This window comes from Chanos chanos, chromosome 3 (assembly GCF_902362185.1).
Source record: "Chanos chanos chromosome 3, fChaCha1.1, whole genome shotgun sequence".
Lineage (NCBI taxonomy): Eukaryota > Metazoa > Chordata > Actinopteri > Gonorynchiformes > Chanidae > Chanos > Chanos chanos.
The window spans coordinates 39010346-39255582 of record NC_044497.1 but is presented as its reverse complement, the minus strand read 5'-3'; the positions used below and the strand labels follow the sequence as shown (position 1 = coordinate 39255582).

The window sequence follows — 245237 nt, the reverse complement described above, 5'->3', positions numbered from 1 at the left end:
CCTCATTAATACGACCTGTCAGCTGGGAACCAAAAGTAAAGAATGGAAGCCTGTAGCATGTCTTTAAACATCCACGGTTCCTAAGATGCTGGTTAAGAAGAACACAGATAGTAGATGAGTCTAGATCTCTCATAATAGCCAGCTTGCTAAACAGTTAGCTCTTGGACTAGCTTAACGCTAGTAGGCGGCTCGCGCGACAAAACGAATTCGAGGGAACTAATGAGCAGACAACAGCTCATTTTGATCATGCAAGCGTCAACTTCGACGATAAGCACTTGGTTTCTATACCACATTTAACTTGTTTTACAAGTAGTTTCAATATCACCACCAAAAGTGCCCGTAAGCCATTTTCTATCAGGTTTTGTGATCTCTTCCCCCTCGCTTCGCACATGGTAGCCCCAGGATCAGCTCACCTTCCCGGCCACACGGCCAAGTCGAACAATCCCGAGCTTGAAATCCGACATTAGAGGAGCTGTCAGGTATGGGGCGAAAGGTAAAATCAGGTAAGACAGCACTATTGCTCAAAACAAATTCGGGCAGCCCCAAACCCCGAGTTTGCTCCAAGTTTTGGTTTATTAGGGTCAATCGCAGCGCGACTCTTCCCCGCCCGCTTCCAGACCTCTGATGTACCGCTGAAAGACGATGGAAAACCTACCAGTTTTTGGGGTGGGACCAAACATTTCTACGTGTAATCCAATCACAAATTAGAATTGACAGTGCTTTGCCCAATGGGAGCTTGGAAATGTAACGCGTCACGTTTTTAATTCCAGGATATTGACGTACACACATTTCACGTTGATGTTGCTAAAGTAACTGTCCTATCAGAGTTGGCGATATCCTCGAAGCAAACGCCTATTCCGCTCAACTGGTCCGTCAGTCTCGTTAACCGGTAGTTGATTTCTGTGCGTGGAAGTAGTCTCATTTTAGCGCGAAAACTGTGAGTTACTATGTGTTATGTAATATGCTACGATTTATATATCATCTAAGGCAGTAAGGATATTTAGGACAGTGCTCGACTTAGTTAACATCTATGATTTCAACTTTTTAATAAAGCAAATGTTTGTTCAGTTCCAAAGTTTTCTTAAGACTGGATAGTGACAGATGATGTTTTAATTAGTGGTAAGTGAAAGTGATATTTTCAGCTACAACCGCTACACTAAGTGGTAGTATCAAATTCTTGTGAAACAATGTGTATTGATGGCTGTCAGACCTATGGAAGCTAGCCACAAGAATCCAGGTGATAAACAGTATCACATGGACATACATCGCAATCCAAAGGGCCTGATATTTTTTTCTCTTTTATAGTGCACACAATTACATTAGTGTAATTTTAAATCTGAAAAGGACTAAAGGAAAAGGACTACTCTACATTGATTTAGGTGTCAGTCGGCAAAAGAATTGGGAGCCAGTAAGATGTCACTCAGTTGCAGCCCACCTTCCTCATTGTGATGGCTTCGCTAAGAGATCTGGATATTTTTGTCTCAAATTATGTGAAATACCTGCAGTGGACATTATGAGAAAACTTATCCATAGCAAGCATATTCCTGGCACCTATTTGACAAAGCCCTGGACACTGTCACATAATGGCAGAGTCAGGATTTGGAGTAAGCGCAGCATGCGTTCATGAACCTATGCAGAATGTTTTCTTGGCACACATCCTTAATATGAAATGAGCAACATTTGGACATACAGCATATATGAACACTATTCACCAGGCACATTCTGGTGTGATGGTTGGTGCTATTGCCTTGCAAGTAAGATGTTGTGGGTTCTAAGTCCTGGACACGTCTTTTCCCTGCATTTGTGTCAGGGAATTCCAGTTTTCTCCCGTTGCAAAAAAGACATACATGTTATGTACCAGATGCTCCTACCATTGCAACTGACTGAGGCTCTGGCCCAGATCTGGAGTTGGTCCCCAGGTACTGTATGGCAGTTGCCCACTGCCCATAAGTACTTAGGAGGAGTTAACAGTGGAGAAGAATTTTCCTGTAGGAATCAATAAAGAGTAACTTAACCTTTGTGGTCCCAGTTTACCCTTCATTACATGGATACTTCCAGCAGAAAAATGCACCATCTCACAAAGCACAAACAGAGTAGGAGTGGTTCAAGGAATATTGTATTGTAGTGTCTACTGTATATATATTGTAGGTCCTGTATTGTGTATTGTATTGTATACCGGACGTCTTGTATCCACTGTTGTATTGCACACTGTATTGTTTTTATTGTGAATTTATTGTGTATTTTTGTATTTATTGTGTACTTTGTGAACCGCATGGAGGACACCAAGTAAAATTCTTAGTACATGCATGTGCCATGGCGAGTAAAGCTGATTCTGATTCTGATTCCGATGACAAGAAGCTCAATTTCTCAGAGTGGCCCATGTACCCACGGTGGCTCAGTGGTTAACACTGTTATCTCACAGCAAGAAGGCCCTGTTCAAATCCCGGTTGTCCCAGGTCATTTCAAGACTTCAAGAGATTTATTTGTCCCATGCTTGATTGTACAAGTACAACAGCAGTGAAATGAATTGCAACAATCTTGACAACTGCACACGTGAAGCTAAGTATCAGCATAAAATTAACTAAAGAAGAGAAAAAAGAAAAATAAAGCTACATACAGGTAAAGTAACAGAGAAGCAATATAAAAATAATAAATAATAAGATAAGCTGTATAGATGGAGGTAAACAGTGAAAGCTAAAAGCTAAATATCAGTTAAAAATTAAATTGGAAGAGATGAAAATATAAAGCTATACAGGTAACAGAGAATCAATATAAAAATATAAATGATAATATAGGCTATATATATATATTTTATATTGATTCTCTGTTACCTGTATGTAGCTTTATATTTTTATCTCTTCCCATTTAATTTTCCCATTTTCTGTGTGGAGTTTGCACATTCTCCCCGTGTTTGCACGGGTTTCTTCCAGGTGCTCCAGTTTCCTCCCACCACAAAAACATGTATGCTAGGATTAGTACTCCTGTCAGTGACCTTGACCAAGTCACCGGCAAAAAGATGTGGAGTTGGTCCCTGGGTGCCGGCGCTGGCAGCTGCCCACTGCTCCTAGCTCATAGTGTGTGTATATCACTGCTCCAGTGTGTGTGTGCTCACTGGTGTTAGGATGGGTTAAATGCGGAAGCTGCATTTCACTGCTCACTGCTCAGTGTGTGTGTGACAAATAAAGTACTTCTTCTTCTACCCCTCGGACCTCAACCCAGCATCTTTGGGATGAAATGGAATAGACTTTTTGCAGTTTGCTGTACTGCCTCCCAGGCTGCGGTGATGCAGATTGTGTGATGTCAGTATGTCAGCATGGACAAATTGTAGAATCCACTCCCTGAAGAATCCAGGCTGTTCTGGAGGCAAAGGGGGTCTGAACAAATAGTATATAGGTATACTTAATAAAATGGCCATAAAGTGTTTCACCCAAATGTTTTGGAATCATAAAAATGAAGGTGTATTTTGAACTTATCTGCTAACTTGTTCTCAACAGTATTTTATTTCTTACTTAAGCAGAAGAGTATATGAAAAACTATCATATGTAATTAAACACCACACTCCATTGTCTTCACAGAAAAGTGTCATGTTTAATTACATTGGAAAGCAATATATAAATGGGACAAAAAAAACACAACTGCATGTAAAGGTACTATAAAAGATATTAGAAATGCCAAGGGACAAATATAAAAGCTTTAGGTGAAGCAATGCACTTATCAAGATCAATTTCCATCCTCTTTGTCATGGATCCTCTCTTTCGCAGGTTGAATACACTAATGCATATTTATAGATTATCACAAAACTAATGCTGAATTATTTTAAATTCATGAGCCAAATGCTTGACAGAACGAGGGCTGGTGGTTACAGCAATTCAGACTCTTAACCGTGGCCAAGAATTAAAGTTTAAACTGAGTTAAATTTTACAGATCAGTAGCCACTGAATAGCCTATACAGAGGCTTTGAGATATGTGGACCACGTTATAGACACTAAAGGTGAAACATCACGGATTTAATAATGTAGGCCATATTTTGCATATTACCACCATTGAATTTGTGTCTCATAAGAAATGTTCCTTTATTATATGCCCCGGTGTTTGTTTACTTACTGCCACTAGATATCACTGAGCTATGCATTCCTTTAAAAACCGAGTTGACCATTAACGTGATCGTGATATTTGACCACTAGCCAAACACCAAAAGATCTCACAATCACACAGACAAACACTCTCAGGTATAGGACACTGCGATTTCCATGAATACGCTATAAGTAAATGAATCATGGGAAAGAAACTGGAAACAATGGGGGGCATGGTTTAATTTGAACTATCTCCGGGCGATCCCGGAGTATCCATCCGTTTCAAGTAAGACTGGCTTTTCAGCTCTGGTTTCTTCTGACGTATTACTTCCTTATTATACACCTGCGACAGGTAGTATACAGAACTGGATGCACCTGCATGGCAATATTGGGTATTTCGTGACACAAGCGTTTTTAAAACAACAACTAAGATTTATTCGGTAAGCACAGTAAACCATATTACCTAACCAGTGGTCATGAGTGCAGAGAATGGATTTAGTAATTCAGTTACGGTGTCCTTACAAGACAACGACGACCTCCGAACTGAGGACCAGAAGAATTCGGACTATAATTCAAGTAATACCGCTGCAAAATTAGGAGGCGATAATCAAGACTTTAATGTAGATGTTCGACCTTCCCAGAATATGAATGGCGTGTTAAGCGTAGACTCGTCAGCAAAATTGTTGAGCAATTCTGCGGCGGCCTGTCCAGTGGCCACTAGTCTCGATTCTTTGGACTTATCATCAGATGAATCGAAACTCTGCGTCGAGCATTCCATCCAGTTGGACTGGTTCTGTAATACAGACGGCAAGATCATCTGTTCACTTTGTGCTACCGTCGGAGCGTGCAATGGCCATATCGTGACACAGCTTACCAACCAAGCCACAATTATAAGGGTGAGTGAGTAATGGGCAGCGGTGACCTTTAAATTTCTCTTAGACTGTGTAGAAAAAAATTCTCAGCCTATAATTTGATTTAAAAGTCAAATACTGGGCCATTGTTCATTGTTTGATCTAAATTAGATGGGACTGTATATAGGCTACTTATTAAGTTCGACGTCGTACGGAACGCACTTAGTTTTCAATAGTTCACAGCTGATACAATACTCACTTGTTTTCTGTGGCTCAGCATGTTTGCTGTGTACTAGCGAAAGAAGGCGTGTTTGCGTGCGTCACAACACGCCACGCCATGCGTATTTAGGTACTGCCAATCCAGTTCAAGAGGATTCGGCGATGATGATACTCAAGCCGCACTTTTAAAAAATATTTATTGTTTAATACTAAAAACCTATACTGTGCGTTACAGCGTAGTGCACGTTAATGACTGTGATTTAGTCAGACCAACAAATGTAATATAATTTGTGGTTTCCCTCAGACGCTACTACAGAACGTAACTCAACTAGTTTATGAATGAATGACGCATGTATACTGTGTGAAATGACTTTTTAACAGTATTTTAACCGTTTATACCGTGGAATTGTAATAGAATGATTGATTGAACTAATGGGGTGGAAGCCAGAGAACACTCTTTTCAATGTATTTATCTCCCATTCTTTGATTATTGGTGATAGGTTACTTAACACTAATATACAATAATACATAATAAATTGTGATTTCACATAGTGCGCACAACTTCTTTGTGAATGTGAGTATATTGTTGTAATTTTTCTGTGCAGAACCACCTGGTGGATGTGTGTGAGAGAATGCAACTGCAGGCCCAGCGGATAGAACGGTTCATAAACCAGACTCTGACTGCAAAAGAGAAGGCACTGCAGGTCAGTGATGGACACACACGCAGTCTTCACATGTAATCAATCTCAGTTTTCAAGAGCATGGGCTATTTTTGCCATTTAAAAGACATTGAATGAACAGTTCATTATTGCATTAAAATATTCCTCACCAACCTTACATACATTTAATTGAATCAGTAACCTTAAATACATACATTTTATTGAATATCAGCACTACCCCTTATCAGGCTTTAAAAGACATTGGAAGTGACTTACTGAGAGGATCACATTTACACCAAAGACTCATTAGTCCCTAAAATACAAATCAAACTCTTATATGGAGAGTCACTGTTATACCTGTACCTCATGCACTGAGGTTATGAATGACAGTAAGTCTCTGCTTCAGAAATGTGCAGTGGTGTGTTCTTCTAACAGCTTCAGGTTGATTGACAGGTGGAGGCGAGCAGTGCACGAGAGCGGGTGTTGGCACAGATCAATGCTGTGCGTGAGGCCCTAGAGGGAGAAGAACAGTGTCTGCTGGAGTCCATACAGAGGGAGGAGGAGCGTGTGGAGCAGTGTCTCCTCACACAGAGAGCTCACTGGAACCAGGCCCTTGAGACACTTACAAATGCACGCACCAGCCTGGTGCACACACTCACACACTCACAGGATGCACAGATTGTGGTGAGAGGCTAGGAGGGCTATGGGAGGGACCTTGCATGACAACATGACTTCATGAAACAGGCATTACATATTGATGTACTGGACAAGTGTTACTATACAATGCTTTGCGTGTTTGTTTCATAATTGTCGTGAGACATTGCACAGGTACTGTCCTTACCCTAACCCTTACCTTAAGCATTTGTACCTTTTTGCCTATGTCTTTTAGCATATTTTGAAGGAAATGGCTGCCAAGATATCTTCCTGAAAGTGAAACAGACAGATCAAGAAATGAGATATGAATTAGAAATGTGTTGGTTTTTGAAGCTTGTCTGTATGCATCAGTATTCCGTACCTGTTTCATGAGATCAGGTAGGGTGTGTGGAGTGAAGAACATGGAATTAACAGAGAAAGGAAAGCTACAGGGGGAGTATTTGAACTGTATTGTTAATTGGTCTTTCGCTGACTGAATTGTCGCTGAATTTTTGGGAGGTTGAGTGCATCTTTCTACACAAAGGTTTGGAATACGGTTAGCCGCATCTTTTGGATAGGTGTCAGTGACACAGTAATGATGATGTCACCTCATGAGGATGATGATCACATGACACTAATCTTGGCATCTTTTCACTTTTCTTGCAGAATTCCAATCAGGAAATATCTGATAGGTAAGTCATTCTACTGAGCTGTTTCTCTTTACTAGGAATCTTTGCAACTACAGTATTTCTGTCCATCTCTTTATTGTCTATCACTATATGTGCTGGTCCAGACAGAGCTTTCACTGTTGGCAAAATATGTTTTCTATCCATGCTTTGGCTGCCATCATATTTCTTTAAGAAAATATCTGGATGTTTCTGTACACCTCAGAGCGAACACTTAAGTATGAATATATGTTTGTATGTTGGTGTAAGCTCTTACTCATTGACACACTAAATGTGTTCAGTAATATGCCTTTGTGTGTGTGTGTGTTGTGTGACAGGACTGAGGAGGCTGAGGGTGTTGGCGACCCTAAGGATACAGAGCAGTTGAGTCTGAACAGAGAGTGCAGCAACAGTAAGCTCATACTGGGTCTGTGGGCCAGCGCCATCCTGCTTGGGCCTTCTGGTCAGTACACACAATGTGTGTCTTCCTAGTTCTGTTCTCAGTAAATTCTTTACAACACAGAGGAAGTATAATGCCAGTGTAATATAATATCATTCTGATACCAAGTTATTAGTTAGTGACACTGTAATAATAGTATAAGGTACGTAAACATACATAGTATGCTTCGAAGTAATAGAAAAGTAGGATGCGGTAAAAGAATGTAGGATTCCATGGATAACATTTTGTTAACGTACGATGGATTGTAAAATGCACTTAAAGAATCTAATGTATAAATTCTAAATTAGTTAGTGATGTTGATAGTTAATAGTTTAGTTAATTGTAGTTATCTACTTCATTCCTCTTTCTCAGATTATCTCCTCATTAATTTTATTCTCAAAATTCTTTTCCTACTCTCATCACTCTTGATTTTGCCTTCTTTTTATCTCTTTAACCTTCTCCAACTCTTTGTATCATGTATCTTTTTCTGTTTCTTTTCTGTTGTTCACTTTATCTTCACTCATCAACCATAATTCATTCTTTATATTTTATTGCTTTTTTTCCAGCTCACAGATCACCTAATCTGCACTTTGACAAGCGCACTGTCAGTCCGCTCCTCTCCCTGTCGACAGATGAGCGAACTCTCACCTTCCTACCTAAACGTCTCCGCCAGGCTCTGCCAGACGACCCGGCACGCTTTGACAGCTGGCCAAATGCCCTTGGCTCCATCTCCATTTCCTCGGGGACTCACAGATGGGTGCTCGACGTGGGGCAGAGTGCTGCCTACAAAGTGGGTGTGTGCTACACCACTTTGGAACGTAAAGGCTCAGGAAACAGTGCCAGGCTGGGCTACAACGAGAAGTCTTGGGTGCTCTCACACTACGAGGGAAACTTCTCTTTTTGCCACGCAGGCAAGAACGTGAGTATTCGGGTGGTGAAGAGCCCAACCCGTCTGGGAATTCTCCTGGACTGGCCGTCTCAGACACTGCTGTTCTATGACCCAGAGTCCTGCTGTGTGCTTCATACTGTAAGACACACATTCACTCAGCCACTGCTGCCTGCCTGTGCTGTGGCAGACCAGAGTGTCACTCTACTGAACTGAACGTTCCACATCAAGAAGCACACTGATGCATCTGACATATGTTTTTGTAAGCATTTTTTTTTAGTATTTTTTGTAAGGGTAATTTATGGGTGTAGACAATCATTACAGCAGACAATGTGTGAGAGATTTTAAATAAGTTTGATCAGTAACGTTCAGTGATGATCAGTGAAGTTTTTAGACTGTGGCTGTCTGCTATAGTTTTGGCAAAGATTGCACTACAAAGTACCTGTAAAGAGATGTTTGGTAATAATCTGTTCTGTAGACTAAATTATTAAGAGTATTTACAAATATCTGTTAAATCTTATGATTTAATAATGTGATGTACAGCATTTTGAAAGATTATTTAATAGACAGCTGTAGCTTGTGTAGTTCTATGTATTAAATTCTAGTTATTAATGAAATATTTTGTCATTTTAATTTGAGGTTTTTACCGTTGCCGATAACTTTTCCATGTACAGGACCCTTTCTTATTCTGTCATCCAAAAGTCTTTTGCTATTTTAAATATGCTGAAAATCGCTTAGTTGTACATGACTGAAACCTCCATGAGAAAGGATCATATAATGCTGTCAAAGAATAAAATATTTATAACATTTATAACAAAATGTCAATGCTTATATCTCAGCAACTTCAAATAAGTCTCTGGGAGAAACTGCCAATTGACAATTTGGTATTTGGCAGATGCTTTTAGCCAAAGCGACTTACAATAAGTGTATCAGTCAGATTCCTAATACCTCATAAGCAGAGATCACAATAAGACTGAGCGTTAATTTACCCCTTCGTATTGCCCCCCTGGAATACATTTATTTATAATTCATAATCATTTGTGTAAATGAAGTTTACTAAACTGACATCTACACCAGTGTGTCTCTGAAAAGTATCCTGTATTCAAACTTGCTTCAGCATTTAACTTATTTTGATTAAAAAAATACAAGCAGTTTTGTATACATGTAATTTTAGATTATACAAACCCACCTACCAGAGTAAACACTATAATGAAATGGCTTTCACAGCCCTGTCACAAAGAACAGTGCAGGTGTCAATGAATGTAAGATAAGTTTGAAATATAAAATTCCAAGAGAATGTACCCTTAGAAATCAACACAAGAGTGCAAGTTTCTCTCTCTCGAGAACAAGAAGACAGCAACTAATACTTTGCATTAACTTTTTTCATTAACATTCTTTCATGAACTTTTCTGAGCCTTGACAAGGCTAGCTCTAATCAATCTGATAAATAAGCTTGTTAAACCAGCACCAAATGACCAGCCACTTGTCAATTCACAATACTGCTCTGATTGAAAGCTGTACCAGTCTAAGCTGGTTTTATGCTGGTTTAGAACTAGTTGAACTTGCTCATCCATTGAATACATGTTAGTCTTGCAAGTCTGAGCTGGTAGATCTCAGTGCAAGATAACAATATTGAAAACATAATTTAAGCTTCTCATCAGTTTGGCTGGCACAAGCTTGATTATTCCGCAGTGAGGCTGTGTTATTGAGGTGAGACACACTCTAAGCATCAAAATTGTTTCCATTTCTTGTGTCCTCTGCTCACTGTAAGACACTTGAGGATTTCACATCAAACATGTTCAGTAAAAATTCTTTTAAAATTTAGTGTCTTACAAAGTACCCCTTAAAATAACAGCCATATGATTGTAGTTTAAACATTGCCATCCTGATAGTCCAGTAGGAGGCAGTGTTTCTCCAACATAACAAAACATAACATAACATAACATAATGTAATAGAATCAGAGTACCATGAGACTGCCACAGCGGGGCAGCATAGGGTGTAAACTCTTCCTTTGAAATGTCCTCACTTCACTTGCTGCAATTATGGGTGGTATGAACAGGCAGAACTTGTTTCTCTAGAGCAGTGGCATCTGCTGCCTCTCACATGAACTGTGCTCAGAAACACCTGACTTATCAAATCAAGAACCTAACATGTCTTTGAGTCTTCTCAGGTATGTGCTGCATGGGGACTGGAATAAAAGCATTGGAACTCTGTTGTCTCTCACTGAGATAACTGCCTATTCCTCAGTTATCATAGCATAGGATCTACTGTGGAGCAGAGCTCAGCCAAGAAGATGAGGAGTGTTATCATAGGGACAGCTCCTGTATGCACAGGTACTTTCAAAGTGGTTCATGAAAGTGAAGGCATGCAGTCACATACGCTGGTATATAAAAGTCCTCAGTGACGGGGAATTTAGGGACTTCTGTATGTTACGGATTTATTACAATTTTATTTACACCAGGACCATAATCAGGTATTGGGAGCTTCTGGTCTTTCCAAAATTAACTGAAAGATAAACCATGCAACGAAATACAGAAAACGGAAGAGTTAAGGTATGTTGTTGAAAGTTGTTGACTTGCGTTATGTTTCTGTTTGTGATCAAACTTGCTACATATTTTGTTGATTCTGTTTTAAAGTTGTACAGCTTTTGATAAATGAAATGCTTCTTTCAATGCATTTGTGCTTTTGCATTTCTTTGTATATTTGGTCATTCATATATTCATCTTAGAATCTAGCGATCTAACAAGACCACCAAACTACTTGATGCAGTGGGTTGTGATGTTCTTAGAGTTAGGGTTAGTTAATAGCATTATTAATACCAAGAAACTACAAATCCATGTAGAATGAGAATGTGCTCATCAGATTTGCGGCCTAACATTTCGTTAAGTAATACTATTATTCATTATTATTCTCACCCAGCTCATCCACCTGTGTCTGTGTACATTCAGATACTTAACACACGGAAACTTGCAAGTTCTCATTCAATTTTATAAAACTGTTTGGTCTCAACCAGGGTAAAACTGGCAGGCCAGATGAGTTCTAGTTGTTTTCTTGCTATGAAGGAAGTATACTCAGAGAGCAAGTCTGAGGTACACTGTTACCTGAACCAGTGGTGACTGATAAATTCATTTCCACTCACTGAAATACCATTTGACAATAACACTTCTGCAGCACGTGCTGAGCGTTTTTTTTTTCCGTTTCTTTAAAATACTTTCTAAAAATAATCCCTGTACACTGTTTCCTCCTCTAAGTTTCCCAGTGCAACTCACTATAGATCTGACAAGACCCCTGTTAATCCTTCATTACATAGACTCCACACATGCAAGGATACTTTTTTTCTTTCACAATTCCACATGTAATCTAAGGCTTATCCAAATTTTCTGTTTTTAATTTACAAATCATTGAGTCATGAACCAATTTTGCATGCTAAATGAGGAAAAAAGGCAAATTAAGTCCCTCCTCCAGTGGTTCTCTACTCAAATGTGTCTCTTTGCAGGAAAAGAATGATACATTGTATCAGTGGCCTGAAGCCTTTAGGCATTAGACATCTAGGTGTAGCTTGCCTCAGCCAGGTTACCTGCACACACACAATGCTACTGCAGATACCTATTGCGTTTCTATAAACAGGATATGACCTGAGAGTTGACAGGACGCAAGACGCATTTTTTTTATCAATATACAAGTGACTACCTCCAATAAGATGATTGTACACTGCACTATAAAAGCCCAACACATAAACTTTTTCACAGGTTTCACATACTTCTGCGAAATAGTTATAAATGATTGTTTTAAGGGTTTATTATTAAAAAATTGACAAAATTTCTCCAGATACTCCCATGAACAAACTGTATCTTAACTTCCTCATGAAGCACCAGCAGGGTAATATTCTATCTGGTCCAGCCTGATTAGTCTACCGATATGTGAGGGCATATTGGTTCTCTCTATAACAAAGATCATTTATCAGATAAGTTCTGATTTCAGACTATACCTCTAAGCACACAGTCAATTCACCAAGTATTTCTGAGAAATTCCTTTTACATGAAAATTAAACATAAACATCAACATCCTGGATATCACTATTTGTCGATCAAACAAGGCAGGGAGTTTGTTAAAAGCACATTTGAGCGAGGTACTTTTATTGGTTACGTGATTCATTCCTTAAAAAAAGCACTTAATCATCTGCTTCACACATGAAATGCATCAACCGTAAACAAACCCAGAGCATGACACACAGTGCTTGTTTACAGCCTAAACTGACATGACCGACCTCTGTTCTACATATTAGTGGTGTGACCAGTCATGCACAGTTTTAAGACAAGGCGACACAACAAGAAGAAGTGCAATAATACAAAGTGCAAGGTCAAACAGATACTTTGGGTTAAATCGCCCTACTGAACTTAGACAAGGGAAATTCCATCCCCTCTGAAGCCGGTTTCAACTTCCATCTGTGACAATGCAAAATGTTCAGACTTGTCCCAAGTTCCTTTGGTGGCTACAGCCAATTACAGGACTTAATTACTGCTGCCACGTCCTTAACAAGACCATTTCCTCCAACAATACTATTCTGTTATACACTACCATTAGCTCTTACAATGGCATGTTTGTTCCGTGCGTTCATCTGGACAGATAGCACGACACACAGGGTTTGTCTCTTCGTTGTAAGAGAAGTTGGGAGTGTGTTGACGTCTGATGAAGCCCTCTCTTAACGGTAGGTCAGACTGCTTATCTCTTCAAATGCCCCTCAAATGCTCTTTTTGTTCTCACTGGTGCAAATCTGCAGTGGGCGCTTTTTTGGATGCTGTGAGAATGAGAGGTGGTGGCTCGATGTTCAGCTCCTCCCGTAGCTCCTCCAGATTCTGCTCCCAGCGACGTTCATAAAAGACACTCAGAACACATCGGGCTTGACTCCCACTCCTTAGAGCCCAGGGCCCCAGAGACGTCATTAGGGACTGGAGACGACTAAGGCAAAATGGACAACACATAATAAATTCAGACTGTCATGGCTTGAGAAAGGAGAGAAAGGGGCAAACTGGTTCCAATTCAACCAGGCTAACATTGTTAATATGGATTTCATCAATGGCGATAGTGTTTATTATGTGTAAGGTCTCCACTGTGTTTGGGATCTCAACAGGCTAGTCTGTGTTGTGCCATTGCAAATAATATAGATATCAAAGTCTGACAATAGCGATTTTTTTGTTTAAGTGACTAATGCAGTTTGTGTTTATGGCTGTTGGAATTTGCCTTGCAACAGGAAGGAATGATAAAGTTTATAAATGGAAAGCAAGGTAAATATGGTTCCTCTTCTGGAACATCAACTGTTAACAGTTCAAGGGCAGATTCAAACAGACACAATGACCAGGAAAAATTCCAGGTGTTGTATGTGAAATGAGACATCCTGCCATTGTGAAACTTCATATATTCAACAAAGGACTGCTACACAATGCAGACAATTATAAGCAAAAGTAAACTATCAATATGGTACATTATGTAGTTGTTTATATGTTTTGCCATGAAGAGGAAGGAAGAAGGAATGGGGAAGTCCATCTTGAAAATATGGTAATGCCTTGGCTTCCACATTACGGAATTCACATGGTTATTATGTAACTGACACCAAAATTCAAACCAATTTCACTGGCTGTCCATCCTACACATAGTCTTCAAAATACAATACAGACACTGGTGAGGACTTTATCTGGAGGTTCTGTCAATATTCCAGACATCCCCATATCTACTGTCTCCTTTGTATTTACCCACTTTAACGAATCTTTGTAAAGAACTCTACCTGGCAGACAAGCGAAGAGGTCCAAGAGCTGCTCCCAAAATACACATTGGCAAACCTGTCTGGGCAGCTTCAAACCACTTCACAGCAACTTCCCCTGAAGAATAAAGGATCAGGTTTTTAAATGATGAAGAATGAAAAGTATTCTGACACGTCAAACATACCTTAAAGTATGACATGTACAGTATGTGCTAAGATAACACTACAGATGAAGATGTGCATATGTGATGTGTCTGGCTTTTAGTCTGTTCTTTTGATGAGAACTTAGCACAGTGCAGGAAAATGGCTTTGTATTCTGCTAAGACTTTAGAATGTAACCTCATTTCATAAGATTAATTATTGCATTAAAGAGACACACTTACCCAACATGTTAGTGGGCATGCCAAGTAAGGTGTGCATCAGATCGTGTACTTCACGATATCGCTGCATGACATAAGCTAACTCCTCATTATCCACAAACTTCACATCTGCCCGTGAATCAGGGGTCACTCTCTGAAAAAAAAAAGAGAGAGAGAGAGAGAGAGAGAGAGACATCAGATACTCTGTCTGATCACAGATTCTAGGGGAAATTAGGAGGTTTGCTCAGTCTTACATTTTTCTCCAGGAAATTCAGATACTCCCGGCCCAAAGAACCTTCTGGAAGCGAGGACATCCGGGACAGATTCAGAGTGCAAAGGCGGATCCTTGGACGCTCTCTGAAGTCCAACAAAGAAAACACTCAGACACGCAAGCATAAACTCACACCTCGGTCTGAAAACACTTTTGGAGCATGACATACATGAGAATGCTATAGCCTTCTGGGTTGTTTCTCATTCTGTCTCTCAACCTGATTAGGGCCAGGTGTCCAGTGGTCTCTCCAAGCACAGCCACCATGTCTGTAAATGTTACAAAATTCATATTAAAGTTCTCTTTTGAGTATGGGCAAGAGTTCAGAGCAGGACCAAGACAAAACAAAACAAAATGGCTGACCAAAAATGTTGTTCAGAAAAAGTTATTCAACTTTGAAGAATTTTTTTGATTTTGAAGAAACTAATATCTTTCAGCAACAGCTATCTCCTGATTAATAGGCAGTAGACCTATGGACTCAATGAGCATCATGGTAGTCTCTGATGTTAATGAATTTAGTCTGCTTGATTGTTTTGGAGCTCATCATTGATTAAAAACCAGCAGTATGTTTGCCTAGCTACTCAAGCTGCAGATGTGCTAGTTCTCAAGAACCCTCAGAGTTGGAAGTATGTTTTTATTTGATTGAACAACAGTGTGTTACAGTCTCATTATTATACAGCACACCAAATGGAAACCCATGGGACAATACCTCATATCAAAATTTCATCACATTCACATCCATTTATGTCACAGTTATCAAAGCACGTTCTGAAATGGATTCTTTTTCTTAGACACTGTGGTGCTCCCATCTCAGTCAAAAAGAAAATGAATATATAGGTACATATACATATATACACACACAAACCTAAAAGTACATATACAGTATACATGTGTGTGTCAAATGAATTTTAATATTCCCAATGATGTGGGGTGCTCACCATGTCTGTAGGGGTCTTGCAGTGCCACCACTCCTGAGCCTACTGCTAGTAAGGCCTTCTGAACTGGGTTGGTTGGAATATGGCCTGGGTAAAGCCCATTGTACTGATCTTCCACTGAGTTCCAGACACTGTACTGCCTCCAACCTAGCACTGCATTTACGCAAGAGTTACATTAGCCTATTTGGTTGACAAGCTCTAAGTACTGTAAATTTGCCAACGCTAAATGAACCAAATGTGTTAATTTTTATATAGTGCATATAGTCTTACACAGAATCATTTTAGTGTTTATATGATCACACCCACCAAAGTAAATCAAATTTTAAGAGCACTTCTAATAAAAAAGTGATGTGCAATTATCTGAGCAATTTTATCAGTGTACGAATAAATGGAACATAAACTATAAGAAGAACTCAAAATGCGGCTGTAAGATTCTGGAAAATCACACAATATGCATCACAGTTATTCATGAAGTTTGATTTCATATCACCAGAGTCTGGGTTATTCTCTTCTCTTTTTTCTTAGTTTAACAGTTTTGCTTGTGGATGTTTTCTTATTCCCAGAGGCTGATTCAATGTGCACATTATCTTTTACACCTGTTGTATGCACTGGTCTGCAAAGTTGTCAGCAGTTCAGTGACGAGTGACTTATTTGTGATATGTAATTAGTTGCAGGAGCTGAATTTGTCCATCAAACAAATTTAAAATAAAATGTCTGAAAGGATTACAACTCTAACAAAGTTTAATGCTATTTCAAAATGGCTTCCACTTTTGTATAAATAAAATAAAAATAAACAATCCGTAAACCCCATATTATTCACAAATCGGAAGATACAGATTTCAAATTTAAGATAACAGTGTGTCATTACTTTAGATAAGAAAAAAATCTATGTACAACTTCTTTGAGCGTGTCATTTAATTTAAACTATACCGCATATTCTAACCATAACCCAGAACAAAAAACTGCATTCATAGTAACACAGTCTTATGCTGACACTAAGACAATTCGTTAATCTGCAGTCAAATGCAACGTACATTCGGCATGAATCAGCTAGATCAAATCCTGTTCTAGCAATCTGGGATAAAATGTTTGCGTTTCTGTTATACATTCAGCCTCACTAGTTTCCATAGAAGAAACTTTCGGCTGAAAAAAAAAGTAGGATAGGTGAGGCCAGTTCAGCAATGACTGAAGGCTACGTTATAGTAGCAAACCATGCTAGTTCATACACGTTAACAGTCATCCGATTGGCTTGTTGGCAAAACATCGATAAGCAGTTTAGACTTAAGCGGCAATTAATTGATAAAGCTGTATTTTATAAACTGCTAGATGTACCTCCGTAGCGTCCAAAACACCTGTTATTGAGAAGAAGTGACTTCCATTGCAAAGCATGTACAGAGGAAACCCCCATCGTGTCCTACAGCTGCCCTGATACTGCTCAATCACCTGATTGGACGACGGCTTTTCGGTTTACGCCTACGTCCTCAAAGGAAAGTAAAGCTACTTTCTCGTTTATATCAGTGGATTCTGTACAAGGTAAGTGGAGTTCCGTCATTGCTTTGCGTTTCAGGCCTATTTCCCCCTGTTATTAAACATATTCGCTACCAAAATTATGATCGCAAGGTATAATGGTTGCGCCGAATATTGTTGCGTAACTTCTGTCTTTGGTATGACTCTCAATGGTAAAGTCATCGTAAGGACTCTGTTTAACGTGTCCTGTATGAAGTACCATAAAGAAAGGGATTTATGCTCGAAAGTGACGGAAGCAAGGATATGTATGGGTAAATTCATATTTATATATAAGTATATTGCTACATGAGAAGCAGGCTAAGTAGGTTTAGTGTGGTTCAGCAGCGAAATCTGGCGTAAATGAAATACTGTGGCGGTTACAAACGGCCTAGCGAAGGGCTGCCATACGTTGTTCTCTTTCCTATTGGTGCATTGCCAGCGTGATCACGGAAAGGTGAATACCTGGTCAGTATTTTGAAGCCATAAACAACCGACTTTCATTTACCGAACTCTGTTTGTGATCGTTGACATAACAAAGGTCAGTTTTGAACACACGGTGGTCTGGGAATTGATCTGATCTGAGAATTTACCATTAAATTGTTACGTATTGCCTGTTGTACATTACAGATAAAGGACAACATCCAGAATTGATTGAAACTCGGCTTGTACTTGAGAAACTCTGTAAAGTTGTACGTTTTGGTAGGGGTAAAGTTTACACAGAACGCAACTGTTGCCATGAGTGTATGAGTATTTGTTCTGCCTTCAGAACTGTGCTGTAGTGTTGACAATTGTCATTATTTTAACCCAGTAAAAGCCAAATGACTTGCTGAACAGAGAAACAGCATCATAAATTTCACTACCTGAATTTAAGTTAATAATATGTAATATTGTTGATTTATTAAAAATTTGGATACTTGAGTGAAATTGTTCAGTTGTCTGTAATCTGTTAGCCAATGTGTATTCTCTTACAGACTGAGGTAGAATCTACAACAGTCAGGTGACAACAATCCCAAATCTGGGACAGCGTTCGATTATATCACATTCGAAACGCGAAACGCATACAATCCAGTCCCTCGATTACATTTGTTCCGTTGAAACTCACGCAGTTGTAGTGATGGGAAGTTCGGATCTTTTTATTGACTCAGATCTTTGAATCTCGTTCAGTAAAATGAACGAATCTTTTTTCAACTCATTCGTTCGTTGCACTTAGTATGGCACTGTAGCTTTCATTTGAGTTATGACAGAAAGAGTACTGTTCTCAAACACCAAGAGCAACATGGTTTGCTTCCCTTCGTAAAGTATAATACACATTCACTTTTGTTCAGCTCTAAAGCAACCTTTTGGACCATAGCCTATTGAGTTATTCAGTTGAAATGACTGATTACTTCAGTTGCCCGTATATGTATGTATATGTGTGTGTGTGTGTATATATATATATACACACACACACACACACACACACACACACACACACACATATATATATATATATACACATAGACATATACATAAATATATGTGTGTGTGTGTGTGTGTGTGTATGTGTATATATATGTGTGTGTGTGTGTGTGTGTGTGTGTATATATATATATATTCATTCTATGATAGCTGTTCACTTTAGCCTACCTTGTCACTGAAAACCTGTAGTGTATGAACTCGTTCTAATGGACATCCATTCAATAGCTACATCACACACAGCTAGCTAGCTACAGAAATGTTCTGGTTGACCAGGTCACGTTAGCTAGTTCTCCTCAACAGGAATAATTACACTGTTGTTACTGCTCTGACCACGTGAATAATGAATGAAAGACTCAGTGACCTGTAGCTAGTTATGATTCATGAATGAATCAGTATGTTCTTACACTGAGAATATGCAGCGGTCATGTGACAAGTGAACGAGTCGCAAACCCGTAGTTATGATTCATGAACGAATCAGTAGTTCATACACTGAGAATTTGCAGCGGTCATGTGACAAGTGAATTAGCCTCAAATCCAAAGACCCAAGATAAACCCTTAACCAGAGCCCATCTACATAGAGCCTGTCCACTTCCTATTAATGCCGTTGTACCGAAATTGGCTGCAATTCACCTAGAGGGCGCTCCCGAGAGAGTACTCAATGAATGGGAGTGAATGGAGCTAAACGGCTAAAATAATTATTTACACCTGCTTCCAGACAAAAAAGCTAGTTTTTGCAAATATAGTAGGCCTATCCATTATATATCAGAACTGAAATGAAAAAATACTAATGTCCTTTCGTTTTTCTTTCGGGGAAGGCGTTTTTGCCCGTAAACGCTAGCATTCAGCTAATGTATGCTGATTGGTCAGTTAAGGATTTACGACTGATTGCAAATGTAATAGGCTGTGTCAGAAATGGCATACTAGCGTACTGCATACTAGCCTAGTATACACTGCGTACTGCACACTACTCCACACGCTAGTATACAGTATGGTATGCAATTATGAGAACTTTCGTGTAGTGTAGCCTACTACATGTTTGCTATCGGTTGGGCTATCTGTTCGTTAAAATCGAACAGCACACGACTACAACAAATATCTATCAATAGTAGCTCTATAAGAAAGCGTATGAAGACTTATTACACCAAAATATGCAACTGATACATTTATATTAGAAACTGCAGCTACAGTTGAAGTTGAAGCCGCTTCTGTCACTGTGCGCCATGTTTTTAAAATTTTTTTGACAGTTGGAAATCACTGCGTTGCTTCATGGGATGCAGTACCCAACGAAGTGAGCTCCGGTTGTATACTGCAAATTTTCGCCAGAGTAGTACATCATCCGGGTAACTGTCGTGCAGTGCAAAATTTTTATTTTTCATGTACTGCATACTACTTACTACTTTTACGTCAAGATCAGTATGCGAGTAGTATGTAGTAAGCCATTTCAGACACAGCCATAGTGTTCTAACTAGTTATATGGCCTTAAATGCCGTAAAGCCATAATGCCGTAAAGTGGCTTGTGGTGCGTGACGTCAGAAATGCTTACAGAAAGGTATTTTACTACAACTGAAAACCATAAAAAATCTAAAAATGGGACTATATCTATTGTCTTGACCCCTATCGAAAACATGAAAATTGTCAAAACAATTTTTTACCCCATGAAAGTTACAGTTTTGGGGTAGAGTTCCATAGGCCCCCATTCATTCTCAGCTCTGTCGCAAGCGCCCCCTATGAAACAGGAAGTTCTGAGAGTGGAAGTTTAAATATACTTTCAATATAGATTTGACATATTTGCCCTAGCTAGATGGCTTTGTGGCAAACTAGCTAGCTTTCTAGCTACCCCAAACGTGTCAACCAGACATTTTATCAATAGCTTCAAAGAAATTGAAAAAATAACAAGGCTGCTACATGACGTTTTAACAATGCAGTCAGTCAGTAAGATTCAGATTCCGCCCTTAAAACGCATTATTTAAGGGGAATTCGATTTTGTGCCTGTTCACAGTGGAACCTTTGGTCAGTCACCACGAAAGAGAACTAAATTTGATGATGATATTTTGCTTGCTCTTCAAATGGACCAACTTTGTATACGTTCATGTTTAATTTCTACCAGAGAGTCCACGTGTCTGTTTTTCAACACTTGACTTAACGGCCTAACTTGGTGTTAACTATATGGGAAATTTGTTGAACGAGAGAAGGGAACGGAGAAACCGTATTCATTGCACCATTACGATACTTTTGCTTTTGTTTTGTAGGGGATGTGTCATAGGAAAGCCACTGAAGCAGATTTCACTGCATGCATTGTTAAGTACAATCCCAGTAGTATTTGCCTGTTGAAAATAAGACTCAGTACCACCCACAAAGCTGCAGAGTCCAATGTTATATATCATATGCTTTACATATATGTTCCAGCTAAGCAATGAATCGATATATGTAGCACTTCAAATAATAATGATAAAAATTTATGTTTAACAGTAACCAAAATTGTTATTTTGGAGAGCAGCTTAGCCCATTAACACAAAAATCCCAAAAGAATTATATACACAACATAATTGTATGGTACATACAGTCCTTAGAAAATTTCAGAATTTGTTTTAAAGAAAGTTCTCCTTCCCACTTCAGAGAAAGAATAAGTCAACAACACCCAGTTTACACTGGAAATAAATGGAAGTTTAAATGACCTGTAATCCCTTAAAGTCTCGCTGGTGTGGCAAAGTTTTGGAATGCTGGCAAGTTAGAGTTGTTATTGCTCTAGTAAGAGAATACCTCAAAACTAGTTTTCCTGGCAGTACATACTGCACCCAGAAAACAAACATGTGACCAAATACATCAAAACGTGCATAACATTTTAGCTAATGATTGATCACAGAACCTGTGTGACCCTAAAAACGTACTGGCCTTTTCCCCTGAAAGACACCTCACCCATAGAGCACAGAGGACGAAACAGGAATGCAAACTGAGGTGGTAAACTTGCTCAGAATCATCACTTGTCCAGTCAGGCCAATTTTTGGCAAGTCTTTGACGTGAGTAGGAGTTTTTATATGATATTCTTGAAAGTAATATACCTCTCAAGAAATAGTGGTCATGCTACAAAACTCCGTAGAGAACACTTGCATTAGCCATTAGCTTTCTAGTGTGTTTCCTTTCCTCTGTAAGATCAGGTTACCTATAGCATCATCTGTGGTTCTGGTCTATTCTTCTATGGTTCCAACTGCTGTGGTGACATCTCAGACCAACAGATCTTTTATGCATATGTTCTTTAGCCAGCACCATTGTATTATTCTAGTTTCACATTCATTTCCAGCAAAAGTTATTACCCAGTTTAAGCATTTGGGAATGCACCACCAACAACTACTGTCTTATCCTGTAATGGATTTTGCCAACGTAGCCTGGGTCTGGACATTCATTTGTAATCTTAATGAAGGCCTAACTGCCATGATGGTCTGACTACTGGCTCACAACTTTGTCCATCAATAGCATCTGAGCTGTTTTGCTGAGGGTGGTTTTTGCTGTTTCCATCAGTCAGTTTGATTATATAGTTGTAATGTAGCTTTTGCCTACATAGCATTAGGCACCTGCACGATTTAACCAGTGTCTGTTGCCAGTGTCTGGGGTTGGCTGCTCTCCATTTTAGCTGGCCACACCGTCTTCTCATTCAGATATTTAGCTATATTATCTTTTTATCTGAAAAAGACAGGTGTTCTGTCTGAAGAGTACTCTTGAGAATGCACTTTGGAGTACTCACTGGATGGTTGGGATCAAGCAGGACAGGGCTTGGATGTCGTGGGTAAAGCCTTGGACGCCACGTGGGGCAGCTGGAGATGCCTTGGGGACCACTGGAGCAGCCAGAGACTTGCCTTGGAGACTTTGGACAGATTTGGGAGGAGCTTAGGGTGTTTTGAGAGGAACCCTGTTAGACTCGGGAAGAACTGGTGGCTCAGGAGGAGCTTGAGGAGACTTGGGAGGAACTGCAGTTTCGAGAGGAGTTCTGGCAGGCTGAAGAGGAACAAGAGATTTGTGAGGCACTGTTCACAACTTGGGAGAACCAGGAAACTCTCCAAGTGAACCCGGAAACCACTTAGGACAAAATAGAAATGCAGGAGGAACTCAAGTCAACTTGGAAGGTCTAGGAGACTGCTGCAGCTCGAAAACAAGGGAACATTGTGTTAGAGATCCCTGACAGTCCCTTGAAGTGCTGGCAGGTGTGGCATAGAGAGTGCCACACACATCACAGAACCAGGAAAGATTAGTGTACCAGGTGGTTGGGCAAGGCATGGTCAGGCTCTGCCAGATGTTCAGAGTCTTGCCAAGCTGTTTTCTGCTTAAAGCTGTTTCCCGAATGGCCAAAGCCAAGTGGAAATGGTGAAGCTCAGTTGGGCTCTGTGATCCTGGGTCCATGATTTGGCCTAGTCTTGTTTTTGGGGGGAGGGACAGGGAGTGAGTCCCACTTGAAAGGTGGGGAGTTGGTTCAGGTAGGGTGGCAGAGGTAGGGTGGACCCTATTGCAGATATGACACAAAACCCAAGACTGAAATAATCTAAAGAAAAGCTTTACTAAAAATGTTGGCAAAGATAGAGAGGTAAAAACACACTCAAGCAAACATGAAAACAAAAAAGACCAATATCTTACTAGGGATTTACAGTACACTAAAGCTGACTCCAAAACCAGGCAAATAACAGAACTCAGGGCAGAACATATAAAGAGGAACATATATAAAAGAAAACACAGATGTAAATAAACCATTACTAATTAACACATATGAAGAGTGTAAATGAAGACAAAGGACTAAATACTAAGCAAAAAATCTTTGTCGCCCTCTGGCGACCAACTAGGTGGCCAAAGTAGTCCCAACCAGAACCCTTACAAATGGAGTGTCTCATAAGTTATCTTTTAAATCTCCCTCTTGCATGGAAGCCCTCAACTGTGTAGTGACCTGAATGACAGTGACTGCTGCATGTATATCAATTCATTGAGGATATGAACTTGCACTGAATCTTGCCTCATATCAAAATTGTCATAAACCTATTTTTTTTTTTTTTTTCCGTTTTTGAGCAAATAAAAGAAAAATATTTACATTTCAATTAGTAAAATTAGTAAAATCAGTATATCAACTGCTAAAACATTTTGTGAACCAACACACATACCCAAAGAAATGTGGTCCTTTCAGTTCTTTCAAATTCCCAGCCACAGCTGGAAAAAAATGGCATGGTGATGAGTGAAACCATGAATCTTAAATACAAGATACAACTTTTGTCTGAAGAGAGAGACCATCTCAGTGAAAAATTATGATTAATTATGCTTCCCAGCATGCAATGCGGGAAGCATCTTGTTTTCATTCTGTTTTTTTTTCCTTCCTTTTTTTTCCCCTCCTTTTTTCTCCCACCAAATTTGCCAGGCATGTCAGGAATGACATGAACTTGTGCATGGAAACTTTTGGGGGAGTCCGAAGGCCCCCTCACCGAGAAATTTACAAAAAACCCTCATTTTTGAAGGTACTTTTCAAAGCGATAAGCATATAAATCGTAATTTCATGTAGTGCCCAAGGCTATAACTCCAAAACTGTAACCTTTATCTGCACCGAATTTGTTAGGTTTGCCTTATGTGTAAGCGATTATGTCATAAAGTTTACAGGTGTGGGGAGCAAAGCCCCTGTCCATAAGAAAAATTTCAAAAAACCATAGTACTGGAAATCTGCCATGATCTGAGGGATACCATACTCCCATGTGGAGCAGACAAACATCAAGAAGTGGACAGCGAAACATGGTGGAATACCCAAGCACCTTGAGAAATTAAAGTTTCTTTGGCTACGATTCTTGGCATCTGTCTACAACTGAGAGTCTTATTTAATTAATGTGCATGGACTTTATAAATGAATACATTCTCCTTCTGAATGTACGTCGCGTAGCGAGTTATATAGTATCGCGCCGTGTGCTTGCCGATTAAGATGCCTTGACAATGAAAGTGATAGTGGAATTATGGTACCTTCTTATCTTACGCATCTTTTAAAAACAAAGCGTTTTTTCAACTAATTGTGACATGACTATCAGCGTCAAAATAAAACATTGCATACACATGTGTGTCATTGAAAACTACTGTTTAAAATGACTGAGAAAATGCAATATAACACAGATGTATAATGTCTCCAGCAATCCTTGAGTACTTAGAACAAGATATCCCTCAACACTTAAAACATAACAAAATGCAATTGCATGACACAATGACAATGCAATTTCTTTTCCTATTTCCAACAACCTCATTATCCATATGTCCCAACAACCATCTTCCTCCCAACAACAATCATAACACTATAACACTTTAACGTTACATTCAACTTACAATTTGTAACTTTCTTTCTTAAACTTAAAGTTGTAAAACTATCTTTGCAGTGCTTTTTCCTTGTGTTTTCAATCTTTTGTGTATTGCAAACAAGCATTTGAGATGACTTGGGACATTGAGTTTAAACCAAGCTCTGTCTGAACTAATCATGATGTAGCTATGTCAATAGGTTACATGTATAGCTAACGCATTAACACGAACATGTGTCATTGAAAATCACTGATTAAAATGCCTTAACAATGAAAGCGATAATGGAGTTAGGGTATCTTGTTGTCTTACGTATCATTTAAAAACTAAGCTTCAACTAATTGTGACGTGACTATCAGTGTCAAAATAACGCATTAAATATGCACATCTGACATTGAAAACTGCTGTCTAAAATGACTGAACAACGAAAACATGATGTAGAGACACGCACTTAATGTATGATTCATGATAGTCATGTTAGTCATCTTCTTTAATATGTTTGATTAACTTTGCTGCTGGGAAGCATTGAGGTAGCTCACGACCTCTAGTTGACCTTTGGAACTTAACTGACATAACCCCAACCACTTGCAGAAGCACACTGAAGTACTCAGAAGTTCTCAGTCTATATGATTTTTGTAACTTGTTGTTCTGTGTTTTTCACAGATCAGTGACACAGCTTAATGGAAGGTCATGGCACGACCATCGCTGCCCTCCTCCTTGGACTCCAATTTACCTGGGATACCCAGAAAGGTTCTGGCAGTGTCCATGGAATGTAAATACCAGTGCCAGCAATGCAAGGAGATTTTGAGGAAGCCCTTCCAGGCGCAATGTGGACATCGTTTCTGTGTGTACTGCTTCAAACAGATCACCAGGTACCAAGGGAACCCCAACCTTATGCCCTGCCAAACCGTCTTCCTTCCCTCTCACTTTGGATGATCCAAAGCTAGATGGAAAATCCCTTTTCCCTTTGCTTGGATTGCTTTCCTACCTTTGCAACCCAGTGATGCCTCTTTGTGGCTAGGTATTCCATCACAGCTCCTACCCACAGGCTTTGTCTGAGGATTTGCCTGTCCACGCTGAGCTCTGGACACATGCTTAAGGTCCTGGATTGTTTTGCTGCTTAATTTTCCGCTGCAGCAAGCTCTTCCGATTGGACAATCATCGGTAATTAAGCTGACAGATGGGTTTTTTTTTCAGCAAATACTATACAATTCACCCTTTTATTGGGATGAGATGTATATATGTTAATTGTAGTATTTGTGTATAATAGGGCTAAGAAATTACCTTGCATTTCTAATTTAGATACATTCAGATATTAAATGTATGATTATTTCCTTTGCGTTTGAAGTCAGTGTCATATGCACTGCATCCAAAAGAGGGCGCTCATTTAAGTCTCATCTGAATCGCTAGATTTTTTTTTCTGTAATCAGTATAAACATTACCAACGAACACCTGAAGAAATGTCTTATGGACAGGCGTGTCAACCCAACGAAACTACAGTAACTATTGAAAGTAAGTCCCGCACATTGTCCTAAAGATTACTGTCGAGTACAGCATGTAGAAGAATAGGCTAGGCTTGGTCGATGGAACATGTGACAAGAGAAACTGACGAAAAAAGTGGCATACTGAGAATGGGTAGGCTTCACAAAATTTAAGACTGCATAGGTCACAGGGTTATGTCATGCAGTAAATATAACTTAGAATTCCAATTCGTCAGCTGTTTTTTTCTGGAAGTCAGCAAGAAGTGAAAGTAATCGTCAACTCAGAAAAAGGAGCAGACCTAGCCCATATATTGAGGGTGGTGTGATACAGCAAGAAGACGAGTTAATTATTAATTATTACACAGAATTTAGAGGAATTCAGAAATGTTGTAAATGCTAAAAGTAATATGGTCACTGCAGCCAAGGCGTAGATGTAGGGAGCGGCATGATGAAGTGTATAAATGCGTACATTCCTACGAGGATATTATTGAGCACTTAAAAATTCAAGTTACTATGTAATAACAGGATTATAAGAACATATTTACAATAGTACTCTCCTACTCTCACAATCTAAATCATACTTCATTAAGCAACAATTCATTATGAAGAAGTAAATTTAATGAATAACCAGGCATCCATCTTTATTACTCTTGCAGGCCTAATCATCTCTTAGCACTGGATAAAGATCAAATATAAAGATGTTCTGATGTATGCAAGAGATAAAAAGTGATTTAGCTTTTGTCTCTCTCTCTTTCTCTCTCTCTCTATCTATCTCTCTGAATGGTGTAAACTTAAAAAAAGAGAGTAGAAACAAAGTAGCACAGTCTTTGAAACAGAGAGGAAAGAGATGAAAGGAGGTGCCATACCCCTGATCATACCCCTGTATGGAGCTGGCCGTAATAGTGCGGATCCTGGAGAAATCCCTTATGCATAGAGTTGTTTAACATTATGTTCAGGGGCGGAATTACTGAGCTAGCTGAGAACTCAACTGGCTTAGAGATCTGTCATGATTTTTGTTTGTTTGTTTTTGTTTGTTTTTTAATTTAACATAGGGAGGGCTCAGAGAGCCAAATTAATAAATGAGTGAAATATAGAAATTAATGGGTGCCTTAACAAATGAATATTTAATAGATGAAAAATTCTAACTTTAATTTCCAAATTTAGCATTGCGCCACAACTATGTGCTTTTTAATTAATATTTATTTATGTATTTGCTTGCTTGCTTATTTACATTTCTCCTCATCTGTAATGTGCATAGATAAAGCCATTCAGGTGAGTCATTTAAGCTCTCTAAAAGTCCCTCAGGAGATCTGTCAGTCAGATAGTGACTGTCAATGGAAGTTTAAGTTAAATCAGATACACCTGTTTGGTGTCCAGCAGAGCTACTTTCAAGAAGTGTGTCAAATTTTACAGCATGACATCATAATGGAAGTTTGAGCACTACATTGCCCCCTGATGTAATATCATAGGTTGTTCTCTAATACTGTTTTAAACTTTAGTATATGCTAAAGTACCATGGGTAGACCCCTGCGTGCAATGCCAAGAAATGTCTTATCATAAGGAGAAAGAAACTGACAAGAATGTACAAATAACTTGTTGGTGAGTCTGTTTCCTCGTACATTCCCTTATTCTCATTTTCTCCTGAAGCTGTCTCTCAGTTCCAGGAAAGGGTTTTTTTTTTTGGTCACATAGGCTATATTCATTTCCTCCGAAGTCTGCACTTCAGCAGACTTCTGTTTTTTCTTCTTTTTTTTTTCTGCACGTGAGTCGTGCCTGTTTATGGTCGCCTTCTTTTCTGAAGTGTCTAACTGATATCTTTTTTTGAACAGCTTTGCATCACTGGTTTGTTGCACTTGCATAAGTAAGCTAGTTAGAACTAGTGCTGTGTTGTTATATGGCCAGAGCTACGGACATTGTGTCTTAAGTAAGCTGTTGCAAGAGAGCACCTTTACCCAGGCATAGCTTTTATATGTGACATGACCCTGCTGATCATCTGATCAATAATCAGAGGCATAAAGTGGCAGCTTCTTGTTGTACAGTAAAATAACCTTTGTCTCTGTCAGCAGCTCAGGACCTAAACCCTGTGAAGCATGTCAGGAGGAGGGCATATATGACGAAGCCACGTCCATGCTCAGCATTAATGAAGTAAGCTAATTCTCATTTATTCCCCTCAATGGGCTGACTCGCCTTTCTTAGAAATTGTATATTACCTCCATTAGAGGTTTATGACTCATCGATAAGTCCTTCCAGTTCCACTTTGACTATAAAATCAAATTGTACTTACAAAAATATTCACACTCTTTTCTGATAGGTAAACTTCCCCTCTCTTGGTATCGCATTGCTCACCTGGAACAGTGGGGGTTACAGTTCCATTTCCAGGATCTTTGTGGTAGTAAATTAACACTGTTTTTTTCCTCTTCAGGCTTTTCCTGACAATGCAGCACGCAGGGAGATTGATAGCCTACCTGCAAGATGTCCAAATGAAAGCTGTTCATGGGCAGGGACTTTGAAAGAATATGAGGTGTGGCTTTCTTACTCTTTTCAGCTTAATAAATTACTGTTGTATGATCTGTGGATCCATTGACCTGTTCCAGCTGTATGAGGTGTGTTTTGAAAATATTTCATTTACTCACACCACTGTCTCGCCACAGGTTAAATTTAGCTTTTTTTGAAGGCTTGAAAAGGGCTTTGTAGTGGCTTTGAAATATCTTCAGACTATTACTCCTCTGTTGCCAAAGTAGTTCATATTTCAAAACATAACAACATGACAAAAATCTCATTGGCACAACCTTTACACAGCTGTAATTCCATAGGCTATTTTGAACTCAAAGCTTTTATTATCTGGTTGTGGTAGGAAGTGATGTGGGAGGAGCATGAGAATGTGAAATGCAGTGGAAAGTCCCTTGGCCTCTGTTTTGTTTAACTGTGCCTTAGGAAAGTACCCAACACAACGCGTAACCAGAGTAGTATTACAGGCAAAACCCCCATACTGATTGATAAAGCTGAACAGTGTGTGTGTGTGTGTGTGTCTGTGCGCGCACACGTGTTTAGTGTTCATTTCAGTGACAATTTGTTTAAATTGTTACTAGCTGAAGAGGAACTTTGAGTTTTGTGGTTCAGTAGAACATGTTCAGACACGAACGTGAACATGCAAGTCAAAATGCCTTTGCCATATAGGGTTTGCAGTTTAAAAGATAAGTGAACAGTTCTGTGGTAAGTTAACTGTGGTTATTCACTACCTGAAACACCAGAAACAATGAATTGCAATAAGAAAGGCTTTGGTACAAGCAATACTGAGCATTAGATTTTTAATAGGTTATACCAAGATGAAAACTGACTCATCTTTGAGGTTGAAAATGTCATGATGACTGGAAACTGCTGGAGAGTGGAGGTCTTTGTTTGCTGACCACAACACTTGACCATAAACATGGGAAATTTTATTGTCTTGAGTATGAGTTATTTCTTATTTTCATCCTGTGGTGTGAAAAATAGTTTTGAACACATCACCTGAACCACATCTGAAGTGTAACATCATCTGAATTACATCTGAGTCATCCTCTCCTGTCTGATCTAGTTAATGCCTAAACTGATTAAAGACACTAAAAACTCCTGCTGTTCTAATGCCCCCTCAAGATGTTTAACCTTTGTTATGTTTCACAGCCATTGACTGATTTTGTGTTGTTATGGAGTCAGAATTGCTCACAGGGCAGCAGCACTCCCCATTTGGCCCAGTCATTTCACATCTCTTCACAGACACCATCTATCTCATCCTCTTATTAGAAAATGAACAGCTGTTCTTTGTAAAGGTTACATTTGAGAAAACAGGACGGAAGAACTGTAAAATAGAGCATGGTACATGTACAGATCTCAGATCTGGGTCTGTATGGTGGTTTTGCAGTTTGTCTTGAGTATAACTATAATAGAATTTTACCATGTTCACATTTTTACTGTACTAACAAATGTTGACCTCTCTTAGGTTTGAAATACAAGGTGACTGCAGTATATCATAGGTTTCTAAAACAGGTTCTGCATATTGTCTGTTAGCTTTGCTTTGAATATCAGGTCTTGAATGTATGTTGAAGCATGACTGCAAATGTTGTAACAGCATAAATGATTTTGGATTCAACAGCACAAAGCACACTATCAAATAAGTATGTTTCAAAACTGAAATACTTAAGAGATTTTGACTTTTTAACACCTCGATTATATGTTGCATACGTATAATGCAAAAAGTATATCAAGTCCAAACAACAATGCCTGCACCGTAATGTGCTGTGTCATATAACAGACAGTTAAAATGTGTACTCAGTTTTGTTGTAGATGTCCACTACCAATTGTACCATTCTTAAAGGGGACTTGGATATTTTTTCGTAGAATGTTCTTAAAAAGTAATCCTATGGATTAAATTGAGCCTGTGGATGTGGATTAAAAATAAAACTGTAATTTTTTCTTAGTTTGAATTAAAATGGCTTCTGCAGAATAGGAAATCAGACACACCAAATTGGGAGAAAAAAGGGGACCCCCACCCCTTTAAAAAAAACAAAAAAAACTCTAAATGAGGTTAAATTAGCAATAACTTAATGTAGTCTTTTTCCTAAAATGTTCTAGTGAAATAAATCTTATCTTTGCCACCCCTTAGAATGGCTTATTTAAACATAGTAATGTTCCATTTTCAGGGTCAACATGAAGGTCAGTGTGAGTTTGAACGCGTGAAATGCGAAGCTTGTCAGCTCCTAATCCTGCAGCGTGACAAAGACCGTCATAATGAGAGAGAGTGTGAGGCCAGAACCCTCAACTGCAAATACTGCAAGGCTACCTTTCACTTCAAAGACATTAAGGCAAGTTTATTCCGAGAATCATGTTTTACAGTATTTTGTTGTAGTGTTGTCCGTGAGGTGAAGTGCAATCGCATATGTCATCTTTAAAAGATATTTATAATTGGGCTACTGACTAAAATGATCAGGAGAGTATAATTTCCAATAAATTTCAACAATTCATAAAAACTGTAAGTGCTGAGAAACATGGATGAGTCAACATGTACATCCTCTGTGGGGGTGTGGGCAGGGGTGGAGGTACAGGGGGGTGCCTTTTAAAGGAATGACTGATCTTCACAAAAATTATGCTCACTGAGTTTTTCAGAATTTCACATTGATTCATCATGCTGGATCTTTTCAGTAACTCTCCTACTCTCCCACTGCTTACAGGCTCATGATGAAATCTGCCAGAAATATCCCATGCAGTGCAAGGATTGTGGGAAGAAGAAGATAGCACGAGAAAAGGTTAGCTATTCTTGACCTTTATCCCCACAGATAGTTTCTGTATTACTCTTCTGTGAAACTTTGTACAAACTGTTAAACTTTCATTTTGTGTGTAGCTCAACAATGGTTGCACTTTCAGTTTGAGTCTTGTCATAAATGGGACCCATCAGTATATCCTGAGAGCTATTTTTCTTGTTTACATTCCTAGACATTTATTCACAGAGTACACTGTGCCTACTGACTTTCATGTCTCTTGTTTCTCTGCAGTTTAATGAGCACATCAAGTCCTGTGCTAAGTCCAAATCTGCATGTCAGTTCAGTGAGATTGGCTGCAGGGCAGTGGTACGTATTCATACATAAAATCAATGTGGACTTACTCACTACGGTGAATCATTCAGGAAATGCTGGTGATGTGGCATGCATCCTGTCACACCAATCAGATTACAGATGTTAATCAGCAGCCTAGCCTTACAAGAATTAGTCCAGACCAATGTCTCGGTGTCATCCCTCTATACTCCCAATGGTACAGATGTAGATCGCTCCTAGAACTGCAGATAGATTATGGTGGTATTGACTAAATACATTTCATAGTACACTAACCAGTCTTCTAAGATGTATGTAGGCAGTCATCAAGACCAAATGGCCCAACATAGTGTTGAGTTTTAGCCAAAACTTTGTGATCTGTGACCTTGTAGGGCAGCCATAGGAATGAGGAGTAATTAAGGTGATCTCTTTTTCACTCATAGGTCATTTTAACACTGCTTCCCAAATTCTTTTCGACAAAGCAGCATTGTTAACATTTCTTGTGACTCTGGACCTTAGGGCCCTGTGAATGTACTCTCTGTATTGACTGAAGCTTTTCTTTTGGCTGTTTTTAATTCTATACACTGTTTCAAGTCAGTGTTTCCACGTGGTCTCAGCCCTCCCACATGACTGTGAAATTGAGTCAAGTTAATGTAATTGCTCTCGGTTACACAACCAGAAAAGTCCCCACCAAACATTTCCGTACACAAAAAAGTCACACTTACTCACATGTTTAAAATACATAATTGACTCACAAAGTGCAGAATTTCCTGCTTTTGTGTTTTTAACTTTGATCTAAGTGTAACTTAAACTCTTTGTATAGTTTATAGATGTAAAATGTGAGCAGATGTAAGCTCACAATTACTTACTGGCAAAGTGTAGCCCCTAACTGTCTCACTTTTAGCAAGACCGAATACCTCTCTACCTTCAGCATTGGATGAAGATGGCTCTGTCTTTGCTAGAGCCATCTGGTGGTAGAAATGTATGCTTACTTAAATTAGGAGTTCCAGTAGTTCCACATTGTTTGTTTGACTCTCTGCTGTTTCATCTTCTTGCAATGTTTAACTCCAGTCTTGAATAAGAAAATCAAAATCTTGAGGAGAACTCATTTCTGATCTAGATGAAAAATCAGCCATTTTAACTTTAGCTTCAAACTGTTTTGTTTTCCGCAGAGAGTAGAGAGCTCACGTAAATAGGTTAAGAAATGTGAAACATTGGCTTTTGAACCCATGCAGAAAAGTGCTCTGTATGACATACAGTCTTTTCATTCCTATGACTGTGTCAGTCATTCGTGGCTTTACAGAAGTTTTTTACACTCTCCTCTTAAAAATCAGCCGAATCGGTTTATTTTCAGTGGGACAGCATTTGAAAATTCACAGATATCTGCCCTGATCAAGACCAATGTTAATAAGTTTTTAAGTTTTCAGACCTTCTGATGGCTAAAGCTCCTTGCATTATTTGAAAGTCTACTGTCGTTTTCATCCCATTATAGATAGACAATGGCAAGCAGGTAGAGCATGAGCAGAGCAATGTGACGGAGCACCTGCGTCTCATGTTAGCCTCCATGCTCTCTTTGCTGCGAATGCGCGTGGATGGGCCCGGCGAATGGCAGGAGGATTCCGTCCTAGGTCTGTATCGTGGGCCTGAGGATGCAGCTACATCAGTGACCCACACTGGAGCCCGAGCTCAGGGGCCTGGGCTGCAAGAGAAAATCACAGCTCTGGAGAACATTGTGTGTGTGCTTAACAGGGAGGTGGAGCGTAGCGCTCTCACGCTGGAAGCTCTTAACCGACAGCATCGCCTGGACCAAGAGAAGATTGAGAACCTTTCGAATAAGGTAACTGGTCATCCTTATGGTCGTTCCAAAGCTTTACAATACCACACCACACCTACACCTATTCACAGTCCTTGCTCACATGTGTAGGGTATGTAGTGCTGATGCTGCTTACTGTTTTCATTTGCGGGAGCTAGCAGGTCTAAACAAAATTATTTTCAGTTGTTAAAAAAAGATTTTCAGTAGTGCTGTGCGTTATATAGACTTAACAAGTCACAAGTCCTTTAATGATAAGTAGGTTTATTGTCACTGTCTAGAACATTTCAGCAAAAACTAATGGTTTACCGCTCGGACTCAGGTAATGTAATACAAGTCATGTCAGTGCTTGGCTTGTCACAGGCACAGAAGTCAAATGCTCAGTTTCCTCTAAGTGTTGTCTCATGTTTGCCAAGAATAGTTAACTTTATTGATAAGCATACACCAGACACTGTAGACTTACAGGGTTCCTCTGTACGTGTGCTGGTTTCTGCAGGTTCGTCAGCTAGAACGGACTCTTACCATGCGGGACCTTCAGTTAAGTGAATCTGAACAAGCCCTGAGGGAATTACAGTTCTGCACGTATGATGGGGTATTCATCTGGAAAATAACCGATTTCTCTCGGCGCAGACAGGATGCATTAGCCGGTCGGGCGCCAGCCATGTTTTCACCAGGTCGGCAGTGGAATTAACATTAATCTTTTTTCAGATTTTGACAGTTGTGTATTTGCATAAGGTTGAGATTACTGCACAATGTTGCTACAAAGTCCATGTTCAGGGTGCCTCTTGAGTATCATACAGTGAGACTTAACCGACTACTTGAGATCAAAGCAACAATGTTTGATGACGGAAGAATGTCTTTTGAGGTTTTGGTTTTGGTTTCGGTTTCGGTTTCAGTTTAAGTTTCAGTTTTGTTTAGTTTCATTTTGTTGTTTTGGAATCCCTCCACCTCATACATGAAAATCCCCTTTTAACCCAGTCACCACAGACTGTTCCCATTTTTCAGGGACTGTCCCTGTTCTTAGAACTATTAGTCAGTATAGGACCATGCTCATGTTGGTCAGTTAAACCTTCCTGATTGTATTTATGTGTTTCTGCAGCATTCTACTCCAGTAAATATGGCTATAAGATGTGCCTGAGGCTATATATGAATGGAGACGGAACAGGTCGAGGCACGCATCTCTCTCTCTTCTTTGTGGTGATGAGAGGCAGGTTTGATGCACTGCTCAAGTGGCCTTTCAGCCAGAAGGTAAACATGTAGTAAATGAAAATGCCTGTAGATCTATTTTCCGAATTCTCCTCTCACTCTCTGGTGGTCCTCTCTTCTTTCAGGTTACCCTTATGCTATTGGATCAGAATAACAGGGAGCACATTATTGACGCCTTTAGGCCTGACGTCACATCCACATCGTTCCAGAGACCAGTTAGTGAGATGAATATTGCCAGTGGCTGCCCTCTCTTCTGTCCACTCAGCAAACTCGCAGGCAAGAGCTCCTACCTGAGAGATGACACTATCTTCATTAAGGCCATAGTGGATCTTACAGGCCTCTAAGACTCCTTCATAGTACCACATAGACCTTTAAAACCATCCATGATACAGATGTCCTATGTTATTTATATGATTATATGAATATAAATGAATATACATGATTGTCTGTGCAAGACAGTCATCAAAACTGGTTAATTATAATTATTATTATACACAGGTTTATATAAAATGTATTTATTACATGATTTATAATACAGATTTATAATAGGCCACAGAGATACAGTGTAGTGGATATATTAACAAACTGAAATGTAACTGCCCTCATAATTGATATTATATTATATACATATATACATTATATACACACATAAATATATGTACTGTTAATACTTATTTTCAGTTTTGTAATTATACAGTGACAAAATCTAAACTGTTATAGAATGTTTTTATTGATGCTAGTGTGGCAGGTGATTGCAAAAGTTGTCACATTAATGTAGAGGAGAAGGGGAGAAGATGTGTTAGAGTAAGAGCTTTAAAAAATGTACAAATGTCTAGCTATCTAGTTAGCTCTCCACATATGTATGCTCCTATATGTTATGTACTCACTGAAGATTGCGACTAATCATGAGAAACTGTCATGTAACATTGTATAATGAACTGCAAACCTCCTCCTCCTCCGCACTAAAAAGTTAAATGTATTCAGTCACATGGTATTTATTGACTGCTCCCAGTAATGTTCCAAAACTCTGCACAGTAGAAAGTCATTAGAGTGTGGGATGAGACAGTGATAGCCATAATCTAAAACAATGTCATAACCTATAAGCTTCAACACCCTGTGTGTTGTGCCGTTGTCATTATGTTACATTACTTTAACTGCATAACCGGTGTGATGATGATCTCGAAAGGCAATGTTTCTGATATGTCTGTGACATCTTGCGTTTTGTATGGGTTTGGAGATCACATGGAAGCAATGTAGCATGATTGTTGCTGATATGTAATACACCAAGCCCACATAAAACGCCCCTAAACTTAGAAACCTGAATTAGTTGCCACAAATTCAAAGATTATTTTGACAACTGCATCATGGATTTTGAAAATGCCCCGATCAGCCAAATGGTAGTGTTGTGGAGCGAAACATCCAAATTTTGGATTTTTTAGTCCATAACACACTTTTGCACTTTTTGCAGGTTTACATTAACATTTCCCAATTTGGCAGTCTCTCCCCCCAAAGCAATTTAAATAATGAATACATACAGCAAATTAACAGCAAAGCTGACTTGAGAGAAAATACAATCCTCATAACTAAATGCTATAGTTGTGTCATTTTGCAGCTCTGAGTACCATACAACAAAGGTAAAGAACGTATTATTGTACGTGTTATTTAATAAATCAGAAAATTAAATTTTTGTGGATCTATTTTAGAATTATAATGAATTGCCTGCAGGAGAGCAGAGTGCAGAAAAAGAAAGAAAAACAGGTGTAAAAAAAAAATTGGAAAGAGCACATTTGGGGAATAAGGACAAGGTATTACTATGTTAAACAGATAGACGATAGTGAGATACCATCACTTCACCTTTTCAGCTCCGCTTACTAAGGTGTCTAGTATGGAACTCAGAGTTACTGTTGTAGAATAATCAACTAATTATGAACAAGTTCATACACACAAGTTCATACATACACTCATGGAGCTGAGTTGTCAAGCTGATGAAATAGATATATTATTTTCTTATATGTGTCCGCTCGGCTTACAAATTTACAAATGTTAGATGTTAACTGATGCTGATATTAGTAGCATTGAGGAATCTTGCTATTGTAGGAAATGCACGATGCAGAGTTGAGTTTTCATGTGTCTCCATGTTTCCAACCATGTTTGGACTAATGCCAGAGAGCTTGTGGCAGTATGCACAGGTACTCTCGTTCTCTCAATTGCTCGGGTCTCTTTTCTTACTCGCATCTGACTTTCAGAGAATAAATGCACAAAATGGTGATTAGATTAATTGTATGCACGTTAGAACTGAAAAAGTAAGCAAAGTAGGACGATGAAAGTTAATGAATGAATAATCAGTAACAAGGTGAACAAAATGAAGTTTTAAGTTGTAAATGACTTTATCGACCGGTTGGTCACAAAGACATACAAAGCCTCTTTATTGATGTTTTTTTTTTTTTAACGATGAACTAAAATAATTTTCCTCACTCATTTTTTTTATTGTATTAGCGTTCATATTTTTGATGCAAAATTTATGTGAGGTGTTGCTCTTTGTAGCGATTATGTTAATAACCCCTTTTTCATGCGTGAAACTTGAGATGACCATATAATCTTAAGAATGACCATAAGATGCATATTTAAAGAAAACTAGGGTTCTGTGCTTAGACAAAAATTGCTGTGAAATCTAAAGTTGTTTTTCGGTTTTTCATTAACCTGATTAGTTTCATTTATTTCACTGAAAAAATCAAGCCTGTCCATGTTTTCACATGCTAAAAGTTTTGTGTTGCTTTGTATCAGCACCAGACCATTGGATATTTGGACAGCAATGCTATATACTCCTTAAACATTATATCTGTAATACAGTCTTGTGAGTGAAATCTGTCTGAGATATTGTTTGGTTATTTCTTTTTACTGTGATTGCGGGATACTCTTGATAAGAATTCTGTTGTATTATGTTAGTCATAAAAAATATTTTTATATACTCTGATATTTCACACTGGTCTCCAAAAACATTATTTTCTCAAATCTGAATTCTATGCCTTGTAAATGGGATTTGCAATATTAAAATGAGTTTAAAAGTAGGCTCTAGCTAAAACCAGATCATTTAAGTTTTTGTGTCTGAGTGTGTGTGTTTGTTTAAGGACTTTAAATGACCTTTCCAGTTTCTCTTTTTTTTTGGAAAATCTGCACATCTCTGGGAATGCATTTATGTTCCTTTTATGAGTCTTATTCTTAATACGTTTACTGTTCATATAAAGTCTACTCTAGATTTAATTCTAATGCAAACAATTTTTAACCAAATGGTCATTGGTTATGTAGACATTCTTGCTTATTACCCCACGGATTGTTCTTCATGTACCAAAAAGTCATAAGATAGCCATCAGTTAAATGGGATCTGCTTTTGTTTCAATCAGTTACTCTGTGAAATTAAGCTACTACATTATATAAATCATAGAATCGAAAAGGTATCCAGGTGTCCCCTAGAAATACAGTTGTGTAATTTTAATTCAGAGTTCTGCTCTGTTAGTTTTAAACTTGTTTCTCTGAGACATGGTCGACACATGCTTATGTACCAGTTACTGCACTTATCAGCTACTTATGTGATACATCACAATAATCTCTATGTACCTCTATGTAGTTATTAAAAATATCATGGTTAAAGTGTGTTTGCTACCGTATACATGGATATTGGGTAAGAACGATCTTTTTTTGTTCTGAATGAAGATACTGAATTAAAAGGAGGACTACATGTACATTGCTATTAGATCTTATTTGTTACATTTGTTGTGGCGTGTGAAGGTGTTAAAGTACGTCCTTGATTCCAGAAATAGAAACAAGAAATGGCAGCAGAAATTCCACTGTTTGATCAACCTTTAACTGATATAAAACAATCAGTACACTTTAATGAAAAATAAGATAACTGACTTTAAATAACAGTGTGAATGCAATGTAGCACTCAGCTGAAAAGCTCAAAAGACTTTGATTATGTTCCATTTCATTGAAAATAAAACAGTTGACTTGTATATCCTACTCATACAGGCTTTTCTGTGTGCTTGAAGACCAAGATGCCTTTGGTGGGGTTTTGGTACTTAGTCAACAAGGAGTAAATGTTAAAAGCAAAATAACTTTAATGAGTCAAACATTTTGAAATCACAGAAATGTCCATAGTACACTCAGTGATGGCATGAGAATGATCTTCAAAATGCTAGAGAGCGCTAAACCTAAGAGGACAAGCACCAAATAGTGGCAGCTTGGACTGTGTTGGATGTTTTGATGACGTAGTCCTAATATAAATGAAGCCACCACTGATATACCAAACACTTTAACGGATAAATTTCAGTATTGTTCCAAACAGACACTGACATCTTTCAGATAAAGGGACAACAACAAAAAATACATCAATAAATAAAATAAAAACATAATTGCCCTGGTTGGCTGTCATGTTTTAGTTTTTAAATACTTTTTAAATGCTTCCTTAGTCTCTGTTTTGTAGCTGATTTGCACGACAGTTGCACAGTTTGTAAATGGTATGTTTCTGACATTGTGCAGCCTGACACCAGGTAGACAGGACAGGATGAGCATCACCTGTTTCAGAACTTACAGTGACTCTCTCTTCAGGAACAAATCAAATGAAAAACAAAAACCAACAATGTATACTGACAGCACTGAATGGATGAAGCTGCTGTTACTCAGTATGAGAATAAGCTCCTTAATTGTAAAGGGAAGGAGAACCTGTCAATGTGGATCAGGAAAAAAATGAAGGGGCAAAAAGCACTCTGTCTGGAATGAGACTTCAAAGCACATGTGTTACTCTATAGGGAGCTTAAGATAGGACATTAACAACATTTTTTACTGAAAAGCTTTGGGAGGGAAAAGACAGTTACACACTGTGACATACAGATCACTGATGCAACAAAACCATATGTAGGATGGAATTCTGATTGGGTCTAGTACTTGGGTACTGCATATCTGAAATTACCAGCTTTTAGAGGCCATATCAGGACTGATGTATGCAATTGCATGCTATTGTCTGAAAGTGAACACTATTGGCAAGTCACTTCATCTAGTGTAGTAAAACCATCTCACACATACTACCATGATAAACACTGGACATAAATAATTCAGTATTAATTGGCACACAGACCAATTTTACAACTGCCATCTCCATCTTTAAAAACAAAAGCTAAACAGAGGAGGACTACTGTGTCATTCAGAACATTTAGGTTTTTTGTCTTCAAGGACAGAACTTTCCATCATTACATTTTTCCTCCTAATTCTATCAACTTTTTTCCCCCATTTCACTAGAATGTTTCTCATACACGTCTGCATTTACATATGTGTGGAAAAAAAAAAAACACTCGTGCATACATGCACACAAGGGTGAACTCAACACAGTTGGGTTATGTGAACTTTAAAACTGCAGACATCACAAACCATTAATAAATTTTTTGACTTCCCAACATCCATATCTCCTCTTCATTTGATTCCATATCTTGTCAAATCTCTCAAACAACTCTTTGACCCATTTTGTATTCTTCAAACAGATACATGGTCCTTTAAAAAAAAAAAAAAAAAGAGGAAAGAAAAAAAAAAGAAAAGAAACAGCATACATTAAACAAACATATAACAGTCTAAGTGCTCCCCATTTCTCCTGCATACTCACCACATATCAAGAATTTTGTTTTTCCTGTTTTTTTCTCCAGGAGTGCTTTTTTCTCCTTAAACAAGCCTCCAACCAAAGGCTCACATATCTCTACCGTCACCACCAAAAACAGGCAGCTCCCACTCTAGGGCACCATTTTACCTCAGTTCTGCTCACTTGTCCTTATGGGCTGACAAGTCCTCTCTCAAACAGTTTCAGTGGTGAGGACTTCATGACAATGGCCACTGGAGACCAGTAGAGAACTTCTCCTGAGCTTAAGAAGTGGTGCACTTAACTGTCCTTCACCTCACTCTACTCCTATGTCCTTGGGTAGAGGCATCATGGTTTACCGTTCATATTAGCATTAGTGGCGGCGTTCCCGCGGCCAAGAAGGGAGGAGAGCAGGTTACGGGGTCGTGGTGGACGTGGGGGGCTCTGAGCTAGGCGCACCATGCGCGGCGAGCGCCACACTTTGATGGTGGAATCGTCGCTGGCGGACAGCAGCAGCTCTTGGTCGGCAGGGCTGAAGGCCACTGAGTTGACTACGTCATCATGTCGCAGTCGTGCTAGACAGATATTGTAGTGACGGTCCCAGATGTAGCCGTGTTTATCCTCAGCACCGCTGAGTGGACAGGAAGGAGAAGTGACTTAAAATATCCCGACACAATGTTCCTTTTTACTCACTTACTTAAAGCTTCAGTCAACGAAATCGTTCTCCAGACCACAGACTTGTGCTAAATACCCATAATTAATCAGATAACCTGTGAAACCAACCCTAACCCAATATAACAACCTACCACAAACAGTGCTTGTTCTAGAACCTCCCTGATGGCCTAACAGTCTCAGTCAACAACACAGACCCGTGAGTGAACTCTGCATTACCTGGCCACAAAGTCACGGCTGACATCGAGGAAGATGAAGAAGCATTCGTCATTGGGCGTGAACGCTCTGTGGGCTCTCAGGCTGCGTCTCTCCTCCCGCAGGCTCTTCAGGTCAATCACATGCAGGTCAATCTCCTCCGCAATGGGCGGCGGTGACATGGGGTCCGAGATCACACAGCCTGCTGGCCAAGCCCGACTGTTCACGTACAAGTACCTGTTTTAAAGATAGAAAACAAGCTGTTTTTGAACACTCTTTATATGTGAACTGTTTTTCCTTCCAATCTCTTGTACCGAAGACCTGACAAGTGGATTGTGTTGTACACGGATTAGTTGTTCAGAACTAGAAACTTAAATAGATATTTAAGCAATGAAAATAAAGATATGTATGTTTCCTAAATAAGGCTGGAATAAAGTCAAAAATGAATGACATGTATTCACTGTAACCTTGTGCTATTCCTCTATACCCACCTGTGATCAGGAGACAGGCCCATGCCAATGATGTGGCCATGAATGTCAATGACGTGATCCAGAGAGTCAAAGAACTCCTCAGTACTGCGCTCTTCCCCCAGCACGGGCCCACATGTAGTCATCTGATCAGGCATGATGCGTTTGATTCCTGGCACACGCACATGAACAGAGTAAGTTCAAATTATGATGGAGGTTGAACTAACTAGCACTAGTGATAGTGATCATCAGTTATTATGAGGTCCAGACACAATATCTCAGAAATGGGCTTCCAATGCAGTACAGTGTCTGGGCTTTACAAAGAACTGTACAACAGACAATAAACAGCCATCCTGTGGCATTGCTGTGAATGAAAAGAGCTCACTAACGTCAAAGGAGAATGACCAGACTCATACCAGCTAACTGGTGGGCTACTGGGTCATTCCAGGCCAACTCACCCAGAATTCAGAACTTTTCCCAGTTCATGTCATGGACTTTCTCGAAAAATTCATGTAAAAACTTCAGTTAAATTCATGGGACCTTGCAAAATCCTATAGCTCTACCCAAATACTTAAACAGTATAGTTATGAATTTTTTACTGGATTAGGTTGAAATTTGTACTGAACATCCAGGAAACCCTAAGGATTATTTGCAACATGTATTCATGTACATAGCTGTTGCTGAATGTTTCACAGTAATCAAATTAATAAAAGTAAATAATTTCTACCCAAATGAAGAATCCTTAATTTTCAAAAAGTAATATCTCCACTAGTTTTCACTTTCTTGCAACCAAATTTTGATTCTGTGTAGTATAGTTAATACACTTCTATCACATCTAGAAGTTATTTGGTCCTGCATAAAAAACTGAGTGCTACAGATCTTGCTAAATATAGCTTTTAGAAACAAGCATTAGAGCATTGTCACAGCATTAGAAAACAATAAAGCAAGCCTGAGCTAATTCCACCTGAAACAGGTTTGGGTGGATTATTGCAAAATGGATTGCAACATACCCAGACGTATACAAGCCTATTCTAGGCTTTTTCTAATAGAGCAAGGTAGGACCAAATAACTTCTAGATGTGATAGAACTATATTAACACTACACAGAATCAAAATTTGGTTGCAAGAAAGTGAAAACCAGTGGAGATATTCATTCTTGAAAATTAAAGATTTTTTGTTTGGGTAAAAATTATTTATTTTTATTAATTTGATTACTATAAAACATTCAGCAACAATCATTTACTTGAATACATGTTGCAAATGATCCTGTTCAGTACAAATATCAACCCAATCCAGTGAAAAATAAGCTATAGGTGAAGCTTATAAAGCACATACGAAGAAATTTACATGAGTTAAAGTCTTCGGGTAGAGTTGTCTACTGTGCTGAACCATCAAACTCGGGTTTTTGAATTTGCGCTGTCCGAGTACGCACTCGTGCTTCCGAATTTGAGCTGTCCGAGTTCAAGCTCTTGCTTTTGAACTCGAGCTGTATGAGTTCAAACTCGTGCTTTCTAACTCAGGTTTTCGAACTCCAGCTGTCCGAGTTCGAACTCGGGTTTTCGAGTTGAGACACTACAGTGATTTAACTAAATTCAGATCCTTCTGTTTGTAATACAAAGATTAAAAATAATTACTTCACTAGGGTAAATGTTAACATTTGTCAATTTAGTAAGATAATTTGTCTATTTTCTTAAGAGGCAGACGTTACTGCGTCCTATTTTTTGGGCATATTAGTCCACACTTTCTTGCTCTTTGTTGACTGTTATTAGCCCATTGCTGTGTGCACTGCGTGGTGATACCAAAGGTTTCCGACCGATTGCATGCAGTTGACTGGGAGCAGCCAGAGCCCATCTACATAAAGCTTGTCCACTTCCTATTAATGCCATTGTACTGAAATTGGCTGCAATTCACCAAGAGGGAGTTTGCAAGAGAGGCCTCAATGAATGGGAGTTAATGGAGCTAAGTGGCTAATATAAATATTTACACCTGCTTCTAGACAAAAAGGCCCAAATTTTATTTTAGTTTTTGCAAATACAATATCGATTATATATCAGAATTGAAATGATAAAATACTAATGTCCTTTCATTTTTCTTGTAGGGAGGGTGATTTTGCCCATAAAACGCTAGCATTCAGCTAATCTATGCTGATTGGTTGGTTTAGGATTTACGACTGATTGCTAATTTAATAGTATGCTAACTATTCAGGGTGGCATTAGTGACTGCTCCATGCAGTCATTAAAATGGTTTGAATGCCGTGTTCTTTTGTGCCGTGTTCTTTGCATATCTGGATGATACATGAATTGGGAGATGAAATTAAAATAAAGCCGAGTTTAAGATATATTTTGTTGTTTTTATTCTGCATTCCACATATGACCCTAAATGCCATAAAGCCATAATGCCGGAAAGTGACTTGTGGTGCATGATGTCACAGATACTTACAGAAAGGTATTTTACTACAATTGAAAAACTGCAAAAAATCTAGAAATGAATCTACTGTCTTGGCCCCTTATATTGAAAACATAATGAAAATTGCAAGAAAAAAAATGTTTAACCCCATGAGTTACATTTTTGGGGGTACAGTTCCATAGGCCCAAATTCTGGACTTACTTGCGAGCGCCTCCTACGAAACAGGAAGTTCTGTGAGTGGAAGTTCTCTCCTATTTAGAAATTCTCTGGAGCAGTTAAATTAGAAAAAAAGGAACGACTAAAAAAAAAGAACAACTCAGTTGTGCTGGTGAACTGGTACGAATGACTCACTACAAAGAGTCCTTCAAAAAGCATGACTCGTTTGTGAACTGCACACCACTAGTATCCGGGCGTGTCACAGATTATCATGGAGGAGGAAGAGCTGCACATTCCACCGAATTGCTACAAATCAAATGTTTGGCGACACTTTGGATTTTTTAAGAGAGACGGACAATTTGGCAAGAGGCATGCAATCTGCAAAATATGCCGTGCCGCCATGAAGCACACAGGCAGCACGACTAACTCAACTATCTGTCCCATACTGAACTGCATAGCATCATATTCTTTTGCATCGCATTGTGTTGAATTTAATCATGTCAAATCGCACTACATCGCAATAGGGGTGAATCATATCATATTGCATTAGCAGTTGTTTCATATGTATCTTTAATGTATCAGATCGTTGGCAATGCATGGAGTTGTGTATTGCATTGGCCTCAGTGATAGAGATGCACAGCCGTAGTGTATGCTTGTGTGTGCATATGCATTTTTGTACATAAACACACGGGAAGTTTCATACAGAAAAGGTAAATAAGCTTTAATCTATCCCATAATGCATGTCTCATTCCATACACACACACACTACTCACACACACAGCCCTACCTATCTGATGTGGGGAGTAGGTGAGGCTGCCGGTGGTGAAGAGGAGGTAAGTTTTGTCCTCTTCCTCTCCTGGAGCAGGGGGAGACAGTAATTTTGGGTCGGAAGCCTTGGTGCATCTTGAACCCATCAGCTTGGCAACTTTTGTCTCTAGCTCCCTATCCTGAGCTTCCACCTTCTGACAGTGGAAGAGAAGGAGAGAAAGAGAGAAAGTGTATGCGAGAGAGAGAATTTGCATGTGCTTGAGTATTTGTTTGACAGGGAAAGAAAACGTGTCCACTTTATCACTATAACTATAGTTTAAAAGAGAACTCAGCATATCATTTCAGACAACTTTATCAGTCTAGTCAGTGACATTTTGCATCCTTAATGTACCAAATCCACTCACATTTCTGACGTTATCCAGTCCAGATGGACTTGCCACTGACGAGAACTTCGGCAACCTCATCTCCCTTCTCTCTTCACTATTATCATCGCTATCTTCCTCATCTTCATCTTCCTCGTTGTCTGTGGCACCCAGGTCAAACAGAAGTGGCTGATGCTGAGAGCGGCCACCCTGTTGAAGCTGTTCTTGTTGACACTGGGCCTGAGCCTCGTAGTCCAACAGCAGGTCTGGAGTGTCGTGCCGCCGGCAGTGAGCCACCATCACCGTGCGGATGGTGCTGGCATTAATGTTCTGGATTTTAAAGAGCCGCTTCACCACGTTCACATTCTCTGACTCAATGTCCTGAGAGAGTCCCAGAGTGACACAGACAGAGAGAGAGAAAGGTGGACAGTTATGGAAAAGTGGTTGTCAGTGACTATGGGACTGAGAACTGGGGTGGCACTAAGTGTCTTGTACTGCATTAGAGAAAAGTTGCCTTGGAAATGAATTTGAGGCAGAATGACAGCAGTGAGCAAAATATTTAACCACTGAAAACAGTAACAGTTCTTCATTACTGAACTTTCAAAAAAAAAAAAAAAGCTTTTATATAAAGTCTATAAAATAAGTATAACAAATCAAATAAGAAGTCCTTGTAAAAACATGCAGCTGTCCTATTGACTACATATGAGATTTCTGAAAGGCTGCAGAACAGGTTCACACTTTCTGGGCTCAATCTGAAGTTGCGATCATAATTTTTCATTTCCACACTTTTATTAGATAATATAAATATAACTAATAAATATCAGTATAGAGTCGAAAGTGGGACAAGGAGCTAAATTGTAGATATTCCTTGCGTCCAAGATGTTCTAACCTCTTTCTGTTACAAATGTAATACTATACAATGGCTCTGTTCAATAATAACATCAGATATTCGGGATATTTTCTCGTATTTTCTCTTCATTTTAAGACTATGTAGGAACAGTGATGTGATGGAATAGAGCAGCGTGTGTGAGAGGAGCAGAGTCAGACCTGAAAGGCTTTGTTGAGCCAGAGCACAGAGCAGGAGGTCATGTTTCCAATCCAGTGCAGGTTGCCGGAGATGAGGTGAGTCTCATTCAGCCAGCAGCCAAACACATCATATGGCTTATTCCTCACTCGGGACAGCAGTGTGTAGTTCTCTGAGGGAGACACACAGCAGTTAGTACAGATATACTTATGATATTAATATTTCTTACAATGCATGTCAAGAATCCATAATCTCTATCATATGCTGTAAATTCCAACATTTATTTATTTATTGTCATATGGAATCTGAAAGTTTTAAATGCCCATAAACTCTCAGGGGCCTCCTGAATCATGATCTCATGGAGTAGAAGAAGAAAGAGAAAAAGAGAGAGAGAGAGAGAGAGAGAGAGAGCGAGAGACAGAGAAGGAGGAGGAAAGGAAGAAAGGAGGGAAAGAATGAAGGAAGGAAGAAAGATAAGGCAAAAAGTCAGAGCAAGACTGTGTAAGAGAAAGCACAACAGAGCTGGCAGAACAGAAGGGACACAACAGGAAGGGGAAAACTGATGTTAAAAAAGTATCAACGAAAGTAATACAATTATGCTTCTTACCTAAGCTGATAACAGCAATCTCCCCTGATGAGGAGTGGTGGGGCCCCAGATACACCCCTGACACAAGAAGCAGAGTATCATCAGCGTTGAACTGGGAGAACTGGGTATAGCCCCAGTTAAACTGCCTCATGCTAGAACTGTGCACCAGTGAGATAGAGCCATCTGGACGCTCTGTGTCCCAAAGCTGTAATTATCATGGACAGAACACACAAAAATCATTCAGATATTGTTATGTATAATATTGTAACAATTCATTAACAATACAGGGTAAACGGTCTTATAGTATTGCATATGTATAGCACACTGACATTCAATGAAAATGTATCCATTCAACAAAACATGGCAATTGAATCTATAAAAGCAGTTATAATTGCTATAATAACTGTAATTACTCATACTTATGTGATTATATGAATTAAGGCTAAATAGAAATCTTCCTCCAGTTTTAAAAATAATTTTCAGGGATATGTGCTAAGTGAGCCACATAAGTACAACTGAAACCCACAGAACTAATCTTTTCCATAAACCACAGCAAAGTGTGAAAAGACGTGAAGAACATACACCAAGTCATATGTGCACTAAATCTTTCAGCAGAGGCAGCAACACAACAAAGCAGATTCTTTCAAGTCCACCTGACTAAACAATGTTTAAACTCCATTCATGCTAGCTCAGCATTAAAGGATGTATAGATGGAATAACAATTCTCTAGACAGAAAAAAGACACGAAAACAAAACTGAGCGAGTCAGTGACAACATAAAAGCAGGTTACTACAGGTTCTCAAAGATCCAAATAGAAAAGACTGTAAACAGGATAACTGTATAAGAATCAAGGCTTGATTGCATTCAGTCACACAGGAGACAGAGATAGCGATCTGACCTTGACAGTACAGTCTTTGGAACAAGAGGAGAAGCGGTGACCCCTGTGGGAGAAGGCTAGGTGTAGCACCTGGTCATGATGTTCCCTTAGTGTCTGCACCTCCACGCATGGAATGCAGTCATACAGACGCTTAAACTCCCTGTACCAAGACACAGCCGCTAGGCACGGGGACAGATACAAATACCGTTAGAAGAGATGACCGAACTGTGTACACTGCAGAGGGCTATGTGACATCAATACTTGGGAATGCCTTTGAGGAGATAAATTAATAGTTAGTGAAGGCTACACACAGCTGCTAACTCTCTCAGAAAAAAAACAGTCATTGTGTGAAATATATTACAAATATAAACAAGCATCTAAATAATGATAAGAAAAAAAACATTACTCCAAACACTCAACAGTGAGATCGATGCTACCTCCAAAGTATTGCCAGCTAAAATACCTTGACCAGAAAGACTTGTGATGATATGTGCATCTTTCACCAATGTCTTTAGTACCATCCTAAACATGTATGCAGGCATAATAAGAGTCCACAGTTAAGGCTGCTCCAGTACCTGGGTGGCGGGGCACAGAGCGTGGGATACGGTAATAGGAATAGAAGAGCTCCCTCCAAAGGAACTCGTCACGTGACACGGCAAACCACTGGCGGCATGTCAAGCCGGCATTCAGCACCACGTTGTGTGGCAGATACAGGAAAATCTCTAACACCAGGCTGTCTGGAAGTCCAGGGCCACTCTCCATCCTGACATTCTGGCATAGGAAGGAAACGTCTTATGTCACACCTCTGCATGTTAGCCTTACAAAACTGATTTATAACTAATTATTACTCAGTGGACTGCAGCAAATAACAGAGGTTTTCACTGCAATCAAGCACACATACAAGATATTCAGGTTTGATCAGGGCCTTGATGTGATTTTAAATTATATAAAGTTGAATCAGATATGGTGGCCCTGAGCTGTAACATGGGTGCTGGCACTGGGCATAACTGTGTTGGACTCTATGGAGTTCAGTTTTGCTACTCATTACAAAATATCTCTGGCAACATGCGGCAGAAACATTACATGCAACGTATGACACAGCAGTCCGTGGGCATGCATTCAGACATTATGGGTTAAAAGGCACCAAAAGGACTGACAACCCATAGGATATGGAGTCTCTGTGTTGGGAAAATCCATTCTATGTTTCCATGTTTCTCTTTCATGCTGGATACGAGTTATTAGGTATACAACCGTCAGGTTTTAAGACACTATGTAACGTTCATCATAAATGTCTAGGCATCAGGGCATGTCATTATTAATCTGAAAGACGGAAAACGGATAATCGTGGTTTCTTTGAAATCATCGTTTCGTCTGACCCCGGTCGAACAACACATTCCAAAACTAACTATACATGTAAGGCGTTGCAGGGGTATAGTGTGAGCCCCCTCTCCTCCCACTTTCTCTCCTAAATAAGGCTGTGACAGGTGGAGCAGTTCAGTTTCAAAACACTGCTTTAATTAAAGCTCCTGAAAATAGCCGTTAAATACAGAGAATTTGCTCAAAAATGCACGTGGTTCAAATAACAACAAAAGCGCTGTGCTTGTATGACCAGCTCGACATAAAAACTATGTTCATAATCATTGCTAACAAAGCCTTATTCCTGATGTTAATGCTCCACCATATTAGACAAGAAGTCTGGAATGTTCAACTAGCTGGCTAACTAAGACTTACACTTGCTTTATGTTAACTAATACAATACATGTTGATTTGTAACTCCTATGTCTCTCTGCGCTATATATAAAACGCCAACGTGCTCATTTTGATGCTTGCAATAATCATTTGCTTGCTAAAACTTTCCGCAAGCCGTTGTCGTTGATTAGCTACTCAGCGGAGTTTGTTTGCTAACGATTTGGCTAAAACATAGCTAGATTTGGATGCGGAACACCGGGATAAATATTTTTAAAAGAACACTGTACATTACATTTGGTCTATATCCACTCTAGACACTTCTAGTGTCCGTTTCTTTCATATTACCTTGCAAATGTCAGCATTTATGGGAGCGACACAAAAGCTAGCCACGGCTAGCCTGGAAATAACAACAATTTGTTACACCGGTGGAATGTCTGCCTCAGACTAGGATAATCTATTTCCGGAACAATCGATCTACACTTTTTAGAATTAAACTAATCGAGTTCAGACCAATCAACCTAATGGACGTTAAAGTAAAGGATTATTGTCAGCACCACTTACGTGCGTTTTTGTAAACATTTGATAAGTGTCTTTAACAACTGAAATCATAATCACTTACGATGTTTCATACGTAAGATACAAACTTTTATTCCCGAGGGATGGATAAATACAGGGTTGGAGTGAACAGTGGATAACATTAAAATTAATAGTTTTGCCTTTTGAGAAACAATTCGCTCTTTTTTTTCTGTAACCCTAACCCTTCTCTCCTTCCTCAGTGAATGGTCGCTGGGGAACATGAGACATCCACTCCCCATGAACCAACATCTTATTGGTTCACCTTCAAAGGGTAAAGTAGCTGCTCAGTAACTGCCATAGCGCTGTTGACATCATCGTTATTTGTAGGGCGCTGCTTATCAAAGACCAGCGAGATAAATCATCAGATACATTGAACTATAATGCTGAGCTGCTGTGACCAACAACTGCAGTTCAACCATGTTGCTATGACTAATATTTAGAGGTAAGATTCAATTTTATTTTAACACCACTGCAGGAAATTATCTGAAATTATTAGTAGTTTTTATTGTAGGTGTCTGGGTGACGAACAATTATGTAACAAATTTGAACTTAAAACAAAAACAACACAAATTCATACCCAAAGTGTTTCTGGCTAAGACTTTTTACATAACTCGTCTCTCTACAGTGACTCTGAAATCCTATACCAGACCTATCACTTAACAGAGACAAGGTCTCATCTCTCTCTCTGATGAGAGCTGAAGTGTTTTCATTTAAGGAGTTAAAATGAAACATTTAGTTTATGAAAAATGCTTCATCTTGAACTATAACTTAAGTAACCCAGAGAACTCATTTGTGTAACTGGTTGGTATGTGAGTTATATGATTTTTCAAGTCCTAATACTACATTATGTGCTGATGCATAACTTACTGATTGACTGTCATTGTGTTTCTCAGTCATTCTTTGGTTGTATCTCAAACTCTAAATGGTTTTGGACAGTCTGGCATAATGAAAATGTTCAACATTCTTAATTATATGACCTGAACATCCTTTGTACCACAGGGCTATCCTATGTTGCTGAGAAGTTAGCTGCTTGTCTGAACCCTTCACCAAAGACAGCTATAACCACAGGATGACAAACATCCAGTAAGTGTACCTGTGACCATTAAAAGATAAAGCACAACTATTTTGCCATTAACAATGAATGCTACATGCCACTGGTGCAAATTTTACCATAATTTAAAATCTAATTGGATAGTTCATAGTATCCAATCAATGACTCTGTCAGTAATGTGAGATTGTATTATTTTTTATCAACTTCCAGGGCAGCAGGTATGGTCAGTCCACAGATGTCCATCCAGTCAAACTGCCTCAGTCAATATGGTGCCCTCATAAACCTTTTCAAATTACTTCAGGGGTGTAATTATCTATAATTTTCCACAGATTCTCTGTCTGTTGTGATGATAAAGCATTCAATTAGATATGGAGTGCTCCTTCTCTGAGCTGATGACAATGATGATGACTTGGCTATAAACTCGACAGACCGAAGCTGGACAAGTCTGAAAATTCACTCAGTTCAGAAAATAGAGCAAACCACAAAATAATGAATTTACAATGCATATATGTACACACACAGACACATTAAACAAACCTTTGCAGTCATCTTTTTGTCAAGTCAATTAAAACAATAAAAAGTACAAACATTATAAAGGTTTTATTTTTATTTTTCTGAGCTTCAACTACTGTTTTACAGAACACATTCTTTATCCACAACAAATGCCACAAACCTTACTACATGCATTGGTATAGACACAATGTCATCTCAACGCTTGCCCTTGTATACATTAACACTGAGAGACTTTTAAGTGCTTTGATCTAAAACTTTACATCCCACCATATGCTACAAAAAACACTTTTTTGAACTAATTTAAAATATATAAAAAAAATCAGATGATTGGCTGAGCAGACAAGATTTCCATTCACCGTTGTGTATTTTCTCCTCTCAAGTTTAGCTTATTGGCTTCTGACATATTCCAAGTGACTGATTGGCACCTCAATATCATTACATCCATCATCTCTCAATTTTTAATTGCTAACCGCCAAACTGAAAAAACTCTCTCTGTGGTGGATACATTTGAATCAAATTAAGCAGTTTACAGAACTGGAAATTTGGTGAAGCTGAAATTGTCTAGTCAAAAGAAATGGTCATTTTTCTACCACTTTTGTCTGTGTAGTTCAAAGACATGGCTGTATCTGATCCCTGTTAATCTGCTGGTCCATCATGTTGGGCTACTCTCTGAGCCAAGTGAGCAGCTGTGGAGCGTAGTAGGTGATAATGATATCTGCACCTGGATAAAAAAAAAGTGTAGAAATTTCAGAGAGGTCTTATTGTATACATGATCAGTATTCTCGATTACTTTAAAATGACAGCATTATCTCTGACGATTAGAATAACCTCTGACCTTGAATGCCTGTTTCAGGGAAAAGCATTTAGCTGAAACTCTAGGCTTCTGGTTCCATTTACATATCAACTACTAGACATACTTCAAGATTACAGGTGGTTACACAGTGATACAGATAAGAAGGTTATTTAATTGGACAGAACACCAACAAGGAGTTATGACAATTTACCAAATGGGTTAGGTGCTACATATATACATATATATACATATACACTGAAGACTTCGCGACTGTGAGGGAATCATGTGAGACACAGAGCTGTGCTCTCTCACTTGCTCGCTCGCTCTCACCTGCTCTGCGAAAGGCAGTCATGGCCTCCATAACAGCAGCGCGCAGGTCAAAGGCTCCAGCCTGAGCCCCGTGCCACAGCATAGCAAACTCCCCTGACACATTATACACAGCCAGGGGGTGGGTAGGGTGCTAGGGAGAGGATATCACACATCATAGAGCAGTCAGCCTTCATCTCAGATTCATTTCAACGGATTGCTTAGTTCACCCCGACAAAGCTTGTCAATATGGATCAAGAGCTCATCATCTATGCCAATACTGACCTTGTTTTTAACCTCTCTGAGCATATCAAGGTAAGGAAGTCCAGGCTTCACCATCAGCATGTCAGCTCCCTCTTTTACATCACGATCCTAACAAATAAAAAAAAGAAAAAGACCAATTTTGCATGACCATATAGAACATACATGGCTAGGAAATATGTGCAGCTATATGTATCAAAGTAGCAGTCTCTGGATCTCTCCTTATCACAAGGAAGTCATCAAGGTACCACTTCCCCCTACATTCCATTTCTGTTTCGGCCCTGCACTAACACGTGATTAAAATCATCAACAACTTAATAATTAGCTGCTCAGACAAATCAGGTGTATAGAGGCACGGACAGTCTTGAGGACTGTACTAAGAAATGTTCCTTATAGTCTTACCACAGCTCGCAGTGCAAGTCCTCTGGCACCAGGGGGCAGCTGATAGCACCGCCTGTCTCCAAAAGCTGGTTTAGACTGTGCTGCATCCCTGTGCACACATACACAATAACAAAGTCACAACAAAGCTATATGTTTACAGCAAATAATTCACACACCATAAACGCAGCACAGGTCTTGAGTGGGCCTTGGGTATCACTCCTCTTGTTTTAGATTAAAACTGTTTAAACTAGAATCAGGTCCTAAAAGATGTGCTGCTAAAATACATGCAAGACAGGAAAAAAAATATTGTAATAATTAAGCTTATTTAATTAATTGTACATCAGCTCAAAATAATTCTACTGCAATGTGTACAAAATTACCTGAAAGGTCCATAGTAGCAGGAGGCAAATTTAGCACTGTAGCTCAGCACTGAGACCTGAGGAAAGAAACATCACCATTATTTCATTTTTCTGACTCCTTCAATCCACAAATGGGTCTGCAAATACTTTTCTCTCTCCTCTCTTCTCAATCAGTCTGATTAATCATAAAGATTCACTCATGACAGCAGTTAAGATTCCCAGAGTTTGGGAAACTGAACATCTCCAACAGTGGGAGTAATGTATTCCCTGTAGAAAGGCATGGAAAGGTGACTGTTGGTTACCTTGTTGCCAAGGTTATTAGATATTAATGCTTGTTTGATAGCTCCCACCCGTCCATCCATCATGTCAGAGGGGGCGATAATTTGGCAACCTGTGAAATGACAGGAGGAATACGTGCTGAAGGGAGGCAGAAAAAAACAAGACGTGACCAAACAGCGAAAGACAAATTCAGATGTAGCCAACTGTAAATACTCTACTTTCCTTGGCCATTTGGTCTGTTGCCTGCTTGGAACTGAACTTGCTTAACTGTATACACACTGTGCATGTCATGTCTGTCCTAAGTGTTCACTGCTTCACCTCACATTTACGTCACTGAGTTTACTAGTTCACTACTGTTAACGTAAGTACTACTAACGTTAGCAAATATCAAAGTACAAATACTGTTGGACTTTTTCTTTTTTGACAAAACACTGGAGCAATATATCTACAGCGTTTGTTTAACTCACTATATTTTCCATGGCTTAGCTAACTGGTACAAAATCCCTGAGAAAACTAATGAGGAAATAAAACCTGTTCGATGCAGTTCAGTATAATATATTTTTTTATGAATTACTTTGTTTTAACCGTGAACTGAACTAAATGTGAGGACTCACCTGCCTGGGCATAGGCCAGTGCCACCTCTGCCAGTCTCACACAGCTAGCAGCATTATCGAGGGTGCCATCTTCCCGTAGGATCCCTGTAAGAGTACAGCCAGTGGAGAACTATCATATACTACCGGCATTTTAACCATTTAACAGTGTGAAGACATAAAAAGGTTAAACTGAACCACACTTCCAACTGAATGCAAGAATTAAACAAGGATTTCCAGATCCATTCCCAATTAATTTGTCATTTTGCAACATGGTACAACGAGCAGTAATACATGGCTACCAAGGTATTGATGCCTAGTAAGGATGGACATACTGGAAGTATAACTGTCTGGGAGGTTTATTTCTTAAGCCTGCAGGGAGCATGAAGGGGGTCAATCCTTTGAATAAATCTTTAGTATGATGTATCATTTGGCCTGATGGTGTCAGTGAATTCAATGGCTAATTGGAACCATGCCTTCTCAGTGGCTACTGCCAAAAGCGTTTCTACAACGCCAGTGAAAATGTAGGCGCTAACTCCCGATTGACAACACCTCCCTATTTTAGAATAGCCTGTTTATAAGACATATTTCATCATGGCATCTATTCCTTTGAATTAAAACCAGTTAACCAGTTAAATAGATGCTGCTAGTGAAAGTTTCATTAACTGGACCTGTAGATCAAGAAAATGACTAAAGGTTAATAATTTGGACATATAGTATGCTCATTCTTAGTAATAATAATAATAATAATACGTTTATTTATTTATTATTAGTGTGTACTAAAAACAGGTAAGGGTTCTAAAAGTTATTTTCATTTTTTTTAATGACATTAATTGACTGGTTCATGACAGTCAAAGGGTTTAACACAGATGTTAGAGCTTGAAATGTGAACACTGTGCTATGCTAGTCTAAAACATGAAAACTGGTGGTGCTTGCTAGACACTACGTGCAGTAAATCCTAAAGTGGGTGAGGCATACTGATATGACTGTCAGTGTGACAGCTGTCATGCACAACAACCAAGTAGTTCTTTGGGTTGCCATTAACTCTCCACACAGAGGAGGATGGACAGGAGACAACGATTAATATTAGTATGTCTGTGAATGAGGATCTGGAACAATGGGGGAGCATGAGGAGATCATAGTGTTATGCCGGAAATGCAGCATTTCAGTCTAATCCTCAAAACCGACAACACAGCCTTAATAAGTCCGGCTCAAATGGATAACGAATAATATAGCCCTTGCTTAGTTAAATCAAATGTTTAAGGCACAGAGCTGAGGGACATTATATTACAGCAAATGCATATAAAGTAGAGAATACAGCAAAAAAGACTGACCACAATGTCCATGTGAAGTGTAAGGACACAGACAGAGATCACAAGCCAGCAGCAGTTCAGGGAATACAGCCCTCAGTTTCTTCACAGCAAGGATAGCAGGAGTATCTTCTGTGTCAGCACATGAACCCCTCTCATCCTGTGGAGAAATGAATGAATAAATAAATAAATAAATGCACATAACAGTCAAGGGCCTGTGCACAGCACTAGGCATTCCACAGGGCCGTCATACCAGCATCACTGCAAGTGGCTGTCGCAACTGTCAGTGTGCATACCTTGGTCACTTTTCCAGGAACTCCAAATATAAGAATGCACTTCAAGCCCTTTTCTACGAGGGGTTTCAACATCCCTTCCAGCTTATTCACTCCATATCTACGAAAAGGGAAATACATAGTAACTGAGTTACATCTTTTCAGGCACTCACTGATACATTAGCAGTTTACACCAGACAATGATACACATTCAGACTGCACAAGCTGGATACAACCCCAAGGACTCGTTCAGTAGATCGCTTTCTATTACGTCAAGCAAAGATATAAAACGTGCTACAATTTGACCCCCATTTCATATTGAGAAATATTGAACTTTGAAATTAGACAGTCAAAACAAACATACATTTAACCTTCTCAAAACATACAGCCAAAAAATAAATACTGTTGTGAGACTATTTCATAAAACATGACACAAATGCTGCCAATCATTTTAAGGCTGTTAAACAATTTAGAGATATATTTTGTATCAGTCTGGAGAATTGGTTTTGCTAGTGAGGGAGGGTTCAGTGGGACAAAGAGAAAACTGATAGTTTCTTTATCTTCATTTCTAAGGCTTGGCTCTGTATCCACCCAGCCTAAAATGCCTATCAGAGGCCAACACCTCCCAATGTGACTAACTGTGTTCATATCTATTTGAACATTTTTTGTATCTTTTCAACACATTAATGGCTGATGTTCTTTCTACCTCTATTTTAGACTTTCTCCAAAATAAATATAACATTACTAGTGCTCATATCATCAACTGTACCATTAATTTATCTACTTATTGGGTTTTTTGGTGTTAAATGCAGCTGTTTCATTCATAAGCCTTCTTAGTTTGTATAAGAGAGACTAATATATGAATCCACAAATCCTTCAATAGCATTAAGTTTAGAGATGCTTTTGTTCCAGTCAAGCATGGTTACCTTGCCTGTCCTGGGAGACTGGCAATCGGCTCCACTGCATCAGGACTGTCACTGTGTAAAGAGAGGACAAGAAATATAACCAACTAAAACATACACACACTCTTAACTGTGAACAGTGTACCATTCCCACAATCACACATAAGAGCAAGAAGATACATTACGTGACAAAGATAGGGTAAATGAGATTCTCTGGTCGCAAGTCTGCGGCGCAAGTCTGCCAGTATCTGAGAGTGGGGTGGAAATAGCCACTGTGCAGGAGAGATTCAGCTGGCTCCATCACTGTCCTGCCAATAAGACAAGAGTTGTCAGACATGTCCTTTATAGGCTTTATACACTTCCCCATTCCAGGTATATGAACCATCATAAAACATGACCATTAGTTTCTTGGTCGTAGCAAGTAACTTCTGCTCTGTTTGTTTAATCAACTTCAATGTCATAATGATTCATGTCATTCACATTTCACATTACCACATGTATTTGGGTTGGGCCATTTTGTGGCACTATTTATTGAAAAATGCAAAATCACTTTAACTTCCATGTGATTTCCTATAGAACAAAAAGTTCCTTGGTAAAAATGCATGGGGATTCCAGCTTAATTCTGCCCCGTTTCCCCTGGACAACAGGGGAAAGCATGCGCAAAAATTCTCTTAACAAAACAATTCACCATTCCAATAAGAGGACTGGCGAAGAGGGCGAATAATGATATATATATATAACAGACACACACACATACATATATATATATACATACATATATATATATATACATACATACATACATATGTGTGTGTGTGTGTGTGTGTATATATATATATATATATATATATATATATACATACATATACATACATACACATACATATATATGCACACACATACATATATATATAACAGATACACATAGGAATGTCCGAATCTCAAATTATGTTATATGCTTTATAGACTAGGGAATGAGGTGCACAGTACTCTGAATCTCCGGTTAGGTAGCTAATAAACTTGAGGGATTCTTCGTGCTGTCCACATACTCATTGCCCAGTGCTAATTATGTCATAAAGCTAGCTGGGTAGGTAGGAACTCATAAAGTAATATGCTTTACAAGGAGAAAAGAACCCCACAAAGTTTCGACTAAAAACTTGACACCAAGCTGCAATAGCATCAGCAACCAAAGCTTGGATGGAAACTTTGAAATGAGTAAAATAAGGAAGTCTCAAATGCGTGAGAATGTCTTATTTCAGTACCTTTCATCGTACGCGCTCCTTCCCAGAGAATACCGTGCACCAAAGGACAATTGAGCTGAACGGGCCACCGTAAATAATTATATCACGCCAGTGGACCTCTCGCGATATTTTCATGGGTTAACTGGCGGAAGGTAAATAGCACAAAATAGCTGTCATAGAACTTCTATGATAGCCGTCCAGCAAGGCGTTGTTCCACCATCACCCAAGCAGTTTAGTGATGAGCGCTCTTGAATAGCTGTGTGTCGAAAATGTAGACCAAAGCCTGTGACCTTCATATGAACATTCACAAGGTAATGTGGGATAACCTCAGGGGACGATTACAGCAGCTGCAGCTGCTATAGTCGTCATCGTAAATTCTAAAGAATTAGCCTAACGCTAAGTGAATAGCTGCCTGGCTAACAATTAGACCCTTGTGCCAAGTGTTTAGCTCAGAGGCATCGCTACCTTTGACGAGTTTCAGACTCAGGGTCCGAGGGTTCAAATAATTTATTGGTTGTAGTGTAGTACTGTTAGCGAGACGTCAAGGTGAGAAATTTTAAAAACATGCAGCATGAGGAGTAAGACACACCATAAGAATACGAAGCATTAGTTGCTAACCTGGTTTCAGTCATATCAGTTAACAGTACCTGACTAGTGATAGTCCACTAACGTTGACTGACAGTCATCCAAGATAGCCAACTGATACCTCTCGTATCCCGTTGAAGCTGCCTGAGTAAGAGAAGTCATCTGTCAGGCGAACTAGCCCCCTAAATAATGCAGGTTGTGAAATCTTACTGACTGGATACTGTTATCTTTTATCGTATTATTGTGTGTTTCTGTGTTTGTACGTTTAGGTTTGGTTGTCATAACAGGTACCTTCAAGGCTGTCCAATGATTAAGGACATCTTACTCTACAGATGGAGGATCAGGCCCTTTTCAAGATGATCTTGATGTGGTTGTCAAATTAGAACTTTCAGATGAAAAAGTTAACAGGAGGAATAGTTTTCCATGGACTTATGCAAGTTCCCGTCCATTCCTAATTATCATCACCATCCTTCTTTCTTGAGATTACAAAATCATATCTAGTGATTTGGCTTTTACCTTCATCCCTCCACTGCAAACACCCACTGGTGTGAATTCCTTGTTTGTCATGCTTTTCTCCCTGAGGGAACTGGTTCAATGGCTCGGTTTTGCCACATTCGAGCTCTTCCTGCACCTTGGAGCGTTTCTAGTCTTCAGTGTCCTCGTTGCCCTGCGGGCGGACATGTTGACCCCTGGCATAAGTTGGTGGCTTGTCTTTGTGCCTTTGTTCGCCGCCGACGGCCTTAGCACCTACTTCACGGCCATCGTATCCATCCGCCTGTACCAAGAAGGAGAGAAACGTCTGTCTGTGCTGCGTCTGCTCTGGGTGCTGACGGTGCTCAGCCTCAAGCTTGTGTGTGAGGTTTTGCTGTGCCAGAAGCTTGCGGAGCAAGAGCAAGCCCGTGACCTGTGGTATGGCCTCATCGTCTCGCCGCTCTTCATTCTCCTGCAGCTGCTTATGATTCGGGCCTGCCGCGTCAACTGAGGTGGAGGAAAGGCGCCATTGGCTAACCAATCTCTGTAGGCCCCACCCATATGCAACTGGATGGGTTGGCTGAACTGGGCAGGGTCCAGCACAGGCATGTATTCTTCATGTACGCTGTCAGGACACAAAGCAGGCTGGGGTGGTTTTCCGAGAGACTTTGGGCTGTAGGGGTGATTCCCTACTAATAATGGTGGAAAATGTTTTTTTTTTTTTTTTTTTCCCTTAATGTATTTAATGAGATCCTAGCTGAAGCATTTGAAACACGCTCTTGTTGTACCCCACTGTCACATCCTGAATTTTAAGAAATGTGCAGTCTTCATATTTTGTCAGAAGTGCTGAGTGAGACTTGATCTGAGTTCTCTCTGTATTTCCAGAATGTTCCTTAATCTATGTTTTGCTGATCTGTTGCCCTTGTTTTTGCATAAACTGTAAATAAACCATCAACATGTCAATTTTGTAGTTCTGTGACACTCATACAGCATTAAGTCATATGTTCAGTCCTGTTAAGATGTGGTTAAGTTAATTTAGAGATTAACCTTTTATTCAGTTGCTTACATTATAGCTGTCTATAAGTATGATTTGACAACTGCTGTGGTTAAAGTGCTCTCTATTAAGCAGGGCCTGGTACCTTTGAAGGTTTGAAGTAGATAGTTATCCAAGATTTACCATAAGGTGGCGCCATAGAACGTTAGAAAGGTTTTAGAGCCTTTTTTGTCACTCTTGCTCACTTGGGAGGCTGTCCATGAAGGCCAAAGTGACATTATGTTTCATGCAATGGTCCCTCTTAAAAAGCAAGCTAGAATCTAGTTTTATTATCCACTGTAATATTTTTGGCTTATCCTCATGGAAATCCTAGTGACAATATCTTTTTACCACACATTTCTATTATTTATGCCAACTGACATAAATCAAAGGGATTCGGCACGGGTTCATTGATGAGAGATGACTTGTTCACCTGACTTGTTCATAAGTAATATGTGTAAACACTGCATAAACAATTTAGATTAAGCTTAAAGCCATTCAGCTGCAAATTTAAATGCAACTTAGAGAACAGTTGGATTTTGTCGCAAGTGTCCGAGTTTACGGTGACACAAAGGAGAATTGGATTCTTGTGTTTTATTGGTGTTGAACTTTGAACGGAGAATTTAACAGCTAGTGACGGAGCGACGCCTCCTGGAGCAGTCTCAACTATTTTGTTACCTTAAATCGACTCATTGGGCTTGTCGTAATACATTGTGTTGTATGAATGCTTGAAATGCCAACAAACAATAGACTTGAGCTAGGGTACACACCCATACCATAAAACAGTAGCTTTTTTTCGCTCACATAGAATCCATGTCATTTCGCGTTTTATTATTATACTAATAAATGACAAATGTAAAGAGTCTAACATTCGCATAAGTTTGTCCTTAGTTCGAAAAGATGTTGGAAATTGCATTCTTTGTTGACATTTTCTTCGAAGTCTACTGTGACTAATTTGAATTCAAAGCTTGTTAGATCAGTGCAACGATAAATGTTTGATGAAGAAGTAGTGGTAATCGCTCCTGGGACAGCAAACGGTTCCACATCGGGTAGCAACATAAGCGCGAGACTTAGTCAGTCGCATTCATCCAGAACCACGGACATTATTTGAGCGTCCAAGCACCTGCAAATATTGCTCTTACGAATAACATTATTCCCGGCTCTTTTAGTACAACTGGTATGCGCATTAGTCGTCTACGAAGATGATGATGGCTCACTCAATTCTGTCATAGTGATGAAAAGCAATATGACTAGATAATCGATCAATGTAACAAGCTCATTGTTGATCCGTTTTAAACAAGACTCGTGTTTTATTCAAGACCTTAATGTTCTCTGTGTACGTATAATTCTTCTCACATGAGCAAATAAATAAAGCCTCTCGTGTTTGAGGGTCTTCGTCGGTATTCTGTACGTGAAACGATATCGTAACGGGGAAAACCTTTTCGCTGCAAGGGTTAAACAATACGAAGGGGTTGAGCTTAGTAATTTTGATCGACAGACGTTTCTCTGTTACCCACAATAGAAAGGGGAGGGTTTTCCAAAGTGGGTGGTGTGATATGTAAAAAAGGGTGTATCTAAAACCGAACCGACCAAATGAGGTGCTTTCCTAAGGACAGCTTCGTCGACCTAAGGGTGACGTCTCATGATTGCAGGTGCGGAGGGCGTGGTAGTGTGTAGACATAGAGGCTTAATGAAAGAATCTGTACGAAGCTCAGAGATGTGCGCGTGTGTGTAGAAATAACGCTGCAGGTACAGCCATAGAGAGCGAGCTGAGTGTTTGGTTCCAGTCCTTGGAACACTCTTTTTTTAAGTCTCGGAGACAAGGTACCTTTCCACGTCCCCGTTATGTCAGCCGGAGACATTCGTCTGCTTCACCAAGAGGCCGGAAAGGAGAGCCCGAGGATGCCGGCCTGGAAAAGAGAGATTCTTGAACGAAGGAAAGCAAAGGGCGGTGGGTCTGGGGCAGGTGTGGACTCCGCGCTCACATCGTGGGTTAATGGAGAGATATCGGGAAGTAGTAGATCCAACAGCAAGGATGATATTACTAGCACTGTCACGAACAAGAACTATACCATCACTCCAGCCAGCCAGCATTTTCCAGTTAAGCGCAGCGACACCCCCATATCGTCAGATCTATCACCGGTTAAAACAAAAGACCCCTGTTCGGTCTCAGACCCCTCCGTCTCTTCATCAGTAGAGGGAACGGAAAGAGCAAACGGAGCGCAAGAGAGTATGGTGCTGCGGGAGAGTTTGGGCCCGCTACAGGAAAACCCTTTTATTAAACTGGAGAAACAACGTAAAAAACAACAGGACCAAACGAACGCCTCTCGTCCAGTGCAACACATTTTGGAGTTGTACAGTAACGTTCCTGGAATACGGACTATTCATGCAGAGAACATAATCATTATAGAATCCGACCCAGATTACTTTCCGGAGGGGGCTGGTTTAAAGCATGCATCTAAACTCCAGAATGGCACTGTTAGCGGATACAGCTCCCTCAACGACCTTTTAGACCGGAGGGGTAGTCCGGTTACCGAGATACGTGCTAAGGAAGTAGTCATTTATGATACTGCATTAAGCAAAAGCGAAGAGAATTTGAGCACATTGGGCCGGCCAGGTTCTGACGTCGCCGACCTGTTTGAAGGGCAGGGTAGGGTGAGTCGTATGCTACAGAAATTCGACTTGAATTACGGGAAGTTTCAGCCTAAATCGCGCAGCACAGAGAACCTCCTCGATTTAAATACCAGCCCCGTTAGATCCAGCTCCCGGCCTAAAGCCCTGCCGGATATGGTGCCAAAATGTGCGACGCCTCCCTTTCCTGGCTCACCTGTTCGCTTTCTGCCCAACAAAGTGTCACCAGTCTTCCAGACCAATCAGTCTTCAAAAACAAAACAACCTGCCTCTCCAACCCATTCAGGGAGTAGCACCCCTAATTGTGGATCTCCTCAGTTAATGTCTTCCTTCTGGCGGCGGTCTGAAGCGAGCGGAGGCCGCACTGTCACCATAAACCCACGAGAGGAGGCAGAGAGGTCACAGTCAAAGCCTGTTAGGGAGAGAGACTGGGACAGCACAGACGGAGCCACTAAAGCCAAAGTGCCATGCTCTCCAGAGAGCCACCGTGCCCGTGCCGACTCCCCTGCCAGATCAACCTCACCCTCGCTACCACGAAGCTTCGAGATCCGTCCATCTCCCCACCCTGATCTCTCGCTAGTGCCAGCCAATGATGTGCAGGCCCGTGCCCTCGCCAACCTCCGACTCCAGTCCCGCAACTCTTTCACTGTTATCCCCAACTGCCGCCTGACTGCTGCATCGTCTCCAAGCAAAACAGTGCCCCCTAACCCAGTCTTATCGCCACCCTCTCAGAGACAGACAGAGATCGTAGCCCCAGTGCCAGCAGTGCCAATACCCAGCACTCCTCCATCCACGCCACCCCTCTCAAAGCACGCAGATACAGTGAGGGTGCCCGTGCCAGCTAACACCAAACCTCCACAACTGCCCACTCCTCCTGGTACACCCACCTCTCCTACGCCATCCTTGAAATCTTCACCTGCTTCTCTGACAAAGCCAGTGGTGCCCGTTGATGAGGCTTCAAGCGACAAGCTTCCCATTACCAACATTGATGATGTTGTGGTGGAGCCATCGACACCTTCGCAGAGCCCAGTGATACAGAAGAGGAAAGGGAACACATTTACCGTGGTTCCCAAACGCAAGCAGGAGCACCAGCCAAGCTCTCTGGAGCCCAATGACCAAGCAACAGTCCCTTCACCCACTGCAGCAGCATCCAAGGCCCCCTATGCCCAACTGGGCACGTTGCTTAAGAAACGCTACCCAGCTGTAGAGGAGATTGAAGTCATTGGAGGTTACCTCTCCCTTGGCCGGTCCTGTCTTTCCAAGGCTGGCTCCACAGGCAAGAAGGTAAAATGGGATTTCTGCCATATGTGGTATAATCCTGTTTGGGTTTCTTTTCGAAGGTTGCAATTGCAGTCATGCACAGAGAGCAGCCTCAATGTAAGGGTAGGGTTTTTCTGATGTCTGGCCCAAGGAGTGCCTGATCCATAAAGAGCAATGAATGAAAATGTTTTATGATTTAGAGGACAGAACATTTAACCACATAGGTAGCTGTGGTTAAATCAATATGAGTTTTCAAGGCATTAATCAAAACACAAAGAAACATCATATGAAGTTTCATACAAAAATATAATGGATAAATAATCATGGCAGGTTTTTTCATACTTCTCACTCGGCAGTAAATAGATGGATATTCTTTCTGTAGATGTCAGTGGAAAGAACAGGTGTTTGGTACTTCCTCTTACAGATCATTTGAGTGTCAGAGGGCGGGAAAGAGATGTTTTACTTGTCAATTAAATTTACGCCCAAAATAGATAATTTTATAAATTACATGAATATTGTTGTAAAGGCGTCTTCAATTCTCAGCTGTCTCATCAAATTGTTAACTTAGCTCCAGATATGATTTTGAAACCCTGTAGATTCCATACACTTGTCTTTTAGAATTAGATGTCTCAGTTTTGACATAGCCAGGGGATACATGACGGTGAGATACTTCAAGTTATTCTACAGGCTATACTGTTTTGCTTGTTCAGAGTTTGTAGAACAAAACATTGTGTTCATTATTGGCTCATGATTTCCATTTCTCTCTCTGTTACTGCTGAGTGGAAAACACTGTGTGTGTGGAGTTAGGTGATTTGTAGGGGAAAACCAGTCATTTGTTTTTCAGAATTTCTCAGTTATCTCAGTTATGAGGGGCCAAAGAAAGCGTCTAAAGGTTCTTACTTAAGCCAGATAGAGACTAGGAATGTGAGGAAGTTAACTTATGAACATTGGCTTGGTTAGTGTTTCACTTTTTAACTGTTTAGGGGAGAAAGCACTAAAACAGATATATTGATTAACTATAACATTGGTCCAGGTGAGTGATAGTTATGTCTGTGTCACTCTTTGATATCAAGAACAGTTAACATTCATTTGCATGCGCTGTTAAGAACTCATTTAAAGATTTTATACACATATAGAAGCTTACATTTTCTGAATTAGTATATTCATTCCATTCAACATGTACACCACACCAGGTTACACCTAACATGCATTAAAATACATATATCATTTCTACATTCACAACATTTGAAACAGACATAGCTGCAGTAATTTCTGAATTTCATTGCATATCACTATGGGTTTCAAATATCGCAGGCACATGTGCCTCGATCATACTCTGCAGCTGGGCATATGTGATGCTCGGAAAGTTCACAAACTTAATCCTTTTGACTGAAAGCCTGTTGACCTCTCCTTGTTTCACCTGTGTGAATCAGCTCTTACCTAAGCTGGTTTAGCATGTCTTTAATCACAGCAGTTCTTATACTGTGTTCTCATGCTTAGTTGTGTAAACTATAGTCTTTCCATTTATAGGTATTCCCTTATGGTCATCACACCCTCACCAAAGTCTTTCTTATTGGTTTCAAGATAGGGTTGGGTCACAGCAATTATGGTAACACCTTGAGCATAATTGTTTGAGCTTATTGTGTAATTCCTGTATCAAGTCCTTGTCAGATAGTTAAGGTCTGAAGCAGGGGGATTTGACAGTGGAATGTTTATTCAGAATTGTCTTATATTTCTTTTTGTATGTGGTCTTAGATGTACTCTGTCATAATGTGACTTTTTTTTTTTTACAGCTTTAGAGAATCATTTTTAGTGCATGCACATGCATCGCACGCTGTTTCTTCCTCTGGAGGCCATATATGGCTTTTGTTTTCTACTCAAGAAGTTGTTTTGTAACTTTTATTTCTATTACAGTATCTTTTGGGTGATAGACAATTTCACAACCAGACTACTAAAATATTTAATCAAAAACTACTTTTTTTGGCAGTGTTGACATGTTGCTCGACAGAATCTTTTGCCTGAAAGATTCTGGCGGGCAAACTCAGCATGTTTCTGTGAAGAGGGTAAAAGGCTCCTTCCTGCGTTGGAAACTTTGCTTTGTCTCTTCCTGGTGTCTCATTTGAGATGTTGAGAGCGAGGTTAGAGGGTGAAGTTCTCGTCTCAAATCTGGGCAATGGACATTCTTCACATCTGGATCAAACTTAGCACACTGCATGCTTGCTAAACCACATAGCCACACTATATTCCAGTCATTGTGTTGGTCAGTCAGAACTGTTTTTAGCTTGGAGTTTGATGTGATTTTTTCAGATAGGGGTAAATAGATTATTCTCATGCATGTATTAGGGTTTAAGGCCTTGAATTTTGTCTGTTTGCAATTCACCACTTGTGAATTCACCTCACTGAGAAATCTTAACAAGAGACATTTAGCCAATTATGGGACACAACATATGTGTATAGTACGGCATGTAAAATGGTCTGTTTTACAACAGGAAGGCATCCAACTAAATGCTTTCAACATCGTTAAGGACTGAAACATGGAGATTCAGGAGTTCTTAAAGCTTGACTTTAGCCTCATTTACCTGTATGACAAATGAACAAAGCATACAACAGGAGCGGTAGGATAAGGGCTTGGTTAGTTCTTCAGGAATTCAAGTAATTGTGTTAATGTGAGCCGAAGAGAACAAGTACCTCTCCACTAGATTATGTAATACTTCTCAAAAGGGACACAGTAACTCTGTATTTTATCAGCAGAAATGAGTTTAGCTTCGGTAAATATGGTTGTTTTCATACACGCACATACACAGTCCCTGTTTCTCAGTAAAGTAGAGTGGAATGGAAGTTCCTGGGGGAAAGCTGGTGTGGGTGGAGTTGTTTTTCTCTGAGGTCGGAACTCTGTAAAGCTGTTATTATGAGAATGGAATTACAGGATAGCTAGTGGTTTGAAAGAGCTATGCAGTTATGATGTATGTGTCTCTATGTGTGTTTGGCTCTCTGTTCTTTTTGGCATGGTCTGTAGAAGCTGGCTGTCTCCTCCAGACTAATTTGTAAATGATATAACAGATAATGCTGTAATTACTCTTTTGAGTTTTAAGCTGATTTCCTAAGTGTGCGTAGTGTAGCTTTTGGAAGTATTTTCCATTAGTGATGCCAGCAGTTGTAAGCACTGCTAACAACTGAAGTAGAGTAAAATAATGATTTTTGTTTGAATTGTGTCCACTAATGTTTGTAGCTCCAGTAATGACTCAACCGTTGACTGCTTAAAGTTTTTCATCCACTATGCTGTTGGTATGGCACCTATACAAATAATGAAGTTAATTTCTAGCACACGGCTTCAGAACCTCTATGTCAACTTGCATTTCTAAGTGTAGGGATTGTACTGTAGCCATTTACTCAAACGTGTCCTCGACATGACTTAACATACACGCAGAGCCAACAGATCAAGTTGTTTGTTTGTTTTTTTTAATTCATTTTTTCCTGTGTGTCAGGGCTACAGGTGTGAAAGTCCACAGAGTTTAATAATTCACCAGTGAGAAAAGTCTCTCCCTGTCCTATCTACTGTACAACTTCTTCCCTGTGCCCTCCTTCCTTATCTCTTTCCCTGCTCCTCACGTGTCATTATGCATTTCAGGAAGTCAGGTGCTTGTCACAGCAGAATACTTTTTTGTCATCACTTCCGTAGTTTTGTGTGAGAGTAGGACTGAGCCGAGTATTGTGTATCTACACGGCTGTCTCGATGACCTCAGGTAATTTTGTAATGCAACATGCTGTAGATGCTATGGATTAGTTCAACATCCTACCTATACAGATGACACAATTGCACCCTCAGTAGGGTCGATGTAATTAGAATTCACATGGCAAAGAACCACTGTCATTGTCATCTTTAATTCAGGACTCGCTCGCGTGAATGCCCGTGCATGCACAAACAGATAACAAAGTAGAGATGGAGAAAGGGAGGGTGGGAGGTGTGCGGTGAAGGAGTGAAGATGTATTTTAATGAGATTAAAATCTGCATCATTGTTGTACAGCAGTTAAGCCACTAAACCTCTGTAATCTGAGTGAGTTTGCGTGTGCCTGTCTAAGTGTCACAGAGAAACACGGTATGAGAGAGTGAGAGTGTGTGAGCATTCACAAGCATTAATTATTACAAGGTTTGAGATATGTGAGATATGGTCAGCCATGTGATTTTTTTCTGACTCTCTCTGACACCTTGTTTTTCAACAAGAACATAATCTATGTCATAGTCCTCTCTGTGTCAGGTATGACAACTGTACAGTTGACTCTTGTCCACCCCTTAACTTAAAGCAATCCCCTCATCTCTGTTCTCTGTCACCCCTCCCTCACTCCCTTTTTGCTTTTGATGAGAGAACTTTCTCTCCATGGCGCTTGTCTCCCAGCAACATAGGCCACAGTCAAACTTTCCATTAGAAATCCAGGGATAAGGAAGAGGATCTCTCTCTCTCTCTCTCTCTCTCTCTCTCTCTCTCTCTCTCTCTCTCTCTCTCTCTCTCTCTCTCTCTCTCTCTCTTCACCCGTTTCTTACAGATACTCAAGTCAAATCAGCTTTCAGTGATGAATAAAATTGTACAGCACTAGGATACTACTTGCTGTTTTTGACAGGGGTGTTCAATGTCCTTTTTTGTCTCTGGAATCATTCCTCATTCCTCTTTCCTCTTTCCTCATTCCTCTTTTATTCACACTGTAATGGTAACTAGGAAACAGTGCATCCAAACAAACACAACACTATAAATTCTCTCACACCCTCAGAACGTATGTTGCACTGTCACACCTCACGCTTGCTGATAGTCATGAACAGTACACACACTGAACGGTGCGTAAATAAACGGACGATCCCATTCACTGGCAGTTGCTGTTTTTACACCTCTAAATACCTGCTGGCATGGTAACAGATTTGCATATGGAGAACGTGAAAGAGAGTGGGTGGAGGTCTTACTGTTGTTTGTTTTGTTTTATAAGTACGGATGGAGTGGACGCAGTTGTTTTTTGATGCTTCTTAACTATGCTTATTAACATTATCTAACAACAAAGATCAAATCTACGCTATCCAGGGACCCCTGTCTGATGTTATTAAAGGTTAAGCTCGTTGTTTTGACATATCTGTGGGCTTAAGATAACCCTGAACTTGGTGTTTTGAACCAGAAATGGCTTTTCGATCAAACACTTGAGTCTTAAACTTTCATATTTTTTCTGTTTTTTTTTTCTGATTTTTCTCTCTCAATTTCTCTGACAACTTGAAGTGAATTTAAAAACAGCATAGACTGATTTAAAGGGCCATTGACAGAGGTGGCTGCATCCCCAATGGATTTCAAAATAATATACATATATATATTTTTAATATCAGATGCATAAAACAGGTCTGGTTCTCACCAGTACGAGGTTTTCTGTGTGATGTGTAATTACATATGTCATTATGTTCTCGAGTGAGATCACGAAGCGACTCTGATCTTTCATCTTTAACCCAGAATTACTAGATTTGAGAATGTAAACATAACTGATAAAAGTTAATGGCTAGCGAAATAATTGGAATTCAATGATGCTTATAAATGCTATCGAACAATGCTATCAACATTAACACACATATGCTATTATAAGGGTGATTAAGTAAATGATTATTCAAATAACTACGGCAAGGGGAAGGAAGGTATTTGCATTTCCTAGTAGCACAACAGGGCTACTAAGCAAGCTTACTGTTTTTCAAGGTGGCCATACACAGCGTAATGGGTGGGGGAAACATGTGTACCATGATGCAGAACCCCTGCAACATTTGGGTTTAGTATCCTGCTCTAGGTCGCAGGTGCAGCTTTCTGGGGAATGGCAGGGACATGAGAACCAACAATCTCCGGACACTCTGCCTGGTCTTCAAATGAACATTCAGAAGAATGATGTGGAGTCAAATTCACTGTACCACTGCTATTTGCATGACTAAAATTATCTTGTTTGTAGGAGGATATTTTGAGGAAATCACATCCCTATGGGTGGTTCTCATTTTGAACATATTGAAAATTAACTCTGTTTTTTGTTTATAGTTTTAAGGAGGTCAGTAAGTACAGTGTTAAAACTTACGACAGTGGTTCAACAATGATATCCCTAAAGTAACTGTGCTAAAGTGATATCGGTAATGATGTCCATACAGTAAGTGTGGTAAAGTGATATCGGTAATGATGTCCATACAGTAAGTGTGGTAAAGTGATATCGGTAATGATGTCCATACAGTAAGTGTGGTAAAGTGATAGCGGTAGTGATGTCCATACAATAACTGTGCTAAAGTGATATTGGTAGTGATGTCCATACAATAACTGTGCTAAAGTGATATCGGTAGTGATGTCCATACAATAACTGTGCTAAAGTGATATCGGTAGTGATGTCCATACAATAACTGTGCTAAAGTGATAATGGTAATAATGTCCCTATCCTGCATGAAGTCGATTGGTTCCATAAAGACCTGTCTTCGCTCACAACCTGGCTGGGGCTTAGATTTAATCAGGCACTGCTGATTAACGATCCACCCCCACCCCCACCCCCTTCATGTGTTTATATAAGGTGCAGCTCTGCCCCGGTCCAGAGGAAGGCATTTAAATTGTTTAGAAAATGAATAGTCATGTACCTTGACAGAGCAGCATAAAGAGCAGCATACTCCCAGTAACACTCCAGCATGTAGAATACTCAGACGGTCAGCCCATTTTCTGGGAGGGCAGATTTGATTTTCAAGAGCACAGTAAGCTCATAGTGAAGCTCCTCTGGTATGGAAGCGGCTCATAACAAAGTCCTTCTTTCACCTTGCCGCCTCTCTCATTTTTAAAGAGTCACACACTAAATCATTCCACAAATTTCTAACCATTCAAGAACTTCAGAGTACAAAGCCAGCCCAGAACAATTAATCACTTAAGCAACAATGGACATTTGACGTTGTTTCCTAAAATTAGCATCTCCTGTGTTCTGACTCATGTTTGTGCTATTGTCTCTGAGTGTGTGAAAGAGAGACAAGAGACAGATCGTTGAATTCTGTTGGAGTGTATATTGCTGAATGGGAAGATCCCTCTGGGATGAATTGGTGCACTGTTACCCTGTCAGAGAAAGCAGTGTCTTTGGCCTCAATAATTCTCCCTTTCATATCCGCAGGTGGGCACAGCTAACACAGGAAAGGACAGAAGAAGAGTATCTGGCCTTCCTAGAGGAGAGGAGCTGTGCTTGTTGCTTTGATATTTTTTTTTAAATCAGCTCCTGGTGTTTTCTTTGTGCAGATCTCGGTTAACAACACAAGTACAGAAAGAGGTTTAAGTGTGACTTTTTTATCTTTTGTAAATCTTAATGCTCCCCCATCACCAATCTTTTTTTCATTATATTATCCTTACCCTACATTTCTTTTCTGCTGACAGCATTGGTATAGCTAAATGGCATATTCCTTCAGTTTCTGGGGGTCTTTCATGTGTTGTAAAAGTGGAGGTGAGATCTAGACTGTATTTAAAATGCTACCTTTTCATTCATGGATTTTAAAGAGAGGTGCTTTGGTAGAGAGTTCAATGTTTAGATTGGACATATATGAAGTTGTATTACAGTGGATGAATTTTTAGTTGTAGAATGTTCAAATTGAAAACTGTACCACTTTTTTGGAATGGGACCAAGATAATTTAAACTTTTTTTTTTAATGAACTGTTTCAGTGCTGAATTGTTTTGTCTCGAGAAACACCAATGTACTCAGGGATGTGTCTAAACAATGTCTTTCTGCATCATCATCTACTGTGATGTGTTACATACAAGCTTTTAGGAAAATTAGAAAATCATTTTTCCCTCCCTCAAACATCTGTTCTTTCTCTCACATCCTGAAACACGCACACATTCCCATACTTTAAATTCATATTCATACATGTTGTTGCCACCTGAAGGCAGGGACAGTCAGGTGACAGGCGTGACACAAAGCCTTGACTGTGTCCAGTTATTTTTTTACTGTGTGAGTTTGTGAGAAGCTTGTCCTTCATTAGCCACCTTGTGATGGAGATTAAAGACAGATTTAGGCTAGGCTTCTTTCACAGGCAGGGAGCAGGTTGTGTGCGAGTGGTTGAATTTATCGGCTAGTTGAACTTGTGTATGTGGCAAAGTTACTTTTTTGTTGGACCACTTTGTAATAGGTGGCGTGTGTGTGTGTGTGTGCACAATCTACTGAAGATGAAACATTGAATTGTTTAAGGCTAATTCAAGAAACATTATCTCTGTGGTATTTAATCTGATGTATTAGGGCCATATATAACCTGCAGGGTGTGTCCACCTTTTGGAATGTCTTGGTCTATGGCCAAGAACTGTTGTGCCCGCACGTGTGGCGACTGATCTGACTATGTGGCAGTATCAGAGAAGACATAAATACCAAAAATACAATGGTCAAGCAGTTTGAAAAGCATAAGAGCATGTGGCCCTGACCTGCTTAATAAATATCTGAGCACAAAATCAAAACAGTCTCACTATAGGATGTCCCAATTGTAGACAGTAATCACTGTAATAAGGAAATGGAAAACTAGTGTGTAAAACTGTTCTGACTTTCCTTTGCGAAGCAGCAAGTTTCTGCGCAAGGTTTTGGTCAGTCTTTAACTTGACTTTGAACTTTTTTGAGTAAACTTGGGCCATTGTTGTCTTTGTGTTGGGTTTGTTGGTGTTGGAAAGTCGGATGCCAATTCTTCATTTTTTTTTTTTTACTATTTAATTCCATGGTTTCATTATGGGCACATGCCTACTTTCTTATCTGTAATGAGTTTTGTTATGATAACAGGTCATTCGGAGAAATCTGATATAGCTTAGTTCAACAGAGAGCAAGCATGACATTGAAGTGAAAGAGAGAGGAAAATGGCAGGCAACCAAGAGGAGTGATCTGGATGTGAACTGGGTGTGTTTGTCTGTAAAGAGCACATCAAAAGTTACCAGTCACACACTTCCTGGCAGTGCCAGGCAGAGGCTTTCTTTGACTTCAGGAATACGTCATATGGTAACAAAAAGCAGCAGCAAGTCAGGGAGGTGTCTCCAATGACAAACCAAGGAAAATAACACAACAAATGAGTAGACATCCTTTATATCTTTATGTAAACATCTGAGGAAAAGGAGTCCAAATCCAGAGTTTTTGATTATAGTTATTGTTATGTGGATGGTAGATTACATAATAGGCAATATTTTGGGACATTTGGTTGATTCCAGCAAGGACTCCATTATCTCTCCTAGAGGGGTGCACTCTGCGAAAACTGGTTTAGGCTAAAGGCATTTCTGAATCTCCTCCAACTCTCTAGGAAATGGACACATGAACTATGAATAAATGAAATAGCATATGGCGGAGTGATATCATGGAAAGATGAGGGTGCGGGGCTGGTTTGTCGAGGCTGGTGCTCTCACTTTAACAACACTTACTAACAAGTAACTACACAACAGTTAGCTAATAAATATTGGGGAAAAATTGAGACATGTTTTGTAACTGACTCGTTTCCCTCTTTGTCTTTCCCCACAGCTAAAAATTTCCTTCAATGAGTCTAGCCTTCAGAGCACATTTGAGTACCCTTCGGAGAGCAGCGTGTGGGACAGCGGAGAAGAGGAAGAGGAGGAAGAAGAGAAGGGAGGAGAAGAAAGTGAAACAATTAGCACTGAGCGCTTTTCCATCCCAAGAATAAGCTATACCATCGGATCCACTAATGTTACCAACAGCTCTGGTAAGTGGGGGTGGACAGAAAAAGACTGACAAAAACAGAAAATGGAGAAAGGCAGGATGGGATCATGTGTATGGCAGGAAGTAGAATTTACAGTCAATAATATGTGTAATACCTCTCCTCAAACACTGAATGGTAAATGGTTTTAGGCCTGAGAGATAAAGATCAGTTTTTGATGGTAATGGTTGAAGTTAGAGCTGTGCTAAAAAGAAGAGATAGTCCTTATCCATTTTTCAGAGACTGAAAGTCACCAGAGTAGTGGAAATTGCTTTCCAATTTCCAGAGCCAGTATTACTCATCAGAGACATCTAGTGGTTGGAGATCCACCTCCTCAAAGGTGAAGAGTGGTCATTTTGAAGGCTATCACTGAAGCCTCAGAGTCTCTGCTTTGGCAGCCTCCTCGTGGAATGTGGTACAACTCTGACACATCTCTTTGCAAATATTGTGAATAAATGCTATTTGCTTGTGCTTTTACAGATTCATAACCTCACAAAATTAAATATGGTACAAGCGACAGTTTGAGTACCTTTCCACTTAGTACTTTGTTCCTTTGGCACTTGTGACAACTGGGTCATTCCCATGTGACAGCCGCCATCTCAGATAGTTCTCAGGTGATTTTTTTAGTCAGAGGTAGATAAGATTTGCTATGATGATGTATTGTTTTGTAAAATATTATTTGATTTGTGAAAAAATATGTTGACTGTACCCAAAATGGAGTTTTTTATTACGTAGGAATGTCTTGATATACCCACAATTATTTGGTATCATCCAGTTTTTCAGTGACAATGTTGTTGATGCACGGAATCTAAATAAACGTTAAACCAATTCAAACATAGACTTCTCCACACCCTACCCCCAAACCCACCCCTGTATACAATATGCAAGGCTTGTTCTCTGTGTTGATCAGATATTCTTCAACTGCAGCTTAGAGTATTGTTTCCTCAGCCTTTTTGCTCTGATCCCAGGGAAGTTTGTGATGGACTTTTCTCCAGAACAGATTGATGAGTCAATACCATTTATGATTTTTGATGGTAATGACTCGTGTTTGGTTTGTCTTATTACTCATACAATACATTTATCTGACTGCCAGATGTCGTTGCTGAAGATTTGAAAAAATGTAACCAATATTTTTAAAGCTTCATCCTCAAGAGATTAACTTAAAAAAAAAAAAAAAAAGGAGAGAGGAAGAAAAAGAAATCTTTGAGAGAACAATAAGTTGACTTTTTCAAGCCAGTTGAATTAACAGAGACTCCTCTTGTCCTTTATTTTTCTCAGATCTGTCCACTTATACTCCTAAGCACTCAGTGGAGTTCAGTGCTTGGCAAGAGCACAAGACTGATAATCCTGACGTCCAGGGGGAAGCCAGCTCTCAGCACTCTGACATGTCGGAGGAAGTCATGGTGAGAGAGCCCTGGAAATGAATGGGCTTCATACGCTAGGGTTTTCTCTGTTTTCTTCCCAACTTTTTTACATTTCCTGTATAGTTAAAAAAAAAGTGTATCCAAAACTGAAATGCCATTCATGAAACATACATATGCACCTGATTCTCTGCTTACCTGCATTTGCCTAATGAGGAATGTTTTTAAATTGGTTGCACCTCTCAACAATCAGGTAAAAGACAGGGTTGGTTTGGTATCATGTGCACAAACAGATAAGAGAATAGTGTTGCTGTCCAGAGTAAATTCAGTTAAAAAATGTGGTGTGCCTGTCCTGGGAAAATGAACATTGATAAAGATTAAGAAATTGCTGATGGTATTAATACAGGAGCATTATTGCAGGGATCACCAGAGAGATTGTATTGTCAGACATGAAAGTCCAGACATAATAGTGGGCTGTGCACTCTTTAAGAGAAAAAAGAGAGAGAGACAAAAAGAGAAAGAAAAGGAAAACTTTTGAGCACCTGGGCTACACATGTCAAGTTTAGGTACCAGACTCCAAACTACCATGCAGGGAAATTCACCAAATTCAAGAGACAAATTCATTTTCCTAATCCACTCTTATAAGAACCACGAGTCAAGACCAGGACTTGATTAAATGAAATATGTCTGTGCGAGTATATGTTTAGTATACTGAACCCGAATAAGATGATACATATAACTGTAATTGCATCGGTGGCAGAGCAGCTAGCCTAGTTGTGAATCATACAGCATTAATGTGAACAGGTAGGAGTTTACGACTGTCATGTGTCTTGTCTGTTTCCATTGTATCACTTTCTTACGTAGAACATAGATTCCACTGAGTTCATTACCCGAGTATGCTCAACTTTGCTATAATTTCCCTTTAGAAATGCGATTTGGGATTGTAAAAGTGCATATCTGTAAAAGTGCACTTTGTCTCAGATACGTTCCTTACATCAACTTGCTGTCCTTCCTCCCATTCAGCTGACACCTGCCAACAGCTCGTCCCTCTCAGACTTCAGCAGTGAACCAGCCCTTTACTTCTAAACTTACTGGTACAACTGCATCACTTTGGACCAACCATTCCCTGCCACTCAGATGGGTCTAATCCTGGACTCCATTCTGCAGACACTTTGAACACTTTGACATCATTCACCTCCTGTTCTGTGAGGAGCTGGGCTCTCTTCATCTCACAACCCGCACCGTTGATCTGTCCCACACTCTCCTCTGACTGCCTGTTGTTATGGGCAGTTGAGATTGAACTGATTTCAGGTTGGGCCATACTTGATTTGTTTGATACCGTGAGTCTGGATGTATCAGCAGAGTTACCTGAGCTCTAACTGACTGTGGCCACTCTGCCTCGTGAAAGTGACCAAATTCATCACAAACAGGAAGATGCCTGTGTCCATGCTCAATAAAGAGGAAGGGACATGGAATTAAAGAAATAAAACACAAGGACTTTATGTACAGAAGATAAGAAAAAAAAAAAAAAAAAAGTGGAAAACAGAACACCATTTGTATGGTTTATGTAGTGAAAGGGTGCCACAATCCCTCTTGTCTTTCTCTGTCTGCATGTGTAGTATTTTATTGCAACAGCTTCCATACTGTATGTCCTGTTTGAATGCTTTTAGTCCTGTATGTGTCTTCAAGTCTACGCTGATTTCAAGATGATTGATTTTCCTGAAGTATGCACAGAACTAAGCAGGCTTCTGTGCTGTGCTTTTTAAACCAAACTCCAAGCAGGCGTTTGAACTATGAAACAGGTTTCTTAGTAGAGCTAAGTTTTCTGTACAAACAACAGTAACACTGTCTGACCTGCATCTTACTCTGTTAACTATCGCAGGACTTTACCAAAACTTTAGTAAATGCTACACCGCAGTGATGGAAACATGACACAATGAAACGTTTTTATCAGAGCTTACGGAATGATTTTTTTTTTCTGAGGCTAAAATCTATCTGAAGTTGTCACGAGAAGTCATTAGTCACATGTAAGTGTTGATTGTTGACAGCGATGCCATTAAGAAAGTATTATGATCATTCGGATAAAGTACTGTGTTCCCGGAAACAAACTGCTGATAGACTGGTAGTATCTCTAATTAAAATACACAGTACGTCACAGCACACATTGGACTTTACAGCCTTTCACTGCTTCTGGGAAATTTGATAAAAAAAAAAAAAGACAGAAAACATTTGTGTATGGTGAATGTGTGCTGTATGGAGGAATTCAGAATTAGACAGATCAGTGACAAAAACCCAATTATTTGATTAAGCTTTTCTACATATCATTCATTAATGTTCATACAAAATGCCAGTTGATCCAACTATGTATTTGTATTTAGTTCTTGCTGTAGTTGTCAACACCTATCAAGTCACCTGTCTTTATAAGATCTCCTTTGGCCAGTATTGATGTATAGATTATACACTCCAGGTTTTTCATAATTTATTGCATATAACCGTTATCACTTTTTCATGTCCTTGTAGTCTATTGTGGGGGCCTTCAGTAAAGCCCCAGAATTGAGCTGTTGCACTGAAGTGCTTCAATTTTTTTAATGTATGAAACACTATGATTTTATATATAATGTAATGGTTTGGTGTTGATGTTAAGGAGATGACTGGGGCTCTTTGTTAAAATGTTTTACTTTTGTTATTCATTTGCACTGTCCTAGTATTTGCTTCATTTTGCACCTCATTAGTAGACCACACTTCCAAAGACTAGAACATGGACATCTTGACTTCACTGTTGCCTCATGGCTCCCCATTCTCCTTTCTAAGCCATTTTTGGAAATTTTCAAATGACTTTATAGGATTAAGTAACACGATCAAGTCACCTAAGTTAATACCATAGTGCTATAGCCCATTGGACCTTTTCCAATCTCCTGCGGGGACACTTAGGGATCGGTGAGTGACCTAGTTTCAGAACTCTGAAATGGCTTCTTATCTGCCTGTCCTGGAAGAGTCCTGATCAGAAATGAAATGGAGAAATCTTTCCCCAAGATTGGCTTTTTGGAAGTGGCCATACCATGGTTCAGTATGATACATCATGCTTTCAAAATATGAGCAGAGGCTCAAAAGGTCTGTCACACACCCCCCTTCCAAATGGCTCTCTTTTTGTTCTATTGTCTCCTTTTGCTTATGATATTTGACCAGACTGATGTCCCCTTTTCCAAATGGCTCTCTTGTTCTGTAGTCTCCTTTTATCCATGCTGTTTGACTAGGCTGCTTACAGAGAGCTGCCTGAGAGACTACACCTGTGTGATTAATAAGTGGAGTTGACCTCCACTTTGACGAAATGAAATTGTTGGAAAGAAACAAGGACATGTAAGTATTTTTATCCCTTTGAGAAGAACAAGATGCATCAGATTGGAACCACAACAGACCTGGGGTGTTTGCTGACGTTTTTAGCTCAAAAGAGTTCAAGAGTTAGTGGTACCATCCCCTCCATACAACATCCTTTCATCAAGCTCCTACTCATTTGGTCATCATCCAAACTACAGACATAATCCTTGTGCTGTATATAGAGTCTAGGTTTTTTTTTCAGTCCTTTCTGTCTCCAGTGTCAGCAGATTTAAGTGAAGTGTACAATTTGTTGATTTCAGATAAAGTAGAAGAAAAGAAACATACAGATGAAAATATTCAATAAACAAAGACTATGTAGTCTGTCATTTGCCACCTTCTACACCTGTATGCAGGAAATAAACATTATTATGCATATGACTAGTTAAAAATTTTTTCATGTAGTTCACCCAGAAAGATGCAACCATTTATCATATAATACAAATGCCATGGGCCTGCTCAATCAAATCAATCTATCCACAGCAAATAATGTTTATTATAAATCTCATATTTAAATAAGAGGAATGTAAAAATCAGGAAACAAATTCATATTGGGAAGCCATGAGGAATATTAGACATTTACATGTTTTACATACAGTGTCCTAAAAGAACAGGTGGGATGTTCCAGTGGTTTCAAGAAGAAAAATAGGAGAAAAAAAGAGAGTTTTGTGCAGGTCAGTGGTCTTTGCCACCCCTGGGCTCAGTGGCCTTTGTTAGGTTTCCTGTCTCTTTCTTTAGAACACTTAACAGGGTCTGGGAACTTTCTAGAATCTGAAAAAGAAGGAAAAATAGATTACCTTCCAACATGAATTCAGATGAAAAATGTATGTGAAAATGAAAGTTAACAAACAATATGTCACCGCAGTCTATCAGATACTTATCACACTGTATTATGAAGCGTAATGCATTTTCTAAAACAAAAACTCACTCACTCACACACACGCACACACACTCCCCTTTCATTCATAAACTCTTGACAGACTCGGAGCTATTGCTTTTAATTAACTAGGGATGTGGGAGTTGGTCTGCCCTACAGTTCGTCTAGATGACTTACACAGGCTTGACAGCACTTATCTGAGCTAGTAACAAACATGTACAGAATCAAACATACACTCCCCACTGTTTTATTCTGTCTTTATATGTTACATTAGCATGAACACATCTCTGCACTGCAGCACTCATTTATTTATTTTTTTTCCCTGCCACATGTTATCCTCTCATATAGAAACACGGCTCTAAGGGCTGAGTTGAGCAGTAGGAGCTCCAGACCTTCATGTATGCTGCCTCTGTCTCGGCGATGGTGCGGTCAAAGTCGGCGCGAGCGGCGAGGCGGCGGGCCAGGCTCTCGTTGACACGGCTCAGTTTGTCTGTAAGGACGCGGATGTCGTGCTGTAGTCTCGCCTTCTCTTCCTCCTCCAGCTGAATCTGCCTGTTGAGTTCATCCCTCTTAGAGACTAGCTCCTCTATACCTGAGGAAGGGACAAAAAAGCAAAAGAGTGGATCCATGAAAACATGAATAAATAAATGAGGGAATAAAGGAAAGAAGTAAGGAATTAACAAGTATGTTGATAAAGCTAGGAGTGCAGGCAAGAGACAATGAACATAAAGGCTTATTATAGTAAGAGGGAAAAGTCTTGCTGCTTAGGCTAGTACATATATTAGACATTAAATAAAATTAGGGTTAGGGTTTGGTTGTGTAAACAGATTATATTTGAGCCTTGTGCATGGGGTTAAAAGACAGGTCATCTGTTAGATTTAGTGAATGGGCTTCCACAATGACAATTCTACATGCAACTATTTACGACCAACCATCACTGTCCCACTAAAATCTATATCAGCTCTTCAGTACTGCTTTAACAGAATTTTTGTCTGTGTATTCACAGCGACCTATCGATGTAATGTTCATTTGTGTAGGGGTGTGTGTGGGAAGTCTAACACAGCAGTATTTCCTGCTGACTCAGGTTCAAGCAGTCTGTGATGGATGAGGCATGTCAGTGTGTGACAGGGACTCAGTCATACATAAATAATAATCTCTCACCAATATCAACATAGCCTAACTCTATTCATGGCACTGAAATCAATATCCAGCACCAAGAGAAATCTTGGAAGAAAAAGCAATACACAAATGTCAGTCCATTGTGATATAATATGCCTTATTAATCCATGCCACCTTAAATAGTAGTAGTTCAGCCACTGTAGAGTAATTTTCCCGAGAGATGTTCGTGTTACAAATTTACAAAAGTTACAATAAAAGTGCATATCCTGAAAGCCTTAAAACAGGGGCCGAGAGTATGATAAACAGTAAATTCAACAGCACAAAGTTTGCTTAACACATATTTGCACTAGCATAATGGAAAGAATTTCCAATGGGTCTGTCTGCACTGTTGCCACAAAACAAACAAACAAACAAATAAAAACCACTTTTACAGTTCTCACTCTGCATCTGTTGAATTACGAACGAATTAACTAACAATCCAGGTCAGTTTACCGGATTCAAAATCTAAGTAGCATATTTAACATAGTGCTTCTGCGATTTCTGCCGAATCCACTCACAGTTGGTGAAAAACTGAGAGACATCTGCTAATTGTGACAAACTGAACGGTGGTGGCTTGATCATTCATATGGCACAGTTAGTCTCTTTATATGAAGTACACGAAATTCGTTTCATTAGCAACCTGATAATCAGCTAATGTTAGCTTGCACCATTACTCACTTTTGACATAAGTAATAGTCGATATGTTTGTAATGTTCAGAATGCACTAAAAGGAATAAACAATACTATAATGATAAATCGGAACCAGATATATGCATTTTAGCTTGGCAACTTACACTTCACGAGTTCGTTGTTATAAGTTTGAAGCGCGGCTCCTTGTTGTGTCATGATCTAGACTTGAAAAGTTGGTCCAGACGCGCCTGCGCCGTCCTGTTCGGTGTCGGTACCTTTTCCCTCAGCAATGGTTCGTATGTCTGAATATACTAACAACGTGCAAGTGTATGTCTTCTGTATATACTCAGATTTGCTGAGTGTCAGTCTGCAATTATAACAACAATGGTGGGAGTAAATTCCTTAAACTGCCAAATTCTCCCTCCATATGTTGCCACGACAACTGTCACCCACTCTTTCTTCTTCCCCTGTTCGACCTGACGTCTGATTTGGAAACCAAGAAAACTTGCTTTATCGCCACCTACTGCGCAGAAGTGTGAAACTGATACAGTGGAAGACTGCTCAACACCTGTGTGTTTCATTAATGGGAGTGATGGATCCTCTTTTAACCAGGCTACATCCCCCAGAAGGCTTTCTAGTTTTACAATTCATAAGTGTCATAGCATGAACCAGACGGTATAAACATATTCATTCATTCATAGATCCAGCAGTACCGAAATATATGTCCAGTTCTCTCATTGCAATGTTGACTCAGTTAAGGCTGACAAATCGCTGGGGCATTCATTCATATCATCCCCAATTAAAAGTGCAAAGTTATAGGCTATCTACAAAGGGAATGTAGCCTTTGCAATAACTGAATGAACAATTTGTCATTCGCTCTTTATAACTAAGCAGAAATGTGAACAATCATTAGGATACTATTCTGTACTAAAATGGAGAAAATTACCAATGCTGTTACTCCATGCAGAGAAATGCAAACCATTAAATTGTTGAGAGAAAATAACTTTGACCCCTAAGCAAAAAATATAACTAACCTATGCCAAAATACATCTTCTTCTGATGAGCACACTATTTGTGAATTAAAATTCATAGCTTTACAAAATATCATAAGTAAATAAGTTTGTTGTTGTTGTTGTTAGTCCATTTGCATTCAAAGTAAAAACAGAAATGGAAACTGTTGTGCTGTGATTTTCAGCTGTACTGTCTCGCACTGGCTATTGCATTGCACTGCCCTGCCCTGTGCTGTTCAGGACAGCTCAGCCCCCCTTCCCCGCTGTCCGCCATTTTTTTCAAAATTGAATTGATCACTTAAGTCACGCCCCTTCGCCGCCCGTGCATTTAAGAAGAATAGTGTCCGGTGCTCACATACTTCAGATTCTCACCGGCTGTAATAGTACTGTATGTGATCTATATACAGATATACTGATCATTTTGGTAAATTGTTTCGGATGGAAATGTTCGATATTGGACACAGTTCCACCGTCCTACTGCCTGTACCGTCACTATTAACGTCATCATTAAGCGCCGGCCAAACGAAGCAGCGGGATAACTTACCAATGAACATACAATTTAACAAAAACAGTTCAAGAAAAACGCTAACTTACGTTATAACCAAGAGAGAACACATTATAAGAAACAGTTGGTGTTGTATCGCTTATTACATGTATGGCTGATTTAGAAACCAGGCTTTTTTATTCGATTTGACTAAACTGGCTGGAAAGATGAGCAACATCAAGTCTGTTTCAGTGCAACAGAGTCTGACAGCCGGCTGGGACCTTGTAACACAGGCATTGGTGAGTAAAACGGGCGCATTAGTATTCTACAGACTCGCTCTTGTAAGGACCAGACCTAAATTCGCAGGCATATGCATCAGTACGACGTGTGCCCATTTGCCAAGTGTCCATGTTCCACTTACCAAACACAAACGGTTAACATAATAACAATCATTATTGTGGTCCTCTTTTTGCAGCTGTCCTCAGATGCTCCTGTGGCTTTGTCAGAAGAGACTGTTTCAGAAGCTTTGGCCCTGCTGTGTTCTCAAGGGCTAGGTCCTTATGTGGAAGGTTGGCTACTGGAGACCTTGCAGATGCGTCTGACCAGCACTGTAGCCCCAGAGTTCTGGGCGAGACTTAAGCAACCACAGGAGGGGCTTCAGGAGAGGGAACGAGCCAAAACCTTACTAGAAGCCTTTAGAAACCTTCTGCTTCAACTGGAGCCATTCTTAGGTCTGGTTTAGACCATATCAAAATGTCTTCTGTATTGATTTTTTATTTAGGTTATGCCAGTGGAAACTTTCTATTTTCAGTTAAGTGTAGTAGTCCTGTGAGTCAAATATTGTCCTCACCTGTAGTTTGCATCTGCATTTTTGGAAAGTCCTTTTTCATGGAATAATCTTATTTGTCTTTATTAATGGTTTCCATTCAATTTCTGACCAAATTGGGTTACATGAATGCTGTGAATTATCTGTTGAATGCATGATGTGTGAATACTAACACAATGTGACATGCTGTTGAGTGAGCTGTTGGTTTAAATGACTTTCCTCTCTGTTTACCTCCACTGTTGTAGGAGCCCTAGAACGCTTAGGCACGTGGCAGGACGATGGTGTGGGTGGTCTGTGTGGCCCTGGGGCTCATGGACTGAGGGAGAGAGCTTTTTCTGTCATCCGTGCCATTCTTCTCTTCTCTCCTCCGCCTGTGCTACAGGAGCGTGTGCTGGAGTTCTACAGCCGCACTTTCTCAGTACACATGAATCAGGCAGGGGAGCTGGGAGACAGTGAAGAGGCAGTCTCAGGATCAGAGGGGAGTGACTGCCCAGGCTGCACTGCCCCTCCTCAGCTGTGCTGGTGCCTAGAAGCCCTGGAGCAACTACAAGAACTAAGTCACATACTGTGAGTGAAGAGCTTTGAAGTGCCACAGTGTTGTTGGTACAACATAAAACGCATTTTAAAAACTGTAAGAAGGGTATTTTCTGTTTTCTGTTTGTTTGTTTTTTTTCCCACATGGCTGAATTATGAAAGAAACGGTATTGAAACACAGGCTCCCTATAGCTCTGCGATGTTTCTGAATGCTGACTATACTACTAGTAAAACACTATATTTATTAGAGTACATCTCCTGTATAGCTCAGGACAGGAATATTGGACCCAATAAAAATGTGTCAGTGAGCCCAGTAGTGCAGCACTGAGTTTGTAAGAGTTGTGGACTCTTGGCATGGGCTCTGTGGTGTAGGTGGGCTCAGTGTAACTCTTTGTATGGGCTCTGTGTTGCAGCTCCAGACTGCAGCTGTTGGAGAGGGTGAGCTCGGAGGCAGTGACCTCCATCCTGCACTGGCTGATCGAGCAGAGGATGGAGCAGCGTTGCAGGGGTGAATACGAGACCTCCTTCCTTTCTGATTTTCAGGAGGTGAGATGGATGTATCACACCATTTAAAAAGTCAGTTTACATTGCTCAATTCAGTATTCCATGCTTGTGGGACTTTGATTTAATTAGTCCTAATGCTGAGCAGAGTTGTAAATACTGGCCATATAATTTGGGAAAAAGAAATTGACCTTGTGCAGTATACTTTTCTTGAAGTATTCCCACATGTCCTCTTAACTGTGAAAAGAGGGACCCAGTATTAAAAAATAAAACAAAACAGTGCAATTCCTGAGGCAAGCACTCCAGTTGTTTATAAAATTAGATGTGCATGCATTTAAAAGTTATTATCATAAGTAAACATCTCAAAGTCCCATAAAAGAAAATGAGAGTTAAATATGTGGTGTATAAAAAGATGAGGAAAAGGCACACAAGACAAAATACTACCAAGAGAAACCATGAAAAAAGGCAATAACTGACCTTTGAGTCAGAGGTATTTCTTAATGAAGTTAATGCAAGAAAATGACTCATGTGACCAGTTAAGGAATTTCACCTCAGCATCAGTTTAGATTCAAAATGACATGATGTCTCAATCTAATCAAATTATTAAAATAATCTGCCTTAACATTGTACTTATGATCCAAAATCCTCACTGGGCACGATACAGCTCTGGCATGTCTCTGTTCCATTAGCTCTACATTCTAGACAACCAGTCAGGAAATTGATTTTTTAAAATGTCTTCATAATGTTTTATGATTTAAATAGCCTATTTTAAAATTTTAGGACTTGTACTATAATTGGCTCTCTACCTAACATAAAACAAGCAAAATAGACCCAGACATGATGATCAGCATTCATCAATTTTGTTTTTACCAAAGAATAAGAGCTGGCAGAGAAAAAAACTAATGCATACCAGACCGTTTCTCAAATTATTCCCGCATACAATGCATCCCTGAGGCCCTGTTATTTTCAGCATCTTCTTTCCAATTGTTCTCCATTTTGTAATCACTGATGTGTTTATGTTCGTGTCTTTTTTCTTATGATTTCCTCTCATGTCTGGTTTCTAATTCAGTGGCTGGAGCAGGTGCTGAGTTGGTTGAGTCAGGTGTTTGCCAGTGAAGTAGGTGACACAGACAACAGTGCCATGTCTCAGGAGGGGGCCAGTGGGGAGGTGGGCCAGCCTGCCAGTGCCATTCTTCAGCGCTGGCGCTGCCACATGCACCAGTTTTTCTGCCACATCTATGTCAACATGAGGATCGAGGAGCTGTTCAGTATCATAAGAGGTGACGCACCAAGTCATGAAAAGCTCTTAGCCCTGCATCACACCCAGAGGTTGCCAAGGAAAAGTAATGTTGTTTGAGTCGCCATGCATTTGCTAAAGACAGCTTAGTTTTCCAGCAATTAAATGAATTTTCATAACTTGCAAAAAAAAAAAAAAAAACCCAAAAAGAACTTGACTCCAACTCAGGAGTAGAAGTTGCCTTTCTGGGGCTTGAAGGAATGTTGAGTCACAGGAGGTCTTGCTGGTAACCTGCTTGTACTTACATCATCAAACAACCAAAACTGCAACAATCAATCTTCAGAGATCCACCAAGCTTCCCAAATGTAGTTTATTGTTCTCCACAAGCTTGTCTCATCTCCTCATAGATTTCCCAGAGTCTACTCCTGCTATAAAAGACCTCAAGTTCTGTCTGGAGCGGACCAATCAGAGACAGCAGTTGCTCACCTCCCTGAAATCTGCATTTGAGACGCGTCTGTTACACCCAGGTCAGTAGCACAGCACCTGGCCAGCTTGCCCAGGGGTTTGAGTACACTAGCTCTATTTGTCATATAAGTTAATGCTTTGGAGGACAACATAACTTCTTCAATAACCTACATAATGTTTCTTGCCCAGTATCTGACCGCATTTTATGTAAAAATGCATCAGCATTTTGGTGTGCACACACATACGTACAGTTATATAGATAAATACTAAATAGACAATCTCCTTCCCTGTCCTTCACTTCCTCACTCTCTCTCCCTCCCTCCTGCAGGAGTCCATACCTCCGACATCATCACCGTTTACATTTCAGCCATCAAAGCCCTGCGGGAATTGGACCCGTCCATGGTAATCCTTCAGGTGGCCTGCGAGCCCATCCGCAAATATCTGAGGTCAGTACCACTAACGAGCTGGGTGTCTATATTAGAGAGCTGCATGGGAGGCGGGGACAGAGGGAAGGCAGCGGTGTTCTGTGGTAATCTGTGAGTATAGGAACAAAATGAAAAATGTTCCCACAGAGACACAGGGGATTGGGGTGGGCTTTACAGTATTGTCGGAGGAACAGTGATGAAATGTATATCATCACCATGGTAACGGTAATGAAAGGACTCCTTAAAATCCCATTTGGCATCCAGAGCAGTACCGTCCTAAGCCACACTGACGATGAAGAATAGTTACTCTCTTTGAACTAACATGGAGACGCGTATGGCGTGTATCCAGTCACTGACTCGTCAGAAAAGCAGTCATCTGAAGTTTGAGTGGAACAGTGCCAGAAATGATGTTTGGAAATAATTCTCTTTTATTACAAGTGGTTGACATACTGTCCCATACATAAAATGCATTAGTGAATAATTATTAAAATGTGTAAGAACAAATATTTACATTTTGTGCGGTTCTGTAAAATGTATTAGTGTACACACTGGTGCACTTCTAAGAGCGCTTTTAAAAACAACCTGTAAGAAAAAAAAAACATTCATAGGCTGGAAAAGGGGACATGTCTTAATGTGGTGAAACAGTGTGGGGATACAGTGTGATGGAGAACGGTATGAGAGGTGACGGTCAGGGATAGAGGCATGATTTTGTCCCTCTCTACTCCTATGACAAAGAGTTTTAAAAATATGTGTGTGTATAATATGTGTGAGTCTGATACATCTAATAACTTCTGTCATAGTACAGAATACACAGTCCATCCCATGTTTGTAGCTCTTAGCTCTCATCACAGACATTATCTAGTGCGATGCAATATGAAATCATACTGTATGTTCTGTACATACTGAATGATTTGCATATTTTTCAATGCGGAGATGTAAATAGGCATAATGTAATGTCTCTTCCTAATTATACAGAGTTGCTCCTGAGGGAAATGGGAGGATTTCCTCATGTAAAACATTGGCTGTGCAGTTTTACTTACTGAATGCAGTGCACTCACATAGTACAGCACTTGGTTGAAGCCAAAGTGGAGGATTTTTTTAAGGATTGTGAATCGATTAGTTTCTATGAATTGGTTCTTATGGTATATGTAGATCACCTTGACTGCAGCTTGAGGTTTTGGGCATTAAATAAAATGTTCCTGACTTTAAAAATTTAAAGTAACATTACAAGATACATTTAAACAGGGGGCCTTGTATCAGCATGTTACCTGAGTTAGTAATATTGCTATATTACAGTAATGCATTATTTTATAAAGTCACCCCCATCTCTGATCACAGAAACAGTAGAACATCCCTCGATCGATACGAAGGCTTACTGCCTGTGCACTTTCACAGTATAAGTGCTAAGATGGGTCTCATACCTACCAGGTCTCTCGGTCCCTTTGTTCTGTGAAATGGACTGGCATTATCCTCTATCATCCCGGGGCTTGCTACAGGAACATGCATTCCCACTTTCAAGTCTCGGTACCTCTTATGGTCTCTTCCTTTTATAGCCATGTGGAGTTTTATTTTGCCACTGTTGCCCGAGGCTTGTTTACTTGAGTTTTCAGGGAGGTACTCTGTAATATTCTCTGGTGACATTATCCGTTGTGTGAAGAGCTGTACAAATCAAATTTGAGTTTAAAACAAAACATTTTGTGCCAGAGGGACTGTACAGTGCAAATTCATAGAGTGTTAAAAGGCAGCTTGTTGATAATACGTTTATAATTATTTTTTTTTTAATGAGGATAAAAAATTGAGGATAAAAATGTTATTACCTCAGGACTCGGGAGGACACAGTGCGACAGATTGTTGGCAGTCTGACAGGTGATTCAGAGGGCTGCAGTGATCTGGCCACCGAACTCTCACGTGCTGACCCTGTTACCCTGGAAACACAGGACAGTGAAGAAGAGGGGAGTGACCCAGAGGAGTGGACGCCAGACCCCACCGATGCCCTCACAGGTAGAGACTTATCTCTCATACACACTCACACACACTCATACTCACACACACACTTATGTTTCCTCTCTCACACACACACAGACAGTAGCTGTTGGGAGTACATTCACTCATTTTCTCTCTCCCTTTCTCCCTAATCAGATAACACAGGCTCGAAGAGACGCTCATCAGACATAATCAGTCTGCTGGTTAGTATATATGGAAGTAAAGAGATCTTCATAGATGAATACAGGACTGTCTTGGCAGACAGACTGCTACATCAGCTTAACTACAACACAGCCAGGTATAAACACACGTGCCAATGTGTCTTCTTATAAAAATACAAACTGTCTACTTTTCACTTACAATGCATGTCACACTCCAAACATAGACCTTAACTGCTGACATTCACATTTGACTTTGTGTTTTAACATTTTGCAAAAAAGTCTTTCAGATCATGTGATACGGGTTGGATGTATGTATAGTCTGTATCCTAGGTGTAATGTAGTTAAGTCAAAACTCTGTTTGTTTTCTGACTGTCTTTTTATGTCTTTTCCAGGGAGATTCGTAATGTGGAGCTGCTCAAGCTGAGGTTTGGAGAGTCTCACATGCACTACTGTGAAGTCATGCTTAAGGTAGACCACCATGCTTCTTTGTTTCTCTCTCTCTCTCTCACACATTAAATATTTGTGCCATACCCACTATGTCTGACAGTGTCCCACCTCTCTCTTTCTCTACCTCTTACATATATGAAGTGTCCCAAAATTGAAGGAACTACAAATAAAACAGTATAATTTTTGTACACTTCGCAGTATTTGTTTTACACAAGAGGGAGTGTCGATTGATTTCTGCAAAATGTAATGACAGCTCAAAAGAACAGGAACAGATAACGTTAACTAATGTAGTGGAGGTCTTCTGGTCTTCTGTCCATCCATATCGCCATCCATCACGAGCAATTCTTTCCCCACTTGTAAGTTGCTTTGGATAAAAGTGTCAACTAAATAAATGTAATGTAATGTAATGTAGTCACTTCTTTCCCTCCTCACAATAGGATGTGGCAGACTCACGCCGCATCAACACAAACATCCGTGAGGAAGAGAGTCGTCTGTCGGAGGAAGAGCAGCCACCTTTGGCCCTTTCAGTCATGATCTTGTCATCAGAGTTCTGGCCTCCACTCAAAGAGGAGAAACTGGAGCTCCCAGAGGTGGTCTCCAAAGCTATGGAGGCCTACACACGCCGATACGAGAAACTCAAGGTACAGGAGCATAAAGGCACACACCATTTTAAGAAAATCAAAATACAGAAATGCCAATACACACACACGACACACAAAAATACCGCTGGAAAAATTCTGGTAAAAAAAAAAAAGTAATGCAATCAATGGACAGCTCTGATTCAGTTGTATGGTGTGCACATGTTTGGACATGATCCTCGAGCCAAAACTTTACATCAACATCAGTGTCTTCACATTCTCCACAGTCCAACCATGATGATGTCAGCTTCGGTCACTTCGTACAAACGTGAAATGGAATATCTGTTAGTGGTGTGCTGACCGTTGTTGTCACATGTTCTTTTTGTCTGCCTCCTTTGCAGGCTATGAGGACCTTGAGCTGGAAACCTCATCTGGGCTCCGTGACACTGGATGTGGAGCTTGGGGACCGAACACTCACCAACATCACTGTCTCTCCTATCCATGCTGCAATCATCCTCCACTTCCAGGAAAAAGGTGTTTGTTTGTCTTTTTATGTGTGTGTGTGTGTGTGTGTGTGTGTGTGTGCATTTATATACTCTCGGCAGGTTCAGGTCATGCTACATCAAGAGAGTCCTCTAGCTAAACATATGTAAACAGAAATGCTTCAAAAAGTAAGTGTGCTTTGACATGAAATTAATTTGTGTTATTAATGTTTAAGTTACATACATATTTTCACACAGGCAAGTAAGTGGAAAGGAGTTTTGAAATTTAACCATAAACACATTTTAAGAGTTTGCCTCAAACCCACTGGATTGAAGAGGGTTATGCAAACAAGCCATAGAGATAAACACAGTTATGCAGCTTTATAAATGTTTGTGTTTGTGTACAGCAAATGTGGGGTGGTAGGTGGACAACTGTGAAACTTCCCAAAAATTATGGAGTTTTACTTTCAACATGTCCCTCTCTCTTCTGTTTATCAGCCACATGGACCCTTGAGGAACTGAGTGGAGTTGTGGGAGTGCCACAGGAGATGGTGCGTAGAAAACTTGCCCTGTGGCAGCAGCAGGGGGTGGTGAGGGAGGAGGCTGGCGGACGCTACACTGTGTTGGAGACAGCGTCAGCCAGGGAGAGAGGAGACAGAGCAGTCATGCTTATAGACAGTGATGAAGAGGGAGACTCCAACACCACCACCCAATCAGAGCAGAGAGAGGAGAAACTACAGGTGAGAGAACTGTCTGTTCACATAAACACATGCATGTGTACACGCACACAGATGCAGACAGAGAACAGAGCAGAGACACTTCTAGTCAGTTTATGTGTCTGTATACTCATGCATATTCATACTCAACACCATGCAGCCAAAGACCATGAGGAATTTTGTAAGTGATATGTATATGCCTTACTATCTCTCTCATACATCCCACCATCTAGTCAAGGTATAGACAGCTGCACATTCTGTAGGAGGAGAGATGCCTACACTGGACATGATCAGAGAGGGCACTGTTATTTTAACTGAGTTTTTCATCCTCTCTCCCTCTTGTTTTGTCTGGCGTTAGTTGTTCTGGGCGTATATCCAGGCCATGTTGACCAATCTGGAGACCATGACCTTGGAGAGGATCCATTCCATGCTGCGCTTATTTGTTGCCACGGGGCCCGTGGTTACGGAAATGGATGTCAGCGAGCTCCAAGCCTTCCTACAGAAGAAAGTACGAGACCACCAGCTCATTGTCTCCTCAGGAGTCTACCGCCTGCCTAAGACCAACCATTAGTGGATTTAGGAGGGAAAAAGAGACAGACTCAGGGGAGAGCTTACACACGGTCACGTTGTGTGTTAGTTTGAACAATATTCTAAATACATAAGCGAATAACCTCCCAACTCACAGCAGAAACATCAACATATTTTTATTAGGGCTTGTGTGTCTCACACTCACTGTATTATTACCATATGCACTGATCATATGCTGGTTTTAGCTGCTTCATTAAAACTATTTTCATTGAGCAGTGTGTCCCAGCAACTTCTGTATGCACACACACGCACGTGTGAATGTGCATTTCTGTTCCTTTAACAGGGGTGAAAGAGGAGTGCTTCTTTGCTTGAATGAATGTTCGGTCTTTCTGGTTTACATACTGTGGTTTTTACTTACCGCACTTTCTTTCTGATCTCTGAGGTCTACTGGAATCAGTTTGCCATTAGTTTGTCAATTTAGCAAAGAAATTGTTGTTAAAGATGCTCTCAGATTGTCCATCTGGAGGTCTTTACGCTACCTGTCTGATTATCCAGGGTCATGGCTGGTTAGATGTGATGTTTGTCAGCGTATCCCCAGAAAATCTTGGCATACACTTAAACCTTTTACAAAATGTTTGCAAATCAGTGGAACAATTTGGCATGGTTTTTGGCATATTCTGAAAATCTCTGTTAAACATCTTCCTTCTGGGAGGGATTACATTCTAGTTCTCAGTTAATCCTCTGCTCTTGTGTTCAATATGATCTGTACTATTGGAATTCAGTGATGTTGAGCATTTGGAACACAGTCTTAAGTCTCTGTCAGTTACCATATATGAGTATCAAACGAGAAATCCACTGGTCTTCTTTTAGCCATGAAAAAATATGTTTGTTATAAACAGTTTTTTTATTGCACATTTTTCTCAAAACAGAGAAGTCAAAACTGTTAAATAAAACTGTGATTACATTGATAAATCAGCTTGGCAAACACTGTTCTTTTTTATGTTCTACCACTGACCTCCAGTAGAATGGGAACAAAAACTGTCTTGACTGTACTGGAGCTTCTTTCATAATAACACGTACTAAACTAACAATGACAGCTCAAAGTATCTTATGTCAAATTTAGCAGCATCATTAAAACACATCTAAATCAGCTACATTTATGTGAAATGATTAAGAGGTAACTGTTATGAAAAACCCAGCTGCTCATAATGAGTCATATAGAACTGGGAAGTAATGTCCATATAGAGCACTGTGTATCGTTTATTCACCATGTGTTTCCAGTACAGTGATGGTAAATTTATCTACTCTCAGGGGAAAGGCCTAAAGGAAGCACTGTGTCAAGACCACAAAGTTCTTCTTTAGCAAGTATACAACACAAGAAAAGCTCATGTATTTCTATAGTTGTTTCAGAATGAAAGGGTTTGGTGATTTGAAAGCATCTATTCTATAACATGAGATTATTCTCCATAGCTAACAATAGTAAGTGTATGCAAGTATCTGTTACCATATATTTCCAATTCAATCAGCACCAAACTAAGAATAATATTTGTTAAGCCTATGTGTTAACATAAAGGCAATTATATGCAGTGCTTATATCACGCAATACATGGGTAATATGTAGCAATTTATGCAACGATCTTTTTAAAGTTTTGAACATTTCATTTGATAAATATGCACAGATTTAAACATTTGTCTTTCAGATATATTGGTAATGCTGTAAAGGAAATCGATCCATTAGGACTGAAATGCGCCATACGTTCCTACTGTGGCTTACTATTTGCATAACCAACAGAGGGCGGCATGCACTTGCCCTTCTTGAGACCACTGACATCACGTTTAGGGGGCTGAGCTGTCGGTTGCACTGATTTAAGTTGTAGTCATCTCGATGGACGTTATCTCATAAGCAACACAGTCTCTCAGAGGGGAGTCGAAAAGCCATAGAAGTGTGCGAAAAAGCTGCTCTGTTGGGAGGAACTAATTCTGACTGTTCTGGACAATACACATAAGAAATGGAACGTGCTCTCGCGCAATACTTCTTTTGACTTCGTGTACTATATAAGCGACAAACATATGGTTTGGTTCCGAGACTCTGGGGCGCCTTCCTACTCACCTGGTATATTCTCTTCGTCTGTTGTCCTGGACTGGTTCTTCAGCCTCACCTCACAATGGGTTATAAAACGGTACTCCGGTATAGTTATTTATTACTGCTGAGTTACTGTCTCATACCCAGGTGTAGGGGAGAGAGGACAAATAATATTACTGTAGCAGTGATGCTTCCTGACAATATCAAGTATCCTTGGGCATCGCCACGCGTTCTCCCTGCTATTCGCATGGCGCAAGAAAATATTCAGAAACAAGGAATTCTGACGGGATATTCCATCCACCTACTTAATTTTAGCACAGAGGATTCGAACGGCCTCTGCTCAGAAATCAAAGCACAGATTATCGCAGTGGATACCAAACTTTACCATATGCCAGATGCTTTCTTTGGACCGGGGTGTGTGTACTCTGTTGCCTCAGTTGGAAGGTTTGCATCCCACTGGAACCTCCCATTGATAACAGCGGGAGGACTCGCATATGGTTTTCATAAGTGGGACGAGTTCAAAACTATAGTGCGGACGGGACCCTCCACCACAAAACTTGGAGACTTTGCCAACCACCTTCATGCACATTTTAATTGGACCACTCGCGCGCTTATGATTTTTCATGACTTGAAACAGGATGATCGACCACATTACTTCCTCTCTGAAGGCATTTACCTTAAGTTTCGTGAGGAAAATATTACGGTTGAAGCGTTCCCATATGATGATCCTCACACTTTTAATTATAAAGACATCATCACATTTATGAAGCACAGCGGAAGAAGTAAGTTCAGCAGCGGTTACGCATTTGCTACATTTATCTTAGAGTTATTCCCCAGTCTTTTCTTAATACAAAACAATATCATTTAGATTTTAGGAATAACATACGCACAAGCACGCATACAAATCCCGAAGAACGTCTTGTTAAATACTCAGGTTGTTAGCAAGAAAAAAAAAAGGGGGGGTGGGGTGCAGAGGTGACTGGGTGTGACAATAGTGTCCCTGGCTACAAAAAGTATGAGAAGCATTAGACCCCTGGTTTACGGCAGGCACCACCTGTGTTCCTCGGGGTTGTATTCTGGGCAGAGTGATAGACCCTGAGTTATTTACAGCGTCTCACAAAGAACTGTAGAAATCTTAAACAACACATAGCTGCTTCGCCACGGCTTGTAACCGAATATTGGACAGTGTATATAATCAAATAGTTATTGTGTTCTTTAAGCCGAAGATTTTTTCAGTAGTACTCCACTATCAATAGCTCAGGGATGTGTTACAGGGGAAAAAAAGCACAGCAGAATGGTGTTTTTAAACGTTGCATACAGTTATCTTATTTAAAGCAATTGAGGCCATTAAAGATATATTATATTATATTATATTATATTATATTATATTATATTATATTATAATATCCTGTAATGTTACAAAATAATAATAGCCATTTGCTCCCTAATTGCAGCCCTTCAAGTTGCAATGTAAGAGCACCTGAGAAAATGTTATAGTCACATTGAGAAATGTACTAGTGTTGCAGTTACTTCAGCAAGGACCTATTCTGTACTTTTGACTCTGTTACATATCCACAAATAACTTTACCAAGTCCAAGGTTATTTGTTTTTTCCTTTGTTTTTTTTTTTTTGTGGGGCTGGGGCTCTGGACTGTTTGTGTATTTTCCCCTCAATTACTTTAATGAGATCAATTAGATTGATCATGGATTCTTTAACTATCTATCTATCTATCTATCTATCTATCTATCTATCTATCTATCTATCTATCTATCTATCTATCTATCTATCTATCAGAAAATGAACAGACATAACTTATGAAATTATATATATATATATATATATATATATATATAGGTGCGTGTTTCATGTTTACTTCTTTGACACAGATTCAGTTATGTTATGTCATTAAAGTGTTCTAACATGCAATTCAAAACCGTCACCCCAGAGCTCTGAGTCAAGTTGCCAAGATTAGACATGTCCATAGACATGGACACATAAAAAGCCAAAGTTTCCATACAGCGATTGCCCAGAACTTAGTACCAAATCAGGGACTGAAAAATGAATGAATAAGGTTTTTGAAAAGCGTGCTAAAATATCTGAATGAATATAGCTAATTTGCTGTGATGAAGAAATACTTTTTTGGGCCCCTTTACAAGTAATTATTCCTAAAATTTAGATGTAGATGTGGAATTGGAAACTTACATGTGGGCTGTTATAATGGCTGCTCACTGAGATACTGTATAGGGCTGTCAAACAAACCTGTTCTGTTTCCTGGATAAACATGTCGTGACAGGGACCCCCTGAATCCCTATGGATCTATACTGAGCCAGGTCCTGTTTCTATTTTGTTCTTTCCATCCATCACAAAAATACTGTGATAATAAGCTAATTGCACTTAACAGTTGTTAACATATAATCAACTGGTACTTGCTAATTCTGCCCTGAATATCCCAGAAGACCCTTGACAAATCCAGACAATGTTGGCCAGTGCTGCTACTGATGACAGATGAATGTCATCTGTTTAATATCAGCTTTACAGCAGGTGGTCATAGATGTGCATGATGTAGTAGGTAGACCTTAAGATGTATTTTATCAGAATCTTTACCTTATTGTTATTGGTGGTGCTGATGTGATTTAAAAAATGCTGCCTTTTCAGTAACTGCACATTGAGATGGTAAATGTTTTTGGTTCAGTCTGTGTAGGCATGATGTGTAAGCAATGAACTGCATGCTTCTTGTCATCTCCATAGCAACATGCACCAGTGTAACTATCACAGAGTCACCTTTGAACACCAGCTGCAAAGACAAGAGACCAGATCCTGTAATGAGAGAATAGGATTTAAGTATAGTCTGTCTCTCATGGGGTTTGTTGATTATGGGAGGAGGAGACAGATTTAAATATCTCCTCGCTATGCGGCATCTGAACAAAGAGAATATCTTCTGGCAGGTTTCACATGCGGACTAATGGCATGTTACCTCATTATCACCAGTGTGCCATTTATGTGGGCTTATTGTACAGTGACAATTATTGTGGTATTGACCTATCTGAGAAAGATCATGTGGTGGTACTTTTTAATTGGTTTCAAACCAGGTCAAAACTAATGACCAGGGATGATTTGGTTGGATCTCACACATCTCTGCTGGTTTTGAACTGTTGGTATTCTTCTGGGTGGTGTTGCTTGGTTAGCCCACAAACGTTTTGGGAGGAAGACAATGACTCATTTCCAGTTCAGTGAAAATTAAGTCTGTTCTTCACTCCCTCCCCCCATTTCTGCTTTGTAAATTGATGCTTAAAGGGACGCACAATCTGGCTTTCAAGAATTGCATCTTAACTGATCATCTTATCTCAAAATTGTATTGACAGTATTCTCAAAATTTCATGCACATACATAAAGTTTCAAGAGGGGAAAATGACCATGTGTTACAATCAGAAATATCCATTGCATGTTACTGCTGATTTGACAGCAATGAAAATGAACGTTACTAAGTTTGTTATGCTATTTATCAACGTCTAATTCTTAAAACACTCATCAATGTAATATGCACAACCATATTAAAACCAAATTTATGTACATCCCCAACATTTTAAAGCAGCATGCATCACATCTCATTAGCCGGAAACATGCCAAACACTGATCACATCAGAGTACTGTTTACGGGCTTTAATGTTTAAATGTAAAAATCAGTGGTAAGACTCCTTCTAATTAAATAGATGGGAGGTCTCCCTTACAATGTCATTTTGTTTCTGGATAGTGCTATTAAGAATCAAAATTACTGCTGAATAAACTCTTTAACTTTTTAGTTGGCTGTTACCTTTTAATCAGGCAACCTAATAGATGTACCTTATTGTTTATCAACTGGTCATGACCTTTACTTGTATCTGTTAAAATGACATGGTGGTTATACTGAAGATTTATAATATATTGTATTTTTACTAGAGTACATCTGTCAAGTCGACAGTCACCCTCCTCTTGTGTGCCTACAGGCAAGTGCATATACCGCGAGCCCTACAATCCTCATCGGCTAATCCATAAACTTCCACAAATCTGGAAAGAGAGAAAATATATGTAAATACAAGGACATTTAAATTTTAGATAAAATATTTCACTGCACCTTGGATTGTGTTAGGTCTGCTGAAACATGTTTTTTTTCCCCTCAATGTACAAGGACAAGTGATTAATTAAAGATGTGAGTTCCAGAGGAACTGTAGGAGGAAGCAGTCAGTTGTTCTCTGTATTACATTAGTTAAAGGAGCCCAAAAGGTGCAGACAACTGCTCATCAAAACTGATTTGTGCTTTACTAGTAAAGCCTGTGTGGTCCCGTCCTCTCCTCTTAAATGAGTTATGGACCTACCAAAGTGACCTGCAGGTCATGGAAGCTAATGAGCTTGTCAGGACTTGTTATGCTCCTTGGTTAGACATTCCATTCATATTTATCCGCAGATGAGGCAGACAAAGATAAGTATAAATTCTGGGAATGTTACCCCAGCTGTTTGTCCTTTGTTTATTGGTTACATATGGAAAATATCGACTCATTGCACAAAACAGTTTCAGATGTTATTGGTTATATTTCTTTCCTTTACCTCTGAGAACTTATCATTGCGACTGAGTTTAGTCCATGGACATTTCAAAATGCTAATACTTTGCCACCAGGAATTGAATAATGCATGTAGTCAGAATGACAGTTACATCTGTTGACGTGTTGTTGTCTTCTGAAAAGACTAGAAGTCACATGATGTGAATAAATGCATGTTTCTTAAAATAATACAAAAGGCCACAAATCCCATTCAGGATGAGTGATTCTAATTAAAAACTGGAGGACAGAAGGAAACACTGTACAGACGCACACCTTGACGCTTTTCAGTGGACTGGAAGCGGATTGAAAGCAAATGTCAAGTAGTGATTTTCTGTGTGAGTGAGTGTGTATGTTTGTGTGTGTGTGTGTGTGTGTGTGTGTTTATATGTTTATTTGTGAAAGAGCTAAGGCAGATGTGGAATGCTACTGGAATTTATGTGTTCTCTGCTCAGAACATATAAACACACACACACACACACACACACACATCCACACCCACACCCACCTACAAACACACTGAATCTGAGGTTTTACACTCAGAAGGACATTGTTAAAAGGGAGAATGTGTTTTACATTTGAAAAACCTCCGTGTGATTCCCACACAGAGAAACACTGAGTGATGCTACTGTGTCCAGAACAAAGACATTCTACCCTGAGGTTTTTGTAGACAGTCTCAGAAGTTTTACAAATTACAGTGCGTTGTGAACGTTTTTCATGGCAGATGGCAATAGCGTTTGACTGAAGCTTCATTTGATTAATTATATTAGATTAATGATCAATAATAAACCCTTTAAAGCTAATGACGCTGTAGTAATATCAACTGAGTCTAAAAAAATAACAGAGAATTTGATTGAGTCGTCTCAGTATGAGTGGCAAATAATCCGTACCCGTTACTTAGAGAAACAAAATCCGTACCCGTTACTTAGAGAAACTCAATCGTTTGATGTGCTTTGTATCAGCCAGGTGCTGGCAAGTCTTTCTAAATTCTATAATGCTGTAGAACATTTTCCTTGCCTTTTTGTACATTTGTTTTGGAGTCTTCCCAGGAGACAGCAGGACTACTTGGCATGAATCATCTTGTGCTGTGTTGGATGAGTTGAGAGTTAGGGTCTGGGTGTTAGCTGGGGCTTGACTTCAGTGTAACTTGTGAGGAAACGTCTGGTAACTGGGAAGAACTATTCAGAGCTGGCAGCAGCTGCAATGAGAAATGCAGCTATTGGAAATAATGCCTCCAGAAGAGCCTATAGAGTGGAGCTGCAGTGAAACAGTGTAGGATTGTGTGCAAACCACTCACTATGTACATGCATGCTTTCAGGCAGGCCTCTAACCATTTTCACATGTGTCCCTCTGAAAGCTCATATGCAAAAATGGCTCTTAGTTATTATATACAGGAGAGCATATTTTCCACACCCAATTTCTCCTGACAATCAACTCTCTGAAATGCCTGGTTTGGATTACTCACTTGTGCCGTTCAGGATGCCTATCACAAATAATTGATTCAGTTTGTGCGGTCATAAGACAAATGCACTCACCAGTCATGAATAGATCCATAACTGAAATGGCTCAGCAATCTTGACCCAGTCCGTTTCCTTTAAGGATGTATTGATCAATCTGCCCACAACTTGTATGGGTGAAATTAGCAGGGGAGGTGCGCCCGAAGCAATAGAGGGGGAAATCCTGTTTTTGATTTTGGAGGATCATTTGTTGTGTATTATGGTGTACTTTTTTCCCTTGTGTCTTTTTTTCCTTTTTCTTTTTTTGGTTACTGTCTGACATATTAGACCAATATCAGCCATCACTCCTGGTTAAAGAGGTTTTCAGTAATGTTTTCATTATTATATCTGTGCTTCCCTCACTGTTCCAAATTCCAGAGCTTAGTAAAATAAACTGGTTGAGAGCAAAAAATCTAAACTCTAAACTAACACTAACTCTGCATAATAATACATTGTCTGAGGAAGTCAGCACACGGTTCAGTCTTTTCATTGCAAGCGATCTTCTGTCCCTTTCAGTTGTGTACATCTGTGGACCTCTGGACACATTCATCCACATCATGAAGATGTTCCAGGATGAGGTGAAGAACCCAGAGGACTATGCCATTTTCTATATAGACGTATTTGCGGAAAGTCTGAAAAATGAAGAGCGCAAACCTTGGCAGAATTCAGTTGTACAGTGGAATGATCCTATCAAGCTTTTCCAGGTATACCACAGAAACATCATTCATTCTGTAGCCTGATTCCACAGTTGTTCAACACCACCCATACGAAATGGTTTACTCTAGTTTACTCCATTTTTTACACTTTCCATTTGTCATCCACACAAACAACATGAGCTACCTTTCTGAAATATTTTCACACGAAGGTGAATGGTCAATAGACTGATAACATATTAACTAATGTCCACATCTAATGTATAAACTCACCTGAAATAGCACACGTTCTTAGTAAATGATGAGGTTATTGAATGAGCAGTTCCACTGTAATAACCAAAGCTTAGAGATGTGTTCATTGTCATGTTGAATCTTATAAAAATTGTTATTTCCAATTGTGCTACAAATCTGAAACAATCACAAGGCTTTCCTGTGGACGAATGCAGATAAAAACATCTTTTTCTGGAGAACCCATTAGTCTTGCAATGGTTCTTTTTTCTCTTCTGAAAAAAAAAAGACTGCACTGATTAAGTGAAAATTTATTCACTTAACAGGGAAAAGCAGTGCTATGCAAATTGGTTTACATATAGTGTTAATGCTCTATAACATAAATGTACTATTATGGGATGTTTTGTAATGCCATCATGTAGATGTCAGTTTTAATTTTCTTCTTAATTTTTCTTCTTTTCTTAATTTTTGTGTCCTTAATTCAATTTGATTTATTTATTAATTAAGCTGAGAGCCATTTGCAGGCCTCTGTTCAGGGATGGATGGTGAAAAATGAAATAGGCCTCCATCCATTCAAATGAATTTTTTTGTTCCTCCATCACTCAGAGTTTGATTAGGGAAATTATTATTACAGACATTTGTCCAGTTTACATGTCTAATCTATGTATAATTGTTATGCCGAGCGCTCTGAATTATCCTGAGACGTTGAGTGCTAGTATTATGTTAAACACATTTTGTCAGAGACGAATATGTTTCACTGGAAATCCCACTTGATAAATCTTTAACGCCATATAACATGTTGAAATGTTCCCTTTTGCCATCTTAAAATTTCTGAATAAATACGTATTTAGAGGGTCATATACTGATGTTAATTTAGGGCACTGTTTACGCATAGAGAAAATATGGTAAACAGAGCAGAAGCAGTCATATCAGGTCAAGACCAACTGAGAAAAGGACTTTTAACTTTAACTTGGAACTGCAAATGTACACATTACACAACATCCTAATGGGAGTACAAGTTGCAGCAAGTTGTAGGGTAACCTTGATTGGCTGATATTAAGCATTGTACTAAAAATCTGAAAGAAAAGGGCTTTGATTTCTTACAACTGTGTTTTTCTCTGTCATGTTTAATTTATTAATTGCAGTTTCACCATTTTATTGTATTGAATGTGTAGTCTGGGCGTTATGCCAGTACAAAAGTTTCAAATGTCTATTTAACATGCTATAAGAGTTTATTTTCAAGATTCAGCTGAAATTTCACAGAGCGTTGGCTTGTGTCAACAGTGGCATTTCTGGCCATTCTGGCGCCCTAGGCAAGATCTCCATCCCCGCCCTGTCCACACTTGGCCCCTCCCCCACCGTCTCTCTTATCTTCTCACTCAAATAAATAAGTCTTAATGCATGTGTTATTTGTTTTATTTTTATATGCATATTATCACTAAAAATGCATATAGATTTAATTGCCCCCAATATATATATATTGTAAGGGGCTGGTTTGGGGGGGGCACAATCGACCTAGGTGACCACCTAGTTTTCCTATGCCTAAAACGCCCCTATGTGTCAACCATGCTTGTAACAGCAATGAAACTTATCAAAACAACTGACATCCTGGAATTTTTGTGTCAAGTGAGGTTTTATTTAAGCAACTGATACAGGATGTTAGACGAGTGTTCTTTTTTGCTGCTATTATAATCCTGTCATATTTCTGATTCCTCTGTGAAATGACAGTGAAACATGCTCCTTTGACTCTGAACATTTTATCCTTCATCTCAGTAGTCTCACCTCTCAGATACACTATACTTTTATATAGGCAGGACCTTTGCAGCTTGGCTCTGGTAATCTTATGCAACCTTATCATTTTGCTCAGTGGAAAAATCGTAGAAATATGTCCTCTTGAAATATTTTTGGGTTTTGGAATGTGAGCTGGATATTTTTCTGAACCTCAGCTGTCTGTTTTTCATGTCCTTCTCCTTCTAGTCTGTATTCATTCTAACATATCGAGAGCCAGACAACCCAGAGTACACAGTATTCCGTACACAACTGCACGAGAGAGCCACTCAAGACTTCAATGTAAAACTGGAACCCTCTCTAGTAAGTTGAAATGACCAGTATCAAAATGATTATTGGTAGGAGCTAGGAGGGATGTTTCCATGTCTAAGTCTAAAGGTATTTGTCAGAAAAAAAGTAATATAAAATACCTTCCATGCCTACAGAAAAAAGTTTTATTAATGATAGTGCCAAAATAAATCAAACAGCAGGGAGCAATGCCAACCTTGTGAACATTCACGTGTCCTCATTGGACATTTGAACACCAGATAAACAGTAGTACACCCTGTAGTTTTGATTTTGTTAGATCAGCACAACGCAAGCAGAGCAGTCAATAGTGAGGAGAACAACTTTCCCCAGTATCAGGATCAAAGTCTACTCAATACTGTGACAAGTTCTATTCAGTTTTATCTGTTCTATTCAATGTTTATCACAAATCCGATAACAAATATCTAATTGGCTACACGTCTCACTCTTATTCAGGCATATGTAATCAGTTTTCCCCGTCACTGATTGGCTACTTCGTCTGAGGTGTGTTTTAGTGTGTAGCATACCATTAAGAAAAGCTTCACACCACTTGCTAAGTATTAGACCCCTTTTAAAACTCAGTTCAGACCCACTGTGGGTTAAAAACTTTCTAGCAGTCGTAATGCTCGTGGCTGTGTAGACTAAGCCTTCCAGTAGTGTTGTATTTGTATGTCATGCATGTTATCTCTCATTGAAAGAAAATCATAGTTTTAAGAGATTACCTTGGAGCTCCATAATACAATGATTCTTTTTCTCCCTCTTCTTAGATGGACTATATTGCTGGATGTTTCTATGACGGCTTTGTGCTGTATGCTAAGGCCCTTAGGGAGGCGCTAGCGGAAGGAGTATCTCAGAACGATGGCATTAACATCACAATGAGAATGCAGAATCGGAAACTCTGGGGTGAGTTCCCAAATGAGATTAGATATTCAAGACACAATTGCTTCTCTAAGTTACTTTGATATACTTTTTTTGGTGCACACCCAGTGTATACTTTTAGAACCTTGATACTAAGTGGTTAATTTTTTTTTGAGCTTTTCCACTGTTGTTATAATTGGTTTGAAGCACTGGAAACACTTGTTGTTGGAGTTTGTGGAGACTGGTGTTAGTAAACTGACAGAGGCTCACAGTGGGAGTGGACGGGTCAGGGCCCTGTGGTTGTGTGTATGTCCCAGCCAACTTGTGCATGGAAAATCTGTTTCAAATACACAGCCCATCTGCTGAATCTTCTACATGGAAGAGAGCTGAGACATGAACTCTGGTACTGCAGTGTTTTTGCCAGAATTCTGGGGTTAAACTGAAGACTGTATGCAGGGTCAACACTGGATAGACTTCTATTTAGCTCCATTTTGTCTCACACACACTTTTAATCACAGGAGCAATTGAACATATTTAGAATGCATACATGAATTTATATAATCCATGAGAGTGCAAATATGACACACTGAAATGACATGTAGCCACATTTCAATTGATGTTGAACACTGAAAACTGTTACCATGATTTTTGCGACAGCAGCCAAAAATGACTTTTTTATTTGTTTCATGTTTTGGTATGTTAGTTGTAATATACCATATACCATGGTCTTTTACAATGGAAAAAGAAATAGGTGAATCTGGAGAAAAGTGAGCTACTTATGTTAGTTCTAGGACGTGGGACAACATACCTGCCATATATAAGTGACATGAAAGTTTTCAACCACATCTATTTGGTATATATGTCATATGCACCAAAAATATCACATGTGTAACAGAATTGTTGCTTGTTTGTGTTTTAGGGGTTACTGGCCTCGTAAGCACAGATGGGTATAATGCCAGGGAGACTGACTTCAACCTTTGGGCCATGACCAACCTTAAAACAGGGCAATATGCAGTAAGCAATACCCACACAACCTGTCAGACCAAGCTGAATATGGATGAAAGGAATGTCTTAGAACTACAGGCAAACATTTCAATATTAACACACTTGTCAAAACATCCCAGTTCTTTCCAAATTCAAAGTAATTCATCGTGTTAGAATTCTCAAAATAATGCGGGCATACCTTTCAGCTTCAGACCACAACTGTAGCGTATCTTTTGGCATAGTAGACGTATTTATTTTACAGAGTTCCATAGGTTTTTGGATGGAGTTACAAGTCAGTTATACACTGTATTAACTACATCCAGTCACAGCTCATACCTACTCTTTGCTTGATCTTTGAGACTGTGGATGCTGCCAGTTAACAGCTTTATTTACTCATGTATTTCAAACAAACATCAATAACGTCACCATCGCAAACAACAATAGGCCAGTCTTATTTAACTGTGTTCCTTTTTTTCAACCGTCATAAAATCACCTTGTATGCAGTCATTGTTTTTGCCTTCACTGATTTTGATTATCAGAGCAGTTTTTTATGAATAGAAACTCCCTTTGGAAGAGCTGTTGATTCAGTTAGGGGGTAGAGAATATTTAGAACAGCAACCTAACTGAATCCACCCACTACTTTCTCCATAAATTTGCTAAATGTGGTTTTGGATGTATTACTCCATAAGGCGGTGACTTAAAATCTAACGGTTTGTCTGATATCATATGTCTTTATTGAAAAGACACAAACCACCACTTGCAAGGATTTTTCCCCATATTTAGCATAATTCTGATCCATTCAGAGATAATTACGAAGGGAACTATAATCTACAGACATGAGTATAGTCTGTTTTGATGAATCTCACATTAAACAAAGAGAGGCCTTTATTATGGTCTACTAGTAATATGCCTATATAAACCTTACAAAATCTTTTACTGTGTTATTATGTGTGCGACTTATTCTTCACTGACTTGAATATTTAAATAGTCACAAACTACATCTGGGTGCATGACTCTTTTATAGATTGTGGGACAGTACAATGGAACCAGTAAAGACATAGTGTGGTCATCAACAGAGAGGATACAGTGGCCCAAGGGGAGTCCACCTTCAGATAATCCACCTTGTGTGTTTTCTCTCGAAGACCCCATGTGCAATGAAGGTAGGATTTGAAGAGATATACTGTGAAAGTGTAAAAAGCTGCATATGAAAATATTGATTAGAAAATGTTTACATTGATTATAGTGCTATTTTCTACTGCATCATGCCATTGAAGGTTATGCTACATGTGTGCCAAAGACCTGACTAATATTGCTTAACAATACCTGCACAAAAATTACTTTTGTATTGGAAAAACATGCATGTTTAAGATTAAAACTAAATTAGTCCAATCTGGAGCAGGTGTAAAATGTTTCACTAAAAGACAAATTTCTGCCAAATATGGAATCTGACATAGTGACATTCTGGTAATGTAGTTGATTTATCTTACATTTAGACATGGAAATGTTTGTTGCTACAACCAGTGAATGGAACCCAGTGAAATTTTATTTTAATGGTCTACAGTTGGTTTCTGTTGACTTTGTCATTGAGAACAAATTAGAATTGGCCAAGGCCTTAGCTGCAGACAAATGACAGTGCAAATCGATGTTTACTGGAATATACTGACAAAGGACTGCAAACACCAGTTATTTTCCTACTTGCCATATTCACAGCAGAAATTTGCTTTCATACTGTGTTTGTCTTGTTTGTCATGGCTCTTTAACACTTAATTTTGAAGATAACTGTGTTTTCTCATTGAAGACAAATGCTGAAAACCTATCAACAACATATTGTAATAATTTCTATCACGGATTAGGTAATTATTTATCTAAAATATTGTCCTCCATGTCAGCTGCACCAGTGACAGAAGGGATCTTGGTATCAAAGAATGAGGAGACATCCATGAACCAATATTAATGTACTTGATGATTTATTAATATATCTTACACCTCTGTGCTAAGCAGAGTCATTTAAATGTCAAGAGTCCTGTTACTCAGTGTTCAGCTCAGCCACATACTTTTTCCATCACTCTTACTTTTCCACAAAAACAAACAAACAGAAAAAGCTACAACTAGGTGTCGTCACAGTTTTGGAATAATCTGAAGAGTTATTAAATTATTGAGGAATGAGGAGTTTTTTATTTTATTTTATTTTATTTAATTGACTGTCAGTCATGGTCTCATTTTCCAGCTCATCTACCTGTCCTTGGGATTGTTGCTGTCGGGTCTGGATTAGCCCTCATTATTTTTGGAATATCAAGTTTCCTTATTTACAGGTTAGTTTTTTGTTTTTAATTTTCATTCAACACATCTCATAAAATGGGGATCATAAAACTGCAAAAAAGTGTAGAATACCAGGGAAAGTATACCCAGGGCTTTTTCTAAAACAAGATTTATGGGAATAGCGTATATAGGTGCCAGGATGGAATTTACATGATAGTTGCCAAAGCAACCACTCAGCAGGTAGTAGTTTAAAGCTGAAAAATGTGTCAGTTCTCAGTTGCTAAGGAAAACCCAGAAAATAAATAAATAATTGAATGCCTGTTTGGCAGACCTAATGCAATCATTTTGAACAGACTCCAGTCTGTTTTGGTTACTATTGTTCTGACATTAGTCTTTGCGTGAACTCCTTTCACATCTGTTGAACTCACTGACATGAAATGTTGCAACTGTAAAAGGTATGAATTATTTTGGAAGGAGATTGCAGAGGAGTGACAATCTATAATGTTCTTAATCTATGTAAGTTGTAAAGTCATATAGAATACCAAATGGCCTAAATGACATCCTGAGGAAGATTAAAATGAGCTGGATCATGGTGTGTGTGAACGGTCATATAAACAGTGTCCTTAAGTCAACACAGTGAGGCATATATTCATAGCTCGTCTTGGCAACAGTATTAAACACTGCAATAAGAATTCGGGTTGTCACATTTATTCCTGGATCCACATTTTTCCATCATCTCATTATTAAAATATGTATCCTACAAGCAGAAGCCACTAGAAAACATATGAATTGTGAGGGTGTAACAGCGCACAAAACTCAAAGTTTTGGTGTCACAGTTTTGGAATTTTTTGGTACTACCAGAAAAAAAAAAATACCAATGTAAACCTGCTTTTCAGACGAGGGGTACTCATGCTTTGCCAGGGCAAAATTATTTGTTGGAATAAGAATTTTGAAATAACGTTCAGCAAGCATGTGGATTCAGCTTGTTAAATAAGCAAGAACATGTTTTAAGGCACTCTGGGACTGGAATAATAAAGCAGTCTGTATTTCATAGTACCTGATTTTCCATGAGAAAATTATATCACAACTAGCAAGTAGCTAGGTTTATACAAAGCATTAACTCTTGCCTCTTGGAAAATTTTTCGGGTTTCAATGCCTACAGAACCATAAATCATGCCCTGAATGGTTTGGTGCATATGCTTTTACTGACCGTTGGGTTAGTACGATTTTTTTTAACTGGAAAAAAGACTAGTCATTTGTTACATCAATTAGCCCAGTACCATGTTCAGTGTGTCTTTTGGTAAAAAATGGCTTAAATTTACCACATAGCTTGTAACCCATCTAATAATTGCTGGTTAACCCTAATTAGCATGTCTAACCTGTCTCTGTAAGTCTGAATTTGTCTGAGGTGTTCCCTGTGGTCTAAGTTGATGTTTGAGCTTAAACAGAGCCGTGTTGCTTAATGGAGGAGGGCCAGTTGTGCTAAGGTATTCACATATGGAATTCATGAAACAATCGACCCAGTGTGGTGTGCCATGCACTATAGCAAGTTCTGCCAGTAGCTTCCAAATGAAGGCTTTAAATAGAAAGATGTATTTCTCTCGTGAATGTGCTTCATGGAGTTTCCTGAACAGAGAGATATGGATGACTGTCCTCAAACTAATTTGTAGGTTTAAGGTACGTAACTTGAATTATAATGAATGTTGCATGTGAATTGTCATAAACTGCAACATACATTGATGCCATTATTACTGGATTACATGTATGTGCACAAAGATTTTGTTTCACTTTTCACTTTCACTACACTACATAAAATGTTAACCAACCATTACATTTCACAAAATGTTTTAATGATGTTTGTTTCATTCCACTACAATGTAGCTGTGAAACAACGAAGTTTTATCTATGCTTTCAGCTGACTTTCTACAAGTTGGCTTTGTGGTAATTTAGCTGTCATGTTTTGACAAAGCTGTGATGACATACAACTATGGCTCTGACGACTTTTGGGTGAACAGTCAAACCTCAGATATGCAGTACCTGGATTGTCATTTCAGCAACAACAAGATACATTTAGTCTTAACTGCTGAAATCCAGCAACCCCACAGATGGCAAAGGAATTTTCACAGATAGCAGTTCCATAGCCTAGCACATGCTCCCCACTCCACAGATGTGTTGCAACTGAGCAAACTTCATAAAATAGCAACACACAATTAAGTATCTTGAACCCATGCAGAACCATGTTTTGTATTAAGATTTACTTCTGTACTCGTTAAAATAGCATGCAGTACAAATTTTGTGGATGGAGGATAGAAGAACTTTTTTCAGGTTCATTTCCTCTAATTATTTGGGGTAGTAAAATATGGTGGGGGTAAAACAAATTTTAAATATTTAATGTATGGTGAAATGAAGCTTTTCGGGAATATTTTGCGCAGTTAAAAATGTGAACCTCATCTCTTCAATATTAGGATCCAGCAAATGGTTTTCCTACTCTGTGACTCCAAAATCTACTCTAGAAAAACAAATAACAGTGCCCCTGTTGGGGCCAACTAGTGTGGCTCAAAAGTAGAGTAAAATTCATCTGAAATGCAGACGCTGCAATATTCCAGTGTGGCCATCTGGAAGTGTTTTACACCTTTTAGATTGTAATGGAATGTGCAGGGTTTGCTTTTTTCATTCTAAATGCATCAGCCTAATAATGATTTTCTGTCTTCAAAAGCCTACTTTCTCAATGTTTAGGCGGTTCTCCAAAAGAAAAAAAAATGGGTGGGGGTGGGGGTGGGGGGTGGGGGGTGGGGGGGGGGCAGACGACAAAAACAACAAGTGCTCTGCTACAGATTGCGACTGTTGAGAAACCTCAGGTCTGGAGAGATGTGCTCCAGATGTGTTGATTCACTTGGATGTCACCATCTTATTTATTCACATTGCAGACAGGCTGCCAGGTTTACTTATGGTTAAAAATAACATTGGGAAAGGACATGACATCAGTGACCCAAAAAAATGACCAACCTCATTATTTTTGTCAGGCACTGAGTTGATGTTCCGGGTCTCTTATGTTCGTTTACTTTACTTTTTTTTTTTTTTTTTTGTCTTTTGTTTGATTTAAAGCACTGATTTGAACTTTGAATCAGTAAGGAACTTAACTTGTACAAAGTGAAAAGTGCTTTTAAATATATTAGATTTATATCCGTAGTCTAAGTGCAATTCATTTATCTCTAGCCATTGTCATCAATAGACTTTTTGAGCAGATGCTTTCTTTAAATTATTCAAGTTCATTTTATTGTTTTGACTGTAATTAGTTATGTTTGACTACTAGAAGTACTTAAAGTAATACAACTACAAGAGTTCTACATTCTTAACAGAAGAATTAAATTCATACTCTGGCATAATAGTGAGCAGTTACTTATTATTTACTACTGAGCTAATGCTTGTCATTTTCCAGGATTTTACACTCTTCCATGTACACACACACACATACACACACACACACACACACACACACACACACACACACACACACACACACAGACACACACAGACATACACACAAACGCACACACGGAGACGCAGTAAACACAGTCTCATACTTACAAATATGTAATCGTTTTTGTTTGTTACTATTCCTTGGAAACCACAGCTTGCTTACCTTTCTTTGATTTTAATGTTTCTTCCTTGTGTGTTGTGTTAAAGAAAGCTGAAGTTGGAGAAGGAGTTAGCAGGAATGCTGTGGAGGATCAGATGGGAGGATTTGCAGTTTGAGAGCCCAAACAAATATCACAAGCGTGCTGGGAGTCGCCTAACTCTTTCACAGGTAAAAAAAAAAAAATTGACCTGTTTTTTTAAAATCATGTGGGTGTGCTAGGTGCACAGACATGCTTTCCTGTTTGGTCATGTGACTTTGTGGCTGCATTTGTCTTTAAATTTACATTTAATTTAAGTCTGTGTTGGTAACTCTAAGTCTGTGTTGGTATCTTAATTGCTCCATTTGCACTAGTTTTTCCTCTATTTTACACACAGATGGAATTTGGTGAGACATATGCAGTTGGACATTTATTTATTTATTTATTTATTTTTAAAGATAAACAATAATTTCCCTCTTCATTCAGGGTAAAGTTATACTATATAGAGAGTCTTTTCTCTCGCTTTGTTTGTCGGGAGTGTTTTTGTCATAACCATTCAAGAGCGATGTTCATGGGGAATTGTATTGGCAAGCAAATAGTTACAGTCACTAAAACAACATATCTGAATAGAACCATTCAACCATTACACCCACACAAGAACAAGGACTATACACAAATATTACAGCATTAAAAATATAGTCTGGCACTATTTCTGAGGTGTTTTCTCTAACTGTGAACTGAAATAGTCAGTCACTTTAAGACACAGACCTCAAGATTTTTTGAAATTTTACAGACTAAGGGAAGCCGTGGGATCGAGATGTTGCCAAAATGTTTTGTTAGTTTACACATTTTTGAACGTTCTCCATGTGGTTTTTCAAATGTGGCGTGGTTTGCAATGGCAGATTCATATGAAATGATTTTTAAAATAAGCTGAAGTCGGACCACATAGACTCCTAAAAAATAATGCTTCATCACAGCCCTCCTGTATTACGTTTCTCATTTGATTGTAAGCGGAGTAATTCTTTTCTTATGCCGTACATTCCTCTGAACAGACACACACACACACACACACACACACACACACAGAGAAAGTGGTTTCCGTTGCAATTTTTTGAGGATTAGACATGGAACATGTATCTCAAGACCAATGTGTTTTCCAGGCTGTTATACTTAACTAACACTGGCACACATTTTGCAATGTATACTGTGCCACTGGATTGAAAATGTTATCACTGAGTCTTCTTCCACGTCATTTGTTTCTACAATTCCCAATACTCTTTATTTTTTGGTAAATCTTACGCAATTTTTTTTTTTTTACTTTTTGCATTTGACATGTCACCAAATGTAAAGTGCCTCGTGACTTTGCTCACTGGTGGTCTGCCTGTAAAAGCAGATTAGGTGAGATGAGTAAACAGCATAAAAACATGCACAGACTTTAGAAAGATTGTATTAATTCCACAATGCATTTTGATACTCAGATTTATCCCTGTGAAAATGAATTGTAAGAACAGAGCCTAAAAAAGCCTCTTCATTAACAAGCAATTATGCTTTCATTTTCCATGGGAATGTCATCCTCTTTTTCATGCATATCTGAAGTCAAATGTGAGTGTGTGTGTAATGTGAGCTCCCTTTGCTCCTCTCTGTTGCTTCCAGAGGGGCTCCAGCTACGGCTCCTTGATAACAACTCACGGAAAATACCAGCTATTTGCAAAAACAGGCTATTTTAAGGTAAGGCTGAGTTGCACTGACATTTCTTTCTCTCTCAGTTCTCCTTCACACCCACACACGTGCACTCATGGAAGGAATAGAGAAAGAGATAGAGAGAGTGGGTGTACTGGCTCTATTCAACATGTTGCTCCAAGATCAGAATGAATCACTCTGCTGCAGCAGTTAGGCTATCAGCTCTGGCGTGTTTGTTGTCTCAGATTAATAGGTTCGCAGATATCAATATATCGAAGGTGTTACGGTAAAGTTACATACCCCTGATTCACAATCTGTCATTATAAATTAAAACAGCATCCTACTTTGTATTTGCTGAAAATGATAAGAATATCTGCATATTACTGTAGTACAATTTATGTAGCTTCTAAGAAACATATTCGACCCAAAATAGACTATTAAAAAATGTAAAAATAGAGGAGAAATGAGACATGCAGTATTACAAACATCAAAAGACATTATAGTTCAGCACATGTGTTTTAAAAACACTTCTTTGATTCAAAACAACAGAAGAAAAATGTCTAGAAAAATGCTTATCTGTATAGTGAATATCATCTGAATTTGATTTGAGTTGATGGAGCATTTGTAGTGGTCAGTCTGTTATTTTCAGTGACTTGATTTTTCTTTGCTTACTCATCCGCAGAGACAACATATATTAACAGAGGCAGTGCACTGATTATAACATCAAGTGACTGCCCTGTCTGCTCTTCATCTGTGACTTGTTGAGTGTTAAGAGCTGATTGAAGATCAAGTTCCAACATTACAAAAAATGATCTTAACCCTCATGGACTGAGCACAATAAATAGCAGCGGATCAAAATAGCAAAATGCTTTCTTTTTATGGGAGCTCTCCTGCCTATCAGTGTGGTTCATCCTTGTCTTTCAAACCATCTGAATGTAAACACACATGTCTCTTTTCACGCAGGGCAACCTGGTAGCAATCAAGCATGTGAACAAGAAGAGGATTGAGCTGACAAGACAAGTGCTGTTTGAACTGAAACACGTAAGATGTGGGGTTTTGAAGGAAGTGTGCGTTTATGTGCGTGTGTGTGCGTGGGTGCGTGCGTGTGTGTGTGTGTGTGTGTGTGTGTGTGTGTGTTCATGACCCCAGTGTGGAACCTCATTGCCTGGGGTCGCAAAAACACAACTCCACACACATTCTTGGCTGGGGGTGGGGAATCTGCATGAGACAATGTGAAGGGAGCTTGGTTGGATTTTTACAAGCTAAATTTGCATTTAAGACAGAAGGGTCCATAAAAGAACAGAAACATTAACTAAAAGTCAAAAACAAAATCAGAATGATCAGAAGATTGTTAGAAGTAAAGAAATCATCACCATCATACACACCTAAAATAAAAACACTTACTTGCTGCTCTGATCTGTACGACTCTGCTTCTCAAAGCTGTTTAGAAACATCTGCCAACCACCCCATCTGTCTGTCCTCTGACCTCCTCATGGTTAGAATCAGCTTAAAAGCCCTTCAAATCATACTGGATGCAGAGGATTTTGATAGCAGCCTTATTTGAAGTCCATATTTGTTTGAATGGTGTTATCCTGAAGGACTCGGATAAGACGCTGGACATGTTGCTAAAGCTAACGCTAACTCGCTAAGCTTTGATTGGAAACTTGTGGGACTGCATGGCTTGGCACACAAGGGAGAGACACCAGTCTGAGCTGGCAGCTCCTCCAATGCCCCAGGGGCCTGATCCACAGTCAGGTCTGGGCACATGAAAGGGCCAGCCAGATGGGGCGAGAGAGCGCTCGTTGCCAACGGAAACTTAACTGCCTCTCTCCCAGTGCTTTTCCTTTCTATGCACTTTCCAGCAGAGGGGAAAATTATATAGGCCAAAGGGTATACTAACTTGTTAGCACGGGGCCTCCTAGAAAGTCTGCTGCTTACAAAACCTCAGTGTATTAGTAGAGGTGTGGTGTTTTGCTCTCAGCAAAATGCTTGAATTTTCAGAAGCTGAGGGAAGTTCTCTCCCAAATGTTTTTTGAACAGTTACTGGAATATTTACTCTGTTAGGTTTTTAAAAAGCATTAATGCACGGGGAACACAACTAACTGCCTAATCTCTCTGGGCCCTGTGTGATTGCCTGACAAAATTGCTTTTGTTTTTTCAATGTTTAAGGGTTTAACTGTTTCTAGCTCATGTTTGTTATTTTCATAAGTATATCGTGCATCGAGTCTAGATGATTTAAAATGAATGAATGACCTCAACATTTTGGGCCACAATTCAGACAAACAGTTTTGACTTGTGGACCACTTTACTTCCATGTAGATCACAGAGCTTGTCTTTGAGGTGATTAATCCTTTTCACTACAGATGTTTCTCTTTTATATTGATGGCTGTGGAGTAGGCCATGTTGTTTCTTAATTCAAATTTCAAGAATTCAAGATTCAAGATTCAAGAATTTATTTCTCACATGCTTAATTGTACAAGTACAACAGCAGTGAAATGTATTGCAACAGCTCAGACATTGACAACTGTGCAAATGTAAAGCTATAGTGCAATTTCATGTGCTCCCTCACCTGTAATGAAATAGATCAGTTCAAGATTTCTACTTAGCCTTAGTCTTAATCTTAGTCTTAATCTCTGAAGTAATAAACTGTGTTTAAGACAAAATTGATGCACTCATGATTTATGTCATGATTTCCTAACAGCTATCATTATCGCATGTTTCCATGTTTCCGACTTCCATACTCAAGCCAAGGCCACTTTTTTGACAAATCCATAACTATTAATCGTGGTTGATTGGGATAGTGATTCACCCTTCTATTACTTTTTCTGTGTGGATTTAACACCACGTTAGTACAGTTTGTTTCATACAGGTCATCACTAAAGATTCTTTTCCTCCTTTCTTTTTCAGATGAGAGATGTTCAGTTCAACCATTTAACAAGGTTCATCGGTGCTTGCATTGATCCTCCAAACTTATGCATTGTGACTGAGTATTGTCCTAGGGGCAGTCTTCAGGTAAAGATTCAGAGTTACCAAAATGTTACATTTGTATTTTATTTCTTGAGAAACAATGCTCCTGTTTTTGGTTTTTATTTTAGTCTTTTGGTTGCTTCAATATGAGAAGATACAATATGTCTACCAAAAAATGTACCCCCCCCCCCCCCCCCCCCCCCCAAAAGAAATTAATAAATACATTTTTAGAGAAGGATTTGGATCACTAAGCTTTGGAGTTGGCATGAGTTGATCAAGATAATCTAGAATGGGTATGCTTTGATTTTGGTTGTGTTTTCACAGGACATTCTGGAAAATGAAAGCATAAACCTAGATTGGATGTTTCGTTATTCTCTCATCAATGATATAGTTAAGGTATGTTAGAAAAATTCTTTAATTCATTTTTCTGTTTGTATGGTTAGGGTGTACAAACAGCACTCTTCAGCTTTCATTGTTGGACCTGTTCGATGTGGCATTATGTGAAAGATTCATCAAATCCTTGTTTAATCAGTTTACATTTTAATGGGAATACCCTTAACATGACAAAATTAATGGGGTTTGAAGAAAGCCTCCCATGCCTTTTTGAAAAAGCAGAATAAAATCTAACATTCTCTAACCCTTCTTCATCAAGTCAAAGTCTAACAAGCGGAAAAACAACATAGCCTTAAGTGAAAACTAGGACTGCCATAACATCACAGTGGAGCATTTTCCCTTAGGGAAGAAAGTGTCTGTATACATTCAGTGTTGCATTCTTAATAGTTCTTAAGATTTCTGTAGGTTAAAATGACCTTCATGTGTCAGTGGCGGGAACATTGTAGCCTTCGCAAGACACTCCAAATAGAGTATCAAAGCCTCTTTGTGAAAGGAATGTCTAAGTTTCATGATGTTTCCTTAAGGCCGTCAAAGGTGTCATCTCTCAAAGTACAGACTCATCCCCCATGAAATCCGCAAGTTGCATCTCCACAGGGCACTTCCATAATTCTATTACAAACTACCCTCATGAAAGCACTTAATGGCACATGAATAGCTAGATATTTCCTTTTGATTCAGTTTTTTTTTTCAAGAACATTTTCAATTTTTACATGTTTAGCTACATTTGCCCTATAAACTCTGACCACTGACATATAACTCTCCATGCTTCTACTCTTAGGGAATGAACTATCTGCACAACAGCTATATTGGTTCCCATGGAAATTTGAAGTCATCAAATTGTGTGGTGGATAGCCGGTTTGTATTGAAAATTACAGATTATGGTTTGGCCAGTTTCCGCACACCATGTGAAAATGAAGACTCTCATGCAATGTATGCAAGTAAGTTAATAGTGAGTTCACTGTATACCTGTTGCTGCCGTATCATCACCCTGAAATGTGTAATGTTAGGGCTTTGTTTTGCTATAAACCAGTTAACTGTATGTACAGCTGCCATGCTTTCCTATGACAAGGCTTATTGTGTAATGCACAATGAATGTGTTACTAACCTATTTGTAATGCTTTACAGTTTGCAACACATCACATTATAAAAATCTGCTTAAGTTGCAGTAAGGGATACTTCTCATTAAATTTATGGCATTTATGTTTCAGAAAAACTGTGGACGGCTCCAGAATTACTGATATATGACAGACCTCCACCGCAAGGAACACAGAAAGGTGATGTCTATAGTTTTGGCATCATTCTACAAGAAATCGCTCTGAGGAATGGCCCCTTCTACGTTGAAGGAATGGACCTTAGTCCCAAAGGTGAATGTGGCTTCAAATCATCATAATGCATTTGTTATATTGTGTAAACACGTATGTAAAGTGTTTCTCTCCTCTTAAACTGGTATATATTTTTTAGAAAGAGAAAAAAGAAAATCTCAGTATATGAACACAGCATATCTGTATCAGACAACAGAATCACAAATAAACTTATATGTATGGTAAGCAGACAGATGTCACTGACATAGAGCAATTTCTACGTATGATGTGCAGAGATAGTCCAGAAGGTGCGCAATGGCCAGAAACCGTACTTCAGACCCACCACAGATAGCAGCTGTCACTCTGAGGAGCTGACCATCCTGATGGAGAGGTGCTGGGCTCAAGACCCTGCCGAACGCCCTGACTTCAGCCACATCAAAATTTTCATCATGAAACTCAACAAGTGAGTGCTGTATCTGCAGGCTATCCCCAATAGAGTTTTTAATGAGAAGCTTTGAAAATAAAATGGCTATGATTCAGGTTACAGTTGTGATAAGCTATAATTGAAAGCACAATTACATTAACTTGTTTCAGCTTTTATCTTTATGTGCTTTTTATCAACGATCTACAAAGATGTTGATGGTGACACTCATTTTGAAGACTTCCACTGTGTCTGTTCATTCTGATGCAGACAGTTTGGTGAATGAACATCTTATTTTTCTTTTATTGCCAAAATCTGAGTAGCTGAAAATGAGCATTGATTTTTTTTCTCATTTGTTGTTCTAATGGAGCATAATGGTTCTCAGAGAGGCAATGTGAGTGTAAGGGACAGGATTCTTGGTAAAAAAAAAATGATTTCACTGAAGTAAGCTTTTTAATACTACATAACTGTGATTACAACCATCTCTTCAGGTTATGAAATATTGTTTTTGCTAAATTGCAATTTTTTAATGAATCTTTACATTTTATTGAAATCATTCTATTAAGAAGAAAGTGACAGATTTGCAGCTATACATTTTTTTTACAAGTGATTCTAAATTACACAATGCAAGCATAGATATGAATGAGATATGTTCATTATTAAGCTCATATATTTTATTATATGTCCTATATCTTAAAATGTTTGTTTCAGAATGTCTCCAAAAATAAATAAATTCTAATTTTGGATATTCAAAAGTTCCGCAATATGATTTTACTTTTATGATATTTCATTTCAAACATTTTAGCTGTTTCTTTTCAGTTCAGAAATATACTAACCCTATTTTTGTGTCTTCCCTCGTATTGTTCTGAGTACATTCTGTTAGTTTGCTTAACTTTGATAAATGCAGTTGGGAAAAACAATTTAACCTCTGTTTCCAAGGCATAATAGTAAATGAATTACTTATGCAATAGTTACAATACAGTGCTTACAGTAATACAATATTTAATAAGCAAATATTTATAATCCATTCGGAAGTTACAGGCTTGGCTGAGAATTTATAAATGCTTGATAAACTGAGCATATATTCTTTACATCTCTTATACAGGTTTTGGGCCCCATTTTATGAGTATGTATAGATAATTATTGTACGAATACCTGATTACTTTTTCTCTTTCAGTAAAGACTGACCATATATGCATAGAAGTGTCACACCATGCTGAAATGGGCTGTTATTTAAATACACAGAGTAGTTTGTGATTTAGAATAAAAGGAGTTCCCTTTTCTGTCACAGAGGTTTGATGGCACATAACCATAGAGACTCAGGTTCTTTAAATCGTATGGGATCTTATTGTCTGATTTTAAAAAAAGGTACCAAATCAGACAAACATTCGCTGGAGAACTTGAGACCTCCTTGATTGAATTGCTGTGCACATGGACTAAGAACAATATGAATGATACCTTGCTGTGCACTTAAGTCTGCTGTGACAGATGTTGACAAATGTAGACTGAAATGTACTGGGTGGCGTATGTAGAGGGCTATCTTATTGGCACTTCTCATTACATTAATGCACCTTGCTGTGGCATGATGTTTGGCCCTTCACTATTTTTTTATTTTTATTTTTGTACATTATTAAAATACAACTTTGTGTTGTTTTTACACCACTGTAGCACATTCATCCCTCCACTCCAGTATAAGACAACTAGAGCAAAACATCACAAGTGACTTTTGCTAAGGTGTGGTGTTTATATTGTTAGCAAGTGAGTTAGCAATTCAATTAATCTGGATAGATGTTATTCTTTACCAAATTAATGGATTTCTCTGTGTCCTCTAACACATTTTACTATTCATCAGTGCCAAAGTTTAATCTGAGTGCTGAGAACATTACCTAGATTAAAAGGATGCATTTGTCCTTCTAGTCCTCTAACATCACGTGTTTTCATTTTGTACCATTACTGTTGATGAAAACCTTTAAATGTGAAGAATGTGGTTTTCAAGACTGGTACTGTAACAGTGGTGATGGCTTAAGCCCTTCTTCGTACCAACAGTTTAGTATGTGTGCAGCACATGTAGGTGTCTGAGCTCTGACCCAGAATAGATCATGATGATTCAGCCTGTGGAACTGGGCAACAACAGTAGGTGATTCAGCTAACAAATCACCCTCACACTTTTCTCTAAATGGTGTGGTTGGGTCTCTTCACAACGTGTGAGAAAATCTCTCTGCTGGTGAGAAGTACTACACTGAGGCAAAATACTCCCTTACTGAAACCTTCTGAAACTTCAGAAATTGAGGTACCGTTTTTAGATGTTAACAGCTCCTTAATCACCTGTAATTAAGTTCTCCAATAATTTGATCAGATACTTGCTCTCAATTAAGGGATATAAGGTGATTCTTAAAAAAACTGACCCCCAATGATTATTGTTCTGGATCAGTGGCTCATGAATCATCATTCCATGTCAGTAGATTTGGATGAAGGTCATGGATTTTTTTACAACCTATTTCTCATATTTCTGTCTTTTTCTGCCATAGAGAGGGGAGCACCAGCATTCTCAATAACTTACTGTCAAGAATGGAACAATATGCCAATAACTTGGAGAACTTAGTGGAAGAACGGACACAAGCTTACCTGGAAGAGAAAAGAAAGGCTGAAAATCTACTTTACCAAATTTTACCACAGTAAGAACAATTTTTCCCATTTTACTTATCTATTCATTTTCAAAGGTCTTCAAGCCTATTCAGCATGTGATGTGGTTTTAATTAAATTGCTTCTTATCTTAAAATAAGTTTTCAAACCTTTTAGAAGCACAGAGAAGCTTGGAGAATGAAAAAGATAAGGCAGCTAAGTGTTGAATATTATGACAAGTATTACATTTTTCCAATTTGCTGATAACAGGATAGGTGAAAAAATACTTATTTCTCATTCACTTATCTTTCGTTTCTTTCCTAAAATGAGCATGGGCTTGAGAACAGAAGAAGATGTTAGTTCTCATGTAGGATTTGAGATGAATCTCAAAATAGAAAGAATTAGCAAGTACATTTCAGAATACAAATGACACTTCAACTTCTGTTGTCACATGCTGCCATGACACCACTACTGACATTCAAAAATTATCCCTTTCATTTTTAATAATTTAATCATGGAACTTATTGGAAATAATCCCTTTAACCTTGCATTTACATTTCCGAAAAGAACTTTATTAATGACAATAGCATTAATCCTCTGAGCTCTTTTTGAATAGGTCATGGAATACAATTCATGGAATTTTGATTGCAGGACTACTTTTGAGATTTAGTTTGGATTCCATCCACAGTACCATCCTTTTCTGGATCTTACTAAGACATTTTAGCAATTAGAGAATTTTCTCACACAGAAACACTTTATCAGATAGAGAATTACTGTGTGTCAAGCATTGTGAAACTCATTCTCACAGCTCACTTGGTCTCTCTGCAGTTCGGTGGCAGAGCAACTGAAACGAGGAGAAACTGTCCAAGCTGAGGCATTTGACAGCGTTACCATCTATTTCAGCGACATTGTAGGTTTCACATCATTGTCAGCTGAGAGTACACCATTGCAGGTATGGACCAAAAACAGACAACTTGATTGTTAAGTAGCATTTTTTCTATAGAATAAAAAATGATTGTTATTATAGCTATTATTACTATTATTAAAATAACATACACTATAGTTGGTGATGACTTAGATGTTGTTATAATAATAATATTTTCTAATAAGTATTTATATTAAAGCCAGAGCATTCCAAAACTAAAACTAAATCAAATCTATTGTTCCATCTGATATTAGAACAATTCGAACATAAGACACAAGATGGGTAACGTCATTTGTTAAGACTGAATTTAGCATACTCAGATTCCTTTCTCTGAATCACGTTTTTTCCACCGTGCTGCTCTTGATTTCCAAACAGCATCACTGCAAGCAGAACATCTGCCCTGGTTTTGCCTTTGACGCAGGATTGAGTCAGAGTCAAAAAAAAAAGTTACTTCTATCCACTTTCTTTAGATTTCTGCATTGCTTGTATCTTTGACTTCCTCGAATTCTGTGTTTAGTTTTGAAATTATGAACACTATTCAAGGCAAAAGACTTACACATGATGCCACCAAAAGGCTTTGCATTTTCACCTGACACTCAGTGTTGCACTGCTTTTAAATCTGTTTGGAATTTTAGATTTTGTCAGAATTTCCATCAGCATAGTATGGGGTGCTAGTTTTGTTTAAAAGTAGTAAGACCTTGGAGAATATTTAGATGATGTTTAATATATCTGACATGATAGTCATAATTATACTTGAGATTGTGTATTTATTTAAATCATTCTTTGATTAACTTGCTAACACGGATGGAACAATACATACCACAGACATGTTTAGCAAAAGTAACAAACGTGAAAAGTTTTGCTCCCTGAAGTTCATGAATCATGTGGTGTTTCTATTGGTTATGACTAGGTTGTGTGATGCTTCATGTCAAAAGGCTTTATGTTGTGTATATGGAAACAGGGAATGTGAAGTACATACAAATGTCTGCTGCAAGCACAGAATAAAAATGAACAGATTATCCACTGTCAGCATCAGATAAAATCCCTCCCATGTTATTTTTTCCAGAAGATGACTGATCGTTCACTTTTGGGTTATCCCACAATCAATCAAGAGCTCAAAGAACACAGTATGCTTTGTGTCTTTGAGAATGTTCCTGGATATTTGATGATGTGTTTGACTATGATTAAGTTTGGGGTGACACGGCTCTGAAGTTGCTGTCCTTGTTTAGTCTGCTATCTTGGCTTTATTCATGCAAATCTATTTCTCTGCAAGCCCTTGTTCTGGGCATACATCCAAGGGGTGGGGGGAGGCAGAAAATATTTTAATTTGAGGGAACCATTGGGAGTTCATGCTGAAACACAACACTTGAAAGTAAGCAGCCATTTCTCAGCAAAACTTCACGGAAAATGTTGGAGTTGCAGACACAATGGAATATTTTACATTCTCTTTGAAAAGAAGTTTTTGGCTCATACAGTTTTAGAGCTCTTTTAGACGTGTTATCACCTGAATAGGCAGAAAGAAAAACCTAAGTTGAATTTGAAGACATACTGTGTTTTAGGATTAGAGATTACTGAGCTACGTCCTTGGTTCAGAAAGCATATCTTAAAAGAATGTGTGGACAAAGGTGCAATGCTTGGTTTTTCAATCCTTTCAGTAATTCACAACATAATTTGTAATGTTAAAACTGAGGATGTCTTTCAAATTATTACCTGATATCATGTTTCTCTCCCCTTTCAAACCAGGTTGTGACATTGCTGAATGACCTGTACACATGCTTTGATGCAATCATCGATAACTTTGATGTGTATAAGGTGAGCGCAAAACTGAAAGGAATTTCCATTCTGAACTTGATTTACTTACGTTTTCGCTGTGAGAGCATCCAAAGCTGAATTCTCTGATTGACTTATTATTATGTTGTTTTTGGGTCTTCTGTGGTTTCAGGTGGAAACGATTGGAGATGCATACATGGTAGTGTCAGGACTTCCTGTTCGCAATGGAAAACTCCATGCCCGTGAGATTGCTGGTATGTCTTTAGCCTTATTGGAACAAGTGAGGACATTTAAAATCCGACACAGACCCAACGACCAGCTCCGGCTGAGGATTGGCATCCACACAGGTATTACTCTTTAAGAAATACTGTTAGCAAGTTGAATGAATTGTTAAGTTGGTTGAGTTTTCTGAGGCCTTTGAATTTGTTGAGGATTTTTGGTAAACATTAATTGAAATTTTCTTCTTAAATGGAGTGACGGCAGAGCTTACTTTTGTCCATATTTCCCAACTCTAATTTCTGCCATATGATACAAATCATTGCAAAATCCATAATCTATAGAATACCCTGCATAATGTCTGACATGAAAAGAGTGGGATCACACAACAAACAATGATGCAAATCTCCAAGTATCATTATATGCTTGTGATATGTTCTGCACTTGACTCATAATATGCTATACATAAAAGGTGCAGTTTGCATTTAAGGTATTTAACTTTGTGATACTTTTGAATGATTATAAAAGTTTACATTATTTTTGATGACTGAATACAACTTCAGTAGATGCACATAATATCCTCTCTTTAAAGCCAACATCAGAGGCAGTAATGTTTGCTGTCTTGTAAGAGTCAAGGTGTAATCTTATCCCTACCCTCTTAACTGCATATCTGCATGCTCTTAAGAGCATGTGTCACAGGAGAGTTCACAAGAGATGAAAAATATTTTGTCTTAGTTCAGTGCATAGGATACAATCAATTTTCACAGAGAGTTTTAATTTTCTTCATAGAGCCATGATAATCGTGACTATAATCTTGCTATAGTTATGACTTTTTACACAGATATTGAATCCAATCTGAGATTAAGTAAGTGCTTTTGCTGTGTTTTGTGCAGGGCCTGTCTGTGCTGGTGTTGTGGGTTTGAAAATGCCCAGATATTGTTTATTTGGAGATACTGTCAACACAGCATCTCGGATGGAGTCGAATGGGGAAGGTGAGTGTCTGTGACACACTATTTTTTTATTATTTCATTTGCTGTCACCATAGTGTGTGTGTGTGTGTGTGTGTGTGTGTGTGTGTGTGTGTTTTGAAGCTCATTCAGCCAGAAGCAATGGAATATACCTCACATAACTGATCTGAGGAATAATGTGTCTGGCTGAGTACAAAAGTAATAAGACTACATAATGATATAATTCACAACAGGTAACACTTTTTTTGCTGTATATAACTGAAATGATGCAGTAATTGTAATGACTGATTGTAGACTGAAATATCCCTGCCTTTTGATTGCAGCACTTCCAGTATCTGTGATAGAGACTCTGGTGTTTCTGATGTGTGTGATTGACTAAATCATGCATGAGCACACAGCTGCAACTCCTTATATATCAGCTTGATCCAAACTCAAAACACAGGCAGAAAGCATGAGTTACATATGTCTTTCATCACGTCATGACAAACTGTCTGACTTCCTGCACTGTGCTTCCATGTACTTAATGCAGGTTAATAATTAATGACAGTGACACTCACCCTGCACCCTTTTATGATTAATGGTTGACCATAAGATGCTTTCATCATATACTTCCGTATATGGTAAAGGGTGTCAGAGTTTACTGTTCCATACTGATCCTATTTTCATAGGGTGTCCTCATCACTGTGACCCCACTATATACACTACACCTGTTAATCTCTACATGAACCAAGGGTGTGGTGGTTGCCATGCAGTAGCATTGTTGAGAATCAATGTTTTATTAATGCTTGTCACACACACACACAGACATGCACTTACTGGAATTGGCTTTGGTCTTATTGATGTGTTTCCACAGCCTTGAAAATACATGTCTCCTCAGCCACCAAAGAGGTTCTGGATGAGTTTGGCTATTTCGACCTTCAGTTAAGAGGAGACGTGGAAGTGAAGGTATAAAGGAAAGTTCTGGATAACTCTGTTCTCTCTGTGCTTGGGAAATATCTATACAATTAACTGGACAGCTGTCTTACCCTATATGCCTATCACCATAGAACAAACCAATGACTCAATACATGTCAGCCTGGTAACTAAGCAAGGTTTCAATAAATATCAGTGTTATCTTGTTCAAAACTACTAAACTAAATAATTTATGTGAATCGGGCCATGCTTGGAAAGTTTAACATACAAAAATGTTAAAATATAGTGTTATACTAATGTTTCAGGGGGCACTCTGTTAAGTCATAACATAAAAATGTATGGTATTATTGTCATAAATAAATAGAAACAACATAGTGGCTATTATATTAATGGTGGACATTATTGTTAATGAATTCTGGATAAAGTTGTTGAGAAATATTGAACCTAGCGCAACTAAGTTGGTGTGATGGATCTGGGTGACATCTGGGTCCTTCTCACATCTCTCTCAAAAAATCAATCTTGCATGGCCAAAACAGTCTCTCATTAAATTCCCCACCAGCAGTAGGCCTGCTTCAACGACAGTTTACTTCATTTACAGCCCTTTTTGTAATATATACTTCTGAATGAGTTTTTTTGTTGGATCTGTTAATACAGTTATGTTTCCACTACAAATTACAAACATTACATCTTGATAATTAAAAGAGCTGAAACATATGCTATTGGTCATATTTTTGTTTCTTGTTTGTTCCAATCACTTTAATTAGTTAACAGAGTGTCTGTTTTGTTTACAGCATTGCCATTTTTCTTTCTTTTCCCATAAGCTCATATTTACACTTTATCGGGCTCTTTATTGAAAATATAATGGATTACATAATCTGTTCAGTATCCTCTCTCTGTGTAAAAAAAAACAACAAAGCAAAACATATATTTAAAAACAACAAAGGCTGCCAATTTATTACAATTAAGAATTGTTGTCATGTTGCCGTCCCATATCCAAAACTGTCTGTTGCGTAACCCTGCTTTCAGCGTAAGTACGGCAATTCCTTAAAAAAACGGGAAACAGCTGGCAAAATCACCTCACGTCAGTTAGTCTTGTGATGATTCATTTGTTTTAAGAGGTTCACTTAATGTCATTGTCCTTCTATAAGCATGAGAGGCCTTCAAGTGCTCATTGCTGATTACTTTCTCCGCTGAGAGTGCTCATTGATGTGTTTTATTGATCTCTGTGATTTCTTTCCAGGGCAAAGGCAAAATGAGAACATATTGGCTTTTGGGAGAAAAGACAGATGTCTATGTTATCTGAGAGCACTGCTGAGGAGCAAAGCGACCACGGCGAGAGCCACTGCTTTATTGTTCTAGGATCTGAAGGGTGTTTCCCCCCCTTTGGAAACAGAACGACATGCATTATTCTTCAATACCTTTCAAGGGAGGTCAATTCAGGTATATTCTATACCTGCTTTAAACTGCAAACGTTATTAAGGACATTTTTATGAAGAAGTTTTTTGTCTTGTGAGTGAGTACTTTTTTCCCAAGAGAAATTCTTATTTTTTTGTGCTTTCTATAATCAGATTTGTATCATGTGTTTGGACACCAGTGGTGTATATGCAGAATTTCCATATAGTCTGAAGAAGAGAGGGCACCATGCTTAGAATGTGTTCAGTGCAGAGCTCACAAAGTGGTACTATATGAGCAAATATTTGTATATATGTATATCCAAGAAATTGTAAGATATTTTGTTCAATAAACTGTATAAAATGCAAAATGTCGTACCACCAAATTCCCGGGTATATTATTTTAATGGGAGGAATAGGTATATACAGTCAAAATGTAACTGTCAGATGTATTGCAGTTCACTGACCTTTTTATGTGTACTTTTTAAAATAGATATTTACTGCTCTATTTATGTACTTGATTGTTTTAGATTATAATTCTGAACAGTTTCAAATATGACCAGCTGCAGGAGTTAAAAATATACTCCCTTTCTTATGATCACGTGAAAATGTGTGTGTGTACACAGTAACTCTACTGTAAACAGCTCTGGGCACATGGCCTTCAGTAGATCATGAGACTTTTTTGTTTGCGATGTACATAATAATCAGGCAATGCACATATGGGTTATCGTATTTAGTAGGTGCGAGTTTGGCAGCATGAAGTGATGATGACATTATTGTGTGATAAACAGACATCTGTGTCTTTGGTGTGACGTGTGTGTGTGTGTGTGCCTGTGTGTGTGTGCACGTGCATGAAGGCAATCAGCTTCCCTCCTACACAACTGTTAATCGGTTCACATAGTCACGAATAATGCTGCTGGTAGAAGGTTACAGAGCCTGATGACGGTGCTGTAATACATCTGACAAAACACAGGAGAAAGAGAAACAGCTTAATGATGAACCACTAGGCAAGTATGTCACAGATTTGTCACCATGATACTGATGCTCATTAGTTTCATCGTCATCTTTTCAAATGGAGTAGTGCCCCTGGGCTATGTTGGTCTTGAAATGAATTGAGCAGTTATCAGATAAAGTGTAAGAGAAACTTAAGTGACACTTCCATGACATTTCATCATTTTTGAGTTAATTAGAGTTTGCTTTGAGAATAATGGAAGTCGTACTGAAGCTCAAAGATTGTAATCCTTCCTTCTCGCAGTATGGGAGAGACGACAGCTAGCAGAGGCTCTAGTATGGCATGACTTCACATACAAGAGTGGAATGAAATAGAAAATGAGTATGCGATGATTTTCCATGCACCATTATAAATATGTATCATGTCCATGTTCAGAGGTAAATATAATTTCAAATAACAATCGATGACTGACAGAAAATGCACCCAAAAAGTAATTAACATAAATTTAATTTGCTTTGAAATCAGGGTTGCGCTGTTTGTTCCTGACACAAATGATATGCTACCATACTCCTTCGAGATAGCAAATTGTCAAAGACAGAAAAAAGAAAAGAAAAAAATGCATTAATGTAGGCTAAAATTACTTGTTGCCATAGCTACCTGCTGCACTAATCCCAGCTGAAAGCCAGAGAAAGGAGCACAGCATAGAACAGTCTTCTGACTGACACAACAGACATGTGAAAGTATGCCAATACGCTGTGAAGGAAGCCTGAGAATCAGTAGATATGTCATCAGCACAGAGGAGGCTTTCCTCATCTAATGAAAAGACAGCTGCAGATGTGTCAGAATCCAAATGAGTTTCTTGCTGTGTCCTTTATCCAACAAGTCCAAGCACAGTCTTTGCTACTATAATTGGGAGATCAGTTTTTCTGTTGGTATTTGTACTGTGATCACAAGTTAAGCGTTGCTGCCACTAGAGACACATACTTAGACTAAGAAGATAAGATGAAAAGAAATCGGAGGAAACTCTCAGATAGATTGTAGAAGAGAGATTGAGATAAAATTACAAAAAAAGGTCCCTTAATGAAGCATTCTACCAGGTAAAAACAATATCATAGGGAAAGAATTAGTGAACAACAGCACTAATTATATAATACAACCACTGTGACAGAAGCCTGAAGTTTTCAGAGCATGGAAATGTAACATTGGAAGCAATGGACATAAATGAATCATAACAGATGTTTATGATAGTAAATCCAAACACAAACATGCAGGCATCACATTAATCTCCAGGGAAGGATTACTCTATGAAATGGTTTTTCACCAAACAAATACACAGACAAGCTTTACAAACGCGTTGAGGTTAGCATAATTTCAGCAAATGTATTTTTGTCAGAGCAGGGTGAACACGTCACAAATGATCATCATGGTCAGGGACGTATGGTGTGTCTTCACCCATTTGTAAACCAATGGGTGTGCTGAAAGTGGCATTTCTTTTGAATGGAGAGTCCAAGGTCTGGACTGCCGTCACTCCCTTAAAAAAAGAAAAAGATAAGTGTTAAGCCATAAAATTATTCGGAAGTCATGTGCTCAAAATGACAAATATCAAAAATACCTAACATTTGAGCAGGAAATATTTAGCTCATTACTGTGGCTAGATGATCTATTTAAGCACCACTGTCTCTTTCATTTGTTACGTTGTTTTAGCACAGCAAAGAACTCAAATTCGAACACGAATGAACATGAATCTGGATTAAATTGCTTGGGCTGATCACTGAGACCACATCAGAAGGAATAGTTTAAAGGTGCCATTACAAACATAACAACTTCATTATTTCAACTAAGCCTGCACTCTGAGCTGGCGTGCTTTGTTGGAATGGCTAATTGGTTTGGAGTCTGCGCGTAAGAAAGATTCATAAATGGGTGTTCTGAGCCCCACACCTTGTACATTTATGCAGTATGGTAACAATTTGTCATTGATATGATTGACTGCTGATAGGGAAGTCTGTTATATGTAGCTGGACAGAACTGAACTTTGGTGCTTTTTTAAGCCTCAGACACACCTGAACCCTCTGCCAGTTGTCACTCCAAAATGTGATGGCCTGTTCCGTTGCATAGGTGCGCTCCTTCAAAATAAAATGGAAATTTTGTTATATTGTTATATGTTCATTATTCATGAACATCAATTTTACATAAAACAAATGAGTCCACTCATATCAATCGTTTGTGTAAATCTTCATCACTTTTCTAAACTGTATAGAAATGACAGGCCTGAAATATCTTTCTTTATACTGACATGGCAACTCTACAGAAATTACATAATCTTTGGTTGAATCATTAATCAAATTTCACAAAAAGAAAGAGATCCTCAAAATATTTACATTAGTTCACTGTGTAAACGACCACAATCGCTATCACAATATTATTACATTACTGATTACATTACTGACCGTGGATGACGGAGGGGTAACAGATTGAAATCCCTCTACTGTGTAGTCTGCTTTCATAGTAGAGCAAAATTCAGTGGTTGGGGGCTCTGGGTTAAACTCAGCAGTCACCTGTTCACTGTAATAAAAAACACCACATCAGAGTGAAGAAGAACAATGATCCCTGTCTGTTTTACAACAGCATGCGTGTCTTCTCTGTCCATTTTAAACAAACCTGAAATGTATGTTCACTTCATGATTTGGATCTGTCAGAGTAATCCTGATACAGTGCAAGCGTAGTTTGGCTAACAAATGCTTGGAAAAACTGCGTCACATCTGTGTGAACGTTGATTAGGCTGCAGTGACTAAAAACATGCCTGAGAATGAACTTCCGCAGCAAGCACAGGGATCTTTCTCCCAATCTCTTTCTAATCTCTCTCTACAGATGGAGCTTACAGTGGTGTGCATTGCTTACCATGTGTTGGTACTCTGGGCTAATATTTACTCACTGACTAGGAATTAGGCCTGCCATGCAGAAATCATCTACACCACAATTCAGCCCTGAAACAACTCATAATTGCATGATAATAACCAGAACATGTTTATAGATCTCATGATTATCTGGAAACAATACTGCAAACAACATTTTGAGGTGTATTAATACAATATTGCCAAGAGTTGCACAACATGCCTATGCCAGTGGGAACAGTTTTGTTTTGTTTTGTTTTTTTTTTTTTATATCCAGGACGTTAGGGAAATGGCCGCAGTAGTGATTGAATATGAATATGCTTCTTGAAAGTTTCCCACTTTGTCCATCAAATCATTTTAAGCCACATATATTTCTGGAGCTATACAACAGACAGTGAATGACACCCTTTCCCCCCCTCAAGTTCAACAGAAAGTTCAAATTTAGAAAGTCGTTTTACAACTTATCTCTAGCTACGGAAACATTCTCTTACTGGAAATTTGTAACGTCAGCTCAAGAACAGGGTAATTGCATCCATTGCAACACAGGCAGTTGTAGAGGGCCAAAATCAGGAAATGCTGTCTCACTCTCAAATGTGAATTCTCTCTGCACCGTTTTCTTTACTCAAACATTTTAATAAACTGTTTGGAATCAGGAGCTTATTGTTAAAGACACCCTCTATGATCCATTTTCATAATAGTTAATCACATGATAGGGACTTATTGAGAATTTTTAACTGAACTGTGAAACTAGTTAGGACATAAAAAGTCTTCTGTCACCATCTTCCCAACATTTCCTTTCCTCTCACAATGGTCAGGACACAGCTCTTTCTTTTTTTTTTAACTCTACCTCCAGTTTAACAGACAGATGAGATGATCTGTCTTTAAAATGACTTAAACTTGAGAATGACTGTTTACTTGGCCTACCTTATTTTTTGCAATAAATACTTCTCCAAAAGCTCACTCCTCAATCCTAGAATGAAAGGAATTGCAAAAAAAAAAATTAGCCACAGCTGAATTAGGAATATTACATATTACAGACGAAGTCCCATTTTAACATCTAAACATCTACACAGCATCTTAGACAAAAGACAGAGAATTGCTCAGGCGCACAGGTGAAAACCCTAGAAGATAGATATCAAAGACTCCTCTGCATGGCTAATAAGCAATGTTATGCTGTCTAAAAAGTCCAGTAGATGTTCAATAAATGTGGCCTATACTGCCAAATATGTTCTCATTGAAACACAGATCATTTATGATATTTTGTGCCATTACAAGTTAATGCACCATCATTGCTAAACATGTTTGCACATGGTCTAATAACTTGCTCACTAGGACAGATGACTTTTTTGAATACATGAGAGCATCTCACTAACAAACGTTTACAGGATATGAAGTGGGCCTATTTCTAACCATGAATGTTGTATATCAGCTATTATACCAGTAATATCTGATTTTATTCTGTAGTGTGAACGCGTTTCTGACATACCTTTTTGCCTCACTCCTGTTCGCTGAGGCTGGGTAAATGCAGCTCTGACGGTACTGATTCCTTGGACTTGGGCGGACATGTCCAGCGTCAGTATGCCTTTATGTCCGCTCCTCTGGATTTGAGCTCTTGGCTCCACATTGTCCAGCAGTGCAGTAGACCTCTTAATTGCGGTTTAGAGATGTGATAAAATAGAAGCAGTACCACCAGATACAACAGTCTTTAGAATCACTTGAATGTTTGAAACAAGCTATTGTGTGAAGAACCAAACAGTCGCTGTTGTAAAGCCACCCAAAGATATCTGCCCAAAAGATAACTCACTTGTTAGCACCGAAATTGGTTGTTGCACTCACCTCTTCCACCCAGTTATCCAGTAAACATTTTCCAAATGTTTTATTTCCTACGACAGCCTCTGACTCGTTCATTTTAACTTTCGTTTAATAAAGGTATTTATGAAACAACGTGTTACATTAATCTGCCATTTCTATGTCTGACAAATAACACGGTTTTTAAAGGAGCGCCAACACAGCCATGTTGTTGTCTGTAATTGTGAAAGTTACCATGGCGAACCTAAACAAACAACCCGATGACGTATTTATCATACGTTTAACTATCCTTTAGTCCATTTGTACTATATATTCATATCATAATATGTGCTGTAACCAGGACGCTTTTTTATACTATACTATATTATATTATATTATATTATATTATATTATATTATATTATATTATACATAAGTGTTATATTAATACATTAATATGTGCCATAAACCTTCTTTTTTCACAAAATATTACAAATTACAAAATAAGGATATTATTGTTGTTTAGTATGGCCTCTGTAACATTTGCAAAATGTCCTGTTTCCACTTAAGTATGGAGTTTTTTGCCTGCGTCACCAAAGGTACACCCTAAGAACACAAAACCGTACACCGTAAATGCACACCTAAAACATGTAACTACTCTACTGCTTACACATGAGTGCTTTCCCAAGAGCAACACACACGTCTTTAAAGTTCCATAAAGTTTAGACCTTAAAAGATGTAACAAAACATCATCACTTGCCATTCACTAACAGAATATAATGAAAGACCTCTGTAAATCACATGCGAGAAAGTGGCCTTCTCTCTTTCATGAGATGTGTCACACCTGGTAAATGCTTGCTGTAACCAAGGTTTGTGTTTTTGGCACCCAACTCCCTTCCCCCCCTCAAGGTTACAACAACTTTTCTTTAAGTTCCACAGCATCAGAACTGGTCAACAGGAATATTGTTTTGTATGGTTTTGCATGGTTGGTATTGTATGTGGGGTTTTTTTTCATGTAGTTTTGGTTTTCTAGATCTGTAGGTTGAATATCAGCAGACTAATCTCGCATAACAGAGTCAGATGAGAATTACAGATACTTGCTTTACACCCTTAGTCCATAATATTCAGTCTGTCATGTAATATACTTACATAATACATCATTAGAGCATGTGCTGAACTGTCCTTATATTTTCCATAGGTCCCTGACTAAGCAGGCAGGCAGGGTTTTCCTCAGGGATACTAGAGAGATGTGCTGGACAGTCATGAGGGGAGAGCCATTATTCTGACCAGATGTCAACACAATGGAAAAAAAAATTAAAAGGTTGCTTCCTGCTCAAGTACTTCTGGACAATTTTTAAATTTCACGCTGCATTTTCGCCCTGTCATTCCTGTCACTGAGGGGGAGAGAGAGGGAGAGAGAGGGGGGGGCAGACAGACATCCCTGGCATCCTTTATCCATCCCTGAAACATCATCAAAGACACAGTAGCAGTGTCTGCATCCAGACAAGTCCCAAATTTAGAACCAACTTTCCAGAATTGGGAGGGTTGATGTTTTTACAAGTAAAACTGATGACAAAATTAAGCCCATACTATCTCTGACTTTGACTTTCTTGCTGCAGCATGAAACATGTTGTCTTCATTAGAGGTGAAATATCTTCTCCACACCGCATTCTGTGTGACTGGCAGCTGTGTGCTCTTGTAAATTTACATGTCATTGAATAGTCTGAGTTTGTTTTGATGTAGGTGATAAAGCATTTTTTGTCCAAATGATCATTGGCAGAATCAGCCCAACTGAGAATCAAATGAGTCAAAATTTATTACTAAATACAAGAGATCTGCATGAGATTCAAGAGTATCAGGAAGTAATCAGTACTTTCAACTGTTTTTCATCTGTTCATGGGAGGCCTGCTCATAGTGTTAAAGCTAATGAATATACAAAATTCTGTTCAGCAAAGCAAATTTTGACGCAAAAGGACAACCAAATCCCGGTACATACATAAGAAACAGGAGTGCTCAATAGACTTGGAACATGGAGGAAAAAAATGTATACTCCGAGGACTAGTTGTGCAAGACAAGCCTCAAATAACATCTGTCTCTGATGGAGGGAAATGGCTCTACTTTGGCATTCCACATTATGGCCCTGTATGGTTGTAAACTTATATTATCTTGGCAAGTGCACATTATCCTAGCCTTTAGTGGTAGACAATCCACAGAGATACATATTAACATTCAATATTTATGGATTCAGTTCGAAAACTCTCAATGTCAGGGAGGCATCTTTACAGATGAAAAGGATGCTTGTGACCTTGACGTGAGTCATGCAAAATATTTATTCAAAGTTTAAATTTTTGAGTAGGTCTCTGAAGAACAATTAGTGCTGAACTATCATAAATGGCAGCTTGTTTTTATGAAGAAATGGTGCCTTTATTCTTTTAAATATCAGCGGTGGAACAATTGTGTGGGTATTGATGAACTACCCTTGAGAGATAAATTACCTTTGCTTAAGAGATGTTTTTACCATCTTTGAGACATGGCACTGCCCAATGAACATGGACTGACTCAAATTTTTATGAGGTGTTTACCTTGCATATGTGAAAAATTCTTCGGTATGTATGACAGATATTCCTCTGCCTCTATATACAGTCAGATATTCCTCTGCCTCTATATACAGATCTTCAGTAATGTGGGGGCAGGTTTTTCCATGTGGGAAAAGAAGAAAGCAGGGACTAACAGTGAAGCTAACCCAACAAGTGAAAAATGCTGCCAATAAATACTGAAGAATGTGTATAGAGGAAGCACTCATAAAGCTCCAGATTGTTTTTGGATGAACCATCATCAGACAGTCACCCTGTTGGGTACTGTTTACTTCCTGTTCTCAGTGAGCCTATGAATACAGTCTATGTTTGATTAGTACCATACTGGCTTTTCTGTGGCTGTTCATATAGAGGCTGGCCATTCTTCAATTAAGCAACGAATATTATGACAGCTTGGTATTAATCTGTAACTGACACATCTCAAATAGTTTCAAAAAAGGCTCTTTCACATTTTAAAATTTGAGTGTAGACCATAACCAAAAATCAAAAGAAAACTGTAGTGCCATGTAGTGTTAAAACACATCAATCTGTGTGTGTGTGTGTGTGTGTGTGTGTGTGTGTGTTTGGGTGTGTGTGTGCAGATGGGCATATGTGCGTACATGTGTGTGCATGTTTCATGAAACTGTCAATGCATCTTAATATGTTGGCTGATGAAGACTTTTTGACTCCAATGTATAGTTGAAGATCTTGTCCTCTTCTGTAGCAGCTCAAAGGAGTGTAAGTGTTCCTGGAAATGCTTAATCACATTCTATCAAAAGTCAAGACAGACAAGCAGTAATGAAATTTTGTGTTTTGTTTTAAGGGATCCCAACTTTGAACACTGAACAGAATTATAATCATAGTATTATATTCTGCCAAACTTTGAAGCTTATTATTATCATCTCAACTTTGTTTCAGTGTATTCCAGTTAATCTAAAAAACACCTTATGGGGCAGAGTCAAAGTACTGTGTGGACCCCTGAAATATTCTCTTCAATCACATGTTCACAATTGCCACTTTATGACATGGCTTGTAATTGCGTGAGAGCAAAAGCCACAAAACTGCCACCACATAGTTGGGCCCACAGGATTGCTCAAAACTCAATATTCATGGGCACGTTCATTCAGCCAAAGCTTAGATATGTTATCTCACCAGAAAAAAAAAATAAAATAAAAAAAAAAATATATATATATATATATATACACACACACACACACACACACACATGCACACTCATATATCTATATATATATATATATATATATATATATATATATATATATATATATATATATATATATATTACATTCAGTCAGTGTGTTACCTGTTGTGTGGTGGTGTGTACAGTCCACCCGTCAAAGTATTAAAATAAAAGAATCCTCCTCTCTCAACACAGCACTTTTTTTCCCTCAAAATACAACACCATTACTGTTTTTCCATGTTTAAAAATAACCTTCTCATTAGGCAGGGAGTGAATGTGCACGGCCTTCCTGAAATGCCCTATTTCTAATGCCTCCTCTCCTGGGGCATAGAGTAACATTCCCCCACCCAAATCTCAACAGTGTAGCCTCTGTGTGGTCACTCCAGCTAGTCCCCTTTGGACAGGGAACAGATTTTCTCAACCATGTCCTCTTAATTAATTCTTCCGTTGCTTCTTCAAGAAATTTTCAAGCCTGGGAATTTTTTCTGGAACATCTCCTGCTGTTCTCCCTGCCCCATTGGCTGTTAACTCTGCTCTGAATACATGTTACAACAAAGATTATGGGCTGGAATATATGTATTTAACATTGTTGATTCAGGATGGATTCTGACCTTTTTTTCTATGAGAGATTCTCTGTTTTAGCAAAGCTAATTGAGTACATCCCCTGATGTTTTTAAATTACAGCTCAGGGTCAGTGGTGCACCTCTCTCAGAAAGCACCAGGGGATTTGTTTTTCAAAGACTGAGCTAATGCCTTTTCCCAGCATGTCACAGCACAAGGATGAATTATTCCTAATGAATTTACATTTGCAGTGATATGTGCATGAAATTAAGCCCATGTCCATGGCATTATGCAGCACAAACATGCTTCTGGTCCAAAAACAAAACTGAATAGGAAAGAGGCCCATGCTGTGTGCTTGTGTGTTTGTGTATATGCGTATGCATATATGTGTGTGTGTGTGTGAGTGTGTGAGTGAGTGAACTTATTCTCTTTCATAAGGTATTGTGTGATGTGAAGCCTGTTCATTTCCAGGCAAGTTCATAACAATTGTTGGAAAAATGCTGGTGCAAACATTGTGGCAAAATCATGAAATCATCTACATGGAAAACATGTATGTCACATTACACATACGTGACACAATAAATTCAGGGGAAATGATGATAGAATATTGGCTGTTTTTGATGTGTCTAGCTGTAGGCTGCTATTTTTCATCTACTGGTCTGTAGTGCGAAGATTTAAGTTAGTAAGATTAAGAGTGATGTATCATGGCCAAAATAGACAGCTTTTACCTAAAAGATGTCTCCATGTTTTGATTTTAAATATCTCACAGGTTGCTGATGACAGAGAATAAGAAAATATGGTCCCAGACCTGTCAAGGTACAAAGAAGGAAACACTTAATTCCAAATTCCACTTAATGGATAATGTACAGTAAATGAATTGGTTGTCAGAAACAAGTCCCAAATGACTCTTGAGAAGCCAATGGAGTTGTACCAGCGAATTCGGTTGACTCATGCATTCCATGGCAACAAACACCAAGAATTATCTATGAAAACAGTGTTTTAAGCATTTTGTTTTACTGTTTTTGGTTTATTCAAGGATCCAGCCCCAAATACAGTTGTACTGCAATTTTCTGATTATTTTCTGATTATATAGAAATGACTGCTCTGTGATCAGTCAGAAAATACTGTGGTCCAGGAGATAAATTTGCCTGAGGCTGTCCGGGGCTCAGCCCTGGCACATAGGCCTACGCTCCTCTAAGTCATCTGGGGACACTCAACCTCGCACATCTTCAACAATGTGTATATTTTTACACTTTTCTCGTCCTTAATAATTCAAACAATGACTGAAACACGTTTCTTCGTAGCTGTAGATAACATAAATGAGGTGATATAAGAGCTTGTGAACATCAGAACTTTCAAGGGGTTTCCCTTTTTTCTGTCAACTGGTTTCCTTAAAAGCTACCTAGCGGATCAGCGACCTCAGTAACTTGTCAGTCAGTCAGACAGCACAGATGGAGAGTGATAGATGGATGGCAAGGTAGGGATAAAAATAGGTCAGAAACTGACACATTTAATAAGAGAAGGTAAATTGATATTCTGCTTAAACAATGTTTCGCGTTTACTAAATGGTAGTTTAATGTAGGATAGTTTGTAGCAGGTTGCCTCCAATCTTTGGTGGCTAGCTAACTGTTACATTAAGCTAGCTGGCAAGCTCTAGTTTGAGTTAAACTGTCAAAAAAAGCTAGCACGTATTGAAATCTCTCATCATTCTCAGGACAATCGTGGTTTGAGCAGAATATCAGAGCAACTCAAATTACACCATGGTTGGGTAATGCAGGCTAGTTTGAACATTTCCAAGCTATAACATTAATTAATGAAAAGGAACTAGCTTGTGATCTTTGTCTTGCCTCTCATAAGAACAAGGCTTCGTTTAATTTTAGTTTATTAAGCTTTTTTTACACTCCTATTTTCACTTAGATAACGTGTGTATGTTGCATAAATTTATTTCCTTTAACTTTTGAAGTTTCAGAGGTTAATATTACATGTAGAAATGAGTGAAGCAAAGAGCAGGAAGCTTACAGACTTCTTCAAAAGGTACATCAGACATCACTACTGACCTAGCGTAGCTAGGCACATGTGCTGAAGCCACTTGTATCTTTTGGTAGCACTATATTCACTAGGTAATATAATCACGATTTCATTTGTTGATATAAAAGTACCAAACTGAATGGCCAAGCTAGTTCAAGTGTATTGTCCCTTGGCACATTTTCAATTTGTTGTCAGATTTGTCATCATCATGTCATGCCAACAGTAAAAGCCTTAATAAGAATGACCCCTCTGATGTCAATCCAATGGAATAATGAGAGGGCTTCCCTTCTTTCCAAAACCTGTCATGACATAGTCCATGTCTCAGATGTTCATGTTAACAACACTGCTGTCTGAATAGGGACTGCATAGACTTCAGTCACTCAACTGTCTTTCAATACACACCGCTTCAGAATTTCCATAGCATAATTCAATTTATGCTTGTTAATATGTGCCATTCATCACGTTTAGATCAGGGGTCTATATTTACCTAGCTGGACTAACACTTCAGCCAGGACAGTGTGGCCTGCGTTGCTGTGTTGATTTAACAAGGTTTTGCTGCTTCAGGGAGATGGGGACCCAGGTTATGTGAGAGGTACTGTCTTCCCTCCAAGCCAAGCCAGCTGCTTTTTTTCAAATCCCTGAGCTGAGGCCTCGTATTTTACTTGGCAGTCATCAGCATAGTCAGCTGGTCTGCACATTTTAGCCACTCACTCGTGGGCGCAAAACTCCAATTTTTTCTCTTTGGAGAGAAGAGGTGCGGCGGCCAGGCTGTTAACGGGTGGTTCTTTGTAGCACAAAGGCACCTTTAGCTGTGGCTCATGTTTTCACCTCTAAGTGTGCGAGGAAAGGGCTCCTGTATTTTCCAGCCGTCTCTCCATGCACCCTCCTTAATGGACAGCGGGAGAGTGGAGGTGGTGTTATTGAAGAGGCATTCAAAGTATGTTCCCAAAAGCCTCCATCACCCGTAGTTCCATGTTCAGGTGTCACATTAAGGTAGTGCTTCTTCCATTACTGCCTTTTCATCAATTTCTACTCCATCTACAAGCCTGCAAAATGGCATTCATACACTGATTCCAGTGGCTTCGTCATTCACCTTCATGCGACCGAACAGCCTTGATACCAATTCAGAGTGCTTCTTTACCCACCTATGCTTTGAAGTACAATCAGCTGTTTGATGTTGTCTGAGACTTTTCTGGAAATAATGAATGCAGAGCAAACTGTTGGCTTGGCACAGCAGACTTTCACTTGTTGGTTCTTAGGAGGTAAAAAAATACTGGACTGTTGTTAGAATGCAGGCCCATGAATTTGCATGTCAACAAATACATTGATAATGGATATCAATTAAAAAAAAAAAAAGGCAAAAATTGAGTCAGCATGGAATCAGTCCAATAACACATTTTTCTTACCATCAAGTAGCCTCCCTATTTTGCTTAGCGGAGCATGGTTGAAATTCCTCAACTGTTCCACCCTCAATTTATAGCTCCAGAAACAGAAGTGTTGTGTGCATATGGCCAGCAGCTGTCCTCAGATGGCCAAAAATCTGCCCACAAAAACACCTGGCCAGGACATACAAACGCAAAAGCCACTAAGGCTTAAACATGTTCACTCCTGTTGTGACAACAGTATCCACAACTCAGCTGGACACACACAAAGTTGGTCCATGCGTACTACTGTTGCTCAAAGCACTGACATTAAAACTGAGCAGTATAAATAAATACCTCAACCATGTATATCTGGAGGCTTGACTACAGATTTCACACTGCCCTGTACGCCTGTACGATATTCACCAAGATGGGCCAGAGACATTGCCTAATTAGAATGTAAAACAGACTCTGAAAATTTTCTTGTCACATGGAATGCAGGGACAATGAAAAAACACAAATTTGTTTGTTAGGCAATTCCTTTAAGCTTCATTAATGGTTACAAATTATTAGCAGAGCCTTCATAGTTTTCATAGAGTGCTGAAACTGCCAGGAGTTAAAAAGTCAAAATGAAAAGATAAATGAGAGGTTTTCCTTTCATCTGAAATAGAATAACTGTTTGAGTAATTTCATTATCCACAAGCAAATAAAAATGAAAAGTACTATTCCGTTTTTTGTCAAATATTTCTTTATATCTGTCTTGTGTTTGTTGTTGTTGCTTACATTATTTTTTTCCCGACATTGATCAATTCTTCCACTGACTGAAAAAATAATTTTTTTCCTGTTTATCTTCTTTATCATCTGGGACTTTGAGTTTTAAGAGGCGTGCGCTACAGAATCATCACTCACTTTTTCCCATGAAACAGTTTGGACATACAATCAGAGGCAAAGGGGTTTATTAAGAAATTAAATTTTAAAAAAGTGAAACAGTGTAGAAGCTCATTATCGATGACTAATAGGTATTTCATGAAATGATTTAAGTGATTTTTAAAATGATAATTACTCTCATTATTGTTCTAAGCATAACAAAGGTGAAACCAAATGTAACTAACAAATTAATAAACAAACAGTGGTTTGTTGGATATGAATTATACATCCCAATGTAATACTAAGAAGAAAGCTCTTATATAATGTTTATAAATACGGTTCAAACAGTAGGAGAGCTTATGAGAGGTACTTCCACCAAAAGTGAACAAAGACATGTTTTAACATGGGAAATGGTCCATGACTTTCCCCATCTGTACACACTGCGTGTTCATTATACACACCAAAATAGCTGTGTAATTTGTGTAATTCAGATCTAGATCAGAGGTCATTAAAGGTAATGATTTTTGAAATTCCACAGAAAGGGAATATACTTGCTGTGACCCATCTGCTGCTGTATATGAGCCATGATAAATGCATGCTGAGTGAAATGATGAATACCATTTACAGGGCCCGAAGCCTTAAAACCTCATACATGTCCTTTAAAATGGAGCTTCACAAAAAGAAAATCAGTGTAGAAGCAGTGTAGAAACGTTTTGTTTTTTACCCTCAGTGTCTAACTCCAAAAATAGCATGAGACACAGAATTATTGGTGTCCAGTGCACAATGTTTGTCATTAACTAAAGAGCATGCCCAGACCAAATTTACGAATTAACAGAGAGTGGAGTGACATTTCCCCCTTGTGTCAAAGATCCATCTCAATTCATCTTTAATGAATGAGTGAAACAACAGAAGTTCTGTTACTAACAGGAAAAACTCAACAATACAATCTCCTTTTAATTATACACAGGTGCTCCTAATCAAAACATAACTCGACTGCAGCAAAAATGTTAAAATAATGACACATGCAATGACTTGTGCCAAAACTATAATTATGTAAAACTTACACAAATAGAACGGAGGTTTAACGCCACGACACCGCCTTTAAAACGCAAATAGTTGTACTGCTCAAATTGCAACTCAAATTGGCTGAGCCCAGGCAGTGGAACTAATTTTCAAATCTTTCTGGGAGGTTTGAGAAAGTGTGTGTGGGTTTTTAGCGACACAGCCCAACACTCTTTGTGGCTCCAGTCTAATTACTCTGGAACTCTGCAGGGCACTTTGTAGACCAGTGAAAGAGATCTCTAGACAGATGGCGAATTAACAGAATATCTGGGTGAAGTAAACATTCTAAGGGTAGTGTATTTAATGTTTAATGGGGAAGGAAGTGGAACTCTCTATAACTTTGCTTCTACTCCTCCAATATGTTTTTATACAAAGCTGAATCAAGGAGTGTGAACTTGATTTTTCACTCCAAGGCAGAAATGAGTAATATATGAAACAGATGAGCTCCTTACTGGAAATTATTTACTTCAGATTCTCAGATTCTCTCTGACATTGCAGGTAGAAAATATTAATTCAACAACAAATAACAACACTGCATAAGCCTGCAGAAAGAACAGATGATTATTTAAGCATACAAAAGATAGAATGTCAAAAGGAGAAAGAAGATACACACCAAGTTGATTGACACAGTGAATAAATCACTTAATGAACAGCAACATTTCAGTGCCAAAACTCACATGAGAATGACCAACCCACATGTCTCCTTTTTTTTTTCTTTTTTTTTTTTACACACAACACAGCAAGTATGCATTCAAACATCAGGTTAATTCTGAGGCGACCTCAAATTAAGTTCTGTGTTCTGCTGTTTAAAAACATAATTAAAATGATTGCATGATTAAGTTATTGTCTAATAAAAATGATAGTAGACAGAAATCTTGTTTTCTTTAAAGTTTTGAGCAAAGTATCTATGGAATATGGAAGCATATTTAGATTTACAAATCATATTTACATTTTGATTACAACTGGTGTTTCAAAAAGCCACAAACGTTTCTGTACTGTTTAAGAGAGGATGAAGTACCTGTGAAGAAAGGATAATTATGGTGTATATCTTTTGGCGGACACTGACCGACTACTTTTCAGTTGGCAATAAAGACGACATCCAGCTTTTACACTGTACTTCAAACTGTGCATTCTTCTTTCATGAAATCTTCAGTAAGAAGTATACTTTTACTCTCTTTTATCTTCCATTTAGTAATCCTGAGAATAGAAACACGCATTGTTAAAGGACAGACCTGTTCTTTCTCCTAGCTGACCGTTTTACCTCCAATTATTTTTGACATTTCAACTTTTTTTTGTACAATGTGAAATACTGATCCCCTCACACAGATAGGTAAACTTTTAGGCTTGATAAGACCTATAGGGTTAACTGGTGCTATGGTAAATTTTTTGATAATTGTTATATTATGGTTACTTTGACTAATGGTTTCTGTGAATGAGACATCTTCCCTTTCATTTACATCTGAACCTCATTTGACAACTCTGTCATTGCATTTGGTTGTAGTAATATGACTGAAGCTTATTTTATAGCTAAAAGGGCAGAATGTCGAGCAACAGTTTTTTGACCTACTTAAATGGATGACACTAGAAAGAGAATTTAAGAAATAGATTTTAAATAGGAGATATCACTGTTTTCACTGGTGCTCTCATACACTACATCAGTGGATCTAAACTCCAGTCCTGAGGGCCCTTGTCCTGCAAGTCTTTGTTTTTGCTCAGGACCGACATGCCTGATTCTACTGATCAGTTAATCAAGCCCTTGACTAGTTCAATTAACTCTGATAATGGAGAGTTAAAACAAAGACGTGCAGGACAGGGGGCCCTCAGGACTGGAGACAAGAAGCACTGCATTACATCCTGAAATGAGCAGAACACAATGAAAATATAGGACGTAATTATGCCAAAACCTTTAATGTCTTGCATGGAGAGGCTTTTGAAAGTTCTTGTAATATATTGTTCTTGTAATATTACTGTCCTTTCAGTGATATTAATCAGTTTCACCAGGCAACACAGTTTAGTATATTACTGTCACATTTAAGCCTACACATTGAATAGCAGTGAAGTGTGAACAATGTCAGAGTGACAGAGAGACAGAAAGGCTGTTGGACGTGTAAAATATTTGGAGTCATGATGGTCATTATCTTAACAAGACTTGTTCAATTTTAATCTCCATTCAGTTTTAATAAAGTGTCTTTTACTGTGTAGGACGGATTTATGAAAGTATGCCACCTGTGAATAACATATTTTGTCAAATATTTATTATGTATCCTGTATTGTATCTCTTGGTCTGAATTTGATTATACTGAAGAGTGATAGCTCAGTTTAATGTTTAGATTTTCTCCTGTTCTATGAATGCTATGCTAATGTATTTATTTTTACTAATCGATCCCTCCTGTGCACAGCTCCTAAGTTCAAAATAATCTTTTGGTTTTTAGATAAAAGCATGTTTTAAGCTGCCCATTAATTAATTCCCTTTACTGAAGTAATGCTGTGCTGTGTTTGTTAATGGATCCAAACACATAGAATATTCCTCACTGTGACTAACAGATAGCATAGCTTTCAGCCATTGCATGATGGCTTGTTGTGGCTGTGAGTCAGGACCAAGTAATGACTCTACAGTGGGTTCTTCGTTGTACCAGTTGCACTTCTCTGTGAAGTGCACATATAAATAAATACTTATAAATACTCTCTGCTGTAGATTTACTTACGCTCTGTGTCAAGTATCACTCTGCACTTACCTTAGAGATAATCTATTTGGAATGGTACATTACAGCTTTTGATTGTGGTTTAACAGACCCACTTTGTTGTTATTGCAGAAGTATTGCTGCTCTGTTGATTACTGCTCATGGCATCCCAGCTATTAGCACTGCCTCATCCCCCACACTGGGCTATAGCTTCTTCTCTTGTACTTTTGTTGTCCCCTGATTCATTAGCATTGTCTCTACCTGTATTTGTCTGTACTTTACTCTTTTACTTCCTTCAACTATTCTTGCACTTGCATTTGTCAACCATTGAATTTAACTGCAGCACTTACACTATAGCCAGCTCCTCATTTTGCATCATCGGTAAGTGGCTTTGCATAAAAGTGTCTGCTAAATGAAAAAAACTGTACATGCAAAGGTACCACTGTGTTACAAGTGAGTCATGAATTTTAAAAAAGAAGATTACAAGCAACATTTTTGGTGGAGTAGCTATTCACAGAATATGTCTATGTAGACATAGAAAGAGCAACAGATCAGTAAGTGGCCAGGTTTTTGCTTGAGATTACAGCCAGGGATGAGAGGTCAGTGGGACTGTTACCAGGAGCTGTGGCCTTTTTTATATCACCCTCCATCAGTATCAGAAGAGTTTGCTCATGTTTGATGCATGACCTGCTGTGAGCATTGCATTAGTCAACTGAATTTATTTAGCAAGTATCTATGTCTGTTGTGACACATCCCCAACATTCTTCATGTGTTAAGATTAGTCCATGATAATTAACAAATGTAATGCTTATAGAGTGTGCCGTGGGGGAGGGATGTGTATTCTGGTTGTACAAAAACGATGCTGATGTAAGTAAAATGATCACTCATAATTTAGTAAAAACTGAAAGCGGCTAAAAGGTTTGCTGTGCTTTATTTTTATGTTTCTATCCCTATTAGATATTCAACTGGAAAGTTAACTGATTTTAGATTTTTAAAAAAAGCTAATTCATAATAGAGATACAACATTTAAAACCTGACATCCAAAAATGTGAAAATTAGAACCCTTGTCCAAAAGTCACATTTGGATGGAAAATAAACAGCTCAACAGGATTTCATGCAGCATAATAATCAAATCCAATCACTGGCTTTCCCATTTCAGAGACAAGCAATTAAACTTTTTAGAATATTAAATGATTCTAAAATGATTTTATTTTAGAATTTTGCCACTTTACCACTTGGACAAACCAAACATGCCTTTCATTTTTCTAATACACATCATCATTTTCCACTGTCATTTTATGTATCCAAACAAAGTCCTGCTGACTGATCCATCAAATCCCCATTTAAGAAACTTTGGCCATTCACTGTGATGAGCCATGGGGTGAGCATCATCCTGTTTACCACTCAGTTTATTTGTCCCTCGGTCTGCCAGCAGGTCTGTGAATCCCCACCCATTGTTTCAAATGGCGAGGATTTTGGAATTACACCTTCTTTCTTGGTACCCACGCAATGGAACCCTACTGTTTGTCTTTAGAAGCCAAGCCACATGACAAATAAGTTTAATTAACTTGCCACCAAACATACCACTTGAGCTAAGCTCTATCTGATGTCTCATCAAACCTTTACAGAGGCTTTTTGTTTAACATCCTGAGGTCCAACAAAAGGAGATGTGATGACATACCTCATCAACGTGGCATGTCAAGAGAATGAAATGGTATATAAGGGGAATTCAGAGATATCAGAGTCAGCTTGGTTGGCAAAGACATCAAGACAAAGCAGCCCAGCAGCTAAAGAACAAGCATCTGAAGATTCTACAGAATGAAGCGCTCCATCTTCTCCTTCTTCCTTGCTGTTGTACTCTTATCTGAGTTCTACCTGGAATCCTCAGCTATGCCAATGGAGAAGGCAGAAGATATCACCTCAGACCAAGACAGCCTGGATGAAGGGTTGGCAGGGAACGCACTGAGCATTGCACCAGCCAGCACCCGAATCATAGTCGTGGCAGACCCAGGTCTTCTGAGGACCCTGAAGGTTCTGGACAGAGGCACGACACACCTGAATGGACCTGAGAGCGTTTTCACAGCCGAACGCAGAGAGGTCAACCAGGAACCAAGACCCAACATTGCCATAATCAAGAGGGACACCATGAGGTGCATGGTAGGAAGGGTGTACAGGCCGTGCTGGGAGGTGTAGTTCCGGGTGTTTCAAGAGAAGATTCCGTTGTGAAGAGGAGGAGCCTGCAGATCAACTACTCTCACCTTATCTGTCATTGTACAACATGGCAAGCCTGTAAATGTATTTATGTGCCATTTGACTGAACTATAAGATGTGCAATTAAAAAATGAGAAACACTACTTTGTGTGGTGATATCGTTAATGTATTGTGTTCTCTTCAGTGTTAACTGCGATTGTGTGAAAAAATAGTTGCAGCACATTTCCATCAAGGCTAATTTCTAAAACCATGTAGCCGCAATCTTAAATGTGTGCCTCCATCACTGACTGGCAAGGTCTTGAGTCTTTGTCTATGGCTTGTCATTCCATTTCATCACTGCCAGGAAACACTCCCTCCTCCTGGCTTCCCCCATTCACTCTTCCCTCTATTCCCAGGTTCAGCATTCTAACCTTATGGCTGCAATTACTGCAATGCCTCTCCTCCCTCCATTACTTTCTCTCTGGTGCTGTCCATGGTTGAGCTGATTTGTTACCCATTTACTACATGCATCCTGTTGGCACAATTTGCCTAGATGTCAAACAAAAATACAGAGACCAAAAGATATGGACTCACAACACTGAAATAAGACATTAACGGGGCTCTTAAAATTCAAATCCAAATCAAAATGAAATTGTCTCCTAATGAAATTAGTAAATTGAAATTAGATCAAGCTAAACAGTGAATGAAAATAAGGGGTGGCAAAAGATTAAGTTTCAAATTAAATCAACAAATAATAACGCAGTAATTTGTTGTTATTGGAAGTTCCACCATTGCACTTTAGGGGCCCCTGGTAGGTAAATTACCAAAATATTCATCTGAACATTATGCACATGGTTAGAAACAGTGCTCTACACTGTTACTGGCTTCATTTCATTGTGCTATATAATGGTTTGGCTCAAGTGGGTTTTGGTCCTTTTTAATGTTCTAGTTTCATACCAGGGTGGACCATTTCATTTAAGGATGAATCACTACGACAAATTGAATTATTACGTTTTTAAAAGATGCTAACACTAAAAGGTGAAAACAGTGCAACAAAAGAACCTCCTCTCAGAATAGTGTTTTGAATAGGTACGTGTATGTTTCAATGGAGCCATTTTCTCTGAGACTTGGAATGATCTTGGAAGCTTAGAGCAGAGACAAAGGCCAACGCTTTCAGTAAGAATTTAATTGCATATGACCCCCTTGATATAGCTATCTACTGAAAAGAGAATTAACCTTCTTCTTGTTTGGAGCACGTTAATTAAAGCAGCTGCCATCATCAGCTGAGGATGATGCTATCTGCATGTTCTGATGAAGAGCTTTGCTGTCAAAACCAGATGCAAATGAGAAAGCCTGAAGATTTAGACAGAGATTGTTAAAGCTGATTGAAAATCTAACTGAGGCACCAAATTGTATCGACAGCATTACCAAAAGCATGGAGTAGAATACACAATAGAAATAGATAAGTCCTTTAATTTGCAGGTAAAATCCAATGTGAGTTTCCCCAACTTGTGACATATAAATTTAAAAAAGACATAGTACATGTCATTATAAAAAACATTTTGTATTCATATAAAGGCTAATTAATAGGAATGGCTAATCGAACCTCCACATGGAGTGTGCGACCTTGTAATGCTACCAGAACGCAATTGTCTGATTGGACAGAATCCATCACATTGGTATCCTATCATTCACAGACAGAACTTTGCTCATTATTGATCTGGTGTGCTCATGCTGAAAGAGCACTCTGGCGACCCAGCTCCTCCAGCACAAACAGAGCAAAAGAAATGTACAGAGATGGGCATGAGTCAACAGAAAGAACAAAATGGCAGATTTCCAGTGATGGTTTTAAATCAATGTAAAACCAATCTATGCTTTGTACGGTGTGTAGGCAGTATCTAAGATTTGGTTTTATGGAGTAGATAATAGTGTAAATAATAATGGAAGAACCATACATTCTCTTGCTCTGTCAGTCTCATGCCCTGTAGTACACTGACTGTGAATTATCTGGTATTTAATGGTGTTCTTTCCGGCCCAGTCTTAGTGTCACAATAAGTCTAATATGCATGAGATGTGAGGGGTTTTTTTTTGTTTTTTTTAGAGATGACAGTGCTTAGATTTGTATCTGATTAAGTTGTCATAAATGTTGATAACCTCTAAAAATAACCTTGAGAATCCCCCTGAAATTTGGTCAGAGACATGATTCTGTATAGTTTAATCATTTCACGGTTTCCATTCCAAACTTTTAGCTTGATTTCCAAAATAAGCTGAGTCAGTACCACATTCAACAGATTCTTTCACTTTAAAGGACTTTTGAAATCGGATCTATGCTGACTCTTGTTATGTAGGGAGAATGCACTGGGAACAACTTATATGGTTTTTCAACATTTGCTTTTACTCTTTAATTTCTTTAAACATCTGTTTTAACCTTCATGAACGATTTCACGTTTTCACAAATGACCATGGTTCATCATTTTCAGATAATGTGACCCAGGAGAAAGTAAGGGCTCATTGCCTGATTACTGAAGGGCAAAAGTGCATAGTGTTGTGTACTGTTTATTTTTAGGTTAAACTTTATTACAACTGCAATATATCAAACTGTCTATCAATTCGTTTTTTTTCTTCTATCAGCATAAAACGTAAACTTGCAAGGTCTTTGATCACTAGCTTGGATGTCTAAACTCTGGGCAATCTGCTGTACTCTTAGATTGCTGGCTCAAAATGGTGTCACATTACACACACACATCATTAGCCTCTGCTAAGTCTCATGTAACAAACAAGGTCCTGGATTTAATTACCATAGTCTTGCACTTGTCAAAGGCAAATGACCATCCCAGGATGTTCCTCTGTCATTTTCAGGCTCAACAAATTCTCAGAAAAGAGAGGCATTTTATGAAACAGTTGCTTAGAGATAACAAACAAAAGGCAGGGATTTTAATGAGCGCTTACAAGAGCTATCTTGTGATATTGTTAAATGACTGGAAAACAGATCCCTTTTGATAATTACAAAGATATTTACCCAATCAGCTGCAGCTGCAACATACAGTACTCACACACATGCATATCTGTTGCCTCAACAGATATTATGCAACGCTTAGTGTTACAGACTTCAAAGCCCATTCACTATACATCAAGGCTAACCATGTTATACTACCACATTGAAAAAAGACATGAAAAATGTCTTTTGTGCAATATTGTCTGGTATCACAATCCATGTAATTATGTCCTGTGTGGTTCTGAAATTCTTTGTGACATTTTTGATTATTTAAAAATAATCCTGTTGGGGATGAGAAGTTGAAAAAACATTTTCAGACTGTGTACATGACAAGAATAAGACTATAAATAGCAAGGGAACAGCAGGGGAAAGGTCTGCCATCCATTTAAGTTGTCTTCTATAGTTCCATTAGAGGTTTCAAATTACTTGAAGCCTACTGAATGCTCACACTGTACTTGAATGGACACAAGGGTGATTATAGATGAAGTCTGACAGAGCACAACTCTTCATATTTCTTTAAATGACAAAAATTCTCTTGACAGAGCGCAAGTAAGCTATATCATATCAGCACAGATGATCATATTGACTTTTTGAGTGACTGATAAGTATTTAATCTTTTCAAAATTGAACTACATTTTAAGCTCTTTGCCAGACATTAAATTCACATTAATATAACTGTTTTTTATTTTAGCAGATCAGGGTGCACTGTGAAAACTTGTAGTATCTTTTGAATTTTCTGACTCATCTGAGAAAATGGGTCATCCTAATCATCTTACCCAATTATTCTGATTATTTTATTTTTCTGTTGTTTTCTGTTCTATACCTATGATTAAAACTGTACCTCTGCTAGACCAAATCACTCTGTTCTTTCAGTTACTAAATATATATAGTGATATTAAATGTGCATTTTGCTGATGTTGACAAAGCTGACAAGCAAACATCTAGACACAGAATCTGCACCATGAAAAAACTTAAAAGAAAATTTGACAATCATCTCAAATACAAATTCAGAAAATGCAGTTTTCTGTGTTTAAAAGTGACTGATTCCAAGCTGGATTGCAAGCACAGCAAGAGTTTCATTTGTGTAGATAACCTAAGCACTACTAGATTTTAATGACAAAAAATTGCACTGGCAAGGAACCAACATTCTTTAGAGTAATTATACCTGTTTGACAGTTTACATGGGGAGATCGAACATCTGGAAACATTTTATCCCCGTGTTATTCTACTGTCTATTTAAATGCAAATATGGTACTTTTCAAGAAAACAATCCAGTACTCTGCACTTTACTAACAGACATTACTACACTTCACTAAGCCTTTTGGATAAAGTGATGAAATAAGGCTCCAGATTTAGCCGTGCAGTGTATAATTGCAGTGTATAATTAAGATGGCTTATGTCTGATAAATCTACTGCAGTTGTTTCTACAAATCTTGTACTCCATCAATATTAAACTTATTCTTAACTTTTATGAAGTTTCAGAGCATCCAGAATTTTCAAAGGTGGATATAACTACTTATTGACAGCTTCATGTTCTACAGGTTAAAGATTATTATTTGCAATAAACTCAATTTTTCAGGAAAGCTGTTGTTAGGGACAAATGTAATGTAAGCTATTTTCATTTTTTGTGTGAATGTTAAAAAAAAAGCTTATGCACTAGTGGGTATTATTCATATGGAAATAAAATCAAGGCCTTAATTTATCAACCAAGCAAGGTTTATAAAATGATAGAAATAACTTACAGCTTTAAATAGCTCACTGCTGTCAATGAGAGGGCACTCTATACAAGTTTTGAATGGAGCGTGAAGAGGTGAAACTCTGAGGGGTCAATAATATTGAATGACAATCCATCACTGTTCATGATCATTTTACAGTGTTAGGTATAGTAAGGGAGTGTCATGGTGGCTATAGATTCATCTCAGTTTACTGGTATTCTGAGGAAGCAATCACTTCCTCCATTGGAACTGACCGTGTGTGTGTATTACCCTATCTCACACTATTGTGATGAACAAGTACAACCTATTAACCAATCACAGGAACGTGCGCATAGTGGGTTTAGTGCTTAAAACCTGATTGAATTTCCCTTATTTGAGAAATATTTCTCATTGCCACACTTGAAAGTCTCTTCTAGACCTCAATTAAGAGTAGACTTCCCAACAGCTTGAAACCACTTCAGAAAATCATATTAAATGAAATAAGCAAAAGCAATTCAAACCTGCTAATCATACTCCTGTAACTTTTCCACTGGAGAGCTTTTTAAACAAATTCATATTTTGCTCTCAGGCTGCAAAGTAATGAATAAACCACATATTTATTATTTTCCCCCAAACAATCAAACATGAAAATCCTAGTTCAAGTCTTGGCAATACTGATTGGCTCTGAAAAATCAAGTAGCTCCGAAGATCTTCCTGGATTTCCAGTTGGGTTTTACATTTAAGAGAACCTGCATATTGACTACAGCCAACAATTTGAACACTCTGAGAGCTAAATATCTCTTCAGCTGTGCAGCGTCCCTGAGCCCTCAGGCAGAAGTTCTTGGCATGGTATGAGTTTTTCCCTTGGATTTACAGAAAAGAGCCAGAGTGTTGATTTTCCATAGCTTATCTGTGGAATTTAAGTTAATTTTCCATTTCACACAGTTCTATACTTTGTCAATGTGTCTTTGAGACGTGTATGTCCATGCAGTGCCTGAGTAAGAGAAGAGCTGCATCTGCATGCTGTACACAGGAGCATGCAATATTTCTGCAGGAATCCTCCACTCCCTCTATTCTAGTCTAGGTCTTGAAGTCCCAGGGGGTTGTGTCTGGCTCCACAAGGTTTAGTGACATCATTAATGGAGGCGAGGGTTGGTGCAAGACTCCTGAATAATTTAGGAGCTCTGGTGTACTACAGAACCTTGGCTGCAAGTCTGGGACATTCTCCCTCAGTGCATTAGGGTAATAGTGTAGGAAACTCCTATTGACAAGATCCAATCGATAGAATCATTTTTGCTCGCAGAGGAGGTAGAGTGTGTACCATGTTTTTTGTAATTATAGCTAGTGCAATTGAAACAAATGGAAACTGACATATTTTTCTTTCAAAATAGCAGCAGTAAATCATTCTTGAAGTGGACTGAGCACGACTGAAATGATTGTGATTCTGAAGGTCACATATTTACTGACGTAGTTCCCTTGGGTTGAGAAATCATCAACGTGGAACTCATCTGGTGAAAGGAAACAAATCAAAGGCAGAGCTCACGCCAGTAAACATATGAAAATGGAAGTGTTTCATACATTAATTCAATGTAACACTTGTCAAGTTGTAAACACTTTATATAATGGACAGTTAAAATTTCATTTTGTCATGTATTATCAGACTGAGATAAAAACAACAGCTACAACAACGACAGTAAGGTACAGAAAATGCTATTGCTGGACCTTATTTGAAAACCATCTTTCAACTTGCACCACAGACACATGCAGTCATGCACTTACAGAATAGCGTAGATAAGCTAGCCTTTCTCAGCTGTTATTGGTGGTCAATAGCTTATCAACTTACAATCTCCTTCTTATCCCCCATTTTTACAACACTTCACACATTTAAGTAGGTCTGCAATTCCACTCAAACATTCCAAATGGTATTCCTTATTAGGCAAAGACCTCAGTGTTACACAGTAGTCTCATGACTTAGAGACTGATGCAAAAGGGGAAAAAAAAAGCCATTTTCACCAACGGTTTGCAAAAGTGTACGTATCTCACACACTCAACACAAAGCCCACTAAAGCTGTCACACATTGCCAAAACTACCAAAAAGATGACCAAATGACCCTGAGAATAAATTTATGTCTGTCAACTGCTCCCCCCTCTCTCTGTGCTCGTCAGAGATTTAGAACAAGCGAGTGAAATGTGTCGCTGTCAGAGGTCAAATGAGAACATCCTGCTGTCAGTTTGTTCATGCTCACACACAGATGAAAAAAAAATCATACTGAGACCCCAAGTGTCACAACCAGCTAAAGCACAGTTACAATTCCAGTGGTGCCACACTTGCTCACTGAAACTACCTTAACATGCATTGGTGGAAGTGTGTGTTAGCCTCACTCATCTAGACTGAGGCAGCTGCCATGTGAAATGATAGACATGCAAAAACTCATGAGTAATGTAGCATTACATGGAGAAGAGGAAACATATGCAAATTCATATGCTTTTAGAATGGTGTGCTGGTGTTGTGTTTCTGGTTTTATGTCCTGTGCTCACATTCATGGCTACTTTTCCACTATACAATATGGAATTTGTTCTTAAATTTAGATTGTAAAGAATGATGATACCTGCGGGAGTAGAAAGTGTATGGCATTTGTGTGCAATTACGCAGTAGAGTGACATTGGGTTCCATTAACTTGCTGTTAATTCAAATTTAACCAGTACTAAAGGTCATAATTATAGGTAATTCTTACACGTTGGAGACTGGGTTCCTTAGATTACATACCTCAAAGCGTTGAGATCTCTCAGTTGCTGATTAGACCTCCAACATCTTCCAAATTGAAAGTGCCTGTGCATAAAGGTTAGTTCTCTAGATAAATTGCAAGAGAGTTCATATGAAGGCTCAATTAGCCAGCATCACATCACAACACATCTTTGGCCTTGCTCATATAATTGTAGTAATGAGGATCATTCCATTTGAATTAGCATTCATGATTGTCAGCACACGGAATATTATAGAAAGATTGTGCCACATTGTGATTAAAATATTCTTGTGTTTCGCATCATGTCTTTTTGTAGCCTTAATCAGGGATGATAATAACATTTCAGTGAGAATTCCCTTACCCCCATTCACTTAAAAGTTTAAACCCATTCACTTAAAGATGCGTAAAAATATTTACTGAATTGTTAAGACTGTATTTAAGTAAAGGCTTATAGTTGTCTCATCTTACCTTCCCTTAAAATAACTCTATAAATGAGGGTTTGAAGCATTCCATGTACTACGATAGCTGGATTTCAAGACTCTAAAAATTAGCATCCTCTGCTAGGGGTTTACAAGGCTTACATTTGGCTAATTCTTCAAAGCATTCTTTTGAGGTAAAACCACAATGGCAAAATAGGAGAAAAGAAAAGAAAAGAAAAGAAAAGAAAAGAAAAGAAAAAACTGATGAACCTCTCCTTTGATCTTTTCTGAGTAATGCTTATTGAGAGGAAATTTGGGAAGTTTAGTTTCTTGCACATTGTTACTGCAAATCTGAATTTAAGAGAACCCAGTCATTCTATTCATTAGTAAGAATTTTTATCAGAACCACATTTAAGTATGTTCAGTGCTTTGAGCTTCAGTATTATGCATATAAATATACTTTCATTTGCCCTTGAATTCTACACACTAATAACCCAGGCATTGAAATTTTCAAACATCTTTGAACAACATCAACACATGAAAAGCATCCTGGGTTGAATTAAAGAGATTCAACGTCAGACATCAAAACCAACTGTTTGTTAACTATACAACAATACTGACAGGTGCCCTCCTGCATACACAGAAATAGCTGCTTTTCTTTTCTCTAATCATAAGATGTTATCTTTTACAAGATCTCTGAATATCAAAGATGTATACTGTAAAAATATGAAGGTAAAAAATATAAATGTAAAATGCGATTTACAGGAGGATTGCTTATGTTACTGTCTGTGGATAAAGCCATAATGCCTTTACCCATCCTTTCCAGTGGGAACATAAAGACAAGTATATACACGAGCCTCTCCAACTTCAGTTCAGTTTCAGCAACTAAACAAAAGGAATGGACATATTGGAGAATAGGAACAGACCTGTGTTATTTGATGTTGACAGAGGCAGGAGCTCCCTGGGTCGAAGAAAGTTCTGCTCAGTTAATTGGAAGCCAAAGACCCGGTGCCTGTTCACACCTGGCTGAACCCAAGTGCTATGCACAGGCACAATGGAGCCCTTTCTTCCATTCATGTTCCATTGAGCAGCAGAGGTCTGTAAAGTTCAGCAAACACATTGGGCTCTATAAATTCTGAAAACGAATGCCTCTGTGTTTATTTATGCATGGGGTCTAAGCACAGAGAATTTGGCCAGACTGCCAGCTGCGCACCTATTAGCGCCCTTCAACTTCTCCAACACGAATGTGTCAGCACTGTGTTTCGTCTCAGTTTTTAGAGAATTGAACAGATATGCAGGAGAGACAGAGCGGGCCAAAGGTGGGCGAGTACATAATGTACGCTGAACAGTAATCGAAGGCTACTCTTCTGTGAGCCAAGATGTGGAGTCCCAAGTGCTGATTTGTTGCTATTATACTTCCTGAAACATAATTAAAAAGTAAACCAAATTTGCCTACTTAAGCAAAACTCTGTCAAAAAATCTTGGAACACAGCACCAAAAGCACTGAGTTTAGTTTCCAATAATCCTGTGCTGCGTTTGCTATTGCTGTCAGCGACAGCCTACAAAAGGTGAACTTTGCACCACTATCGAGTTTTGTTGCAGCAGTCGCCACATGGTCTCCACACTCTGGGCCTGTCTTGTAAACCAATCTCATAGGCCAGTCATGACCTCAGTCTCCAAGCATGAGAGTTGTGTGTAGGCTGGCTTTTAACGGTGCGGCCGTACAGAGAACCTGACACTCATTATCATTAGTCCCTGTGGAGCAAGTCTGAGGGCAGAGCAGAGATGAGACTGTTAGTCCTGCCCCCTTGGAGAAAAACAGAAGCATTCATAAAGTAAGGCTGAGGCAAAAGAAGGATATTTCATGGTCATGAGAGTGTTGAGTAGCAGATGACTTTCTTCAAGAGTTTTCAATCCTCCAGGACTGCTCAGGTTCCGGGTTTTTGTCCATATGGTACCACAATTAACAGTGAATCATGTCCTTTGTTAAAAAGACAAGGCAGGGCTGGTACAATGTAAAATTAAAATAAATGTGATTTAGATTGACCAACAACCTTTTAAAAACATAAAAAGTCATTCTCCACAAGGCAAAACTTATGTTTAAAATGTTTGTATACTTTGGCTACTGATGTACACACTTTGTATTTCAGCTGACTGTGGTAAGGGTTGGGATCTGGACAAAGATAGCATTTAATAGCCTTACATTAAACTTGGAATTTTAATGGAGCATTTAACACAAGCCATTCAACCATAACTACAATATTTGTTACATTGTGAACATGAAATTACTTTGAAATTAGAGCACTATAATGAGCAAATTTTTGAGAACATTTGGGAAATGTTTAAGAACCGTCTTGTAGTAATAAGTCATTGTATGAAACACTGTGCACAAGACATCCTAAATGTAAATGTTCCAGTTTCAGCAAATAAATCTGTGCCAACATATTTTCATGCTGACTTTATAAATGCTTAAATCCAGAGGCAGTCTCATTATGTCCACCATTTTAAATGGCCTGTGAAGATGACTTAAGAGTGACTAGACCTCAGGGAGGCAGGTGGTGGCATGGACAACAAATGCAGTGAGGTCCCAAAGGACATAATATGTGGATGAGCTAAAACACTCACATTGGCTCCATTAGCCTTCAATGGCTGATTGCTTGAATGAGCTCAGATGTAAGAGACTATACTAATTCAATCAGCTAAGTACAGCATCGTTGTCACATCTGCCTCTTTTTCTGAAAAATTCTCAAGTTTACTTTGAGTACAACACAAAAACAGTAACAAGACCTTGACAAGGGGGAATACGCAACCAAGCAATGACAACACATCGGAAACCACATGGACAAAATGTCTGTACAATGCCCAAAATAGGACAAGGTGACATAGCTCTCCACTAAAACATTCCAGCATTAATTCTCAGGCTACAATTGCAGGAGATTGAAAGTTGAGAGTTTCTGAATTCCTTATCAATCTAGAGAGTCATACAATGTCTTTGGAAAGCAAATGTTCAATGTATATTTACTAAAGTAGTTTCCTTCAACTGTGTTGCTTGAATAATAAACTAACAAGCACAAAATGAGTTCTTTATCAATAAATTCCCGCTTTCATTCATGGCAAAATCATAAGTTTTTATAGAGGATGAGTGCTCCAAACACAAGGTTTAAATAATTTATCATTTGGTCTGCTATTCATGTCAAGGAAAATTGAGAATTCTGTCTAACCTTAAGAACTAGTCATTGAGAGGGTCCTCAAAAATGAAAAAAATTCAGGCATGACAAAAATAAAACAAAATTGAAAGAGTTCAAAAGCCTTCATTGAAAAAAAGAAAATGCTTGTTAGAGGATTCTGAAACCACAAGTGAGCAGTGGACTTATGACTAGAGGCCAGCAACCTCAGGCCTGAAAAGTTTTGTAATAAGAAAATGGAGATCAGTTATGTTCATGTTGAAAGACTGGGGTAAAACCAAGCTTTGAAAAGATAAAAGTACACACAGTGCTTTCAAACATACTAGGAACAGCTAGAAAGACCAAAAAAACCCAAACAAAAAAAACAACACCCTGAAGTGTTGCATGAATAATCCAGGATTCAAAAAGGATGTCATGAAACAGTCATTTTTAAATGTACTGACTCGGCCTCTCAACCTCAGCATTTTGAAAGCTTCTGCCAAGTCGAAACGCTCAGCAAGTGATCAGCTTGAACAATACAAGAGCTCCACCTGCTGGTTAAATTACTCCATTAAAAAAAAAAAAAAAAAAAAAAAAAACCCCTTACCATAATGCTAGAGACATTTAAACAATACATCCACATTGTATATTACCAACTTTGAAACACATGTCTGCATTAATGTGCAGTTACAAACAGCAAAGGAAGTCATTACAACTGAAGTGAAACGCTGAGAGTTAATTTGTTTAACATGTTTATTGAAATTGAAAGTGTACAAAAGCACATATACAGCATATCAATGTCTTGATCAAGATGGTTACATTTGACCATTAACAGGCAGTAAAGGACATAGTCACTTCTGGTCAAAGGCTCCAAATTTAAGGGGGACCCTCTTGTTTCATACACTTAAAGCAATGTTGTAAATCATTAAAACTCAATTAAAAGCATGTACATAAGTTAGTTTGTACAGTCAGCACACAGTGCTGAAGTCACACATCTCATCAGGAGATTTGTTTGGCAAGGTCCTTAATTAGTGAAGACTTGAGCTGAGGAATAGTAGCAATCCTCATCTGCTTTTGACTCGAGTACTTGTTCTTAACCGCCTGCAAAAACAAAACCGGTGTTAAATATACTGTCCATAAAAGCCGACATATTCCTTAAAGGTTTTGACCGACTTCATCTTACATTTTCTTGCAATAACAGAACTAGCTTTAAATGAGCAAAAATTGTTCAATTAATAAAAGCCTGTCCCACTCACCAGGTGCTTTGTGAGCCCTTCATTAACCTTGACGACATTCTTGGCAATGTGCTTCATCACAGGGATCAGACTGTCCTCCGTGTAGCCCATGTAGTGTTGGAGGGTGGGGGTCTGTAGAAAGGCGAGAATCACTACACTAGCACTTGGATGGGTCTACATCAGGTTAACCTACTCGGAGCATACTATAGGTCAATTTGTAATTGGTGCCAGTCTGCATGACTAAAAGACTGCAACTTGGTCTGCAGATTAAGGGACAACATTTATATACCAAGCATCAGACTTCAAATCTTAAGAGGGTTCAGTATGGAACTTTACAAAAATTTAAAATGGCCAATGACATGCTATTACACATTTACATAAAGTTTCAGGGGGCCCTCAAAGATAAGGGTTTTGTGCAGCTCAGTATAGAATGTAAGCATTGCTGTCATGCCATTTTCTACGTTTAGGAAGAGGGTATGCCAGCCTATAGGGCCACAATTTTTGTGCAACACAAAAACCATCAGGAAAAACAAGCTACTGACTAAACTGCAACAGCTACCCCCCCCTCTCAAGCAGATGGCAATGTAGTCCCTCTCTGAATCCCCTCATCTTTTGATGTTGATGGCCATTTTGGGGAAGCAAGGCAAATGAAAGCCTGCTGGCCACTTAGAGATGTGATGCACTGAGCAACCTACCCATTCACCACAGTCGAAGACTTTCAGTGTAAGAGCAAAGGCTGCGCTGGCCACCTGGGAAGGAGGGAAGTGTACCATGTCGTAGTCCACCATCGTGAGCTCCACAAAGTACTTGGCCAGTGTATGATGCTCAGCGGTCACCTGCAAAAAATTCAACATTGGTCAGCTGCAAGATGTAGGAAAAAAGGCCTAAATGGCCAATGTAAAAAAGGGGACCCATTTTTAATGAGAGGGAGGAGTCCTTGTACCTCTCCAATCTTTGAAGCCCTCCTGAGGAACTGGAGGGGCAGGGGTCTGCCAAAGCTAAATTTGAGCACCCTCAGAATGGTCATCTCCATGTCACGAATCTGAGCTGTAGTATAAGCTCGATCAGTAACAAAGGCAAAGTCTGCAATCTCTGGAGGATACATCTCTTCATATTTGGAGGCAATGAACATGGCAGTGACGCCGACGAGCTGGAGCTGCTTCTTGGGCACTGGGTGGTCCTAATGGGAAACAGCATGTTAAGCTTGTCAATACATCAGGGCAATATAGAGTATTCCATCACAAGACTAGGGTGGGGAGATAAAAAGAAAGTTACTATGATCAACATGGAACTAATCACAGTATGCCCAGCAATGCAACACTACAGTGAAAGACAGCAGTGTTTGCACTGTAAAACACAAGTTTAAATACACTGGTCAATTTTTTACCTGAAGGAAGCGGTCAATAATTGCAACGGTCATGTACATGGTTTCCTGCAGCAACCTGAACTTGATCTGGACTTGGACAAGCCAATCAATGAGGATTGCACGCATATTCCCAGTGACCTCTCTTCCTTCTAGATACTTTGGTCTGACAGCCTGTTCAGTCTGTGAACAAACAAGGAAGACACAAGACATACTGCACTTAAAACCAAGGATCAACTTTGGTATGGAAGGTATTAAACAAAAAACGAAAACAGTAATAATGCTAACCTCAAGTTGATTGAGATATTTATAGATGTCTTTCACATATTCACTGCACAGCATGGGATTGTCATAATCATCAGCATCCACATCCTTTATGTTGAGTAGCACATCTGAGAAGGCCTGGCACAGGTCATCTGAAGCACAACCTGAAGTCTCCATTGGCACAGGAGAGGATGGCTCACACGGAGCCTGGTGCCAAGACAATCATAAGCACAACGTCACACAAAAAGAAGTTACGTAAACGAGGATTTTCAGAACTGCATAAACCTAACATTATTCGCCTCAAATTTAAGCGTTTTAATCCTTGTAAAGCACTTTGTTTAGAAAAGTGCTGTATAATATTATGTATTATTATAAACATAACAGACTAATCAACCAATTGGCATTCTGATCCTTGGAATGCCCTAGCTTGGCGTCACAATCGCCGGGCCCCTGCGCACCCGACGACGTTCCAATCAACTACGGAACTTCCGACTGCAATAAATAAATGTATATTCCGGAACATTTTAAGGCTCATCTAAACAGAAGGTGTTTGCTTAAGATCACGGTTCACTCGAGGGCGGGGGGAACGGCACTTAATTTCAAATAGCTTTACCTTCTCTTCCTCAACTTTGGGCACTTGCTTTGTAGTCGGTGGAACCTTCGCAGCCACTTTGACGGGCTCCGTGGTTACATCCTGTGGAAGTCAAGTCAGGTTAGGTGAGGAGTTTAAAAGGGCAAAATTCCACGTTACGAGCATGATTGTGAGAAATTTACCTTCTTCTTCAAAGCCTGTCTGGGCACCGCCACGTTATTTCCTATTTCCCCAAGCGCCGCCCGGGGTCTCAGTCCGGGCTTGGATGCCATCACGGATTTACCAGCAACTACATTTGAATTCTCTCCAGCCAAACGAGAACTCTGCAGATTACGGGAGAAATATCTTAAAGTTCGCAGAAATAATAACGATCATATACACAGGTCAGTTCTGTACAAAAAGTATGGTGCCGGACTATATTGGCCTACACAGTGTTAACATGTGAGATTAGGAACCAGGTTTACAAGTGAGGAAACGCCTAACGAGAACAGTACAACTCTTAACAAGCAAGACAACCTCTTACAAAAATGGCTTACATAGTTACAGAAATTATTGCCATTACTATTTCCTCTTACTCTTTATCCTCGTTAAAGCGTGAAACAGCATTATCAATACTTACCCTTGTAATACGTAGAGCCATTTTGGAACTTGCGTTTCGCAGGACCTCAAAAGATAAACTGGTTGTAAGCGAAGCACAGGATACACTAGTGCATTTTACCAAGGTTTAAATTGTCGCTCGTTCGAATGTGATTCGCTGTGTTCTAAATTTTGAGAAATCTGATTGGATGACAAACAGCTGATTACAATGCGTTCCTATGACGACTGATGCCTACGTCACGTCCGGGCCAAGGTTGTTTTAAAAAACCCTTTACGGCACAGTTTCAAATGTTGCAATATAGTTTCAATCGGCTCACTGTTTAATATGAAATAGAATTGATGGGGGTCTAGCTCTTAATAATACAGCTGCACTTTGCCTCGAGAACGTAAATTTACGTATCTAGCCATATATGTAATGTCGAGTCCATAACCACACTACTCCTAATAATAATAATAATAATGATAATAATAATAATACAAGTTTATTTAGAGCCCAGTATCATTATCTATAGGGCTTTACATGTCCACAACAAAGTTAAATGAAAATGATAAATTAGAGAAAATGAATAAGTCTTTAGTTTAGATTTAAAGCTATGAGGAGAGTTTTCCTCTCTAATTTCTGTAGGTAGACCATTCCAGAGGACGGGAGAGCGGTAGGAAAAGGCTCGGCAGCCAGCGGACTTCTTTTTAACTCTTGGGAGGACTACTAGTGAGAGACTAGAGTCAAAAATGACACCATGGTTTTTTTGCTGTAAAGTTTTGAGAGATGATGCAGTTCATGTAAGTACTATAATATATGGTTTACAATCACCTCAGACCTCAGGTTCATTCAAAAACTGAATTATGTACCAAGATATGGATTTCTACCAGTCAGAATAAACTACCCTAGAGTGTATGGATGACTATGGTTATGTTCAACTCTTTATGACAGTCCAAAATATCAGTTGAAAGTGAATACAACGATTGGTAACATTAACAGCAGTTTGACACTGAAACTAAACATAAGAGTGTGACATGTGAAGACATTCACAATACACTAGCCTGACAAGCCAGCAATCTACATGACTGGATATATAAAAGAAGGGATGTTCAGCTCATGTTGTAGAATTATATGAATGTCCCTGTTCATGAGCAAGTATGGTCCTGTTATATATTCTGTTTGTGGACCTGCTAGACAGGTTTTTTATTCAACAAAGGTGTGACTGTCTGGCTTTTTTTGGCATGTTTAGCAAAGCATGTTTTCAGACTCAGTAGCACTCTGCTGATCTAAAAAAGAAATCCTTTTTCCCCCCTATAACATCTATATGTTCACTGTTGGTCAAAAATCATGTAAATCGTCATGGTTGGTGACTCCAAGAACTACAAAATTCACTCATGCATCATAAACCAAGCAAACTTAATTTCCTTTATTTTAGATCAACATTTACATCTGTTAAAACCTCATATTACATGATACATGTTCCATCTTTATAATATTTCATGGACTCCATCTGTTGGGTCATAGCAAGAACCTCATGGAATCCTGTACTGAGGCCTGACATGTGCTGGAAGTAGGCTTCTTTCTCCACCTGAACTGACAAGTTATTCACACCTGCATCTTTAAACACAGCAGTCACCTAGGAAGAAGAATAACAACAACAGTAGTTAAAAGAAACACAATGCATTAATAAGTTTATTAAATCGTTCAGTTGTTTACTGAAGGTCTCTTTGAAGACAGAAAGCTGGTAATACTGACAATGTACAATTTGTCACCATAACAAACATGAAATGTGAAACAGAAACACACTGAATGTGTTTTAAACTAAAAGGTCAGATGTTGTACCTGCTGTATTATTCTCTGCTCCACCACATCTGACATCAACTGCAAGTGAATCGTCCCAGCGACAACACTGGCTGAATGTCTCCAGAAGTGAGGATCACGGTATGACAATACGCCTTCAATTTTCTGGATCTGAGGAGAAAGGGATAAAGAACGAACATTTCGTATACTTTTGGTGATATTTTGAAATTCCAAATCAAGAGAATGTTTTGCAGAGAAAAAAACGTCGTGCCTAAATCAAGAGAAGCTAATTCCAAAACTAGCAATAAACAATGCATCATAAGTCATCAATCACTCTAATATCTAAACTGCACTACTTGAACTGAGTGAAGTCAAAGACCTTCTCTAGAGCAATGTTCAGATCCTTCTCATGCTCGGGAGGTGTTCTGAGGAGAAGAACCTCACAGGCATCCTTCAGCAATGGAATGACACTGAGGAAGATCAGCGAAGCAATGAAGAGGGAACAGATGGGGTCTGCGATCAGCCATCCAAACTGACGAATAAGAATTGTGGATATAATCACCCCAACACTGCCTAGTGTGTCTGCAAGGACGTGCAGAAAGACTCCTGGAGATGACACAGAGAGAGGTATAATGCAGAGACACAACCATACTGTGAAGTACCCAATTAAAAACACAAGAAACATTCCTGCTTGGTTTCTTACTGTTGAGTAATGATTACTGTTACTAAAATTGCCAGTGAATACAACAAACTGAAATGCAGTGGAGTAGATATAATTTCATACATATTTCAGAAATGTATCTGAACACAACTATCTGCCTCAAATTATCATTTGTATGATTTGACAAATCTGTAATAATGTTTACATTAAGAGCTATGTTAGAGCAACACAACAACAATAAATATGAAGACTAGTCTGATAACATTTAGTGGTGTATTACTGCAAAACCAGATTTTTTTACTAGGACAGACATTAGTACCATTTACACTGATGAAATTACACATTTTACATTTCCATAGACAACTATAAAATTACTCAAGAAAGCACCACGGAGACTAAATCAGTGTGAAATACCTCTCATGTTGGCATTCATTCCTCCTCCTCCTGACCCGTGGGAATGTCCATGCCCGTGTGTGTGTCCATGCCCGCCATGGCTGTGCCCATGTCCTCCGTGCCCATGCTCCCCATGCCCGTGCCCATGATGCGAGTGGCCGTGATCATGCCCTGTGCAGCTGCTTTTTGAAGAGCCGTGAGAGTGAGCATGACTGAAAGCACAAATGCCCACCAGGTTGACGATCAGACCTCCAATCGATACTGGCTGTTCAGAGGGGGAAAAAAAGGCAAGTGATTCAATTTTCTGGTGACCTTATTGGTTACATATTATAGCCTACCCCACATACAACATCAGACTAGTTTTCAGAATAAGACTGTCGGATACAGAGAACATTACAAGCTCTCTAAAAACTCAAAAGCAAAGGATACTGTTGGTTTGGATTCTACACTTCGAAAGACATACAAGGCATCTTTAATCGACCCAACTCTTCATCTGATTAATCTGTCAATCAACTACACAATTTCCACAGACGTTTCCCTGAAGAACTGATAGCTGTTGAAATATCCTTTTTTCCGAGGCTTTTTCCAGATCCATCAGCAAATTACCTGCGATATATCTGAGGTGTTAGAGAGATATATTATCAGTGCAACAGACAGAACCCCTCAACCATTTTCTGACTCGAAATCTAAATTTGTTCAACAGAAACAACCGACAGTTGCCGCCTGAAAGTACTAAAACAAACCAGATAAAACTATGCTGTTTTTCTGAATCCAACAGAAGGTATTTAATACAATTTTATACGTGTATTTCTTTAACTTCTACATGGAAGCCATTAACTGGATGACTTTTTAACATAGAAAACCATATGCCTGCATATGAGAAACTCAACAGATCTTAACGGTGTCACGAGTTCCTCAAGGACAAATTCTTCATATTTTATTCAGCATTTAACCTAGATAAATGACCTGTCCACTATTTGTCCATCTGTAGACTCACAAACGTATGTCGAAGATGAAAACCTATTTATATATGCCAAAAACAGGCAAAATACTGTACAAAAATTAAAATCTGACTGTTTAGAAATCTCATCTGTACATCTGCACATAAACACAATGGTTTGTATGTTTTTCTTTCTCAAAGAAGGGAACTGTGGTCTACTTATCGGATGTTTTCATCAAGGAAGTTAAACTGAAAGTAGTGTCAGACCTAAAATATTTAGATACTGTTTAAAATGGCAGACTCAAAGCTGTCTTTTACATGTTAGCAAGCACTATCAAAGTCAATGTATCATGAAGCTCCTCCAGTCATCAGTGAGCACTGGAGCTGCCAAGCTTTACATGCACACTATGCTTTTTTTCCCCTTCATAATTCTTACTGCTCTATGACTATGAACTGGTCACAAGCAATGTCACAAATTAAACAAAGTATATGAAATGGTTTAAATACTGTTTTGGCTCTTTTGCATCATGTGTTCATTCAAACAAAGGCATAAAAAACAAAGAGATACCCGAGGTAAACCTAAGACAACTGGATCTACGTTAAACTACATAGCCCTCAACACAATAAATAACGCATTTTCAATTAATTTTCAAATCAGCTTTTGCATACTGAGCTTCTTATATGTCATCAACATCTGCCCATGTATTACAGATGAAAGGGCCTTCATTAGCACACTCTGGTACATGTATATTGCTGTGCAAACCAATTCATGCGCATGTTCTGTCCTTGTTAAATAAATAAGGAAACCTTAACGCTTCAAGTCAACTGAACAAGTCAAGTAATTACCGTTAACATATCTGTATTGATATTGGGCGGATCTATGAGCCTGGTGATGGACTCCACAAACACAAAGAAGGCTATGACCATGAGGAAAAGGCCGTTGATAAACCCAGAGAGAATCTCAACACGGCCATACCTGCAAATCAGACAATATTAAGATTAATAAATGACTGTCAAGACATCATGGTGCTTTATGCAAAGGTTTTTTTTCTCCTGTCAAAGTGAACATGTGTACGGAAAATGTGATTCACAGCTGATCTCTGCTGCTCATCGGTAAAGTTGGCTCATATATGTAGAACAGGATGAATATTTTCGTTAGGACCATCACTGCATTTATGAATATCGTGGAAAAAAAATACCATTACTGACTGTCATAAGTAAATACAGTAATACATATATTCAAGAGAAAACCCACCCATAGGAATATATTCTGGTGGCCTTCCATCTGGTCATGAGTGCAGCAAACAGTCCCAACACCAGAGCTGAGCAGTCAAACAGCATATGAAAACCATCTGAGATCAGTCCCAGACTATTGGTCCATACTCCATAGAAGAGCTCAACAAATGTGAAGGCCTGTACCAATTATAATGGCATAGTTAATGAATGACAGGTTTCTAAATACGCTCACAGTCAAACTTAAAGCATAGCCATAAGCTGTTATGGACAAATATCTCCCGACATGTTTATAATGTCTTTAATGTCTCAGAATTTCATAAAAGTAGCAGTCAGATAAACAAGTTTCTATTGAATTGGAATATATGGCTAGGCTAACAATCAGTAAACATGCACATTTGACGGAAGCAACACTTAAAGTTGACTTAAAGTGTGAATGTATGAGTTCCATTGAGAAACTGTTCTCTGGCTGATGTTGAAATGTGCTCCCTTTCAGGCCAGTGCACTCACCAGGTTCAGACAGAGGAAGTAGAAGATTTGCCTGGAGTCATACTCCTCCAGAATCTGTTTCAGGGATTCTTTGATGAAGCGTGGCAGTGATTGGGATGTGTGCTGGAGGGCGTCGCCCATAAAATTATAAAGAGGTGTGCCCTCAGGGGAATACCCAACCAGTGTGCCTTTCTGTCCTTTCTTTGATGGAGAGGACAATATATTATCAGCTAGAAACAGCAAAGAAAGGAGAATTACTATCATTTGTTTTTAAAACACATCATCTCTCAGAGTTTGCATACCTCCGAAGCAGTGTTGAATTACATTAGTCAAAAATGGATACATAAACAATTGGCTTTGAAGTTTAACAGGATTCTCTGTACTACAGTATATATTTTCCCATACTGATACCTTGTTTGCCATATGTTACAGCTGTGGCACTTTTTGTCAACTTATAAAATGCTGTGTCTGTCACCCCACAGAGGTCTTACTGTCACAGTTACTTGCCAAACAAGTGTGTTCCAATTCTTGGTGACCCAAACTATGTGTCATTTGCTAAAACCTAGCACCAAATCCAAAGATTCAGATTAAAAAGTCTATTTGATAATCTGAGGATACAATTAGCCAATCAGCAACAAGAAAAAGGACGAGCTACAGTCTTTAAAGTACTGCTGCAGCCATTGCACTCAGCCGAGTGTGACTAACAGAGACATGACTCACACATGATGAAGAAAGCAGCGCTGACCAGTACGCCTCCAGAGAGAACGTGTTCTGTGCTGGTCTGCTGGCCTGGTTTGCTCATGGCTCGGAGCTGGTCCGTCAGTGGGTGGGTCCAGAAGTTAGCCAGCAACAGGCCACTGAGGAAGAGGAAGATGGAACTGTACCGGGCACAACGTGGAGCCTCCATTTTAGCTGCACAGATGGAGTCCACATAGAAGTCCAGTATCATGACAGAGAAGATGATCATGCTGAAGGGAAACAGGAGGGCAGACCAGGACTCCACCTTGCTCTGTGTTGGATACAACATGCAGGTCAAAAGGACTGGTTTAGTAACCTGCATTTTGTTGATTATTTTATATAAGATCAATCTCTATATAAGATAAAAGAGTACCAAAAGTAATGGCCCTAAATGGACACTGTGTAAAGGCAAATATGAATGTGTTGAAAATGTTGTTTGGCTGACTCACTTCAGTAGTGACAGAAAGCACCAAGACCCAGGGTAGCAGCACCAGTGAAGAGACCAGGTTGGATAAGGCATAGAGGCGTTTGGCTCCCCCAATTTCCACCGACAGCTTTCTGGAGGCTGTATTAAAGCCCACTCTTAGACACAAGGCCAAGACCAGCAACACCACTCCACCCTGAGGATAAACAAGATGACTTTAATCTGTCCATAAACCTCAGAGTTTATTATAGGATTAGACTGAATGTTTGGGCTGAGTTTGGTTTAAAACAAAGTGACAAAGACCAGAGTGAAACTTTACGTAAATACCATCATAAATTTACGGTGGCTTCAAAAGGTTACAAAAACAACTTCAAACATAACCACATTGCACAATATTTCATTTGTACAGCAGAGAATAACCATGACTAACAGAAATGAGTTTCACTGTGCATCATATTAAGTAAATGGCTCTTGTATATGTTTGTTGTATTTAGTGTTACTTTTAGTCCATTGTTTTGTTTATTATGATATAGATTTTTGGCTGTTTCACCCATATCGTAGAATACTGGTAATATTCTAGCAAAGTTACTCACCTTATGGTCAGCCACCCCTAAAAAGGCAATTCCTGTGTACAATGCATGTGTGAGAGCACTGTCATGGTGTCCTTCGGCTTCAGAAAAGAATTAACGATAACAACATTTGAAAATGGTCATAATTCAAGGACTGACGTCAGAAGCACGACTCTTTATCAGAGAAATGTTCAGCATCTATGAACAGCCAGCATCGTCAATGATTTTAAACAAGCTTAGAGCTAAAGACTTGTGTTAACATTGCACATTTTTGATGTGATTCTTGACTGTGCATGACTGTAGTGCAGGCTACTGAAGGATACGGTGCTCTGCCATCTTGGCCATGAGGTCATCATTATCAAACAGCAGCAGACAGATCACTGCGATGATGAAAAAAGCAGCACCCCTTGTCTAAAGCAAAGTGGAAGGAAGATCAAATGACGTCTCTGGATTCCCAGTGCGTGTGAGAGCGCATTTCAAACCCTTGTTTCGTGAGAACTGTCCCATTATAAGAGGAGACTAGAAACAGCACTCAGATTCACTGTCAGCCCTACTCTAAAAGCTCTATTTAGACTGACCTGTATGACATCCACCCTGTGACCCTAATCAGGATAAGCAGCTTAGGCAATGAATGAATGAATGAATGAATGACATCTACCCATGATAGGCTGCAGTCTACACAATAACACAACATAATGTACTGTGCTGCAGTGCATTCTCAATGAATATTGAATAGGTTTAAGTCACACAGCAGCTACAGATAAAATACCTGAGAAATGAAATATTCTCTAATATCAAATACCTGCACAACTTAATTCTGAAACTGTCTTAACATAGTTGAGCATGTCTTATATTCAGAGAACAAGATAACAAACCCTTTTTTGTTTTACCTTGGAAGGTCCACCTCCATAGCTAGTGAAGAGAACACTGAGGAGGGAGATGACCACCAGGTCACTGTGCTCAAACAGCAATAGAGTTCTACAAGAAAAATGATAAACTAATAACATTAAAATCATTAGTCCTTGTTGCCTTTTTGTTGAATCTTATTAAAGCAGATGTAAGAGAAGGCATACTGTTACATTATTTCATACTCCATGTGTGCCTTTTTAAACCAATAGAGGAGAAAAAATGTAACTCACCTCAGAGGTCCACAGAGTGTGAGGCCAAAAAATCCCAGAAGAGAAATAACACAGCTGATGACGGCGTGTTTGAAGATCTTAATCCACTGACACACACAGAGAAGAGAGACATAATCAACAAAGAGATCATCGTTGCGATTGAGTGTTCACAGAGCAGTGTCACTTCTGACTGGGTTATGCAGTGAATGGTAAAGATACAGAACATTGTTCTCCCCTATGTAAAAACACAAACAAACACCGTAAACACAGACACATGCATTCACAGACATGGTGTACCTGTCTTTTAGAGATGACTTTCCCAGAAGAAAATGGCTTTTGGAAGAAAACCAAGATAACTGCACACCTATCATTGAAAAAAAAATATATATATGGGCTGTGTGTGTGGTCCCTTATATATTGACAATATTTGGGGTATGTTTGTCAAGCATCACACTGAGACACTCACCCCAATTTAAGTATGAAGAGGAACTGTACAATATGCACAACTTTGAGGAGATCATAGGATTCAAATATTCCAAGAGCCTTCAAAAGTTTGGTAACACAGAGGAGCACTATGTACTTCGTCAGTCTGAAACAAAGTTATTCATTGTCATTTACCACATATGTCCAGTATTAAAATACTTTACGACCATCAGTGAAGCATCAGCACTTCTAAAAAAAGTAAGCATCAGTCGCTGGCCCCATTTTGGCAACATTCAGTCTACATCACACAGAAAGCAAATGGTACATCATGACTCGTTCGACGTTTTCCAGATTCATAGCAGATCAGCGTTTCGAATTGTGCCAGCTGGTTAAATAGATTTGGTTACATAGGAACGACACTGGATTTAACTGGAAATAAGCTAATGCCGATTAACAGTTCAATGTTCTTTTGGCAAGTGCAAATCAAAGCTAGCCAAGAATAGCTCAACTGGCCAGTGATTTCTCCTTCCAGGCTAAGCAACTGCAAGTACATTCTTACCTGTCGTTGGGTACCTCAACTCGTCCCAGTTTCCCACCGGAGATGACATTACTACCGTACTTATCGTCCATAGTGTTGTTTTATTGTTTTCCAGGTACCTCAAACCCCGCGTGCACCAAACTACCGCAAATTTATCTAAGAGCTCACTTAAACATCATAACAAGTTTGTTTTACCGGAACGAGAACCCTGTCTGATAGCAATAGCATCATTTAAATACCGAGGTCCATCTATAATTGCTGTTAATTAGGTTAACACTCGCTGACTACCGCCTTTCCTTGAATGCTGAATCAGTATAGCACCAAAGTTAACAACATATCTTAAAATGATTAATAGTTAAAGACATAAGACGCATTTGGGTAGTCTTAAGCCACGACAAGAATGCACTGACGTAGCTATAGTGCTTCCGGACACAATGTGTGTGTACTTCTGTGTTTGATCGCACTTGTTCCCTAATGTAAAACGGGATAGCGGCACCTACTGTACTGGAGCGTGTACGATCATGTTACAAAGCCCGAGACGTACATGCTGGCTTTCCAAGTAAAGACACACTATTTTACAAGGAAATTTTGGAGCAAGGAAAATATACATAATCACTGCTGATTGCTTAAATCCATCTGCATACTTTCAAAAAACTTCACCTGTGTCTTCCATTTAAAAAGTCGTGGTTAGTCTTACTGAACACTAATAATCTAATTTTGAGTGGCAACAAAGGATCACTAATGACAATTCGGCGATGCACCACCTAAAACTAATCTGATTTATGACCACTAGATGGCAATGTTGGCCATACTGTAGACGATTCTATAAAAATGCAGTAACTGCAAGCAGCTGAGAAACGCATGTTATGATATAGGAGGAAATTTGAACCCTTACACTTAATAATTCTACACTTCCGTGGTTCCTTTGTGAACACACACTTCAAAGGGTCTAACATAAACAGCTGTGTCAAAAAAATGTAAAGTAATTGTTTTCAATATAGTGCGTGTTCACTTTAATCTGACCCTCATACTCCCTCAGACAGTTTTGTTCCCCACGTTTCGCAAAATGTGACAAGGGAGTGTATAAAACGACACAGTTACACTGTTTGCCTCGCAAGGTGAAAGATAATATCGCCGTAGTCACAGAGCGTAAAGGGGGAGTTGTGGGCTGTCAGCCTGTTGGGAGAGCAGTGGAAATCAGTGAGAAGGTTTAAAGGCTGTTACTCCCATTTAAGATGACAATATTTATTGCTCAGCAAGGGATCGTAACGCAAGCATAATTATTCATTATTTCCTGTCCACACAGGCTCTGCCAGGAAAAAGGGTGTCAGTACGCAGGCCAAATAAAGAAATGATACACAGTGGATGAAAATCATGCAGTTTACTTCAGAGTACTCCCAATTTCCCTGTCCTCTTAGGCCGACAATCACACAAACTGAGGAAACCGCGCTGAGATGAGAGGTCTTTGAAGAATAGGAGTCCGGGAGATAAGAAGTCTTCACTTCGTACGGCTATCAAAACCTTAACCAGTCTTGCTCGTGTGAAAATGATTCGTTAATATTTAACAGCGTTCACTTATTTACCTTCCAATTTATCTCGAGTCTCTGTAGTATATTACCGAAAAGGCACCCCTGGAATCAAATCGATCGCCTATTTATAGTTGTACTGAGGGCCGTAAGAGAAATGTATAGTCCTAATACAGTTTAAATGAAAGGGGAGTATGTTTGTACAAGAGCACATTCAAAAACTGAGTGCAGTCCAGACCTTGCTGACAGCTGATTTAATTTTGATCTGTTTGAAATCCTCTATTAAAACGACAAAAGTCGTATTACTTTCAGATGCGGCAGGTGCAAATCCAATTTCATCAGTACAAAATGGCACAGAGGCAGAGTCAAGAAACTCATTGAAATAAATCTTAAATGTGTAAGAAAGGGGTAAGATGTTGTGTGCCAAGCTTGTTTCAGAATTAATTGTGACCAACACATGGCTTTGGATGGCCATGACTTTGCTCATCCTTCATTATAACAAATGGGAGTGCGGCCGATGCGTAGGAGGGTATTCCTTAGATAATGAGGACTGTAGGTAAGACAACCAGGCTAATGTGGGTAATTGGATAATTGGTGTTGTTACCTGGGGAAACGAAGTAGACAAAGGGAAGTGAGTAAAAAACTCGCTAAAAGTTACTAATGCATTGTTATTTATAATAATGCTCTTAAAGGCACTGAAGTGCCTCTTTCATTCTGACTGCTGGTCTCAGTCTGTGTAAAGACCACTTCCGAATCCAGGAAAGGGACTATTGTCTTATATTTACAGGAGTAATAAACTGGTGGCAGTTAATTCTAATAATGCCTCTGTACTATGCAGCTAAACCCAGATTTTAAAAGCTCATTGTTGTCTAAGCCCCCCTGTTGAGGTGCCTCATAATATGCTGTTTTTGCTTGGACTCTCTTGATTCCACTAGTTAGGTCCAATAGGAGTTAGATAGGTAGAAACTTTATGCCGATAAACCACTGTGCCAGACAATAAATTATGACCAAGAAAAAAAAAAAGCATTTGTTGCTGTAAGCAATCTCACGGGAAGAAGTATGAGGTTTCATAATTTCAGTGATGCCATAGCATAGCATAGAAAATTAATTTCTACAATTAACCACAGGCAGATGTTATCTACACTCCCTCTAATGCTAATTTGCATGAAACACTTCACTTATTTTCCACTACTCGTACGGGGGTGTTTAACATCTGACAGTCACGTTATATAGATGGTATTACACATGTAGGAAAACTATTCCTTTTTTCCAATAAAAATGTTTTTATAATTATATATATATTTTTTAAAAAGGGTAAATGAGGATAAAGGGCACACCCACTGGAGTGTTTCATGCTTTCTCTAGCCTTATATTCTTCTTTCATCTCATCTTAAATGGGACTGAATCATGGACTGGGGCTCTACCTGATGACCAGTATCAGGACTTAGCAAATGTTTCTCAGAACCATCAGGGAGCCGCATGTCAGGTTTTGTATTTACTAAGTGTTATGTCATTATTTGTTTAGTGAGCTCCATTGGCTTGAAAGTTTGTTCTGACAGGTTGTTAATGTAGAGACCTGAGTTAAATAGATCTATAAGCAAGGCCTAGAATGCTGTAGACATTTCAGTATTTGAGGTATCAGTATTTCAGAGATATCTCTTTTCTTTTATTTATGTGAAACATAACTAAACCTTCGCATGCATAGACTCTTCGCATCAACGTATGCTGGCAGGCACAAAGAGGGTTCATTTTGCTAGGTTTTTTTTTTATATCACAAATAAAGAACATGTGTTAGATCCTATTTGGTCCATCCCAAACATTTATTAAAAAGGAAAAAAAAAAAGTCTGGAGCCACTTTTTGTGTCACTAACTGAAAACATCAGTGACACGAGTAAGAAATGCCTGCCCCCTTAGTCTCCTTCGCGTGGGTGAGCCAGGCAGCATGGTTCTGATCGCATGGTTATGTACAGGGCAATTTTAATGTTACAGCAATGTTAAATAATGTTACATATTAAGGAAGATTCTGTTAAATCTGAAGCAACTTTGTCTTTATCAATTTTGTCAGAATAAGACAACCTCATGTCCAGCTGTGTGCATTTTCATGTTCCAATGTGAAACCTGAGAACATCTTCACAATGTCACTTGGAACTAGGTGTAACCGATTAGGTTTAATCGTATGATCACTGTCCAAAGTCTTCATACGCTTCTCCTAGATCAGGTGGTGAAGTATCAGCGCAGAGTAAAACAGTGGATGAATTCCAGTATCGGTTAGCTGAGAAACAGTCTCGCATATGGCCAGACAGTGAACCGTAAAACATGCTCCACCTATAATTCTCAAGTTGGCGTAAGTTCAACTTCTGTTATGACTGGAGGACACTGGAAAGTACTGAGTATTTTGTGGTTGTACTGGGCTTCAAGTGGTATATATAAGTATTGCTTCAAGTTCATTATAAATATTTGTTTATGAAGAAATATTCTGTCTCATAGTCTAATCCAGTTCAAATGGGGATAAAATAGTCTATTTCACCATTCATCAGTTAACCAGTGCCAAGGTTCATCAGACACTGGCGTGAACCAGTTTGCTGTTCAATGCTGGCATGAGAATGATGTGAATCAAAGTTTCTGTGATACATCCTCCCATGTTCCATTTCAAAAAAAGGGATGGCAAAGACGTACATAGATGATCAGATGATATCTTATTTTCTTTTGGCCTAGTCTTCAACTAGTACAGAGTTACATTTTTTTGTTTACTGTACTGTGGGTGGAGTGGAACATGTAAGGCATGTTCATTCTTCTGAATTAGACAAGGGGTTACCACAGACTTTTTTGAGTTTGTGGGTGTGCTAAATATAGATGACTTCAGCTCTCATGTGCTGCACTTCCTGCTGTTAACATTAAAAGAATGAAGAAAGAACATTCAGTGGAACACACGTCTTCAGACAGTTTAACCATGATTACGTTAGTGCAATTGTTTTTCTGTCTCTGTTATACGAATGAATCTCAACCCAGCTCTTGGATATCTCCAGCTATTGAAAATATAGCATGTCCATCTACAGAAAAGCTGAATCAAGTAATAAAGAATTTGATGACTGTTGTGGCGCTGAAATGAAATATAGAAGAGTCGAGAGTTCTTGAAGAACAGGTTGGACAACAGCGCTATCAGTAGAAATGTTCATAGACACAGTTTTCCTGGAACATCAAACAGATAAAACTGGCATGAATCACTTAGCGTTTACATTTAAGAGCATATAGGGATAGACAGGGCAGATCCTCAAATTTCCAGGTAGTGAGGCATGGAGACACCATCGCATAGCAGGGTTAATCTGTACCCACAGAGACTCGAAACCAATTCAGATGACAAATTATTATGCCACCAGCCCTGGACCATATATTCTTTGTAAGTTAAGTAAGTTTCTGTGATTGCACACACACACCCATCCAACCCACCAGTAGTGAACACACACCAGACGCAGGAGCAGTGGGCAGCATTCCTTGGGGAGTGCCCGGGGAGCATTGGGGTTAAGTGCCTTGCTCAAGGGCACACAGCCGTGGATGTTGGGCCTGGGAATCGAACCGGCAACCGGCAACCCTCCAGTCACAAGCCCGGTTCTCTAACCTTTGGCGTTGCTAAAATGTAAGGTAATAGAAACCAATATTAAAATGAGCTGTATGTCCACAGTAGATCATCTGCCCTCTGTTCATCTGTGTAATTAAACTGTGACCAAAAGATTTCAGAATAGACCTGATAATTTCACCAAATTCGTAAGTAATGACGCATAACACATGTACAGAAACACTAAGAGTTGGTATTTATGCCCTCTAAGTGGAACAGACATGATCGAAATGTGGTGCTTTAATAGAAGATGATGAAAACAAAGCCATTTCCTTTTTTACTGGATAATGAAGCTGTGATCTCATGTATGCAGCCCTCACGGTAAGTTGCCATTACCTTTGGACACCTTAATTTATTCCCTTAATGGCCTTTATGGTGTCATGGGAGAATTATGGCATCAGTCATTTAGCTAATTGCTCCAGGTTTGGTCAGATTGATGGATTTTGCATCTGTTGTTCACACACCCACACACACAAGTACATACACACGCAAAATGTGGGGGCAGTCTTTGAAGCAGATGCATGAACATTTGATTAAAGGGCATGCTACAAGGGTAAGATGCTGAATAGAGTGTAAGTAATTTTGTGATATTGTGAGGTCATATGGAAAGGGTACGTGTTGAGCATAGCTATGGCTTTTGTTCTCATTTGATTCAACTGTTGTTCTGTCACATTTTCAATGCAAATGAGACTGTAAAGGTTACGGTCAGACGCAACTGTTCTCTGGAGGAAGGGTATCACAGATATCTCTGATAGGTCGGGGAATGATCAGAGTAATACATTTATAAAATGTTTGTAATAGGATGGTAAGTCGTAACATTATTACAGTAATGTTAGCAAGGACTTCTCCAGCAGGTATTAATTGTGTAGAAAAGCCCAGACAAGTCATTTGCGTATGTGTCAGTCGCATTTGTGTAGGGGCACACTATAGAAATGCCATGGCCTGATCTGCACCCACAGAAATAAAGGCCAAATTCTGTGGAGGATGTTTACTTTCCGTGCATTGCATCAACCTCCTGTGGGTCATTCTGAAAACATATCGCTTGGCACAGAACCCCAGATTTTTGCGCGGTTGCCTTAAGTTCATCATCTGTACCCCTCTAAACAACGATGTTATGTGGATGTTTTGAGACAGACGTTGTTCCAGTGATGATGAAAATACTTCCATTGAGAGTGCTGATGTTGGTCACTGCGCTCTTCCTTTCCCCTACCAGCCTAGCTTCAGCACTTATGACATAACAACCCCATAGGCTGTAGCATGAGGCTCTGGGAAAAGGATTAAAGCTCATTGAGAGCAGAGAGTTTATTTTGGGCTACTGCTGGATAAAAAGGGATTAGTGGCACAATGAATCCATCAGCACTCTCAGAGGTCAAGTCCTCAAAGGCTGCTAGCAATATATATACTCAATACTCCATCTGTGGTTTGGCTACTAAACATAGATTTCATGACATGTTACACTAAAGATTTTATCATTTGAACACAGAAGTTTGGTGGAAACCAGCAGGAATTCTGACACATTGCTTCATAATTGGAACATACATTTATGATAGCTTATCGATGTTAAGTGTTTTACAAATCTCACAGGAAAAATAAGCTTCCACAGAGCATGGTATCAATCCGATTAAGGAAATGCTAAGTATGTATATATTAAGGAAGTAATGATAAAATGATGGCAGTTATGGCAATGTATTTACATGATGGTTGAGCTCATAGCACTTACAACAATTAATACGTTACAGATTTAGAATATATTATCTGGTGAGGAAGTGCGGCTAGATGTGGCTGCTAGGTGTGGGCACCTGTTGAGTCTAATTACTTTTCCATGACTGCAGGCACACATCCATTAAACCTGTGGCTTGCTTAGCAAAGATGTCGCCATGAGTCAGAATTAGCGTTGTGCTAGTTTTCTCCTCTCTTCTTCTTCAGGTGAGCCTGAAACTTGTCAAACTTGCACATCACTTGTCTTATGATATTCATCCTGCCTAACTTGTGTAATTCTGATTGAAACTGTTCATACATCTGTTATGTGGTGGGTTTGACTGTATGTTTTGAGATCACAATTCAAATATTCATGTTTGTGCCATATGACGCAGTGATACAACGACATATTGTTTAGACATTCTTCTGCTACCTCACCCATGATTAATGGTTTACCAGGGAGTGATTTACAAGCACAATATTAAGTTAAACCGAACATTTGCATGTCTTTGTAAAAGGTACTGTAGCTTTTATAACACATAGAAATGCAGGCACCATTTTCTGGTGATATAAAAGTGAACAGTAATGAAGGCAATCATTCTAGTAACAGTTGTGAAGGGATTACAAAGCCTCATGGCCTCCCATTTCCCATTTCCCATTTCTCACTTCTGTCACCTTCTGATCACTCCTACACATATTCGAATCACTCTTAACGTATGACAAGAGAATTTTGTTCTCTAAGTTTTGGGGCAGTAGTATCATGACAGCCACCCTAGACTGGATTAAAGTATGAGGAGGACACTCACAGGGAGTGTTAAGAGTCCTCAGAGTGGTTTAGTGTGCTATTGCGGAACTACTCTGCCTTGGTTTGGTTACTTTATATTTATGGTAATATAAAGCCTGTTTCATTGTCTTGATGCTGCGTCATTGGCGCTCTGTTTCTCAGTGACTCATCCACCCTGGCTTATAAAAGAGTTCCTCTCCAGACACTGCTAAAGTTTGTTCTGTGATGCAATATAGTAAGGCACAGACAAGACTTCTGTCTCAGTCTCAGAGAAGCAAATGCAAAGAGAAAGGTATTTCTTTTTTTTTCTTTTTTTTTTTACAAGCTTTCCCTTTCTTTAGGGGGTATTCCCACGAATTCTCACACATTTTAATAATTTCTAATGCCATGACTGCCATTTCAGATGCATCCTGTTAATTATTCAAGGCTATGCTGATCACAGGAAAATATTAGTCATTTGTAATTATGTACTTAAGCCTTCTCAGTATAAGTGAATTAAGAGCACTAAAATCTCATCCCCTGGGGTATTAATCTTTTAATCTCTGGAGGGCATTAGACTAGATTTACATTTTTGAGCCATAAAAAAAATCATACCCACCTCTTTAATAACCGTAGATTGATCTCTAATTAAAGTGCTGACCTAATAATGTCCCTACACATTCTTAGGCACCTCTCCTATACAGTGTTCCTGGGCTTTGCTTATATAAAAGGATTTGCTTTGAATTCTGCTTCCTTTGAGTGCCAGTCTGTGGTTTGTGTGATATTACAGTAAGAGAAGAGAAGAGAAGAGAAGAGAAGAGAAGAGAAGAGAAGAGAAGAGAAGAGAAGAGAATTTGGGAATCAATTATGGAAATCAGAGTGCAAAAACTAGTTCTTCAAACAAAAGAATAAACAAAACAAATATTAAACTTATTTTATGGTATGTTTTTATCATTGCGTAGAGTCAGGTGTATGCCTTTACATTAGTTAAGAGACTAACGTGCAGTGTAGTTACTCTGTCTGTCAAAGCTCAATTATTAACCCAAGAACAATTTACCCAGTGTTTAAAGGGTTATTACAAAGTACTACAGGTTATTACTGAAGTGATAGCACGCCAAAATACATAATGCATAATGAGAACACAGTTTAGGCACCACTGATATATGTTTCAGTGAATTCTCTAAGTAAACAGTAGCTGACCTAACCTATATATTGTAAAAAGTTAAACATGACGTCCATCTGCAAATTTCAACACATAGATACTAATTATTTACATTTTTACAGTTATAAAATAGTAAAAAAAAAATTAAAAATGAGCATGGCGCATACAAAAATATGAGCAACCTGTTCTTCTTTATTTTTCTGCTCTTTCATAATGCAGATGCTTGAGTTTAAGCAACGCATTGCTGTATCTATGGGATTCTGGGTAGCAATAATTCTTGGGATTGTTCATGAGTTGAAAGTGTTTGTATCAGCACCAGCATTAAATAAGGAAGTGCCTAACCTCACAGGGTTAAGAAAGATTAGCTTCCTCAAGCTAAAGGAGTCTGTGTGGTCAAATCCCCTTCCTAGAAGTCAGCTACAGTTGTTGCAGTCAGTTAATGGCATTCTAAAGCTGTGAGATGATTATCACCAGTATGTGCCGTCAGAAACGCTTTCTGGGCTACGTGAGCTGGCCTACATGGTGGCCTCAAGATACCTCTGTAGAGCTTGTATATGGAAGCCACGTCTGTATTCCCCAAGATCAGATACGACCGTGGCAGAGCAAATGTCACTTTTTGAGACCTGAGCAGTTTCACACACAAAGTCTCAGAGGATTTAAAAGCTGTTACCAACAAATTAGTGAGAAGAAATCAGGGCCCTGCTCTTGATAACACCTGGCATATTGTCTAAGAGACATAACGTTCTGTTCGTGAAAGCCTGCTATCCTGGCTGACAACATAGAACATGCCTCCAATAGTTGGACAGTATTGCTTTTTTCCCGTAACTAGCAGAGTATTAAATATCAGCTTACTCTAAGCACCCTGACACGTGTTTTAGCACAGACAGCTTTAAAAGAAATCAAATGATTCTGTGTTGGTGAGTGTCTAAACTCCAGTCACTTGTCATTTAGCGACAGCATTAAAAAACAGTTGAATTAGTTCTGCATTAAGTTTCCAAGCTAAGAGAGACAGTCGTCTCTCTTGTCTGTGAGTCTTATCAGACAGATATAAAATCACAGAATGTATGTCAGCGGGCATGTGATTGTAGCACGTTTGCTTTCTAGGCCACAGAGATGATTTCCCCCAGTCAGTTTCTCAAGGTTTTGTGTTGCGATCTCATGGATTTGTCTGGTCAACTATTAACAGCTTTATTGAGTAATAGCAAACTAACCATCTGCTCTCTATCAGGTGTGCACTTTGAACCCCATCACTTATCTTATCTCTCCCACTCCACAGCGCCTTTGCTTGCATGCCTCAAAGTTTCAGCAAAGTCTGTAACAGTTGGAATTCAAATTCATTTAAATACTTGAGACACTTAAGTGAGCATAATAAAAGTATATGAGTAAACTTATTCAGTGTACTTGATGACTGATACTATGAGAGTTTCCGTTATATGGACCATGTATGATGACAATGTAAAACAGGATTTGGCATGCCAGTGTTACAGCACAAAAAGAACTAACAAACTCTCCAATAATAGTGTCAAGAGACCACACAATCTGTTGTCCGATATCTCATAATGCCAAGATACTTTCACCAAAAGTAACTGACTTTGTAACATATGAAATAATAGAGAGGGCGGATTGTGTCCAGTCCTCAGAACAACAATGAAAGGGAAAAATAGCCTTTTGTCTCCAGTTGGCTGCTTTCGTTATTTGACAGTACTGACAGAATGTAAAAATACTGACATCTATACTATTTAATAATCTGTTCATGATGGCAAAAACTTAGTCAGGAAAGTATTGTGTGGCATACAATTTTATTTTATACTTCTGTCAAGTTGTCCTAAAATATACAGATGTGAAAAATGGAACTGAGTAGGGCATCAAACGTAACATTTTGTATTTTCGGCATTTGTACGGTTTCACAAAGGTGACGTTGTCTCTCTCTCTCTCTCGCTCTCTCTCTTTTTTTTATAAAGATAAATAGACTGTATAAAAAACAGTCATCTTGTTTCTTTTTTGTCTAAAAAAACGATGAGTAGGATGGGGACAGGGGTGGGGGCGGAGGTGGGGGACGGGGTCTTTTCTAGGTTAGGGTTAGGGTTAGGGTTAGATTTTGTGAAGGGCCTTTTTTTTCAGATTTCATCATAATGCAAATCTTCTGAAGTATCTGACCTCTGTTCCTGATCTGAAGCACACAGCAGTCATAAATCTGCATTCTGAGTCGCTTTCTGAAATTATGGCCATTAATCAGCAACGTCTGAGTTGCAAAATCATTTATGTCATGACGTAATACGGAATATAGAAGAGCAAGATTATTACATTGCATTGCACAAAGATGCCTTTTCGTTTACAATTATTGATCTCTTGTTGTTAAACGTATGTTCATACATGCGTAAATTCATGCATGGTAAATAGGACACTGGAACGAAAACATTTTCCACTGTGGAAAATGCTGCAACTGGTGTTAAAACCACAGTTAGTCAGTAATTCTCTGCTGCATGTTTTGCAATCTTAATAAAAATAAAACAATATATGTGACAGGTGTATTTATATATGCAAGGTATTCTTTATAAATCTTTTATTGATAGTAATGCTGAAGATAAAGTCTGCTTATTTAAGCCTACGTGAATAAAGCACATCTTAGCCTCTGCTAGTCAGTGGCTGCGGTTTTGTGTTTCCGGTTCTTATACTCTTGCAGATGAAACTGCTTAAGAGGAACTACGTGGTCAATGTCATTTCAGCGCCTCAGTAAAAAAAATGAGGTCAGTACGTTGCTCAACACATTTGAATGTGTTAATGTACGTTGAGTGAACTAATCGATGTTATTTTTCACAATATTATCGTGCTTCTTATGTGAAAAGGTTTGACCTTTAAAAAACATAACAAAACAAAACAAAACAAAAAAACAACGACAAAAGAAACATGGTTCTATTGTTGGCTGAGATAAATAAGGAATGTGTCCCATATGGCCTATCTCCATTCCTCAGGTCAACAGAAGTTTGACGGGTCATCTGTTGAGTCCGATCGGTACAGGAACAGCTCCCGAGCCAGGCCAATGTTACGTAAGCAGGAGCACAGATTCGTTTCTGGCAGGAGTGGACGTTTATCTCTTTCCTCTTCAGAATAAGTACAACCGAATACTTACACAGGATGTTAAACAGACTTGGACAGTTGGCATGCAAACAAAAAAGGGGCCAACTAAGTCTCTATGCGTTTCATCAATCATGTCACCCTGAGAAGTCTGGAAATGTAGCTGTATAGGCCTTTAAGTCTAGTGTAATATGATATTACTGCATGGACTTAAGTTTAGCTTTACACTTTGATAGCTTTTTGTGGCTTCAAATGTAAAACTGTCTAATGCGTGCACTCTATGTGCTCATATGGCTGTGCTCATTGTGAGAACATAAAGTTCTGTAACCTCTGTGTCCTTTTCAGTAACTGGTGACATCAATGGCGTGCCAGCATGCCTTTCTGCTAAATTTGCATAACCACAAGCCTCTGCAGCGGCACACACAAAATGCAGCAGCTCGTCCAAGACAAACGGCTCGAGTTCTTTATGCGATCCAGCGATAAACTAATCTGGTTCTCATCAACATCAAAAACTAAAATGAAAACTTTTTCTTTCTTTCTCTAAGGACATTAGAGGTTTTCTTTCAATTTCTAAAAGGTTTTCTTAGATTAAATCCCAAAGAGTTTGAAAAAATTTTGAATTAGATATCCTAGTGTTATATTTCAGATTCAGCGGCAGCCATTGTGAAGTGTGTCTCAAACCAGTATTACAAAGTCTCTAGGGACAACACACAGGAAATAATGACAGTCTTAAAACAGTACGGTGTTTGTTTGTGGCCTCAAGTTAAAAAAAAAAATTAAACCTCACAATGAAAATAACTTTCAAAATAATTCCTTTTGTACAGTTGATTTTGTGGTTTTGTAACAAGATTGTTTAGGGATGAACAAGGTGAAAATTACCACACCTGAGGCAGAATACATGTCTCTTGATCACCGAGTTGTAAAAATGATCTTTGAAACATGCAACATAAACGCTTCAACTTCTGTTTTGCTAACATAGCTCCAGACATCACACTTAAGATCAGTAAACGGTGGTCAAGAATGTTCTGTTTTTCAGGCAAATGTTCTTCTAATGTGTTTAATAAGGAAGAGCAGAGTATTTTGTAAAAGAACTATGGAAAATGTTTACATTCAAAAAAATAATTTCAGTCAGTCATTTTTATGGTACCTTGTTGTTTACTTTTATTCCCTGATTTGAGAATGCAAGTTTGGACACATTATGGAACAAAACAGCTGGTAACTTAAAGGGAAAATCATCAAAAAAAAAAACAAAACCAAGTTTACTTATCTTCATCCTATTAATGTAGGTTTTAAAGAGGACTTTCTAATCAGCTTTGCTGTCCTGGGTAGATTATTAAAAAAATCTAACCCATTTCAATAAGGCAATCAGGTCTAAACGTGAAAAAGTATTTCAGTGCTGACCTGGTTTTGATTTACTCTTATTCAAATCTGAACTCGTCTAAGAATTTCTAAACTTTATAAACAGGTTAGCGGTTTTATACTGACGTTTACAGATGTGAGACACGACCAAAAACATTTCTCAATGGAAATTGCAACAAAGGTAAGCTTTGTACAGGAAGCACACCCTGTGCAATACACACTTCAGCACTCGGCGTATACTAAATACTGAAATTCAGGATATGTATCACCAGAAAAGTAATAACAGAAATACAGGAATCCTGTTTTGATTTGGTGCATTTATTTTTTCCTCCAAATGGTAGAACAATTCATTGGCATTAGGCTAACTGTGAGCAGAATAAAGCATTTGGGGACAATTCAAAATGAGTTGATTCACTCATGATGTAAACACTCAAGGATTTTCTGATACAGAAAAAAAACGCGGGTAACAAATGGGAAGGTTATTATTTGTTTGAATAGTTCATACAATGTTCATCATTACAGAACACACGTGTGTTGCTCTCCATTTGTGGGAAAAAAAAAATACAGTTATCACAAAATAAAATATTTTCGCTCAGGAACCAGGAAAAGTTTATGGTACGTTGATGATATGCTTCCATTTGTTTGATGTAATTTACAAATGACATTATTTATATTGTGTCTAGTTTGTTCTGATGAAAATCGTAACTTTCAAAATGATTTCCACTGTCGCGATCTGAAGCAGCTCTAAAATCCTCCACTGGCTCTGCCTAGCTCCAAGTAAAAAGACTAATAAAATACTCATCTTTATACCAGTTTCTGATAAAGACATTTGTAATAAAGTACTTCTTTTATTTCTGCTGTGAAACTGAAGCCATCTTCCTTGGCTTTTTGACACTTAAAATATCCTCTTACATGTGAAAAAAAAAGGACTGTCAAGCAATAAAAAGAAGTTTATATTATGGGTAGCAACATGTAAAACAAAATTGCAACTCTGCCGAAAACAAGGGAGATACAGAATTTGCATAGCAGATTAGAATACAACTGAGAAGGAACCGAGCAATTTTTGGTACAACAGGGCAAAGGTTTATCACTTAAATTTCAATGTTCTCTGTACGTACAATATGATGTATACCCATTACAGGTCCTTTTATATAACGTGTTCCTAGTCCATGGAGGGGGGGGGAAATGGTTAAAGTCTGCACTGTAATGCTTGCAAAAGAAATGCCACTCGTTTTTGCCATCTTCTCTTTTTCTTTTGCTCCTTTTGAGACAAAATGTTAGTTCATAGAGGAGTCTTTTTTTTTTTTTCAAGAAAATTAGAATGAACAGTTTCAAAAAGTGCCATCTTGCTACATTGATCATCCACGATCAGTTCATGAAGGTTTGAAACATTATGATGTTCAACACCCCAACGACAATTAGCTTTCAGAGACTGTGAGTTTTGGTCACGTCACGCACATGCACTCGCACTCACTCATGTACACAGGCTGAGAGGGGGGGGGGGGGGGGGGGGGGGTGCACCTGAAGAGCACAGGTGGGCCAAATGGTTGATGGGGGGGGGGCAGGAGCAGTAGTAAACGATGCACTCCAGAGGGGTCATCAGCGTTCAACATTCCAGCAGCATGTAAAGCTTTGACATGAACAAGCACCATTTTGGAAAAGGCCTCTAAAAGTCCTCCATTTTAGGAGACGGAGAGAGAGAAAGAGTTCAGCAGTTTCAGCTTAATAAAACTACATTCAGGCTCGGCACTGGTCAAAGTCTCAGTGGCCAAAAAGTTCAATATGTTTGTTTTTTTTGAGGGGGTTGGCGGCCTGTGTTCATGTTCTCGTTGTTCTCTCAATCACAGTCGATCTGCGGTTGTGTGGCGAAAAGCCACCCTCAGTCCTGAAGCCCACAGCAAAAGGGCAACTCCATCTTAGTCCAGGCTATTTCAGCATGTCCCCTTTTCTGTAAGACTCCTGGGGTGTGTTCACTAGTCCTCACCGTCTCTGGTGTGCATAAATGGGGAATGCTAGCGTGACATTCAAAGAGTCATTGTGCTGGACCAGGGATGTGTGCTGGTAGTGCAAGACCAGTTCTTTGAGGGAACTGTACAGGTTGTAGGGCTCAGCAAAGCCGTAGCCTGTGGGAGTCTTGTTGATGACGCAGTGTTTCACCTCGCCATCCACACTGTGGTGAAAGAAGAAGAGAAAAAAAAAAGCGTCAGAGCTCTAGTCTTCTGTAGCTTATTATTTACCCTTTCCCTGCACGTCTCTACTCAGAGTTCATAACTAATCCACTGCAAACTGGACACAACATGGACTCGAACTGGTAATTTGCGTTCATAAGTCAAGGCTGATGTGGCAAAAGCTTGGGATGGAGCATGGACCAAAACGGGCTTTAATATTTGAGACAATACATACACAACACTGCAGGCGTAGCAGCCTGTTCTACTGCTGTCCCGGATCAGGAACGTTCCGTCCCTCTTGCCTTGCAGCAGCGCTTCGGCCTGCGTCCGTTTGATGTCGCCCAGCTTCCAAGAGCGCTCGTCATGATGAGGAAGGTCCTCGTCGTCGACCATTGAGTATTGACTGTGGGAGCGAGATAGGATAAGCGGTTAGGCAGGGATTTCAAGTTGAAGAGGGCAAAATGGATTGTGTTTGGGGGAAGGAGGGGGCGGGGGGGGTAAGACTCAGGAATGAGGCTAATACTCACTCTTCCTGATTCTCATTTTTGATTCCCAGCCACTCATTGAGCTTCTTCTGTCTCACTCCCTTCTGTGTCAACCACCTGTAATAAACAAGCAACACAGTTCATTAAACTGGAGAACATACCGGCCAGCTACGTTAATGTACACTCCATAACAATATCTACATCCATTTCATTCACCATAAAAAAACGTGCATGACATACTTGAGTAAAAAAAAAAAAAAAATAAAGCTTTAAAGTACTAGGGGGGAGGGCTACAGCGATAAGTGGGAGGTACTTACATAAGGTATTGATCTCTGGTCTTTCTCAGCTGGATGAGGTCTGGCTTGATGCTGTTCATCCTCTTGTCAATCTCCCTGTAGTCAGCAGCCTGCTTTTTCAGATCCTCCTCCAGACGCCTCTTGCTGTCCACAATTTCACTGATGCGTGATTTCAACTTTTCATAATTCACCATTATCCTGAAATGGAGGAGACACTAAGTTCAGCAGGGGCAGATGCAATAGCTCTTTGTTTCCACAGCCTTCAGTGTGCTGAGTTATGGTGTTTCATGTTCACTTGCTCACCTCTGGATCTCTTTCTCATTGCCTTCTCTCCTGAACTTCTCGATGTACTCTTTGCTGTGCCGCTCTTGCGTCTGGCACTGTTCCTCGAAAATTTTGATGGTCTCATTGAAGGCTTCAATAGCTGTCCTTTTCATTTGAATCTCCTACAGGAGGACCGAGACACATTAGATGAGAACTCACTCACTGGCAAAATTTGTTACTCTATCTTCAAATTCAGGATTTCGAAGATTCAAATTCAAGATACTACCCCAGCTAACCTTAGCACCACAACATTTTAATACGGTTTTGAAAAGGGTTTGAGTGCGAACCTGTGATGTTCTTGTGTACTCCTCATAAAGTCTGTCATACTCCTTGTTTTTCTCCTGGTATTGCTGGTGGTATTCATGCAACTTCTTTCCTACAGCGTCAATGTTGTCTTCTTTCACCACCTGATCCTAAGGAAGTGAAAAAATGAGATTATGAGCACAACAGATCTCAGTGCTTTACACTGGTTCAACGGTGTTTCAAGGACAACGCTTTGCTCGTTACCTGTTGGTGCTTTGACACAGGATACTGAAGTTTCACATCTAGTTTAGGGTTGTACTGAGCTAGGGACTCATGCCGGTAGTGGTTGATCAACTCAACCACAGAGTTGAAAGTCAGTGGGTCTGAAAAGCCGTACTTCCCATCGCGGTGAAAAATTTTGATTAGCTTGTTGTTGCCTCCCTTCCTGTAGGTGAAGTAGAACAGACACTTACAACAAGCTCAGAGAATACATTTCCTGTTAATGTCAGCTGAAGCGTCTCAAGGCTGCACACAAGTCCTTTGACTGACTTACCTCAATGTGAGTGTGTAGTCTCCGTGCATTTTGGTGGAGGCATCACGGACCAAAAATGTACCGTCTGCCGTGTCTCTGAGCTTCTCGTTAACCTCTTCCCTGCAGAAGGAAAACATGTACAAAACTATTGACTACAGGCCAACAGAAAACAGCCATGTCATTGACTGTCCAAAGGGCTAGAAAATCTAATGAAACACCAAAAGTATACTTGCCTTGAGATGTCTCCCCAGTACCATTCGGCATCTTGCAGAGCCATGTTGTTGTTCATACCGTTGTTAGTGATAGGAGTCTGTTTGGGTGGTTTTGGAGGTAGTGCTGTTGAGATAAGAAAAACAGGTTGATATAGTCACCACTGATTTATAATCAAATGGGCCACTACCAGTCAAGATCATCTGTATATCAAAGAACAATAGATTTGCACACTTCGACATGCCCAAACATGTCCTTAGCTTTTTAGGAAACCGGGTAAACACAAAATGTGTCCTAATTTGCTGAGCCAGGACAATACTGATTTTTTAAAAAATGTATAAAGTGTCCGGTTCTAGGAAAGACCATGTCTGTTCTTTGGTAGGTCAGTCAAGCATGTTTCATTCAGATCTGTCCCTTAAGCTGGAGCAACACATTTAAACACATGCAGCATCCTCTGCAGTTTGCTAGATCCCCCCCCCCCCCTTTTCTCCTCCTCCTCCCCTCTCTGCTCCTCTTCCCAAGGCTTTCCACTTGATTAAACAGAGCTGAAAGAATGCACATGCTTTCCAGCAGGGAGGCAGTGATGGACGGAGAGTGAGGAGGAATGCATTTCATTCAGGAAAAGTGGAGAGGAAAAAAAGGGTAGCTCCTCATTCATTTTTTTTGTATTTTCAATGAGATGCCTTCATAAATCAGCTTGGGTTACAGGCCATGATATGCCATATGATTCAACCAGACATTTCCTCTCTTACATCCAACTGGGAAACGATATGAAGCGCCAGCAACCAAACTACGCAGGTTTACCCACCCGAGATTTTGCACTGTGCATGTGCAATATCCTTTCTCTCACTCAATGCATGAGACCCTACCCAATCAGTAAATTCTGCAAAGACATTCAAGAGTCACTGCAATCAAGCAGCTGAATGACATCATGGCCATTGGCATAATCCCAACTAACAGGCTACTTAAGAATTGCAGTATGGCCATTCATATGATTTGGTCCCATCCCTCTCCTGCTGAGAGTCGAGCCACTGAAAACATGTTGCACGGTTGGTAACAGGCGCAGGCTGCAGCGGATTGGCTAGCAACACGTGTGACGGGAGTTCTAGGGGCTGTGCGGTCTCCGTGGAACATGAGGCAGAGCTGAAGTGGTGGGCTATTTTTAGCCCCTCCCTAACGCTCTACACTCCTTTGTTCACCTCGCTTAGCATGATCACCCCACTTCAGTGGGAGTCCGGGTGGCTTTCACTCAGCCAAACTGAATACTGACCAGCAAATGGAACCCACGCACCCAGAACAAAAAATTCATACATTAACCATGCGGCTAACTACAGGCTCCATGCAAAAGAATACGATTACAGAGGTTCTTGCCCTGTAAAAAGTGCACTGTCACAGACTAACACAGACACCTCTATATACAGTTAAACTTCAGGTAACACTAACTGCACATGACAAACGAAAGAGTAAATCTATCCAAGCAGCATCTAACGACTCCTGAGCTATTTGCGGTCATCTATGCAACCAAACTTACGCAATGACAAATTTACAATGCATTAAGTTTGAGAGTTACCTGGTGGTGCATCTATCTCAATGTAAAAGAGAAGGTCTGACACGGAACCTGGCTCAGGTCTCGGGCATGCAGAATCTGCCATGTTTAAGTCCAAGCCGCATATTTAAGTTGATCAAACCGAGCATTTATTCTGCCAAATGCAACCCCCGCAGAGAGACGACAAAGCACGGTATATCTTTGTGCGAGTTGCTCTGAATCAATTTTTTAAAACCCTCAGAGAGAGAGAGAGAGTCGGTGGAGGCCATTACATCACTTACCCGAACCAATCGTACTGCGGGACCGTCGCTGACCACTCCTGCCTCATTGCCTGCTGCTACATCTTTCATTTCCTAAGCACGGTGATGTCATTGCGAAAGCTCACTGGCTTTTTCCACTCCACAAAAGTGCACAAAAATCTGTTCCTTCTTCATTCAACAGTACCCTGCTCATGCAGTCTCAGTACAAGGCAAAAAATCCACTAGCTTAAAACAAAAACTCCTCCACAAAGAGAGAGAGAGGAATCCCAATGATGTGCACTGCAATGGAGCATCTCTCGAATGAAACACTGAAGGCTCTCATTCTTTCTATCTCTCCTTGCTCTCCCTCCCTCCCCAGTTCACTCTTGCAGGTTGACTCAGCCCCTCCTCTCTCTCTCTCTCTCTCTCTCTCTCTCTCTCTCTAGCTCTCTGTCACACACGCTCTCTCTCTCTCTCTCTCTCCCCCTCCCTCCCTGTGTGTGGCTTTGGACCAACCCCTTTGCTGGCAGGGAGACAAAGGTTTATGCTGCGCTGTGCTGCAGCGGCACGTAGGCAGCGGCTGCATCTAAGGCGCAACCAGGTCAGGGGCAGCCAGAGCTCACAAAGTGCCTGTAATCCTCAAATGCGACAGTGGGGGAAATCCAGCCAGCTGACCAGTCAGGCCTGCATGCATGAGAGGCCAGCTCAAAATAGACGCAATTCTCAGTAGGGTTAAAATGTGCCTTAGGAACGCTGCCCATTGTCATCCGCTACTCTCTAATGACCGGTCACTGAGGAGCCTCACTAAAGTCACTGCTTAACGGCAACGGAGCGGGTCAGCACTCCTGAAAATAGCACCCATCTTACTGCTGGCCTTAAATGTTTCCACTCCATCTTAAGCCCACCTGTTGAAATTTAAATAAAACTACGGTCCCCTACTGAACAGTTTTAAAAGCGAAGTTTAAAATCTATACAGGACCTTCGGACATATCACAGTGCTGGTCAGTAAGTTCCATAGACCTGGCCAGAGTATTGACCAAAGCAGTCAATGAATAATTCAACACATGGCCCCCTTTCTCCAGCACATGTTGAGACAAGTGGAGGCAAGTACGTTCATGTTAAACTGGTTAACCTACTTCCTCAAGCACTGCACGCGCAACTTTCTCTCTTTTTCTCTCTCTCTATCCACAGATGGCAGATAAGTAAAAGCGGCACATAGAAGTGGAGTGATATATGGCCTCTGTCACCGGAGCTCTTCTGTCTTTCGGCAGGAGAGCAGGCCAGGCACACTGCCTTCACGCTGGACAATCTTTTCTGAACACCACAGAGTCCAGGCACTCAGAAGCCAAACCAATCAGCATCACATACACCGCTTTTGGTACATCAAATATTCTTTTAAGTTTTGCAAAGTTTCGAACCGACCAGGACTTACGACCAATATACCGACAAACATCAACAAAAGAAAAATAAAATCCAATACAAATAAAAATAAAATGAAAAATCCCAACACTTACACAGCAAGTTGTGCATGTTCTGTCAAATTTTCAAGTCTTCGGGGGTTCACGTTGCGAGCATCAACATTTATTCCTTTGACATGTTAATCCAACCGATGTTCTCAAATCCTCCAGCATAGATCCATTCCTCAGACTTAACACAGAATTTTTTTTTTTCTCTTAACAATTCTCTAGGCAACTCGTGGTAGCTCAAGAGAAACCCTGATAATCCGCAGAAAAGCAGGTGCCTAGGTGATGTAGCCTGGCAGTGCAGGAGTTTCAAATGCTGAAGTTTGAAGGCTGTGTGTTGAGGGGACTAATGTAGCCTCGCCTTGGAGATGGGAGGGGAAACGGGGGCAGGTTGGTTAATGATTGCTGGGGTCGCCCTCGTGCTGCTCCTCTCAGAATGCTCGTTCCTGCCTCCGCATGCGCGGATTTTCTCTCTCAGCGCTGCACTGGCACACAGACTCTAGTCTTATGATTCACTCACTCAGGTTCAAATATTTGCTGAGTTGGGTACTTTGCGTTTTGGGAGGGGCAATGCAACTCAGGCAAGAGGTGGTGGTGGCGGGTGGGGTTGGCGGCAATAGGGTTTAAGGAGGAGTGAAACCCGAAGGAAGTGTTTGTGTGTGAGAGCAACCTCTGCTGCTAGCGAAGACGGGGAATGCACAGAATGCACAGTGGAGAGGACCAGTCCCCAGCCAACCAAATGCAAGTGGGCCCTTCACTACCAGCTCAAAATAACCCCCCTGTAACCATGAGCATATACATAGGCTCAGTGAAACATGAACATGTATAGAGACACACACACATTCCCACAGAACGACACACGGTTACAGTCAAGACAGACACATGTGCAGGCACACATTGTGAACGCAGAGAATGTGAAATTGAAACAGTTTTTATCTGCCCTGCGGCGTGCACAATGCAGGAAAGTGAGCTGCCATGGGCGACCTCAGCAAATGAAAAAGTGAGGGAGTGCATTTGAGCCTGGGCTCGTCTGGCCTTGTCCCGGCTCCTGCAGGTGCCAATTACAGACAGCTGAGTTTGGCCCACAATATGAGAAGTTTAAAATAGTCCCATACAGATAATAAAACCTTTAACACAGTCACAGCCCAGCTTAGGCCTTCAGGCAGAGAGAGAGAGAGAGAGAGAGAGAGTGATTTTAACTACCATCACAATACCAAACCTGCATATTGCACAAGTGGTTGAATTTTGCTCAGATGCACGCAACCCTAGCACAAATTGATCCACCAAAATTTCGCAATGGAATATGACTTTCAGCAGCATAAATCATTAAGGGCACACACAACCAAGTACAACTGATGGAAAAACTAGCCACACTTCACCACCTATTCTAAACCAGGCTTCCCTCATCAGACTCTCAGTACTGAAAGTACTCTACTGTCAGTACACTTCAGTAAGATAATATGAACGGTGTCAGAATCACGACTGGATGACATTTTACTGCAGCCCGTGTTGCGTCAGGAACAGGTACTGGTCGCTGCTTGAGTCTCCTGCGGTAGCTCGGTGCAAAATGGCAGTCACCATGGCAACATCACCATAACAGCATGGATGGGAATGCTGTGGTGAGTGTGCTGGGATAGTAGCAGAGTCTACATTGCCTGTCTCTGACCTGTCCGCTCCCCTGCTGCCTCCTCCCTCTATTCTGCACAACAGCCGGTTACACAACGCAGTGTGTTATTCAGAGGTGTGAATGTCAGTCTTGGTACTGCAGCGTAATCTGGCTCCAGGTCATGCTAAGTTCACAAATGTCCAGGAAGAAAGACAAAACAAAAACGAAACAAATAAATAAATAAAATGCTCTACCTGGTGCTGTCAGGTTCTCGCTCCACTCACTGGTCACCAGCAGTTCTACGATCCTGATATGTGAATCTGGGCTAGGCTCACAGCTGTGAAGACAGAGACCAACTCAGTAATCCTCAGGTTACAAAATAATCAATCTGACTGCTCACTAACTTTTTTCACATTTGTAAAGTGGAATTTTTAAACATTTCATTGTGCATAGTTCTGTCACTACATGCCTACCCTACCCTAAACAAGAAAACAGATCATCTCTGCCCTGTATGCTAATCTGTGATATTAAAATCTACACAAATATAATGTTTATGGTTATCCAATGCCCATATGAAATGATTGAAGAGGACTAATGTTTGTATGACTGTATGTATGTATGTTTGTAAGTTTGTTTATATATGTATGTATGTAAGTATGTACATACATATGCATGAATGGAAGTGCATACCTTGCACTCTGCTGTCTAAAGAGCACAGGGCTGAAGATCTCGGCCAGTGCGCGGGCACTGAGGAGGTTGCGGGCGCTGGCCTGGCAGACACGGGAGAAGTGGCCCAGTAAGCAGCGCAGTGTGAGCCAGTATTGAGGAGGGAGAGCACTGGAGCCTGCCGCCTTACGCAGGACTCGAGCACACTCATCTGGGTTCTGGACCTCTGTAACAACAAGTCAGTCGCACTGAATACCTCTCTGTCTCTCTCACTCAAAGTCCTAATACTGCCTACTTTTAACACACATGCTTACATCTGAACGCGCATAAAAATCAAACTCCACTGTCTTAAATACCTTCTTTATGCTTATGCTCCTAACACACATACAATTTCAGACTACAAGTCACATCTGGCCTTTGTCACTGTCTGCCAAGCATAATAGCATCAAAGAAGGAGAAAGAGAAATGAGGGGTGAAAAAACAAAAGTCAATCGGGTGGAACATTTGTGCTCAGTCGGTTTCAACCACATGCAGATCATAAAAATGACAACGACAGACATAGAGTCAGGTACACTGAAGATGATTGGCTACTGCCGAGATGAGAAAGATAACTTTTCAGTCTTCTTTTAGATCTTATTAACCACACAGATATCCTGTTTCAAATCATATGACTGCATGATGAGCACAGAAAAAAAAAACCCCACTGCTGTGTTCTTTCTCTCCCTGAGTGAATATTTACACTTGTGGAGCCTCCAGCAGCATGTTCCGGGACAATGCGTTCAACAGGGTACCAGGGGTAGATAAGGACAGTTTTTCGTCCCTGTGCCAATGAGGGCCCTACACTATCACTACAATGGTCTCATAGGTTGTACTGAACACACTAAGTATTGTGACGCCCTCAAATTTTATGAAACTGAAAAGCTTATTTATTGGGGTTCGGGGAGTCTGGGCATAAACAGCAGGTAATATGTGTAAAAAAAAAAAATCAACTATCTTGCAAGATAATTGAGGAAATGTACACCCCTGAACTGCCTTAGAGTCATGGGCAAACCTTAAAAGCAGCAAAGCTACTTGAGGGACGACTCAATGTCATTTGAAGTGCAGTTTCCATTTTTCTTTTCATAGCAATAATACCACCTTGTGGTCAACAAGGAGAACTGCAGTAACATTGCTTTCAGCAAATGTCATGCACCACAATGTGGAAATAATCATACTTTAAGCAGGTACTGAGTACCCCTCTATCTGAAATCAAAATTACAGGTTATCTAATGACAGTCAGACCATTCAGAACTGCGTTTGTCTTTTTAGATTGAGGGTTGAATCAGTTGTAAACCGGATGTGTGCTGAGAGACTCACCCTGAGCAATTCGCACCAAATCGCTGGTGAGGGACGGGTGAATGGGAGACTGGGGCAAGTCCTGAAGGTACCTTCTCAGACCATCACACAACATCTGAAGGTCTAGCTGGTCCAGTTCTGTGGATGGAGGATCTGGAGATCACACATGCAATATTAGTGATTACTGAGTCTTACCGGTAGACACACCAGCTAAATGCTAAAGCTCTAAATTACCACAAGCAACTCACCACCATCAAAGCACTGTCTGATGTCAAACCCACTGCCAGCAGTGAAGGTTCTGTAGAGTGTAGGGTTATCTAGGCCTATGGGGAGAGAGACAATGTAGACCATTATAAAACACTATGTAATACCAGGGAAGTTTACTGTAAAAGTTTTGTATAGTAGAGAGGCCCCTGACTAAAATATGTGGGACCATATGTGTGTGTGTGTGTACGTGTATTTGTGTTGAGACACACCTTTCCTCTCAATAGCTTCCAGCAGCTTGAGCAGCATAGGTGGGGCCGTGTCTGGTGGAGCAAACTGCTCTGTCAGGTCCAACAGAGAACTGGAACCTGGAAGACAGGGGGAGGAAAGTAGGAGTTAGAGAAACAGTGACCATGACAACTCAAAGACAACCAATGAGTCCCAGTTATACAATCACTGCCTTTTCATTTCAGGGTGAAACAACAATTCTGTTTCCTCCAGAGAACACCTCATCCTGGTGACGCCAAGATCTATAACCGTCTTTGTCCTGTGATGATTTGGTTTGGAAAACAGACTATGGCTGGGGTAACTTAAGAGTAACCACACATGGACACAGGCCTCAGAGAGAACACCGCAGACCGGTGGGATGTGATTAAAGGAGTGCTTGAGCGCTACGCTAGACGAGGAGGCTGAGTAAACAGCTTCTAGAGCGCATGCTGCGGTCCAGGGCGGAGGGGCTCTGCTTGACTTTGTGTTTTTGCTCAACACCTCAGATCTGAGGGGCCAGGTGCAGGCATGAAAGATCTGGAGGCTGCCGCTGCAGTGCGTTTTTATTTGCCTTCCCTCCGCTGTGTTTTGAAAGGACACTTTTCTGAAAGGGCCGACTGTTAAAAATGCCTAAGGTGCAGGTTTAAATGCGGAGATTGTGAATGAGCTCCCTGTATGGCTCAGAACTTTTTCATGCTTCTATAACTGAAACACTTCTGAAGAAGTGACCGACTTATCCGTTCAGATACGTGGTAAGTTAGTCTGGATGATCTAAACTGGGAAAAGACCAGGCTTCAGAGACTGTTTGGAAGAATCACGTGAAACAATAGTCGGAGTAGTCTGGTCCTATAAAGCTTTAAAGTGCACTTATGTATAACCCAGTAAGCATGGGCAGTGACAGCTTTCGTCTCATTCTCACGCTCTGTATACAAGCAAACACTACTCTGAAAGACAACCAACATTTTCTCAGAAGATCTTTTTTGGTTTTGGCAGGGGTGGGAGGGGAGGGGGGTCTAGATGTGGACTCTAGAGACACTCCTGCATGCTGTAAATGTGTAACCTTTCATCCAGACGGACACTCTACACTTCTGCCTTCGCCGCCCCAACCTGCCAACGGCTTCTGAGAATCCCGATTCACAAGCCTAGCTAATTTTATGCCTCCACTCTACTTACGATACCTCTGTCAAAAAAGGGACTGCTACAGGCCCCACGGCAGACTCATATCCAAATGCCAGCTCGGGAATGTGGTGACAGGTCGCTCATATTGCTCGGCACAAGGACACGGGCTAAGTGACCCAATGCGAAATGGCACAGTGGACTGTTTGACACGTAAATCCAAAAGATGCTTGGATGTTTAGTGATTCCATGAAAACGTATGGAACCATTATTACATTACAAGTTCCAGTTTAGAGTGCGAACCTGGCGAAAATGTGGCCCAGATTATTTACATTGGCGCGTGGTACGTCGCTGGACGACGGTGGGCGAGCGAGTGTGCGGATGATGGTGACAGAGTTCCTTCCGAGTAACTCGGGATGACGGGACAGATCTTGCCAGAACTCATATCGAGTAACGTTCCGAAAATCACAAAAATGTTTTGGCAGTTCGCTTAAGACGGTTCCGCAAAATAGCAGGAAAGACGAAGAGCGGAGCTGTAATAGGACCTGGAGTTGGACTTGAGTCATTAATCCTCAGCCTGCACAAAGCCTTACTGGCTGCCCCAACACAGTGATCCTTCATGCAGACTCACGTCACTCTTATCCTCTTGTGTTGAGCTGGCTCACACACCGGGAGTATTAAGACTCCCAGACAAAAGGCTGCTTGGATTTCTGTGCCGTACACAAGTTTTGCCATTCTTACAGACCCTCGTTGGAAAACATCCCTCTTCCAACGCTACGACCAATGACAGTTTAAAAAAAGAGGCTTGTTTTAACTGTAATCAGACCACAAGTTTCACAAAGCTGCGAACACAGCATACAGTCAAAAATAACATTCACTCAAACAAGTGGTAAAAGTTCAAATCTAGGAGAGAGTGTTTCAAGGGGATGGGGGAGAAAAAAAAAAAAAAGTCAGCAACCCCGATCAGGCAGGCATTTCCACCGACCAATCAGCAGAGCTGCTCCGACTTTGGTTACCATGCCAACTCGGGCAGGAAGAGGGCCCCATGTGCGTGTCTACACAGGCCTGCATGTTTGGCATTCGTCTCAGCTCTCACTCATAGAGCCTTACAGGGCGGCAGTTGCCACAGTAGTAAAGGGAATTTGTGGGTTCAGAGAGGCTGCAGACTGGTCAAAGGGGAGCTGTCCAGAGCTAAAGATAGCCAAAACAACCTACAAAAATCAAACGAGTCCACTCACAAAACCATAACTGTCAACACAACCGTTAAAGTCCATTCACTGTTCAAAAATGCATGACTAAATTATTATTACCTGCAATGTGTGGAGACACTGAATCTTTGTTAAACAGGTGCTAGTTCAATTGTTAATGTTCCTACTCCACCGGTGCAATGCCTAATATAAGGCATACAGCTCATGACCATTCCTCTAATGGTAAAAAACTTGGTAAAAAAAATTCATATCATCTGTGTTTAGGAACTTGAACAATCAGCACTGAGGGGAAAGCAATAAGGGGAAGTGCAGTGTGATATATGAAACTCAGTGTTTAAACAGCCATTGCCATGACTCCCTCTACTGACAAAAGCACGAATCTCCAGTCTGATGTTACTGTGAAGACAAGGTCTCTTCTGTCACAAACTGAGATCCCAAGTCAAACTTGAGATTGCGAGTCACAACTCTGAGGCTATATTTGGAGGTTAAAAAAGAAAGAAAGAAAAAGGAAGCTACACCAAAATAATGTGTCTTTTATAACAAGACAGTACATTGCAGATTAGGATAAAGAGGTCTTCCATTGCACATCTGCAGTTAAGTGTAACAGGACTAGGACCAAATAATCTATGAACTATGCAATTTTGATAAACTTAATCTGTATATACTTTCAGTTAGCTCTGAAAGTTACTACTTCTTGCTGTGCAAGTTAGGCCCACCTATTTATTTAAAAACAAAAAGCGCAAGTATTAGATTACAAAAGCAGCTTATATTTCACTACGTGTGAGGGGACTTCTTTGACATCACTTGAAAGCAATATTCAACTTGTCAATGACCATCCGCTGTTGGCCAATCAATAGTGATTCCATTGCTCCTCAGTCAGCACAACACAACAAAAAACAACTGCTAATGCAATCAGCAGAAGAAGGAACTGAGATATTACAGCCTCTTTTACTGCTGCTGGTCCAAGCTGAGTTAGTAGATCTGTCAGACTTGTAAAAAGAGAAATCGGATGATACAACACTGACCTCAGGCCTGTCATAAATATACATAGAAAGGACATAAAACTTTCAGCTGGAACCTCTTGTGCTTCCATTTCTTAGCCAAAGACCCCACAAAAAGTGCATTGGTTACGTTGGCTGTACACTCTCATGGTAGAGAAGCCAGTTCCAGCGGACACTGACCGCTGTAACCAACTAGGTGTGCATTTCAATTCTGACTCTCAAATGTTTCTCTTTCTCTATCTCGCCCCATAAGCAACATGTCGCTAATCCTCCAAGCAGACATGCCTGGCCTCCAATAAGAAGATTTGCCAGTTCAGAGCTCAGTCTCTGGAGGCCAGCACTAATGAAAGGCACATGGAAGCGTTCTCACGCACAGAGTCCTATAAACACCAGCTTTCACCAGTATACCCACCAGCCACCCGACCCAGCGTATACTTTTGAATGGTTCAAAAAAAGAGGCAGAGAAACCTAATTATGACCTAGCTGGGTTGCTTTTTCGTTTGCCTCTCCCCTAAATTAACTTTTTAGGTCTGTTTCTGTCTGCTGCAGTTTTGGGGAATGTGTTTTTGACCCAAATCCTCTGTGGGTATAAGGGTTTGGATAGGAATCATTCAGCCTTTGGGAATTATTTGTCAAAAGTCTGTCATCTATTACGCAACCAGAAGACTGCAATCCACGCGCCATTATTTTATGTATGCTAAAAAAAATAAACAATAAAACAGCCATTGCTAGTGCTTTTAGAATTGGTGAGGCGAACAGCCATTTCAAATAAGTCATTTCACTGGAAACAACAGTTTCATAACCAGAGCAAAAACCCATTCCATACATGTCCTTTTTCTCTGGTACACGATGCTCCGTGTTGCAGCAATCAGCTCCCTACCTGTGGGGGTGGGAGGACCATTGTACTGATTCATCACAGTTCTAAATCTGTTTAGCGGGTACAGGCGGCACAGGCTGGGCCACGTGAACATATTTAACCCTCACCACAGCCACCGCTTCCTCAGGCAACATTCAAACCATGGTGACAACGCACAAGTATGGCAGAGTGAATGCCATCTTACAAGCTGGTGAAGTGACTGTTTGTCTAGCTATATGAGGGGAAAGCATGAAAATATATTGAAACTTGGGAGTTCCCAGCTGCTTACTGCCTGCAAGGAAAGGGGGTGGGGGTGGGGGGGTTGCACATTCTTAGAGAAACCCAGCAACAATTCTCCTTCAGAGGGCTGCTCAACACAGCAGATGTTCATTCGAGCCCTGAAGAGGCCCCCGAAAGTGAGACAGCAACTTTATCTCAAAGTACAGCCATGCCACACGGACTTATACTCTCTCTCAGCTAATTGCCACAGCTACTGCCTCCTCTCTCTCGGTTTTTTAAAATTTATTTATTTATTTTTTTGGATGGGGGAATGATGAATGAGAACATTATTCAGAACCTCATGATTCAGAACCTCTTTAAAAAGTTGTTTAGTTCACTGGGCCAGCCAAATTATATTTTTGATTACTGCCAGGATTGAAACATACTATGTGCTTCAAATAGATTGTGCTCACCCACTTTACTGTACAATGGATGAAAATGATATGCATCTCTGCTCTAACATTCCTACAGCTCAACACGCTGTCTATGGAAGACTCTGGAAGACAGACAGCAGATCATATCAGCAAGTGAATATATATATATATATATATATATATATATATATATATATATATATATATATATATAAAAATTACAAATTCTTCCGGGAAACACACATGCAGGAATGACAAACGTTCTCAATGATTACCATCTTTACAAAGAACAAAAAGAAAAAAAAACCAAAAAAAAAAACCGCAGCATCAGATTTCCTTGTGTAAAACAAAGCACGTAGGTCCTGTACAGACTTGTACGGAGTAACCAGTTAGACTGTTTTATTTTAAAGTTCTCTGAGCAATCCAAAAGGAGAGCAGTCTTACAACAAAAAAATTCCATTTAAACTCAAACAGAACGCTGCTACCTTTAGAATGTGTTGACTGTCCTGTAGGCCTTTGACGATCAATAAACTTCTTCTGTTTTCTGCTTAACCATCAAATTGTAGGGCAGAATTTAGATACATAATCAAATTAATTTAAGCAATAGGGATATTCATGCCCTAAATGTGGCTTTGAAATGGTGGTTTTTCACAGCTAATGTAGTGTCAGCTCACGACACACATTTTAAATAGGCCAAGCAAACAACCCAAATGGTGAGAGATCACAGGTGAGTGTACGAAAGGAAAATAAATATCTAAGCTGCAGTCTGGACAGAGTAGTAGGGATTTCATTTGAAATAGCAGAACCTGAGGGTTTATAAAGGCTTTTGAAGGAGGAGCAGATCCAATAAGAAAAGGCCAAATGAATGGGAGCAGTTGTGAACGCCGTGCTCTCTATGCTGGGCAGGGCTCGGCCAGGCACACACAGATCCTCTCCTGCCAGAGGCCCACAGAAAGGAACACTTTAGAATTTTAAAAAAAGCCTGGAAGCCACAAGGGGCTGGAATACCACATCTGTTTCTTTCTGAAGTAAGCCCCTGTTGCTGAGAGAGAAAGAAGGAGAGACTTTCCCTCATTCCCTCCTGTGACCTCGGGAACACTATCAAAACTTAAAAAAAAAAAATGTCCGGGGGGGGGGGGGGGGGGGGGGGGGGGGGTTGGGGGGAGGAGCTGGGCAGTAGAGGAGGAGGGAAAGAGGGATATGCCAGATCCTTCAGTGCTGGGTAATAAATCACAAACACTGTGAGGCAACAAGAATTTAGCCTGGACCCCTAGGCCCCTCTCACTGCCTCTCCCTCACACACACACACTTTTTCTCTCTGAGTGTTACATTCACACTCACACAGAACTCAACACTGCTACCCTTCATATGGACACTAACCTCTCAGTAGCCGGGGGAAGAATTTCACAATCACACCCAAAAGGGCCTTCTCAGAATTTAGAGTGTGTCATGGTGCCTGTGAAACTTCTGCAGTGTCCTGGTTTATGCAACCCCTTTAACACTATTAATATATGCCGTTTGAGACAATGGAAAAGTACACGATCTCTGAAAGAATAAATAAGCCTTGGAACTTTCTGGCAGGAGATCAGTTAAGTTGAAATGAGCAAATCACAGCAATATTTAATAAATAGCAAATGCTTTGTGGAAAACACTACTTACAACGTTTCAGTGCGCTACATGCAGTCATCAAAACAACATTTGAGCGTCTCACAACAAGTACATGCTGCTACATTACTGAACGGGCCACTTAAGAGGCAGCCATGACCAAAATGGAGAATCAGGGATTTTTTTTTTTTTTTTTTTACAAACATGACCAACAACATAATCTTCTCTAAAAGTGTCCCAGGACAAACAGGCTTTCATACTGAAGTCACCCATGTCACATGTAGATTAGTCTGCAGAAAATGGAATGACAGATGCAAAATCCTTTATGTCTGAGAGACAGATTTTTATCCGGTTCTTTTTTTCCTTTATCCGTTTTGGAAACAAAAGGCAGTGCATCTGATGTGACAGTAGGCTGCCTGGTACCAGGTGAATCGGCATCACAATGCGCTGGGCTATGGCTGTCTTCCACATGCATTGTTCACTAGATCTGGAGGGCATTCAGTAGGGCTGTACACTTATCAAGGGAGCAATTGTAGCCCACACAAGCCTTTCCCCATAATGGATACCAGAGGAACTGGTGGAAATACAGTGTAAACTAAAACTAGATTGTGAATCAAAACAACAAGATGACTCATAAATATTGGTAATTTATCTTCACTCCAAACTTCAGAGCAAGCCCTGTTTTCAATCATATTGCAGATGCTGTGACCCACCACCCCAAAATAGCTAATGCCAAGAAGAAGAGGAAGAAGAAGAAGAAAAATAAAACTCTCATGATTCTCCATTAGCAGAGAGAGCAGGAAATGGAAGACATTAGACATGTTACTGAATTTGGACTCTGGTGATTGCTGAGGGCTGCAGCTGCAAGGTATTGCTCACTTAAAATCTAATTTTCGATGTACCAATCCACACATCACCCACTGCTGTGATGCCATAGCAACAGCAATTTTCTTCAAGTCCTACTGAGAACATAATATATCAAGTGGGAGAAAAAACTGTGACGCACTCATCACAGTGCTGGCTGGACACAGGGAAACAAAGTGGTCCTTTATCCATGACAGGGACATCCCGTGCATTAAAAAAAAAAAAAAAAAAACAAGCAAAAAACCCTAAACTCTGGAACTATACATTACATTAGTTTCATGAGAGGCGCCTTTGACGCTGAGGAACATCATGTTTCAGAGCCATTAGGAAGGAGGAGAAAGACCTAACTAAGAAAAATAGAGCTGCAAGCAGAATGTATAATCCTCTAGTCATTCATCTATGGTGAGGTGTGCAGATTTTTCAAATTCACAAGATTAATTCAGGAGTTACAGATTTTAACAAGTTCCTTCGTTAAAGCACCATCTAGTGTCCAGCTGTCCAGCATAGAGCAAACTTTGCGGGATGCTCTAAGAGAACATGTGTACCAAGCTCTGTCAAAATTTGAGGAGTCAGAAAATCCACAGCAACTCAGTGACAACTGGCAGCTACACAGTATAGAAAGTTCAACATATTTTTGTTCACTATTGAGCTCTGGACCACAACATTCTTTTAAGACCAATTTGGTGACAATTGGGAAAATTTGTTATGAGTAAGATTTCAATTTGATTGATCAAGTTATTTTTAAATTAGAGGGACCAGTTTGGTGAGCACTGGATAAAATGATTCCTGAATTTCAGGGGTTTTTTTTTCATTGCAAAAGCCATTCTCACATCATTCAATTGGTCTGCAGTTGCCATGTTGCGCTGAAAATAAATGAATAATAAGTCTGGGACAAACCTAATTTAACAATGATCCAGCAAAAAATCGAACACTCTCTCACAAAAGTAGGCTTCACAAAAAAAATTAAAGTGGTTAGAAATCTGGTAAGGAGGGAACAAGTAGGAGTAGGAGGGGACTCAGGAGGAGAAGTACTCTGATTCCAGAAAACACGGTTCATGAGTTACGGCCAAAAACACTGATTTATGCAGTACAGTGCTGCTTTTGGTCCAGCTGGGATAAATTCAATGGTCCATGAAACGAGGCAAATTTTGAACATACTCGCCACGTTTTACCGCTGTATGACTTACAGCCTGAACGGCGTAATCAATTTTAGGACACAATAAAATTAACAACAAAAACAATATTCTACTTGACCTCTTAAAAACGTGGGGCATCCTGCAGCCTAAGGTTTACTAAATGTAAGTCTGTTGGAGGATGTGGGACTGGAGCTGTGAACAGTGCTTAACCATCAGATTACTCACAACTGCGCTGCCGCAGTCCTAATAACCCAGAGGGGTAAAAAAAAAAAACAAAAAAAAAAAACCAAAACACCTGACTGCTTGACAAAGAAGTTCTGGGCTTTTTGCCATGTATGCAGTTATGAATCAATGCCTGCCTCAAAACCTTACCATTCTGCGAAAAAGTGGATAAAATGTGTTGTCTGTGCAAAAACAAAGGCAGAAACATGAAGTGTAATTCTGATAATGCATTGGTGCTCTGTGTGTGTGTGTGTGTGTGTGTGTGTGTGTGTGTGTGTGTGTGTGTGTGTGTGTTTAGCTCAGTGTTGTATTCCCTTTGATGGACATGTTCAGATTTGTTTAAGACAATTAAATCTAAAATGATGTACTTTCGACTCTATCTGAACATGAAAGTCCGTAAAAGCTTCCACTCCTATGACTAAACATATTAGATGTTGGGCTGCCGTTACCACTGTAGGAGAGGATTTACATTTCATGCAGATCTTCTGACTTATCATTTAGCGCTGAAACCTGGCAGCATGCCATATTCAGTGCTGTGGATGTATAATATAGTTGGATCTACACTTTACTGACATAACCTCGAATAAACTGTACTGCCAGGGGCACACTCACCTTGCTCAGAGTCTGAGTCAGCCTTGGCTGGTCCAGGGGCCACGGGTAGCGGCCGGGGTGGTCTTGGCTTGGGTGTAGGAGGTGAGATCTTCTTTTTTCCAATGAACTCAACATAGGTGCCAGGGAAGTCCCCCTTTTCCTGAGTGGTTTCATTGAAGCCGGGCAGCCATCCTATCTCCTCGGGCCTCTCTTCCAAACCTTCACTGTACCCAAACGCTAACAGGGCTCCTTTGCTCACAATCAGAATATCGCCAACATGGAGGTCAATGTCCTCCTCTCTCTCCTTCTTATAGTCATAAAGCGCTCTGTACTGATATCCTTCAGCACTCATTTTAACGTCTAGATACTTCACAGGTTATTAATAAAACTCCTCAAAACAATGTAGGAAATGGATCTTTTTTCACTTGCAGTTAGCAGTTCTTCTTAGCAGACCTATGTCTCTAGAATGTTCACAAAGAAAACTTTGCACACACGTACCGAATCAAACGATGTTCTTTTTAAATCTTAAATCATTCTAAAGGTTCTGTTGTTGGGTTATCCTTAAGGACTCAGTGTTTAAGTAAGACTGTTAATCCAGAGATCCAGTGCACCCACATGGTGCTTCAGATACACGGGTCCCATCTGAACAAGGCTTGCAGTGGTGGATGTATGAATGTAGTGCTGACCTGCAACAGAGAAGAGAAGCCATTTTCTACATATTGCGTAAGACAAACTCAACTACTGAAACACTAATAATATTTTGTATCAGAGGAAAATCAAAGAAAAATCAACACTTTTGTTTACATTTAAATACAGCGCCTGAACAGATTTAAACCAGACTTAGCACCACGCAAGTATAATTCATTACGAAGCAATCAGTAGTTACACCTAACGAATATGAATAGTTGTACATTACAGAAAGAATTATAAAGCGCCTTTAATTGCTTATAATTTTACTCTGGCGTGCGTATTATAAGGGAAGCTTATTGATGATCATTAATGGCATTTACATTCTCAAAGTGTGTCCTCGTTGCCTTATTACAATAAAATGTTTCTTACTCGACCATTGCTTAGGATTTTAAAATGCATTCAATATAATTCCATGTAATATAACCGGAAGTTACATTTTTGACATTTTTATGATTTAAAAAAGACGTTTTCCCTGTTAACAGAAACACCCCCGCCTACTGTTCAGAAATTCGAGATGAAACATTGTCCAGAGTATTGTGGAAATATCAAATCAACTAGATTCTAGAGCTGTACAAATGTAAAACTTCCTATCTCTCGCGATCTCATCAGAGATACCTACGTGTAAACCGGAATGACAGAGAGGACAGAATAAATGCAAACCAAAAATGTGTGTTAATATACAGAACGATCGAGGCGCACGAGATTAGAATGGATGAGAAACTCGATGGCAAAGTAATCCAGGGAGCTACCCTTTGGTTTTCCGACCTCGTTCTTTTACAAACGTGGGGCACATATACCCATTTTACAACTGAAAACAATTCACCAAAGACTTCACAGAAAGTTATGTAAAGAACTTCAGCTATTTGCTTAGGTTCCGATGTATAAGGGACATCTGTAGTCCTTGTTTAATACAAAACGTTTGCTCAGCTAATATGAGCCAATTTACCGAGCGCACGGTTCAACCAGACGATAACAGTTAACATGATAGCATTTCAGACGCTAGTCCATTGGCTAAACTAGCATTAGCTACACAACCTGCATTGATCCAGCGAGAACTAAGCGGCTAGCAACAAGAGGCAGTGTAACAAACTCTCAAATTAAGTAGTCAACTTCATTCATCCCTTCACGGTTACACACAGACAACCAAATGTATATTTGAAGTAAATGCACAATATATTCACTGTAAAAACTAGTCCAGCAAATAACTTAAAAATGGCAATAGTACAATCTGTACGGGGTTACATGACAATGGGAACAATCGATTCATGTCATGAAATTTTGTTCTTCTGCTCTTAAAAAACTAAGATAAGCGCAATGAATAACAAATACTAGTATGATATTTAATGTAACCCGCTATCATGACATCAATCAAAGTGACATTTCTACCAAATACGGCTGAAAAAAACTAGCATGTTACTTACTACAGCTCCACGCAAGGGGCCCAGTCTACACCAGGAATGAGAAAATCCTCTCTCCTTCCCTTCAAAGCTGCTAACGTAAGCTTGACACGAAGGCCTTCCAATAAGTGGAGAGCAAAGTGTTTCAACACAGTCGACGTCAAACAAACTTCGGAAACGGTAATATACAGAGCAATCAATCTGCTTTCAGTCCAAAACTTGAATGTTAGATTAGTTTTAACAGTTAAGGTACACAGCTGATTAGCACGATCCTAGATCGACTCCGCCCGAGCAACTGCAGCTCTCAGCTTCTCAAACTATGCCCTCTTGGACTCAGTCACGTCCATCAAACTGCGTCACCATCAGACTGGGTCTAAACTCCACCCTGACTGCAATTTTCTCCGCCTCATCTCGTTAATATGTCAAACGCCAGTTTGTGAGTGGCTATAATCAGGACTGGTTCTTTGCACGCAAGCTATACATGTAATGCGCTCCAAAGAAGTTACATAATTTCCACATGTGTTTTCTATTCTCTGAACCTAATGTATAGCGATTTCTCCAGAGGTGAGCACGTTTAAAAGAACAGCAGAAACGAAAAGATGGATGTAGACCCACAAACTGCATGGACTTAAATTCGTATTTGTGCTGTAGAGAGATTATATGGGTAGATACTAACTTTCGTTCATCGCATGGCCATGTACTTTAAATTCGCACAATTCATAATAAATTACTGAGAAAACATTTTTTTTCTGATACTGCATGAATGCATTATTCGCAAACAAAAACAGATCTACAATCATTGTAATGGAACTGTATAAGAACTTTTCAGTTTAAAAGCATTTCCCTCTCAGTTTCTCTTGTTAACTCATGCTGAACTGCCTCATTCATGAATCTGGACAACACCACGCTCATTCCTAGAACTGCAGCATAAGCAGCACTCAGAGAAAAGTATATAATGCCATCAACTCATTAAACCTTTCCTTGTAAAGGGGATTTCTAACATTACAAAAATGAGGGGCTTTTGGGTGACTGGTCCTTTGAAATCATAAGAGGTAAATTTTTACTTAATTGGGTCATCTGTTCTTCATCAGAGAGACAGAATTTTATTTTGTGGAACAAGAAATTGAATGAACATGTATCCATTTTTACATATACATAAAACACTCCTCTGTTATACAGGAAGGTTGGTTTTTCAAGATTTAACGTTTAACCCCATCTTCACTGCTGGGTCTCACTGAAAATCAGTTTTAATTCATCATGCAGGGCTTGTGATGTGTCATATGGAGAATTGGAGTAAAATGCAAAAAGTGACTGGCATTCACTGGCACATCATTTGTACATGAACAAAAAAGCACTAGGGTGCAATTTAGATTTATACATTTGTCCGAGTCAAAGAAGGAGCAACAGAAATATATGTGAAAGAGCCAGAAAACTGTTAGGATGCCTAGCCGGAGGCCATGTTACTGAATGTGGGTGGCCCAATCATTGGGGAGGTTAGACGACAGAAATCCTTGAGTTAATATACAGTCCTGGCAATGCAGAGGAGGCTGGAGGTATTGGGAGTACAAATACATGCATTAAATGTATCTGAGTTACAGAAATCAGCAAGTCTTTGAGGAAGAGAGGTGGATTTAGGCATATCTAGTGTTGCATAGCTTAATTCAGTTATGAAAACACACTGAAGTATGGTATTGAAAGAATTCAACACTATATAAAAATAATGTATTAAGACAACTACACACAAAACAGTTGCAAGATGCTCTTTTAAAATAATTTAAAATGCCCATAACCAACTCTTATTACCTTAAGTTGCGCATAGCCCGAAAGCAACAGCAACAAGCAGCTGGACTGAAATTTAAATTTAATGTCACATTCAAATTTAAACCTTTATTCTATGAAAACTTCCAAGTTCTATTCCTTCTACTCAAAATAGAGAATTGAAGAATACATGTAAAACTTTTATACTGAAAAGTGTCGACCTCTCTCCTCTCAACCTCATGACTGAGTTGGAGCCAGATGGCAGTTTTCTTAATTTCATTTCACTTTTTGAATTGTGTGCAAAAAGAGTCTCACTTAAATCAAAAAGAGCAAATACAAAGACTAAAAGCTATTCGTCGAGAAGATGCGTTTCTGTGGAGGATATAGTTGGTTGCATTACTTGTAATGTAAATGAAACATCAGACCAAGTAACCCTCATATTCAGCCACCTGGTCAAAGAGTGGCTCAGGAGCTGTTAACCCATCTGTCATGTGTGACACTCAAACAGAGACATCTTGACCTGTGAAACATGAGAGATAAGATGAGTGAGATGCCCAGGATGAGCCCCTCTGTTTCTGCCAAATATTTAATCGAGGTGTTATTTATAATGCCTCCTACACAGCCAGAGGGCTGATGTCATAAATAAGCATGTACTAAAAAATTTAATTGGTTTGTTATTGCAAAACTGTTGTTACAATTTCATGACCGAGTTTCTATTTTGAAATTGTGGCTTCATTCGGGAATATCTGGGCATCTGACATTCATTCCTGCTTTCTGACATTAAAACAGGTAATGTATGTGGTCTTTTTTGTTCATTTTGCTTTTTGTCGGTTTCAGGCATTGACATCCCATGTCTCTAATATCTGATATGTATCAGTGCTTCCAAAATCAAAGAGTGGAGAGAGAAACTGGATGAAGTTCACTCATATCCCAATCCATTAATTAGGATTTAAAAAAAAAAACAAGACAAGAAAGTTTAATCTCACGGAACCTTACGGCTTCTTTACGGAAATGCAGGGACCTCACACTGTATTGCATAACCAGAGTTCTTAAAATACACTGACAGACATCTTGGATCGAATAAAGGAGTAATAAATTCCATGGGTGCATGCTTTTTTGCTGATAAGTGCACAACCATTCACAGTGTACAGGCTGCTATGTCTGCATTTTCACAGGACTATGCTGCATCACAGTGTAGTTAAGCAACAACAGATGATAGGATATAGCTAGAGTGAAAAGCAGGACAAAAAAATGCTGCAGTAGTAGGGAGTTATGTCCTCTTCATTGTAACTTAGACAGCAGACAGATTTGCAGACAATATTCACTCTAAAGCAATTATCTTTCTGCTATCTCACTCACTGGGCAAGCTTAAACATGACAGGTTTACTTGTAATGTACAGATAGTTTTAACTTTTAATTCTCCTTTGATGTGATTCCACTTTTCTTTCACACAAACTTAATTTACTTTGTCTTTATTTAAATCTGTGTAAATACGTATGTGCAGACACACACACACACACACACACAAACACACACACACACACACACACACACTTTTCTGTTTTAGTTTTGATGAATCTCTCTGTATCTGAACAAGTTTGGACAAGCCCAGCAGGCAGAAGAAAACTTGCTGCTTGCTCAGTGAGTGCACTCTCAGGAGACGTTTTTGGGCCTCTTCTTTCCCTGCCTCCTCTCCACAGCATCTGTAGAGACTATACATTATTTAAATACTGAAATATCCACCCACTGCTCCACCCGTTTCTCGTTTCATCTTTATTTAAAACATTGAGACGCTTTTAAATGCAATGAAGAACAGATAACGGACAAGGTTTCTGACTAAAACACTCTCCTCTTAGCTTTCCATACATCCACGAAGCAACAGAAATTAGATGCACTTCAAGACTTTTGTTCTTCTTGTTTCTGATTCGTTTGTTGTTCATGAATTCTCAAAACTATTTACATAGCATTCTTTAATATAACAATGTGATATATAAATGACACCTTTTCTATGCTATATCATGGATTTGATGTTTTGATCCGGTGTGAGCTCTACGACATTTCACAGGCGTGGTGAATAGTTTGTGCCTTGTGCACAAATACTCTCAGATTTTTTTTTTGTTCTGAGCTTACAATGAGAGGAACTGTTGTGAAGAATGTGTGACCAGTGGCATAAGCTTGGGGGCCCACTAAATCAGGGACCTCCACAGCAGCAGCTTTTCTCATGCTAATCATCTACAGACATCAAATGTGACCTCCTTCAGGACCACCAACCGGCCCATGGCAATGACAAATAACAACAGAAGAAAGTGGGGCAACAATAAGACCCCCCCAACCCGTATCTACTCCCCAGAAATATAGGCTAAATGATATAACCTCACGTGAACTCAGAGAGGTCATTTAAGCATTTGTTGGCCGATTTAGTTCAATATACCGTTGTGACTGCAGTGGTTTCTCACAACAACTCAAAATAGCACAGATCCATAAATCATTGATGAGGGAGCTGATGTTATACACGTGAGTATGGAGAATGCAACAACTCACTCACTCACTCATTATCTAAGCCGCTTATCCTGATTAGGGTCGTGGGGGGTGCTGGAGCCTATCCCAGCGCTCATAGGGCGAAAGGGGGGAAACACCCTGGACAGGTCGCCAGTCCATCATGCAACAACTCATTTGGCTCAAACTGTCATTCGCAAACCTGCAGTGATAAAGGAGGAGGCCACAGCTGCTGTATTTGAATATACTATTGAATCAGTAAATTAAATGAAGTCCACACAACATATATAAGTATTAATAATTTACACCCATTGAGCTCATTGTGCTGCAACCCTCTGTAGGCTCTGTTTGTGTACAAAAAAACAAAAACAAAAAAAAACTGAATTGAAATAACAAAAAGTTTATGTGATCCACAGCTGTGAAACAAACATACAAACAAACAATAAAAAAAAAACCCATTAAAAATGAGTAGCAATACCCTAAAAGATACGATCAGCATTAATTGACAAAGTTAGCAACAGCATATGCTCTTGAAATTCTCAAGCAAGAACTCAAGGAGAGAAGTAGCAGGTCTATTGATAACATGGGAAATACTAAACTATTGTCTCTGCTGTCTGGTCCTTCAGATGGGATGAAATCTCCGGGTATGTAGCAGAAGGCCTCACTCTTTGGGGGCTCAGAGGATGTCTAATCTACCTTTTAAAGAATTCACTCAACTGCAGTGGACCAGGGGCCCCTAAAGCCATTCATCTGTGTAGTGTACTCCCATAATGACTAAATTCAGTACTGAGCACTGAAAGCTCCCCTGCTCTCGCTTTTTATTTGCCCCTTTCCATTCAAGGATTCTTTCACTTTTTCTTTTTGTGAGCAAGCTGAGAATTCTCTCACAGCCTACCCCCATAATGCCCGGTGAAATAAGAAGAACTTGTGAAATGCATCACCCGCCAACGGTGGTTCTCTTTTTGTATCACTCTTCCTTATCTCTTGCTACTTCTCAGCCACCTTACAGCTGTGTTATCTTCTGCTGCCATAACAAGCGTTTACACTGATGGCTGACTCTGAGTCTAGTGCTTTGACAGATCTACAGACATCAAATATGGTCTCATACAGGAATACCAACGCCAACCCATCCCCCACAAGGTCTTCTGTGTACCACTTGGCAGACTGGGGACCTCCTTTCTTTCTTTCTTTCTTTCTTTCTTTCTTTCTTATTGATTTGTCTTAATCTCTGTCTCATTCTCATTTATAATTTTTAGAACTTTAGAAATTGCATAGCGCTCAAAAGACTGTGTCAAAAGTATAGAGTCCTGTAACTTGAAAGAGGCCCATAATAGACAGTGCAATAAATCGTGGGGCACTCACTTAAAAAGGCTCTTTGAAAGGAGACAGACTGGCTGGAGCTCAGCACTACCACTGATTAATTTTCAGCCTGTTGTACTAGCCTGTTGTGCTAGCCAGCTGTGCCCCCTGACAACCTAATAGGTTTGAATTTTGGTTTAACTAACAATTAGCATTTTTATGTAAGGTCCAGTAGACTTCTATCACCAGCACAGAGGAGTCATGAAAGATTATTTTGGCTTAGTGTTGGCACTGGCATTTTGTCTTGCACGTCATGATTTTCTGTACTGAAAGTGTAAAGGTGGAAAACGGCACTGAAAGTATGGTCATCTCTTTTAAGACTGATATATGAGGTCAGTTCACAGTGAGGAGTAAGTGTGACCCTCCATACTAGCTCTCAGTCATAATTTATTGTTTTAGTTTTTTTTTTATTTACCTGTACACACTGTTCTCTTACAAACATTGTGATTTTTTAATGGCAATCTGAAAGTATGTGACTGAAAGTTATCCCAAAGCAGATATAATAGGATTCAAAAAATATTTCAGATACTAGTTTTGAAAGATTATGAAGCAACATTTTTTGATTAAAAAGTCGGCACAACTACAGTAAATCCACTGATAAGACTATCAACCAATGCATTAGGCCATTGCAACTGTAAAAAAAAATGTCCATAAGAATAGTAATGATTTGGGCATTGCATTCTCATTAAGGAAGAAAGTTGCTACTGGCTCTTACAGAGACTCATATTCAGCATTGATATTTCATGTATTTCAAATTGGTACGGTGTTATTTACTGCACAGAGCAGTAAATGCCATTCAAAAGAAAATATTCCACACATTATATAGAAAAGTTGAGAGTATGAAAGTTGCATTGTGTGTCCATCTCTGCCTGAATCATATTCAAATAAAATTATTTTTCTCAGTAGACTTTGTGAAGGGATAAAAAACTTCTAAAACTCTGAAAGTTTCTAATATCATAAAGGGATCAGTTTTTTAAAAAAAGTAAATTTAGTTGCCACTGTTATGAAAGAGTAATGTATTACGAACTACATCACATTTCATGAAATACCATACACCGATGAGGTATTAGTGAGCATGCCTTTCCACTGTGTCATTTTCCACTATGAGTTGTGATAAATATCAGGAAAAAATATATCTAAATCCTTTTGAACCTCAGGACAGGGAACATACATATTCACAGCCTGCCCAGTTCTGCGATAAGTATTCAGCATCAGCAAACAGTTATTTTTATATTTACTTACTTATTTACTTATTCATCCTAAAGCTGTATTGCATTCATATATGTCTGACAGTACTGTGATTTATTGCAGACATAAATGACATATGATAGAGAAATCTGAACTGTTCTTCCGCTGTCCTCACTCACCTTTGATAGGGTCACTCATGGATAAGAGGTGAGATACCCTCAGATGTCCATCTTGTTTTCATCAAAATGCCTGATAATAAAAGGCGTCCTCTCACACGGGACAAATGTGAACTTTTGGTGACTCAGTTTTTTTCAGTGAAGCCTGTTCCATCTGCATTTTATCTGCACCTAAAATCACAGAGCAAAATGACTACTGTCTTAATTTATGAATGAAAATGCCAGTGTGAAAATATCTCACCAAACCTGGAGAAAGAAAGGGTTTCTACCTTTAGAGGCCATGCACTAGAGAATTTGTAGTTGACAAAATCAATTATAGTAGTAAGTAAACATTCAGGACATGTGTTTGGATTTACGTAACTGCTCAGAAGTGGTAGAGTTATTTTTCCATTAAAGCAGAAGTTTCACAGAACACTTGTGACATTTCACTACCGTCACAGAGCGCAAGATTATAGAAATTCACAAGAATGACACGCTAACAAATCACAACCAGTTGGGTTTTGTCCCTGCTTGTCCATCAATGGGTCATAGCATGACCTGGAGTTCAAATCTGAGTCTCACTTTATATCTCACTATATCTCTCTACATCTCACTTTCCTGCTCTCTATGTAATGCTGGCTTTATAAAGAACTTCAAAATTCTGTTCTCTTCTCACCCTACTGCTGCCCTGCTTTGTGTTTGAAATTGAAAAATCTGAGGGGGGAGAGAGAGACAGAGAGAGATATGATGGATTATTGAAGGGTTGAAGAAGTAGGCTGGAAGGACACATGCTAGTGGCAGGGGGTGGAGAACAAAGGCAAGCCAAGGCTGAAGCTGTGTGTGCCTGGGGAGGGAGAGACCCCTGCAGCAAACTGCAGTGATCTGGTAGATTCCACAGAGAGAGCGATGACCTAGTTTCTCTCTGACATGTTTATGGGTGATGGGCACAGGCCCAGTGATTTCTCCAGCAGAAAATGCAACCTCCCTCTCAACCTCCACTCATGCTCTCTCTCTCTCTGTCTGTCTGTGTGTGTCTCTCTCTCAGGCTAATTTTTCCACAAGACACCCACTCACCCATACGCGCACGCACGCGCACACACACACACACACACACACACAGACAGATATTAGCTGTCCCTGTTTTACTATATAGATGCTTGTAAGGGCTGAGCATCCAATCAGTTGAGTAAAGCTGAGCAGTATGAACTCAATACAAGGTAAGTGATTTCTTGAACCACACGCTCATTTCCTTGTTGATCAGTACAGAGAGTCCTAAACAAATATGATGTCTTGTCACCTATTAAAGGTACAGCTCTAGGACACTACAATGCTGACTAGAGATGTGAGCAGTTTCTTAGCCCTATACAACATTATATGATCAGCTTGCATTACATTATATTTCATCATTTAACCAACTCTCATTTCCAGCACTTGAACTGTGGTGAGCATTTTATTTTGCTGAGTAAGCGGTAAAAACCTGGGGACTTTTTGTCAGCTGCTGCTTTATCACAACCATTCAAGGCCTTAATGCAAATCAGCACAACTTTTGTCTAAACAATCAAGAGGAACTGAAAGAAGTTTTATTTCTTATATAACATTCACAACGATGCCAGTAATATTTTCATTAAACTGGATTGCAAGATGAGGAGACCTAATCTTATTAAAAGTAAGTGTATGTACTGGATATAGGTATGATGTCTTCAGATCCTAACAACTTAGTTTCCTTTGTAGATTTCAAATTAGCTCTCAAAAGAGCACTAGGATTAATGTTTCAAGAGAAACAGACCAATTGTGAATACAATGTACTGACAAATATGGGAAGTTATTAATTCCACAAGTCACGTACGTCCAAAGCTGGAGCGCCTTGTGTTCTGCAAAACAGAAAGAGAACTAAAGTTTTTTAAATTTCCTTATTACAATTTCCATGCAAAATATAGACAAAGGAATGGGAGATGGGATGCTCTATGAGGAAAGTACTTTTGCTGCCATCAAAACTTGTGTTTGGTGATTTTATTTCTCTCTCTCCCTCTCTCTCTCTCTCTCTCTCTCTCTCCCTCTCTCTCTTTTCTTTCCCTGAAGGCTATTATTCCCTATATGTACTTTGAAAAAAGTACTCAGAGGACTGGTGGAAGGATTGTAGAAGTGCTGAAGATGTTACATATTAATTTCCCAACTGCAGAGGACCTTTATTCAGCCTGTTCCTCTCTTCTGGATTAAAGCCTTTAAGACAGTTCACTCTGTAATTATGAGATGACTCCAAGCCCAATCTCTGTGTGAATTATGTAACCATGGCAACCAGAAATCAAATGTGTCTTCCATGAGTGTGGGGGGTAAATATAGCTCCTTGTATTTACAGGAATATTCCTGCTGTGTTTATCACAACCAAGATCCTTCCACCAGCAACTGGCTCCATCAGAGGGCTTGAGTACATCAAAAGATTCAAACCAAAATGAAACATGGCTCTCTTTTGATGCCAGACTCTGACTCCACTAAGACTCCACTACGTCTGTGACTCACCACCAACACCAGTGGTGAGAGTTTTAGTCCAGTTGCTCTCCATTATCTAGAATGACTCATCAACACTTATCAACTTCCAACGTCATTTCTCATTTATCGTCCATAATTCATGCTCCAGGCAGGCTCATCCTGTTCTCTCTCTCTCTCACTCTCTCTCTAGGCCCATCCTGTTCCCTCTCTCTTATTCTCTCTCTCTCTCTCTCTCTCTCTCTTTTTACTTGTAATACTAATTTAAAATGTACTCTCTTGAAAACGTAGTATATTAGTGAATAACATACAGTCGATTTTAAGTTTTTCTTAGGACCTTAGGAAGGAGTTTTTCGTAGGACACTGTTTAGTGCAGGGCTTTTCTTGTTTTGGCTACAAAACAGCATACTAGTATTTTGTTTTTAAAATTAAATATCACATGTGTGAGTTTTTGTGCTTTTGCCCAGTTATGAGAAAAAAAATCTTTGAGAAGTTCACATGAACACCAAAGTCACAAGGTAACTGGAATTAACATATGAAAGAAATTTATTTACATGTTTCCAACACCCAGCCTGTTGTCAAACGAACATGCTTTCAGTAAATCACATTGGGAGTACTTCACTGGAATTCAGGACATGAAAGCTGACCTCCTAAAATGACTTTCAGAGTAACAGCCATCCACAAGTCACCTGAGTGTGTAATGCACACTCGCCGGTCAAACACGCGAGGCTTATTATATATTCCAAACAAACAGCTTGTAAACACACTCTTCACACATTCAGCAATTAGCCTATTCATGTATCTCCCAGAGAGCTTCAAATACGTTAACAAAAGCAAACAGGTTTATACAAGAGTCTCTGTGGCCCAGTTTAGACCTAATCCTGGACTAAAATGGAGCTGGAATGCTACCCTCTCAATAAAGGACATCTTCACAGACATCATCCATGAATCAGCTGACCTCTGACAGATAAGCCCTCTCATAAAATGAGGCTTGGCCATTCACTGACTCTGAAGCAGATCATCAACATGTTTTCTTCAACATGACTAGCCAGTAACTGGTATATACTGTTAGAATTTTGAAAACATAGCAAACTAGTCACACAACTAAATAACCCCAAAGGAAAGAGCTCACATATCGCACAGTTCTGTCTGAACCAGGAGACAGAGGCCAGCTATTTCTCATCTCAGGACTAACTACGTCATTTGTGCCAAAGGCCATACCGAAGCCACACGTTCAGTGAGCTGTTTGGAGTGAGGTACTAATTGTTTCCAAGTTTAACTGCATAGTAAACATGCAGATGAATACATCGATCAGACCAGATGCACAGTGTGCAGTTTTTCCATTTCCTCTGCTGGTTCTGTTTAAAACAAAAAATGTATTTATATTGATGCGCATGTGTGTTTGCATGTTTGTATTTTCACATACTTCTTCAGCTCCATCCAGCTGTTCCATTCAGTTCAATCATTCACACTACCATCCCATTTAGCCTATGGGCCCAAGCATATCAAACCTCCATCTGTACATTTAAATTCTGTTTTTACCTAGGGTTACGATCGGTCATTTGGCACAAATGACCGATCACATCGCGGCAGTCACTCGATCCTGCAGATTCTCCCTATACAACATCAGGAGAATCCGCCCATTCCTAACACAACATGCGACCCAGCTCCTGGTCCAAGCGCTTGTCATCTCCCGCCTGGACTACTGCAACGTGCTACTGGCTGGCTTGCCGGCCTGCGCCATCAGGCCGCTCCAGCTCGTGCAGAACGCCGCTGCACGCCTGGTATTCAACCTCCCTAAACACTCTCATGTCACTCCACTGCTTACTGCACTCCACTGGCTTCCGGTAGCAGCCCGCATCCAGTTCAAGACACTGGTGCTGGCCTACCAGGCCACTAGAGGCTCTGCCCCATCATACCTTCAGGCTCTTATAACTCCATACACCCCAACTAGGACCCTCCGCTCCATGACGTCTGGACAACTGACGGTCCCCTCACTTCGGGAACCCGGCAACCGCTCCTCCCGACCACGCCTCTTCTCCGCCATTACCCCGAGGTGGTGGAATGACCTCCCCCATGCAGTCAAGACTGCGGAATCTCTTACCGTCTTCCGCAGGAAACTGAAAACCCACCTCTTTAGAACCAACCTGTCCCCCAATGCCTAACCTCCCTTTCCCAAAAAAAAAAAAAAAAAAAAACCTTTGTCTTGTATCTGCGTTTGTCAAAGTATGTCAAAGTATTCCAGGGGCGCATTACGAAGGGGCAATTTTACGCTCGGTCTTATTATGATCTCTGCTCACAAGGTATTAGAAATCTGACTCTGAGTGATGCACTAATTGTAAGTCGCTTTGGTAAAAAGCGTCTGCCAAATAACTAAATTGTAAATTGTAAATTGGTTACATACCAACATAGCAGATACCATTTCTTGCTGATTGGGGCCAGTTTTATGCCTAGGGACTCAAGCATAAAACTCGAGTCAAAATTCGGTTTTAGTATGTTAAAATGCCTGGTAATTTTGTACACTATTTATAAATAAGGAAGTCAGAATTTCTATAGTTATACACAAGTGTTGTGTTCTAGTATACAAGTATAAGCATAGTTATAATTACAGGTTTCTTTACTGACTATGACACATCTTTGCACTAAAATCCAACATCTGGAGATTTGCTGCTTGGGGAAATATAATTACTGAGGGGGAGTGAATTACAGAAAGCAGTACAAACATATACCAATATAGACATGTGATTACTGTGACCATACAGTGGTACTGTACTGCCTGGCCAGCTGTTCAGCACTCTAATACACTCCTGCAATGTTACAAAGTTAAGGCATTCATAAAAAAAAAGACATTTTAATGCCCTGCAATACATTTTCCTTAGATTTGCCTCAATTTTGATTTAATTCACAATCTGATGATATCATCGTTATTGGTGAGAGAGTGAACCTGGATCCATGTGGTCTGATGCTGATTGTGGGCAGGCTGCTGTGAGCTGACTGAGGAGCTCCAGTATGTGTAGTATATGGCCTACTGTGTACATGCAAAGACTGCAGATAGGGATTAACTTTGCTCCTCCACTCCCTGTTAGCGCGCACGCGTGCACACACACACACACACACACGCACACACAGACACACACATTTCTTGCTGATGGAATTACAGCAATGCATGGCAAAATGCCGAGTTCACTTTCCTGTGCACATAATGCACACTGTTTAGACTTTCACAATCATTGGCTGGTCAGACTGTTCTGATGCAGCTGGCCAGCAGAAACATCAGGTTTGTGTCTTCTTAGAAAGGAAGAAGGCCGTAAATTTCACATAAGCAAAATGAGACAAAAGAAAGCACTCTCCACAAGGCCAAACTGTCTGTAAGTGTATGCATGCCTCTGTGTGAGTGTGTGTATGTGTGTGTGTGTGTGTGTGTGAATGGGTCAGAAACACACAACATTATAAAATAACACAGGAGAAACCCTCTGCTTTGAATGTGTGTCATCGATCAAATGATATGACTATGCATATTTCTCTCCTCATAATTCTTTTTGTTGTCTGTTCCTTCTCAAACTGGAGGATGTGCTAGTTCAGAGGTTTATTAGCCAGTCTTTCTCCTCCACATGGACCATAAACTGTCTGTTATTCATTTTGATTGCATGTCAGTGATTTTGAGAGGGCAAATTACAGAACAGACAGATCCATCAGCATTGTAAATCTCTCATTTTACTGCCTGGCCTATTTACATAGACATGCCCACTAGCAGGTTGGTACTGATCAGTGCTGTGTTATTCAAAGGTTCAAATCCGAATGGTCTAAAGCCATTCATTACTTTGTAAAGTTTTCTATGGCGCAAAGACCGATGTTCAATGCTGATACATTTTCTCAACAACTTCCAATTGCAGAATTAGACAGTGCAGACAAACTGAAATGAGCACAGAAACTTTCCTGTTCTTCAAGATTCTTACGTTAAAGGGGTAGATCACCCATTCTAACAAGCTGGCCCATTTTACTTCTTGCCTTGGCATTTGTTAGTGCCTCAGATGTTTTATTTTTCAATCAAATAGTCACATTTTTACTTTTATGTATTACTAGTTAAACTTTCAAGAGCGACTAAAAACCCATTCAAACATTTTTTGATTTGCATGGTATTAATGGTGGTGACTGGGCCATCAGCACTGTCATATAAAAAATTATTACAATGTCAAAAGATCAAATAGTCAAAGGACTATCACTTGATATCTTAATTGGAACAGATATTTCTTAGTAATGTGTATTCATGTTGAAACCGTCCCCATTCATTCTTACAGGAGGTGGACAACACCATAAAACCTTCTTCTATTAGCCTTAAGGACACGATGGTTATTTTCACTTGGTCAGTCATTGAAAGTTGAGCACTAATGTATTTACTGAATTTCAAAATGTAAACAGTTGTACCTTTTCGTTTGCTGCTTTTTTAGAATTGACATATACTTTACTTTCTCTACTTAGTTTCTTGTCTAAAACCCAGTAATGTCTTTGTTGTATATTGTTTAATCTTTCCAATAAACATTTGATCACCCCAAAAAAAAAAAAAACGTAAACGTCAGTTTAATTTGGAGGTTGTCAAAATGGGCCCATGTGTCAGCAAAGATGAACCTCAGCGTAAATCTTAAAATGTCAATATTATAAATGAATCTCGTTCCTGTGGCCTTCCTCTTTCATCGGCAACATGTATTGAGAGGCTTAAGCAAAAGTCTCTCAGTCTTCTAACTCTTGCTTCCTCATCTGTACTATCAAGGAGAAGAAAGCACACTACTGAAACAGCCTTACCAAACGCAGCAGAACAGATGGCTGGGAGGAACTCAGAGACATCTACGCGGTGACAGAAAGAAAGAGGAACAAAGACCAGGAAATAAAGGAGGTCTCAGTATGAGTTCCACTGTGAAAGATCTTTGGATACTAATTATACTTATGCAAACCATGATTTTGTCTGAGTCATTGGAACCTCTGCCGTTCCTAGTAAAAACTGTGGTTGCAGTCATTTCTTCCAAGCAAACACAAGGTATTCTTCCAGCAAAGATCTAACTGAGAGAAAAGTAAAAGTGGTTTATGAACAGCACGTGAGGGAACCAACAATGTGTTTGAGTTTTACACAGTTGAAAGGCCTCACACTCAGAGTATGAATGTAGCCTAATGCTGACCATCTGGCCTCATAAAAGATCGCTGGCACCAGAGCGAGTGTGGAGCTCACTGGCAAACACACAAACTGTGATGCAAATGGAGTGCTATACAGGCAGAGGCTGTCAAAAGCTGCAATATATGATTCATTTGCCTATTAAAATATTTTAGTATTTTGTGTCTGTGTCTTGTGTCAAGACTCTTGTGTGAAGCTTTTCATCCATTCTTCAACTTGAAAAAACAGTTCTGAGGTGCTGCAGAAGTGAGGTTTGTGATTCATAACCAGTGTTGGGGGTAACTAGTTACAAAGTAACGTTTTGCTGTAATTATATTATTTTCCTCTATAGCAAAGTAAAGCATTACAGTTCAAATTTCAGTAATCACATTACAGTTACTGGGTTATTAAAATGTCCTTTCCTGCATTACACATGCCTTTTCAAAAGATTGTTTAATTTAACAAAAGATTATTTAAATTTAACTTTTAAAACAGATAGTTCTGGTCCTGGGTGTTAATTGATCAATACAGTGTTCCACTTATGCTAAAATACACAATTATAGAAGCAGCTATGACGCACACCTGTTCAACTTATTGTATACCTATAATATGACTACCCACTGTCACAAAGGAGAGATTGGGTCAGGTCCTTGACCGTAGCTCCCATTAAATGGGACAAGACCAACAACTGGTTAGTTAGCTAGCTCGCAAGATCTGCTACATTTGAGAAAACCCGAAAACCAGGACCCTCGTATGGAGAGCTTTAATGTTACTTCTAATCGTAAAATACAGATAACGCAGCTGTTGGCTGATGAGGATACCACAACATACTACTAGCTACCTCAGAAACTACCGGTAGTTAACCAAGGAAGCTAAATGACAACATCCCGATTAGTGTAGGTACACTATAGTTATTGTTAGATGGCTAAGATCATGTGTTTCTATTTTTTGTCACTGGTCAAAAATGTGAATTCGTGAATGAGGCCGCGCTTTACAGCTATTTTAGAGCAGCTAAGGGGTGCTCTTACACACAATGCGAAGCTATTGCATGGAAAATAAAGTAATGAAAGTACTATGACATTTGTCCTTGTATTTTTATGTGGTAAATTGGGGAATTTGTAGTCTTAGAGAGTAGCCTAGCTCAAAAGTAAAGTAATGAGTAGTGTTATTACTTTTCAAAAGGAGTAGCAAGTAAAGTAATCCCATTACAATTTAAAGAAGTAAGATAACTTATAACTAATTACTTTTTTTTGAGTAGCTACCCCAACACTGTTCATAACACATACAGATTTTGCAAAAGACTAGTGCTCACAGCTATATCCATGTGTGACTCTCATTCTTGGCAGATTATAGTTTTTATGTATGCCATTATTTATTACCATGTCTCAGGAGCTGATGTGACCACAATAAAAACTACAAACACCTAGGTGCCCACCCCCCCCCCCCCCCCCACTCACCCACACCCACACCCACACACACAATTATATTGGTACTAATTTAATGGGCACTGAAAACCAGTTACCTGTTAAACAGAGCAAAAACATTCTTTATAGAAATTAATGTCTCTTGCTAGTTGTGGCCTAGCCTGCCATTTCTGAGTTGTGCTGTTGACTCCTTATTAGCTAAGATTTAGATTTAGAATGTTACCTAAGCTAACATTTCAGTAGCTATCAAGTTAGATGTCCATCTAACTGGCTCTGTTAAAAGTGAGTGACAATATTACAGACACAGCTAAAAATTTGTGTAATGCATTTGGTGTCAGTGTGTAGAGGGAATTTAAGTGTGTGCTGCAGTTTCTATATTGTACTTCAAATTCTCGGCCTTTTCAGGTTGTTAGCCATTAGTAACAGATCAAGCACTCATTTCACATGGGTGTAAACCTCGACACACTGACTCCTTGTTCCAGAGCAAAACGGGTAGAATATCCTCTGGAATAACTTCAGTGGGTGGATAATCACTAGCTATGTCTAGCTTTCTTATGTTTAATCCTCATTAAGTTTCAAGCGTTACAGTTTGCATAACTAAATCACACAAACACAGTAGGCAACGCCGCACAGCATTTCATGTCGTTGCTGCAGTATTTCATAGAATGATGACTTAGCAGTTCTTTGAACTGTATTACTGGCGTAAAAGGGATTATATGAGAGTATTGAGGTATTCAAAGCAGGTGAGATTACAAAGGTAACGTTTCACTTGGCCTAAAACATTAATGACACCCATAATGTCTAGGTCAATGGTGAGCATCACTGGGCAGGTGTTAGGTGGGTGGAAGAATGGTACAGTCAGCCAGAATGATAAAAGAGACAGAGAAGGTAATACCCACCCAACAGCTGCTACACATGTACAACTCTTGTGCATGCTGAGATTTTATCATGAAACATTAGTAAGAACTATTCAAGAAACACTAAAGTTTCATCAGTGTTTTCTAAGCCAGTATTTGTTTTTAATTAAGAACAACTCTATGTGTGCTAAACACCATTTGTAAGCCTGTATGCATGAGAGATTTTTAGTGTGTTATGTAATTTTGCTTAAATCTTTTGTCCGAGATCATTTGTAGAGGTTGTTGATGCGGTAAAGTAGCATAATTGGAAAATAATATCTTAATTCTTTGTTTCAGCTATCGCAGATGTATTAGAGATGCGCTGTGCTCTATTCTGGAGTGCTCTGCGCTGCCCCCTGTGGCTGCCATTCTGCACTAAGTCACAGCTACTGTAAGGTAAGTCATCACTGTTTGATGTCTATCAACATGTAATTTTTTCTGAAACTTTAAGGGACAGGCCCTACCTAAGGAACAGGCTCATGATACTTTTTACTTCAGTTTTAGTTTTACCTCAGTTTTCATGATACGTCTTACCTTCTTTTAGTTCCTCAAATGTTGTTTTCAGTCAAACTAGATTTGTTCTTTTTTTGTATTGTTCAAAAACAACCAAAAGCCCATTCAAAACTACTTAAATTTACTAAGCTATTAATTGTAGTGGCTGGGTCATCAGGATTGCCGTGTGTGTGTGTGTGTGTGTGTGTGTGTGTGTGTGTGTGTGTGTGACATGAGCCAACGTGCGATTTTTCTCTGAAATTTCAGCAGTTTCTGGCTGGACCATTTTTTTTGTTTCTGAAAATTATGTTTTTGAAGTTGACTTTGTTCAGGAGCCCGGATTCTTCTTTCTGTGCTCACTGCGTAGAAATCTAATATTGACTTTTCATTCATAGTGCCTTCAGAGGCATTTTTTCTGACTGTGCTTCTCTCTTCATTTTTTTCCCTGTTTTTCCATGCTTTTATTGGGGTGTTCCCACATTAAACATTGTTTTCCTACTCAAGAACAAATATCCAAGTATTTTAAGAAAATGTTATTTCGTGAGGCCCACTGAGATTAAAATTTGCATCCTCCATGACCAGACGTTTCACTGCTTATCTTGCAAATGAAGGGCAGTACAAAGCAGTACAAGCCAGCTGAATCACAGAGTATGATCTACAACCCTGGCTTTAAAAATGCCTCAGGCAAGGAGGAAAGGAGTACAGGACAGCTATGTGAAACAAAGCTGACACTTGTGTAGGACTCCATTGCTCATAAATTGAGCCTCTGTAGCAATGTTGGATTGCAGTGACTTGGACGTTGTATCAATGATTAAAATGTGTCTATGTGTTGGTAGTGTGTACTTGTGTAGGTGACCTGTTTTTATGAGGAGATACTTCCAACATAAATGTCAAGTATTTTAGGTATTTGCACTGCTATAAGACTGCCAAGACTATCACTGGTATAATGCTACCTATGTGTCTTTTGCGAAATGTAGACCAATTGTAAGTTACCTCAGAGTTTGTTTGTGTTGTAGAGCTAAAGGTAAGTTGCTGCCTAAGAGGAAACAGTGTCTGATTCGGTGAATCAGATACGCCCCTGAGTTCGTTAGTGCTCTTAGCAGCACTCCCTGGCCAAAGGGCAGATCTGCCACTCATAACACAACAGAGTCAAAGTAACTATCTTATCTGTGAAACATCTGCTTTTTAGCACACTTGTTAGAAAAAGTATTGAGCAAAGTCTTCATTGCAACATTCATGTGCACTTGTTATGTAAAACACTCTTCTGCCTGTCTTAGAAATTCAGGGAGAAATAACATTCATTTTGTTCTTCCTGTGACTTGTATGCCAGGATAAGATGATGTTTATCATACTTTACACGTATTCATTTGTAGATATGCTCTCATTTAATTAATGAGAAGATTATGAGTCAAATCAAGAGGATCTCATCCTCAAACTTTTTCTCTGTTCTTATATTTCTTCTTGATTACAGAAAAGGTGTGAAAAACAGATTAGGCATTCACAACGTATACGTACACACTTGTAATCTATGTTGGATTTATAACTCATTAATCTAGCACGATAATGGTAATATTACCCCAAACCCCTGATACACATGTACCATATGATGCACATTTCTGCTTTATCCCTAATCATTGGCTCTGTAATATAGACAACCCATAGAGGTATAACTTTCCAGTTTTTGTAATGTCAGTTCTTTTTTCTTTAATTTAAGAATTTTAGCACTGCTACTTATGGTTTTGCACAAAACCTGTAACAAACAAAACATCACTTACCGGCATATACAATGTACTTAGCACTCATGGAATTTGTTCTTACTTAAGAACAGACACTGGCTAAGAAAATATTGATAAATACAGAGATGTTTCCTAAATTGTTCAATAAAGTGATTTCCAATCAAATGTGTTTATATGTATGATGTGCATATGTAGTGCATCTGTGTTCTGTGTGTGATTTATGCATGAGACCCACTGTTTATCAAGAAGATATTTTGTAGGAGTAGACATGACAGAAAGCAGCAGTCACATCCTCTCTTCGTCAGCAGCTCATTTGTTAACATAGCAACAGAGCACAAGTTTCTACAGATGTGTCATAGCTGTGTGTGTGACTGCCCCATCAAGTGAAGTCCTTATCAATCACGCTAGGGTTTCCTGCGGTGGGTGTGCCTATCTTAAAGATCATAAGATCTGTGTATGCAGATCTCTGCCTCGCAGGAATTCACATGAAACTTTTTACGAGAAATGATCAGAACCTGATCTGGTCAATGTGAAATTAATCCTGTGGCATGACTTTCATGCTAGTCTACACAAACACACACTTACAGCACAAACCCAGATTCAAACAAACTTTTGTTTTGATAATTTGACATTTACATATCAGTGTATTCGTTAATATACAACTCAGTCTAGTGATTAGAAGTTTTCACCACAGAATGCCCTTCAGTGTGTTTATCCCAACATTTCTCCTGCTTTTCAATATTTTGCTGCCCCACTACCTATTTTAAAATAAACTGTGCTCCTTCTTTGTACAGGAGCTCTCAGTGCTCTCATCCTTAGGTTTACATGCCCTGTTCTGAGACTCTGCACTCTCTTACTCACACAGCTATTAAGACACAGCATAGTCTGCAAAACCTTTTAGCCCACTGCTGCTGCCCACACTCAACACTGCCCATGCATCTTCTGTTTTCAGTCATGCCTGTACCTAAAAAAGCATGTCTAGGTTTCCAAGGCAAGGATTAAACCAAGGCCTGGATTCACCTAAATGTTCACAAGGAGATTCTCTATTATTAATTATTTTCCTAAATGGTGGCCCTCACTGTTTCATGGCTTCCTTGTTTATCAAGACTTGGTTATATCTGTACATTATGAATGGATACACCTGCAAGATGAACACAGGACAGGGTAGCTTAGACTTTAGCAAGGGTCTTTACTGCACACCCCAGAAACCCAGTCAATATTCCATACTCATAAACTGAACAGTACCTGGCCTCTATTTTGAAAGCTTAGTGATTCTCCTATTCCCACGTTTCTTGTGGACAATTCACAATTTTTTCAGTCATCATCTGTCAGTGGTAGGCACAGGAGATGTTTATTACTGATAAACTCTAATGAAAGATTGTCCCCTGTAACTTGCACAATCACAGGCGAAGAGAAACCTGCAAATCCTGTAAATTTGTCCATTGCACAAGGTACTGATATCTTTTCAGTATTCACCCTATGTCTAAGACTAAGGCTCCCATGCATGTGACTATTGATAGAACTCCATTTATGGAAAAATATGAGTAAGAAAAAGCACTCAAACATCTCTCTTGTTTTCTTTGACATAATAAGTGGCACACAGCTTCTCTTCAGGAAACAAGGTCAGTTGGGAACATGTGGCGTACACCATGTTCTTGTCCTCTCTCGGCGAGAAATGAGAAAGATGAGTCATTCTGCAAAAGATCTACAGCTGTCCCTGCAGCCTCTCCAATACTGACTGAGAAGGTGGAGAGATTATAGTGCAAGCAAAACCGTTAGAATCGATTGGCTTTTCTATAAAATGCAATTTATAAATGATGTGACCATTTTTTATCATGTACAGAAGATAGTAAAACTAAAATATGATGTTTGGTGACAGAATAATAAAATGATGTCTTTTGTTCATTTCATGTTCTTGTAAATTAGACTATTGAAATTGTTTTGTGTGCGCACTAGTTTTTCTCATGAATAATACTGATATTGATACTGATATTAATACTGATATACAATATTGATTGGTGACTTTGTTCCAGAGCAGCGGTAAATTAATCTGTTATTTGATCTTTGATCATAGGACCTGACCTAAATTTAAGGAATACAAATTCATAGCAAATTCATTCATAGCAAGATTAGTCTCTGCTTTTTTGGCTAATCTGTACAGTGCCCTTTGTAGGGTCACACTAACGTCACACTAACGTCACAATGTTCAAAATATTAGCCACAAAAAATACCATGCATTAATCTTTAAATAGCAGTGATGCTATGCAGCTCTTCAAGTGCTGTAACTAAATATCTTATGAAACTCTTTAAGCATCATTATGCTATGTACACATAGACTGTGGTGTTCCATGTGGATGAAAGAATGTTTCCGAGACAAAAGGTATATTTGCACTTAGGTTGAGAAATATAAGAATGTTGATTAATAGTTTTATTGTCACAAATACCATTTGCTGAGGTAACGCTATTCGTTTAGATGATGAAAATACTCACAACTCAGCTATAAGGTATTGAGTAGAGTAATGGCACAAACATGCTCAGGCTGTGATCAGGAATCTAAGCCATTTAAGAAGCAGCTATGCACTAAGCAAATGCAAATTATGCAGTTTAAGCTCTCGACGTTCACTCATTGTGAATTCCTAGTCTTTCCAAACTCTTTGTTTGACAGCACCCAATCAGTTGCTGCCAAAAGAGCTGTAATGGGTTGATTTTGATTGATTTGGTGTTTTTTGGTTTTGAAGAGAATGCTCATGTATTGTACTCAGTGAGAAAAGATATGAGCTTACGTGTTCCATTTTTCAATATGTCCTTAATGCATTTTTTGAAAATTTTCAAAAAATACTCAATTTTTCTGGGTTACAACAGCTCCAGCTGAACCAAACACATACCAACACCCGAGTAACATCACCTGAATGCTCTTGAGGGTCATTGCATTTCATTCAGTTCTTATAAATTTAAATGAAAATCACTGACAGATTTTACATGATCACCTCATGGGACAGAATTTTGAGGAAATGGCTAGATTTTCAGAATATCCTGTATATATTTCTGTTCTAAAATTTATCATGTTACATGAAAAACCATCTCGCAAGAAAAAATACGTCACAAAAATGGACGAGAATGGGATTCCGTGAAGTACGGTGTGTGCCAAATTGTTAACACAATCATGGCACATGACTTTTTAAAATTAATTTCACATGGAATGAACACTGCAACTATCCTGTGACCAGCACGGAAGGAGCATTGACATTTGACTGAGAATCCATGTCCAGGGCTGTTGTGCTTTGGCTTGTTTTTCAGTAACCTGCATACTGCAGTATGTATTCAGCTGAAGTATGTATTCAGCAGGTTACCATCTCCTCTCCCATGGAATGTCCTTATGAAGTGAAGCTTGTGGAGCTGATGAACGTTTTACACAAAACCCCATTTGTTCTGCATGTGACTGCTGTCAAGCAGAAGGATACATAGCCTTTTCACTTTGTCATGACAATGAGTTGGTTTTCACTTTGGGAGCAGGGCTACATATGATGTTGACTTACTTTGTGTACTGATTTTTATTTTAGTAACAAAATCCGTTTTCTTGGTTTAAGTGCTAAAAGTCAAGGGGGCTGTTTTCTTTGAAAATGAATTGGTAGTTTGTTTCTTGGATCTAGCTGAATTATATATAAATTGTAAGGGTAGTCCTTTGAGCCTTTTAACATCACATGAGTTCATGTGTGTGCATTGTTGGGTTTGTTACAGTTGTGTTACTGTAAATTAATAAAAATATATTCACAAAAAAGGTCAAGTGCAGAGTTTAAACGCAAATGAAAAAAACGTAAATAGCATAGCATTCTTATCACAACATCTGCAGTGGAAAAAACTGAACTTATATAACTATATAGTTTCATTTTTCTCTTCAGATAACACTTCAGATAAAGATGGAGGCATAGTGGTATGTATGAAGACACTATTAAAAGGTTCAGCATGATCCAGCCTTTCTGGGATAGCAGTGAATAACATTTGGACATGATTGCAATGAATGGCATTTTAACACACACACACACAGAATAACCTCAAGCAGTATATGCTATTGATGTAAATATACCATATGTAAATTTTGCCTAGCGGAGCTTATCAGGCCTCAAAAAATCCAGCAGGCCAACATTAGTCTCAGGTTCACACTGGGCCATCTGATTGAAGTCGTCTTTGAACAGAGGCCCGTGTCTTTGTGCCAAGCTTACGCCTGCCCATGTGATTGCATATAAATCAAAAATATGACGTGCGTCCAGTTACTGGGCCAGGGAGTAATTGAATCCTCCAGTTCGCAGAGGCAAATGCAGTTTCGCAGAAGCGGTCATAAATATTCCATGAGTGTAAGGTTTTGCACAAGGCTTGATTCTGCTGCCCAGCCCTCATAAGCTTCATCACATTATGAAAAGTACCCAAGTTTCTCAATAACATTGGTTAGAAAGATTCTCATAAGGCACATAGCAAGAATAGTCAAACATCAACCAGGTTGAAAAAAAAAGGTATTGTGGTGCCCAGGGTGTAAGCTGAGGGCTCAATCCAAAACTGTAAACTGTTGCCCTCTTTTTTGTTGTGGGTTAAAACATAAAATATTACATGAGGCAAATAATGGCACCAACTATGTTAAGCGTACCACCACCCAACACACTGAAGTCTTTATGAAGATCATTACAAACCAAAGGCATGATGAAAGAGGAAGAAGACATCATCTTCAGAATTAGAACAGGGCCTGTATTTGTGTGGTTCAATGGCTGTGTGATGTCTGTGATGTTTCAAGGATTTACACTGTACCCTCATGCGTTATTCTCTTTGTTGGCAAAATGGTTTTTGAGACATCAGTGGAGGAAGAGAAAAAAGAAAGCTGCACTGGGAGAAAAGAGACATAAATAGGGGAATATCCTGTGATATTGTTTAGCGCTAAGCCTGGGCTTTTGCATAGGAGTGCCATTTTACACCTGTGACATGACGATTATTTCTACATGGGAATTTGGACTTTTCCCCTACTATACACAGCTTTCCTTTGTTAATATTTGAGGTGCTGGATTAGAAGGAAAGAAAAGGATTAATGGGAAAGGAAGGGGTGTATTGCTGCTAAATGTAGTTTCATCTGCTCAATAAAGGGAAACAAAGGTGGAATTAAAGAAGATAAATAAGTAATCTAAGTCCTTCAAGTGCCGTTGTAGGAGTATGAATGTACATTAACAGTTAGAGAAGACCACAACCACTGGTTTAGTCTAGTCTACTGTTAGGGTACTGCAAAAAGTATGGGAAAGTACACAGGAACCCTACACCGGTTAATGTGTTGCCTTGAAAACAAACAGTGTAGCTGTAAGTAAAATAATAATCAGAATGTCAACTAGACAAACTAGTAGAGTGCTTTGACAGATTTGCAACGCTCTCTCTGTCCTAATTTTTACCAGACGTCAGGGGTGGTCTGGCTGTCTGCATAGTTTCAAATGGGCCAGTTGATCTATGGTTTAGCATATATATGGCTCAGTTGTAAATTACTCAAATCAGCTTTATTTTTACATTAGATTTTTGTGTTTTCTTAAAAGTCCATATCTGTTTAAACCAGCCTCTGTCCTTGATAGACCCATATGTGCATATGAACAAGAACAAACTACATCGCATTTGTCTAGATGGGTGCATAAAGTCTGTCAGTCCTTCACAGAGGCCAGAAATACGACAGTTCTTGTCACACCTCCGTCTCGAACCTCCCTCTAATTCAACATATCAGTTCTCAGCTTTACAGACTCATTAACCACTGGCTCAACCAGCTCACTGACTGATTGCCGTGCACACCTGTTCCTTGTTCATGGGCTCATTTAGACTTCAGGGGATAAACTTTGTTTCTCTCAGTGACCTGCAAAGTCTTTTGAGCCTCGTTATTCTTGTTTAGCAGTTTTCATTTCCACGTTTTGACTCTAGTCTTTTCTATGGCATATAGATTCAATGCCTAACTTGATTTTCCTGGGAGGTATTTCAGAAAGCAGGTTTAGTGAAAGCTCAGAATTAGTTAACTTAGAGTAAGTAGTAAACCTCCTAATAGAAGAGTCCTGTGGCTTCATTCTCCTAGCAAAACAAAGCCATGGGGCTCTTCTATTAGGAGGTTTACTACTTTCTCTAAGTTAACTAACTCTGAGTTTTCACTAAACCTGCTTTCTGAAACACCCCCCTGTTCTGAACTTTTGTCTGTTTTGATATTTGATCATGGACAATGTCTCAAATAAATGTTTGCTCAATTCATGTACCTTGCTACTCTGAGTCATCATGACAACGCTTGTAAAATATGTGAGATAAAATTTGCAATATAAAATTCGAACTTGAGGCTATCAGTAAACTTGTCCTTAAGTTGCATTGTTTGAACATTTTTCTAGGAATTGGTTTACAGGAGTCGATCAGTTGTGACATATGTCAGGTTCTGCTTGGGTAAAGGAGCCCTCCTGAATACTTATTTAATCTACAGCCTCGTTGTCCCTCTACCGACACATACCATCATCAACCTCCATATTCAAGTCCCACCCATGCAAAGTCATGAAGAGATTAACCCATATGAATCATATGAAGATTACTTGTGCCAGGCAGAAAACTGAGCAATTCTGATTTGATGACTCAGGCTCAGATTGTATACTGGTCACATGGCTTAAAATACAGGTCATGTGGTTTGGGTTCCCATCCAAACAGTGGACACTCGCTAGTGCACACTTCCTCTCAATTGTAAGAAGTCAGCCACTGGATTATTTTTCCAAACTCTGAGCTGTCTCAAACTGGGTGCTACTGAGTGAGACAACACCTAAGACTACATAGGCAAATACATTCAAACCACAAATTTTAGGCGTTGGAGACCTCCATTTTGTGAAACTGTGTATACAGTGTGTTAGACTTTAATTCTGGATCACACACCAATATGGTCTAAATTGGAAATGAAGAGGAGTTACTTCAATGTCATGCACTATGGTTTTTACGCAAACTTGTTTAGCACATGCAGCATTACTTTGCAGCCAGTACTTTAAGGTAGATAGAAAAGTGTAATCTGTGGCAAGACCATTAGATTTTGGGAATTTATAGTCTTTAAAAGGGGAGATATTGGAAAGTCTGATTTATCAATCATGTTCACACTGTTTAGAGAAGAATAAGTCAGTGGGGGCTAGTTTCCTTTGTGATTCGGAGTTTGCTCATGTTAGAACACAGACTGTCCAAATGTCATGTTGAACAATGAGGTAACTGCAGAGCAAAGTCTCTTGGGTTGTACTGAATGGGTAACAAAATGTAACAATGCAAATAAGACCAAGGCAGCATCACTATCAATAATTCACAACTTGACAACTGTTGATACCCTTACATGTCTTCGCATACATCTGTCAAATGACATTTGTATGTAAAATGATCTGGTCCATGTCAGGGCCTTACATCAGTGTAAACATAGCTAAGGCCACCCCATGGCTTTCATACCTTTGCATGTATGGGCAAAAATACATCTGATCTGTCTGACAGGAAGTTCCAACCTACTCTCCTTAAACATAATTATCTTGTTGGATGGGATGTATATTGGCTTTCAGATGGTTCAATGAGTCTGTTTTTTTTTTTTTTGTTTTTAATATTTTTCTCACTGAAAGTTGCAAAATAATGTGAGGAATGCTGAGCTACTTAACGCATTACCTTAACAGGTCCATGTTGATGTGAAGTCATACATGGCCCTATGACCTATGCATAACATTTTAGTGCTCATCAGTTCAACAGCAGAGACAAAGAAATCATGTACAATTACTGCAAATATTTAGTGTCTTCATCTAGTATCAACCATTGGACCATGTCACAATGATTGTGCTACAAGACTATGAAACATAATCGTTAGCTAGTAAACCAGTGCATTTAACCCCTTAGAAGATTCACAACATAAGAATAATTACGGTGCCAATTATCAGAAACCATAGAATGCTGAGGATATGGCTACATGAACATTTGACTGAAGTCATATATAGGCAGCACTTTTACAACCAGTTATGAATGGTTGTAATAGAAAAGCACTAGATGTACACAGTTTAAATGCAAATGATATGACTATACATTATTAATAAAAAATAATTAAAAATGTTATTACATGATTATTCATGACTTGATAATTATACACTCACTCACTCATTTTCAAAGCCGCTTATCCTAATTATGGTTGCGAGGGTGCTGGAGCCTATCCCAGCGCTCATAGGGCGAAAGGCAGGGAAACACCCTGGACAGGTCACCAGTCCAACGCAGGGCAGACACACAGACAAACACTCTAACACACATTCATACTTGGGGCAATTTAGTGTCTCCAGTTCGCCTAACTTGCATGTCTTTGGACTGTGGGAGGAAACTGGAGCTCCCGGAGGAAATCCACGCAGACATGAGGAGAACATGCAAATTCTACACAGAAACTGGGGCCCTTCTTGCTGTGAGGCGACAGCGCTACCCACTGCGTCACCATGCCACTCATAATTATACATATCGCCTGAAATGTCACGTGTAACCAATCTGTTAATGGTGTAACAAAAGAACTGCTCAGCTTGAATACAAAGATGGGCTAAAAATAAATAGTACACTCAAATTAATGTGTAAATAAGTGAGAGGATCAGTTATGTCTGCTGATTATCTCTCCCGTGGCCTGATATCAAGCAAACAGGGTGAAACTGAAGCTGCTGGTTGAGAGCTTTCCTAGTCAATGAGTTCAATGAGACTGAAGCCAATTTCACATAAATAGCAACTTAAGCACCTGAAGTAGGTAAAGCTGAGGTGAGACTGGAATTAACTTAGTCCATCTCCTTGCCTTTCAAGCCTGTTCAACTCATTCACCTCATGTTAATGTCTCACAGATGGTCATCTGGTACGTATTATTATTATCATCTATATTATATTAGCATTAGTAGACTTAGTGTAAAATGAAGAGCCTCCTGAATAGCAAGTGTGCATCGTAAAGCTCTCATGTTGAATGCTTAAGGTCTTATGTTTTACCCAAAGCCATTAATGGAAATGAATTACAGGGCCATTATAACTGAAAACGCTATTACAGATGTCCATAAGCAGGAATAAAGGGTGAACTAAAACATGTTTACCCTACTTTACACAAACAAAGGAGATTAAATGGAGAATGCATATTGAGGTAAAGGTCACATGAAGAGCTGCTCTTGCAGTTTCTCAAACGATTACAGCTCTGTTAAAGTCAGGTAATTCCGATCATCTGATTTCTGTTGTGAAGCAGTGGATTAAGGGTGTGAAAGGTAGGGTGAGTGAGGGTGTTGAGAATAGGTTGGCTGCCAAGGATTACCGGATCTTTACTGATCAGGTGTTGTGAAGAGGCTAATACATAGACATGAGGACATTTTTGCATTAGGTCTCTCTCTGTGGTTGAGAGTCACGTTGCAACTACAAGACAAACATATTACAAAAACACTTCTGTTTCTCTTTACACAGTCTGATACTTAGAAACCCTGCTTTGACCCCATCAACCAAACATGACATCCATCATTGTCTGCACTTTGTTACAACTTGCATACTGGAAAACTAATGTTTTTCTTCATTGACAGTAGGCATTGTGGCTAACCATTTAGTGCAGATCCAGAAATTATTTAAAGGCAGAATGGTATGTGTTCATAACTCAGGGACCTCTTATAAGTCAAGCCAAATGTTATGTTGATAGAGCATAGTTAACCTAAACATAGTTAACGATTCTGACTTTTGCACAAATAACATTTCTCTAGAAACTTCCAATTTTTGGATCGCTGTTGTTCCGAAACACTGGTATTATTTCTAGGCCAAGGGGTTTTTCATTTCTTTCTCTCTCTTTTTTTCATTTTTCAGATGGAGCCAAGAGGAATGAGGTATGGAAATTAACCACTTATTCAAGAATGGCACAGCACAGTAATTTGTAAAGTGCGTCTAATTTTAAACGGTTAGTTCATCTGAGGTTGAGAAAGTTGAGTGCCAAAAAACATACACACCCCTTGCAGCTGTAGAGGGGCCAGGAAATCATGTTGTCCCTGTGGCTCAGTCCCTCACAGTTTACCATTAAAGAGTATGGGACTCGAATTAACTGCCGGCCCCCAGGGCAGAGATAAAGGTTGGATTTATGGATTTATGTAAAGGTTGGATTTATGAGCTCCCTTCATACTGGGCTAGGGCAACAGGGACTGACTTTGGATCAAGTGTGAACATAACTGAACTTTAACTGAAAGTGTATGTAAAGTCTGTAGCATACAAACACTACATTCCTCAGTGACTGCAAACATTAGTTTGTCTTAACTGTGTGGGTTGCTGCACCTGAAATCCCTACAAATCAATTGGTGTAAAATGTTTACAGGGTGATGTAAACTTCAAGATTTGTATATTCAGACCACAGCAGAAGCCTTGGTGGAGGCAAATAGGAAATGTGTTCTGCATCTCATTGATGCAGTCATAATGATAGCAACTTAGAAAATGAGTTTCACAAGTTATATTATAAAAATGTAGCCTCGACCAGCCTTGACTATGTAAATGCATGTTTGAGAACCTTTTTCTCATATGTGCAATTAGCCTCAGATGAACTTAAAAGCTACATTTGGGAAAAGGTTACATCGAATATTTTACCATCAAAATACTTACAGCTCTGCCTCTAATTCAGACAGACCTGTTTTTTTTTTTTTGTTGTTTGTTTGTTTTTTTGCTGTGAGGGACCCCGCATTTCGACTCCGAGGGTTGTGTTATCTGGAAAAAAGGGAGAATTGCCTTAGAGAAAGCTGATTAGTGCACATGCCTGTGATCAACGAACACCTGGAGCTTCTGGAGCTCCAATCAGCTCAGTCTCCTCTACTGACTAGAGACCTGCCAAAAAGGATTGGTGGACTTTTACCCTCCTCAGGGGTTTTACCTCAGTCCACTTATACGTTTTATGCACAGCACGACACATCCTGTGTATGCTGTTGGGAGGACAGAGAAGTATAGGAGTAACAAGGTGACGACAATACTCCTTCACGTACAGAACAACACTTGTGTGTGGAGTTATTCAGTAACACTGGCTTCAAATGGAGCTGAAAAAAGAGCTATCATTTGTGTGTGGAGTTATTCAATAACAGTTATGGAACCCTGTTACTGAATGCTACCCCAAGTAAGAATGTTTGTAGGTAAATTTCCACTTTCAAGACATTCAAATTTCCTTACTGCTCATAATATTTACAATGATAATCATAAAATCTTTGGTCATGGTTTTGAGCTGTTGGTGAGTATGCTGTGTTGGCTACATTTTTGGAATTCTGAACATATTCCAGATCACAAGCAAGCAGAACTTTTTAAGACCTTTTTCCATGCTGGTGTTCTGCCGTTTTTAATCATATGAGAGCTGAACATTTTTCTGAACCTTCTACATGATTTGCCTGATTTATACCAAATTTGATTAGTACGAAGAACAGAAAGATCTTACACTAAATCATGAAGAAGAAGTTGAATGTCAAAGAGTAAATATGCTATATGTCAAGAAATTTTCACAAATCAAAACCAAAACAGGAAGTGATGCATAGCTCTTTCATAATTTGTTAAATGCATGCATTTCAACTTCCTTCGTGATTTTTTAATACCATTCACAAGAAGCAACCGCCACACAAACCATCTTACGCAAAAAACACGTCATAAAGAGGAAGCACCACAGAACTCCTTCATACATTTTCCAGCTTAGATGAAACCTCACTTTTTTGTCAGGTGACTAACCGATTTAGAAATCAAATGCCAGTAGTTCATACAAATTATTTCTTGCTAACTATCTGTTTTCCATATGCTTTGTATGACTATCTTAAAAATGACACAGGAACCTGTCACCCCGAAACCACAGCCCCTATCCTCTTCTCTCTCTCTCTCTCTCTCTCTCTCTCGCTCTCGCTCTCTCTCTCTCTCTCTCTCTCTCTCTCTCTCTCTCTCTCTCTCTCTCCATTTACTCCAGTTTCTCTAATTCTGAAGATCACATACATTCTCTCAGGGTGCTGTGGTTCCCTCTTTACGATCAGCCCCCAACTTCACTGCTTTTATTTCTCTTTTAGGGCTGCAACCAGAGACGCCATCTGTTGCTCTCTTTCACAACACGTGTGTTGACACAAACTTTTGTCTTCAGCTGTAATGTATCTCTCATTTCAGCCAGAGAATTCCATGTTTGATATCCATTTTCACTCAGGTCTATTTGTGCAACCATGAACTCCCATTGTTATGACTCTTATTTCAAGCCAACATGTTTCAACTAGCCACATGTTTATACATGTATATGTGTGTATTTTTAGTATTGATGACAGTGCTGTTCAATATGATAAATATTAACTGCAGCCTTAAGCATTCAGTTGGAAGATTTTCTAACCGTATTTGTTTTCTAAATGAACAAAGTCTAGTCAGGGTCTGTAAGCTTGATATGTTCTTGTCTGGTTATTTTACAACAGCAAAATGTGAACACTTCACAAAGACTGAGAATGTAGTTTATAGACAGGTACTGATACAGTGGAATTAAATGTTTGCTCTTATCCATGACAACCAAATGAAAGCTAAATTCAAACTTTGGTAAAATGTTTACTTTTCATACAAAAGTCCAATACGAAGGTCATGAAATGTTTGGGCAAGTAGTGTTGTTTTATCAGTAATATCTCTAAAGTCAAAAAAAGCCTCAGTTTCTTGACAGTATACAATAACAGTAACTCCTTCTGCTGTGACAGTTTGGCGTGTGAGTGAGAGACATTCAGCATTCTGGGCGAAAGCCACCCCTTCACTCAGCACTATGTGTTAAACAGTCTGGTCATCGGTAGATGGCTATTGGTCAACACAATTACCATGTTTGTTACTTTACACAGGTTAGACAGAGTATTTTTTCTTCTGAGGGCCACTACCTGTTCCTGTGATTGGTTCTCTTTGTTCTCCATGTTCTAGGTTTGGTTTTGTGAAGTATTTTGTGAACTGATGTATCTTTTGCTCTCAATAAATGGCATTTGATGCCTTTTGCCTTAACAATTAACAACTGCGGTAATTTATATCTGTGATCTGTGGGCTGATCTCCAGTTAATATAATGCAGACGGTCTTTGGACCATAACAAGGCAGAACAGTGTGGAACTGCACATGTTCTAGAATGTCATGGAGATAGTGATGATTCAGGAGGAACAGTAGCTAACATGAGATTGACATGAGAGCCTGATGGAACCATGAGATGAACTTTGTACTCCTTAACTGTGATGTGTGTCTGTAAGGCAAATGCGAGGCAAAACTGACACGCAACTCTGAACTGGTTAACAGCAAATATCACTTTAGGGTGTGAGCAGGCAGAACTTCAAAGAGAAGGATACTACACTGGGGTTGTAGTAAATGAACACTTTATTATATCTAAACATGCGTGTTTTCTAATTGAGTGCTGCAAAGAACACAGACAATGGTCTACTTGGTATTAAGGAGAAAAGCTCAATCGTGTCATTCATCCTTTTTTCAGCAAGTGGATGAGTGCATGTGTGGCTCAAACAAAAAGAATCCAACTGGAACAAGTGCTTGCTTCTCATGGTGAAAACTTCTCTTGGCTTTGTAATGGTGTGGAATGCATTTACCTGGTAGAACATTTCATTTTTGCCCCTTTGTGTTAAAAATACTAATTTAATGCACGCATTGCACACCTGTAAGGATGTATTTTTAATCTTAACCAAAAGATGTGACACTGCTATAATGCATTGGATGTAAAATACACATTTCATTCGGTTCTCAGAGGTCTGTAATCTACTTCAAGATTTTCAGCTGGAATTCAGAGGAAACCTTTGGAGGAGAATGTTGGCTGTGAAATTACTTCGTACATGACATTAAATGAAAGCAGAAATAATTTTTTGAGGTAGTCATAATACAAAATTTTAGAGGCCATTATTTCTAAAATGCGATAGAAGTTGCAATGTCATGTACTTGTCCCCAGTCCAATGGCTAGTTTGCTTAGAAAACCAGTTTAGTTATAGAGAACTAAAGAGCAGTTCTACCATACAACTGTACCGGGCTATGCCTTTGCCATGTTGGGCCAATACTTGTGTTTGGCAGTGGGTCACTGCTCTGTCCTCTGGTGGTCCAAAGCTTCTGTTCATTAATGGGCAAAGTGCTGCATTCCCATCATGATTAAATGCACACAACTGTAGTCCTGTGTCATAATGCTAGAAGGTCGAGGCCGATTGAGAGAGGTAAATCCACTGTATTAACATTATACAACATAGTGCTTAACCCCAATTACCAAAACTAAGTGCATTACCATCCAATCAGTGCCTGCCCCTATTCACTAATGCATCACTCCAACCTGCTCTCGCAAGCAAGGCAAACATACAATAGCTCCACTCAAGCAAGACAAGACCTGTGATTCCACATGAAACTCACGTCATGTAACACACAGGCAGAATACAGAACCAACGGCAATGCATAAACACACAGAAGGGGTGGACTTGTTATCTGGAAAATCTGTAGAATCTGCAAAATAGAAAGAAAAGAAAAGAAAAGACAAGATGATGGGCAAGAATGAAATCTGTCTTTGTTATCTGTCTGCAGCAGGCACTGAGAAAGATTATTTCGATAGACGTGGGAAAGAACATACAAGATTCATGACGTTAACAAAGTCAGTGCACCATATATGTCAGAGGTGAAAAGTTTCTTTCATACCTAGGGCACGTGTTAAAAAAAATTTTTCACACTCAACAAATGAGAGACGATAGAGCCACTGAACAGTAAAATGACCTCACGTTACTTTTTTCAATGTAGTGTCTAGATTCCACAACTGGAGGGATAGTGCCCCAGACTCAACCCCAGTCATCTGCTAGTATTAATGAGTCACTCTGCCTATGCTTGTTGTACAGTTCACTGCTCAGAACCCTGACCGAGCGCTAGAAATGCTAGAAATTATAGCATTAGTTCTACTAGCCAGGTACTTCACCATATATGTAGGGCAAAGTCCAGTTGCCCTACACAGTCAAGTACAATAGGTTTTGTATCTGTCAGATTGCTCCCCAATCCTCCCAAATGACTATTGACACGGACCATTCAAACCACATGGAGCAAGTGGAGTCAGGCAGGCAGATGGCCTGTTTCCTGTTATTTCCATAACAAAAAAGGATCCAGAGAAAGGGATGATACCATAGATCTTGATCTTTTTTATTGTTCACAGCATTGTTTACAGTGTGAGTCATAGAAACTTCATAATGATGAAGTATGGGCTATCAGCACAAGGATTACAAATCATAATGTAAAACATCAGATCATGTCATGTTTTTTCTCGTAAAAACAAATTTTCCTCAATTTCATAATGACTTCATATTTAATGAAACAGGGACACGGCTAGTGGTAATTCCCTACACTCATGGATCATACCAAACTGTAATCCTTCTGAGCACTCTATCATTGCTCCTTTACACTTCCAGATAATTGAAGCATTGGTGGTCTGGCAAAAATCCTGGAGTCTCCTCTCATTTCCATCAGAAGATGAAGGTGAGAAATCTCTTGGCCTCACAAGTGATCTGAAGACCAAGAGCTTAATTTTTCCTGTCTTAGGCTGTGATCCCTCATTGCCAATATTTTATCATTGGGATCTAATGCTTCTATGTCTAGTTGGGCATTGTTGCATGCCTGACCAGCAGTAATTGCATGTATGCATATTAACACAAAAAAGCTTGAATCTTCTGATGGTTAGCTCTCTATTTGCATTTCCCAGATTGAGTATTTCAAAATGGCACTTTGCACAACAATCTTATCAGTTGCTTGACAAAACCAGTTTAAATTAATCAGTGACCAAGACATCATTATCAATCTCATTGAAGGAGCTCACATAATTTTCATGATTTCTGGAACTTCTGAAGCAGTACCTGGCCTGGTTCCAAGTGGGTCCATTTATTGTCAGAAAGCAGCATAATGGTGCTTACCAATTCCATGAGCAGGGCCTTCAGCTAAGCTGTGGGTTGCCTTAGGGCTGGCTTCAGTGACTGTTGGCTGCCTGTAAGAGGATCTTAAACATATGGCTCCATAGATGAACCTTTACCATGCCATGTGGTTATAGATTTATAGATATTTCACAAAAAGTATGATGGTGAAGTGGATCATAGTAAAGGTTTTTCCACGCGATTAAACAATTTATTTTACAAGAACTTACTGGAATGGTTGTATGCAATGGATTTTTTTTCTCCAAATTAATTTAACATTTTAATTTTTAATCAAACCTTTTAATTACATTAGACAATCAGTGAAGGTGCTGCAGGTCCTAAAACACTGAAACTGGTTAACTGGGAGTAGCTCTTATTATTTTGGGAATGGTTCTCCACAAAAATCACTTATGAATGGAGAGAGAACCCATACTATCAGCCATTAAGAAAAAGAGTCTGTAAAAAGTTGTGAAAAGGTGTTTAGAAACTCTTTGATTCAAAGTAAAAAAAAAACTTTTAAATGAAATTTCCTTTTATTTCATTTCATTTTAATGTTGCTAATAGCAGCATATGTTTCCTCAGCTGCTTTTAAACAATTTGTTTTAATATTCAGTTGTGCAGTGCCCTTGTCCCTGACAAACTCATTATAGAACTGGTTCCTTGGTATGGGTAAGCCTAAGAAAAACAGACACTTATGGTCTCATTTCATGTGACATCCTCAGACTGCTTGTTCGCCTCTGTTCAGTGGTTGTCATGCCAATTCTAGCTATGCCTCATGAAGAAGAATGCAGCAGGTAGAAAACTCCCCCTGGACAGAAAGATAACTGTTGTGATAGAAGTGCTGAATGAGGCTCAGCATGCGCGTACATGTATTCTTGTATAATAGCTGCTATTACTGGAGAAATATTTACGCTGAAGCATTTTCTTAAAAATTGAGCCATGTCTGAACATTTTTCCACTTGCCCCTGACTTATACTAGTATCACATACAGAAACATTCTGTATGCCTCTTTGATTATGGAGAAAAAATTCAAACGAAGTTAATACTGAAGATTGGCAATGATAAATGTACATGATGTTGAAAAGATTTCAGTTTCCTAAACAACTGATTCAGTTTAGTAGTCTTTTTTTTATTATTACTGAACAGCAGATTTGCAGCTTATTTAAAATGCATTCTGGTCCTGACGTGACATTCATAAACAGGATTTCATCTGAGAGAGATATTTCAGTCATATGCAAAGCTAAATATTAAAAGGGGGTAAAATGGTGTATGAGGAAGGATTAGTGTCTCTAAGCCATTTCAGACAGAGCACTCTGGCTTCTGCATCAAACTGTTTCATGCAATCTGCCACTGTCCAGGCAGTCTCTATCCAGGACAGCAACCTCAATCATTGGTAATCCATTTTCTGTGGGTGTTGGGAGATCTCTGTTGCGGTGGAATACATTGCCAGAGGATTGGCAGTGGTAGCTCTGGGCAGATGACATCCAGGGTCCTCTTACGCAAGATACATCAGCTGTGGGCAGTGCATGCTGGGATTAAACTTTACATAACTGACCTATGTCTTTATTTTGCTCGTACAGAAAAAGGCCCATTAGAGCAAACAGAAAATCATTTACTGGGCAAATGAATGGTTACAAATTAATTATGGAAATACATAAGTTTTGCTTGTCTTTAACACACTGGTCTGAACTGTTCTGAAGTTAGGCCAGCTGTTTTGATGGCATATAAACAAAAGTGGAAATGAATTGGAAGATAGTGATTCTAAAAGTGTTCCTCTCTCATCTTGTAATGTAGAAATTTTCACCATGGAATATTTGGAATGTTTGTCAAATAGTCCTTGGGCCTTATGTTGATTCAGAAGAGGCAAACATCAAAATGTCCTCCACTATGGGTGGAGTTGTTGCTCAGGGGGAGCTCTTCACAGGGGTGTTCCCATCTTTCATTTTTTCACTCTGTCAGCTGCTCACACTGTGACCTTGTAACCTTTTTAATTACACACTACTTCATATAATGTCCTAATAGCTGTTCTTTATCTACTGCAACAACACCTCAGTAGTATCGGAATCGTCACTATAGACAGAAGTGATTAGGCCTATAAAGTTGCCCAAATAATAAATATTGTTTAACTCATGATGTAAATCCTCAAGGCTTTAGTTCTGCATATTATATTGTTGCTTAATAAAGTATGAGTAATCTTCATATTTGACTGCAAACTCTGAATAAATTCAGCTTGACATAGCCTTCATTTGTGAGGTACTCCATCAGTCTACTATCAAATTAATCTTCAACATTTAAAACTTGGTTGAATCATGGTGGTTAGGTCCTACATTGGGCATAGGATACAGGTTAATTATTACTGTTGTTAACTAAGTTATAAATAATTAATTAATCTATGATAATTCACATAGTCATTATTAACGACACAGGCAACAGGTCATTTCACTGAAACAATTAAAAGGGGAGTTTGGCAATAAATAATATCACTAGGAATTTGTACATAGTTAATAAGGCTCGGTTGTGACTAATGCCGGGTTCAGACTATACAATTTCAGCCTTTTGACAAGATTTTGTTGTTGCGGACAAACTTCCAGCATCAGGCCTGAATATGAACTTCGGAAACGACGAACAGGCGTCTTTACCCCTTGTAGTGTGACATAATCTAAGAACAATGATATGGCCTCACGCCCCACGACGAAATACGACACATGACACGAAAAGTCTAGCATGTCAGAATTTTTTGTATTTTCCCGCCTAGTTTGACATCCCTTATGACATGTTCCTTGACATTGACCATTGGGATGAATGACAGTTGTTCTCCTTGCCGACCTATGAACTTGCGCAAGGTCTTGAAAGGCAGCATATGATGATTGGTCGGGGTCATACTTGTAGTGTTGCCAGTGTCCCGGCCAAGATACGGCAAGAATTTATGGTACTATGATTGCCTAATCTGACATGGTGACCATCATGAAATACAAAAATATTGTGTAGTCTGATCCCGGCAT

The 245237-nt window shown here is 39.3% G+C and overlaps 16 protein-coding genes and 1 long non-coding RNA gene across 22 annotated transcripts in view; 7 read left to right on the top strand and 10 right to left on the bottom strand.

Moving 5' to 3' along the window:
* zmynd19 (zinc finger, MYND-type containing 19) overlaps positions 1 to 577 on the bottom strand; it is a 3399-nt gene extending 2822 nt beyond the window's left edge. The window contains exon 1 of the mRNA XM_030769566.1: positions 414 to 577. Coding sequence (XP_030625426.1) covers positions 414 to 464 — 51 coding nt within the window. The 5' untranslated portion in view covers positions 465 to 577. The remainder of the gene's footprint in view (positions 1 to 413) is intronic.
* Positions 578 to 4245: 3668 nt separating this feature from the next.
* Positions 4246 to 9183, top strand: bspry (B-box and SPRY domain containing). Its single transcript, XM_030768843.1, has 6 exons — positions 4246 to 4969; positions 5749 to 5847; positions 6256 to 6486; positions 7102 to 7127; positions 7439 to 7563; positions 8106 to 9183. The coding sequence occupies exons 1-6, from the start codon at positions 4550 to 4552 to the stop codon at positions 8639 to 8641; spliced, it is 1437 nt and encodes a 478-aa protein (XP_030624703.1). The 5' UTR covers positions 4246 to 4549; the 3' UTR covers positions 8642 to 9183.
* Positions 9184 to 12556: 3373 nt separating this feature from the next.
* coq4 (coenzyme Q4 homolog (S. cerevisiae)) lies at positions 12557 to 17154 on the bottom strand. Its single transcript, XM_030767843.1, has 7 exons — positions 17079 to 17154; positions 15750 to 15899; positions 14984 to 15080; positions 14798 to 14900; positions 14568 to 14697; positions 14209 to 14302; positions 12557 to 13385 (listed from the first exon to the last, which is right to left on the bottom strand). Exons 1-7 carry the CDS (start codon positions 17152 to 17154, stop codon positions 13187 to 13189), a joined length of 849 nt encoding a protein of 282 aa, XP_030623703.1. The 3' UTR covers positions 12557 to 13186.
* Positions 17155 to 17236: 82 nt separating this feature from the next.
* On the top strand, positions 17237 to 35450 carry traf2b (Tnf receptor-associated factor 2b). Its single transcript, XM_030768720.1, has 11 exons — positions 17237 to 17279; positions 25671 to 25879; positions 28555 to 28633; positions 28911 to 29009; positions 31165 to 31326; positions 31693 to 31767; positions 32014 to 32088; positions 33542 to 33886; positions 34356 to 34533; positions 34959 to 35107; positions 35191 to 35450. The coding sequence occupies exons 2-11, from the start codon at positions 25698 to 25700 to the stop codon at positions 35407 to 35409; spliced, it is 1563 nt and encodes a 520-aa protein (XP_030624580.1). The 5' UTR covers positions 17237 to 17279; positions 25671 to 25697; the 3' UTR covers positions 35410 to 35450.
* Positions 35451 to 40793: 5343 nt separating this feature from the next.
* On the bottom strand, positions 40794 to 48959 carry fbxw5 (F-box and WD repeat domain containing 5). 2 transcript variants are annotated; one of them, XM_030769854.1, is made up of 9 exons: positions 48773 to 48959; positions 48219 to 48376; positions 47342 to 47525; positions 46758 to 46906; positions 45761 to 46091; positions 45368 to 45559; positions 42044 to 42191; positions 41577 to 41789; positions 40794 to 41316 (listed from the first exon to the last, which is right to left on the bottom strand). In XM_030769854.1, the coding sequence occupies exons 1-9, from the start codon at positions 48957 to 48959 to the stop codon at positions 41034 to 41036; spliced, it is 1845 nt and encodes a 614-aa protein (XP_030625714.1). In that variant the 3' UTR covers positions 40794 to 41033. The 2 variants fall into 2 exon arrangements, with proteins under 2 accessions (XP_030625714.1, XP_030625715.1); XM_030769855.1 differs by having other exon boundaries at positions 45368 to 45542; positions 45789 to 46091.
* Positions 48960 to 52122: 3163 nt separating this feature from the next.
* alad (aminolevulinate dehydratase) lies at positions 52123 to 58770 on the bottom strand. The gene is made up of 12 exons (XM_030768625.1): positions 58742 to 58770; positions 57665 to 57787; positions 57504 to 57554; positions 56602 to 56698; positions 56330 to 56465; positions 55020 to 55103; positions 54429 to 54517; positions 54148 to 54203; positions 53789 to 53876; positions 53411 to 53497; positions 53150 to 53279; positions 52123 to 52747 (listed from the first exon to the last, which is right to left on the bottom strand). The coding sequence occupies exons 2-12, from the start codon at positions 57778 to 57780 to the stop codon at positions 52689 to 52691; spliced, it is 993 nt and encodes a 330-aa protein (XP_030624485.1). The 5' UTR covers positions 57781 to 57787; positions 58742 to 58770; the 3' UTR covers positions 52123 to 52688.
* A 110-nt stretch (positions 58771 to 58880) lies between these two features.
* On the top strand, positions 58881 to 60699 carry tmem203 (transmembrane protein 203). Its single transcript, XM_030769569.1, has 2 exons — positions 58881 to 59031; positions 59575 to 60699. Exon 2 carries the CDS (start codon positions 59871 to 59873, stop codon positions 60285 to 60287), a length of 417 nt encoding a protein of 138 aa, XP_030625429.1. The 5' UTR covers positions 58881 to 59031; positions 59575 to 59870; the 3' UTR covers positions 60288 to 60699.
* Positions 60700 to 62654: 1955 nt separating this feature from the next.
* On the top strand, positions 62655 to 76839 carry tprn (taperin). The gene is made up of 4 exons (XM_030770201.1): positions 62655 to 64724; positions 74200 to 74398; positions 75671 to 75795; positions 76777 to 76839. Exons 1-4 carry the CDS (start codon positions 62655 to 62657, stop codon positions 76837 to 76839), a joined length of 2457 nt encoding a protein of 818 aa, XP_030626061.1.
* Positions 76840 to 79653: 2814 nt separating this feature from the next.
* On the bottom strand, positions 79654 to 82036 carry ssna1 (Sjogren syndrome nuclear autoantigen 1). Its single transcript, XM_030769988.1, has 3 exons — positions 81955 to 82036; positions 80395 to 80594; positions 79654 to 79896 (listed from the first exon to the last, which is right to left on the bottom strand). The coding sequence occupies exons 1-3, from the start codon at positions 82004 to 82006 to the stop codon at positions 79801 to 79803; spliced, it is 348 nt and encodes a 115-aa protein (XP_030625848.1). The 5' UTR covers positions 82007 to 82036; the 3' UTR covers positions 79654 to 79800.
* A 1475-nt stretch (positions 82037 to 83511) lies between these two features.
* anapc2 (anaphase promoting complex subunit 2) lies at positions 83512 to 92253 on the top strand. The gene is made up of 14 exons (XM_030767842.1): positions 83512 to 83583; positions 83760 to 84015; positions 84356 to 84677; positions 85058 to 85190; positions 86215 to 86425; positions 86790 to 86909; positions 87176 to 87293; positions 89095 to 89273; positions 89412 to 89553; positions 89809 to 89884; positions 90301 to 90504; positions 90843 to 90975; positions 91422 to 91663; positions 91998 to 92253. Exons 1-14 carry the CDS (start codon positions 83512 to 83514, stop codon positions 92208 to 92210), a joined length of 2421 nt encoding a protein of 806 aa, XP_030623702.1. The 3' UTR covers positions 92211 to 92253.
* A 1804-nt stretch (positions 92254 to 94057) lies between these two features.
* On the top strand, positions 94058 to 127018 carry npr2 (natriuretic peptide receptor 2). The gene is made up of 22 exons (XM_030768562.1): positions 94058 to 95032; positions 100834 to 101021; positions 103176 to 103289; positions 104039 to 104174; positions 105049 to 105143; positions 106138 to 106273; positions 107341 to 107425; positions 111060 to 111180; positions 112643 to 112717; positions 113633 to 113710; positions 115577 to 115681; positions 115961 to 116032; positions 116808 to 116967; positions 117238 to 117393; positions 117625 to 117793; positions 120280 to 120426; positions 121202 to 121325; positions 123042 to 123110; positions 123241 to 123415; positions 124178 to 124276; positions 125106 to 125197; positions 126405 to 127018. The coding sequence occupies exons 1-22, from the start codon at positions 94333 to 94335 to the stop codon at positions 126465 to 126467; spliced, it is 3159 nt and encodes a 1052-aa protein (XP_030624422.1). The 5' UTR covers positions 94058 to 94332; the 3' UTR covers positions 126468 to 127018.
* A 980-nt stretch (positions 127019 to 127998) lies between these two features.
* Positions 127999 to 132398, bottom strand: spag8 (sperm associated antigen 8). The gene is made up of 5 exons (XM_030769219.1): positions 131885 to 132398; positions 131323 to 131368; positions 129955 to 130069; positions 129568 to 129630; positions 127999 to 129038 (listed from the first exon to the last, which is right to left on the bottom strand). Exons 1-5 carry the CDS (start codon positions 131961 to 131963, stop codon positions 128916 to 128918), a joined length of 426 nt encoding a protein of 141 aa, XP_030625079.1. The 5' UTR covers positions 131964 to 132398; the 3' UTR covers positions 127999 to 128915.
* Positions 132399 to 146337: 13939 nt separating this feature from the next.
* On the top strand, positions 146338 to 146712 carry pmchl (pro-melanin-concentrating hormone, like). Its single transcript, XM_030768217.1, has one exon. The coding sequence runs from the start codon at positions 146338 to 146340 to the stop codon at positions 146710 to 146712; it is 375 nt and encodes a 124-aa protein (XP_030624077.1).
* A 6606-nt stretch (positions 146713 to 153318) lies between these two features.
* Positions 153319 to 155790, bottom strand: LOC115807309 (uncharacterized). The gene is made up of 3 exons (XR_004025199.1): positions 155488 to 155790; positions 154166 to 154228; positions 153319 to 153376 (listed from the first exon to the last, which is right to left on the bottom strand). It is a non-coding gene; the product is annotated as an uncharacterized LOC115807309 (long non-coding RNA).
* Positions 155791 to 158724: 2934 nt separating this feature from the next.
* ccnb1 (cyclin B1) lies at positions 158725 to 161819 on the bottom strand. Its single transcript, XM_030767841.1, has 9 exons — positions 161799 to 161819; positions 161362 to 161502; positions 161201 to 161281; positions 160612 to 160794; positions 160348 to 160506; positions 159904 to 160140; positions 159656 to 159796; positions 158982 to 159092; positions 158725 to 158826 (listed from the first exon to the last, which is right to left on the bottom strand). The coding sequence occupies exons 1-9, from the start codon at positions 161817 to 161819 to the stop codon at positions 158725 to 158727; spliced, it is 1176 nt and encodes a 391-aa protein (XP_030623701.1).
* A 1370-nt stretch (positions 161820 to 163189) lies between these two features.
* Positions 163190 to 171453, bottom strand: slc30a5 (solute carrier family 30 member 5). Of its 2 annotated transcripts, XM_030768240.1 has the most exons (17): positions 171104 to 171453; positions 170588 to 170710; positions 170419 to 170485; positions 170143 to 170228; positions 169894 to 169981; positions 169327 to 169414; positions 169028 to 169104; positions 168460 to 168630; positions 167993 to 168281; positions 167294 to 167502; positions 166806 to 166963; positions 166397 to 166526; positions 164737 to 164875; positions 164632 to 164688; positions 163936 to 164162; positions 163599 to 163727; positions 163190 to 163392 (listed from the first exon to the last, which is right to left on the bottom strand). In XM_030768240.1, the coding sequence occupies exons 1-17, from the start codon at positions 171172 to 171174 to the stop codon at positions 163222 to 163224; spliced, it is 2280 nt and encodes a 759-aa protein (XP_030624100.1). In that variant the 5' UTR covers positions 171175 to 171453; the 3' UTR covers positions 163190 to 163221. The 2 variants fall into 2 exon arrangements, with proteins under 2 accessions (XP_030624100.1, XP_030624099.1); XM_030768239.1 differs by having other exon boundaries at positions 164632 to 164875.
* A 14337-nt stretch (positions 171454 to 185790) lies between these two features.
* On the bottom strand, positions 185791 to 207482 carry pik3r1 (phosphoinositide-3-kinase, regulatory subunit 1 (alpha)). 4 transcript variants are annotated; one of them, XM_030769701.1, is made up of 16 exons: positions 207226 to 207482; positions 205136 to 205800; positions 195868 to 195963; positions 195640 to 195714; positions 195413 to 195544; positions 194081 to 194282; positions 193645 to 193727; positions 188560 to 188662; positions 188348 to 188446; positions 188059 to 188239; positions 187839 to 187964; positions 187531 to 187673; positions 187249 to 187425; positions 186974 to 187048; positions 186682 to 186849; positions 185791 to 186448 (listed from the first exon to the last, which is right to left on the bottom strand). In XM_030769701.1, exons 2-16 carry the CDS (start codon positions 205464 to 205466, stop codon positions 186259 to 186261), a joined length of 2181 nt encoding a protein of 726 aa, XP_030625561.1. In that variant the 5' UTR covers positions 205467 to 205800; positions 207226 to 207482; the 3' UTR covers positions 185791 to 186258. The 4 variants fall into 4 exon arrangements, with proteins under 4 accessions (XP_030625561.1, XP_030625562.1, XP_030625563.1 ...); XM_030769702.1 differs by lacking the exons at positions 193645 to 193727; positions 194081 to 194282; positions 195413 to 195544; ... (2 more) ...; positions 205136 to 205800; positions 207226 to 207482 and adding an exon at positions 191836 to 192114; XM_030769703.1 differs by lacking the exons at positions 193645 to 193727; positions 194081 to 194282; positions 195413 to 195544; ... (2 more) ...; positions 205136 to 205800; positions 207226 to 207482 and adding an exon at positions 190364 to 190729.
* Positions 207483 to 245237: the final 37755 nt, after the last annotated feature.

Bases quoted from the DNA above. Each gene is read 5' to 3' on its own strand.
- tprn (XM_030770201.1), top strand. From the start codon at position 62,655: ATGTCAGCCGGAGACATTCGTCTGCTTCACCAAGAGGCCGGAAAGGAG. The intron at 64,725-74,199 runs GTAAAATGGGAT...CTTTCCCCACAG, and splicing joins CTGGCTCCACAGGCAAGAAG to CTAAAAATTTCCTTCAATGA. The intron at 74,399-75,670 runs GTAAGTGGGGGT...TATTTTTCTCAG, and splicing joins TAATGTTACCAACAGCTCTG to ATCTGTCCACTTATACTCCT.
- alad (XM_030768625.1), bottom strand. From the start codon at position 57,780: ATGGAGCCAGCTGAATCTCTCCTGCACAGTGGCTATTTCCACCCCACT. The intron at 57,555-57,664 runs GTAATGTATCTT...CTCTTTACACAG, and splicing joins ATTTACCCTATCTTTGTCAC to TGACAGTCCTGATGCAGTGG. The intron at 56,466-56,601 runs GTATGCACACTG...ATTTCTCCACAG, and splicing joins TTCCTGGAAAAGTGACCAAG to GATGAGAGGGGTTCATGTGC.
- anapc2 (XM_030767842.1), top strand. From the start codon at position 83,512: ATGAGCAACATCAAGTCTGTTTCAGTGCAACAGAGTCTGACAGCCGGC. The intron at 84,678-85,057 runs GTGAGTGAAGAG...TCTGTGTTGCAG, and splicing joins CAAGAACTAAGTCACATACT to CTCCAGACTGCAGCTGTTGG. The intron at 90,976-91,421 runs GTGTTTGTTTGT...TCTGTTTATCAG, and splicing joins CCTCCACTTCCAGGAAAAAG to CCACATGGACCCTTGAGGAA.
- ssna1 (XM_030769988.1), bottom strand. From the start codon at position 82,006: ATGACACAACAAGGAGCCGCGCTTCAAACTTATAACAACGAACTCGTG. The intron at 80,595-81,954 runs GTAAGTTGCCAA...TCCCTTCCTCAG, and splicing joins TAACAACGAACTCGTGAAGT to GTATAGAGGAGCTAGTCTCT. The intron at 79,897-80,394 runs GTCTGGAGCTCC...CTTCTTTTTCAG, and splicing joins CAGAGGCAGCATACATGAAG to ATTCTAGAAAGTTCCCAGAC.
- pmchl (XM_030768217.1), top strand. From the start codon at position 146,338: ATGAAGCGCTCCATCTTCTCCTTCTTCCTTGCTGTTGTACTCTTATCT.
- bspry (XM_030768843.1), top strand. From the start codon at position 4,550: ATGAGTGCAGAGAATGGATTTAGTAATTCAGTTACGGTGTCCTTACAA. The intron at 7,128-7,438 runs GTAAGTCATTCT...GTTGTGTGACAG, and splicing joins AATCAGGAAATATCTGATAG to GACTGAGGAGGCTGAGGGTG. The intron at 7,564-8,105 runs GTCAGTACACAC...CTTTTTTTCCAG, and splicing joins CATCCTGCTTGGGCCTTCTG to CTCACAGATCACCTAATCTG.
- traf2b (XM_030768720.1), top strand. From the start codon at position 25,698: ATGGCACGACCATCGCTGCCCTCCTCCTTGGACTCCAATTTACCTGGG. The intron at 25,880-28,554 runs GTACCAAGGGAA...CTCTGTCAGCAG, and splicing joins TGCTTCAAACAGATCACCAG to CTCAGGACCTAAACCCTGTG. The intron at 32,089-33,541 runs GTACGTATTCAT...ATCCCATTATAG, and splicing joins AGATTGGCTGCAGGGCAGTG to ATAGACAATGGCAAGCAGGT.
- tmem203 (XM_030769569.1), top strand. From the start codon at position 59,871: ATGCTTTTCTCCCTGAGGGAACTGGTTCAATGGCTCGGTTTTGCCACA.
- pik3r1 (XM_030769701.1), bottom strand. From the start codon at position 205,466: ATGAGTGCTGAAGGATATCAGTACAGAGCGCTTTATGACTATAAGAAG. The intron at 195,964-205,135 runs GTGAGTGTGCCC...CCTGTCTTCCAG, and splicing joins TGACTCAGACTCTGAGCAAG to GTTCCAGTTCTCTGTTGGAC. The intron at 195,715-195,867 runs GTGTGTCTCAAC...CTCTCCCCATAG, and splicing joins GGAAGCTATTGAGAGGAAAG to GCCTAGATAACCCTACACTC.
- spag8 (XM_030769219.1), bottom strand. From the start codon at position 131,963: ATGTCCGCCCAAGTCCAAGGAATCAGTACCGTCAGAGCTGCATTTACC. The intron at 130,070-131,322 runs GTAGGCCAAGTA...TTTTTATTACAG, and splicing joins TATTTATTGCAAAAAATAAG to TGAACAGGTGACTGCTGAGT. The intron at 129,631-129,954 runs GTCAGTAATGTA...TTTATTTTGAAG, and splicing joins TTACCCCTCCGTCATCCACG to GAGCGCACCTATGCAACGGA.
- fbxw5 (XM_030769854.1), bottom strand. From the start codon at position 48,959: ATGGAGAGTGGCCCTGGACTTCCAGACAGCCTGGTGTTAGAGATTTTC. The intron at 48,377-48,772 runs GTACTGGAGCAG...CCCCGTGCCTAG, and splicing joins CTCTGTGCCCCGCCACCCAG to CGGCTGTGTCTTGGTACAGG. The intron at 41,317-41,576 runs GTAATGCAGAGT...CTGTCCACTCAG, and splicing joins AGCCGTGACTTTGTGGCCAG to CGGTGCTGAGGATAAACACG.
- npr2 (XM_030768562.1), top strand. From the start codon at position 94,333: ATGGGTTATAAAACGGTACTCCGGTATAGTTATTTATTACTGCTGAGT. The intron at 116,968-117,237 runs GTAAGTTAATAG...TTTATGTTTCAG, and splicing joins CTCTCATGCAATGTATGCAA to AAAAACTGTGGACGGCTCCA. The intron at 124,277-125,105 runs GTGAGTGTCTGT...GTGTTTCCACAG, and splicing joins GATGGAGTCGAATGGGGAAG to CCTTGAAAATACATGTCTCC.
- coq4 (XM_030767843.1), bottom strand. From the start codon at position 17,154: ATGGGGGTTTCCTCTGTACATGCTTTGCAATGGAAGTCACTTCTTCTC. The intron at 14,698-14,797 runs GTAAGACTGAGC...TTTTTTTTTCAG, and splicing joins TGAATTTCCTGGAGAAAAAT to AGAGTGACCCCTGATTCACG. The intron at 13,386-14,208 runs GTAGAGTTCTTT...ATTTTGCCTTAG, and splicing joins CCTCTTCGCTTGTCTGCCAG to TCGTCTCCAGTCCCTAATGA.
- slc30a5 (XM_030768239.1), bottom strand. From the start codon at position 171,174: ATGGACGATAAGTACGGTAGTAATGTCATCTCCGGTGGGAAACTGGGA. The intron at 170,711-171,103 runs GTAAGAATGTAC...ACTTTGTTTCAG, and splicing joins GTTGAGGTACCCAACGACAG to ACTGACGAAGTACATAGTGC. The intron at 168,282-168,459 runs GTGAGTCAGCCA...TATCCAACACAG, and splicing joins TGCTTTCTGTCACTACTGAA to AGCAAGGTGGAGTCCTGGTC.
- ccnb1 (XM_030767841.1), bottom strand. From the start codon at position 161,819: ATGGCTCTACGTATTACAAGG. The intron at 161,503-161,798 runs GTAAGTATTGAT...CGTAATCTGCAG, and splicing joins TGGCTCTACGTATTACAAGG to AGTTCTCGTTTGGCTGGAGA. The intron at 161,282-161,361 runs GTAAATTTCTCA...TGACTTCCACAG, and splicing joins GACAGGCTTTGAAGAAGAAG to GATGTAACCACGGAGCCCGT.